At 33.6% G+C, this 268,178-nt stretch overlaps 16 protein-coding genes, 1 long non-coding RNA gene and 2 other non-coding genes across 31 annotated transcripts; 8 read left to right on the top strand and 11 right to left on the bottom strand.

Moving 5' to 3' along the window:
- Window positions 1–3,824: 3,824 nt before the first annotated feature.
- Window positions 3,825–6,908, top strand: LOC104888250 (GDSL esterase/lipase At4g10955). 2 transcript variants are annotated; one of them, XM_010673151.3, is made up of 3 exons: window positions 3,825–3,970; window positions 4,531–4,680; window positions 5,638–6,908. In XM_010673151.3, the coding sequence occupies exons 2-3, from the start codon at window positions 4,589–4,591 to the stop codon at window positions 6,632–6,634; spliced, it is 1,089 nt and encodes a 362-aa protein (XP_010671453.2). In that variant the 5' UTR covers window positions 3,825–3,970; window positions 4,531–4,588; the 3' UTR covers window positions 6,635–6,908. The 2 variants fall into 2 exon arrangements, with proteins under 2 accessions (XP_010671453.2, XP_057249501.1); XM_057393518.1 differs by lacking the exon at window positions 3,825–3,970 and having other exon boundaries at window positions 4,314–4,680.
- Window positions 6,909–11,026: 4,118 nt separating this feature from the next.
- On the top strand, window positions 11,027–13,170 carry LOC104888578 (GDSL esterase/lipase At4g10955-like). The gene is made up of 2 exons (XM_010673600.3): window positions 11,027–11,163; window positions 11,957–13,170. The coding sequence occupies exons 1-2, from the start codon at window positions 11,027–11,029 to the stop codon at window positions 12,948–12,950; spliced, it is 1,131 nt and encodes a 376-aa protein (XP_010671902.1). The 3' UTR covers window positions 12,951–13,170.
- A 5,414-nt stretch (window positions 13,171–18,584) lies between these two features.
- LOC104888249 (GDSL esterase/lipase At4g10955) lies at window positions 18,585–21,259 on the top strand. The gene is made up of 3 exons (XM_010673150.4): window positions 18,585–18,851; window positions 19,347–19,444; window positions 20,105–21,259. Exons 2-3 carry the CDS (start codon window positions 19,347–19,349, stop codon window positions 21,090–21,092), a joined length of 1,086 nt encoding a protein of 361 aa, XP_010671452.2. The 5' UTR covers window positions 18,585–18,851; the 3' UTR covers window positions 21,093–21,259.
- Window positions 21,260–23,218: 1,959 nt separating this feature from the next.
- Window positions 23,219–25,996, top strand: LOC104888248 (GDSL esterase/lipase At4g10955-like). 2 transcript variants are annotated; one of them, XM_010673149.3, is made up of 3 exons: window positions 23,219–23,377; window positions 23,725–23,838; window positions 24,836–25,996. In XM_010673149.3, exons 2-3 carry the CDS (start codon window positions 23,747–23,749, stop codon window positions 25,848–25,850), a joined length of 1,107 nt encoding a protein of 368 aa, XP_010671451.2. In that variant the 5' UTR covers window positions 23,219–23,377; window positions 23,725–23,746; the 3' UTR covers window positions 25,851–25,996. The 2 variants fall into 2 exon arrangements, with proteins under 2 accessions (XP_010671451.2, XP_057249500.1); XM_057393517.1 differs by having other exon boundaries at window positions 23,237–23,377; window positions 24,831–25,996.
- A 4,991-nt stretch (window positions 25,997–30,987) lies between these two features.
- LOC104888246 (probable pectinesterase/pectinesterase inhibitor 61) lies at window positions 30,988–37,538 on the top strand. 2 transcript variants are annotated; one of them, XM_010673148.4, is made up of 4 exons: window positions 30,988–31,648; window positions 32,836–33,296; window positions 34,386–34,525; window positions 36,729–37,538. In XM_010673148.4, exons 1-4 carry the CDS (start codon window positions 31,169–31,171, stop codon window positions 37,424–37,426), a joined length of 1,779 nt encoding a protein of 592 aa, XP_010671450.2. In that variant the 5' UTR covers window positions 30,988–31,168; the 3' UTR covers window positions 37,427–37,538. The 2 variants fall into 2 exon arrangements, with proteins under 2 accessions (XP_010671450.2, XP_010671449.2); XM_010673147.4 differs by having other exon boundaries at window positions 30,990–31,720; window positions 32,860–33,296.
- An 11,038-nt stretch (window positions 37,539–48,576) lies between these two features.
- LOC104888245 (MADS-box protein FBP24) lies at window positions 48,577–51,818 on the top strand. The gene is made up of 6 exons (XM_010673145.2): window positions 48,577–48,761; window positions 49,698–49,764; window positions 49,882–50,046; window positions 50,715–50,756; window positions 50,913–50,954; window positions 51,582–51,818. The coding sequence occupies exons 1-6, from the start codon at window positions 48,577–48,579 to the stop codon at window positions 51,816–51,818; spliced, it is 738 nt and encodes a 245-aa protein (XP_010671447.2).
- A 1,286-nt stretch (window positions 51,819–53,104) lies between these two features.
- Window positions 53,105–56,893, bottom strand: LOC104888244 (phosphatidylinositol 4-kinase gamma 3). The gene is made up of 3 exons (XM_010673144.4): window positions 56,606–56,893; window positions 54,376–55,759; window positions 53,105–53,820 (listed from the first exon to the last, which is right to left on the bottom strand). Exons 2-3 carry the CDS (start codon window positions 55,726–55,728, stop codon window positions 53,443–53,445), a joined length of 1,731 nt encoding a protein of 576 aa, XP_010671446.1. The 5' UTR covers window positions 55,729–55,759; window positions 56,606–56,893; the 3' UTR covers window positions 53,105–53,442.
- A 10,927-nt stretch (window positions 56,894–67,820) lies between these two features.
- Window positions 67,821–76,280, bottom strand: LOC104888243 (uncharacterized). 2 transcript variants are annotated; one of them, XM_048640861.2, is made up of 6 exons: window positions 75,278–75,408; window positions 72,251–72,297; window positions 71,573–71,767; window positions 70,854–70,883; window positions 68,823–69,920; window positions 67,821–68,687 (listed from the first exon to the last, which is right to left on the bottom strand). In XM_048640861.2, exons 2-6 carry the CDS (start codon window positions 72,275–72,277, stop codon window positions 68,136–68,138), a joined length of 1,902 nt encoding a protein of 633 aa, XP_048496818.1. In that variant the 5' UTR covers window positions 72,278–72,297; window positions 75,278–75,408; the 3' UTR covers window positions 67,821–68,135. The 2 variants fall into 2 exon arrangements, with proteins under 2 accessions (XP_048496818.1, XP_010671444.1); XM_010673142.4 differs by lacking the exon at window positions 72,251–72,297 and having other exon boundaries at window positions 75,278–76,280.
- Window positions 76,281–91,118: 14,838 nt separating this feature from the next.
- On the bottom strand, window positions 91,119–96,904 carry LOC104888242 (calcineurin B-like protein 7). Of its 2 annotated transcripts, none has more exons than XM_048640860.2 (9): window positions 96,629–96,904; window positions 93,828–93,974; window positions 93,190–93,272; window positions 93,016–93,075; window positions 92,785–92,893; window positions 92,386–92,456; window positions 92,221–92,301; window positions 91,994–92,106; window positions 91,119–91,715 (listed from the first exon to the last, which is right to left on the bottom strand). In XM_048640860.2, exons 2-9 carry the CDS (start codon window positions 93,904–93,906, stop codon window positions 91,625–91,627), a joined length of 687 nt encoding a protein of 228 aa, XP_048496817.1. In that variant the 5' UTR covers window positions 93,907–93,974; window positions 96,629–96,904; the 3' UTR covers window positions 91,119–91,624. The 2 variants fall into 2 exon arrangements, with proteins under 2 accessions (XP_048496817.1, XP_010671443.1); XM_010673141.4 differs by having other exon boundaries at window positions 92,404–92,456; window positions 96,629–96,892.
- Window positions 96,905–130,980: 34,076 nt separating this feature from the next.
- Window positions 130,981–136,558, bottom strand: LOC104888241 (E3 ubiquitin-protein ligase SINAT5). Its single transcript, XM_010673139.4, has 3 exons — window positions 135,805–136,558; window positions 132,558–132,944; window positions 130,981–131,548 (listed from the first exon to the last, which is right to left on the bottom strand). The coding sequence occupies exons 1-3, from the start codon at window positions 136,015–136,017 to the stop codon at window positions 131,186–131,188; spliced, it is 963 nt and encodes a 320-aa protein (XP_010671441.1). The 5' UTR covers window positions 136,018–136,558; the 3' UTR covers window positions 130,981–131,185.
- Window positions 136,559–138,561: 2,003 nt separating this feature from the next.
- LOC104888240 (CLP protease regulatory subunit CLPX1, mitochondrial) lies at window positions 138,562–150,964 on the bottom strand. The gene is made up of 14 exons (XM_010673138.4): window positions 150,130–150,964; window positions 149,608–149,666; window positions 148,850–148,947; window positions 146,741–146,820; window positions 144,977–145,027; window positions 143,305–143,379; window positions 143,129–143,206; window positions 142,274–142,330; window positions 140,491–140,561; window positions 140,297–140,396; window positions 140,073–140,177; window positions 139,885–139,947; window positions 139,558–139,680; window positions 138,562–139,008 (listed from the first exon to the last, which is right to left on the bottom strand). Exons 1-14 carry the CDS (start codon window positions 150,694–150,696, stop codon window positions 138,793–138,795), a joined length of 1,743 nt encoding a protein of 580 aa, XP_010671440.1. The 5' UTR covers window positions 150,697–150,964; the 3' UTR covers window positions 138,562–138,792.
- Window positions 150,965–159,884: 8,920 nt separating this feature from the next.
- LOC109134608 (ribosomal protein S14, mitochondrial) lies at window positions 159,885–162,607 on the top strand. Its single transcript, XM_019248505.3, has 2 exons — window positions 159,885–160,141; window positions 161,984–162,607. The coding sequence occupies exons 1-2, from the start codon at window positions 160,036–160,038 to the stop codon at window positions 162,310–162,312; spliced, it is 435 nt and encodes a 144-aa protein (XP_019104050.1). The 5' UTR covers window positions 159,885–160,035; the 3' UTR covers window positions 162,313–162,607.
- Window positions 162,608–163,249: 642 nt separating this feature from the next.
- LOC104888238 (uncharacterized) lies at window positions 163,250–173,924 on the bottom strand. 2 transcript variants are annotated; one of them, XM_010673137.4, is made up of 13 exons: window positions 171,377–173,923; window positions 169,463–169,584; window positions 169,163–169,262; window positions 168,955–169,087; window positions 168,700–168,763; window positions 167,872–168,038; window positions 167,288–167,784; window positions 166,505–166,834; window positions 165,356–166,330; window positions 165,133–165,205; window positions 164,966–165,051; window positions 164,231–164,350; window positions 163,250–163,573 (listed from the first exon to the last, which is right to left on the bottom strand). In XM_010673137.4, the coding sequence occupies exons 1-13, from the start codon at window positions 173,510–173,512 to the stop codon at window positions 163,499–163,501; spliced, it is 4,878 nt and encodes a 1,625-aa protein (XP_010671439.2). In that variant the 5' UTR covers window positions 173,513–173,923; the 3' UTR covers window positions 163,250–163,498. The 2 variants fall into 2 exon arrangements, with proteins under 2 accessions (XP_010671439.2, XP_019104049.1); XM_019248504.3 differs by having other exon boundaries at window positions 167,288–168,038; window positions 171,377–173,924.
- A 1,970-nt stretch (window positions 173,925–175,894) lies between these two features.
- On the top strand, window positions 175,895–175,966 carry TRNAQ-CUG (transfer RNA glutamine (anticodon CUG)). The gene has a single exon. It is a non-coding gene; the product is annotated as a tRNA-Gln (tRNA).
- Window positions 175,967–179,303: 3,337 nt separating this feature from the next.
- Window positions 179,304–183,349, bottom strand: LOC104888237 (protein DEFECTIVE IN MERISTEM SILENCING 3). The gene is made up of 8 exons (XM_010673136.4): window positions 183,147–183,349; window positions 182,550–182,693; window positions 182,212–182,326; window positions 181,596–181,833; window positions 181,187–181,378; window positions 180,788–181,108; window positions 179,896–180,121; window positions 179,304–179,806 (listed from the first exon to the last, which is right to left on the bottom strand). Exons 1-8 carry the CDS (start codon window positions 183,165–183,167, stop codon window positions 179,756–179,758), a joined length of 1,308 nt encoding a protein of 435 aa, XP_010671438.1. The 5' UTR covers window positions 183,168–183,349; the 3' UTR covers window positions 179,304–179,755.
- Window positions 183,350–196,684: 13,335 nt separating this feature from the next.
- Window positions 196,685–215,934, bottom strand: LOC104888577 (structural maintenance of chromosomes flexible hinge domain-containing protein GMI1). Its single transcript, XR_008968629.1, has 39 exons — window positions 215,386–215,934; window positions 214,522–214,577; window positions 213,806–213,890; window positions 213,576–213,648; window positions 213,115–213,170; window positions 212,930–213,035; window positions 212,731–212,797; window positions 211,901–211,986; window positions 210,996–211,046; window positions 210,473–210,608; window positions 210,208–210,269; window positions 209,983–210,135; window positions 209,700–209,790; window positions 209,405–209,439; window positions 208,327–208,402; window positions 208,049–208,231; window positions 206,808–206,966; window positions 206,635–206,656; window positions 206,436–206,550; window positions 206,182–206,298; window positions 205,523–205,860; window positions 205,358–205,467; window positions 203,941–204,118; window positions 203,643–203,751; window positions 203,429–203,523; window positions 202,588–202,686; window positions 201,167–201,233; window positions 200,634–200,719; window positions 200,268–200,549; window positions 200,025–200,183; window positions 199,776–199,931; window positions 199,446–199,601; window positions 199,137–199,292; window positions 198,896–199,010; window positions 198,397–198,610; window positions 198,145–198,312; window positions 198,011–198,067; window positions 197,448–197,717; window positions 196,685–197,359 (listed from the first exon to the last, which is right to left on the bottom strand). It is a non-coding gene; the product is annotated as a structural maintenance of chromosomes flexible hinge domain-containing protein GMI1 (transcript).
- A 2,484-nt stretch (window positions 215,935–218,418) lies between these two features.
- Window positions 218,419–237,334, bottom strand: LOC104888575 (structural maintenance of chromosomes flexible hinge domain-containing protein GMI1). Of its 7 annotated transcripts, XM_057393509.1 has the most exons (40): window positions 236,968–237,334; window positions 236,362–236,394; window positions 236,180–236,266; window positions 236,029–236,084; window positions 234,827–234,910; window positions 234,596–234,668; window positions 234,138–234,193; window positions 233,952–234,057; window positions 233,750–233,818; window positions 232,921–233,004; window positions 232,024–232,074; window positions 231,503–231,638; window positions 231,240–231,292; window positions 231,039–231,167; window positions 230,772–230,862; window positions 230,482–230,516; window positions 229,420–229,495; window positions 229,142–229,324; window positions 227,873–228,031; window positions 227,703–227,724; window positions 227,504–227,618; window positions 227,250–227,366; window positions 226,608–226,928; window positions 226,421–226,530; window positions 225,029–225,206; window positions 224,728–224,836; window positions 224,514–224,608; window positions 223,677–223,775; window positions 222,581–222,647; window positions 222,048–222,133; window positions 221,682–221,963; window positions 221,439–221,597; window positions 221,193–221,345; window positions 220,860–221,015; window positions 220,551–220,706; window positions 220,300–220,414; window positions 219,779–219,992; window positions 219,526–219,693; window positions 219,122–219,448; window positions 218,419–219,031 (listed from the first exon to the last, which is right to left on the bottom strand). In XM_057393509.1, exons 1-40 carry the CDS (start codon window positions 237,286–237,288, stop codon window positions 218,746–218,748), a joined length of 5,217 nt encoding a protein of 1,738 aa, XP_057249492.1. In that variant the 5' UTR covers window positions 237,289–237,334; the 3' UTR covers window positions 218,419–218,745. The 7 variants fall into 7 exon arrangements, with proteins under 7 accessions (XP_057249492.1, XP_057249494.1, XP_057249495.1 ...); XM_057393511.1 differs by lacking the exons at window positions 236,029–236,084; window positions 236,180–236,266; window positions 236,362–236,394; window positions 236,968–237,334 and adding an exon at window positions 235,328–235,351; XM_057393512.1 differs by lacking the exons at window positions 234,596–234,668; window positions 236,180–236,266; window positions 236,362–236,394; window positions 236,968–237,334.
- Window positions 237,335–243,854: 6,520 nt separating this feature from the next.
- Window positions 243,855–246,006, bottom strand: LOC130590877 (uncharacterized). The gene is made up of 3 exons (XR_008968628.1): window positions 245,451–246,006; window positions 244,728–244,807; window positions 243,855–244,056 (listed from the first exon to the last, which is right to left on the bottom strand). It is a non-coding gene; the product is annotated as an uncharacterized LOC130590877 (long non-coding RNA).
- Window positions 246,007–261,841: 15,835 nt separating this feature from the next.
- Window positions 261,842–262,990, bottom strand: LOC104888574 (uncharacterized). The gene has a single exon (XM_010673597.1). It carries the CDS (start codon window positions 262,988–262,990, stop codon window positions 261,842–261,844), a length of 1,149 nt encoding a protein of 382 aa, XP_010671899.1.
- Between the last annotated feature and the right edge of the window lie 5,188 nt (window positions 262,991–268,178).

Here is a 268,178-nt window from a genome sequence, read left to right as displayed (position 1 = left end):
TAATTTTCTTGTTAGGCCAAATATAAAAGTGAAATTCATTAGTATTCTCTTTTATTAGATAAGCTTGCTTAATAGTTAATACTCTCTTCCTTTTTTTTTTTTCAGATAACTCATTTTGACTTTGACACTATTTAAATACATACATGACTTGACCTATACCTAAGAAAAAAATATAATCATATACTCATGTGGGATTTTGTTAGATTTGTCTCGATATATATTTTCTAAATATTAACTTTTTGCAATTTGCTTATTGATAATTAAAGATATTAAGGTTGAAATTAGTGTCTTGACCAGTGTGCCTAAAGAAATTTAGTCAACTATAAAAATAGAGAAAATATTAATTAAAAATGACATTTGAGTATTTGTTTCCCTCCTTTTCCTGCTAGGATTGGAAAAATTCAAATTGGTTTTCTCTTTCCCAATCATTCTGGCGGCCGCGAGGAAACAACTTTTCAAACTTAAGGTCGAGGTACGTACATGATAAGGACTTTGCCTTCCCGTCTTTTCTCAGCGGATCAGCTGAAGTAAGGTTAGTGACGGGATTTTGGGAGTTCTTATGGATCCAATTTATTAAGATTTGCGCAAATCACCAAGTATTTTGAGTCGACCTAAGTATATAGTAGTACTATATGTGGCTGCTCCAAAACAATTTTTTTAGATTGAAATTATGTAAACAATATCATCAATATAATTTAACTTGTGGGACATGTTTCTGTTCATTTCAAAAAGAGTGTAGTGATAATATATAGTGAAGATTTGTCTTTGGGAAAAGAGATGCAAAGATATCAAAATTTGTTCATGGAATAATCAAAGTAAATGGATACATATAGTCTCCTATTTTATCATAATAGATTAATATACAAGTGTTTTTATGTGTGTATATTAGAGAGCTACTAAATACATATAGACGAGATTTGATTCCATATTTTAAATATCACCCGTATAAGACTTTGCCAATTAACCTAAATGACATACACTATAACTCATAAGTCATAAGTGTACTCTTTTTGTAAACAAATGATAATTAAAATGTTCTCCTTTCATTTAGATTGAATAAAGTTATTCTCCACGACTTATAAAGAGATGAATGGATACTAAGTTTATGAATTAGATCCCCTAGAAAAAAATTGAATTAGATGAGACATGAAGCATAGTACTAGATCCCCAAATATGGCATTGAATAAAGTGGATGTAGTCATGTAGTAGATGCTAAAACATGTAAATTATTCATAAAGAAAAAGATAAGGTCACTCTTCCTCAAGGAAAAAAACAAAGGTCGCTTTTCCAACCTCACAAAAGAGAAGGTTAGTCACTCGTCAGATACCTCTTAATTGTTAGGCTAATGACTCGCACACATTTCAAATAATGAGGTTCCTTGCACAAAGCTAGCGCAAGGCTAAAGAAACGGCCATGAACCTAGGGCCGGGTGCTTATCAAACTAGTCGAGTCCAAATAACATTAGGCTCGACTCGAGCTCGTTTATCTTTTTATGGGCTCGGCTCGGCTCGGCTCGTGAGCTCGACAAGCTTGGGGAGCCAAGCTCGGCTTGAGCTCGTGATTAGGGGTGTAAGTTATTTGGTTAAAAACCGAAAACCAAACCAAACCGAATTAGTAATTTGGTTTGGTTTTTTTTTGAAATTCGGTTTGGTTTGGAGTCAAAAAAAATATTTTTTCGGTTTTTCGGTTTGGATTGGTTTTGGTTTTGGAAAATCGAAAAAACCGAATTATTGTCTATTATTTTTTTGTGTTTTTTTTTTTTTTTTTAATATTAATTACGAAAATACAAAAATATTGTCACTTAAAATACAAATTATCAGAAAGTTTGGTTTAAATTCGGTTTGGTTTTTATCTTGGTTTGATTTAATTTCATTTCGGTTTGGTTTGGATTTTGGAATATGAAAAAAATTGGTTTGTTTTGGTTTGGATTTTGAAAGATAAAAAAATCCGGTTTGGTTTGGTTTTTGGTTTCATATTTTGGTTTGATTTGGTTTGGATTGAGTCGAATTTCGGTTTGGATTTGGTTTGGAAATTTCAAAACCGAATTTATTTCGGTTTGGTTTGGTTTTGACCTAAAACCAAACCAAAAACCGAACTTACACCCCTACTCGTGATTAGTTTTTGCTGCTCGAGCTTGGCTCTTGAGCTTGAATAGGCTCGAGCTCGTTTTCAACCTCGACTCAAACTCGGGTTCGATTATGGGCTCGAGCTCGTTTGAGAAATTTATTTTGCGGACAATCTTTATTAGTGAGTTCAATTATCTTATCATCATTTATGATTCCAACATAAAATATTTTTTGATATAAAATATTTTTTTAGTATAAAATAATAATCGAGCTATTCACGAACTTGAGCCGATCTTTGCTTAGCTCAGCTCGATTCGTTTAAGTCTCGAGCCGAGTCGAAACTCGAGCCAAGCTTTGACCAAGCCGAGCCCGAACTGTTCGCAAACTTGTCAGGCTCATTATCACCCCTATGAATCCTTAGGGCCTAGACATTGGCAATGGGTAAGCTAAATGTTTGTAGACATTCAAAACCTGAATGTCAAACGCACCCATGTGAGAAATTACCAAGAAAGAATAAAAATATAATAGTTAAGAATGTGTTCTTTTCACTAGTTCGAACTTGTATAAACTGAAGGTACTGGACATAATTAGACCCAAGCCCTCCTGATTTTACCTTCATATACACGTGATTGGCCTGAATCTAATCAGTCCTGATTTTACTTTATACTAGAATTTCTTGCACGCGATGCGTGCTTGAATTTTTTTCGAAACAGAAACTCGATTTTCTTCAGCATAAGAGTCAAAATTTGAACATTAGCTATACAAAGTATGATTGTTTTTAGTTGTAAAATTTGATTGGTTTAGAATCTGTCACTTAAGTCTCTCACCATCTTTTTTTTTTTTTTTTTTTTTACTTTTCAAAGTTAAATTCTATGAACAAAATAGAAATTTTATTGAATTTATTTATGATTTCTAATATTAATTTTTTAATTGATTTTTGAATTAAGTACAGTACTTCATAAATTGTAAAGAAAGTGGACACTTTGATTTCAAGTCAATTTTTTTATAGGTTGTAGTTTGTAAGTGAATTTTTAAATTTTTATAAAGTTTCCACATTTTAGTAATTTGCATAACGTAAATTATGCAATTTTATGATTTTAGTTGACTTGTGAGTGATTGTTATAATTATATTTTTGGTATTTTTGTTTGAAGCCCCCTTTGATTTGTAAGTGAATTTGTAATTTAGTATAGAAAAGGGGGGCAAAATAGGCATTTCAAAAAAGGACACCATTGTTCCCCCTTCCCTTATATAATAGAGATCTACACCTAATTAGAGCTAACTAATCCCCTTGAAATTCTCATTAGAGTTGATCAAACCTAAGACTACTTATTTAGGTGAAGACACTCTTATTACTCTCCTAACGAACAAATCTATACTAAAACAAACCTTCGGACACGTATATAGCAATTAATAACACCGCTATTATTGAAAGTACACGAATATTTATCACCATAACCAACAACTACAACCGATTTATATAAAAGTATAAACTGTAGTACTATCATTCTTTCAATATACATTGTATAAGAAGTTTTATCGTATACATGTAAGTATAAATTGTCATTTTCGACCAAAGATGTCTTGGTCTAGTAGTTAAAATTGATGTATTGTAAACGATAGGTCACAGGTTCGATCCTCCCCTTCTTTGTACTTTGTACTACCTCTGTGGCTCATATGAAAAAAAAAATTCATTTTCAGGCACGAAAAAGAAAGGCACAAAAGTAGTAATACAGTCCACACAATATCTAAAGCATCTTGGAAAGCCACTTGAAACTGGAGTACTTGATTTTCCTTTTCTCTGTGTCACCAACAGAAGAATGGTTGATCTAGTATATATATTAAGATCATAACAAGCCCTTTTGAAGATGATTTGCAATAATCTATGCCATGCCCTTCTAATAAGGTATTTAACCATGTCTTGCTTTGTATATTCCAAGTAGCTTGATCATCGTAGTATGTCATTAAGTAAATTGATTTTGTAGCACTACTTAGATTATTTTCTCTTTGATATGTACATGTTGATAAATGATAGAGTATAAATTTATTCCTGGAGCCTCAACCATCAGCTTAAGCTTTTGGTTAAGTTGGTCCTTTGACATGGTATCAAGAGCCAGCATGACAAAAAGGTCCCGGGTTCGAATCTCATCCACCCCTCATTTCCTAGTGGAATATTTAGCGCCAGGTATGAGGGAGACCTGTGCTGCATCCACACTTCAAGCCCAAAGGGCTCTTGCGTGAAGGGGCGTGATAGAGTATAAATCTATTCCTGGAACCTCAACCATCAGCTTAAGCTTTTGGTTAAATTGGTCCTTTGCCATCTATCAATAAAGATAAAATAGGATTGTATGTGTATGTGTGTTATGATGCTCCTATAGATCTTTTTTTTTTTTTTTTTTTGAGGGGGCTCCTATAGATCTTAATTTGTCTAATTAGTTAATTGCATGTTTGTGTGTGTGTTTAAAGCAAATGCAAGTCATTTTGTGGCTTCACTGATAGGAGATTTTTCATGAAGAAGAGTTAGATGAAGGGGAACACGGAAGAAGAAACTGAGGCTAAACTATCCCAATGGGTATTTGGTATTTCTGGTCCTGTCCATCTCACTTCTGTTGATTGGTAACCAGCTTACTCTGCATTTTACTCTTCGTTTCACTTAGAAATGTACACCAACTGTGTGCGGTGGGGGTGATGGCGAAGCTAGCAATTTTTTCGAGTGGGTTCGAGTCAATCAAAACTAACTCTTAAAATAAATATAAATATAGTGTTATTTCATAAGTTTATAAAATTTATTCACAAGTTTAAAACTATCAATTGAAAAATTTAAAATTGTAAAATCTGACAAATATTAGATAATTATGTTTATATTGCATATACATAGTGTACATATATATTTTACATATATAATACATATATTGCACCATACATAAATCAAAAATCCAGTTTTGTGATAGTAGCTCCGTCCTTGTGTGGGAACAATGAATAGTCGCGTTGGGCTTGGACCAATATTCTGAAAAGAGTGGCATATGTAGGACTCGACCTACATATTGTGTTGTGCTGACACGCACATGACGCACCCTAAAGAATTTCACAAATTTTTCATTATTCTTGTTTCAAAAAATGAGTATATTTGACTCATGTTGGATATTGAAATTTGAAAATGGTGTCCATGTACAACCACCATCCACCAGACCACCATTATGCCTCTCATCTTGTACTCGGTCAATCGTGTATTCGTGTGTATCATGTCGGGCCGCTTGTCAATATGACCGACTTTCAACTCTAGTTTTAGTTATGATTCAAACTTTCGTAATACTTCTTTCGTAACAAAATATAACAAAATATATGTTACACTTTTTATATATGGTTGTAAGTTGTAACAAAATAGATGTTACACTTCCTTTTTAGGCAACAATCTCTCTCTATCTCTCTCCTATCACATGAGTCTTCAAAAACTTGCCTAGAAAAGTATGATTTGAAAAGTGTACCATCTATTTTGTTACAGAGGAAGTACATTTATTAGTCTTAACTATTTTTGTATATGAAGTATCTGATTTAGAATACTTTTACATACAGGACAAAACCTGATCATGTAAGATCAATTGCTGCTAGTTTGGTTCAAGGAGTGTACATATTGGAAAGAGACCGGCAACAGAAAAGAAGTGGACATAAAGCATTAGCTCCAACATGGTGGGAATTCTTCAATTTCCAATGCATCAAAACTCTTATAGATCAAACTGATTCTTCCATATATGGAGCAATTTTTAAGCACATCACATCTCATGTCCCTAACAATCAACAAGGTGTACATGTTACTCCAAGGTATGTTATGGTCTTTCGTGGTACCCTCATGGAACCCGATACTCGAAAACGAGACCTCTACTTGGATATCCAATTTCCCCTAAATGGTTTAACACTAGACTCTCGATATCATAAAGCAATCATAGAGATACAAGACATACTACTTCACACAAGCCCTAATAATTTTCTTTTAGTCGGACACTCCCTAGGGGCAGCTGTTGTACTCCAAGTAGGCAAAGATATGGCGAAAAGGGGATGTTACATTGAGACCTACCTCTTTAACCCTCCATATACGTCTATCCCAATTGAGAAGATAAACAATTTGTATTGGAAGGACAAGATTCGCACTGCTAAAAGTATAGTAACTGCGAATGTCTATCAAATGGTTAAAAAGGGTAACAAAGATAAAAATTTGACACAACATGACCCGTTTCTTTTGTTATGTTCATGGATTCCAAACGTATATGTAAACACGAGAGATCCATTTTGTTGCGAGTATATAGGGCATTTCGAGCATCGAGGAAGGATGAAGGAGCTTGGAAAGGACAAGGTTGATGTAATTGCAAGTAAGAACTCCTTAATGAGTATGTTAGCAGGCGCATTAGGGAGAGAGGGTGAGCCACCACATCTAATTCCATCAGCATTACTTACGAAGAACATGATCGCATTGAATCAAAGTTTGAAAGAAGCTCATTGCATTGATCAATGGTGGAAACCACATCAACATTGGCAATCTAAGCTTTATAAATGGGAAGAATGTAATTGTATGTGACTATTACTCAAATTATGCAAGCAAATAGATAGAAATAAAATAAATCCTACATAAGATTTTCGATGCAATTGTTATGCATCATATTAAAAAAAAAATTTATATGTCGACCACTTGTGAAACACTCATACCAGTAGATAAAAAACCATTTTAATCAAGGATGTCTTGGCCTAGTGATGAAGATTGAGGTGATGTGAACGATACATCACAGGTTCAAATTCCCCCCTCCCCTTCTTTGTACGACCTTCGTGGCAATAAAAAAACCATTTTATGTTTTCTTTGGCCTTGTTGGACAGTTGGACTACTAAAACAATATAATAGCCATTGTTATAATATTATGGACTTTTAATTTTAAGTTTAAGAAATTTAGATCAGAGCCATCTATCAATTGACTAAGTAATTAATGATAATAGAAATGTATTTTACAAAAAAAAAAAAAAAGTAGTTGGCAAAAAAATGGAAAATTAGTAATCTCATGAAATAGTGATATGTTTCTTCTTCCCTATTCCTTTCCCTCATCGTCTCACATGATGGCTTAAATTATAAGTTAAAATCTATAAAAAAAAATATACTTCTACTCATCTAATAATGTTGTGTTCATGATAAACTATCTTTTTGATGAAAAAAGCTATATACAGTACTAAAGACGACACATAAAAAGCTAAATTAAAATGGAAAAAATGTATTAATTGGTCGATTATTGTATCAGTTGATGCATAATTTTTTATAAATTCACAACTTATTTTCATTGAAGATAGTGTATTTATGTTTTATATGCAATCCTTAAGGCCGTATATAGCATAATCCTGATATAAATATTTTTCAACATTTCGAGCACTAGGAAATTAATCACGTCTTCCGCGAAGGAAATATAACAGCTGATTGCATAGTAATGTAATACATCTTGTAAACTCTTCTATGTATATCAATACTAATAATAGCCCAAAGCTCCTCCCGATTCTTCAGAATCTAATTTTAGTTATTCTTATCTATATAAAAAAAATGATGGAATATCTTTTTGATTTAAAGCACGTGTATGTTTCCATTTTAAAAATTAAATTATTGCTGTAAGAATCGTGAAAGATTCTTTTTTGACAAAAATATGCGAAATTATCACAAATTCACAATTTGCTCACGGGAAGATATGAAGTCTTGCTGATGGATATGAGCAAAGATAATCTACTTTATTTGAGAATCAATAACAGTAATTAAGAAAATTTAAGTAGTTTAACTCCCGCTGCTTTCAGGATTATTATTACGAATCGCTACCAAATTTAAGAATCAATGTAGTAAAGAGAAGGTATTATAATCACTAGATTCTATATCTATTACTACTATATTTTGAACACATATTCAAGAATCTTTCTACTTTAATTAATGTAATTATGTAAACATTATGAAATTAATAACTAAGAACAAAGAACGACAAGTTCTTTGTCGTCGCATACCCAATATCCCTTGTCTTTTTGCGTATGGATGTGCTTGGATGTTCGTCTGTAGTGATTGGTGGGTAGTGCAAGACTCTTGGTTTTCTTTCTATGACAAAGAAGGATTTAGGAAATCTGGTGAATAGAGCTAATTAATGATCCTATAATTGTTTGTGAGGTTTATGCTGCTTTAGGAGCTCGAGTGTTGGTTAAGATGAGAGGAGGTTCTCAATTCAGATATGTTGTGCGTCGTTCTTCTAGGTTGAAGATTGTGAGGTTGGATCTTCTGATCCATAAGTGGGGCGAAGGTCCATCAATCTAACTCGCCCCAATTTCTCGTGATGGCTTCATGTGTCATCACTCCTCAAAAAATGCATATTGTGGGAGACCCTCCAATTTGATTTGGAACATGTTAAGACCTCAACCTATTTCGAGTTTCAGTCTAATACAACTAGACTCTCGGTACCCTCGCAACACGTTCAGAAGACACCAAAGGACGTGACCTCATTGTTAGTTGATTCCGTAGAATCCCAGGAGGTTGTTTCTCTTCAAGGACCTTGGGATTTAGGGTCTAGTGGACATTGGGTTCCACTAGGGGTGTTCAAGAATATCTAATCCAAAAATCCGTCGATCTGATCCGAAATTTCGAATATCCGATCAGATTTTAAGACTTCGAATATCCAAAAAAAATCGGGTTTCCAGCTCGGAATTTTACAAAAATGTCAAAGTCTCGATCCGAAAACCCAGTGATCCGAACGGAAAAGTTCGGATATCCGAAAATTCCGGTCGGATTCGGATCTCAATTCCTCCGATCCGACATTTTCGGATCAGATCGGATTCAACATCCGACATTGAACAGCCCTAGGGTCCACTAGCTCTGATCTAGTGCGACACTCTCTCAGAAGATCATCAGAGTTTCGTATCACAACATGCTCTCTCTCATATCAGGTCTTTTTCATTAATACATTTCATCCAACCTCACCCGTCATCGATCAAGACAAACTACTTTGGACTGGACAGGGAACAGTTACTTTTTTATTCCTAAAGTATGTATGAGCTAATAAAGCTACTATTACTGTTTGTTTATGTCTGTTTGGTTGTATTAACATTATGATGTACTACAATTTTAATTAATGCAAATTTTCTGGATGTCAAAAAAATGAAATTAATAACTTTTCTTTCAAAGATAATTTACATATTTCACGACATATTATAGCGCACCATCTGGCGTCTATCAAACTTCTTTTTAGCGTATGTAAGTCAGTTAGCGCAGATTATAATATCGCCATCTTCAGCCTCTAAAATTTCATAAACTGGACACATTAGGGCCTTAGGCTCCATTCTTTTGAAATGAGAAAAACTGAATTGGACTGAACTGAGCTGAGACAAATTGAATTGCAGAGAGAAACTAAATTGAATAGAACTGAACTGCAATTAACTGAACTGAAAATAAGTCCAAAAGAACAAGACCTTAACCAATCACATAATTAACTTTTCTGACAGTATGATAGACTGATAGTGCTTCCCACTAAGGGGTGAGCAGACCAGCTACCCAATCAAAAAAATAGTAATTGGACAAGACCCGAACCTAGACCCAGACCCAACCAGTTTCGAAATTTCGAACCATAACCGAAACCAGCTGGACCGAATACTAATACCGGTGGAAACCAGTTTCATTGTCGGTTACTTGTTTGACGTGGAATGTAGTTTTTTTGTAAATATATTTTTCCTTTGTTTAGTGTAAAAAATCTTAATTTAGACTCAACTAATTCCTAATATTTCAGAAATTCAATTTCAGCAAACATGTTTTTTTTTTCCGGTTTTTTCACCAGGTACCTTGTGGTATTTCGAAATTCATGGGGTATCCCTATTGTTTGAAAAATGCACCATGTACCCTTACTATTTCAACAAAACGCATGTAATTCCCTTAATGGCTAATGGCGTCATGATTCCGTTAATCATTAACCTTAACTCCCTATAACCCTAATTAATCACTCTAACCTATCCCCAAAACCCTAACCCTAACTCCTAATCCCCTAACACCTCACCCTAAGCCTTAACCCTCACCACCCAACCACCACAATCGGTGAAAAAATTGTTTTTTTTCAACTATATATGGACTTGGGTTGTTAGGTAATGCGTACATTAAAGGTGGACAAAAAATTATTTCTTAAGAGTTTTAATTAGTTATGTAGTTGAAAATAGTAATTCTGATTTCGGGTACTCGATTCCCGTTTTGGTTAGTTCACTCCAGACCCAAAACCAATTCTACCGGGTATCTAGTGGGTACTGGATCCAAAAAATCAAGACATGGAATTGGAACCGCTTGTAACCTAAACATCGTTTTTAGATCTAGAATACCGGGTATCCAGTGAAACCAGTTCCAGGCCCCGGTCCGTCGGATCCTAACAAATTCCGGGTCCTGGGCCGGGTTCTTTTTTTTATTGCTCAGCCCTACTTCCTAGAATACCTATTTTGTCATACATATTTGCACATTTTACATTTTACATTTTGCTAATTCTAACAAAATATGTAACAAATGTGAAAAAAAAGTGTTTGGGAGCAAATAAATAAGAATTTGTACTTAAAATTTTCTATAGAATCTTGTCATGCCCTTTTCTATAAATAGACGAATGGCTGATCATGATCTATATCAACATAAAGCTTGATCAGCCCAGCTCATAATCATGCCCTTGTAAGGTATTGTACATATTATCTTGCCTCATTCTCGGTAGCTTCCAATTTAATTACTTGGTCGATCATGTTTAACTACTAGCTTAGTTATCTAATCAAACTCCTTTGTCTTACATGATTAGGAAGATTATTTTCTTGTTGCATGTTTATGAAGAGAGTATTTACAGTCGCATATATATGCTCTTAAAAACCTTAACTTTACTTACTTGCAAGTTGCACCATATACTTCATTTAATGTTGTCTTACAGTCTTTTTTCAATGCTACTAATGATTTATGGTGTGTGTTCAATGCAAATCACTGCAGAGATTCTTTGATGAGAGTGGATTATATGATATGGAAGAAAATGAGGCAAAACTCTCCAAGTGGGCATTTGGTATTTCTGGTCCTATTCATCTCACTCATGTCGATTGGTAATTTAAAACCTTCACCTTGTTCTTCTTTCACATTTAGTTTCATAAATATTATACTACCTCTGTTTTTATTTAGTTGCAACGTTTTGACTTTCACGCTTGCCAATGTACAATTTCAAATCGTTTTATCTCTAATTGTATGTAAGTAAAAATTATAAAAATTTGATATTATGAAAGCTTACATCGAAACGAATCAAACAAGACCCCACATGACTATATTTTATTTAACATATAAATCAACAAATGTGGTCAAATAAGAGAACATGAATAGTGCAATTTGTCAAACGTTGCAACTAAAAAAGAACGGAGGTAGTAGTAAAATTTACGTTAGTCGTTTGACTACATGTTACGAGCACAATAATAGAAGTTAGGGTATTATGTATATCAATCTATCATTCATTCCCGTTACTACCATTAGGGTTGTTCAAAAATATCCGATTCGAAAATCCGCGACCTGATCCGAAATTTCGGATATTCGATCCGATTTTAAGATTTTGGATCGGGTATCCTTTTCGAATCTGATACATATCGGAATTTTTCAGAAATGTCAATGGCCCGATCCGAAATTATGGTTATCCGATCCAAAAATTTCGTATCGGATTTGGATCGCAATTCCTCCGATCCGAAATTTTCAGATCGGATTCGACCCGATATCCTACATTGAACAACCGTAACTACCATTTATAATTTACCAACTACCAAACAGGTTGTTAATATTTTTGTTGAAATAATAGTGGTCTAATTAGATCTTGCATTTGTAGTTTAAGTACTAATATGTGATATTTTCATGTAGGAGGAAACTAGATGACACAAAATCTGTTGCAGCTAGTTTGGTTCAAGGAGTGTACCTATTGCAAAGTGATCGTCGGCTGAAAAGAAGTGGACATAAAGCAGTAGCTCCAATGTGGTGGAATACCTTTAATTTCCAATGCATTAAAGTTCTTGTCGATCAATATGATTCTTCCATATTTGGAGCAATTTTTGAATACAAACCCCATTTTCCTAACAATAATCAACAAGGAGTTCCCCCAAGGTACGTTATTGCCATCCGTGGCACCCTCATGAAACCCGGCACACGAATTCGAGACCTATATTTGGATATCCAAATCCCACTAAATGGTTTGACACGAGACTCGCGGTATCAAATGGCATTTCAAGAGTTACAAGCTATACTAGCCCATATAAGCCCTAAACAAGTTTGGCTAGTCGGGCACTCCCTAGGAGCAGCTTTCGCCCTCCAAGTAGGTAAAGATATGGCTAAATTAGGATGTTACATTGAGACTTTTCTTTTTAACCCTCCATACACGTCTGCCCCAATTGAGAAGATAAATAATTCGTATTTGAAGGGAAGGATTCGTATTGCTAAAAGTCTTGTAACAGCCGGTATCTATCTCGTTAAAAACTCTAATAAGGATGATAACTTGACCCAACGACATGACCAGTTTCTTTCATTATGTTCTTGGACTCCGTATATGTTTGTAAACCCAAAAGATCCAATTTGTTGTGAGTATATTGGGCATTTTGAGCATAGAGGAAAGATGAAGAAATTGGGATTGGACAAGATTGATCTTCTAGGAACCAAGAATTCATTGATGAGCATGTTTGCAGGTGCAAAAGGGAGGATTGGTGAGCCACCACATCTAATTCCCTCAGCATCACTTACTAAGAATATGATCAATTTAGAGCAATGTGTTCTGCAGGAAGCTCATGGTGTTAAACAATGGTGGCAACCACATCCACATTGGCATTCTAAGCTGTATATATACGAAGAGTGTGATTGTAAGTGACTATGCTTGATCAAATGCAAGCAAAGAGGGTGGAAGGGGAGTTTGGGGCTTGTTAGGCCTCTGGGTGAGTGGTTTCGTGCGACGACAATCCAGAGGAAATTCAGCTTACCACGGGTTGCAAGCAAAGATATAAGAAAGGTTTGGCAATGCTAATAAATAAAGGTAATAATCTAATAATGAAGGATTTGTAAAAGTATAATATTTCTTTCATATATTGTAATCTAAGAAGTGCAACTATGCAATGTATACTTGTTATTGTATAGTATAATTTCCTTGCTATCTAAAAAAAAAAATACTCCCTCCGTTTTTTTTTTTACATGTTACACTTTTCAAATCATGGACTCCTATGTAATTTTTGGAGAGGAGAGAGATAGAGAGAAAGAAAACAAAAGAGTTCCATATGAACATGTGATAGGAGAGAGATAGAGAGAAGTTATTACCCAAAATAAAAATGTAACATTTAATTTGAAACTTCCTAAAATAGAAAGTGTAACATATAAAAAAAACAGAGGAAATATATAATTTCTTTATCTCTGTTATATAAGGGAAGGAGGAACTATGATGTCCCTGAATGAAGAGACTATTTTACCCCCTTCCCTTTCTAAATTGCAAATTCACTTACAAGCGAAAGGGGATTTCAAACAAAACTACTGAAAATAAAATTATAACAATTGCTCACAAGTCAACTAAAATTATAGAATTGCATAATTTACATTATACAAATTACTCAAATAAGGGAACTTTACAAAACTAAAAAAAATTACTAACAAACTACAACAAATACATTACAACATCAATACATACTCACAAAAATATTCACAAAAATTTGACTTGAAATCAAAGTGTCCACTTTCTTCACAATCTATGAAATAGTGTACTTAATTCAAAAATCAACTAAAAAATTATAATATTATAAATCATAAATAAATGCAATAAAATTTCTATCTTGTTCAAGCTTGGCGTTTGATTACTGTGTCGGGGAGCTTGCTTGAACATATTTTGAGAGCTAAACTAGTTATTAGTCCCGGGCTATGCACCGGGTAAGAAAAAATTTCATTTATTAATATAATACTTTATGATAATAACATTAAATACACTTTAGCCTAGTGATTAAAACTTTAGTATATGTACTTGAGGTCTCGAGATCAAACCCTATACTATGCAATTTCTTAATTTTTTTATTGTACATGGATTACATGAACTAAAACTCCCTAGTAGGGAGAGCGTCACGTGGCACAACTTTTTGTTTTCGCACGCCTTTTAATATATTTGTATGGATATTATCCTGATTCCACTTACACCCCGAATTTTAAGGCATTGCTCATAATTCGAATTCTAATCCTAATAATATATTGAGGCATTTACTTGTGAGTTGTTTAGCCTAATATTGAATCTTTGAACTGGTGTCCCGTACAAGCTAATAACCTAGCGAGACTTCTTGTTCTTTTTATATGAAGGGCCTGTTCTCTTCGGCATAAAACAGCTGAACTGAACTGAACTGAATTGAACTGAACTGAATTGAACTGAACTGAACTGAACTGAATTGAACTGAACTGAACTGAACTGAATTGAACTGAACTGATCTGAATTGAACTGAATTGAACTGAACTGAAATGAATAGTGATATGTGAGAGTAAAAGTATTGTCAAGAGCTGAACTGAACTGAACTGAACTGGTCTGAACTGATCTGAACTGAATTGAACTGAACTGAAAATAAGCTGGGGAGAACAGGCCCGAAGTCAAAAGCTGAAGTGCGGCGTACTCTTCACAAAATGCAACTTAAAGAAGCCACTATGCTAATTACTCCCTCCGTCTTTTTTTATTTGCTACAAGCACTTTTTCACAAAGACCAAGGAGGGAGTGGGGACCATTGACATAAATGGAATTAACAAAAAAACAAATAGGTAAATTGTGGGACTATGTATTATTATGGAAACATTTACAAAATCAAGAAGGGAGTGATGTCAAATTTGTAAATAAAGTGTGGGACCTATGTACTATATATGGAAATATTTGCAAATGTAGCAAATAAATTGAAACACCCCTAAATGGCAAAATGTAGCAAATAAAAAAAGACGGAGGGAGTATAATACAAGTCAATCATTAACTAACTTCTACCCAACTGGAGAACTGTAGAAGTCATACCTTGTTTCGGAGGGAAATTGGTTATAGCAACTTGCACGAAACTGCATGCCCTTTCCAGTTTCCACTGAGCAAATTACGCGGTCTTCAAGTTTTAGACATTTACTCGAGTTAAGCTAATAACAAGGACCTAAAGTTTTGAGTTTTTCACCGTTAAGGACCTCTAACTTTTTTTTTTCACCTTTAAGGACCTATGATTAAAAATCCGGCCAGTTAACCTTACTCTAACTCACCTGAAGTAAAGCATTTCCTTTTTCCTTTTATTTTGCATTTTTATTACCTACTTTTAGTTACTTGCAATTTTCTCTCTCTCCTCTAATTTTCACCTCTTCCTCTCTCCACTGACTACTCCCATCAAAAGAAATTCCCTCAATGTAGCAGCCACCACCACAAGATCATTCCTACTATTACAAACAACCGCCATTGCTAGCTAATATATCCGAAAAAATTTCACAAACACGAAAACATCATTTCTAGCTAATTCCTACAATCATAAACACAAAACAAAGGAAGTTAGAGAAATGCAGTTAGGCAGATAAAAACAAAAATATATAAACCTTTTACTCTCTCTACTATAGCTGAAAAAGCTGATTATTTATGAAAATCTGAATCAAATTTTGTGAATTCGAAATTTTCGCATACGATTTATTTTGGGATTTTTAGTCAAACTTTATCGATAACTTTTTCGTTTTTGGTTAATTGTTGGGAAATTTTCGCATACGATTTATTTTGGGATTTTTAGTCGAACTTTATTGAAATTTGGGTATTTTTGGGTGAGATATTTACAATGGAGTGTGTTTTCATCTATTGTACATGATATCAAATTGTTGAGAAATTAATTGAATTGTATTCATTGGTGATAGATTGCGTTTAAATTATGATATTTCATAGTCTCAAATTTGATATATTTGGCGAATACATGAATGGTGGCCAACTGGCCATTATGATGCGCAATCTAAAAAAGCGATGAACTCAGTTTCTTTGATATATAGTTATGAATTATGATGTTTTTACCCTTTTCGACTTGAAAATAGATAGATTGATATTTTGTTATATACAAGATCCGTCTGTCGAGGGGTTGTGGTTTATAAGGTAGTTTTGGGGTTAGGTGTGATGCGCTTTGTGGTAATTTGACTTGCTATGAGTGGTGATGGAGTCACGGAGGTGGTGCCCTGATGGAGTAGTTTTGATGCTCCAGGAAATGAAGTAATTAGGAGGAAGAAGAAAAGTAATCTGACAAACAAGTTAAAAATGAAGAATTTATTCATTTATGAATTTGTGGATATAAACTAATCTGTTTATTTATTGTTTAACTCAAGGACCCAACTTCTTAACTCACATTAGTTAAATTTTGGCCGGAAAAGGTAGATGAGGTCCCAAATGGTGAAAAAAAAAGTTGCAGGTCCTTAACGGTGAAAAACTCAAAACTTTAAGTCCTTGTTATTAGCTTAACTCCATTTACTCTAAAAAATTAGAAGAAAAAAAAAATAGATTAGACATTTGATCATGAGTTCTTGACAAGGACCTCTCAATTATATACTCCCTCCCATTTATTTTACACTTTGATATTTTCTTTGATTATTATTTGTGATTTATATGCAGATGAAAATATAATCATGTGAGATTCTGTTAGATTTATCATAACATGTATTTGATTAATATGTACTTTTTAGAATTTTTACAAATACAAAAATAAAGATATATGTACTCAAAAATTTGCATTGACACACATAAAAAGTGTAGGTGTGTAGATTAAAATGAAATGGGAGAAAGTATCCACTTTATTAATTGACCGGCGTACTATATTCACATTATTTCACTATTTTAACTTTTCTAAAGATTAGTTGAGGAACTTGATACTTGCTATATTTTTTTATGAACATATGCTTTTTTGCGGGTGATTTTAAATAATTAAATGTTACGTTTATACAAATAGTATACACAAATTTTGAGATAATTAGATAATTTTCCGAATCAATTCTTGGGGTTTTTTTAACATATGCTACAAAATATATAAGAACGTGAAAATTATTATATAGAATTATCGTTATACAAAAAGTTTCCATTTCAAAATCCAATCACATTAAAAATCTTACATGATTCTCTCTATATCTTTAGCATCTATCCTTATTTATTATACTCAAATAAAATCTTGTTGGATTATATTATCTTTGCCGTGGATTGAATAAAGAAAGAAGATCCACCCATTGAGCTTTCTTTCAGGGCAATGAGATTGTGTCTACGCCCCTTTACCTTGGGCTAGCTTACTTTCTTTCTAATGGTTCACGCTCATTTGGTGATTAGCTCACTTGTCAAATCCAAGACCAAAACGTTGGTTCTATCATCCCAGAATCCAGTAAGAAGGGAAAGAGAGAATGAAATCTTGAAAGTATAGGATAGAAGTCCTTACTTTTAAACGCAACAACAATGTTGAAACAAAAGTTTTAAGAGTTAAAAAATTTATCATATGGTTGGTAATTGGTAGTAGAGCACTAATTTTTCATAAAAATCGATCTCCAATTTTCGGTTTTCATATAGCATTTCGATTGAAGAATTAAGGTTAATTTATTGGTTAAAGACCCTTTTTCCACTGTGATAAGAGTTTAATTTTTGCCCTCTACAACTAAATTCTCGCTACTTACAAGACATCTCCATCTTACCTAAAAAAATATTAACATTTTGATGGTACATCATAATATACTATTTATTTTCTAAAGGTAGAATAAAGTTCCTTCGGAAATGGGGTAAATTTGGAGATTTTAATTTACAAGGGGTTAAAAAAAGAACTTCTTTAACATAATCAAATCATCACATAAATGGAATGAGGGCCCCCAGATCCCGAGTAGGGATGGCAACTGGTTAAACTTGAATTGGAGTATGCATATATGAAAAACCGGAACGATCCGACTTAAATCCTAACATCTGATTCGGACTTTTTATTTTTATCCCCGTTTTATTAATAGAAAAATCTTCAATACTACAAATTACAAAAAAACCTATTTTTCTTGTAACAATCATATGAAATCTTATATTAGTACATATAATCTAATTACTAATTTTTTTTTAACAATAATTTCTTTTATAGAAAAATCTTATACAATTGTCTCAAAGCCAGAGTCAAACTATACATACATAATACATGATATAAATTTAAAAAATGACTAATCGCCTTAAAATTAGGTCGAATCAAATGTCTTTTTTTTTATGGGATACGACTCCGACCCTTATCCAACTCAAAGTCAGATTCAGATTACTTTATTGTCGTAGTGATCTCGATTTTTTCCATTCGAAATAAAACAGACAAAAAGTCGATCAGGACTGGATTGCTATCCCTACACCCAAACAACTCAATCAACTTTGATCTTTGAATATGCAAGTGGTCAAATACTATTAAAACGCCTTTTACCACAATATACACATGCAAAGTTACTAAATTACCCTTGATAAAGTGACTAGAGGTTTATCATCCATTCACCACCCATCATCATCATCAATGATTTATGTGACCTGGAAAACCCCCCGTTCTCTCTCTGAGTCTCTCTCATAGTGGGAGAAAGAGATGAGGAAAAAAACTTGACTTTGCAGATCTCATTGACTTGATATAAGTTTACTAAAAAATTGGGTAAATTCATCAAAGATTTAAACTTTGATAACACCCAGAAAACTCTTGTCAACTTCATTTGGCTCTTTCTTCTATTCCAAATATAATCTCAACATCAATTTTTGGTTCCCTGCAATCCTGCACTTCCTCTGTTATAGGTACTTACTCAACATTTCTTATGTTCTTATTTGTTTGACCCTAATTAACCTGCATTGCGTTGACTAATTACAAAATATTTACCTTTAATTGATGCATGTTTTTATAAAAAAAAAAAGTTTTTTTTTGTATTTCCATTTCATATTGCTTGACAATTTTCATTTTTCCTCTTGCATTTACTTTGATATTAGGTCCGCAAATTATAGGTTTCTCAATATATATATCTTCAGCTAATTACTTCACTAGGGCTCTCTGAGACTGAATTAGTCTGAACTGAATTGAAATGAATGAAAACTGCGAGAGGAAACTAACTGAAATGAACTGAAGTGATCTGATCTGAACGAAATCGAAATGAGTTTGTCTGAACTGAACTGAATTTTATTAATTCAGTCCAAACGAATAGAGCCTAAATCAGAACATATGTAAAACAACTTACATTTCGACTTCAACATATTTCTTCATTTTGTGGTTTTTATAATTTTGTTACTCTGGTGTAGATGAAGGGAAACAATAAAGATGAAGAAAGGGAGGCAAAGCCCTCGGAGAGGGAAATTTTTGGGATATGTGGTCCTTTACACCTCACTTGTGTTGATTGGTAATTATTCTATATCCTTCGTTTTTTTGCTCTTACTTTGATTTTTATTGTTTATTTCGAAGCACGAGGAATTAGAGTGCGTTCTCTTCACTTGAAACAATGAAATGAAGTTATTAAATTTGATTGTTTTTTATTAGAACTTATTTTGAAGTGTTATGTTAGACCTGATTAAACCTGTTGATAATATCTCATCTGAACTTATTTTAAGTGAAGAGAACACACGCGAAAATATAAAGCAAAAATGTCTACTAGTACTAGATGATTCTTTTGTACCATTACTTGTGGTGGCTAGTTTTAGTTCACACGATTATAGATAAATGAGTGAAAGATAAATTAAGAAGGAAAATATACTAAATGTAAGGTGAAATATAAACAAAACAGTTGTTATATGTGCCTTGAGTCCCATGAGAAACCGATAATTTGGATGATGAAGAGCTTTCTTTTTGCTTCTAGAATTTCAGCTCGGGAAGGCAGAGTGCTTTCCCGAGCAGAGTTCCTAGGCAAGTCATCGACTTCAACATTTATGTCCTTCTGTAGGAGTATCAATATTTATATATAGATTGTAGATGTCGTATGACTTTCAATTAATGAAATTTATTTTTCCAAAGTGGCGCACCTGCCATGGACTTGTTTCACTTAGCTTTGATAGTATTATTGCAGGAGAATACCCGATCATAGGAGATCAGTTGCGGCTAGTTTGGTTCAAGGTATATACATTCTAGAGAGAGATCGTCAACAAAAGAGAGCAGGACACAAAGCACTAGCCCCAATTTGGTGGGATTTTTTCCATTTCCAATGCATCCAAATCCTTGTAGATCAAGTTGATTCCTCTACATTTGGAGCCATTTTTGAGTACAAGCCTTACAATTCTGATTATTTTCACCTCATGGGATCCCAAAGTGTACCCCCAAAGTATGTTATTGCCTTCCGGGGGACACTAGCCAAACCCGACACTAGAAAACGAGACTACTACTTGGATATCCAACTCGCCCTAAACGGGTTAACTCGTAACTCTCGATACCAAACTGCATTCCAAGCAGTAGAGAGCATACTAGTCCAATGTAGCCCTAGAAATGTTTGGTTAGCAGGCCATTCTCTTGGGGCAGCTATAGCACTACAAGTAGGCAAAGACATGGCTAAAAAAGGATGTTACATAGAAACTTACCTTTTCAACCCTCCATACACTTCAGCCCCAGTTGAGAAACTCGACAACCCGTATCTAAAGAGCGGGGCTCGTATTGCTACTAGTGTTGTAACCGCTGGCCTTTCACTTGCTCTTAAAGGTACTAAAAATAAGTACATTACACATCAACATGACCCATTTACCATACTTAGTTCTTGGATCCCGTACTTGTTTGTGAACCCGCGAGACCCAATTTGTTGCGAGTATATAGGGTATTTTGAGCATCGAGAGAAGATGGAAGGATGGGGAGTAGGTGCGATTGAAAGGATCGCGACCAAAAATTCAGTTGTGGGCTTGTTATCGGGTGCAGTGGGCAGAGATGGTGAGGCTCTGCATCTAATTCCCTCAGCATTTGTTGTTAAGAATATGATTGTAAGGGAACAAGAACTAAAGGTAGCTCATGGCATTCATCAATGGTGGGAACCTCATACATATTGGCAGCCTAAGCTCTACCAATATAAGTGACATAAAAACACAGGATGCAACAAAATGTGTATAATGACAAGCTTTATTTAATCACAATCAAGAAGTTGTATGAGTTTATTTTTCATCATTTTATGATCACAAGAATTATATTCATTGTGAGAACATGGTGATTTTTTTTAAAATTAAGAGGCTCATTTTGCGTTTTTTAGTAGTTGTTTTTTTGGCTTGCAATAAGTTGGTGTTAGCCTGTGTTAGCAAAAATTTTATGGGATTGTAGAACGTCGAGTTTAGAATGCAACGTAACTAGATTTTTCCCTTCCCCACCTAGTTATTGTATGAGCATTTACGTTTCGGCTTGTAACCAATTTTAACTTTAAATTATTATTTAAGTTCTCTTTTCACCAAAAAAAATAAAATTATGGAATTGTTTTCGCAAGAACTTGTAATACTCTTGATTGAATGAGATGACGGATGATGGAAAAATAAAGACACTGATAACGTCTTTTTTATGGTATTTTCTTTTAAAGGTGAATCGCCAAAAGTTCAAAGAGCTCATGATACAGCTCAGCTGTGTGCTAGAACTTGTTCGTAATTCACAACTGGTAGTTTTTAATTAGTTTCTTGTTCTTTCCCCATTGTCAAAATAAAAATAAAAATGGGCTATATAAATAATTATTTGTTGCTTGGTACGCTGATTATTTCACTTTTTCATGACATAGCGATGCCCCATAAAATATTAAGATACTCTTAAAGGGTGGAATAAATTATAAATACTCCTAAACTTTGACATCTTCGTTAAGTCACCATGAAAGAAATAAAGATTATATTAACAACGATGTTGACATCTTAATGTTGTCTTTCACTTGTATAAAACAAAAGTAGGCAAATTAAAAACTTAGTGACTCATAAGTATACCTAAATCAATCTAATAAATTGGAGTTATGTGACATCAAATTTGTATAAAAGTAACTAGTGCCATTTGAATTGGAAAACTTGATTTGCTATTTGGTGCCAAAAACAATAACTCCCTAAAAAGTTTCATTTTAAGCCAAGTCCGTTTGACGCCAACCCAACTATTGTTCAAAATCAACACCATTAAACTCCATAATCAATTGTTCAACATTAACTATAACGAGTTAGAGTTTTTTACTTTTTAACTTTCGATATGGGCTAGCTCAATAGTTTTTAGCTATGAAATGAGTTAGGGTTTTTAGGTTGTTTTCATAAATATGTTAAACGAATTAAAATCAGGTCGATATTTTCAACCTTACCCAACCCATTTAATTAAACGAGTTGGGTTAGGTCGACCCATTTAAATAAACGGGTTGAAAAATTTTGACACAACCCATTATTAATGGGTTGTGTTCGGATCGGGTTGGCGGGTTGCGTAATATTTCACCAGCTCTAATTGCCGTTTCACGGGATAAACATAAGAAGTATATCAATATAATTCACGTTGTTGTAATACCCAATCATAAATATACTATGTCGTAAAATTTAGATACTTCCTCAGTTCATCTCTTTCAAAATACTTATCACACTTTTCCGAACACACTTGCCAACGCATAACTTTAATTATTGATATCTTATATCTGTAATTTCCTACATGTAGAATTTAAAGAAGTTCATATTCAAAACACTGTATATCGAGACGAATCTGACAAGACTCCCCATTATTATCATTTTCCTTTTCTAAAAATCACAAAACACGATCAAAAGAGAGTGTGTGAGTGAAAAAGTCAAACCATAACATTTATATGAAACCGAGAAAGTATAAGTTAGAGATAGTAAAAAAATGGCAAATCTCGTTAACTTATTTCAATGGAATAACTTCCTATCTTTCACAATAAAGATTAAGTTTCAGATCTTGGTAGAAACAAGAATTGGGACTTGTTAAGGGTTTGTTCTCCCCAGTTTATTTTCAGTTCAGATCAGATCAGTTTAGCTCTGGACAATACTTTTGCTCTCACATATCACTATTCATTTCAGTTCAGTTCAATTCAGTTCAGTTCAATTCAATTCAGTTCAGTTCAGCTGTTTTATGTCGAAAAAATCAAACCCTAAGCCTTTAGGTGAATAATCCTGTACCTGTACCGCCCAGTCAAAATTCTTCTTACCATGGTTTCCTAAAGAGGACCCAAAAAAAATTGCAACTTTATTATCAAACTACCCAGAAAAAGGGCAAAAAATACGCGCAAACTGAGTCAAGAAATGGGAACTTCCAATATCTTTCGTGCATTTGCAAAGCAAAGATTAAATACTCCATCAAATCCTCCGCCCTTCTCCTTTCAACTCCTCTTGCTCTTCCTCCCTTTCTTAGCTTGGTAATTTTTTTTGATCTACAATCTTATTATAATTACTGTTAAAATCTTGTCATTTTTACTTAGCATGATTATTTTATTTTATGCATATTTGTGATTGTTAATAAACTCCTAATTTTCTGATTCATCAATCAACATTCTGCATTGACTTCTGGAATTTGATACTGTATTATATATAGATTGTTTGTTCATCAGTATATTCATTTGGATTATTGAATTTGTTAAGATAATTTTCATATATGTGCACATGAATCTGTTTTATGTATAAATGGGTATATTTGTATGTGTGAGTTTATACTTTATACTAAATTTTGTTGTAATCATTAATCAATTTACTAATTACTTGGCAGGGTTGAGTAATTGAGGTGTGAAATGAAGGGAAAGGAGGAAGAATTGGATGAAAAACCATTGGAGAAGGAAAATTTTGACATTTGTGGCCCCCATCACCTCACTTCTATTGATTGGTAATTTACTTAATTGCGCTTTTTATCATTCGTTAATTGTTGAATTAGTTAATTATGAGTCTAAGATTAGAAGGAATACAGATTAGAACAATAGCAGTCCCAACTTTTTTTTTTTAGTGTAAATGAGCGCAGTAATGTAGACGGGATTCGATTCCAGATTTCGGGTATTACCCCTACAAGGCTTTACCAGCTAATCTAGATGACGTATTCATAACAGCAGTCCCAACTTTATTAGGAGTCTCTTGTTTAAACAATCTCAATTGTTGATTAGATTAAGATCGTTTCGATTCTAAGAGTGTATTCTCAAACCAATTTCATAACTTTATAAATGAACATTGTAAATTGATCAGAAGATTCTTTCAATTGGCTACAATCCGTTATTTGAACAAAACTAGATCTCGTGAAATCATATTGAATATTTGACGATACATTTTGTACCTTGCTAAAAAAAACCGATCCTTGTTTACCAACCACACATTATCTAGCCAAATCCAATTCTCTTTCGATACATTCCTCAAAAAAGAGAAAGACAATCAAACAATTTTCGGTCATGGTAATATATTCTAGAATTTTGAGCATGATTGTTTTCTCTCTTGTTTTCTCCCCTTTTGGCTATCAACTCTAAAAAGTTCTCTAATGGAGTTTCTAGCCAAAACACCTCCAATTACTCCATAATTTTACACTCTTCACAAAAAATCGTTTATTGATTCTCATTTATTCTTTATTATGAAAAAGAAGTTCTTCATAACAATTAGGAACTAGCTAAGCAAAGCTTAACCTATCTTTTTTTTCTAATTAGTTTAACATGTCATAAGTCATGCGAGACTGTTTTCAAAAGACACTCCCCAACTACATTTGTATAAAATTCAGACAATTTAAAGGAAGAGAAACTGTAATCATAATTAATCATGTCAATTGTTACCAAGTAAAAAGAATTTTGAACCAAGTAATAATTAGTTTGGTGCTATATATACTGACCTAAAGAATCTTAGTGCAGGAGACTGCCTGAACATAGGAGGTCTGTAGCAGCTTGTATGATTCAAGGTGTGTTCGTTTCAGAAAGAGACCGCCAAGAAAAACGGATAAAAGATGATGCGCTAGCCCCAATTTGGTGGAATTTTCTCCATTTCGATTGCTTTCAGATCCTGGTTGATCCAATTGATTCATCTATATTTGGTATAATATATGAGTACAAACACCATATCACTAACCATTTTCATCCCATGTCACCACAAAGTGCATCTCCTAGGTACGTCATTGCATTCAGGGGTACGGTCACAAGACGTGAAACCAGAAAACGGGACTTACACTTGGATATCAAACTCGCCATAAACGGGTTAACACGGGATCTGCGATACCAGACTGCATGCCAAGCAATACAGGGCATAATATCCAAAGTTGGTCCTAACAATGTGTGGCTAGCAGGGCATTCCCTAGGGGCAGCTATAGCATTACAAGCAGGAAAAGACATGGCTAAACGAGGATGTTACATAGAAACTTACCTTTTTAACCCTCCGTACTTGTGTGTCCCGATTGAAAAACTCAGTGACCCGACTTTGAAAAATGGGGTGCGAATTGCTCGTAGTGTTCTAAATGCTGGTCTTGCTCTTGCATTCAATGGTACCAAAATTAGCTCTACCACCCATGAACAACGTGACCCTTTTACTACACTGAGTTGTTGGACCCCGTACTTGTTTTTGAATCCGAAAGACCCGATTTGCTGCGAGTATATCGGGTATTTCGAGCATCGGGAGAAGATGGAAGAATGGGGTGTAGGTAGGATCGAGAGGATTGCAACCAAAAGTTCGGCTGTAAGTATATTATCAGGTGCATTAGGGGGAGATGGTGAAGCATTACATCTAATTCCCTCTGCTTTTGTCACTAAAAATGTGATTGTCAAGGAACAAAATTTCATGGCAGCTCATGGGCTACTTCAGTGGTGGGAACCTCATCCATTTTGGCAGTCTAAACACTACCAATTGAATTTACTTAACCTCACCAAACATAATTGAATCAACATTATTGATACTAAACATTAATTTGTGTGATATTTTCCTTTGATCTGATTGTGTTATGTGATTATGTTTGGTGACATTTTTAATGCAATTGTGTATAAGAATTGATTGACAATTGAATGATGTGATTATTTGTTGGTCCACTGATGTTTTGTGCCTTCATGAATCCCCAAGAAAGAGTAATTATATATGCATAGAAAAGGCAAAGTCATAGGAGTATATGAGAGCAGAATATTCATTTTATTATAGGGAATTATTTTTTATATATATTTTTTTTATGGTTCTTACTTATAATCTTGACACTATTCATATACTTTAGAGAGAATCTTCTCAATTTTTTTCAATCTATAAGAAAAAATATAGTCATGTGGAGTCTTGTTTGATTCGTCTCAATTAGTACATCATTAATATTCAATCGTTATAATTTTTACTTATATGTAATGAAAGATATTTAAGTTCAAAGATGTACATTGGGAGATGTGCATAGGAAAGTGAGAAAGATAAAAAAACAGAGAGGGCACTTCTTTTAAGAGGTAAAGTTAATGTCTCACATAATGGTAGAGCAAGATAGTCTCACTCAAGAATCAAGACTATAAAATGGATTCACAAGATAAAATAAACATAATTCTTAATACTTCGAGCCAAAACAATTTACGATTCACTAAAATAAAGATATATATGAAAATTAAGAGGATGGTTCGGAAAAGCTTATTATTTGGTAATAAACGTATGGTTTTTTATAATAAAGTTTCAAACTAAATCAATATCATCTTGACAATTAGGAAACTAGAAAAGTGCAAAATCATATACTTCTCCCATTTTGTTATAAATGATACATTTATTTTTTTTCACGCAAATCAATGCGCTTTTTTAATCATTAATATGTTTAGTTGTGCACACGTAAAAATTATAAAAAAGTTATAATTGATAATATGTATCGAGAGGAATCTAACAAGATCCCACTTAACTTTGTTTTCCTTTATATAATGCCGATAAGTTGGAATCAAAATTAATCAATGAACAATGTCATTTCACCCAATGTTTCATTTTAAAACAGAACGAAGGAAGTATTACAAATAAATCTTTCCCTGGCCTATACAAATAATGTTAAGAAAGAAAAAGCTAGGTATATATTCTCAAGATTACTTGAGCTCCATGAAGAAACTAAAAAGTTACATAATTAGTGGTTTATTGGGTTATCCATACTTTATCATGATTTGCTTCAACTTCAGAGACTTCAGTGCCCTTTCTTAATCTTTGGTGGATGAAAGGTCACATTAAGGAAAGGACTCTTTACTCTCTTTGCTTCAATCATGTTTTGGTGGAATTTTTTTTAGTCACAAAAAAAAGTCGACCTAGAATTACCTAAAGAAAAAAGAGGGTGCATGCTTATTGCCTTATATTCTAATGAGTAACTAATTATATATAATTTTGATAGTCCAAGTTTAAGCTTTATAGAAATGAACATCGGATGGGTACATAAGTAATAACAAAAGACATATATAAATTAAACAGGGAAAAAATGACAACTTATACATCATGGACATAGATATAGATATGGTTTTACAAAGGTGCTTTTTCTTTTTAGGTTAATGATTAATTACTAAGTATTATCATTTTAAATAACACGTTTACTAAAGTTTTTTTGGAGATCCCATTGAAAATCCCATGATAAGATGAAATACCATACTAAATCGTAATCTCTTGCAGATTAACCTAGTCTGAGTTTGTGGACGGACACTTTGAAGGTGAGAGAGATGGTAAGAAAAGACCCTTTACCGAAATACCTCTAGTGAAAATCGAACCGCGACTTTTAGGTTAAAAAGTTTTTTCGTTAACACTAGCTTGGTAACACGTTTACTAAAGTGCTATATATGTACTACTATTATACAATTATACTAGTTCATAACTGAACAAAGATGACGTTTGGCAAAAGTTTGACTTTAATGGATAGTGAAAGATGGTCATGCAGATATTCCGAATGCATACTTCGATGAGATGATTGACCATAACCCCTTATGATAGGTGGGCAGGTATTCAAATTCAAACCTGCAGTCATGATCTTAGAGATGATTGACCATAGAAGACGTCAAGATACTTATATATTCCCTCTCTTTCTAATTACAATAAGACCGTGCTCTTTTGATCTAAACTGAACTGAATTAAATTAAAATGAGTTGAATTGAATAGAATTAAAGTAATAAAACTGAGAGAGGAAAGTAGCTACTGAATTAAACTGAACTGAAATTATACCCATAAAGAGCATAATTGATATACTCCTGTTAAAATATTTGAATTAGGTTACCTAGTTTTATATATATTGGGAATCACTCATTGTTGTGACTCTCTCTCCTTCTCATTAATTGTAGACGTAATATTTAGTTTTCTTAGAGTTCCTTTTTGTTCTTCGATCAAGTATTCATCTTCTCATCATGAATTCAAGTATTCTTTTTTATTTTATAATTTTGATTATTAGTTATGCCTTCTTTAATATTTTATCTAGTTTATTTGATTATTATATGTGAGTAGTTTTTCAATTTAGGGTCAAACAAACCCTATCATGGTTAATATGTGACGTATTCCTTTAAATTCCCAAATTAGTTGTTTATTTGTTCTTGCTTAATTGATTGTTCAATTTTCAATACTATATTAGGGATAATTAGTATTGCTATCATTCCACTGTCTTCATCACAACGGAAGTTGAGTTTTGACGGATTTGAGTATTTCAATTAAGGACATAAAGTTCTCCACGGGAATAGGTAGAATGGATTGTTAGGAAGTTAGAGTGTCGCGTTTAATGTCTTTAATTTGCATGATTCTACGGGAGTAGACTTGAGTGCATATTAGGGAAGCCATAAATACTCGGGAGAGGTTTATGATATTTTATAGGGTGTACTTTTCCTTGTGAACATTTATTTGACTAGTTTGGGATAGAAATTATTATTCTATTAGTTCATTCTAGTGGGGATACTGATTCTAGAGTCTTTTATTTGTATATTGATTAATATAATTAATTCGATCATTATTGATATTAATTTTCTTTAGTTTTACCATTATTTAAGAGCTAATTATACAATAAATTTCCCTACGTAAAATCGATCCTGACTTACCCCTACATAGTACTTAAAAGGTTAGTTAAGTTATTTATTTTTGTTAAGGGTACGACACGCCTATCAAATTCTATAAAACTATTCATTTGACTCCACCATAAACCAACCATCGGCTTTTATTAATGCTACAATATTACAAGTTCGTCCTTATTAATATTTCATAAGTTTGAGAGGACACCGAATATGCGGGTGGTGGAAGAAAAACTATTGATGGTTGATTCTTACTTATTCCTTATTTTTTTGACTCCTAGCCAGCAGATTTTGTAACTATGTAGAATAAAGTAATTGGATTGAGCTTTTCCAACACCTAAAAAAATTGCTATTATTTCGGTTTTTGGCTAAATTGAAAACAATGGCTTGATTCATATATGTGTAAGAATCTTTTGATAAATGTGTGTAAAATTTAGCTATTCATATTTCATGAATCATGATGAAGTAATTGATCGACACAAATAGTAGATTTGTCCTCTATATTAGCTGTTACTTCACTTTCGACTCTCGCCGACATAAATGACTATAATTTTATTCTACTTTCCTTGTTTCCCTTTTCTCCTCTTCTTTTTGTAAACCTTATTGCATTATTGAATGCTTTATCAATTTTATTAAAGCAACAAATCTGGATGCCAAAAAGTTAGGAAACAAGGAGAGTTGAGCACAATGTATTACTTGGAAAAATTACTATTATGTATTAGGGTCTATTCTCTTTGTCGTAAAATAGCTTAACTGAATTGAACTGAACTGAATAGTGATATGTGAGAGTAAAAGTATTGTGCAGAGTGAATTGAACTGAACTGAAAATAAGTTGGGAAAAACAGACCCTTAGTATTTTGTATAATGTTAATTGCTAATGTTCTTTGATAGATAATTGCTATCAGTATATTGTAGTATGTAGATAGGTAATGTTCTTTTTAAAAGAATAGATACGTAATATTGACTGTTGTAACTATTATTGTAAAGTAATTTTAATACGACTGGAGCTCGAATGTACGTAAGTATAATAAGTCAAATTGAGCCATCTCAAATTTAGGCTCGATTGACTTATTACCCCCCTTAAAAATTAGGAAGATTGTGTTTAAGAGAAGCTAAAGGGAAAAGTTACTATTTGTCACGAGCAGAATATTACAGGAACCGATGGGATTCGCGGTCTCGGTCAACTTTTGAATTGTCCTAAAAATTAAGGTTGAAAATGTAATTTTTTTTAAAAAAAATAAAATAGCTTAATTTATATTTGACCCTCTCTAAAATTTCAATTTATATTTTTGACCCGCTCTAAAATAGTTTTCTGGTTTCGCCTCTGCTATTCGTATTTCGTTATGGTTAAATTAGAATCATGTGATCATAGCTAGGTTAGATGTTCGAGTAGTTTTTCAGAATGAAGGCTAATCATAATGCAGTCCTAATAACTCACAGGCTCACAAGTCACAGCTACTAGAAGAAGTAAAGAAACGTTATTAAACCCTCTTCCACAAGCAGATACTACTCCTTTGTCATGCTTTCATCATCTACCTTTACAAAATCTATAATACCTCAATTCTATTCCTATTAAAGAAAATGAAATAACATAAAACTCTCAAGACTCAAGTGTCAATATTCTTGTACTATGATAGTATAGATTAAGACTAATTGTACTGATCATTAGGATGAAGATTTCCTAGTTTTGTAACTCCAATGGAAAAAAACAAAAAATTAAAAGGCAATTATTGCTCGATGTCAAATTTATAAACACATAAAATACATGTATTTCTACTAGCATCATAGCATGATCACAATGATGTTATCTCTTAGTATACCGACATGTACGTGTAGTATAGTAATATACTAATATACAGATCTTAACATTGAATAGTCTGACCTGCAAACTTAACTGGTTGTATCTATGCTATATGTCAGACAATAAAATCATTCATATTACCAACTTAAAAATATAAAATTAATATTATATTCATCCTAAATTCTTATCCATGGTTTTGAGAATACAACTAACAAACACACTTAATAAACACCACCTTGCATTGTACATTGCATTCCCCACTCTTTTCCATTTCTTCTCCTAGTAGATAAGAGAAGTAACTTAAGTTAGTTAGAGCACTTTCTTAAGACAAGACTTAACACCCACCTCCTAGCTCCCCCCAAACTCTTCTTATTATTAATCCCTCTCTTCCCCCCAACTCATAATCCCACACTCACTCACACCACACCTACAATATGAGTCAAAACTACGGCCGCCTAACCCCCACCCTATCCACCCGAACCACCACCCTCGACGACCCGCCTGGCCCGAAATCCAAAGCCCGAACCCGACGCATCCTACTCCTCCTCCTAGTCGGGGCCCTCTTGATCGCCGCGGCCGCCTTCGGAATCCCAGCTGCCGCCCGGTCACTAGCACGCGAGCCCGAACACAAGCCCGGCCCGACAAGGGTGATTCGGGAAGCGTGCGGGCTGACCCGGTACCCGGAACTTTGCCTGTCCACGCTGGCGGAGTTTCCGGGATCGGTGGCGGCGTTGCAGCCACGTGAGGTGGCCCACATTACGGTGAACATGACGTTGCGCAAGTTTGGTACGGCGTTTTCGGCTTCGACGGAAATAAGGAACTGGGAGATGGACACGTGGTCGAGGTCGGCGTACGAGGATTGTTTGGAGCTGTTGGAGGATTCTGTTGACCTTCTTGCACGCTCGCTGCTATCTGTCTCTCAAACGACGACGTCGTCATCGTCGGTGGAGGAGGAGAGTGTTAGTGATGATGGTAGTAATAACCAGGTGAGTTGTAGCAGTAGTGTAGTAATACTATAATAGTTTTTTGGTCTTACTACAAGGAATTTCCTACCGTCTTTGATGAGTGGACCAATTTCCTCCGAGAGTTTGCATGGGTACCATAAAGGGTAAAATCTCTTCCCGTTGAGATTTTTTCCATACCCAATACTTGAACCTGAAACCTTGATTAAGGAGCGAGATACCATTAATTACTCACGCCAACCCTAATTAATAGTAGTACTATAATAATAAGAGTATAACTACCGACATCAATCATGGGGTTAGTTTTTACTATCACTAATTCTACTTCATTAACATTAATGCCAGTTTTTACTATCACTAATTTTACTTCATTAATATTAATGCCGTTTTAGATTATAATGTACGTGGAATTTCAGCCTCTAGTGTCGGAAATTAGTATTGCCTGCTTTTGGATGATGAAAGTAATTCATACTCTTATTACTAAGTTTTGATGTCAAATTTGACTGTTATGTTGGTTTCTAGTTGTATGAGTTATGCTGACCTGTTTTTGAAATGATACATATTAAAACGAGTTACTAATGGTTCAACCGAAAAATAGTAGATATTTTGTTTACAATTAGTTAATAACACCTCTGACATTTGTGAATGCAGAATTTTGATCATGAAAATTTCTAATTACAAATAACTAAAAAAGTTTGAAAATTGTTTATGAAAGATATATAAGCCAAATCATTACCTTAGGTCTATATATTAGATCTTTTTTCTAACGATTAGGGTTTGTATAAATGTCTAATTAATTATATGCAAACAAAAGATGTCTTTAATCCTTGTTTTGATCTCCCATTGAACATCAAAGGTGTACGTGCATAATGTTTATAATAATTTGTACAAGTGTAGAGAATAATTGCGTTAACCTAATTAGGTTAACCTGTTATTTAATTTATATATAATGTTTACAATACAGGCCTACAATCATAAAAAATCATACTAACCTTTTACATATAGTGTTACTCAAATATAATTAATAAGGTACTGTATTAACTTTAATAATATATCTTTATATACAAAAAATGTCTTTTTCATTTCTATTTTGATTTCCTTCCTCGAAATGTAAAAAAATGGTAACTAATTAATTTTAGAGCACCACTTATTTTGGAAAGCAGGGAGGGTCCCACCAAGATGTGGTGACATGGCTAAGTGGGGCAATGACAAACCAAGACACGTGTACGGATGGATTTAATCACTTAAGTGGGACCGTCAAGAATCAAATGGTCCAAAGCCTTCAAGATTTATCTGAGTTGGTTAGCAACTGTTTAGCTATATATGCAGCTTGTCATAAACTTGATGACTTTTCAAGGACTCCAATTCAAAATCGAAAGTTACTAGGATTCGAACACAAGTTTAACTCGACAAATCATGAGTTTCCTAAGTGGATGACCAGATCCGAAAGAGTTCTTTTGGGTACTCCAACCCAAGTTATACAAGCGGATATTATTGTAGCACAAGATGGGTCGGGTACTGTTAAGACTATTACCGAGGCTATCAAAAAAGCTCCCCAAAATAGTGCACGTCGTACTATCATCGTTGTCAAGGCTGGGACGTAAGTTTTCTTGTTCTTCTTTTACTATAGCTTTTTTTTTGGAATGGGTACCTATTTTGAGACAAGTCAATATTTGTGTTAAGTATACTTATGTCTATTTACTTCTTTTAGAAAATAAAGTATGCTTATGTTATCATGTACTTCTTTTTGGAAGTACTTGTGTGTATAATTAGAGCTAGGTTTATTTGGCCGTGTCAAGCCACAAGCCTTGTGAGTTGTGATGCATCAGTTCGAGCTTGACACGAACCAAAAAAAAAAGTCGTGTCATGGACTCGTGGCGAGTCTTTGTCAATGATATAAACGTTTTGGACACCATCTAACAAAACTTTCACCAATTAAACTAGTTGACAACGTTACGTACATTCACTGATCTTTAAATTCTATAAAAATATATTAAAAATGTTACTTTAGTAATTACCAATTATAACTGATTGGCAAATCTATGGTACTGTATCATTGGATAAAAACGAAGACAAATACTAGCAGTATATGATATGATTAAAGTTAAACTCTTTTATTTTTATTATATTATTAATCCTATTTTTTTGGGTGCAATGCCTATATGGCAATATATATCATATATGCAATTGTGAAGAATGACAGTAGTGAGTAGTACTTTAAATTGTTTTCGTAGTTCATATGGATAAAAAACAATAATGAGTAGTGACGCCGAGTTCCAAAGAGAGATTGACTTGAAAAAGAAGGAAATCATGAATTAAATTAGGAAAATGACTATCGCCTCCCATTTCTCACGTCAATAGTTTGGTACTTCGATAGCTTTTAATTGTAGGTGTCGGTATTAGATTTGCTTTTGATCTACTGTTGCTTCTAATTAGTGCTTTAAAATTCTTTGGCCTTTACTAGTTGAACCGAAGGAATCTACTAATTAGCAAGTCCAACCTTTGCAGTTATTAGTTGACCTATTTTTTATACTTTGTACTGATTTCATGATTTATATGGATTAAAAAAAAATAGTTAACTTATTTTTCTTTTCAAAAATTTACTATTAGTTAACCCATTTCATTTTTAGCCACTTTTTTGAGATCTATATTTTGTTTTGCGATAATTAATCAAATTATATTGTTTTAGATATGAAGAAGATAACTTGAAAGTTGGACGAAAGAAAACCAACTTGTGGTTTTTAGGTGAAGGCAAGGGTCGAACTGTAATAACTGGGAAAAAAAGTGTGGGTCAGGATCAAATTTCCACGTTTCACACCGCTGCATTTGGTAAGCTTCTTATACTACATCCGTATTTTTTAGTTGCAACATTTGCTTTTGTGACACTATTTATGAATCAATTTTGTTAAACTATTTCGCATTATTATATAAGAAAAAATATAGTCAAGTGTCTCAATGCGAGTATTCCAAATATCGAATTGTTATAATTTTTACTTACACCCAATAAGAAATATTAACATTCAAAGAAGTGTATCAATAAACGTGAAAAAGCAAATGATGCAACTAATAAAATAAAGAGGTAGTAGTTATTAATCAAATTACCATATACCCTTGTACTATTTTACACAATTAGGTGTTAAGTTCATAATTTTTACTCGTTTCTTTTGCTCTCATTCGTTAGTTTTTTGCTTCACTTCAACTCCCTCTGTTTTTAGTTTGTTATATTGTGTTATGCACAACAATTTAGGCAATGTCACTTTTAAGTTTTTTGAAGGGTACTTTTTGACCCATTTATGTAAAATAATGTGAAAAAGTGAGAAATCAGTACTTTTTGATGGAAAAAAAAACAAATATAGTAATATAACTTTATAATGAGCCAAAACAAAAGTTTAAACAATGTAACAATTAAAAAGAAACAACCATTTAAGAAAAATGAAACTGATAAAAGAGTTTGTCTTGTAAGAAACCGCCTATTTTTAAATTAAAATTAGGCAATGGTAAGCCCAATAGTGATTAAGTTAATTTCTTTCGATGATTAGTCTAATCTATTTAGTGACTAGGTCTACTTTTATATTAAAATTAAACCGTCTCTTTTTAATAATTTTTGTTGATAAAAACACAAATGAAGTAGTAGGTGTATCACTTTTGAGATATTTTTGATAATGTTAAACTCTACTCTGTGCACCCTCTTCCAGTCTTCCTCGATCATTGTACAAAACTGTCTCATTATATAAGAATTGACAGATTATGAACTCCACAAAATTATTTTGTGGCTATAAATAATAATACTGAGTCATATATTTCAGCCTTTACGTTAAAACCAAGTGTAAAAATGCAAATACAGGTCCCTTTGTCGAACGAATTCGACATAGTTGGGCCTATAAAAATTTGATTCCTGTCTATGTGTAATTTGCTTTATAGTATAGTCCTGTGGGTCTTATAAACCCACTAAACATCTCATCCTAGATTCCAAAGGACAGAAATACCTCAAACTAATTGGTCAGTGATTGCAGTATTCACGCTATTGTACATTTGTACTGAAGCCCGAAAATGACATTTCCCCAATCTCCACTACATATTGGTCCAAGTCTGGATTTGTATTCCTGGTTTCATAATTACTTAAAATCGTCTTAAAAAAAGTTGAAATTGTATTTATAATCTTTTCTTTCGTTTTTCCTAAACAACCATTCCTACCACCATCCACCCCTTGCCACCACCACCCCCATTGACACAACCACCCACTAGTAGCCCGCACCCCACCTGTAGCCCTCACCCTCGTGTAAACCACCATGAGCAATCCGCAAAAACAAAAAATAATTTAGCCTCGTCCATGGCAGAAACATCTGGCCTGGAGGTTTCCGTCATGGTAGAAATGTCTGGCCTGGACGTTTCCACCACGGCGGAAAACGTCTAAAGCAGATGTTTCCATCATGGCGGAAATGTCCAGGCCAGGCGTTTCTGTCATGGACAAGGCTAAATTTTTTTTGGATTTTTCGGTGGTTGTGGAAGATTTAGTTGGTGGTGTGCGTGGCCTCAGTGGTGGTTTTGATGGTGGTTATGAGGATGGAGGTGGTGGTCTTGAAAAAGAAAAGAAAAAAGGGAAGGAAATAGTTAGAAATGTTTGGTGGGACTGGAGCGATTTTATGTAATTTTGGGCGATGTTTAAACAATTTCCGTCCAAGTTTCTCATTATATGGAATATATATGTACTACTCTCTCGTAACCTTATATACTTATACTTCCTCCATCCTTTTTTACTTGTACTTTTAAACATTGGCACAAGAAATTGGAGAGGAGAGATATTTTTGCTAAGAAAGAGAAATAGAGAATACGGTTGCCAAAAATCGATTTAGTATAATTGTACAATTAAGTATCATTTGCAATTTCCCAAAATGAAAAATTGGGGCATGTAAAAATAAATAAATAGAGGAAGTATCATATATAGCGAGGTTGTAAAATAAAACCAAGATATGATTACTTTTATTTCTCTCTACATAGTGTATTAATGTTCAATTACATTGTTATGTTGTAGCTGCTACTGGCACTGGGTTTGTAGTTCGAGACATTACATTCGTAAACGAGGCTGGGCCACAAAACAACCAAGCTGTAGCCCTTCGTGTAGGCGCAGACCATGCTGTTGTCTATCGTTGTGAGATAAAAGGATACCAAGACACTCTCTATGTACACTCGCAACGTCAATTTTATAGGGAGTGTGATATATATGGAACAGTAGATTTCATATTCGGCAATGCAGCTGTTGTGTTCCAAAATTGTACTATGTGGGCTCGTAAACCTATGGCCCAACAAAAGATCACTATTACGGCCCAAAATCGCAAGGATCCGAATCAAAACACGGGCATGTCGATCCATGCTTGCCAAGCCCGACCCACCCTGGACCTTGAGGCCAACAAATCCAGCTTTCCAACATTTTTGGGCCGACCATGGAAAATGTTTTCTAGAGTTGTGTACATGGAGTCTTACTTGGGTGATCACATTGATCCAACAGGATGGATAGAGTGGAATGCAACATCTCCCTTAGATAAGTTGTACTATGGTGAGTATAGCAATGTTGGGCCACGGGCCGACACATCGCAACGGGTCAAGTGGTCCAATTTACATGTGAACATGTCTAGGGAAGATGCAGAAAAATTTACTGTGGCCCAATTTATATTTGGCCAAGAGTGGATAACTACAACTGGAGTTTCATATCAATCAGGATTATCAGCTTAATGATATAGTTTACCCATGTGTAATTGTGAATTGTAAACAGTAACGGATCCCCAAAAAAAATTAGTGGGGTCAAAGCATAATTATTAAATTTTATTGGGGTTAAATGATCAAATTTTCAGGATAATTTTCAAAAAATTAGTGACCCCACTTGTACTTAAGTGGATCCGTCCCTGATTGTAAAGTGACCCCCCAAAATTAACAAAAAAAAGGTGTTGAGATCCTCTAGAGTTTCAAAATAACTCTACACGGTAGAGTTCGTTAAATATCAGCCGTTGATTAAGAAATCAAAGGCTTGTATTTTCTTTCCCAAAAATCCCCCTATCTTTCCCCGGAATATCCTGCCTATATCTTTTCCTTTCCCACTAATTATGGAGCCCTTGATTTTATAATATATGGTCAGGATTCAACTCTACTTTGTAGAGTTTTCATAAAACAATATGTCTTGGTGTCTTCTAATATATTCACTTCGTTCTTCAAAGATCTTTCTATTTTCATTTTTCATGTTTTGTATGATTAATAATTTTAATTATATATTAGTAAAAAGAATAAAATTTTTGATATTCTTGATGTACACATTAGACGATTCAAAATAACCCTACTTGATTATGTTTTTTCTTATATATTGAAAAAAATATTAGAAGATTCTCTTTACTTTTGAATAGTGCGTGTCAAATATGCATATGGGAAAATCTTTGAAGAACGGAGGAAGTACATACATTACCATTATACTAGTAAGTATTAATTACTAATGCACACAAAGAAAAAGATTACATAAGAAATTATCACAACTTATTAAAGTTACCCTTATGATAAACCTGCTTATAAAGGAAGTTTCTACAAACTTTCTAAACTTTAATTTTGGTTACTAATAACTTGTCCAATTAAATAATTTGTGTGAGATCGTTTGACATAAGACTCTATACAAATATATTATAAAAGAATTCATATCAAAGGAACGGTGTCATATAGCTATCCAATGTATTTGCTATGTGTCACTCTTCTCAAACTTTTAATACACATGTTTATCATCACATTTAAAAGTATTAACAATATATAGTTACTAGGAATTGTACACATGAGCATTAACATGACATGTGAGAGTTTAACCATCAATCAATTGCAATTTCAATGTTTAATGTTTCAAAGTAAAACATAATAAAGCCTTACAAGTTATAATTATTTGTAACTATGAAGACGTAGACAAGCCTTTTGATCTCTAAAATATTTATTATGGTAATAACATTCTCTTACCCGAATTCCATTGAGATCGTTGTTTTTATCCCCAATTCTTTAGAAGTTTTTTTTTAAAAAAATATTATCATGCTATAACGTCCATTCTCTAATTTCCCACTAGACAAATCATTCCGAAAAACTAATAAATCAATTATAAACTTTATGAATATTAATATATTTGATAATTGTAATTGACGTAGAACACCGCATGGACCAAAATACTAATTTATGATAATATGTTAAATGATCTTATAATATCACAACTTAGTGTGAGATTAGTATGACCACATAATTATTTATGCATAACTTCTTTTTTTTCTTTTTGGACTTAGTTTCTAGTTTCTCATAATAAATTAATGTACTATGGTCTTACTCAAAAGCAGATCCAAGAGTTACCTTTAAAAAAAGGGCAGATTTAAGATATTCAATACAAGTATGAACAACTAAATAATAGTACACTTTTAAAAAGACAATTTAATTCAACACTTCAACAATATATTCAACTTAATCGATCATAACAAATCCATAATACACACCTTTCAAAAATGACAAGATATACACACACACGTTTAAAGACACTGTAGAATTTTTAGAAGAAAAAAAAACATTCAGAAAATTAGAAAGACTACATTTTTATATATTTTTCATACATAAATAACTAAACAAAATAACCTTTAGACAGACATACAAAACACAATTAATAACATGTCCACTACTTAATAACCTACTACTAACTATCCCACTACATAGACTAATATGTAGACCACTACTTATTACTTCCTCTGTTTCTTTTTACTTGCAACAGTTTGACTTTCACGCTTGCCAATGTATAATTTCAATCATCAATAAGTTTAATTACCGATAAATGAAAATTATAAAAAGTATATATTCGAAAAATATACATTCAGACGAATCTAATAATATCCCACATGAATATGTTTTTCCTTAACTATAAATCACCAAACATAAACTAAGTAGAGTTGGTGAATAGTGTAAAAGTCAAACCGTTGCAAGTAAAAAGAAACGGAGAAAGTAGTTCACTAATATGTAGACCACTACTTATTAGTTCTTATTATTAGGAAAAATATTTGACTAGTTTTGGAGCATAATTCAACGGACACATCCACTATTTCATTTGCATGTATTTTGGCCTAGTTAGTTATATCATGAATATATATATATATATATATATATATATATTAATATATATATATATATATATATATATATATATATATATATATATATATATATATATATATATATATATATATATAGAAGTGAGTTCATATGAGAATGCATACTTATATGAAAAATGAAAATGAATTTTACGCAATATAACTCTTATAAATAAGTACTGATAATGTAACTCTAATGAAAGGGTTTTTAACTTTTATATATGGGTGTTGTGTTGTATGTATAAATTATAATGAATGGTGCATGCATGTGAAAAACTGAAGAACAATTTGGGAGGGACAGATGAGATGAACGTACATATATACTGAAAATGCAACGCAATAATTATGTATTTCTATGTATGAAAGCCCCTTAGTTGAAAGGACCACCCTTAATTTTTGTAATTTCCAAATTTAGGAAGTCCCATGTTTTTACCTCTTTATTCTCCACCATCTCTTCTGAGTTCTCTAATGATTATACCATATGCATCTTACCACTAGCTGAATCATGTGATCATATTGACCAACTGTTATATTTCACCTAATCTTCAACCATCTCAAGAATCTTCAGATCAGTATGTACATTAACAACGAATGTGAAGTTCAAAAAATTTCTTGGGGAGATTATTTGAGTGTAAAATTTCTAAAGTTTCAATTTGTATGGAGAAATCTATACAAATATATATTATTAGCATTTTTTATCAAACTAAAAGAAAGATGCCACATAACACTTTCAAATGTATGTGTCATCACGTGATACTTTTCTCAAACTTATAATACACATGTTTATAAGAATATTAACAATGTATAACTACTAGGATGGTAACACATCAACTTTGAAATGAAATGTGAGAGTATAACCACCAATCCACTATAATTTTAATGTTTCAGATTAAGACATAAAAAAGTCTTATAATTATATATAACTATAAAGATATAAACAAGCCTTTTGATTTTTAATACTTTTATTATGGTAATAAAAACATTTTCTTACCCCAATTTTATTGAAATTAATTATTGTTAATTTTATCCCAAATTTTTTGAATTTTTTTAAAAAACAACTTATCATGCCATATAATATCCATTTTTTGATTTTGCATTAGACAGAAAAATTACGAAAATTACAGCTAACAAAATGAATTATAAAATTTATGATTAATAATACACTATGTGATAATTGTAGCTGACCCAGGACCTGACCCAGGCCAAAATACTAGTTTCTTTTAAAAAGAGATTCCTATGAGCTAAGAGAGAACAAGAGAATATATTACCAAAATAGTTGATGCTGTAAGTTATATGCAACTTTCTGAAAGGAAAACATTGTAAGGAAAAAAAAAAACAGAGAAAGTATTTTATAATATCACCTAAATTGATTTGACTAGATTGAACATAAAAAAAAAATTATCAACCCAAAATTTATCTCATGTTTACATATGATCAAACCTGATAAATTTGATTAGTCTCAATAACTTAAGCTTTTAAGTAAATAGTACACACCATTAATTTTCTAAAATTAATTTATCACCCACTATTGAAACTCATTGCCTCTTGTTCAACTTTATAATTTATCTGTTTCATAATACTTGTAACTGTTTGACTTTCACGTTTGCTAATGTATATGTTTGAACATTAAAGTCTCTGATTTTGAATCAATCCAAATTTATGAAAACAACTATATATATGGGATTCAGATAATCAAGGCGGCAACATGTTAGTTAAGGAAAATGTTTGAGTAACCCTTAGGGTTGCCAACCCTCTTAGACACATTAGATTAAAATATTGATACGTATGTAATAAATGAGGAGAGAAGAGATAAAAAAATAATGTTTTAATATATTCCTAACCAATGAAAATTCAATAATAAGAGGGTTGGCAACCCTTTAGGTCACTCAAACAATGTCCGTTAATTAGTTAATAGCATATTCATCTTATTTATCATAAAAAAGTTGTAGTCATAACTAATACTCCATCCGTTTCAAATTATAAGGCATGTAAACCACTTTTACACATATTAAGAATTTAGTTAGTTTTAGTTAGATTTGCATAGGTAATAAGAATTGACATTAAATATTGTATTGATAATAGAAAATAACCTATAATCTTATCTTGATGGTATAAAATGACATTTAATTTTACATTGATAATGTAAAACGCCTTATATTTTGAAACAATTTTTTTTAGCTTGAATGCCTTATAATTTGAAACAGAGGGAGTAGATGAATAGTTTAAAAATCAAATGATTGCAAGTATTAAGAGATTGATGAAATATATGACGACGCTTTGTTTCCAACATGTCATTAATATGCTATAAATTTGTATATAAGAGGTTTTGAACCACATGATCTCTTACTTTATAATGTCATACTCTTACCACTAAACTATGACTTGGGTATGTGATAAAATGTCAAGCCCAAATTATGCATCCTTTTTATCTTATTACCCGAGACATAGATTTAACAACTAGTTTTGTCATTAATTACATGTTCAATATGACAGTATTATTTTATAAATTGTTTTTCTGGACATATTATAATTAGGATGAGTATTTGAAAAAAAAAAAAAAAAAAAAAGAGTAACTGAAAATAATTCGATCAGCCATGCAACACGATAAAGATTATTGTGAATTATTAAGTGAAATTATATTGGATAAAAACTCAGTAAATTTTTTTTTTAAAGGTAAGGAGAAGACGTCCTAATCGGACCGGAACCTCACACAAGTCAATTAATCCGATTCGGGTTTGCAAACAAGGTCCATTGGGAGTATGGAGGAATGGTAAGGGAAAATCTTCACTCCCAAAGTGCCATTAGTAAAGTTTGATATGTGAAATCCAAACCAAACCATTAGACTAAGTACTACTTGATTAGGTTGAGTAATTAATTGGATGGTGAAGCAAGCAATTAGCTAGGTGTGAAATGTATCTGTATGAATGCTGAGAAGGATAAGCAATTAGGGGACCATGTGGTCGTCCAATACGTCAGATAATTTTCTATTTTTGGTTCTCCTAATTAACATGCAATATTAACTAGCTAGGGTTTTCAAATGTAACAAATTTCAACAATATGGACCTAATTAAATTGACTACCATGATTGTGACATATCAAATTTTATAGCATCCAAAAAATTCGCCAACGGTAAAACAATGTAAATCTGGAGACAAATTAAGGGGGAAACAAAATATATGCCTATGAAGCTATTACTTATTTACTTTTTACTAATTTGTTCAATTATGTTTGTTTTGACATAGTAAGATGGTAAACCAATTTTAACTATTAATCCATCTACATATATTGTAGAATGTTTGGAAAGAACAAAAATTGTGTTCTTTTCTAAAAAGTATATGATTGGATTTTCGAACTTGTTATAATCTCTTTTATTCGGCAACGGGGGTGGGAGAGAATTAGATGTTTTAGAATGAGGTAATTTTTTTTATCAAAATTTCTTAGTTAGAATTATAAAAGTTCATATATGTTTGAAATATATATTGACTTTGGAGGAGAAAGTTGTAAACTTTATTAATTAATTTTAGCAATCATTGCTTTGCATAAAAAAAATTAAATGTATATATATTGAGATAAATTCAATAATATTATGCATCATAACGTTAAAACTGAAGTGTTGTTGATCGATCGATTTCGCAATATGTAGGTAAAATAAATCGATTTAATTCTTCTTCTCTTCATAGCAATATCTTCCCTTATCAATAGTAAAACTAATTAAGTTACAGGCCATAATTTGATATCGTTCAGTATGCACTAATTTATAATGTATAGAGTATAAATCTATTCCTCGAGCCTCTATCACGCCCCCTCATGCAAGAGCCTTTTGGTTATGAAGTGTGGATGCGGTACAAGTTTCCCTCATACCTGACGCTATATATTCCATTGAGATAGAAGAGGTAGATGAGATTCGAACCCGTAACATTTTTGTCACGTTGCCTCAAGAATAGGTTTATATTCCATCAATAGACAATAATGATACTTAGTTGAATACAGAACTACGTACGCTTTTATTAATAGGAGGATTAGGATGAACATTCTTATCTGATTATGATTCCACTTATAACCCAACATGCAACTTAAACATATTAGTCAGGAGCAATGCATCGACTATGGACCCGGGTGCACAGTGATGTAGGTGCACCCGATAGCAAACGACATTCCTCCATATATAAAACGCATGGAAATCTTTGCAAATAATATTGAAAAGAACATCTTTCACTATTAAATTAGAACCCATAAAATTTGAATTATTAATTTTGCTAGATATGAGTTGTTGTGGAAATTTTATCTTCCTAATTTTTTTACTCCCATTCCACGCTTTACTCTCCTCTTCATTCAATTTTTGTTTTCCTCCATTAATACTCTTTTTTTAACTTAAAAAAATGATTTTATTCGAATTCAATTTTTGTATCCAAAAAAGATGTGTTTTTTCATAATCATTTTGTGTTTAAAAATAGATTCTTGAATAATTAAGATGGATAAAAGTAAAGAACGAAAACAGATTAGTCAGTGTAGAGGGAGATGAAAGAAATAAAGAAAAAAAAATGGAGAGAGAAAGAGAGTTTACCATAAATTGTACCTTGAAAAAATGAGAGAGAAAGAGAGTTTACTATAAAGGAAATAAAGGATTGAAGGTAGAGAAACAGAGAGCTCGAATGTGGTTTGATTAATGAAGATGATAGGAGTGAAATGACTTGGGCTATGTTCAGTTCACCTTATTTTTGCTTATTACAGATCTAATCAGATCAGATCAGAAAAAATAAGTTCAGATCAGATCAGTTCAGATCATGCTTATATTTAAAAATCACTATATCTTTCATTACATATTAGTAAAAATTATAATAATTAAATATTAATAAAGTACTCATTGAGACGAATCAAACAAGACCCACATGACTATATTTTTCTTATATATTGAGAAAAATCTAATAGATAAGATCTTGTAATCAGAAAAAATAAGTTCAGATCAGATCAGATCAGAAAAAATAAGTTCAGATCAGATCAGATAAGTTCAGATCAGAAAATTTCAGGTGAACTAAACATAGCCTTGGTTGAGAGGGAGAAGAAGGAAAGAGAAAGAGGAGAGAGAAAGTTTGACTGTACCATGCATTTATTTTAGTGTAACTTAGTTATTTGTTCATCTATTATTAATTCACATGCTATGGATGATAAATTAACTCTAAAATATATTAAAAGAAGACATATAATGTTGTAACAAACTAACAATATAGATTATGTGTTAGATGTTTTTTATAATAAGCATGATATTATTTATTTTATATCTTCATATTGTTTTTATGTTTTTTTATTCTTGTGTTTTTTTTTTATATTTTAAGTCTTATATACACGTGTTCTTTTATAATATGTATGATGATTCTATGTTTCATATCTTCATGTACTTTAAGAATTTTAATTCATATTTATGATTATTATTAGTTTTTGTTTCCCAAGTCTTATATGCATATGTTCTTTAATAGTCAATATGATGTTCTTTGTTTGATATTTTCATGTTCTTTTTATGTTGTTATTCATTTTTGTGATTTTGAATAGTTTTTTTATTTATCAAGTCTTATATGCGCATGTTCTTTTATAATCAGTATGATGTTCTTTACTATATATCGTCATGTTCTCTTTTTTTTGTTTTTTCATTTTTATAATTTATAATAGTTTTTAATATCTCGCATAAAAATAAAAAATGTTGTAAAGTTTTAAGTTGTGAGGAAAATTATAAAAGATTGTTTCCCAAAAAAAATAGTACATAAAAATTTGTTTTCACAAATTATCCTTTTTCTTAAGGAAGTAATATGTTCCTTTATTAATTAATTATGTAGTGTTCTTTTTATATAAATATTATATTCTAATTTAACTTGCAATATACTTTTTTTTTTACATAATTGGTGAAAAGTGGTTTGTTAGTGAAAAAATGTGACAGTAATTCTTTGATTTAGATAAGAGTAGTTTTTTTTTTATCCACATGATGCGTTAGTAGTTAAGGTGATAGATTGAAATTCCATCCAAATGAATCATGATGGGTTGGTTTGGGTTATTTTTATTTTGAGTAATAAAACTTGTACACTGTCTGTTTGATTTTATTTAGGAGGATTTTTTTTTAAAAAAATCTTACTTGTTAACTAGGAATGTTAAAACTTAGAAGATAATTGTATCCTGCGTTTTGGAATGGGTGCACCTAGCTCTATGTGGACTCTAGTCCATATACATATTTGCGAGTCAGGAGGTCAGTTGGATGTTGATTCTCTAATGTGAAAACAAACCCAATTGCTGTAAAGGAAGAAGAGGTCAGGTGAATAACTTAGGTTTAATGAAATCAACTCAATTTTTATCCTAGAATAGAAAGACTACATTTCAGACACTGAAAAGTTGGTAAGCCTTTTGAAAGACAAGAGAAATATGATTGAATAATCTCATCAATTTTCAGTAAACTTCTTAAAATTTTTGACTTATGTTAAAAATAATATGAGCTTTTAATTAGCTATTTAGAAATAATCACAGGTTTTGGACCTCCTCAAACTAATCAAAAATATTATTCTTCCTATATACTCTTTCCATATTGCTAAGTTTTACTCATTTTCTATTTATATTGCTTTTTTTTTTGCTTTATACTTTCTTGGCTTCAAAAATAATACAACACTTGTCTTTTTTAATAGTTTTTTAATTAATACAACGATTCTGCTTCTTCCTCCATTTTCATTTAGTTACAACAAAGAAATTTTTTATATTTCACAAATAACACCCCTTTGTTGTAACTATTTAAAAACGGTGAAAATATATATGTAAAAAATATATACTAAACAACTCTTGTCACTCCTTACTTTAACAAAATAAATATTAACACAATAATACTCCAGAACTAACTCCCGCCTAAATCTCCGTGCCAATGCAAGTTTTTCATCCTTATTTAGCATTTTTTTCCTTTTTGATTATGCAATATCCCCATAATATGCGATACACTTCCACTCTTCTCTACTTAGGGCCTGTGTTCTCTCCAACTTATTTTCAGTTCAGTTAATTCAATTTAGTTGCAATCAGTTTAATTTAGTTCAATTACAATCAGTTCAATTCAGTTCAATTGTAATCAGGTCAGTTCAATTACAATCAGTTCAATTCAGTTCAATTTTAATCAGTTCAGTTCAGTTCAGTTCAGCTGCAATTATCATTTTTATTAGTTACAATTCAATTCATTTCAGTTCAGTTGCAATCAGCTGAGTTCAATTCGGTTTATTTATTTTATGTCGAAGAGAACAAGCCTTTAAAAGTAACCTAAATACTCATGTTTCCTATTTTCTTGGTTATTAGGGCTATATTAAGAGGGTGTTTGGTATAGAAAAATTTGATGTAGGAAAAGGATTCAAATAAGTTTTTTCATTTCTAATTGTTTGGTATGAGTGTTAAGTAACAAATACTATTTCTGGAGGGATTCATAATCCCCCCATTTGTAACCCTTATCAAACTAGTGGAAACAAATCACGTTTCCTTCCTCAATCATAAACCGCTCAATTGTTTCCATTCCACTAGGATACCAAACAACTATTAAAGGTAACAATTATTATTTCTATTTCCCCTCCTTATCCAAATCATTTCCATTACGTTTCCATTAATCATACCAAACACCCCATAAGTAGAACTTAGGCAAATGGAGGGAATATAATAGCTCCGAAAAATCTCAAAAATGACTAAAATCTAATATTTAATTCAGATAATTATAAAAAGTCCCTCCCATAACTTGAGACTATTCCTATATATCCAAAAATTGAGATTATTTTGAGAAAATAGATCGAAAATTAGGATTATTTGTGTTAATTTTTCAAAAACAATTGAAAATTCCTTTTTAACTCCTAAAATCCATAAATAAAGGAACTCTCCAAGAACCCTCCTTATAAAATAAGAGCTTCAACCCCCCCCCCCCCCCCCCCCCAATTGAGCATTTATTCTTAGAAAATTTACCACTTTGTGATGGTTTCTTGAGGATTACAAGTGTTTTTAAGAAGTGAGAGAAAGAGTTAATCCAAATAAAGGTTGATTTGTGTAAATTCAGAAAGACAAAAAAGAGAGAGAAACAAGAGACACAAAGAAAAAGAAAAGTTGTAAATAAAAGGGTAATCTTCTTAGACTTTGCTGATGCTTTGATCCCTCCTCAAATGGTGATGAAATGGCTTTTTAAAACTCTTGTAATGATTATTATTGTTGCCTCAAAATTATATTTTTTCCAGAATTTGATGCATATATAGCTTAATTATTCACACACTTAAGCTTGTTTTTCCTGTATATGATGCCCTTCACCAGTAACACACCATTTTTCAACTGCATCACATTTGTTTCTTTCCTTGTAGACTTAAATGTGCTGCTTTTTTAATAACTTTGCTTTGAATTTTTTTCTATTTTTTGTGAAGATGATGTTATTTTTGACAAATTTACTCAACATAGGTTATTATTATGCCTTAAACCTTGGAATTAATTTGTGAGTTCTTTTTCTAGTTAATAATTTCAAAGTTACATACAATAATATTATCTTCCCTTTCTTTCTTTAATTACCTCACCTATATATCCTTAACAACATTATTATTCTTGCTTCATCTGTTCATCATCTCAATTATCAATGAATTGTTATTCTTATATATAAAATATAACCTAAGTTTTTTGTTTTATATCATGCAATAAGAACATACAATATTATGATCATGACTATAATAACTTACAAGTTACAACATATCATTATCAGTCACCATGGGAAGAGGAAAGATAGAGATGAAGAGGATAGAGAACAGGACTAATAGGCAAGTGACCTTTTCGAAGCGACGGCAAGGGCTACTGAAGAAAACTAATGAGCTTGCCATTCTTTGTGATGCTCAAATTGGTCTCATCATTTTTTCTGGAACTGGAAAACTCCATACTTACCCTAACCCTACCAGGTTAATTAATTTCATTCTTTTTTCTCTAAGTTTTCATCATCTATGTTAATAAGTTGATTATAAATGTGGCACTAAATTAAAGTATGAGATCTGAGTTTGGCTTTAATGTTTTGATTTTTGCAAGTTTATGATGTATAGTGACATTTTTTTTTGGTGTATCAGAGTAGCTAGGGCTTTTTTTCTCATCAATTTTTCTGATGTTGTTCATGTGTTTTTGAAATGATTGCTTATCTCAGATTTGTTTTTAATTTAACTGCAGATTTCTGGACCTCTATCTTTGACCAATTTATTTTGTCTTTTGAAAAAAAAAATGAAGTTTTTAGATGCAATATTGTCTAGCTAGCAATATTAATTTAAAGAACTTACCCAAAAAAAAAAAATTTACAAATATTAGATGCACTATATTCAATTTTCATTTCTTTTTCATGTTGATTTTCCTTTTCAATTTGTTAATATGTTAAGAATTGTAATAAAATGGATCTATGGGGAGGAGGTGTAACCCAAGAAAAGCGAACAGTCTTATTGTTTAGTCTTTCAACTAATGTCTCCTGGAACGGTAAAAATAAAATAAAAACACGCACACTTGAGAAATTAGAAAACTATCCCCTATATGTATGTCTATCACTAATTGATACTGAAAACTATCTTAACTAATTTTTTCATACTTCACCCTAATTTGAGTTCCTTAATCTAAATATAATGATAAGATCTTTTTCTACCAAGCAATGTCTTGTTATGTTTTGTAATGCATACTTATGTTTACATGTACTTTATTAATGCATTTAGCTTCACAAAATTTAACTTATTAAATTCTACTTCAAAGTAGTAGCTTATTATTACTACATGTTTATATGTTCATGGAATTCTTACTAGACGACATTAATTGTTTAAGCTAATTAATAAGGTGTTATGCATATGTGCACTTAATTTTTGCAGCCTTGAACAAATTATTCAGAGGTATCTCCATGTTCAGGGAATTCAGCTCCCATTACATGATAATCGGGTAAACTTAATAAATACATATATATTCAATCAATATATATAATAGCTTGTTTAAATCCAACTATTTGATCATAATATAAAATGCACGACTAATAAGTGTAATGAAATTTATATACAGGATGAAATTTATCAGGAGTTGCAAGCGCTAAGGGAAGCAATTCACAATGGTGAGCAAAGCATGAGGCACTACTTGGGTGAAAATTTAGGTCCTCTTCCCCTTGAAGATTTGCATAAACATGAACAACAGCTTGAATCTTCCTTGAATATAATTCGAGCTCGAAAGGTATAATTTCTCACATTTTAGTTTCATTTGGTTGTACCATAAGTAAATTGGTGTCTTGTATGGTTCTTGGCTAGTCTCTTTGTTAAACCTAGAGGTGATCATCGGCTCGGCCGCGCCTAAAAAAATTGCCGATTGGTCGGATTGGACCGAAATTCGAGCCTGAATTTTGTGCCCAAAACCCACTATTTCGTGCCGGAATCGAATCGGGCCAAAAAATAGACTAAAAAGTCAATTTTGGCTTGCCTAAAGCCCGACCCAAAGCAATAAACAAGTTGGGCCCGAACACGAGCCAAAAAAACCTGCCCAAAAATCGGACCGAGCTGGAGTTGATCTGGTCTAGTTAAATTGTCTAACCCGTTCAAACCATTTACTTTTTATGTATTTCTCTCAATATATATATATTTTTATTAGATTTCACAGACTAAATATTCTCTATTTTTTCGCAATTTTTATTTGTTATTTAGTTCAACCAAGAAATCAGAGGAAGAATTTGCATATATAAAGTTTTTTTTCTAATGTGGAACATATGCAAGATTAGTATTATGAAATTTTTATTTAGTGTACTAGCTAGTTGTCTAATATATTTGTTTAAACAAGGAAAATTAATGAACATTATATTATGTTAAAATAATAATGATCTGAATACTGTTTGATTTCTGGTCTTCCAGAACCAGCTCATGCAACAGCAACTGGAAAATCTTCGCCGAAAGGTTATCCAAACTAAAAAAATGATTACATTTCTTCTAATTTCTTTATCATTTTCTACTAGTATAATTAACTCTCATAACAATATTATCAATGGTTTTCATTTATAAATTTTGAATATATCCTGACCTTTTTATGATTAATTTTGGGTTTTAATGCAGGAACAATTGTTGCAGACTGACAATGGCAACATGTATCGTTGGGTAAGCAAATCATCAACTCTAGAACAATATAAGGAGAATTTGTAAAAAAAAAAACTTTTAAAGGTTCAATTTTGCGAAAAAAATCCTTATAAAGTATTCTTTGCAAAAAGAAATCACAAATAATTTTTCTTGCAAGAAGAGACCTATTCCCATTTTCCGGGGTGTTTTTTCTCTCAATTCCGGCGCTGATCTTTTTATCTTTCTTTAACCCACTATTTCCATTAATTGTGGCACCACCACTATGCATCTCAAAAACCACATCGAAAAATGGGAATATATTTCATCTTGCAACAAAAATTAAATTTGTGTGTTTTTCATAAAGAATGCTTTAAAAGAAATTTCTCGCAAAATTAAACATTTAAAAGAATTTTTCAAATTTCCATAATATAATTACCAGTAAAACTCCCTTCAATAAAAAATTTATAGTAAATCCTACAACATATATATACATGCTAAAGTTTGTATACTCCATTAGTCACAAATTAGCGGTACATGAATAATGTCAAAGTCAAAACGTTGCAACTATTAAAAGACGGATGCAGTACTAATTATCAGGAAAAAGAATTGAAACTTGATCTAATGGGAGTGTTATTATGATATCATTTTGTCAACTACAAATATGGATAGTTGATGGGAGATGGGCAACTTCATGAGCAGCAGCAGCAACAAGTTATAGGGCAGATGCCATTCATCTATGGAGGAGAAGATCAACCAAGTAGCAGCACTATACTACAGCTTGCTACTTCATCTTCATCACCTCATCAATATTTTCCCTACCGCCTTCAACCAACTCATCCTAATCTTCAAGACTATGGTAAATCTTCAAAGTTTATGGTCGTTTTACGTGTAATCGTTTGTCGTTAAGAGTCTGTTCGTTATCGTGTTTTGTTTCAGTTTTAATTTCTATTATTTTATTGAGAACTAAAAACGAAAATATGGTGAAAAGAAAAGTTTCATTTTATGTATACTTTTCATAATAAACATGATACGTTAAAGTATGACTAATTTTAAGTTTATTATACAACCCTCGGCAAACTGAGAGTAATCTCGAAGGGATTATTAGAATAGATCAATTCTCTTAATGGGTTGTTGCTTGTTGGTGTGATAATTTTGCAGAGTGAATTGTATTAAAGAAGCAAGGCTACGGGCGCAGCTTTGAACTTGGAAAATGCTAGTGGTTTCATAGTTGTAGAACTTACTGTTACAAAAGCTTGCTACTCATATATATATATGTATGTCAACAATTTAATTTACAAACCTGGAATTTCCTTTACTCATATGTATGATGTATGTTATTGTTGTGTTAACGATTTACCATTTGATTTGTGTACAATGTGTGGGATTTCATCATTTCATATATAGCCTTGAGTAGTAATGCAAATGATGGATTAACTCAAAATAAAATATGAAAATGATCCAACTATATTACAATTTACAACAATAAGTGGGTAAATAAAATTGGAATTGATGCTTGATGATGTGGTATTAGGGCAAAATCATTATTACTACCGAATTTTAATAATAAAATAGACTTTAAGGGGACTTTTGGTTCACGAAGTGGTATAGGTTTGGAATAAAGAATGAAATTGGGGTGGTATAGGGTTGGAACTTGATACTTGATTCCATGAATTTGGATTTATCTTGAAATGAATTTTTTCCTTTTATTTTTATACTTGAAGATTTGGTATGAGTCATACACACCTCTCCCCTTGGGTTTCTAAACCTCATACCTTACGGAAGTATGGATTTAGAAATGTACAATTTTGCAAACAAACAGTAAATATAGGTTTTAGTCATCCTAACCCATACTTGTACCTTATTTTTCTCAACCAAACACTCCCTAAGTTATATTTCACAACTCCTCCCTCATAAATGAGTTACTTACCTTTATAGAGGCTTACAAAGAGTTATTTAAGGGTTCCATATACATTTTCTTAGGGCAGGTTCTTGAACACTTTGGTAAATACATATACATGAAAATTAACTAATTATGAACAACATTTTAGGCCATCCTTAAGATGTAGCCAATAATGTCTAGATCATAGACCTAGATTGAAGAGGTTAAAAATATCCAAATAATACAAAACATCTTCTTTATGAGACACAATCAAGTAATTCGAGTCGGATCATTTTCAGTTCGGCTGGGTCAATTTAATAAAACTCATTTACTTTTATATTCTACACAACTTTATTAATATTATTATTGATAATTTCATTTCACAACATTCAACATTGTTCTCCAGCAAGTTTGAGAGAAACTCAAGCTATAAAGGATAGAGTTCCTTTGTAGATCGAGCATTATTACCCTACAAACAAGAGGAACAACTACAGAGTAGCATCTTACACATATAGTTTACATAGACTCTGCACAGCCATCAAAATATAGGATAGAGAGTCGATTACTTTTCTTCGTTTCGTCACATTTTGTCACACTAATACATCTTCAAGATTATTCAACACTATCGTCGCATATCTACTAGCACAAGCTTTATGCAGAGAGCTCATCAAGCCAGTGATCCATGACTGAAGAGATGGTCTCCAGAAATGCAGACTCGCTTGATTCCGGGAGCAATGCTTCCTCTGCCTCTCGGACAATCCGCTCGATCATAGATTCCTTATTCAAGGTTTCCCGACATATGATACTTCCAATGGCAAAAGGAGTCAACCCTCTAGCAACACCTTTCTTTAGGAGCATAGTGGAAACTCGGAATACACGAGCACAATCAGGTGGTATGTCCCATCCATGAAGCTTCAGCAAACTAATATCTTCTTCAGCATCAAGGGCATCTATGTATTTCATGGTTTCGGAGGAGTATGGTTGACGTGCTTGAGGCCAATAAAGCCAATCGAATGTGCAATCCTCAAACTGCAAAATGTGTTTAGAGTACAAATTATAAGACCTTGGTATCTAAAATGCTCTAGAATTGACGATCAACTTCCAATAGAATGGAGTATCAATTTTGTTTACAAGGCCAATTAATATCTTTTAAGAAGGCTAATAATTTATGGGATCGGCTACATAATTTCTTAGAAGCTATATATATGTGAAAATTAGAGCACCAAAAGCCACGTAATTATACCCAAATCAATGTGTCCTAAAAAAAAAATTCCAAAGTCATTTCCCAACAAATTTCAGGACAAGAAGTGATCACAAAAGTTTCCTTCAAAATTCAAGCATTCAAGTATAGTGAAATGTTTTTTAGTTTTCATTGAAATATTGAATCAAAGCCCTTCATAGGCTGCAAATTCATAAAAGCATAGGTTCAAACATGAGGCCGTTAACTCACAATGAACATCAAATATTCAACCTAAACATAGTATCGAGTTTGGAACTCAACTAAGAGTTTATATGTCCTTTAAAATGTCTAGTTAGATGGGGAAAAAAAAGCAAGCTAGTGCAAAAGAGAGAAAAGAACCTTACCTTGCTTGGCAAACAATACCCATGATCAATTGGAATGAGCACAATTTGACCTTCATGGTCTCGAGAGACCAAAATGTTTCCAGCATGTCTGTCTGCATTGGCTAGCCTAATATCCAGAACGGAGATCTTGTGAACCTCTTCAACTGGAAAAGCACCAGGACCCATGTCCTCACAGCTCCCAGAATTATTCATATACATCTGCAGAGAGCCAATCTTCATGTTTCCCAAAGAGCCCTCAAATCCATCAGGATGATAAAACCCCTCATGCAGGCACTTCACCAAAGCTGTAGGTGGAATGCCCGCAAATCCAGCCTCTGAATGGTAAAGAGAACGAGGACCAGTCCTCGGATGATCCAGGATATATGCTGCAACTTCACGAAGAGCACCTCCTCCCACTTGAGTGCCCCTTTTCAAACCTTCACCATTATTTGACTCAGGTAGCCCATTAGGATTGTTCACAGCCATTGGCTCCTCATCCATTGGTTTGAAAACTGAGATGTAATTCTTACCAGCTGGATCAAGCATAAAATATGCTCCTCCACAGCCCTCAGAAGACCTAACGGGCTGGTTTCCTTTATCTAACCCACTAAAAGTAGAACTAATAAGCTGCCTAATCACTAATGGAAGCTCAATCTTAGGATTAAAGATAAGCTGTTCCAAAATTATCTCTCTACAAAACCGTTTTCCTAGTGCACCAAGAGGGTGGACAGGTTGAACTCCATCGTCTTTCTCATTTGGATCGGAAGCCAAGATCAAAACTTCAAAGTCCTTTTCAACAGGTTTACTTCTCACTTTGGCAGATTTTTGAACTATTAAGTGAATAACAGCATCATTGTTTTTACAATACTCCTGAATCTGATGTTGGTCCTGAAGTTCCTCACCATCACAAAGCAATTCTTGATCTTTAAGATCAAAAAGACCATTACCCCTCCTAGCAATCTGCTGTTTCAGGTACCCCACATTTCTACTCCTCTCGACGTGGAACTCAAACTCCTTCCCACACACAGTCCTGACGATAATAGCCTGAATATTCGAGAGACGAAGGACCAAGTGCAAGACAGTTTCATTCGCCACCCCATAGTCCCGAACAGGGGAATCATTACGGGCCAGCTCTCTTCCATCAAAAACCAGCTTCTGATTCTTCACAAAAAATCCTCTGTGATTCTGAATTCTAAGCTTCACAGAAGCAACTGAATCAGACTCCAACACACGAATTGGAACAACCGATCCTCCCACAGTTAGGTATATCAAGATCGATTCATTAGCCAAGTAACCATGCTGGCCTGACAGAACGCTCGGGATGGTCAAGGAATCCTTCTGAACTGGACTAAGAGCAACACTTGCCATCGACATTCTAAACTTCGTCAATTACAGTCCTTCTACCCTACATCCCACACAAAAAATCACACATTCAATTTCCAGGACTACAGACAACCATTGAATGCCTTCACACCTTATATATCAGTCAATCAATAATACAATAACTACCTTAATCAGGCCACATATCCAAAATCATGAAATTCTCAATATTTCTTCATTGCAACCAAAAACTAAATCGAATAACGAAAAGGAATAACTGTTTCAAATTCTGCCTAAACCTCAAAACTAGAATAGAACCACCACTAATTACACAAATCCACAGAAAATATAATACTAACAAATATTATCTCGAAATAAATAATTTTAAATATGTCCAGATAAATACTTCTCGATAGATATATTTAGGAAATACGCCTAATTTTATCCTAACATAGAATCAAGCATAATCACACAAAAAAAATGAAATCATTTGTTCAATTTCTACCTAAACCTACACAGTTAAAAGCATAGTTTTATTCAAAATGTACTTACTCTCACCACATATCATAAGTCCAACATCAAATTCACCTTACTTGGAACATCCTCAAAACCTCAAATCACATTTTTAGTCTGATAGAAGTAGAACTGAACTAATATTCATCAAAATCCACAGAAAAATCAATCAGAAAAAAATAAATTTAATCTCTACCAAAATTTAAACAAATTCGACATTCCTATGACATCAATCATAACATATTCATTCTCTTCTTGTCTGTAATTCATTTCATTACTTTCTATTTACAAAATGCGTCGATTTTTTAACACATTCATTCACATAATCGGATAATCACATAACAAACAACATTCATTCATAAATAATCAAATGCGATGAATTTAATAGAATAAAATGCATGAAATTGAAGTAACTTACCGAAATGAAAGGTAGCAAGATGAAGCTCGAAGCCAAAATCAAATTGATGAAATTAAGTTTTTTTAAAAACGATCATCAAATCTTAAAAATGATTCAAAAATCAAAAAAAAATCAGTGTTTTTCATTCATCATGATTATTATTCTCTTCTTCTAGTAGTTTCTTTTGACGATGATTTTTCTCTCTTTAGTTGTTTTTCCAAGGAAAAGTAGAGAGAGAGAGAAATTGAAGAGAGAGAAAGAAAGATTGAGAGCGAAATTAATGGAAAAGCTCTGAGGAAGAAGAGAGGAAATGGTGATGATGTTGGGGGTATTTATAAGGTTGGACCCACTCAAAGTTTTGACGGAATTTTTGAGTTTATTTTAAACGTCGTTAGAGCCATTCTAACGTCTTTGTCTATTTTTCTCTTGTTTTTGTTAGTACAAGGGAGAAATTCTGTTCTAGAAATTTCATCAGTCAATCTCATTTACTCATAACTCATCAACAGCTTAACTTTTTTTTTTTCATACATTCTTATGTTGATGGAATTAAAAATAAGAAAATTGAACGCAAACAGTCTCAAGTATGATCTATCTTGCAAAAACAGTCCTAACTATTGAAAATCTCGAAAAAGTCTCAACTTTGGACCTAATCTTCCATAAATAGACCTTGTAACTCGTTAACCTCCTATAACAGGTAAACTCTATTACACGTGACTGACTTGCATGTGATTTTAATCTTTTCATTTCCCGGATAAATATTAAACATAAATAAAAGAGAAAAAAAAATGAAAGGGTAAATGAAATGAAAATATAAAAGGAGGAAACCATAAAAATCTATACAAATATATTAAAAGGCATGCGAAAACAAGAAATGTGCCACTTGACGCTCTCCCTAGGGAGTTTTAGTTCATGTAATCCATGTACGATAAAAAAATTAAGAAATTGCATAGTATAGGGTTTGATCCTAAAGACCTCAAGTACATATACTAAAGTTTTAACCACTAGGCTAAGTTGTATTTAATGTTATTATCATAATATTTTATATTAATAAATGAAATTTTTTCTTACCCGGTGCATAGCTCGGGTCTAATAACTAGTTCATTAAAAATCACGTGCAAGTCACGTGTAATAGAGTTTATCTGTTATGGGAGGTTAACCAGTTACAAGGTCCATTTATGGAAGATTAGGCCTAAAGTTGGGACTTTTTCTGAATTTTCAATAGTTGGGACTGTTTTTTGGAAGATGGGTCATATATGGGACTATCTGCGTTCAATTTTTCCTTAAAAAATATAGTCATACGAGATCTAATTTAAATCGTTCTAGTATATTCTCAAAAAAAAATGTATGTTAATAATATCAAATTTTTATAAAGATGTGTATTGAAAAATATACAAGTCAAATTTGGAACTGATGGTGTTATAAAATTTTGAAAATTAGAAAATATGATATGTAGTTGTAAACTCAAACTTTTAACTAGTAAAAGTGTATTATTAAGCATATTAGAAGTCTTTGAAAGGATCCAAACACATAAGTGGTGTGCATAAAACAATCTCAATCGGAAAATTTCTACCCCATAATTTATTCAGTACGTACTAACTGAATAAAAATTTTTTGTTTAAAACTTCAAACAAAGTGAGATAGATTAATTAGTGGGCATGGTCCTATTTGGAACTAAGTGAATAATTCGTTCCACCTGAATATCAGTTCAAATCAAATTGAAATGGGGACAATTTTACTTTGTCTAAATAAATGATTGGTTGAACATTTTCTTGAGAAAAAAAAAATTGGATATTGGATTAATTTTTGTGAAAGTATTGGGTCAGACCGTCTGACTCAATACTTTCCGTCGGACGACCGCAAATAGCATCAACCATCGAGAAATACACATGGTAATACGGTTAACCCACACGGTTAAGACACTCCGTCCCGGCGGGCATTGGATAACCTGAATCTGAATCATCCCAGCTGCATACTCCATGGTATACACTTATATCCCTGTTAAGAACCCAAAAGATTGTACCAGGTTTCCATTGTGGTAGATTTTCAGTTGGAGATTCAAGTGCAAATGAAACATCATCTCCAAATCCAATGAAGAATATTTGATTACCTATGTTTGACAGAAGTTCCCATCTCCATACTATTTCTTCTTCTTGTTTCTCATTCATCAAGAACACCATCATATTTCTTGTTTATGTTTCACCATCTTCTAATAACGTCGTTACCTCGATAAAGATGTATAATTCATTGTTCAATGATGCTAACTTCAAGTTATGGATCCAAGCTGGTCTACTGATGAATTCCCATACTGAGGATATAATTGAATAATCATCTTATTTGTTTACTAAGTTGATAAGATAGTAATAATTTGGTGAGAGATTACTTTTCAGTTGGTGTGTACATTCTTTCAGCTTGTGTTGTTTTTCTTTCATTTGGTCTTTTGTGTTCTTTCAGTTGGTGTGTAAATTCTTTCAGCTTGTGTTGTTTTTCTTTCATTTGGTCTTCTGTTGACTTTCAGTTGGTGTGTAAATTCTTTCAGCTTGTGTTGTTTTTCTTTCATTTGGTCTTCTGTGTTCTTTCAGTTGGTGTGTAAATTCTTTCAGCTTGTTTTGTTTTTCTTTCATTTGAAACCAACTGAAAAAAATTTGAAACCAACTGAAAAAAAATTAAAACCAACTGAAAGTCGTCCGATCAAATATTATGGTCGGACGCGTCTGACCCAATACCTTCTCTTAATTTTTTAGGCGTAAATTCTCAATAATTGGAATAATCTACTTTGAATTACTTATTTTCCATTTTTCTTTTTTTTTCCAAGATTTAGTTATACTTTTTGTGCAAACGAATTGTAGAAGTACTAATTATTGCTAGTGGGTTTATTCGTTTTGGACCACTTTAATTCAATTTTATATGAAAATTAATCAGATAAGGAAGACACAATATATTTTGCTATTCTTTTCTTCCGAGTACCCTAGAAAAAAATACACAATTATATACGATTTGAAAAATATACTTCTTTATAATACGAAATAGCTTTTTATTCTAGATTCTTAGATAAAAGCTTCAAAAACTAGTTCATATTATCACAAATTCTTGGGTGTAACAACCCAATAACAAACACTTCTTTTATAAGAAAACTCAAATGACATGAAATAAATAAATAAATATCATCAAATTCATGTCATTATTTGTATAGTCGATTTCATTTTTGTTGGAGTGTATGTCATTATGTAAATATGAAATTTTATTGCACAATAAGTTATGGTGTAACATGTTATTACACTCAAGACACACTCTCACATTATACCTTTTTTAGTTATCTTATAGTTCTACTATTGTCATTCTTATCATTTTATTTAGGCAAATGTATACCAAGGATATCTTGGCCTAATGGTTAAAATTGAGTTGTTGTGAACGATAGATTACAGTTTCGAATCCCTCCTTCTTTATAAATTGTACTGTATTTGTCGTGATTCATATGGATCAAAAAATTAGGCAAACGGGTGTGAGTTAATTAGTTTGGTTAAGGTACCACATTTCTATTACGGTAATTTTAGACTTTCCTGGTGCAATAGCCAAACGTTACTTGTCTCTTAAAACTTAAGTAGACTAGAGCATGTGCTAATTAATATAGCAAGTACGTTTTCTTTGTAATTAACTGCATCAATCTACATATTTGTTTTTACTTTGAAATTGAGGCATCGAGACATATTAGGTTATTTGAACATGGTCACTTGTATTCTGTCTAATTATTAATTAAGGTTACTAAAACTTTGTCTAGAGAAATATGGACAATTAAAATTGTGACAATTATAGACACTTGAATATTAGGAGTTAAAACCGTTTTATAATGTCCGAAAGTGGTGGGAATTAACCAATAAGAGTGGAAATTAAGAAAATTGATTAAAATCATAAACATATGTACTCTTTTTTATTGTAGTGGTTGTTGTATTGACTAATAAATATGTGCTTGTCCCCTCAAAAAAAAAATGTGCTTGGGGCTTTTGGGAGGGTTGGATCCGAATTTTGCTAGAAACAACTCTTTTTTGTTGTTTCCTTTCTTCTTCATACTCTTTTATGGGATTTGATTCTTCTCCCAACTAATTGTAAACATTAAAAACTTAGGATTTGTTAGACAGAATTAGCTATTGTGATAGCTATGACATATTGACATGTATTACTAGTTACTAGTCGTAGATATTAGCTATTTGATTTCGACATTAGAAGTTGTTTTTCTGATAATTAACTAGTATTTGGGCTCGGGCGTTGCCCCGGGTTGGTGTTGTGTTTCGGAACTTGATATGTATTTTTCTTCCATTCCCACTAAAATATATTAAGAAAAACTCAACATTTAGAAGATACAAATATAATAATGTGAACACTTAAAGTATGATTAAAAGTTGGTTGAGATGGTAATTGTGTCATGTTATAATAGCAAGAGGTCACGGGTTCAAATCTTGTTGCAAGCTAATTTTACTTTTGTTAATTGACATAGCTTAAACTATTCACTGTATTCAAACAGTGGTATGTTCTCCTTGAGGTATAGAGATCAAACCTCATCCCATATCCTCCCCCCCCCCCCCCCTCAAGTGAGTATCCTTCATCTTATACCAAAAAAAAAGTCTAATTTTAAATTAAAATTAGATGGTCTCTTATAAGATCGGTTCTTTCTGCACATAGGTCACAATTTTTTTGTTTTATATCTCTTTGCTCTCTTCAATTCCGCGGTCTCCATCAACATCTTACTTATTTTAGACTAGATGATGTATGGTAGTATTAAATGGTAAAGCACTAAAGCTCCCATAATACACAGAAGCTTACATATTATAGATTCGTACATTAGATGAGGTTACAATATATTTTCTCCATTCTTTTTATATTAGAATAATTACTATTTTGGGTACTTTCACATCTATTGCAACAATTCTGATTTTGGTATAAGAAGCAACTTTAATTGACAATACTGCCTTATTTTGTCATTAAAACCATAATTAATTACTCAATTTGCCTTATAACATTGCTTTCATTTTCTAAGGATGATTTCTCTCCTACTCTAGTTAATTAAAGAGTTAGTTTATGTTAGATTACTAGTCCAAATCCTTAAAAATTGTGTTCAAACACATTTTAGTAATAATAAAAAAAGAGCGCATGTAGTATTAGTTCGACTAAATTATAATCGGATTGGGTCACATTTAGTTTTTGTTACTTATAACCTTCAATTTTGGCTGTTTTTAGGGCATTTTTAGTCTCTTTGGGCCTGTTTATATTTTCTCCCAAAACATTCATAGGAAAGTCGACGTGACTTGCTGTGACACTGCGCAGGTGCTTGGCACCATCTGTGTTGCCTCGAAAAGCCTCTGAACACCCGTTTCTCGTGAAATCCAAAATTACCTTGCAATGAACGTAAAGATATCCATATATTTGTTCCAAACCACGTGACTCCTTTCCAATGACCTCCCATGTCCCTAGGAGGCATCCCGTGGCGTTCGGAGCTGGGGCTCGGGAAAATCTGAAAACGTGTATTATAACCTTCAATTTTGGTTGTTTTTGCGACATTGTTGGACTTCTCCAGGCCTAGTCATATTTTCTCCCGAAACATTCATTGTAGTGCTGACGTGGCTTATAACGTTGCACAAGTCCTTGGCATAATGCGTTGCCTCGAAAAGCCTCTAACACACCATTTGTTCATTTTTCGTGAAACCCAAATTGTCTCGAAATGAACGTAAAGGCATCCATATATCGTTCCAAGCCACATGACTCCTTACAAATGGCTTACCATGTCCATAGAAGGCATCCCGTGGCGTTCGGAGCTCGGACCCCGAGAAAGTCCGAAAGCGTGTAGTATAACCTTTAATTTTGGCTGTTTTTGGGACATTTTAGGACTTTTACGGGCCTGGTCATATTTTCTCACAAAACGTTCCTAGGAAGGCCGGTGTGACTTGTAATGTTGTCCGAGTGTTTGGCACCATTTGTGTTGCATCGAAAAGCCTCTAAACACCCCATTTGTTCATTTCTCGTGAAACCTAAAATTGCCTCGAAATGAACGTTAATGAATTCATATATTCGTTCCAAGCCACATGACTCATTTTCAATGACCTCACATGGCCCTAGGAGGCAACCCGTGGTTTTCAGAGCTTGGACCCCGAGAAAGTTCGAAAGTGTTTATTATAACCTTTAATTCTGACTGTTTTTGGGACATTTTTGGACTTCTCCGAGCCTGGTCATATATTTTCTTCCGAAACATTTATAGGAGTATCGACGTGACTTGTAATGTTGCACGGGTGCTTGGCACCATTTGTATTGCCTCGAAAAGCCTCTGAACACCCCATTTATTCATTTCTCGTCAAACCCAAAATTGATTCGAAATGAACGTAAGGACATCCACATATTCGTTCCAAGCCACATGACTCATTTCCAATCACCTCCCATGTCGCTAGGAGGCATCCCGTGGCGTCCATAGCTCTGGCCCCGGGAAAGTCTGAAAGCGTGTATTATAACCTTCAATTTTAACTGTTTTGGGACATTTTTGGACTTCTACGGGCCTAGTCACATTTTCTCCCTAAACGTTCTCAGAAAAGCCGACGTGACATATAGCGTTGCGAGGGTGCTTGGCCCGATTTGTGTTTTGTGGAAAAAGCCTCTAAACACCCTATATGTTCATTTGTCGTGAAACGCAAAAGTGCCTCAAAATGAACATCAAGGTATCCACATATTCGTTCCAAGCCACATGACTCCTTTTCAATGACCTCCCATGTCCTTAGGAGACATCATGTGGCGTTTGTAGCTCAGGTCAGGAAAAGTCTGAAAGTGTATATTATAACCTTCAATTTTGACTGTTTTGGGACATTTTTGGACTTTTACGGGTCTGGTCATATTTTCTCCCGAAACATTCCCAGGAAAGCCGACGTGACATATAGTGTTGCGAGGGTGCTTGGCCCCATTTGTGTTTCCTGGAAAAAGCCTCTAAACACCCCATATGTTTATTTGTCGTGAAACGCAAAAGTGCCTCAAAATGAACATAAAGGCATCAACATATTCGGTCCAAGCCACATGACTCTTTTCCAATGACTTCTCAGGTCCCTAGGAGGCATCTTGTGGCGAGTCCGGAAGTGTGTATTATAACCTTCAATATTAACTGTTTTTGGAACATTTTTGGACTTCTCCGGCATGGTCATATTTTCTTGAAACGTTCCTAGAAAAGTCGACGTGACTTGTAACGTTGCGCAAGTATTTAACACCATTTGCATTGCCTCGAAAAGCCTTTGAATACCACATTTGTTCATTTCTAGTGAAACCCAAAATTGCCTCAAAATGAACATAAATGCATCCATATATTTGTTCCAAGCCACTTAACACCTTTCCAATGACATCTCACGTCTGTAGAAAACACGTCGTGCCGTCCGGATCTCGGGCCACAGAAAAGCACGAAAGCGTGTATTATAACCTTCCATTTTGGCTATTTTTGGAAAAATTTTGGACTTATTCGGGCCTAATCATATTTTCTTATGAAAAAATCCTAGGAAAGCTGATGTGATTTGTAACATTGCGTGGGTGCTTGGCACATTTGTGTTGCCTCAAAAAAGTTTCTAAACACTCCATTAGTTCATTTCTCGTGAAATAATCCAAAATTTAGGATTAAAGAACTATTGTTGCATAGAAATCTGTTGTAGTTTTGTTTATTGCTGACAAAAGATGTATATAATAGGGCATAGACTGTAGAGTTAGCTAAGAAATTTTTAGTTGGGAAAATATCATTTTGTGACTGAAGATCATTGAGATAGGAAACTCGTTGGTCTTTCAAAGAAATCTTGTCCTCTCTAGTTTCGGAAATGGAAAACATGATCTTCATGAGAGTTTAGCTGCTAAATAGATTTTTAGATTTTTTTAATTTTTATTGATTTACACATCATTACTTCCACTTCTGTAGTTCTGTAAGTGAGTTTCTTTTTTCATAATGCAAAGTGATGGCCTCCAGGTTTATTTTTACCAAGAGGATTGATTATCTGGTGGCTTCTTATTGTACTATGTCTTTTCCTAGATGATACATGAAATTTTTGTTGTGAACACTTAAAGCATAATTAAAAGTTGGTTGAGATGGTAATAGTGTCATGTTATAATAGCAAGAGGTCGCGGGCTCAAATCTTGTTGCAAGCTAATTTTACATTTGTTAATTGACATGACTTAGGTACACATTCGACAATTCTAGTGGAGTAACAGACGTGACACGTGGCGTGTATATATTGTCACACACGCCTTTTAATATATTTGTATAGATGTTCAGTCAAACTAGTAGTTATGTTAAAAAAAACTATATTCAATCTTTTGTAACGAACCCTACTAATACTTCAAACGCTATTGCCAAATACACCTTTATTTTTGGTTTGAAATTCTATTAGTCCTAATCAACGAACCGATATGTACTAGAGTCAACTGCATAATAACAAGATACAACACATAATCCAAAGTCCAAACTCTCATAAAAAATGGATGATAAAACTTAATATATAGGTTGAAAATGTAACTCCGCAATGGTAAAATGAGGGAGATTTATCATAGACACTAAGTCAAAAATCTAATGAATAAAATATAATTGTACCATCGACCAAAAGTTGCTGACTTGGCAGCCCCTGTAAGAGCAACTTCAATGGTGAGCATTACGGACTTGCTAGCCAATAAAAAAAAAGTTAAGCAATTAGTCCAACCATTGCAGTGAGTAGTTGAAATTTCATTTACTAGCCAATGTAGCTTAACTAAGCCAATTTGCTTGAGCTAAAGTTTGTGGACCGATGTAGGAATTTTGGTGAACAATTATTGTATTATTCTCTACATAAAAACCTATCTTATTTCAAATGGGACCTACTCAAACAACAAGTATATTGGCTAACCATTGTGTGAGTTTTGACTTAAAGTTGAGTTAGCTAGAAAAATCTAGGTGGCACTCTAAGGCAATTTCCATTTTGTTCTACCATTAAAGTTGCTCTAAGGAATATATCGACAATACAATAAATACATATAATTGTCAAAGCTAGGACATAATTTATATATAGGAATTTCTCAAAATTAAAGTAAGTTTGAACATCTGAAACCTCACCCATACTCCCATGAAAAGCATCAAACATCAACAGTCAGCTTGGTAAATAATTTTTCAAAAGAGAAACACTGATTGGAATAGACAAAAGGGTAAAAAGAAAAGGCAACCACATATCTATAATTGTAAACATAAAAACAGTAGCTTCATGGGGTTCAGTATACAGGGTGCATATCCCTTGGTCCCCTCTTGGATCACCCATTAATGTTAGCTACATGCAAAGCATTGAATTTAAACTTCTCTTTAGGTTTCTATCAAAGTTTCATGTCAAATTCATATCATTGAGGCTAGAGAATGTCCATCCAATTAAAGTTTGCTCTCAATCCCAAATATTGGTACACATCCCAAAGGGACTTCCAAAATTTTACAGGATGTGATTTTAAGAATAAGCTATGTAGCACGGTTACTTCTTCTATGTCACGTACTTGTACCTATATCCATACCCGATACTATCCTGTATGGATACGTGTATCATTTCTAAAATTTCGAAATCTCGTCGTTTTTTGTCCCCGTACCTGTATCTAGAGGTGGTTATGGTCGTATGTGCCAGGACACCGTGGCCCAGCACGATCCCATCTATATGGCCCGTGCGCCGAGCTCCTATTTTCTTTGTTTTTTAGTCTAAAACTGCCAAAAAAACACATAAAACACGAGTCAAGCTTGCGGGCTCATGCACAAAATCTGAAAATTTTAGGCATGGTGCGGGCCGCCACTCACAAGCTCGACCCCGGCTTGGCCCGCCATTGGCTAAAGCCTGCGGGCCGAGCCAGTGAACAAGCCCGACCCATGCCCATGGTCTACCTGTATCCATCTCCGTGCAACCTAAATTCTAAGTATAGATTTTATCTTTCCCTTTCTAAGAATGGTATATATCATTAGACTACGACACCCTTGTTTCACTAGTTTTTACTGAACTTTAGAATATTTGTGTTGATTAAACTAATTTTAACCGATCCTTTGTCATCCCAAAGCTTTATCATTCTGGAGTTGTGCGGTTGTGCCTTTGCTCGAGCTCGAGTTGATGTGGAGCTCAAGGAGCCTGCCCAATAATTACTTTACTTGCTTCTATTTTCTATGTTAAAATAGGACCATTATTTCATTCATAACTATTTTCTCTATTACTCAATATAAATTACCCACAATCTGTAGTCACAACCAAGTAAGTGTTGGCCCAGTGGTGATGGGGACTGGCTTTGGTAGGACGGACCCGTGTTCGAATCCCCGCAACACCCTTGGGAGAGGAATGGAACCTAGCCACCCCGAACTTGGCCTCGATCCGGATGTAGCCCGAAGGGTGAACCGGGTGCAAATACCAAAAAAAAAAAAAAAAAAACAATCTCTAGTCAGATCTACAATATTATTTGCCTCCTCAATTTTAGTCTTTTCCAGTACTACTGTAAGATTAGCCATCAACTTATGCTAGTACTTAAACATCGTATTATTATCAACTTTGAGAGCTCATAAAAAATGATTTTGGCTTATTAAATTTTTACAGATATTTTTGGCTTTTTACCACCTTATAAAACCAACTTTTGCAAAATAATCACCTTTTATGTTCATTGTAACAAATAACCACCTTATAAGACCTAAATACTTTTAAATACCTGCCAATTACCAAATTTCGTCCAAGAAATCGTTGTCAAAAAAGGTTTAAGACAGATTCGATCACCTCTACCTTTATTAACTAGAATGTATATAAGGTATAAAACTTTATTTAAGAACGATTTCATAAACGTAGTCACTTGATCTATCTATTAGTAGGTATTTAAAAATATTAAGGTTATATAAGATAGTATTTAAAAATTGAGTTTATAAAATGGTTCTTTTGAAAATTACGGTTTTAAAAAATGGTAAAAATCAAAAAATCCAAATTTTAAAACTAGTCTTTTTAATAAATTTAGTGTTCTTCACATATGCAATTAATGATTTTTAACATAAAAGTCACTTACTTAGTCTTCTTATAAACTTCTTACGGTAAATTTACTTCTCATGGTCAGCCAAACAACTACCAGGAATGGCAATTTTGAAACTATTTCCATATAGACGTCGAACGACACGACCACTTACAGTCATCGGTTATCAGAAAATGGCCAACACAAGAACCACATCTAAATTGGAGAGGAAGGAAAAGGCTTAATAAAAACCACATTGACATGGACAAAGAACTTGAACGCAATATTATTACAACATTACAGGGAAAATGAAAAATAACTTCTAGTTTATCAAACTATGCTACAAAAAGAAAAAATCAATGCTAATAAAAAGGGTTCATTAGGGCACAAGAACTTTTCCCCTAAAACTAACCCAAAGAACTCTTCTTCTACACCCTCTCCCCCAACCAACAAAAAAAGGGAACCTACCGCGGAAAAAGGGAGAAATTCGGGTGAATGAGCAAGCAGGGAAGTGAGGGTGCTATATACTCCAATGGTCCAATAATAATGTTCTTCCATATAATTGAAACTAGGCTTTTCAAAGGTTCCTTTCAATGAATTCCCAGATTCTTTCTTCCATATAAATCCGATCCCTAAGACGTCGAGGCATGTGCCTCTCGTCTGGGAAAATTAGAAGCTCATAAGGTTTACCTGCAGCAACAAATGCATTCACAAGCCTAGCAGTATGCCTGAAGTGCACATTTTCATCAATCATTCCATGAACTAATAGTAGCTTTCCTTTGACATTTCCAACATGGTGCATCACTGAGCCATACTCATAACCATCTACATTTTCAGAGGGCAATCCCATGTACTTTTCCGTGTAGAAAGTATCGTAACCATCCCAAGAAGTCACAGGAGCCCCAGCAACAGCACAGCAAAACATGTCAGGAAATCTGGCTAATGTCATCGCTGAAAGATACCCACCATAACTCCAACCATATAGGCCAATACTACCCTCTTTTGCTAGCCCCTTACTGATTAGCCATTCGGCTCCTGCCAGCTGGTCCTCGGCATCGATGCGGCCAAATTTGTGTTTCACGGCTCCTTCGAAGTTTAGCCCTCTACGAGCTGATCCTCGATTGTCTAACTGTATGCATGTAAAGAAATCAGCAAGGTCAGTCTTGAAATAAAATCTGGAAAACAGAAAGAATTTTTATCAAATTGCGAAATAAGCAAATTCCAAAAAGCCCCGGAGAACAAAAATTGGATTGAAAACACTAACCTTCCACACCAAGATGCCCTTACTCCTCAGATACTGAGCTCTCATGTCAACAGCATTGATCCAAGAGTCAGACACAAGCTGCACACTTGGACCACCATAAACACTAATCATAGTTTTATACGGTGGAGGTCCAAACCTTGTTTCATCAGGTTTATATAATGAGGCATATAATACAGACCCATCATTTGCTTTAACCTGGACTATTTCTGGTGGTTCAAGTCTGAGCCTCTTGAATCTTGGAACTCCAGATGGTTGGTCATATAATGTTGCAATTAAGCTTCCATCACGTAAAGAGCATAAGACAACTTTTGGCGGAGAAGTGAGAGAATCATGAATATCAATAAATCTTTGCATCTGATGGTCAAGTACTACAATGTGTTTTCCATTGCCACGTGTCAATCTCACAGGGGCCTGCAGCGGGTGGGCCCTATTGGGAACTAATTTAACAGAGTAAAGGTTAGACTCCAGCGGTCCATCTACGGTTCCAGTAAAATACAAGATGCCGGATGCCTCATTAATCCCGGCAATTTGTTCAACCATCCAGTCACCTTCTGTTAAAGGCCCTAAACAATGCCCATCAATGTCATGCAAGTAAAGATGTCTAAATCCTGTCTTTTCGCTGGCCCAAAGAAATCCCCCCGCACCACCACTTGTTGCTTTGTCAAGAGGTGTGAAACAGTCATGCAGATTCACCCACGTATCATGCTCCTCAACTAGCAACACTTTCCTTAGACCTGTCTTAATATCAAATTTGAGAATATTTAACTCTGTTTGAGCTCTGTTTAAAACCTGAGCAATGAGTATGTTTCCAGGCATCCAATTAACTCTAGCCAAATATTCCTCATCACTGTTTCCTCCGCAAAGGAGATTCATCCATGTGATGGGACCACCAGCAATAGACACAACACCAAGTCTAACTTTTACATTTGAAGATCCGGCAAAGGGATAAGCATGATCTTCTTGTGCATCAACACCAACTGAACTTTTACCTTGGTGCATAATTCTATATAGCGGGATCTCAGATGAATCAACTTGAGTAAATGCGATAAATTTGCTGTCTAGTGACCACCAGTATCCATTCTTGCGATCCATTTCCTCCTACATTTATGAAGCAGAAGGCCTTGAGGGAAAGGGGAATATAATGATATTTCAAGTATAAAAAATAAGAAATCCGTAGTTTGCAGTTTTTCAGATAGTATGAGCTAGCTTTCAGTGTATTGGATTAAGGCTGCCTTAAGTACTACTCCCTCCGTTTCTTTTTAATCTACACACTTTCCTTTTTGATCTGTTTCTTTTTAATCTACACACTGTTGTTTTTTCTATTCTTAGTAACATGTCTCATCTACTTTATCCTCTTTTTCCACCCATGTCATCCACTTTTTAATATTTTACCTACTTTTTAGTTTCGCTCTCCATCTTTTCAGTTTCTCTCCCATACTTTTGTACTCCCTCCATGGTTCTCCTCCAAAGTGAAGTGAGTAAACTAATATGGAACAGAGGGAAAATAGGCCAGTTACATCATTGTAATAAATACCAAAAGGAAAAGCTAATTATATTAATCCAAGTAGAAACTGAAAGCAACTACAAGAGGGCACAGTTACGGCAGAACATGAAGTGCTGGTAGTTGCAACATAGATGAATTAAGACGGTGAAACTAAGGGGACAATGAATGATGGAGATTGCAGAGTGCTGTTTAGGATGGTGCCATGGTGGAAAAGTGAAGAAGCACCTCGAAGATGATGAACAGGAGACCATAAAACAACTCCATCATCATTTACCTAGTATACAGAAAATATGGCTTGGCTGAATGAGACAATGTTTGTCAGACCAATTGGCATGGCATTAATTGCTGCCAAAGCTTTCACGGCTGGTCCTATGAGGAAGCTGATAGGGGTTCCTGACTTCCTGCTATGTACATTGACGGTGCTTTTGAGATGTCACCAGAAGAATGGGTCACAACTCACAACCTATTTGCAAGGGTGATGAAGCAGAGTTAAAGCTCTATAATAACAGGCAGTATAGAAGGATTACCTGAGCAATGTATTCTGCAAGGCCATGAGTCTGGAACAAAAAAACAAGAATGTTATGTTCATGAAAATGAAAACAAATGAAAATTTTGTCAGCAATATAAATTTTTATATAATGATATACATTGATTCTAAAAAGCCAAACTCCAGTTGCAGCTCTTTCATGCACAAGTTAACATTATAGAAACTCCACATTCGCAGGCTCGCAGCCATTGCTTGGAAAACCAAACACCAAGTTCACATGAAGCATAAAGTATATATTAACTAATTTATGAAATTGTAAGTAAAGAATACTTCCTGTGTTGAAAATAAGTTGTCGGATTTAGTTAACTTAATACAAGGGACCTACTCCCTCTAGTTTGTATCAGTTTACACACTTCTTTCGGCACATAGTTTTAAGAGAAATAAGTATGTAGGTCATAAAAGGAACGAGAAAGTATTAATTTATTGCATATTCTATTGAAGTTAATGTTGTGGGCCAAGAGAAGTAGAGTGAGAAGGTGATTATAATATAAAATTGGTAGGACAATTCCAAAAACAGAAACAAAAAGAAGTGGGTAAACTAATAACTGAAAACCCAAAAAGGAAAGTGGGTAAACTAATGAGAACCGGAGGGAGTATATACCATGACATATGCAGCATCACCCTACAAAAAATCAACCGGAGAATATAGCAAATTGTTTTTTCGCTCATCATTTGGAATAGGATAAGTTAGCAACTTACTAATGTACATCCCTTCGCACCATATGTTAATTGCTTCTCTTTGTTGTACAGGATATCAAAAACATGCAGCTCATGGTCTCTTACAAAAGCAAGCATATTACCATCTGGAGAAAGATGTGGATCAATAATTGGCGAGCCGGGTGTGCTTTGAAGCTTGAGATCAACTTTTGAAGAAGAAAGATCATACACATAAACCTGTGCATGTCATAAGAAGAACGTGAGGGGGCAATAAAAAGAATACTTCATCGACACCGAATACAATTTAACAGATGAACGTTCATAAGTAGTACCTAGCTCCTACAAAAACAAAAGAAAGAAACATCTCCTAGACTAGACAACAATGATGGAGACAGATTCGATTAAGAATCAAGACTATATAAACACACAATTATCAGAGAGAGATAGAGACCTTGTCCAAATATCAACACCAAACCCTAATAGATGAACAATGAGAGCGATCTCATTTAGAGAAGGCTGAGTTCAGAGTAGCAAGGGTTATTTACATCATCGTATTCAATCTAGAAACTAAAACTTTTGTACAGTTCCACGCACATTCAGCCAACTTCACATATGTCTTAAAAGCTGAAGAATAGCTATAACCAATAACCTTTCTCCTGACAAAACAAAAAAAAGATAAACCTTCTAAAACCAGAACCATCTTCTTCCTTCCGTGTGTACCTTTCTAATGCAGGATGCACTTTCCATTGCCACAGAAGAGAAGCTCCCTGTAGGGATCCAACGGAGGAGCTGGTTAAAAAAAGAGAAAGGCTTTCCATAACAATCTAGCAATCTACTAGAACTGTCAATTAAATTATATCATCAAAACCCCATAGAGTTAACAAGTCTTCAAGAGCTTCTATTTTGTATGATGTTCAATACATCCAACATCAGGAACAATTATAATTTATAATGCTTGTTTAACATTCTGCACAAGACTTCTAACGTCTTAATATTAGTACTCCCAATCAGTACACAAAAGGTACCGGGCCTTGTTTTTTTAAGGGACAATGTAACCGCATAGAGGTTACGAACACTCCTCACCCCACCCCCTCCAAAAAAAAAAAAGAAAAGAAACCTTAATCTACAGTAGCAAAAGTCCAATCTCCAGAGTCCAGAGGTTTTGCCAACAGAGATGATTTGTCAGCTATACTGTCGACATCTTAACCTGGAATTCCCATAGCAACTACATCAAGCCCAACTGTGAAGTAAATAGGAACCTATAGAAGAATTTCAATTCTGAAGATATTGATTAGTAGAATGTGCATCCATTAACTAATTCACTCACAAGAAAGGAGTGAGAATCCTGAATATGATATGCTGAGCATGAAACTTTGACACAGCTTAGTAATAAAGTATGGTCCCTATTCATGTCTGGATATAAGAATGCCACTGTAACAGAAGCTTGACCTAAATCTTTAGAACTAGAAACACTTCATGCTGGGTAAGTACTAAGCATTAAAAAAGAGCAAAAGTCTTTAAATTTAACTATGAATGTTTACCGGATTCATTGCATAATTTGGACAATATCTCGATTTGAGAAATATTTAGTAAGTAGAGTAATCCTTCGGTATCTTCACACATTCTGAAGGAACTGATACGTTTTTGACAGTAAATATTGCTAGTAATACAATCTCTATCCCACTCCAAGTGGGTGAACAAATCTACCCATCACATGAGCAGAGTTCTCGAACTGTTCAAATGGGAGTAGATAACAGTCTATGACATCAACTTGTGTATGAGATTCAAAGTATTTCTCCCCCAGCACAACTGGCAAATGACCCAACTGCTCTTCTATTTTAAATCCAAGCAATGCAGCTTCAACTTCCGGCACTTCCACCTCCCAATAAACCTCCTATCTTTTACATATACACCTAAAGGCTCAAACCACGCCACCATTATCACAACAATTGACCCTCCTAAACCCACCCAAGCCATCAGGTAGCGTTACAGCATCACTATCACTGCAGACTTTCTGAGGTCATTAATACTTATGACACATTGACAAGATAAAAACCCAGAATAAATTATTATTCAAACCCATCAGACTTTGTTCTGTTTCACCAAACTCACCTCAATCTCCCCCCCCCCCCCCTCCTCTTCCTCTAATGGTGAAACTAAACAAAATCAACCCGAATTTTATTATCTTTTATCCTTACAGAAAAGTAAGCGCCACATGTAGACATACTTGTGCCAGTTCATACTGAATATATGAAAGTCATACCCACAGCATCCAACACAAACTCATAACCACAACATGGATTCAGAGCAAAACAAAGAAACAACCTTTTATGTCGCATTAGTGTCTTCCTTAGCAAATGACTACTTTTCCACATTACAGATTTTGCTTAATTGTGGCAAGTGATATTTAAAAAATGCTACATTCCAAAAGGTACTGACAATCAACCCTCAGAAATTCCTGAAAAAGTTTAGCACTTGATACATATACTCCAATAAATCTACCCATCACATGAGCAGAGTTCTCAAACTGTTCAAATGGGAATAGATAACAGTCTACGAAATCAACTTGTATTTTAAATCAACCCAAATCTACCCATCACATGAGCAGAGTTCTCCCAGCACAACTGGCAAATGACCCAACTGCTTCTATTTTAAATCCAAGCAATGCAGCTTCAACTTCCAGCACTTCCACCTCCCAATAAACTTTTTTTACATATACACCTAAAGGCGCAAACCACGCCACCATTATCACAACAATTGACCCTCCTAATCCCGCCCAAGCCACCAGGTAGCGTTACAGCATCACTATTACGGCAGACTTTCTGAGGTCATTAATAATTATGACACGTTGACAAGATAAAAACCCAGAATAAATTATTATTCAAACCCATCAGACTTTGTTCTGTTTCACCAATCTCACCTCAATCCCCCCCCCCCTTCCTCTTCCTCTAATGGTGAACTAAACAAAATCAACCCCAACTTTATTATCTTTTATCCTTACAGAAAAGTAAGCGCCACATGTAGACATACTTGTGCCAGTTCATACTGAAATTATGAAAGTCATACCCACAGCATCCAACACAAACTCATAACCACAACATGGATTCAGAGCAAAACAAAGAAACAACCTTTTATGTCGCATTAGTGTCTTCCTTAGCAAATGACTACTTTTCCACACTACGGATTTTGCTTAATTGTGGCAAGTGATATTTAAAAAATGCTACATTCCAAAAGGTACTGACTATCAACCCTCAGAAATTCCTGAAAAAGTTTAGCACTTGATACATATACTCCAATAAATAACAATCACAACTCTTTTTGATACTAATGAGGAGCAAGCCCCAAACAAAAAGAAACAAACTAAGAAACTATCAAGCGTGGCATGGTCACACCTCCGATATCCTCATCCAAAATCCTACTAAGAGCAGTAAGGGATTATTATACAAAATGAAACTCTGTCAATTTCAGCTACGCGCCTACGCCTTGGATTGGCAAGCCAATCTGCACCCTTATTGCCTTCTCTACAGAAATGAGTGATGCCTTCTCCAGTATTATAATCACAGATCTATAATCACTAAGCTCAAACCCTAATCATCTAATAAGTACATTCTACTCCTACTTCACATAATCATAACTCACAGCAAGAAAAACATCCACAAAAATCAATCAACACAAAAATTAATTCATCAAAACTTCTCAAACAAAAAACAACAAAAACTTAATAAAAGAAGCAATCAGAAAACAAACCCCATCAGGCAAAGGCACCATGATCATCTTCTTCTTAGATGGTAACATCTTGACCCATTCATACCGAGTCACTCCCAAACCCCTTTCTCTAGCTCTCTCTCTCCTCAACTTCTCTTCTTCTGAGATATTACTCTCATCAAGTCCTCCATCAGCTGGACTAAACACCAAATCATGATTACCAGATTCCATATTAAAGCAGAAAACTTTCCTACTTAAACTATGATCAGGACTAAATAAATAAGTAATCATATCATCATCTGGACTAAAACTAACTGATGTTGGTGCAACATAACCAGGTAATGGGTATTGCACAATTTCTTCAACAGAGAATAAAGAACAATCATCATCTTCATTATTAACTTTCTGGGAAATCATTGTAATTGTAGCAGGCATATCTAATGACTTTGATCTAGAACGTTTTAGGCTATTTTTTGTCCCAGAATTAGTTCCAACTGTGTGCATTACAGACACATTTGAACAGTAATTAAAACCCAAAAAAAATTGAAAAATTTGAGATGTGGGTTTTTTTGTTTTATTCTTCTACTGGTACTGGGAGAAGAAAAATAGTAGAAAATTAAAAGAATTTTGAAGGTGGGTTGATAAAAAGGTAAGATTTTTTTGTGATTGGAATAATTGGGTATTAATTGGAATTGATGGAAAATGGCATTGCCAGATAAGATTTAATGGGGGTTTTGATTGATGAAAAGATGAAATATTTGGGGATTTTATTGAAGAACAGAATAAAATTGGATTTGGATTTGAAAAACCCAAGTAAAAGAATTGATTTTTAGGAAAGATTTTGAAGAGGAGTAGGGAAAAAATAAATCAAAAAAGAAGAATTTATTTTGAAGTTCAAAGTATTGTATACTTTATAAGTACTTCAGTACTCAATTGAGAAAAATAGATTCAAGAATGAGTTCAAAGAGAAAAAGAGAGATCGAAAAGTTATTGGGAATATTATGCTTTTTGAGTTGTCAAAATTAATTAATTGATTAATAATAAAGATGCAGATGGATAATTGATTAAATTGGGGCTCCAATTTGGAGAGAGAAAGAAAAAAAGGATTTCAACGATGTTGGACTTTCTGTTAAGTTTAACGTTTTTTTTTTTATAATTTCTTCTTTTATTTTTAGAGCAATGATAAATAAGTTTGATATAGAGAGTAGAAAAAATATGTTTTATATGAACTGGGGACTAAAAATAAGTTTAATTTAAATCAGTAAATTGTATAAGAGATAATGCTAAAGAATTAAGAAAAATAACATTAATGCAACAAAAATAAATTCATTTCAAGACAAATCAATTCAATAAAAATAATAGCTGAAAACTTGAAATGAATAGGGTATGAAGTCTGATAAGCGAGACAGAGGAGAAAATATTGTAGATTTCTTGTTGTGAAAAGGTCAATGTTGTCCATCTATTTGGATCATCACTCGTCGGAAAGGGGTATATCGTGATTGCTTAAAATGATTTGATGATAATACTCGTACAAATAGATGGGTTATATAAGATATATAAGAAGGTCACTTTTTTGGCTCACTCTTGATTATCACACTCTAATTAATCATACATAACTCCATATTTGATTTGAAACCATATGAAAACGCTAAATTATGGATACCATTATATATCGTTACTTCATTAGTTGGCAATGAAGTAATTCTCAAGACTTCTACATATCGTTCTTACGTTATGTGACTGGTTCATGTTAAAAGTAGTTATATTGGCCACAAGGGCAAAAGGTGATGAAAGTTGGCGCCTTGATTAGAGTGAACTCATTACAAGGTAGTTGCATCATAATTCGTGGTTGGACATCTCCTTTTTTATGAAAAGCAAATTCTTTTTAGGTATGCTAGTCTAGCATTGTGTTACATCCTAAAATAAAAACGAATGACATTTACTTGGAGATTGAAGTGTTCTTTTGTTTGTCGAAAGTGAAACAAATTATACTACACCACTTCAAAACACGCCAAACCAAACCACATACCACAAAAACAAAGAAACTATAACTATTAAAGTCCGAAAAATCCGAACAACTAGGAATATGCTCCAAGACCCAATTCATTGAGAAAAGCCTCCCTAGACATACTAAGAGAGAACAACGACATATAACCACTCTTTGAATATGTTGCTCAATGGTCTAGGCTGCAAGCAAATAAGTAAACCTTGCTCCCTCTTTAATTTACATATATAAAATAAGAGATTTTTTAACAATTATTTTGAAATTATATTTACTAGTTACAACTTTTACTTCTCAACTCCAAATTTTATCCCAAAAATTAAAAATAACTGGACGCTTGAAGATGGGCAGGAAGCCCGAAAGCTCCCGTAGGTCGAGCTACTCTAGCCTCTAGGTTAGCAGGTTAAACTTTGAAAGTAGGGGAGAGGGAACATGGTAAGGGGATCTCATTACCCAAAGTGTTCAATGTGGATTGAATCCTCAATCTTGATGTTTGAGGATTGAAACATCTATCCCATCTGCTAAGCGAAGCTTATGAAATCTATTTAGACATTATGTTCACCTAAAATAAGGTGATCAGTGTGAATATATTTAGAGTTGTCTAATCTAATTTCATATTAATTAATGAACTTTGGCTATATTTTTATGCTAATATATAGAAAAAGAAGAAAAAAGTATTCATATAAGTTTTTGTTCAACTCTTCTCAAATTCTATTTTAATAATATATTACTTTGATAAATAAACAAACTTGTCTATCATAATACACATAAGTTTACAAATTTTTCATAAGTTCAAATTTGGTCTAATTTGATTTGATTTTAGCATAATATTCAATAAGTTTATAAGATAAGGTAAAGCAAAGATAGCATTAAAAATACCATTATGAAACGCATATTGAACTGTCCGCAACAACTTAAATAAAATAAATTAGTCTAAAAACAAAAAGTTTGGTCTCATTTGGTATTTATATTAGTGTCACATTTTCTCCTTAATACAATTTTTCCCCTTATGCGACATCCAAAGTGTAATATCCCGTATTTAAGTAATACTAATTATCGGATTAATTATAAATTAAATATTTTCAAACTAACAAAAACAAGAATTATAGATATTAAAATATATAATAAGCTATTTTAAGTTTCCTTTATTTAATCTAACTTGTGGACAATAGAACAAGTATATACTTAAGTAAAAATTGAAATTACAAAAGTGCCCCTATGAGTCTAAAATTCTAGCCCATCTTCTTCCTTCCTCCATTTTCTTTCTCTGGCAATTTTTATTTTTTTTTTTTTGAAGTGTTCACACATGAAATCAAACCCTTTAACTCTATACTACAACGCTCATGTCAGAAATCTTCTCCATTAGTCAATGAAGTTGCTACAATATCTCATAAAATCCGGGAAGAAGCCCCCAAACTTTGAATTCTCAACCTTCTTCCATTAATGTATCTTGACCCCAAATTCATATTTTTCACATGATAAATTGAACAGCAAGGCAATGACAACCTCCAACAAGTTCTATAAATACCGATTGATTCCCAAGTTTTGCCAACACAAAACGAAACCGAAAATCAGAAATTTGGAGTTAATGTTAGCCAAAAATAATACAGAAGTTAACCCACTGCTTGCTTCCTCCTCTGTTTTTGGGCGAACTCCACCGCACCACCACTGAACCACAACTTCGCCACCCACGTCTACTGCCACTACCCAGCCAACTACCGAACACCCACGGACCTCCACGGCTCCACCTACCCAGCACTTCGTTTCTCTCGCAGCACCCTTCTCCCTCTTCGACCCACCTGCGCCGCACCGTCACGACAACACCACCAACCTTCACCTTTGCCGCACCACCACAACGCCACCATCACCACTTGTGACATCGTATACCACAGCAGCCACGCACCAGCCCTCCTCCCAACCACCGAATACTTCCGCGACCAGCAACGACCCACGTACACTCCTTTCTCTCTCTTCGACCCACCTGCTGGCTGCACGAAACGCCACCTGAAACGAGCCACTCCGACACCTTCAACCTCGCCGCTGCAGCGTCCATATCCAGCGACGTGCGTTTTGTCGCGCTTCCTCTGTTCCTTGCCGCAAGCCCGCAAGGTAATGAACATTACCTTTTTATTTACTTCCCCTTTCTTATTTTCCTTTGGGCCTTAAGATGTCTTAATTGTTAAGTAGTTACTAATTATGATGATGGGCTCAAATAATAACAACTTATTAAGTTTGTTGTTGAAAGTATTACGTACAATTATAACTAAATGAAAAGTATAGTATAATCTAAGTAATATGACTTAGCATAATTAATGGGCAAGTTGGGTGAAATAAGTTTAACAATTATAATATAAAATGGTCTTATCCCTTGTTTTGTTAAATTCATATTATTAACCTTAATTTATTAATATTTGAATATGATAAGTTTTTATTTTATAAAAGCTAATGCAATAATAATAATAATTATTATTATTATTTAAGTATTAAGACGATACTTATAAAGTTTAGTAAACTAAACAAATATACATAGTCCAACTATTAATTGTAACTCAACCTATAACTATAATAATAAAAAATGAGGAATGTTACGATATTAATCGTCTCGTTATCAATTATTGGTTAGATTAAGGAAAAAGGGATATTACAAGCCTCCCCCAACTATCAAAGTTACTAAGCAGGATTTAAGGTAACGTCTACTGCTAACACCCGCATTCCCTTTCTAAATATCTATTTTATGTTGATATTTATAATGTTTATGTTAAATGTATGCTTTTATGGATTGCGGGATATGAAATATTTTTATGAACATGATTTTCATGACGTTACGTAATTGATGACTTTCGAAAGATTAAAGAATATGATTTCATGATGATTGTGAAGTATAATGTATATAAAATAAACGAACATGATAAAAAAAAGTGAAAGATGGTTCTTGGCAGTACGATGTTATGTTGGTCGTGCACGTACCGTTCTATTCTATGGCGGAAACGCCACCTTCTGGTTAGGGCAATTGTCCCTGGTGGCACCGCACTATGCATGGCTTTATGCCACCTTCTGGTTAGGGACGTTGTCCCTGGTGGCTATTGCCCTATGATGATGACGATGATGATGATGGGAGACGTCCCTGTATTTATACTCGCCAAGTTACCAATAAGATAATTATGATGATGATTATGATATGAAGATAATAATGAATTTATGTTTACATAAAATGTTTATGAAATGTTTTTACTCTATTCTCTCTCCTCCCTGTTTGCAACTAAAATGAATTGAAATGAATTTACGATGTAGAGTGTATGTTACTGGGCCTCGGCTCATGACGTTTTGCTTTCTTTAGGTAATGACGGGACGACGGAATGGCGTAGCAGTGAGGAATAATTATTACTTAAATTATGCAGACTCTTATTATTATGTATTCTAAGCTTAAGAACATTAGTTTATGAACCTTAATTATGTTCCACCTAATTATTTACGCATTTCTAGTTAGTTATGAAGTTTAATATTTATAAAGTTACGTTCTTTAACGAACTTACGTTGCCTTGTATTTTCCAAAAGGAAGGTACGGCAGTAACGCACCGACTAAGTTAAAGTCTTCCGCTGCTAAGTAAGAGTTAATTAATGAATTCATGATGCTTAGGAGTCGGGGCGTTACAGAATGGTATCAGAGCCAACGGTTCCGAAACCTTAAGTAAAACCTCATAGGTTTTACGTATTTCATATAGGAACTAAAATGGTTTAGGATAATTACTTTAGCTAACATAAGATAATAAATAAATAAATAAATAAAAATAAAATGGTTGTAGATAAATAAGGAAATCAATAATATGAGTGTGAGTGATAGGACGGGAATGGGAAACTTTTACAATACTTTAACGCTATTGAACGAGTATGAGTATGTTATAAACGTAAAATGTTTTATGTGTTAGACAATGGCCTCAAGTGAAAGTGACCCTATTAATGGAGGAAATGCAAACCACGAGTCTGAGGTCACGCTTGAAGAAATGAGGGCAAGGATTGACGCATTGCGTAGCGACCCTGTTTTTGGAGATGCCACCGGAGATGCTAGTGATAACCGAATGGATTTAATGAGGCTGATGATGATGGAGCTTTTACAAGGAAATCGACAAAGGCCTAGGACTGAACAAGAAGAGTGCTCAAACATGTTCAAGAGGTTCTCGGCTCATAAGCCCCCAACTTATGATGGAAAGCCAGACCCCACTGAGTTTGAAGAATGGCTCAACGGAATGGAAAAATTGTTCGAAGCTACCCAGTGCCCCGATAAGTGGAAAGTTAACTTTGCAGTCTTTTATCTGAAAGGACAAGCCGATCTCTGGTGGAAAACTGCCAAGGAAATGCAACAGCAACCTGGATTCGGATGGAACATCTAAAGGAGGCCATGCGCAACCAGTTTTATCCTCAGTCATTGCAACTCCAAATGGAGTCGGAGTTTATTCATTTGAAACAGAGGAATATGACAGTCTTGGAATACGCAGTGAAATTCAATGAACTTGCTCGATTCGCTCCAGACTTGGTTTCCACTGATCGTCAACGATGAATCGTTTCGAAGGAGGTCTAAACGTTGACCTTCAGGAGAAACTAGCAGCACATATGAGCAAATCCTATCAGGAATTGTATGATAGGGCCATCAATGTCGAACGCAAGACGAAACTTAGAAAGGAGGTGTTTGAAAATGGTAAGAGGAAAGGAAAACCTCAAGAAGGCCAATCAAGCAACATTTTCCACAAGAAGTTGAATACTGGTACGTGGAGGAGAATCGTAATCAAAGACAAGTTCCTCGGTGCAACAAGTGTAATAAGCAAGGCCATTGGGCAAGGGACTGTCGGAAAGGCACTGACCAATGTTATCGATGTGGTAAACAAGGCCATATAGTGAAAGATTGTCCTGTTCAAGAACAACGAGGCCACAACGTGAACAACCATGGCTTTACAAGGAATCAAGGGAATGGACAGAACTCCACTTATAGCGGCAATGCGAACAACAATCGTAATCCTCCGAGAGGACCTCCACAAGCTGGGAGAGTGTTCATGATGCAAAGAGAAGAAGCTGAAGCTGATGATACCGTCATCACTGGTACTTTCCTGTCCACTCTATACCCGGTTGTGTTCTTTTTGATTCTGGAGCTTCACATTCATTTATATCTACTGCATTTTCTAGAACTTTGAATGCAAAACCATGCCCAAATTCTCTGCCATGTCAGTTTCCATCCCAAATGGTGAATCTATCTCATGTGATGTCATGTATAGAAACTGCCCTATCCTTATAGGAGGCTATGAGTTCCTAGTTGACCTAGTTCAATTTGAATTAACCGACTTTGATGTGATATTGGGAATGGATTGGTTATCCAAGTACCAAGCCGACATTAATTGCCTTAACCATGAGATAACCCTTAGAAGACCTGATGGATGCAAGGTGTCTTATCGAAGAAGAAAAGTCAAACCCCGTATATCTCAACCTCAAAAGTATTCAAACTACTTGCGAAGGGTTGTTACGGATACCTTTGTAATGTAATAGACCTAGCAAAACCTGAAGTCTCTTTGTCCGACATCCCTATAGTAAAAGAGTACCCTGACGTATTTCCAGAAGACATACCTGGTATGCCTCCGCAAAGAGAAATAGACTTTAGCATCGACCTTATTCCGGGAGCTGCTCCTATCTCGAAGGCACCATATAGAATGGCACCAGCTGAACTGCAAGAATTGAAGAAGCAACTAGATGAATTGCTCGAGAAAGGGTACATCCGACCCAGTGTTTCACCCTGGGGTGCACCAGTCTTGTTTGTAAAGAAGAAAGATGGAAGCATGAGGTTGTGCATCGATTATCGAGAGTTAAATAAGATTACCATCAAAAATAGATATCCCTTACCCCGCATCGACGATCTTTTCGATCAGCTGCGAGGTGCAACCATTTTCTCCAAGATAGATTTGAGGTCTGGATATCATCAACTTCGCATTAAGCCAGAAGATATCTCAAAAACCGCCTTCAGAACCCGATACGGCCATTATGAATTCACGGTGATGCCCTTTGGATTAACCAATGCCCCAGCCGTTTTCATGGACTTGATGAACCGAGTTTTCAAGCCCTACCTTGATAAATTCGTTGTTGTATTCATCGATGATATCTTGGTATTTTCAAGAAACTCAAGTGAGCACGAAGAACACTTGAGAAAGGTGTTGGAAATACTAAGAGAAAGAAAGTTGTATGCGAAGCTGAAGAAATGTGATTTTGGTTGAAAGAAGTTGCCTTTCTAGGGCACATCATTCCGAGAATGGAGTCTCCGTTGATCCTCAGAAAATAAAAGCCATAATGGAGTGGCCTAGACCCACCAATGTCCCCGAAATTCGAAGTTTTATGGGTTTAGCTGGATACTACCGAAGATTCGTCCAAGACTTCTCAAAGATAGCTATGCCTATAACGCGATTGGTGAAGAAGTCGGTCAAGTTTGAATGGAGCGATGAATGTGAAGAAGCTTTTCAGGAGTTAAAGAAACGCCTTACCTCTGCCCCAATTCTAACCCTTCCTTCTGGTACAGATGGCTTTGTAGTGTATAGTGATGCTCCAAGCATGGATTAGGATGCGTGCTGATGCAAAACGAGAAGGTTATAGCATATGCTTCTCGACAACTCAAACCGCATGAACAAAATTACCCAACCCATGATCTTGAACTAGCCGCTGTCGTATTTGCCCTGAAAATCTGGCGACACTATTTGTATGGTGTTCCGTGCAAAATCTTTACCGACCATAAAAGCCTCAAATACATCTTTACCCAAAAAGAGTTGAACTTAAGACAACGTAGGTGGCTAGAACTCCTAAAAGACTACGACCTTGACATTCAATATCATCCTGGAAAAGCAAATGTTGTAGCTGATGCCCTAAGTCGAAAAGCTCACCTAAACACAACCTTGACCCTACCAAAAGCTATAAAAGATGATCTTTGGAAAATGAAAGTAGAGATCATTCAGAGAAAAGAAGGTGCATACTTAATGCATTGGAGTTAAGGCCAACTTGTTGGCAGACATACAGGAGGCACAAGGTGAAGACCCAGAGTTAGAGAAAATAAAGAATGATGTGAAAAAGGGAAGTCGCCAGGATTTGTGATCCAAGAGGATGGTACTTTGAGATTTCAAGGAAGGTTATGTGTCCCAATAAGGAGACATTAAAGAAGAGGATTTTAGAAGAAGCTCATAATAGTCCTTTCTCAATCCACCCTGGAGGAAACAAGTTATACAAAGATTTGAAACAGACATTCTGGTGGAGCAACATGAAGCAAGAAGTCGCTGAATTTGTGGCAAGATGCTTGACTTGTCAAAAGGTCAAGATAGAGCACCAAAGACCTGCAGGGCTCCTACAACCTTTGAGTATCCCTACTTGGAAGTGGGATTCGATCTCGATGGATTTCATAATGGGACTACCACCGTCAATTCGAGGCATGAACTCTATCTGGGTGATTGTGGATAGATTGACGAAATCCGCCATTTCTTGCTATAAGAAATAATTGGAGCTTAGACAAGCTAGCTGACTTATATGAATACGATTGTCAGGCTACATGGAGTTCCGAGTTCAATCGTATCTGATCGAGACTCAAGATTCCAGGCAAAGTTTTGGAAAGAATTGCAAAAAGCTCTTGGCACTAGACTCGACTTCAGTACAGCCTTCCACCCAGCAACTGATGGTCAGACGGAACGGACGATACAGACCCTGGAAGATATGTTAAGAGCATGCATGTTAGATTTTCAAGGAAGTTGGGAGAAGTACTTGCCACTGGTAGAATTTTCTTACAATAACAGCTACCAAGCTAGCATCAAAATGGCCCCATATGAAGCACTCTATGGAAGAAGATGTAGAACACCCCTTTGTTGGAGTGATATATGAAGCTCGAATGATCGGACCCGACTTGATACAAGAAACGACAGAAAAAGTACGATTAATTCAGACAGGATCAAGACTGCGCAAAATCGACAAAAGCTATGCAGACGTCGAGGAGACCACTAGAGTTCATAGTGGGGATCATGTTTTTCTGAAAGTCTCACCTACTAAAGGTGTCATGCGATTTGGTCAATCTGGTAAGCTTAGTCCAAGATATATCGGTCCATATGAGATTCTCGAGCGAGTGAATGACGTGGCTTATCGACTGGCGCTACGACAGACCTAGATAAGGTGCATAATGTCTTCCATATATCGATGTTAAGAAAGTACATACCTGATCCAAGCCATGTGATTAGGCATGAACCTTTACAACTGAGAAACGACTTGACTTACGAAGAAAAACCGATTGAAATTCTTGACCGTAGGGAAAAGCAGCTCAGAAACAAAGTAATTCCCATGGTAAAAGTTTTATGGGCCAACCATTCGTCGACTGAAGCAACTTGGGAAGTTGAAGATCAAATAAAAGCGAAATACCCTCATCTATTTGCTTAGATTATTATGTATGTTTATCATGTTTGATCTGCATAGTTATCTAAAGTATGAATATGTTTTACTTTCATAATGATTTTTGATATGCATTGCATGACTTATTTTGACTTAGTAAGTTTCGAGGACGAAACTTTTTCTAAGGGGGTGAGGATGTAATATCCCGTATTTAAGTAATACTAATTATCGGATTAATTATAAATTAAATATTTTCAAACTAACAAAAACAAGAATTATAGATATTAAAATATATAATAAGCTATTTTAAGTTTCCTTTATTTAATCTAACTTGTGGACAATAGAACAAGTATATACTTAAGTAAAAATTGAAATTACAAAAGTGCCCCTATGAGTCTAAAATTCAGCCCATCTTCTTCCTTCCTCCATTTTCTTTCTCTGGCAATTTTTTTTGAAGTGTTCACACATGAAATCAAACCCTTTAACTCTATACTACAACGCTCATGTCAGAAATCTTCTCCATTAGTCAATGAAGTTGCTACAATATCTCATAAAATCCGGGAAGAAGCCCCCAAACTTTGAATTCTCAACCTTCTTCCATTAATGTATCTTGACCCAAATTCATATTTTCACATGATAAATTGAACAGCAAGGCAATGACAACCTCCAACAAGTTCTATAAATACCGATTGATTCCCAAGTTTTGCCAACACAAAACGAAACCGAAAATCAGAAATTTGGAGTTAATGTTAGCCAAAAATAATAAGAAGTTAACCCACTGCTTGCTTCCTCCTCTGTTTTTGGGCGAACTCCACCGCCACCACTGAACCAACTTCGCCACCCACGTCTACTGCCACTACCCAGCCAACTACCGAACACCCACGGACCTCCACGGCTCCACCTACCCAGCACTTCGTTTCTCTCGCAGCACCCTTCTCCCTCTTCGACCCACCTGCGCCGCACCGTCACGACAACACCACCAACCTTCACCTTTGCCGCACCACCACAACGCCACCATCACCACTTGTGACATCGTATACACAGCAGCCACGCACCAGCCCTCCTCCCAACCACCGAATACTTCCGCGACCAGCAACGACCCACGTACACTCCTTTCTCTCTCTTCGACCCACCTGCTGGCTGCACGAAACGCCACCTGAAACGAGCCACTCCGACACCTTCAACCTCGCCGCTGCAGCGTCCATATCCAGCGACGTGCGTTTTGTCGCGCTTCCTCTGTTCCTTGCCGCAAGCCCGCAAGGTAATGAACATTACCTTTTTATTTACTTCCCCTTTCTTATTTTCCTTTGGGCCTTAAGATGTCTTAATTGTTAAGTAGTTACTAATATGATGATGGGCTCAAATAATAACAACTTATTAAGTTTGTTGTTGAAAGTATTACGTACAATTATAACTAAATGAAAAGTATAGTATAATCTAAGTAATATGACTTAGCATAATTAATGGGCAAGTTGGGTGAAATAAGTTTAACAATTATAATATAAAATGGTCTTATCCTTGTTTTGTTAAATTCATATTATTAACCTTAATTTATAATATTGAATATGATAAGTTTTATTTTATAAAGCTAATGCAATAATAATAATAATTATTATTATTATTTAAGTATTAAGACGATACTTATAAAGTTTAGTAAACTAAACAAATATACATAGTCCAACTATTAATTTGGTTAACGAGTCAACCTTATAACTATAATAATAAAAAAAATGAGGAATGTTACGATATTAATCGTCTCGTTATCAATTATTGGTTAGATTAAGGAAAAAGGGATATTACAAGCCTCCCCCAACTATCAAAGTTACTAAGCAGGATTTGAGGTAACGTCTACTGCTAACACCCGCATTCCCTTTCTAAATATCTATTTTATGTTGATATTTATAATGTTTATGTTAAATGTATGCTTTTATGGATTGCGGGATATGAAATACTTTTTATGAACATGATATTTCATGACGTTACGTAATGATGACTTTCGAAAGATTAAAGAATATGATTTCATGATGATTGTGAAGTATAATGTATATATAAAAATAAACGGAACATGATAAAAAAAAGTGAAAGATGGTTCTTGGCAGTACGATGTTATGTTGGTCGTGCACGTACCGTTCTATTCTATGGCGAAAACGCCACCTTCTGGTTAGGGGCAATTGTCCCTGGTGGCACCGCACTATGCATGGCTTTATGCCACCTTCTGGTTAGGGACGTTGTCCCTGGTGGCTATTGCCCTATGATTATGACGATGATGATGATGGGAGACGTCCCTGTATGTTATACTCGCCAAGTTACCAATAAGATAATTATGATATGATTATGATATGAAGATAATAATGAATTTATGTTTACATAAAATGTTTATGAAATGTTTTTACTCTTTCTCTCTCCTCCTGTTTGCAACTAAAATGAATTGAAATGAATTTACGATGTTAGAGTGGTATGTTACTGGGCCTCGGCTCATGACGTTTTGCTTTTCTGTTTTAGGTAATGACGGGGACGACGGAATGGCGTAGCAGTGAGGAATAATTATTACTTAAATTATGCAGACTCTTATTATTATGTATTCTAAGCTTAAGAACATTAGTTTATGAACCTTAATTATGTTCCACCTAATTATTTACGCATTTCTAGGTTAGTTATGAAGTTTAATATTTATAAAGTTACGTTCTTTAACGAACTTACGTTGCCTTGTATTTTCCAAAAGGAAGGTACGGCAGTAACGCACCGACTAAGTTAAAGTCTTCCGCTGCTAAGTAAGAGTTAATTAATGAATTCATGATGCTTAGGAGTCGGGGCGTTACACAAAGTCTACAAGTAATCATCTCCTATGATAAAATAAAGTGAACTTATCAATAAAGACCAATAAACACAATATGTGTGGATCAATTACATTGTAGACTACTATTTGTTGGAGAAAAGGTTTTGGTTAGAGAAAGATCCTTGACGAACATTGAACATAAAATAAGCCCAACAAAAAAAATACTAAAGCCCTATCTTTTTGGCTTCAAATAGGGCCGATCTTTTGGAAGCTCTAGCCCAACTTATTTGAAAGGAAGAAACTAGGAAGCTGAACAAAGGAAAGACAAAGGGTCTGTTATACAAAAGTAGGTATTATGGAAGAAGAAAGGCTTGGTAACCAACGGTTCGAGTCCAAAAAAGACTGATACACCCAAAATAAAACACAATGGTACCATTATAACCTGACATTGATATCAAATTGTTATCAGGACTGGTACCAAGGTATCAATATTTTCGGAGAATGGTACCATTATAACCTAGCATTGGACAAGCAAATGTCAGCCACACGCGCGTGAAATCTTCCAACGCATAAAATGACCAAATTACCCCCGTTTGAGTCCCCTAAGAGACTCAAACGGTTGGTTGCCAAGACAAGCTCATTATGGAAGCTATTAGTTGTAGCCTGTAAGAGTAACTGTCAGTTGTTGTACTATATGTCAATTGTCGAATATTAATTGTTTGACCGTGAAAATAACTTGTATGATAATTAGTGTTTGGTAAAATTAGATGTAAGTTAAAATAAATAACAAAAATAAACTATATTAATCTTCAAAAGCTACCTCTACCACCCCAAAACTAATATTTTAGGCGCCTGACCGCAGGTTCAGGCGTCTATGATAGATGTTTGAGTGTTTTTTCGACAATTTCAAATCATTTTAGTTCATTTTCGGGTTAGGATTTCAAACCTAAACCTAAATTAATTAATTTTTAAGTCAAATTCAAGTCGACTCATTTAGTTAAACAGTTCGTCGGGAGTTAAATAGGCGCAAAAGTCTCTACCAACCATACTAAATAGTGGATATGAGTATCTATATGGCACATGAAAATCGTGTTATATATAAGTGATATAACCAAGTAAAATTAATGGTTCATAATAATTTTGAAAATAACTTTGTTCATGTACCATACGAAATCTCCATATTTTTCGTATCATTCCCAAAAAATGTCTCTCTTTTCCCAAAATTATATAAATTGTCACCTACTTCAGTTTGCACAATGCATATCACTATCATAATTTATTTTGGCAGGATATCACTATCATGAATATGGAAGCCCACGAACAGTTTTTTGGATGTTGAAAAATAGGAACTTCAACAATCAACAGACAAACCTTGGGTCGCATCTATCCTCTCACTCTCTCACTTGTTCCCATCACTTCATTTAAGTAATGTCATATCATAATTTTTTTTATATCATACTACCTCCGTTTCAATTTAGGCTCCGTTTGGTAGGGCGTAAAATATTTTCAGTGTAAAATGATTTTCATGGAAAACAATTTACAATGGAAAACACAATTCCAAAATTAGTTTTCCGTTGTTTGGTTACATGTAAGAAAAATGAGGAAATGAAAGGAAAATGAAAGGAAAAGTAAGGAGATAGTGAGAGGAGTGTACAAGAGGATGAGGAAAATAGTTTCCCTTCATTTTGAAAGGAAAATGGTTTTCCATCATTGGGAGAGTAATTTTACCCCAAAGGAAAATGGTTTTACACTCTTTTGCCAACCAAACAATGTAAAACTAAAAATAGAGGAAAATAGTTTTCCGGGAAAACGTTTTACGCCCTACCAAACGGAGCCTTAATCTACACACTTATACTTTTCACGCATGCCAAATGCCACATGACTATGTTTTTATATCTTTAGTTTTGTATTTGTAAAAATTATAAAAATTACATATTAATAAAATACATACTAATACGAATCTAACAAGATCCCACATGACTATGTTTTTATTCACGTATAAATCACAAACGAGGGTCAAAGTGCAATTTGTGAATAGTGTAAAATGTCAAAGTGTGTAGATTAATATGAAACGAAGGTAGTATAATCCAATATTCCTATATTTCAATTGTAATACTTCCTCCATCTATTTTAAATGACATTATTTAATTTAATTCTAATTTATCGCCATTATATAAAAAAACATAATCAGATGGGATCTTGTTAGATTCGTCTCGATACATACTATCAAATTATAAATTCTTTTATATTTTTTTACGCGTGCGTAACTAAAAATATTAATAATTAAAAAAGCGTATTGGATTGCATGAAAAAACAAACGTTTTATTCAAAACAGAACGAGAAAGTAACTTTTTCCCAACATTAATCATAAATACATCCTAAAAAAAAAAAAGAATAACTACATGACTTTTGAATAGGGAAAATTTTAATTAACATGATTGTTATTTGGAACCAAATCCTACTACATTTCACTAATGTTAGATACGGATCGCATTTTTTTCACATCAATTTATCTGAGCTAAACTTATCCTTATTCTTTTAGACTTATCTTCAGTTCAATTAAATTCAATTCAGTTCAATTTGTCGAAGTAAAAGAAAACGGGGCGTCGGGGCCTTATTATACCTTATTATGTCTGATTCCATCTTATGCCTATACCTGATTGAATCTTAACAACTTTGATGAAGGGAACACATGCATATTATGATATTCTTTAAGCTCCAGAATACTGGTGATCAAAATCAATAAAGTAATTCACTGGCAGTACAGAATTTGAAGCAGGAAGTTCAAGTTTCATATCCATTCTTTTCAGTTCCTATTTCTCAAACCTAATACTTCTATACATATATGATATATATATATATATTATCTATTTTCATGAAGAGAACTTCCACATAAAAGCCACAACCACTTCTATGCCTAAACTCTTTTCAAATGACATGTACATCACATGTGCCATATATACTTCCTTCTCCTCTCCACCAAAGCATATGTTTACATGTACATGTCTTCTCTGCTACTGCAATTTTTCAGCACCAAATGGATGAATCATTAACATTGCAGACTCGTAGTAGCGTGGCTCTTCGCGTATTATTATGTCTTGTGTTGACCGAATTTCACTCGTTCTAGTACACGCCTCAAAAGTTCCGAAATTAAAATGCTAACGAAACTTCAACTTCCTCTCAAGTTGACATTGAATGTCTTTCATCAACACGCATTATAGTCTTATAAGTTGTGCTCTTTTTCTGTCATTTGCACCTCTATGTCATCAACTTCCGAGGTCAAAACAAAGCTCGGAAATGCCAGTGTAATATCCCTGAAATATAACATATTATAAGATGACTAATTCTTTGATAGCACGCATGTATTAGAGGCGTTCCTCAATCATCACAAATATGCAAATGATAAATACCGTAGTGGCAATTATAGGTCATTTTACAACAAGATACATTTAAATTAGTGTGTGTTTTGGGAAGTCAGACACTCTTTTTTCCCCCATTCCATTACAAAAATATCATCTGCATATTGCATCTCACATTGATGATTTAGTATTTTCTCCAGGTATTGTGATTTGAAACTTGAAAGAATACTTACTTTAAATAGGGAAGTGTCATATTCTTTAGCAATGCAGGATACGTCTTTACCAATTCATCCCATTCTTCTCGATCTATCTTTCCATCGTCTTTTAAGTCTGCTTCAGTGAAAGTCTGCAGAATTGATGTACCCAATATGTGAATATGTGAACCACAAAAGAAGAACAAGTGCATGTAAATGTAACTTAAGATAAGAAGGAAATTTTCAGCCTGCAGCCTATGACCTACCTTATCTACAATTGCCTCAACAACATCATCTGAGAGTATCAACTCCGATTCATACAATAGTGCCAGAACCATCTCCTTCAACTGCATTCAAGTAGAAGATTGTAAAAAGATTGCATAGGAAAAAAGCTAACAATATTACAAATGCCATGTAATATAGGTTCTCACAGTTTCATGAGTACTCACCTCCTCACGCTCAATAAACCCCGTTTGTCTGAGATCATACAATCTAAATGCAACTGCAGATAAAAAATAATTTCAGTTTAGTGTATATGGATTTTGTGGGATGACCATTGAAAAATGTTAGCTTATACTTCCTGGAGTACTTGCAACAGAGTAAAATGAAACACAAATTAACGAGGGAAAAGAAAGTGGAAAGGGCATATGTGCACTCATGAAAGTGATTCGAGTGATTGAGTTGATTTATACAGTGAGCCATATGTTCCTTCCACTTTTTCTATCCTCTATAACTTGCATGTTGTTCCAACCATTAAGAAACAAAGGAAGTAAGAAAATCAAGTAGTAATATGCTTGATAATTTGTTCAATAACAAACTGAGGTACATACAATCGATCTTCTGTTCTACAGGTGCATTTGGGTGGAACACTCCCAGTGATCGAACAAATTCACCAAAGTCAACAACACCATTGCGCTTCGCGTCAAATAAATCAAAGATCTGGACAAAAGGTGAAACATATGACATTGTTCAGACTCTGACAAAAATCTAACAATTCTATTTACACAGAATTAGGAATATAAGGAGGCAGTCTTTAAAAAAAGATGAAGCTGCCTACTCACCCTGTCTGAGAAAAGGTTCTCCTTTTTACTGTTTCTAAAGAGTGCAAGCTGGAACTCTTCCTGCGTCAAAAGCAAGAGAACAATTAAATAAGGCTGTCAATTAAATATACTTCAGTTAAGCAAGGAGGAAGGTGACATCAGAAACCTACTAATGAATCTCATGAAAACACTAACCTTGTGTATCACGCCATCATTAATTATGGAGCTGCTCAATTTCTTAAATAGCTCATACAACGCCTCCACTTCACTCTCAGTGACTGCAGACATCAAAGATAACGAAAGAGAAGGTCAGAAAATTAATACAACCATGTAGGAGTATGAAGGAGTCAATACTATATCCAAAGAAGGTGTGTTATCCCTTTGATAAAAAGTACAAATCTTGAAGCAAATTTATGGTGCCTTCTCTTCACCTTAAAAGAAAAAGTTTCGGGCTGATAAGGCCTAATTGAGTATAAACATGAGGTGTAATCAGGACTAGTCAAGTCCGATTAGGCCTCGTAAGTTCAGATTAGATTATTCAGGTGAAGATAACGCAGTATTCGGTACACTAGCAATGTATATTGTATTAATATAAACAAATACTAAACCAAAGCCTAAATCCCAATAGGATGGGGTCGGGGTCGGCTTCTTTTTGATACTTAAATGATAGTTCAGATTACCTCTAGTAGTAAAATAACTATTGTTTTCAAGTAAAAGGAATAAGCTAAACAGACTTATATTCAGGATAAAGAAGTATCATTTCTAATTAAGCTAATTGATATTGGCCATATCGCAATAATTAAGCAATATTTTGCAATAGGATGCGTACTCACAAGGTGTTTCTAATGCAAGGATAATAGGATCCTCATATCCAGGAGTACGGCCAACTTTTTTTGAATAGCAGCAGCCCATATATAGAAGCAAAACTCTTCACCCACTAGCTGTTCTTCAGGTCTACAAGCTCATACACCTTGTCTTACCTGAAAGTAAAACATGAGATTATTACTATAATAATCTGGTTAGATTAATAACCATGTGACCACCAATGTTAAGAGACAGTATTAATTAAGTTCACTACCAAATGCAGTGCTAATTCTAAGTATCTGCAAATAAAGAATAAGATTATCTGAGGCCAAATTATGCAGTTGTACATCTGCACATTTACACCTGCCTAGGAAAAAAATAATTTATGAGCTGACATCGTCGTTGTCTTGGTCCAATTTAATGGTAACATAGTCTTTCTACAGCAATATGGATCTTGTTTTGTCCATACAATTGTCACTCAAAACAAGAGATCAATTATATCAAGACATGGACCACTGATTTAGCTCTTCACATTAAGATGGCTTCAGTTGCATCGGGAATCGAAATGATCAGATACCTAAATTAGACACCTGAAATCAATTAGACTACCTAACAAAGATTCAGACATGACCAAGTTTTTGTGTGGCGAGCACCGTCCAAGTGACTTTTCAGACTAGGAGTAGAAATGACCATAGTGAAAGGTCCTAATATTGATGTCTCCTAAGACAAATAAACCAGCAAAATTAAGTTCACTCATATGAGTTTAGGATTCTAAAATTAAAGAATGGGTACAAAGCTAATTATCAGATATTTAGAATTTAGAATATCAGTCATGGGGAATTTATGTAAATCTCCAGGAGTGGAACCCGCCGTTTTCTCTATTTCGACATTTAGATATCTAAACAATCAGACATTTAGCCTCTCTAAATGTTACAGAAGTCTAGCTTTGGCTGATTCTTGGCATGTTCAAACTAAAAAATTTCAGGTAGTTTTTACTTTTTAGAGTTCTGGTGATTGGTGAAATACTAAAAAAGATACTTTTTATGGGTTGAGCTGTCGAGGTACTATTTGAGATATGCTAGAAAAAAATCGGCTTTTGGAATCGAGGTAACTTTTAGAGTAGCTTCCGAAAGTAGAATACAGTCACTATACATTCTAGTACTAATCCACCGGCTAACAACAAACGCGATGCCTAACATTTACCACAACATGCCCTCTAAAAGACTAAAACTAATCAGCTACTCATATGACTTATTGAGTGGTGAAACAATGAACAAATTAAGAAGAGATAAATTTTTCTATCGTCACCAAATTGTGCAAACTACCCCATACTTTTGATCTCAAGCACACAAAGAAGATAAGGGAAGAACAAGAAGTGATGGTGGTTGTACATCACATTCTTAATACCGTACATATTCCTAAGTGACAACATCATCAGTATCTTATTTTTGATACTTAAATGATATTCCTCAATGCAACAAAACAATAAGGTAAAGTTCAATTGAACACCAAGCCAATTGTTTTATAAAATTAAGTGTTTGAAAATGAAAAGCCTACATGAGCAAATTCGTCGTTAACCCACTCCTTAAACATACTTAATTGTAGCTTACAAGATCATCTAACAAACACTTTAAAATCTAGCCAAAAAATCAATCTCAAAGAAGCAAAAAAAATAGTTGATATTTGATTAAACAAAGTCAAAGTTCCAAAAAACACAATAAAGATCTCCAAGATGACTCCATAATATTGTTAATTGCAGATAAAAACAATTACACCAAAACTAATTTGATAAGTTCTAGGAAATTTCCAATAAAGTTGTAACCACCTACCCCATATCATATCTCAATTAAAACATACTCAAACACTAATTTTGACTTAAATGAAAAGTTAAAGCTCTTATCAACCAGAAAATATTGCTCTAAGCATCATTACTCAGTTTTTTGGGTCCAATTATAAAATGTAAAAAAAAGAAAAGAAAAGGGGAAAAAGTTATCTTAATTGTATGTGGAAGATTAACTAAGGCCCGTTCAAAAGAACGGAATTGAACTGAACTGAAAATAAGTCGGGCCTAATTACAGCTAATAAAAAAGGAACAAGGAAAAAAAGATTGCGTGATTAGTTATGACACTCATCAAAAGGTAAAATTTGATCACAGGAACCACTTCTTCAAAAAGAAGCAAACCCAGAAACGGCAAGAAAGAAAACAACACAAAAATGTAAGAAAAATCCAACAAAAATGTGCTGATTTTTGGCAATAATAATCAAAGTGGTACAAAATTTAGCAATTAGATTTTACCCCACAAAAAAAAAGCAGTTGATAGAATGTGGTATATTACCCAGAAAAGAAGATACAACAAAAAACCCAGATATAATTAGGCATTTCATTTCTAAAGTTTCCATAGTTGATGCAACTTGAAGCTATATACCACTCAAAGATTTCAGCTTTTTCAGCCATTTCTTTTGCAACATTTATATATCATATTATCATTATACCCACAAAAAAAAAGCATATTATAACAATATTATAATAAGAAGCAACAAAAACAAATAGACCCATGAACATTTCATTAATCTTATTCAAATCTAGTTTTTACAGACAATAAATGCAACATTTTACCTATACCATGCAAATACTTTGAACTCTTGAAATGATTTCTTTTTTAAACAACAATAATATTAAGATTAATTAGTAGTATAAGAATTACCCAGATTAAATCCCAGAAAAAAACAAATCCTCTAGAACATACCATGCAAAAGATTAAATCTTTGTATATGACAATAACAACAGAAATTTAATTTGATCAAAGAACATGCATTTGAAAGAACTAACCTTGAATCAAGAAAAAATATTAACCCCAGAAGAAAATGGAAGAGAAAATATGATAATTTATTAGTAATTTCTATTCCCAAGTTTTAAGGAATAGAAATCTAAAAATGGAGAATTTATGAAATCAAGATAAGAAAGAATGGGTTTTTGCGTGATGGGTAATTTGTAATTTCTCTCTGTCAGTCACCTAAGTATAAGTATACTCCAAAAAAAAAACCAAAAACTGTGAATCTCTTCCCACTTTTAAAGGAAGAAATGTGGAATATATATAAAGGGAGATGTGAGGAAAACTTTGGTGTTTCTTGTTCAAAATATATGTTGTCACTTTCTGTACTCAACTTGGAGACAAATATTAAAGGTAGTCATAAGCTAGCTGACAAATTGGATTTTGATTTGTAAATCTCTCATGAACTAATGTGTTTAAGTATATACTACCTCCGTTCTTTTTTAATTGCAACGTTTGACAAATTGCACTATTCATGTTCTCTTATTTGACCACATTTATTGATTTATATGTTAAACAAAATATAGTCATGTGGGGTCTTGTTTGATTCGTTTCGATGTAAGCTTTCATAATATCAAATTTTTATAATTTTTACTTACATACAATTAGAGATAAAACGATTTGAAATTGTACATTGGCAAGCGTGAAAGTCAAAACGTTGCAACTAAATAAAAACAGAGGTAGTATTAAGAGTTAAGTATGTTTATAATATGTTGGTTATATGTTACGTTTACGGTTTAGCTAGCAAAGTTTGTATATATTATTTTAATTATATTTAGGTGCTAATTACGTTATGAGGTCTCGTTCTCTTATTTATGAATTTGAATGTAATCTTGGTATATGTTGGAAGTAGGCCTGGTTATTCGGGATAATCCAAGGCTAGCTATAGGGTCGTGATTAAATTGATAGGGCTTTTATTGGACATGACTTTAATGGGCAGGGTCATTATTGGACAGTGTGCAGGGCTAATAAAATATCTCAATAATTTTGAAAAATAAATTAGATATTGTAAAACTAATTACATGTATGAATTCATAGTCAATTATAATTACTTTTGTCTCAATCTATTTATTATTTTTCCTACCCGGTTGAAATTCACTTGGACGGAGTACAAACCAAGTAGTACTTGGTATAGTGGTAAGGAGAGCACCCTTCCAACCTCAAGGTTGGGGATTCAATCTCCACTAAAAGCACTTTAAGGATAGGGATTCCCCTTACCCTTCCCGCGTACTCTCACGTGTCTGGCCCATTAAGACCCGAGCGGGGTCCGGGCCACTTTTTCTAAAAAAAAAAAAAAACTTGGTCGGAGTACAAAGCAAGCTATAAAATAAGGCAAAAGTATCATTTGTCAAACTTACAAGTAATTTTAATGTGTTAACACACCTGGCCGAGTGAAATCTACTTGGACGAAATAATTTTCATCTATTTTTGCTCAAAATACTTTTACACCCACCATACATCTTTTCTTTATGTTAGTGAGTGCCTTAACTATATACTTAAACAAATATAAAGCTCATACTTGTCTTTCTCCCCCGCCCATCGAGCTAGAAAAAGAATTATAGAACCACCGGCTCGAATCCAAGATAATGAAAGCACAATTGTATCAAAACAAACGTCATCAAAACTTCACTTTTTTGGAATTATTTCTATGGACTCTACCTTCATACCAAGTGTCTCTTTCTTCTTAAATCTTGATATTTTATTTTTCTAAAGTTGGTAAGATGAAGGGATCTTATTGAACGGATATTTCGCACAGGTACAATCGGTCAGATTTGCAAGTTACACTCTTTGAAAGGAAGGGAATGATAAGAGAAACCTTAACCCTTAGAAACCCTTGGTGTGATTTGATCCACCTGACTTTTTTTGGAATTATTTCTATGGACTCTACCTTGATACCAAGTGTCTCTTCTTAAATGTTTATATGCTCTCTATTGGCCACCAACTTCGTATACAAGTATACACAACTATAGACTATTATAGTGAATATTCTATTATACTAGAGTGCCTCCTTTTTAAAGAAATTAAATTGCTTGGTTCACGATTCTTTTGGATAGAGATCAAGTGACAAATGGTGCTAAGGTTTAAGCTTGTTAAGTTTGGTAGAAAATTTAATACGAAAGTAGAGGTGCTAAGGTTTAGCTTGTTAAGTTTGGTAGAAAAGTTAATAGGAAAGTAGAGGTGATCATGAATAGTCTGATTTTTGAGTATAACTTGGAAAGATAGCTAACAGAAATTCGTTCTAAATTAGGCTTTGCTCGTTGTACGAGCCTTTTTAATGGTCACGGCCTGACTTGAATGACCCTCATACATTTACTCCATGCTCCAAAACCTTCCCTCTCTTTCTTTAAATTCTGTTTATTAGTCTAGACTTCGAATATCGAGGCTAGGAGAAGATAATGTGAAGGTAGAGGTGATCATGGGTCGGGTTGGGCCGCGGCAAAAATTTTTTGCCAATTGGGAAGGCCGGGCCTAAATTCAGGCCGAATTTTATGCCAAAGCCCGCTATTTCAGGCCTAAATTAGCAGGCTTTTGCGGGCCAAAAACGAGTCGGGCCAAAAAAAGACTAAAAAGTTGTTTTTGGCTTGCCCAAGGCCCGTCCAAAGCCAAAAAAAATTGGGTCGGGCCAAAATGATCACCTCTATGTGATGGTATTATACTTCCTCCATTCTTTTTTAATTGCAATATTTTGATATTTCTATTATTTATAAATTAACTTTGACAGTCTATAATAATCTATATACAAGGTTAAATATAATCCTATTATATCTTGATTCATTTTAATATGTAATTTTTCAATATCTCATTATTTACATCATTTGTACAGATACATATCTAAAGTTATTAATTGTCAGTATTATACTTCAACAAGTGTGGAAATGCAAATTTTGCAATAAAAAAAAAGAACAAAGAAATTATATATTTATGAAGAAATTTACATAACAATGAAAATAAATAATACTAACTATTTTAAACTTATTTATACTTTTTGAAATCACTTAAACTTATCAAAAAAATATTAGAACTTACTACTTTATAATTTATCTAATTGAAATTAATTAGAACTGAGTTACACTAGCTATAGCTAACTTGTGTTATCTAAACATAATTAATTCTGATTTTGTGTGCTTGACTAATGCTACCTTTATAGTTTATGATATGACTTCCCATTAGATGTAAATTTGGAATATTAGAAATTTCCATGCATATTACTCCTTTTCATGTCTTAAACTTATATAGATGGGTGCTGTACCTGTAGTTTGGTTTTTGTTATTTTTATGAGAAAGTGGAGAACACTATAATTGCCTTTGATGTCATCAAAGGGTCCTTCATGCTCAGATTGCTGATTCATAGACAGCTATTGACAAACTCCTTATTACTTATATATATACTTAGGCTATGTTCAGTTCACCTGAAATTTTCTGATCTGAACTTATCTGATCTGATCTGATCTGATCTGAACTTATTTTTTCTGATCTGATCTGATCTGAACTTATTTTTTCTGATCTGATCTGATCTGATCTGATCTGATCTGATCTGATCTGATCTGATCTGATCTGATCTGATCTGATCTGATCTGATCTGAACTGATCTGAACTTATTTTTTCAACAAGATCTTATCTTTTATAAAATATATTATTACTATTATATTATTACTTTGTAAATCATTATTATGCAATACATTATAAGATCTTCTTTATAGTGTTACTATTATTATCATTTTATTTCTATTACAACTTTTATACAACTTTTATTATTAATAATAATTATTATTATTATCATTATTATTAGAACAACAATCATAATTATTATTATTACTAAAAATAATTATATAACTCAAGTCATTATTTTATAAGAGCCCTTATACAATGTTTCACACTTTCCCTTAAAAAAAAGTTTCACACTTGAGAAGTCGGCAAACTGAACTCTTTTTTTTCCATATAAAATAGAACAAGATATACAAACAACTATGATTTGAGCAAAAAATAAATAAATATCGTGCAACTTCAAATAGCTAGAGAGATTTGGAATTCGGTAAGAAGAGGTATACCGAATCTAAATTTAATTTGTATGTCACACTTAGCTTATTTTGAAATGTAATCCGAAATTAGTAGTTTCGTTGTCATGAATTTGAGATATCATATTTTATATATTTCTTATTTTTGCGTCAATCTTATGTTCTTAACATGTGGCTTTTAATTTTCTATTATTTAATAACAACAAAATAACTTAATATAATAATAGCAATGACATTTATAATGGTAACAACAAATTAATAATAATTACCAATATTAATAATTAATAAGTACAACAACAACAATAATAATTCTTTTGAACAAATGTACTAGTAAAATAATAATCCCCTTTGTATTTTTTTATCTTTGTCACTTAGAATCTTGACACTATTCACAATTTGAGATAATCTTTTAGATTTTTCTTAATATATAAAAAAAAATATAGTCATGTGGGGTCTTGTTTGATTCGTCTCAATGAGTACTTTATTAATATTCAATTATTATAATTTTTATTAATATGTAGTGAAAGATATTTAATAATAATAAGTTTTTAAATATAAGCATGATATGATCTGAACTGAACTGATTGATCTGATCTGATCTGGTCTGATCTGATCTGATCTGATCTGATCTGAACTTATTTTTTCTGATCTGATCTGATCTGAACTTATTTTTTCTGATCTGATCTGATCTGATCTGATCTGATCTGATTAGATCTGAAATAAGCAAAAATAAGGTGAACTGAACATAGCCTTAATATTCATCTTGATTCTTTAGCAAGAACTTGATCATCTAAATCTTAACTAAAAACTTTGTCATATTTCCAATAGATCTGGTTAAAACGAATCAATAACTTTTTATAAGTCCAACAAGATTAGCATAATGATGCCATTTTTGGATCAATATATAATATTTAATGTGTTCTTGTCATATTACTTTTCCTAAACTTATTTGAATTAAATTTATTAGATAAACTTATTTAACCTTATTACAACTTAATGATTTTATTTAGTTTTATATTACTGCTTATTTGAACTTATCGACCTAAATTTATAAGATTATCTATTTTTTTTTTAAAAAAAATTTGGACTTAGAGAGCCTGAATTTATTTCTTTAAGGTAAAAAGAACGCATCATTTCTCCATTCCAGGCTAACTACATCATGTGGGAATGATATACAAATTGAGAAAAAGACATAACAGGTTGGGGTTGAAGTGTTGAACCAGTCTCCCCCAAGTTATTACATACTTTTTCGATTTATTTAAATAGCAACGTACGATATTCGGTCATTGTTCATCAACTAGCTTTGACTCTCTTTATAGTTACGATAGATCTTGTTGGATACAATTTAATACATATTGTCAAAATATCAAGTTTTTATAATTTTACCATTACAAAATTTGGGATATTAATGGTCAAATAAACATGTTGTAACACGTGCAAAAGGAATTACTAGAAAAAACAGGAAAAAATTGTCTACCCATCGGGTTGACTACCCACCATTATTAAAGACTTGTTGAGGGTTGTGGTAATGAAATCCAATTCAACATAATTAATATTTTTTTTAATGCTCTATTAATATATAATGTGTTGTCTATACGATGAACATATGTAGCAATGTCCGAAAAAATAGAGAAAGTATGTGAAACTTTCAAATTTTGGAAAATGATGTGATTAACATGGATCCAAGAAAATATTTGCTAATTCTGATTTTCGAGTAATATTAATGAGGATAGTCAAAACATAAACCTCTATATTACATGCATCATGCTTTATAAGTGTGTTTTACGTCACTTACTTTCTCTCAATAAGAAAGTAGACCTAGCCCACATTTTTCGTGTGATTACCAATCTTCATAATGCATTAAATTCATATAAGAAAATGACTCGATATACATTTTGTGCATACAAATCTATTAAATTCAGTGTTCATTACGGTAGTAGACCCGGTCTTATAGAATGTATGAGACGTTTAAAAGAAATTTTGTTTTCAAATTAAACATTTGCATATACATTTTTTTTGTTGTCATTTATATGAAATATATATTTGCTCCGTTTTGTTAGATGCATTCATGCATCATTTGCTTTTTCACATACTTTAACATACTTTTTTGGACATTAATATCTCTAACTGTGTATAAATAAAAAATATGAAAAGTTGATATTTAGAATCCTCTTATTGAGACGAACATAATGAATCCTTGATGGGAGTGTTCGACAACAGTAGTTGTAGTAGTAGCTTTTAGTTGTGAGAGTAGCTGTTGTGTTGGCGCTTGCTAATGGTTGATGTGTAACAGTTAGCTGTTAGCTATCGAAGTTGTTGTATAAGATATTAATATTCGGTAAAAGAAGATGTCAACATAGTTGTTTACAAATAACTAGTTAAAAACTCAAACGAAACTTTTATGTATAATTTATACACCAGTAAAACTGTAAAAGCTACCCAAAAGTTATAAATTGTACGTTTTGGCAAACACTACTACAACACTACTTATACTACTAAAAACTACTTATAGCACTACCTAACCAAACACTATTATTTATCTTAATTAGTGTTTTGACACACTCGAAGCTACTTCAAGAGCTTGCAACGAACATGCCCTATATTTTTTCTTATAAATGGTGATTAAAAAACTTGTGAAAAGTGCCCAAATGTTTAAGGTAAGAAGAAAACATGAGTCTCCCTCGCACAATCCCCCACCCATAGGCTCATTACAAGACGAACACCCCAACTCTATTCCCAACCTTAAATCCCAATCAATCAACCGTGCAACTAGAGGTGTGCATGGGCCAGCTCGGCCCGACACGTTATGTGCCCGACCTGTTGTCCACTTCGTGGGCCATACGTGGGCCGGGCTTAACACGATCAAGAAATTTTATTTCAAGTTCGATCGGGTACGATCCCACCTATATGTCATGTGGACCGGCCCGTGGGTTGAACGTCTTTTTTCTTTGTTTTTTAGTTTAAAACTGCCAATTTCTGATCTCTCTTTTAGCTATTATTTATGATAAGTGCATTAGGGAAGTTCTTCTACTTATTAGAAACTATAATAGCATAATTACTTATCCACTCCCACTGACTACGCAGACCAAAAAACCTAAATATATAAAGTCCACCAAAATATTTCGGATAGTTGTCATAAATTTAAGTAATTGTAGGAGTTGTTCGGGCAATGCTACATCTACCCGGTGGGTAATTAATCCATTAAAAATAAAGAATTAAAAAACTATTAAAATTGATGTACGAGTTGGACTCTAATATTTATTTATTACTATTGATAGTGGATTGTTGACCTACTGGGTAGATAAAGTTTTTCTTGTATTGTTCTCATCTACACATGATTCTTAGGGGTTGTTTGGTTAACATTATTTAGCATAGGAAGTTATAAATCCTAAGAATTGGAATTGTTTGGTGTTGTTTGGTTGACAAATTCATGGGAAGTAGAAATTCCTAGGAAGTTCCACTTTTCACAAAATGGGGAAAGTTACTTACCTAGGAGGACCTAGGTAAGTGGAAATTCCCATGGGAATTTTCATTTCCCTTGAATCACCAAACAACATCTAGCAATTCCTAGGAAATACAATTACATGGGAAGATAACATTCCAAGGAATTTACACTTCCTACATTCAACCAAACGAGCAATCAATAAACTCATTATCAAGACTTAGCTTCATGAGTAGAGCAAAGTATGACTATTTGGCTGATCAATCTTAACTCCTTAAATTCTTGGCTCATGTGTCTTGTAGGAAAATTTCGTAAATTTACATTATAACACGATTCTTTTGGATTTATTTTCAATTAATTTCAGTTTAATTAATTTTAGTTCAGTTCAGTTTGATTGATTTCAGTTCAATTCAATACATTTCAGTTTCTTTGTGCAGTTCAATTCAATTCAATTCAATTCAATTCAGTTAATCTCAATTCATTTTCATTCAATTTAATTAATTTTAACTCAATTTAATCAATTTCAGTTTAACCTAAAAGAACGGGACATACGTGGCATTCACTATCTTTTTATCACTTATTTAGATAACTACTAAATTTGTCAAATTAAATGTCTACCTATACAAATTACAATAGCAGAACCTAACTTGACCTAATTAAAGTTCCTCACATGGTCGTATTTTAAAACAAATGTAGGCTGTAGGGCGTAGACCATGAGGTCACATACTCACATAATATAATCGAACGCCGAACATGAAGAATAAAAAATGTGTTCGTATAGTAAATCATAGAGCAGGAAATCTGGAAAGCAAGCCAAGTGCAGCACCATTTACACATACCACTATACCACTATACCACTATACCACTCCACCACTATTTAGCACCTGTACTAGATATAGATGCCTGTTAGAACCATTAATTAATAACAGTACGATATTTTTGTTGAACTTCTAATCTTCGCCCCCACAATTACTTAAAATCACCACAAAAACAATTAAAATTACATTTCTATTTTTGATGATTTACATTCATTTCTTGTAATGATTGGATTATTAGTTTATAGTTGGATGTTACGTTATTGAGATAATCTACGTTGATATTGATCTTAAATTTTGAATTTTGATAGCATGTATGACTATTCATCTATTATACTTTTAATGTTTCTCATAAATATGTATATGTAATATAGTATTGCTTTGTTATAGACTTTCTAAAAAATGAAGCCATTACCTATATGGGGAATATAGTGGCTCAAAATGATGCAACTACTATTTCCTTGGTTTCACAATATATGCATCATTTTTCATTTAGGCACTATTCAGTATTCACCAAGTAAACTTTGACAAATTTTCTCTTACCATTATTATATAAGAAAACTTGTTAAATTCGTCTCAATTGGAGGATACCAAATATCAACTTTTCATAAATTTTACTTATATGCAATTAGGCTATGTTTAGTTCACCTGAAATTTTCTGATCTGAACTTATCTGATCTGATCTGAACTTATTTTTTCTGATATGATCTGATCTGATCTGAACTGATCTGATAACAAAGTCTTATCTTTTAGATTTTTCTCAATATATAAGAAAAAATATAGTCATGTGGGGTCTTGTTTGATTCGTTTCAATGAGTACTATATTAATATTCAATTATTATAATTTTTACTAATATGTAATGAAAGATATAGTGATTTTTAAATATAAGCATGATCTGAACTGATCTGATTAGAACTTTTTTTTCTGATCTGATCTGATCTGATCTGATTAGATCTGAAATAAGCAAAAATAAGGTGAATTGAACATAGCCTTAGAGATATTAACATCCAAAGAAAATGTATCGCAGTACGTGAAAAAGCAAATGGTACATGTATTATGAAACAGATGTAGTATTTTATTAGCTAAATTTATTATTATATCTAATCATAAAATATTATGAGGTCTTGGGGTTGATGGTCTTTGTGTGTGGAGCATCGTGTGTGGGTAGGGATATTCAAAAGTCCTAGTGTACTCGTGATTTTCTCTTCATTCAAGAGTTTCTACGTTAGTGAAAATTGGACCACAGGAGGGGATGTAGAAAGGAATGAATCCTCTCTCATAGAAAGTGAGCCCTAAGGCATGGAAGAATGACTACTTCCAAAAGCAGTCTTTTCTGCTATTTATCGCGGTAAGTAAGGACTTTTTTTCTATTTAAAGATAGAAAGAGGAAAGGCAAGTCACGGGATCGATATTGTCTTTAATTTCTTTATTCTTGTTTGTTATATTTCAATTGCTCAATTTGTTAACGATTGCGATACGTATTTTTAATACGTTCCCTAAAAAAACATTATTATTCGTAATTTTGTTCTCAAACAATAATATTAATGACTTGTAAGGAAATTCTTACGCCAATGTAATGCCAATGACCGATAAGCCAATAACTCATCTCCAAACATATATGTTTCATTCATCATACATTGGTAATTTGGTATTATGAAAATGAGAAGTTCATGGAAAAAAGAGATATTTGAAATGATATGGCCTGAGTATTATCGTAGATTTTAACATATATTTTTGTTTATTCAGAATTATATTTCATTTTTTTGTTTGAGATATATAAGGAAAGTTTGGACACCTTTCTCTCAAGGGAAACTCCTAACAAATTAAGAAGAACAAATTTACGTAACGATGGTTTTGTTGAAACATCTCGACCATCTAACAAACCATCGTTATACAACGGTGTTACACGAACGTTACTGCTTAGATTTTAAAATTACTGTTTTCAGCTTGCAATTTTTTTTAAAAAAGCAGGACTTCACTAAGGAAAATTAAATTGAGTAGAAAAAAAAATCATTTTAAAGAAAACCTTTCTTTGCTTGCTAGCTCATGTAGCAGCACTCAAATGCTAAATTTCAAATTACAGATGATGATATGATGAGCAATGGTAGGTGCTAATTTGATGTGGACAATTTATTACAAATCACGTGGTCAATGGTTTTCAAAAATTTCCTTACCTCAAGTAGAAACTAACACAAACTACTGGTAATGTAATTAATCTTTAAAAAAACATCAATTTGTACGATTTGTGATTTGAATAAAGGTTTCATATGTAGCCAGATATAGCTCATGATAAGTTAGACTGGTTGTCATATAAATCATCTCAATTTCATGAGAAAAATGCATATATATTTTATTTTATATTACAAAATAAAAAAGGATAAATCATACAGAATATATTTAGGATCTGATACCATTTTCTCACACATTTAAAATATGATTTGTTTTGATTTATTTTATGAGAACGTATTGTGTCGGACTCGTCTGACACAATATTCTCGTCGGACGACTTCAGTTAGAAGCACTTGTGCTTCAGTTAGACTTAGTTGGGTTTCAGTTGGTCTTTATTTTTTTTCAGGTAGTCTTCATTTTTTTCAGGTAGTCTTCATTTTTTTCAGGTAGTCTTCATTTTGTTTTCAGTTAGTCTTCTTTTTTTTTCAGTTGGTTTTTGTGCTTCAGTTAGACTTACTTTGGGTTTCCATTGGTCTTTATTCTTTTCCAGGTAGTCTTCATTTTTTTCAGGTAGTCTTCATTTTGTTTCAAGTAGTCTTTATTTTTTTCAGGTAGTCCATTATTTCTTTCAGTTGGCCTATTATTTCTTTCAGTTGGTCCATTTTTTGTTTCAGTTGGTCCATTTTTTGTTTCAGTTGGTATACATATTACGAAACAAAGTCCAACTGAAACAAAACAAAGTCCAACTGAAAATGGAAAATAGTCCAACTGAAAATGGAAAATACCAACTGAAAGAATAAATGGGAAGAAGATGCCAAAGAAGATCTGATTTTCTGGCGTGGCTCTAGTCTTCTTTTCTCCTCTTTGATGTACTGGGTTAGAGATCTTGAAATTATCAAAAAAAAGAAAAAGAAGATGCCAAAGAAACCAAACAACAGCAGCTTTTCCGGTGAAGAGATCTTGGTAATTGGAGTTGTTCTTGCCATTAACGTGCGCTTCTCTTTCTTATTTTTCTTCTCAGATCTGGCATCTCCATGATCTTCTTCCATGTCTTCATCTTTCTTCTTCTCCATGTTTTCTCTTTTAACTTTCGATGTCGGATGCTATGAAGGACCTCACATTCAGCCATGAAACTCTTAGAAGCAACGTGACTGTGAAGATTAAATATCTTGATGGCAACTATTGGTCCAGCCATGGAACATACTTTTAAAAAAAGCCCGCGCGTTTTGATGGGCTCAGCCCGTCCGACGGAAGGTATTGGGTCAGACGGTCTGACCCAATACTTTCACTTATTTTATATATATATATAAAGCATAGTTCAAATGTCAGCTCATTAGATCGCGACATTTGGCGTTCTAATTGGATGCCATTTGTCGCGTTTATTAACTGTCATATCATTTTCTTAAAAAAAAAATATATTGAGTCACGAAGTAATAAAAATACATCTATAAACTTTAAGATAAGAAGAAATAGAATTAGGTTCACATACAATGAAATATTTAAATATGGTATATCGAATATAACTTTTAATATATGGTTTGAAAAAGTGCAATTTTATACCATTAGAAAGTACTTTAAAATAAGATTCATTTATATTATATTTACAATTTCATATTCAAGTTACATATAAAAAGAAATATTGACTATATTGGATAATATTTATATGCAAAGGGATGTTATTATAATGTAAAGGGTAGAATGGTACTTTCATAGTCATAGGTTTATAATGTAAACACTATATATATTGAATGTCAGGTTAACCTACAACAGGTTAACACAATTATTGTCACACTTGTACATGGTATCATATTATCCAATAGATTGTACTAACGCGTTAAAAAAATGCAATTAGCATTCGAAATTCAATTAGAATTGGGGTTTTCTACATAACCTTTCCAGAATAGAATTAGAATATTCAAAATTATTACATTACAACTTTTGTTGTTTTATATCAAATAAAAATACATTCAAATAGGGTGTATGTGTAAATATCAAAAGTCTATCCCTTCTCCACGAAAAGAACAGTCATTTGTCCGGATTTCAATACTAGTTATATACATAGAGAAAAAATTTGCACTTAATATTAAACTATTTTAAAGTAAAAAATCTCATTAGGTATGCTTGCTTTTTCATTTTTGTTGTTGACATGACTACATTTGTTGGTGCAAATATATATAAATATATTCATTGAACAGTATACAACAATATATACTATTTCTCATTTGCTCAAATGTAAATCATTATATTGTGAAATCTGATTAGATAATCACTCATTAAATCATCTTTTATCCAAGCTTTCCCCTCCATACAAGGTAGACATTTTTAGGTTGTTATCCCCCATGTGGGAACATACAGATGCTGTTCTCAAGCTTTAAATAGACTATAGAACCACTAAGAGAATATGTAAGTGGAAGTAGGAATTAATCGATAAAAAATTCCCATCTTTGATAGTGAACTAGTGTAGCAAAGATTCTTGTAACGCCCTAGAATATATTGGAGAATAAATATTATAATGTAAGGTATTTTATATTCTTTCCGTTTCATTTTAATCTACACGTTTACATTTTTTACGCATGCCAATGTAAAACTATAAGGACATATATTTTTGGTTTTGTATTTATAAAAATTATAAAAAGTACATATTAATAAAATACATGTTATGATGAATTTAACAAGACATGACTAAATTTTCATCCGCGTATAAATCACAAATGATGGTCAAAGTGAAATTTGTGAATAGTGTAAAATGTCAAATTGTATAGATTAAAATAAAACGAAGGGAGTATATAACTAGACTATCAGCACTTATTTTTAAACACAATTTTAAACGTGTCCTTGCAAAACAATTTTAAAATATGCAATCGAAAGTACGTATTTTGTACTGTTCGTAAACCTTTTGTTAATATCAATATGCTTTTGGTATAAGGAACAACCATTTTATTGAAGAATATCAAGTGCATATAGAAAATAGGAAATGTTAGTGAGATTCTTAAAAGTTTTGCGGGGAACAACAATATACTTCTGTAAATATAAATTTTAGATTTACGAAATAGATTAAAACATGTAAACAAAATAATATTTTATTGATTTTTGTATGTTTGTGTTATAATCTTTAGTGATGATGTGACATTTAATAAAATTTTCGTAACTACAACTTCAATTCAAAAAACAAAGTTGTTAAGATATTTTAAATAAGTCCTTAAACATCACGAGCTTTTATTATTATATATAAAAATAAGGTTAAGCAATTTGTAGTAGAGTACAATAAGATCATAATTAAAAATGAATGTAACGAAATCAACGGTTTCTTAAGAATAATCTAAACCCTAAACTAGTTTATCTAGCTAGCCTCCCTGTTTTTTTTTTCCCCTTTTTCCTTAATCAGTTAGGGCTTCTATGAATAATGAATGATCTCATCCATGATAATCCCTTTTTTCTCTCCTAATTGCTTTCACTTTCTAGTTTGTTCTTTTGTTTGTTGAATAAGTTAGTCTACTTTATGTGAGTTTCTAGTGCGCTGCTATGGGAAGTTTAGTCTTCTACTCTTTTCTGTTGTGGAGGTCTCTTTCTCTCCTATGGGGTTTGTGAATCTAGAGTGTTTATTAGTAGGTACAAGAAATTGTTTTCATTAATAGAAGTTCAAGACTATCAACATGAAGGTAGTGGAACATTGGATGCAATCAGCATGGGTAGATCAAAAATGTTCTTCTTCAAACTATGTCAAATGATAGACGGTTTAATTTGTAGTTGATTGAATACAAGGGACTTGAGTCACAATATTCGATCTTTCGATCATCTGGTTCATTATTGTAGTTTCATCGAAAACGAAGTTAATTGTATATATATCTTGTTTTTTTTTAATACCTATTGTAGATATCGTTCGGCGTTCAATTAATGAAGTTTTCTCTTTCAAAAAAATATGAACGAATGTAATGAACAATATCACTGTGGAATTTGATAAATTGGATAATAACTCAATTACTCGAGTGTTTTTCACTTTTCAAAGTTTTCAACTTTATACAACCTCCGTAGACTTAGCAAAACGATCGATCAAATCGGTACCGAGTCCGATGATATAAATTTGGGTTCGGATCAAATTTTGAATGCCTTATATTTTGAAACAGAGAGAGTATTATATTAGATCGATTTTAACTCGGTTCAAAGTTTGTTAGGTCTAATTACTGCACCATTATAGTAGTATAATACTCTCTATTCCACTCTCAAGGGGAACAAGGTATCATGAAAACTTTAATTGATTACGGTTGAGTTATTAAAAACGGTGCTCTTTTTTTGTAGTGCATGTATGCGTTAATTGCTTGATATGGCAAGGATCAGATTCTCCATCTTTAAAAGTGGATTAAGAATTTACTTAATGCAAAAACGTCTCTCTATTTTATCAGGAGTCATTAATCTACTTGAAGGTTTTCTCTCTAATGGAAGTTAGGTCGAAACTCAAAAATTACTATTGCAAAACACCCTTGAAAGTGAACTAAAACATGGCCTACTATAATTCATAAATGCATTTATTAATACTCACTCTATATGACACTATCACGAAACTATTTGTCCTTTATCTTGTAAGCTGCAAAGGTCTATATAATAGGAATATGCATGCATAAAGCAATAATTAATGAGGAAACTAACCCTACATCAAACCTAATCTACTTCATTTGGACCATGCTTCTTACAAAAGTGGTCCAAGGGATTCTATTATTATGAAGAGTAATCATGTATAAGAAATTACAATAAATATTGAAATGACAAAAAAAAAGTATAATTAATAGGATTTTTTTCGTGTTAATGTAGTGGGCTTGAGGAATGAGATGTCCGAGTCTAATTGATTATCACGTGATTTTTCAATATATCTAATTAAACAAGGTTGACTACCTACCGTCTGTATTTATTAAATATCATTTTTTAACAAGAATAATACAAACTTTTGCCCCTTCTCTCATAATAATACAAACTTTTGATTATTTTTTAATAATTCAAACTTTTGATCAAAATTCCTACAGTAGGGCAATACCTGTTGTTAACTTGTTGTAGGAGGTAACAAGCCGAGGTGGTTCACGTGGGTGGGGGTTGGGAAAGGAGGGAGAAAGAAAAAAGATCATTTTGTAATTTTTTTGACCTGTTTTACCGGTTACAAGTCAACTTGACCTACTAGAGGAATTTTGATGTAAAGTGTGTATTATTAAAAAAGAATCAAAGTTTGTATTATTGCGAGAGAACGGACAAAAGTTTGTATTATTGTAGTTAAAAAATCCTTAGTATTTTATATATATTTCATAATTTTTATTTTCCCTCAAAAATGTAAAAATTTTATAATTTTTTAGCATGAGTCGAATCTATTTTTTTAGGTGACCGGGGAAGAGGGGCAGGGACGAAGGGAGACGAAAGGGGGGGGGGGCGAGGGAGGCGAAGGGGCCGGGCACGGGCGACAAAGGGAGGATAGGAGGAGGTTAATTGGAGTGGGGGTGGTGGGAGCCGGGAGGTGAGGTGAGGGGTAGGGGCTGTAAGGGTGGGATTTGGAGGTGGCGGTTGTAAGAATATGCCTTGAATTGTGGTGCTCAAGAAGTGTTCGACGAAATGCACGAGAGACGCAAAACTGCGTCTCGCCCGGGCGGTCGGGCGAACCTCGCCCGGTCGGGCGCGGGAGCAATCTGGGGAAACGTTTGTTTCGCCCGGTCGGGCGCGTAAACGTATCTGGGAGAACTGGGGACCGCCCGGTCGGGCGGATTTCGCCCGGGCGCCCGGGCGGATCGGGAAAAGACGCGGAAAACGCGTTTTTGAGCGGGTTGTATAAATAGGTTATTTTAACCTATCTTTTACACTACGAAAAACACTCTGTTCTCTCTGTAATCTGGTTTCTTCTCATAATAAAATATTCCTCTCTCTGCCGTGGACGTAGCCAATTTGGTGAACCACGTAATTCTGGTGTCTGATTTTATTGTTTTTGCATTCATTATTTGTTCTTCCTCACATCCGTTATAACAAATTGGTATCAAGAGCTTAGGTTTTTTCGATCTGTGTGAGAAAGATGTCTGGAGTGAATGTCAAAATCGATAAATTTACTGGGAGGAATAGTTTTAGTCTGTGGCAGATCAAGATGCGGGCGTTACTGAAGCAACAGGGGTTTGGGCACCGTTGGCAAAGAAAGCAACGGATTTAGTCACCGCTGAGATGGCCGTTCTGGAGGAGAAAGCTCATTCAACGATTATGTTGTGCTGGCAGATGACATAATCACTGAAGTCGCGGAGGAGGAAACCGCATCTGGTCTGTGGTTGAAATTGAGAGTTTGTACATGACAAAATCTCTAACCAACAAGTTGCTTTTGAAGCAACGTCTGTTCAGCCTGCGTATGCAGGAAGGTATGCCTCTTAGAGATCATCTTGATCAATTAAATACAATTTTATTAGAATTGCGTAATATTGATGTGAAGGTGGAGGATGAGGATGCCGCTTTAATTCTGCTTGTTTCTTTACCTATATCGTATGAAAATTTTGTGCAATCTTTCATTGTTGGTAAAGATTCTGTGTCCCTAGAAGAAGTTAGATCATCTTTGCATACTAGGGAATTGCGCCATAAGGCATCTGGTAGTAGTAAGAAAGTCAGTCTTCTGGGTTAGTGGCCAGTAGTAGTGGTGGTAAAGGACAGGTAAAAAGAATTTTAAGAAATCTGGAAATTCTAAAGGGGGTCCTAAACCTAATGATATCTGTAACTACTGTAAGGAAAAGGGGCATTGGAAGAAGGAATGTCCTAAAAAGAAGCATCAGGAGAACAAATCTGGGTCTGGTTCTGGTTCTGCTGCTGTTGCAGCAGAAAATTCGAATTCTGAGGATGACCTTGCTCTAGTGGCAAATGAGAAAACATATAGTGATGTGTGGGTTCTTGATTCTGGAGCGTCATATCATATGAGTCCTCATAGGGAGTGGTTTACTACTTATGAGCAGGTAGATGGGGGAAATATTTCGATGGCTAACAGTGCAGTCTGTAAGATAGTTGGAATAGGCTCTATCAAGATCCGGACTCATGATGATATTATCTATACTTTGAAAAATGTTAAGCATGTTCCACAGATGACCAACAATCTGATTTCACTTAGTCTACTAGACAGTAAGGGTTTCAGTTTCAGAGGGAGTGGTGGATTGTGTATGTTTGCAAGGGTTCAAAGGAGGTTTTAAGGGGGTCAAGCGTAGTACTTTGTATGTTCTGCAGGGTTCTACTATCTCAGGTTCAGCTTCTTTGCATCGTCTGAGGTTCAGAAGGAGGATATGACCAAGCTATGGCACATGAGACTTGGTCATATGAGTGAGAGAGGAATGCAAATCCTCTCCAAGGCAGATCTTCTATGTGGCCATAAGGTCACAAACCTGGAGTTTTGTGAGCATTGTTTTTGGAAATTACATCGTAGCAAGTTTCCTAAGGGCATTCATAGAACAAAAGGTACTCTGGATTATATCCACTCTGATTGTTAGGGTCCTTCACGCGTGGAGTCTTTGGGAGGTCACAGGTATTTTGTTTCTTTTATCGATGATTATTCAAGAATGACTTGGTTGATTATCATGAAGTCAAAAGGTGAAGCTTTCAATATTTTAAGCAGTGGAAGGCATTAGTGGAAAATCAAACTGGGAAGAAGATCAAAAGGCTACGAACTGATAATGGTCTGGAATTTTGTTTGTCTGAGTTCAATGAGTTCTGTAAATTGAAGGGATTGCTAGGCATCACACTGTCAGAAATACACCACAGCAGAATGGTGTAGCAGAAAGGATGAATCAGACACTTCTGGAGAGAGCTCGGTGCATGCTCTCTAATGCTGGTATGACAAGAAGGTTCTGGGGAGAAGCTGTCAATACAGCATGTTATTTGATAAATCGTGGACCTCATTCTGGGATCAATCTCAAAACACCATATGAGATGTGGTCAGGTAAGCCTGCAGATACTCAATTTGCGAGTTTTTGGTTGTAATGTTACTATCATGTGAATGAAGGAAAATTAGAACCAAGGGCTAAAAGGGAGTGTTTGTGGGTTATGGAGATGGAGTTAAGGGTTATAGAATCTGGTCCTCTGAGGAAGGGTTATACTTAGTAGAAATGTAGTCTTTGATGAAAATTCTATGTTTAATCCTACTGTGATGTCCATGAGTGTCAATAGTAGTAGTGTTGATAAACAGGTGGAGCAGCAAGTCACTCATGATGAGAGTGATGATCATCAACACATTGGTTCTGAAGAACCATCATCTTCGACGCTAGTGAGGAGGCGCCTAGCCTGGCACGGGAACGTCCTATAAGGACAAATTTTGGTAAACCTCCAAGTAGATATGGGTTTGAAGATATGGTAGCTTATGCACTGCAGGTCGCTGAAGAGGTGGATGTCTATGAGCCATCAACCTATAGGGAGGCAGTTACATGTACGGAGTCTACCCATTGGCTTGCTGCAATGGGGGAAGAGATGGAGTCACTTCATAAGAACGAGACTTGGGAGCTTGTGTCTAAGCCTTCAGGGAGAAAAATTGTTACTTGTAAATGGGTTTTCAAGAAAAAGGAGGGGATGACATCTGAAGAAGGGGTCAAGTATAAGGCTCGACTGGTTGCAAGAGGGTTCACACAAAGGGAGGGTGTAGACTATAATGAGATTTTTTCGCCTGTAGTCAGACATACTTCCATCAGGGTGCTACTAGCGATAGTTGCACATCAGGATTTTGAGCTTGAGCAGCTAGATGTAAAAACAGCTTTCTTACATGGAGAGTTGGAGGAGGAGATATATATGGCTCAACCAGATGGGTTTCAGGTTCCAGGAAAAGAAAACAGTGTTTGCAAGTTGAAGAAGTCCTTATATGGGCTAAAGCAGTCTCCAAGGCAATGGTACAAGAAGTTTGATAGCTATATGATGAAGCTAGGCTACAACAGGAGCTCATATGATTGTTGTGTGTATCATAACAAGCTGACAGATGGGTCTTTCATCTACTTAGTGCTATATGTGGATGATATGTTGATAGCTGCCAGGAACAAGTCAGATGTTCAGAAATTGAAGGAACTTCTCAGTGCTGAATTTGAAATGAAGGATTTGGGTGCAGCAAGGAAGATTTTGGGGATGGAAATTTATAGGGATAGGACTCAGAAGAAACTTTTCTTGTCACAGAAGGGTTATATTGAGAAGATATTGTCAAGGTTTGGCATGTCAACAGCAAAACCTATAGATACTCCAAGTGCTTCGAATAGTCATTTGTCTGTGGCTTTTGCACCTAAGTCGGCTGAGGAGAAGGAGTACATGAGTCGGGTTCCGTATGCTAGTGCAGTAGGGAGTCTGATGTATGCTATGGTTTGCACTAGGCCGGATCTTGCACATGCAGTCAGTGTGGTTAGTAGGTTCATGGGTGATCCTGGTAAGGAGCATTGGCAGGCAGTCAAGAGGATCTTTCGGTACCTTAGAGGTACGTCAGATATTGGTCTCATTTATGGAGGTGATATGGCTTGCTTAGTTGCAGGATATTCTGATTCTGATTATGCTGGAGATGTAGATGGTAGAAGGTCTATGACTGGATATGTGTTTACTCTTGGTGGTTCTGTGGTGAGTTGGAAAGCAACTTTACAACCTACTGTAACTTTGTCTACTACTGAGGCAGAGTACATGGCCTTGACAGAAGCAGCTAAGGAGGGGATCTGGTTAAAGGGGTTAATCAGTGATTTGGGTCTACATCATGATCAAGCAACTGTGTTCTGTGACAGCTTAAGTGCAATATGTTTAGCAAAGGATCAAGTCCATCATGAGAGGACTAAACATATTGATGTCAGATATCATTTTCTGAGGAGTGAGACAAGGATTAAGGTGAAGAAGGTAGGAACTGCTGATAATCCTGCTGATATGTTCACCAAGCCGGTTCCGCAGAGTAAGTTCCAACATTGCTTGGACTTACTTAATTTCGTGATTGTTAGTTGCCCTCTTGGGGCAATTCTGGAGTCCTTAGGGACTAATCTGGTCTGGTTGTCTTTTGGGACAAATCTGGTGTTTGGGAGATTCTGGGCGTTGTGATCAATGCATCTGGTTTTCTGGTGATTATGAGAGAATTCAAGTCAAGGTGGAGATTTGTAAGAATATGCCTTGAATTGTGGTGCTCAAGAAGTGTTCGACGAAATGCACGAGAGACGCAAAACTGCGTCTCGCCCGGGCGGTCGGGCGAACCTCGCCCGGTCGGGCGCGGGAGCAATTGGGAAACGTTTGTTTCGCCCGGTCGGGCGGTCTCGCCCGGTCGGGCGCGTAAACGTTGGGAGAACTGGGGACCGCCCGGTCGGGCGGATTTCGCCCGGGCGGATCGGGAAAAGACGCGGAAAACGCGTTTTTGAGCGGGTTGTATAAATAGGTTATTTTAACCTATCTTTTACACTACGAAAAACACTCTGTTCTCTCTGTAATCTGGTTTCTTCTCATAATAAAATATTCTCTCTCTCTGCCGTGGACGTAGCCAATTTGGTGAACCACGTAATTCTGGTGTCTGATTTTATTGTTTTTGCATTCATTATTTGTTCTTCCTCACATCCGTTATAACAGCGGTAGTGGTGGCTAGATGGTCAGTGGTGGTTATGGAGGAAGAAGAAGTAGAGCAGGAAGAAAAAAAAAAATTACCTTTTAAATATGGACAAAATACGTATACGATGAATACAGACGGCAAGTAACATCAAGGTTTAATAAAAGTTGGAGATAAGGTGTTCACCTATTAATTGATTGATAATTCATAGAATAATTATAAATTATTAAGAGAGATAAAGAAAATAAAAATTACTCAATTAAATCTTAGACCTATCAAGTTAAGGAAACCCTTATCTCACTCAAAGCGATCTATCCCTAATCTAAAAAGTTGCTAAATATTTGTATATGTGAAATTATAATGTCAAAAATAGACGTAAGTAACATCATCCATCATATACTATACTACATACAATATAGATTATTAAGTACATAAAAAGAAGATAGTGACATTAACATATAGAGTTAGTTGAGAAAAATTATAGGATGATGTTACCTGTGAAAGTGAGTTGCAGAAAACCAACAATATATCACCATCAAACAACTTGTCAATTGCCATATCTAATCTTAATGGAGTATTACACCATCTATGTCCGATGCATCACCACCTTGTGAGTTTCAAGTGTAAAGTACTTAAAACAGCTAGCTGCTTTTTTATTTCTATAGTATTTATATTTGCTCGAAATTAGATAAATATTTACTTTCTCCGTTTTAAATTACTCGTTACAATTCTCGAATTTACGAATTTTTAGGTAATTTTTGGAGAAGAAAGAGGTAGAGAATAAAAAGAAAAGGACTCATATATATGAGAGGAGAGGGATAAAAAGAGTTTATTGCTCAAAAAAGAAGTGTATCAAGTAATGTGAAACTTGCTACGATTAAAAGCGTAACAAGTATTATAAAACGGATAAAGTATCTCTGTTTTATCTAATTTTTGGAAATTTTGTGTGCATATATTTTTTTTCCTGGGATTCAAAGGTATAACCTTCTTTTTTTTTCTTTTTCGAAAAGAGTAATTAGCTTCTTTTGTGTTTGACTATTTGTCACGCTTTTACGATAGGTTTTGGCAAAAGTCAAGGAACTCTATTTCCCCACGTGTGAGAATTATAGGTACTCTCTAGTCTCTTGCCACGTTATGTTGCTTATGATCCTTCACTTGCTTTGCTTTGAATCTTTGATGGATAGATAGATGGTAGTTAGGGTGTTCATAAATATTCGATCAGGTAGATTCGATTTATGATACGGTTGATACCATTCGATAAATCGGATATTTGATCCGTTTTAGATTTTGCATTGGATAAGGATCACAAAATAAAGAAAACAATTTGTTTCATTTTTCTTCGGTGAGGTTCAATACATGAATCAAAAAAGCAATATTATACAAAATGTTTTGCCCACTTTTGGTAGAAATTATTACAGGTCCCAATTTGATTGAACAACTGGATTATTGGAGTTACCGTGTTTTTCACCTTTGGATGCTCGAAAGCATCCGAAACATGGGATTTTTCAAAGAAATTTTTCAGATATTTGATATGCAATATCCGATGATCCGATCCGAGACTTATTTTATGGTTTTGGATCATTAATGATGATTTTATTTAGAATTTGCTATTGAGAATAATGATAATTAATAATTTGATTGTCGAAAGTTAATTTTTTTTTTTTGAAAAATCAACTGCTAATTATATTTCATAATTTAATTTAACCTACTAATTTCAAAAACAAAAAAGGATATTTTAAAATAAATTAAAGGCCATCAAAAATTACTACCAACAATAACTAAAAGATTAACAAAAACCTATTAAAAATAAAATAAAAAAGTAGCTAGAAATTCATAACCGGTTTTACAATTAAAAGAAAAAAACATATGTATCAAACGATTAAGCTTTTTGATTTTGACACTATTCAACTTAATGTATTGACCTAATTATATGCACGGTTTAAACTTGATTCCTATTTCAAAGGACTAGTGGCTATAAAATATATATCAAAATTTACACTACATTAGTGCCTATAAATTAAAGAGTTTGTCTCGTAAGCGACCGCCTATTTTTAAATTAAAACTAGTTATTAGGTCCGGGCTATGTCCCGGATAAGAAAAAAATTTATTTATTAATATAATACTTTATGATAATAACACTAAATACAACTTAGTCTAGTGGTTAAGACTTTAGTATATGTACTTGAGGTCTCGAGATCAAACCTTATACTACACAATTTCTAATTTTTTTTATTTTACATGAATTATATGAACTAAAACTCTCTAGGGAGAGCGCTACGTGGCATAATTTCTTATTTATGCACGCCTCTTAATATATTTGTACAGATTAGACAATGATAAGTCTAATATTAAAAAGAGAATTAGTCCAATAGTAATTAGGTTAATTTTTTTTGGTAACTAATTTAATCCATTTAGTGACTAGGTCTATTTTTATATTAAAATTAGACCGTCTCTTTTAATATTTTTTGTAAATTAAAACCTAATTATTTTTGGTCAAGGTATGAAGGTGATGCACTACTGCACTTGATCTCCTATCAGACAGTGTGACCAAATGTCTTTAATAATCATACCAATTAAGCTTTTAACACAACTTTTTAGTGGTTTACTATTATTTTCTTTTTGACATTTAAGGTCCTTTACTGTTTGCTAGACAAATATTTTTAATTTTTAATTTTATCATTCATCTCACAATTTGGTTTTTTTAGGATAGATGAAGTCCCTTTTAAAGGACCGGGGGAATTAGGGTTCCGTCTTTATAAGGAGTGAAATTTAATCCCAAATCTCTATAATCGGAGGTGATGCCGTACATTTCACAGTTTTTACGGTTTCACCTCAAGGTAGAGGGTTCATGTTATGATGTTAACACATTACACACCATGGCCATATATATAGTGAACGACAACTTGTAAACAGTTAATAATGATTTGGTGTTTACCACACACCTTCCCAAAGTTATGTCATATAGTACTTTATAAGATATCATGATAATCTCTTTTTTCTAAACTTTTTTTGGTTAAAATACTATTCCACAATTCACAGGTCCAACTTCTAATAATGATTAATTCTACTATCAATTCTTCAAATGGGTGCACACCATAACATGATTTATGTTACATTTCTAGTGTTTTCTATATTAGATTATTAGTAATGCTGCTGACATGGAGTCCTTGATAAATTGAAAAAACTACAGCCTCAAATTATATCTGGTATGTTATTATAATAATAACTGGTCGTAAATCAAATCAAAAACATTACTACTACAAATAATGATGTGCAAGATTTTTCACGTGCAACTTTTTGACGAATCCACCGACAATCAATAGAGTTGTTATGATATTCGTAACGACTAATGAGGGTGATTATGAGATACAACAACTAAAATTGCCTGGTAATGCGCTTATCTTTTTATTCTAATACTTCCTCCGGGAAGTTTCACATTACTTGTTACACTTCTTTTTTGGGCAATAAACTCTCTCTATCTCTCTCCTCCCATATGGGTCCCTTTTTCTTTTTACTCTCTACCTCTCTCTTCTACAAAAATTGCCTAGGAGTCCGTGAAATGAGGAGTGTAGCGAGTAAAAAGAAACGGAGGAAGTATATGTAATTCATTAAAATAAATGGTAATTTATAGTTCCCATTTTCCTTTTTTAACGGTAATTTATGCAAGTAAAATCTATGAGGGATAGTAAAGATTTTTTGCTTATTTAAATAAATGTTGTATGAGAAAAGATGATTTTAGGGGAGAATATGGAGAATAATTGGTGAAAGAACATTAATTGTAACATTTTGGTTGAATAAACAAAGGAAAAAACAAATTTCAAGAAGCAAATAAATGATGGGACACAATTTTCCTAGACAAATTACGAAAAAATGTGGAACATAATATGGAAATGGAAACTATATTTTGGAACACCCAAAATGGAAATGAGAACTATATTTTGGGACGGAGAGAGTATTATACTAGGTGTAATGCTATATTTTGCTAGGGTACCCCATGAAAGTAAACATTTATTTATTATTATTCACACTATGGGCCTGTTCTCTCCAGCTTATTTTCAGTTCAGTTCAATTCAGTTCAGTTCAATTCAATTCAGATCAGTTCAGTTCAGTTCAATTCAGCTTTGGACAATACTTTTACTCTCACATATCGCTATTCTTTTCATTTCAGTTCAATTCAGTTCAGTTAAGTTCAATTCAGTTTAATTTAATTCAGTTCAGTTCGGTTGAGCTGTTTTATGCCGAAGAGAACAATCCATATGTATTAGGTCAGCAATTTACAGTCACTAATAACCACATCATTTGGACAATAGAAACTTTTATTTTATTTTATTTTAAAGAGAAAATTCAATAATTGAAGGTCAAATAGTATCTATAATAGATATTAAATAAAAACAAGATATAATTCAACAAGGTCAAATCAAATTTGTTTTAAGAGAAACTACAATGAACCAAATCGATCAATTTACAATGTATTTGCTGAATCAAGCAACTATTGATGAGGAACTCTATCATTTTGACATAGTTTGAGGAAGAGCACTCTTGGTTGAGCTATGTTGACTGTATCCGTGTTTCCAATACCTTCATGTTAATAGTCTTGAACTTCAACCAATGAGAACAATTTCTCATACCTAAAGACAAACAATTTCCCGTAAAAAAAAAAGACAAAAAATTTCGATTCACAACACTCGTAGGGGGGAAGGAGATCTCCATAATATAGACTAAAATTTTCATAGCAAGCTAAGGCCCGAGAAACTCTTATAAAGAGAGACTTATTTATTTCATAAATTAAGAAAATAAACTAAAAACTGAATATAAAAAAAAAAAAGGGGGATTATCATGGGTGAAATCATCCATAACAACTCCTAAATGATAAAGAAGGGGTAGGGGGGGGGGTGTTTGGTTTGGCTAAGGAGGAAATTAGGTTTATTTAGGGAGGAGGGGGATCTTTTTACCAAGATATTTATTCTTGAATAATATATAAAATAGTAGTAGTACATATCTGAAAATGCTCCTAATTATTAGGGTATCAGCACACATTATTAGATAGCTTAGACATAGAGACAAACTTAGAGAATTAAGTGTATAGTTAGGAGACAATATTTAGCTAGGTGGAAAGAGTGAAGATCAATGTTAGGAAAGACCACTTCAGTATGATATCTAAACTACCTCTTTTTTCTTATCATTAAGAAATAAAATATTGCAAGATTGTAAGGTTCATTGAACAGTAGTTGTACTGTAAACTCTAAATTTAACACAGTTATTATGATGAGATTTTGAAAGGAAAATATAATATATATATATATATATATATATATATATATATATATATATATATATATATATATATATATATATATATATATGAAAAATATGTTAAGATTAATTTACAGAATAGGTTAGAGGAGGAATTTGAGAATATCATGTCATATGTATGTATGTATCGATGCTATTTTCTAATATAAGATCTATAATTTTTTTGATAAACGGATATGGTAATGTGTCGATAAGTTTTCTAATAAGTTTTTCCAAATTTGATCAATTCAACTCGTAAGAGTATTAGTTACTTTTCTTTTCGAGGGGAAACAATAATCACTTTTCAAGAAGAATTATTTTGTATGCCCATGGGCCATGGCTGATAAGAAATTTAATTTGCACATCAAACTATGCTTCACCTATACTTTATTTAGAGCATGGTCACTCATGATTAAAAAAAATATCATCCTTCTTTTTCATCGATTTTCGTTTTCATCTTACAAAAGTTGATCATATATCGTGATCTATTTTGACAAATATACCCAACTTCTAAATAGAAAAAAAAACCATCATTCCACAATAAAAACTCAAGTATATAAGATTTAAAGAGAAAAGTATGTCGAAAATATAACAAAAGGATCTTTATATTATATCTCAAAAAATTATGACCGTAGTAGATATTTTTTTACTTTGTACTCCCTCCGTCCCATAATATAAGTCCTTTTTCCTTATAAGGTGTCCCAATATATAAGTCTTATTTCTATTTTTAATCAATAATTATGCCCAAAATACCTTCATGAAAATAGTTTAATTCCCAAAATGTCATCATAATTTCAGCTTCCAATGCACCATTATTAATGACAAAATGGAATCTTCTACCTCATTGAACTCCTCTACACATTAAACCATGTAACATTAAATGACAGTTTTTATTTTTTGTTAAAAAAGAAACAATGTAAGTATTTCTCAATAAAAATAATAAAACAAGATTCTATTTAACCTTAATTCACGCGTAAAAACGGAATCAGGACTTATATTATGGGACGGAGGGAGTAGTTTTTTAGATATTTCAATTACAAATTTTGAATTATAATTTATGCATATGGGTCTCGCCTTCACTTGCTCCATGACTCATTCCCTGACTTGGATCATGGGATGATTTAAATTGAGAAGAGTCATGACATGATTCAAATTAGATCACCAAATGAACATGAGTTTAAGGCCATGAATTTTGTTAAAATCAAGATTCATGACATATTTTCATGATCAATAAATACATGAGTGGTCATGCTCTTAACCATTACTACTATAATTTGCAACGAGTCATGATTATGGTAATCATGCATCTATCTTTCAATGGTTCCCTTCTTGAAATTACTTGTTACATTGTTATGGCCTTATAGGGCACAGGTATTTATGAAAGGAGAAAAGATATGTTGAGGAGCCAGGACCATAATTTATGGGTTATTGTTACTATTTGGTGGGTCATGAATATTACATAAAAACAATAATAATACTCCATCCGTTTCATTTTAATTGTTACATTTTGACATTTTATACTATTTACAAATTGCATTTTGACCCTCGTTTGTGATTTATACGTGAATAAAAACACAGTCATGTGGGATCTTGTTAGATTCGTCTTAGTATGTATTTTATTAATATGTACTTTTTTTATAATTTTTACAAATACAAAATTAGATATATATCGTCAAAGTTTTGCATTGACATGCGTGAAAAGTGTAAGTGTAACAATTAAAATGAAATGAAGGGAGTATAACAAATAAAAAGAAATATTCGTTTATGAAAAATGTAGTAAGTAAAAGAAGAAGTAGTTAATCAATTGGTGACAACCCCACCAACTAGCTGTTAATACTTGCAATCATAAAGTCATATCCTAGTATGATAAGCCGGTGTCCACTTCAGCAAGTATCTATACAGCTAGCTATACTGTAGTACTCCGAACTTCATAAACTCTATATTAATTTACTAAATTTGTTACTTTTTGTGTTTTAACTTATTAAGCGAATATAACTACATCTATCCAATGGATAGATTACCCACTATTAATAGGCTAGTAAAAAATAATTCTTGACGATGAGTTGAATTCTATCATATATTAAGTTATATTAGAAGTAAGTGGGTAGTATAAATAAGTAATACTCTTAGGTCATATTCTTTTAGACTTATTTTCAGTTCAATTCAATTTCTCTCGATTAAGTTCCGTTCAGTTCAGTTTAGATTCTCTCATTTCAAAAGAACGAGCGTGCGAGTCTGTATTCGCTAAGGTATTGGAGGGATTTTCTCAAGCCATCATTGAAAGTAGTGTCGGTGTGTTCAATTTGTCATCTTGGAGAGTCATGGACTCTTGAGACAAATTGCTACGTACGTAGAAAAAGGAGACAAATCTATAATTGAAGAATCATAATTCATACATTATCAACTGTACTACTTACCAAGACTTTGCTATGTCGATAGGAGTTCCAAGATATTTGGTCACGCATGCATGCAAATATGCCAATAATGCATCTGATTTTGGGTAATTCTATTGTCCCCTTCATTCGTACTGAGCATGCATATAATATTGAGATCATTATTATTTAATCATATTGTCATGACTCATGACTCATGTGGCAGCTCGTTTATCATGGTACATGTGTATGCAAATCTAAATTTTTTATTTGGATATCTTTTATGCATCAAAGTTCATTATTCATGTTCATGCCAAGTCTTTCATATGATGCGAATCTAGATAGATAAGTTTAGACACCCCCATCAGGCATCAAGTTATGATGATTCATCTAACATGCATTCGTACCGAAGTGTTCATTTGTTAAGTGGCATAAAAAAAATAGGAAGGGCGGCACTGTCTTAAATACTCTCTCCGTCCTCTATTAGTTTACCCATTTCTTTTGCACAGAGTTTTAGGAGAAACTAGTTATTAGGTCCGGGCTATGCCCCAGGTAAGAAAAACTTTCATTTATTAATATAACAATTTATGATAAGAACACTAAATATAACTTAGTCTAGTGGTTAAGACTTTAGTATATTTACTTGAGGTCTAGGGATCAAATCCTATACCATGCAATTTCTAAATTTTTTACATTGACGTTCTTTTGCACGCCTTTTAATATATTAGTATAGATAATGTTGTGAGTCATAAAAAGAAAGAAAAACTATTATTTTACATTAAAGTTGAATATATGTATGATGAAAATTTTGTGGTCCTATTCCAAAAACAGCAAAAAAAAAGAAAGGGGTAAACTAATAAAGGACACCCTTAAAAGAAATACAGGTAAACTAATAGAGGACGAAGGGAGTAATTAACTGGGTTTAGTTGTTTAGACTTTAAAGGTCGCCATTGGTAGCATCTAGCCAGTGGCGACTTAACCTGAAGTTTAGGTTACTTGCATCTATTTTGATTTAGCCTCGAAAATAATACTGAATTGATTTGATTTTATCTGATTAATAATTATGTGTAGTAGTATTCATTTAAGCCAATTTTTTTATTTGATTTACTTGAATAGGCTTATGCATAACCCAACACCCCCTACGGCCTACATAGACTATTAAGGTTTTGTATTCAAAAGTTTTGATACGACCACCTCTCAACCAAACTTAACCGCCAACTTGTTAACCACCTATATTTGAGTGATATTATTTTTGGTTAATAAGTCTCATTAGTGTTTACGTGCGTGGTAGTCATTTGAACATAATTTACAAATTTAGTTTTGTTGTGTTAGCACTCTCCTAATATTGTATAATCTATGAAATAACCTCCATGATCTCTTACGAGGGGTTTGGTATGTAATTGGCGACAATGGAAGGCAGTACAAAGTACAAATAAGGAGAGGGGGCATCCGAACATGTGATCTATCATTCACAACACTTCAATGTTAACCACTACGTCAAAACATGGTATAAGTTGGATATAAATAACAAAGGTACGAAAATATTTACAAATAACATTAGTTTTCTTTGCTTTCATAAATGACACAGTTTTCCCACCTTTATTGTATCCAATTATTCCATAATGGAAATTCAACTTTCGACATACGTGAAATAGTAGCGGGCCAAGGAAGGATAAAGATAATAATTATTACATTTAACTTAAAAGGAATAAGAAAGATAGGTAAAACTTAACAATGAGTTAAATCAAAATTTGGGTAGAACAATAGAACATATACTATAAGACTATAAGAGAATCAAGAGAATATCACTGTCATTAGACTATTCATAAAATCAAAATAACATTATATTGCGTTGAAAAATTAAAATAATAGATTTACTTTTGGACTAAATTAAAGTAGATTAATTAATTATTAACTAATGTAACTAAAAGTTGGATTCAATTAACCTACGAAACAAATCATCAATGATCAATTATATAACCATATAATTAAGAGTGCGTCTTGGGTGTAACATGTTACACCATAATTACTTAATTGTGTAACATGCATAACATAAACTCTAACAAGAATGATATGTATGTGCTCTACAGATAATGATATGAATCTCATGGCATTTTTTCATTGATTTCATGTCAATTGAATTCTTGTTACAAATGATGTGGTGGTTTTTTCATTGATTTCATGTCAATTGAATTCTTGTTACAAATGATGTGGTGGTTTGCGGATTGTTACACCATAAATTATAACCCAAAAATTTGTTTATAATTAATAATCAAAAAGTATATTCGACAATTTAAGATAGAGTCGTCAACGTTCATCACTATATACATTTGATTAAGAAATTAATAAAAGAATAAATTATAAAATGTATAGCATATATAGAATAGATATGAATTTTAATTCTATAAAGATACACACAAATTAAACTTGATATTTGAATCTATGGATGACTAGTGCGGTAGTGCCCTTGTTGCGTTTTCATCAAAATAAAGAGAATGTGATGTTTTGATCAAACTTGTCAACTTTGACGGCTGAATTAAAGCTTTGTTTGTATAATTGTATTACTTCTCACATTTTTTTTTTATTAATAGCAATACCTAAATGTTTATCCTTGAGGACATATATTTTTTACTAATTGAAATAAATTAACAAAGAGAAGTCTAACATAATTTTAATTTCAGGTAAATGAAAAAGTAGAAGATAATATAACATGGCAAAACTCTTCAAGTACTCCCTTTGTTCTCTACCAATCTTCCTATTTAGTGTAACAACATAAAATAAGGTAAAGAGGGGAGAGTGTAAAAATGGGTGTGCTTTTTGTTTCATTTATTAATTAAATAGAATACGGAATGCAGTTATGAGAGAGTGTAAAATTATATGGGTATAACATTATATGGATGCAAAGCGTACATAAAAAGCTAATATGACTATAAAACAATCTAATTTTTTTCGCCTCCACATGACCTACAATCATTCTAGACCAGTAGCAACTAGATATTTTAATAATCATGAAGTATTTATTTATGACCATCATAAAATTCTCATAAAAACTAACACTTATTATAATAACGACATTGAGTGTTTCTTGTGAAATTTAATTGCCAAATGTATCTAAACATACTCTAGTCATTTTTCATAAATTAGTAACATTTGAATGTCATGAAGTTTTTCTTTTAAAATAGAAAGCCATGGTTTATCTTTCATTTCTCAATTTATGAAAACCCTAATAAAAGTAGAGAAAATTGTGTTGCACCTAGAACATAGTATAGTCTCCATCGTACGATGCATGTCTTGTGCATGCTTACTTAATTTAACTTGTTTGGTTCCTAAACAACTTGTAGTTGCTTAATTATTTGTTAACAACAACTTAAAGTACTTTAAACTTTACAGAAAAAATCGCTCCAAGCTATCAAAAAGTCATATCATATAAAGAAAGTGACGTTTTGAGTGGAGCAAACAACAATAATAACAAGTTTAATTCTTTAATTAAGATCTAAACAACAATTTCAGCTAGCTTGTAATATGATGATGTTTTGTAAACGAATTAGTTAAATTTGTTGACCTTACAAATAAAACAAAATGAGATTAAGCTTATCAGATAGGTTAGGTAACCTTATCGTAGAAGAATATCCAAAGGTTCAATTCAAGAACATCTCAGACAACAAAATTGCATTTATCTAATTATAAAGAGTCACCCTCATCCTTATTTTATAAATACACTTTAAGACAAATTGAAGAAAGAGTGAAAATTTCGTGACAACAATATTTCTTTATTTTATCCTCGTGAGAATACAATATGCGGAGAGTCGTAGGGCCGTCTTGAAGATTTTGGAGTCTCTGTTCTAATATGAAGATTAGGCCCCAAATTTATAAAAAATAACGAAGGAAGGTCAGAGTATTAAAGATGGAAAGTTGAAAATTTGAAAATCGATCATTAAGAAATTTTATTAAGGGTGAAAAACGAGGGTGAGTTCCTCAAATCTGAAGTAAATTTGTTTAAAATAATATATTTTAGACCTTTATAATTTTGTACCCCAAGTACATACGTTTAGCTATTTAGTTTTACCTTTGCTTAAAGAAAACTAATATATATGACGTAATTAATTAAGGACATTATTTATTAGTTGAAGTGTAAGTTTATAACAGTTCCATCTTTACTCCATATATATCTCCTTGAATATCAATAATGAGAATAGTGTCCTTCATTAGCAATGTTAAATATATCAATTTATTGAGGCATTGAGCAAAGATAAAATCAAATAGCTTAACCTAGGTGCATAGGTTAGAAATCTAGTTAAAACGATATACTACCTCCGTTTCATATTATTTGCAACAATTAGACATTTTCTACTATATTTTATGTCAATCGTTGTAAATAAATATAAATCGGAGGTAGTATATTTTTTGCAGTAAAAGGACTATAAATCACACTGACAACTTATTCATGAGAAACACTTGGTAACCAACTGGTGGAGTCCAAAAGAGACTCAAACACAAAAAAAAAAAACCACAATGATACCATTATAACCTGGCATTGGTATCAAATTGTTATCAGGACTGGTACCAAGGTATCAATATTTTCGGACAATGGTACCATTATAACCTAGCATTGGTACCAATCAAATCCTTGCCACACGCGTGTGAAATCTTCCAACACATAAAATGACCAAACTGCCCCGTTTGAGTCCACCAAAAGACTCAAACGGTTGGACGCCTAGCCAAGCTCACTTATTCATGGGAAGGGATCAAGGGAGGCAATAACTTTAGAAGATTCTTTCTTTTTTGAGAAAAAACTTGAATAAAACAACTTGCTATTATTAGAATCGGGCTAAAATTTAAGGGTTAGTTAGCTAACTATTCTTATATTGTTCGCTTTTATGAAGGAATCTGGGGAAAAAATTGCATTTTTTCCCAATATTTTTAATGTATGATCTCTTATAAAAAGGAGAGAAATTGATGATACGTCATTACACGGAGTGAGATTCGATCCCAAAATTTTTGAAATCGAAGGTGATATTAACACCACTAAGCTATTAAGTATTTTTCTAAATTGTATTTTTTAAATTGCTAATGCCTTTTTTTTTATTATCTTTGACTTAAATTCCTTGTGAAAAAGAAATTCAGACCTTTGTTTTAAAAAAAAAATGGAAGTTACTAAACACAACCCTACTTTACTAACAAGCAAAGAGATCAATTTTGATAAGTTGATCACCAGAAGAGTTGGTAAAAGGGAAAATGTCAAGGAGCTCAAAAACAGAGAATTAGGTGGAAATATTGCCAAAATTGCAGTGTAATTATTATTAAGATGGAATTTTTAATAAAACAAAGCAATTTAAGAAATTTTAGGTGTTTATGTGATATTCGAAAACATAACTAAACATGTTTTAAAAAATTGAACATGCTAAAAATGACCCCCCCCCCCTCTTCTTAACGTTCTTGTGTTCTTTGGCGCGTTCGTTATCGTATTTAGTTTCCAGTTTTCTGTTTAGTAATTTCCTAATTTTTTGTTGTCAATTTCAAAATTTACATGTTTATTATAAGTATGACTAAATTTAAGTTTATTATACCCCTTATATCATATGACATCTATATTCATAAAACCAAATATCTTATACCCCTTAAGTTTCCAAAAATTGATCTTATAAATTCATCTATCAAATATCTTTACACTTCTTCATTTTCAATACCTATACATCATCACAAATGGTACTAATACCATATTAAGCAAATAGAGAAGATGTAAACATTGACAATTAAGAGGAAAGAAGCTAAGAAAACTTGAATTCACAGCCATCCCAAAAATCTCCATCCTATAGGCTATTACACAGAAAACAGAGAAAAGTGAGACAGCATGAAAATTACACAAAGAAAACCATCAAAAACCCAACAAACCCCTCTAAAAAACATGGGAGTTGTGTGTTACTTTTAGCTACATATATTTGGTATGGAAGGAGTAGCATCTGGGTTTTGCTGCTCCTTCCATATCCTCCCAGTTACCCTCAACTTCAACTCCTTCCGATCTCCACCGGAGAAGAAAAGTGCCATATTTCGTTGAATGATGAGACCATCATGGCTATCTCGTACTTTCCGGTGGCTATCTCGAACACTTCGAGGGGTTCCTTCCCATGTAAGTTTCCTCCCATTTCCCCCAACCTCGAGGCTGTAGGTGTAGTTTCGCGCCTCATTTTCGTCACCCATGAAACGAAGGAATGCCATGTACACTGGGGCCATGCCTAGTTGAAAGGCTTCAAAGTGGAGGCAGAAGTATTGACCAAAACAATGGAATACCTGGAAAGTAAGCAAATCAGAAACCAGAATTTTGATGTGAGACCCTCCTGATTGTGCTATTTGACAGCTATAGAGGACCTCAAGCCTGCTTCTACTAAACTTTTTGTTTGGTGCTAAGTCCCCATCAATAAGGCAGGGAAAATTGACCAAAAACAAGGAAATATCCAAGAAAATTGAGCACATATTAGTACAAAGTTTGAGTTGATGCAGCCTCATATATGACAACTTACAGCTAAGAGAAATGACTTTTGTATAGATAAAAGGTTATCCATATGGATTACAAGGTGCCAATTATTCTGCTTATACTAGTAGAAAAAGAACAAATTATACCGGGAACATTGACACCAACAATCCCAACTATATATACAATCTATTCTATAAACAGTTTTCAACTATTGACTAATAATAGGAAGAGTCCCAACTTTAAGAATGTTTTCTCAAAACAGTTTCTTACTTTGAACATGTTAAATATGTAGTAATATGTAAAAAAGTGGTCTTTATTTTGAGAAACTTTACATTTCTATCTCTTTTTGTCTTTCTCCTTATCCTACTTTGTATCTGTTTAACAAGTTATAAGTCATCTAGACGGCTACTGAAAAAACTTCCCCAATGTTAGAACTATCCCAGAATAATCAATTAGCAAGGACTAAGGACTGTTCCAAGAAAAGATGAGGCGTCAGTGTGACCATTAACGTCAAATTTTCCTTCTTGCGGCGATATATATGAAAGTGTTGTTCACAAAAGAGCAGGTTGATGCAGTAAATTATTGCGATTTAGGAACCTGGAATTTTGAATTCAAACTTTGCTTACAATCATAGACAACAAGATATGCATATAAGACAAGCCACTTCGCCACGATGGTGCAGTAAGAAGGAAAAAAAGGCTTGAGATTGTGAGTTTGTGACAACTAGCTTTTAGAAACCAACCTTATCGTAATCCTTGATCAAAAATATATATATATATATATATATATTTAACTCAAGATTAGTAAAAGGAACATTTCACTTACTGTCAACATCCAAGTAGCATTTTCCACTTCCCGGGGATTGGATTTTACATAGCGATGATTGAATGTACATCCAGAGTGCATGTCCACCTTGTGGTCATCCCTGAGATGGGTCACCAGGAAGGGGATATCACCAACGATAGAGCACTCTGATCCAGCATAAGGACAGCTGTATGGTCTAAAATTGCACACTGTCTCATGTTTGAGCTTGCTATAATAAGGAAATATTTCTGGACACCCCAAATTGTAATATCTACAAGGCAATTCAAGTGACTCTGCCACCTTCTCCAGAGCTAAGCACCTAATATCACCAAGCTCCTGCCTGCAAGTCGGGCATCGGTTCTGCACTCTTGATTTACAGGTGGAGCACAATGTATGCCCATTATGGCACTGCAGTTAAACCAAAACCCATATCAATCATCTATGTCAGCTTATTACCTCAATGAAATAAAATATCCTCAACATCACCAAAGGAAAGGAGGATACAATAGTTCTTAATCTAAGAACAAGACAAAATAATAGTTTCACTAAAACAAATCACAAGCAAATCAAGTGCCACCCCACCCCACCCCAACAACCCCCTACCCCCCTCAAAGAAAAAGACGTAGGGAAAAATTGCCTTTGTTTCATAATACTTGCAATACTTTTCTTAAAGGGAAATGTCATAATAATACTTGTAACCAAGTCATATATATTAACTTCTGTGTGGAAGAATTGCCTATGTAGTATGTACCACAGTACCAATCCTACTTTCTCTCTCCTCTTTCTTAATTTGTTTGCCAGCCTAATTGGGTGCAAGTAAAAAGAGACGGAGGTAGTATTAAACCCAAGGGACCTAAATGAAAAATATGCCACCTAGTATATGTCTAAAGTCTTAACATTAAACACACAAAAGCTGCCCAGGGCGAGGACAAAGAGGCACAGGGTTGCCAAAGAATTAAAGAAATCGCCCTCCCATTACACAGATTGCATCAAAGATGAATATAGACATATAAATAGATGCAAGAAATCTATCCTGCGAGTTGTAATCTGAGCCCTCTCCTGCGTGTCAATTCAACACTTAAAAACTTTATTTCAAACCAAAAACTTTACATTTTTCTACGAAATGGACGATTCCGGCACCCGTATTCGAGTAGACACTTTATCCGAGTATGAGTAATATAGCTCTTAGCCTCTAACGTACTAATTGACTCAGTAAATAATAGCCAATAATAAATATCTGCATATTAAGGCATGAATTCTGCTAGTTGAAATGATGATCTATACTTTCCCAGTCATCAAACTTGCATGTTCTGGCATTCAATGCATTTAATACATTATCTAATATTTGGATCAATTTTACTATTTGTTTTCTTATGTTCTGCGGGCAGGGAGGAAACACTTCAGCATTACAAAAGTTCATTACTTACTTCCAGACCAACTATGTAGGCCTACTACAATCAAGAACTTGCATTCTCATCCAGCTATAGTATGGGACAGCAGACACATTTTGATACAAACTAAATAAGTGCCTCATCTTCAGTGAATCAAATAATAGTATGATAAATTAAAAATGAGTATATAAATATAAAGGTCAGGGGAATGTACAACATGCTGGATATTTTCTGGTCACTCATTTCGTAAGTAAATCCAGTCGCTAAGCAAAAGATGTTAGCGAACTTCTGAAAAAAAAAACTGTGAAGGTTTCAGACACTATTACATGGAAAGGGGGAAGGTATATCTTGCCTACCAATTACCATCACAAAAAAGACCATCACAGAAAAAAGCTCTTAAAAGGTTTTGACAGAATTTCATCTTATATCCTGTTCAAATATGGAATGAGACAGACAATATTAGTCAGGTCTATCAAGCATCTCATATTACCGATAACAGAATCTCTTCTTAAAGTCCTTTCATATCGCACTACTTTGGTTCTAGAACTGTATAATTAGAATCTGCTTGCATTTACTCCTCATAATTTCTTGCCCAAGACTGCAAATTTCTATATCTGAACATACAAAAACTGTGTGAGAGATATCATCGTCAATCTAATCTTTAGATCAAGGCAGTAAAGCAAAAACCATCATTTCCCCGTAAAAATCTTCAAATTCAGATATCATCGCCTCAAAACTCTGTCTTATTGATGCAAACAAGTGTGATTGGCTTCAAATGCATAAGGGCCACAAGCGATCAACATAAAATGTGTATATATTCCCCGAAAAACTCATAGACTATAGTCTTATTTTCAAGTCAAGGTCCTTAAATCTATATCAAAATGACTGTAGTTAGCATAAAAAGTATTAGCTTCACCATCCTAAATTCACCATGAAGGCTAAGTCTGTCATCACAAAGCAACTTAAGCGAGACTCAACATCTTAACTAGAGACTAAACATTCATCTGGGACATTGTTATAAATTGAGGTATTGTTGATAACTTTGAATTATATTATGAAGTACAAGTACAACAATCCTATATAGATGTCCATGGTAATGACCATTCATTCTCAATATGAAGTCTTTCTTCATTAACTTCATTAACATTACATACAAACTAGAGATAAAGTATTGAACGGTAACAAATATCCATGAAGGGATCTTCCTAAGAACAAGAGATATTACACATTTACCTGGACACGATGATCTCTATCTACTACCTCCTAACAGAGCCAAATATTATGCTATCAACCTTCCCTCTCAACCTCGATAACTTGACACGAATTTACAGGCGCCTTTTAATTGCATAAGCCGTTCTTATAGACTAACTAGTTAATCTATAAATTTCTCAATGTACCCTTCGGCCTTCACTAAAAGCTCCTATTTAAATCCGTTGAAGCTAAATCCAACAATTATTATTCAATCAACCAACAACACCATAAAAGAGACCACATAATTTTGTTATTGTGGGCATGGAGGAGCGTTCATACTTAGATCAAATCACACCATATCAATTTTGCAATACACATTACATAAACTCAGACAACAACTATCAAACTTCACATTCTTTCACCTCATCAATCATATAAACCCTAATTAAAACACCAAATTCCATCACATTTCCTAAATCACCCCAAAAAAAAAACCAAAAGATTGCACTATAATGTACCAAATTCAACATTACTCAATACCAGCCATAATTAACAAAATCCAAATCAAAAAAGAATAACCCTTTCATTTCTGACCAATTACAAAAAAAAAACAAACAACACCCAACAATTTCTTATTGAAGAAAATCAAAAAATAACCAAAAAAAAAAGTAAGATAAAAAAAGAACCTGATGTATAGGAGGATACATAGAATTTGTACAAACAGGACATTCAAGCAATTCATGTACGCTAGTAGCGGGTGCAATTGCTGTAGGACCCACAACATTGATTCTTGATTTGGCGGGAAATTGGTGGTTGTTATGGTGGTTATCAAAATGAGGGATCTCTTCTTCCTCCAAACCATCTACTGAAGATACACACTCAATACTATCAATATCCATTTTAATTCAATCTTTCAACCTAAATCAATCAAATACCCACAAATTCAATTGAAAAACCCAATTCTCAGAATCTCATAATCTTTTGTAAATTCAATTTAATTTCTCCTCCAATTTTCTCTCTCTACAAAAAAATCATCCCTTTTTCTCTGTTTCTGCTCCAACTTAGAAAGAAAAATAAGTGTAGAAAATACAAAAAAGATCACTACAAAAAATAAAAAAAAGAAGAGAGAGAAGGGAAGATCGATCAATTCTAAAGAATCAAACTAATCTTCCCTTACAAAAAGGTGGGTTCTTTTCTTCTTCATTTACTCTCTCTTTCTTCTTTTTCTTTTTTTTCCCTCTTTCTCTCTCTAGAATATTAGGAGAGAGAAAATCAAGGATCATCGTCCATTTTTCAAATTGGGTTTTTAGCTGTTAGAGATCCAACGGATAGTAAATTTTAATTTTCTAATTTTTCAGTTTTTTTTTTCTAGAGAGAGAAAAAGAATGATGAAAAAAAAGGATTTTTCTTAAAAAAAAGAATGAGAATGTGGAGAAAGTGTATGTATGCAATAGTGGTAGGATGAATGTATGATGCCACGTTATTTTTGGGAGCTTTATAATTATTGTGATGTCAAATAACAACTTTACAAGTTGGAGTATAATGGTGTCACATTACTTTGCTTTTAGATATCTTGTTATTAATATGTACCTAAGTTTAGTGGTGTGCTACTAATTAGTTGGGTTACTTGAGTAGTTGTTTTGGGTATATGATTGGTTGAGTTGGTTGCTTGCTTTTCACAATTGATCTTGATTTCAGTGTGTTATTGCTTTTGTTGTAGTGAAGAGGAAGAATGAATAGAAGAAATCTTACTCTTATCTTGATGAAAAAGAAAAGTTTGTTGTGAAGATTTAGATGGGAAGAATTAGAGATTTTGTGTAACTGATGATTCAATATGGATACCTGTTATTTACGTTTGTATTGTTCCGATGTATTTTGTGGATGATAATTTTATTATTTGGGTAATTTATATAGAAAAATTTGGTGTACATGGCTGATTTAGGTATGGCAATTTTCTAATTAATAAATGGATGTCTTTCTTTGTCAATATATGCAATAACTGTGTCTAATATTTGTTGATCATAACGAATTTGTGGAACATAATGAATGGAAAAAAAATATTTCAATTAAATTGTTTTCTAAGTCAAACTTATGAGTCACGGCCAATATTTCATATTAGTTCCAACTCCCATGATCCAAGTCTTTGTGATTATAATTAGTTTTTGGATGAAGGTGCTCACAAACGCTCAGTTATTGATAAGTTTCACTTCCCCTCTCCCCTCCTAAGAGACCTTGTATAGTTGCATATGTAGCTGGGTTGGGTTTTTTGTGCAGGATATCGATACGATACAACACTTATCTTTGTTTACTAAAATAAGTAAACACATACTTAAATTTGCGCATCAAAGTTCTTCCAAACTCTTGTGTTTGTATTTTATGGTACACACTTAATAGAAAAATAGAAGGACAACATGCCTCTATTCATTTATTTGTGAGGTAACGAGTTAAGGACTAAGAAGAAGTATTATATCGAGCCAAAACCACACACAGGTCAACCCGACCCAACTATAAATATTACAAAGATAAAAGAAATCATAAAACTTTATGCTAACGGGCTTACAATATAATGATTTACTCTTAGCATTCCTTTCTTGAGAATCTTGTACAATGTTATGATACATCATAACCAAATTTGCTTCTCAAATTCAACAACTATTTTTCATACTTACACAAGAAGTCAATGCATGAACGACTTGTTACTTCTCTTAAATAGTGTCTTTTGTCGATTATAGCAATTGATGTACCAAGTGTTAGAAAAGGGATGGGCATTTCACCAACAAAGAAAAAGAAAAGAGTATGACTTAAGTGTTGGTTTCCTAAACTTTGCAATCAACTTTTATAATTTCCTTGTCCACAAATTATGACAAAATAGTATGACTTAAGTAATCCGTCCAAAACATTAGACATTTCCCTCTATTTTTCCCTCAAATCTACACACATATTACTTTTTGAAGAAATTGGCAACGATAGTTCATCTGCAACTACTAGTGGTACTGTGGTAATGGCTGTCTCCATCCACCATCAATAGTAACACTAAGAGTACTATAGTTAATATCAATAGTATGCAACGATATGTCGTTGCTCCATTACTTACATTGAGAAGCTAATCAAGTTGCTGATTTACTTGCTCTCGTTAACATGAAGCCACCGAAACGACTGAATTCCAAATAGAGCGTCTTTGTGAACTTGAACTATCGTCTGGATAATTTTGAGAAAATCCCCCTATAACTTGAGATTATGCTAAAATAATTAAATATAGATATATCTTGGAAAGATGGGTAAAGAATGGCCTTGTTAACTAGTATTGATCAACAGATGAGGCAAAGGGGTAGAGGTAACTTTACAAAGCCACAAATTTTACAGTGTAGGACTGTAGGTTATGAAAGAGATCATACATACTCGTACAACAAGCAGCAAGAGTGACATGCATGCAAGGGTAAAGATACACAAACAAATTCCATTTCCACAAAGAAAAGGGCGTAGGCATTTCGAAATTTTCAGAAAATGATACAAATATATATGTTCCTCTTTCATCTTTTCTTTTCTTTTCTTTTCATACCCTTTACTGCCTCACCTGGCTATCTTCTAAAATGATTGCTCTTTTATTTTGTACTTCTATGGATACTGTACAGTGATGAAACTACAAATGGGATCCCTCCCTCGATCCGAAAGTTTTACATGCTAGCAACAACTGAAGGGAGGTCAGTTTCTCCCTCGACTTCTCCTTCAGAACTTTCAACCTCATTCCGGTTTTTCTGTGAAAGATAGCGGTCAAGGGATCCCTTCCCGTAAAGAATGTTGCCTCCACGCCCTTTGCCTTCTAATCCTATTGCTTCTTCATCCACAATGACAGCATCAATGATACTGTCACCCGTTCTTGTATCCGGAATCTGCATGGTATACAGAACACATTATGTTCATTTTCTCTTAAAATACAGCAAACAAATCCCTCAAAGGAAATCCCTCAAAGGAAATGAGCAAACAAATTGATGACTACATTCCCCCTTTCCATTAAAGAGTCAGATAATTAGTAATTTGTTCTCCACCAAATATATGAGGGGGTATTTTGGGAAATTCACTTAATATGGGCTCCACACCCATTCCTCCTCCCTTTGAGGTGGAGATCAAGTTTTCCATCTGGAGCTTTCCAATTCAAAGGGAGGTTCAATTTCCTCCTATGCTTCCCCTACCTCCCCCATTCTTATTCTCCCAACTATTCACGCAATGCAAGGAACCAAACAACGGAAAAATATAAGCTATAATTGTGTTCTCCATTGGAAAATATCTTTCAAGGAAAATCATCTTCCATAGAGAATAATTTCCATCCAACCAAATGAAGCCTAGTCTCTTTCCCCATTAAACTCATTATGAGAAGATCTGCATAGTATGCACATATTCTCAACAATGAAGTACACATGAAGCCGAAATTATCATGTTACCTCGTACATGGCATCCATGAGGACGTTCTCCAGAATGGCCCTCAATCCCCGAGCTCCTGTATTCTTATTTATTGCCTTTTTTGCAATTAATCTCAATGCCTCGTCTGTAAAATGGAGTTTCACCTGTAATAAGGAAAAAAAAAATACAACTCAAACTTCAGCAATTATCGGCAAGCACATGGAACCAACATAGCAGTGAAAATCGGGAAACTCTCATGGCTGCCACCCATGGACCTCGTTTAAGATCTTATAATTAAGACCAATCATCCAAAACCATGTAAATCTGTAACAATTCTGGAAAAAAGTGGTTTCAGAGAAATCACTTACTCCATTCATTTGAAACATCTTTTTGTACTGTTTGCCTAGCGCGTTCTTTGGCTCTGTCAGAACCTATAGAACAAGAACTATGTCAATGAAGCATTGATGGTGAAATAATTGATAGAATTACATTACCATGTGTATAATCATAAATCACAGGAGAATTACATCACCTTGAGCAATAAGAAAAAAATTACCTCAACGAGTTGATTTTCAGTAAGGGCTGATAGATTTACAAGAACTGGAAATCTTCCAACAAATTCAGGTATCAAACCATAAGCAATAAGATCACTACTTTCTACCTGAAAAGGTACAAAGCACACACAAAAGAAAATTCAAACAACTTTTAGAGAATTACTAATCGAGATTTTGAAACATAATTACTCCCAGTCACCCAATTGCAACCTAAGCACAAACTTACATTATCCAATAAAGATGAAGCTATAGCAGCACTTGTGGCACCACCTGTTCTCATGTTTGCACGTACGGGAGCACCAAAACCAATAGAAGAATCATGGCGCCTGGCACAGAAACAGAATAATTTCTTCATCAACACCACAATTTCACACTCCAAACAAAGCAAAGCACTAATAAGGCAGAAAGAGGATATAAGACCTTTCTGAGATGGTTTTCTCCAAGTCGATAAAAGCACCCCCGCAGATAAAAAGGATATCCTTTGTGTCTATCTGTTAAACAAACACATCAATTGGTAAGAATTCAAAAGCCATCAAGGAACAATCTATTATAATTGCTACATTTTGATACATCCTAGGCATAATCTTAACATGTCAAATACATATACTTCCTCCGTTCTTTTTTAATTGCAACGTTTCCCTTATTTGGAAGCTCCACATTAATTGCAACGTTTCTATGTTTGGCAATATCTTCTCTCTGTCTTTGTCCTATCACATGGGTCCCACTTTTTATCTATCTCTATCTCTCTCCTCTTCACATGGCTTTCTCAAATAATGCGCCAAGGGTTGATGTCGCGATAATAATGGAATGGAGGAAGTAGCGCACTAAAGTTACGGAAACTTGTACCCATGTCATAATACACTATGATCATCCTAGTACATCAACACGGACAAGCAAAGAGTACACATATTCCACAGAAGTTATCAACTCTTACACCATATCATAATAAACTAATCAATCCCAGTACATATAGTTTCGAACACCAAAGTACATGTTGAAATATATCCACACACACACCCCCAAAATTCCCCAACATTTGTTTTATTGGGAAGGAGCTGGCGACGTAAGGGGGAGGGTGGAAGGCTCACTCAATGTCTTATAGAAATTTGTTATAAGAACTTCGTATACAAATCAATGGATGGTTCATCAAGGTGCATGTGGAACCGAATTTTGATCAATATCTCAGGGATTCTTTCAACAGCTTTGCATTTCCTAGTGAGGGATTTAAAATTTTAAAGTTCCTATAGATATGTTTACATTTGTCATCATAGCTCAAGGTGTTGTCATGCAATTATATGACCAGCCAAACTGTCTAGTACACCTGTTGGAGAAAAACCCTATATTTCAGGAGTTGTGGCTTGTTAGAAGATTGCATCAATATATGTACACAACCATTCTATCAAAAATCTTCTCTAACAACATTATCATTTGAAGGTAGATAGTTAGAATTGATTATCACTCATCCTACCAACTAGTGGGGTGAAGATGAGGTAACCTTAACCAGATACCAAGCAAATACTCTTCTCAAGCTTTACCCACAAAATCCTGATTGAGGTAAAGCAGATGACTCTGTGAGCTCTCCATCTTGAGTAAGAGTCTAGGGTTCTGATTAATTGGAAGATATAATGTTGTCAAGTGCACTATCATCCATCCTACCAACTCTACAGTTACCTTAAGCTGAGGGGAAAGAAGAGAGCTCTGTTGGGGCTTTGTATATGTAGTATGTTATCCCATCAACCTTTCCTAGAACTACTCTAAATCCAACACTCGTAGTGGTGGGCTGGTGAGCTACACTAGGATGCCCTCCTATTCCAATTAAGGAGCACGAGAAAAAAGAAAGAACAAAATGAGCAGCTGTCAGCTCACACATGCAACAGTTTGCACAATCAGTCGATTACACCCACTTTTATACCCCAAAGGCAATGTCATCTCAGCAAGAGAGCTCTACTCCAGCTTAAGTTCACAAACACATTGCAGCCTCTATATGTTATTACCTTATTTTCCTGCTGAGCTAAAAATTGTTAAATGCCAAATAAATAAGTGACCACTATGATTGTCAATGGAGCCAAAAAATTCCCTAGCCTCAGCAAAAAAAATCCCTAGCCTCAGCAATATAATCAGAGGCATAAATTTTTTGGCTTAATTATCCCAAAAAAAATGAGCAATATCATTTTTGTCAGTGTCAAATTATCACTATTAGTACCTGAATATTGTCACCCCTGGGATGCTTCCGAGCTCCTTTCTCAGGAACATTGACAATCTGGTAAGAATAGCAAACATCGATTTATAAAATCTTATTCTTTAGACCAAATTAAGCAAAGGGAATATAACAAATATCAAGTAAGCAAGCTGTGAGCTAAGCCTTCCAACTTCCAACTGTAGTGATGCAAAACAAGTAATCGTATAGTTGAGAAAGCTAACTATACACACTGAGCAGCAACAGAGGACTCCGGATTACACTGAAGGATCCCTCAGGCAATGGAACAGCAAAATAATTGGACATAGGCTTAGCAAATGAGCTCCTACATATTATTTCCACCAGAAAGTTCAATGTTACCTATGAACACGGATCATCTCCATCTCCTAACAGATGGTCCATTTATAAGATCAATGTTGGAAATGCTTGAAGGGGAAAATAGGGGGGAGGGTTGGGTATTTATTTATTATATAGCTTAAGGGTCATCACCTTAAGATAGGAAATGGCTGAAAAGCATGGAGAGGATCCTAATAGCTTACCTAACCCTTCAAATTACTCTGTGCTGAGGAGACAATCCTATACTGATAGTACAAAAGCTAGTTATTTAGTATTTACTACCAATATCAGTAAAATGATTCCAACAAACACAGTCAAACTCATGAGAGCTTAAAAAATCAGATAACCTACTTTTTGTTGAAAACTTCAATCACTCAATAAGCAGGTCCAAAATCAACCAGAAACGCCAAAGTACAACATTTAAGTTCCCAATGCAAGAAATAGGAAAAGAAAAGTGTTTCCAGTTCTTCTAGAAATCAGGGTTGAAATAGATTAGGGACATCTGTCAACAAATGATGGACTTACTGTTCCTTCCAACATTTTCAGTAATGCCTGTTGGACACCTTCACCCGATACATCTCTACTGATATTAAGGCTCTCAGCCTGCAATATTGACGAATTACAGATCAATTGGGAGTAGATAAAAGATCAAACCTACTGAATCAAGTAATCAACAGTAATAGGAAAGCATCAAAGGAAACCTTTTTGGTAATTTTGTCGACTTCATCGATGTACACAATGCCTTGTTGTGCAGCTGCCACATTATAGTCAGACACCTGGAGAAAAGAACACAAAAGAAGATAGAGTCATCAGACTCTGCAAAAAATTTGACTTTTGCTTTTTCCAAAGTAGAGTTGCCTAGCACATAAAAAGGACTTCGATATTACTAAAATCTTGCAAGACTACATTTAAAACAGCAAACTTTGTCCAATAAATTAAGGTAATTGAATACTTTAGCAGTGAAACAACAGACGCTGCAGGTGCAGCTACTTTTCAAAGAAGGCACAGTGTTATTAGTAATACTCAGTAATAGTACTAATAGTAGTAGTAGACTAGTGACAACAATGGAAGCAATGATATACAGTATACACAGATAAATCAAAACGCACACTAAGAATGCATGAATGCTAGAACACCAAGAAAAATTAAGAAAACGAAGTGAACAAAAAAAACATATCTTAGCTTCCCTGAGTTCCTCCCACATATTCTGAGTTTCCCTAAAAAGAAAACCCTTTTCCCATAAAAAGCAACTAAATTAACTAAAATTGAACTCCATTAGCAAGACAAGATAAGATGGTGGTAAAACCTACAACACAAAACAGGTAATAAAGCATCTAGCGTAATTAGAGAATGAGCAACTACTATTGTGTTGAGACTCTTTTAACTTCAATTTACATGAGTCAATGGGTTAATATTCTCTTTGGTTCGACATAAACATCACGTGTCCTTTTAGGGTGTGCCAAACTTCACCCTTGAACTTCAATAATTTACATATTAATTACTCCTCTTCTATCTCCATCATATCAGCCCTTTTTTATGTGCCCATCCTGACACAACCACACACTATCTCTCTGTCTGAATCCGGTTTCTTATACAGATTTAACATCATGACAAACCAAAGGGTAAAGACATAAAGTTTCTTCTGGGATGGGGGGAGTGATACATATAGTGATTTTGGTATGTGGGAGATCTGGGCAGAAACAAAGCTTGTAAATGCTGAAGGTGTACGAATTCCAAAGAGACTAGGAAGTAGTGACTACAAAGTAGCAAGAAACAACTTTGAAAGTTTATTTGCTAGCTAAAATAGAGCATGTCAAGCGATATCTTACAATATTACACCAGAACCGGAAACGGTTACTCATTTCCAGTATTATAGATGGTTGCCTAGTGAGTTGGTGAGGAATGAATTATCACCATCTCTTAAATTCCAGAGTATGTGAGGTACTCCCATTTTTCGGGTTGTAAATAATAAGAGGGGGTTTACAAGCTTTCTCTGGTCAGAGTTTGTAGTTGATGAAAACAAATAGGTGGATACATGATTTAAAGGCCTAGAGGAGCCACATATAGTCATATAAATATGTCCTTCATTGCTTGGATTTTCCTGATTTTGTGCGCTCCTTTCCCAACAATAGGAAGCCTTATAAAATTACAAGTCAAAAAAGTTGCATGGATTCATTCAAAAAAACGAATTTCAATCGGCCCCGTGAACTTACCAAATTGAAAAGCACAAGTATTTTGACTTCAAATGCAAAAGACAAACATGGGGTACAGATGAGTTTAGATGTCCATCAAACATAAGGAGTAAGGACTAACTGATCAACCATGCCACAAAATAAACTTTCATTCAAAACATTAGCAAAAGCAAATAGTTACCGTGAGAAGCTTGTATAAAATCGACTCTACATCTTCTCCGACATATCCTGCCTGCAGGCATGAAAAGAACACATTACCAACCAGCAGCCAAATCACAAGAATATTTAAAAAATATCTCAGACATTTGAGTTTCTAATCCCTGATCCCAATCCAATTCTAATATCATACTTCCTCCTTTTACTTGCAGTGTTTCCCAATTTAGGGAGTTGCATATTACTTGCAACATTGACATTTTTCGCAATATATTCTCCCCCCCCCCCCAGCAGATGGGTTCTTTATTTATCTCTTTCTCTATCTCTCTCCTCTCCTAAATTTGTGTGCCATACCTCAATGTTGCAAATATATATAAAAAAACAGAGGAAGTATTAGTCAATCTCTTGATACAAACAAGTTCAACACGGTTATGCAGAATTTAAACATGCATTGTGGTACATATCTGGGCTAAAAAAACACCACTGAAATGGACGCCATGTAATCCCAAAAACAGTTTTCCCAAGTATATCCTCACATACACAGATAAGATCGGGTAGAAAGAATGGTGCCCAGAGGACAGGAATAAGAGCTCTCATATCTGTTAAAACTTGAAAAACTGCAGTAGAATTAGAATCATCCTGAAACTGGTGCACAAGTGGTCTCAAAATCCAACTGCAAAGAGGTTGCTATTGTGCAACCATATTTAGGCCAACCCAAGCAGCAGACTAATCTACAACCAGCAGGGTCTATAACAAAAGATCCCATCGATAAAGTGCTTGAAAGCAACAAGCCAGCAACAATAATTACGTAAGTATAGGATTTACATAATCAAAATACTTGTACATTACAGGCAGCAGTATTGATAGTAATAAATGGAAGTGAATTTTAGCACACTCTATTCAGCTTCTTAACTGTTAGTTCCACAAAGCCAAGCAGTGATTGAAAGTTCGACACTTTATCATTCTACCAAAAATATTTGTGAGCAATCATGCCAACACTTGTTTGAACACAGACACACAGCTTTGCTGCTGCTGATTTAGACAGAGATTCATAAACTACATAATGCTATGCAGCTGACGAATTTCCCTATAAGATAAGCACACAGTAACGTGTTCTTGCAGATAACCAGATAAATTATTAGGCAGCAATCATTTTTAATAGTGCACATCTCAATTAACGACTAGCAAGTGAAACAATGTGATTCCATGTTCATGTCAGGTAAACACACAGATTGTTTGCATGACAGGCAAGCCTACAGAAAAAGGTGTATCGGTATCCATATACATTTGCAACCTCCTAGTTCAACAAAAAAACACATTGCATGATAATAACAAATTCAAACAACATGTTTTAGCAAACCAAAAGTTTCTGATTTCATATATTCATCTGAATTCTGAATAACAAGTCCTTTCCTTTGTATATAATGGGCAGAAAAAAGATGCCAGAATATATTCCCTAGACTGGAAACACTGCCACCCATCAGCATCACAAGTTAGTTATGTTGAACAATAATGGATCATTTGGAGAAAGGTAGTCATTTTAGGAAATGCTAATGAATTCGTGTGCAGTGTGCAAGATCCCGCATAGATATCCACAATGATGCATCTCCACATGCAACTTAAGTAAACACATATGCATGCCCTTGGACAACATTTTCACAATTTTTATTTACAGACAAATCATTACAACTCCCTTCATTTATTACCTTGTACAAAACAGTGCATAACAGTATTTAACGATTATCAATCATTGCAGATAATGGACCACTGTAAGATATAATTTCTCAGTTACCTGAGTCAATGTGGTTGCATCAGCAATTACAAAGGGTACATTCACCAGCCTCGCCAATGTTTTTGCAAGTAATGTCTTCCCTGTCCTTGAGAAAACATTACAAGCATGTAAATGAGACGAGTAATGAAAATGAATGAACACAAAGAAATATAAACACCAATCTCTAAATAAGAGAACTAAAGCGAAGGTACAAGAAAAGGAAAAGTTATCTAGCACCCTCTTGCTCTATTTCATCTTTCCCTTTCACATTCCCCCGCTTCCCCTTTCCCAGGTTTTAACATAGCAGCAAGGTGAGCAACAATGGCAAGACCAATTTTTCGACAAGCCAAACTACAGAATTGCCACATTCATGTAACTACTAACAGCAACATCTTCAACCCTGGAAGTGTTATGAGAGCTTCTGAAAAACAGTTTCTACTTCTAAAAAACAAATTTCTCAAAACTAATTCTAGAAAAAGTCTGACGTGTTTGGTCGCCTTATTCGAGAAGTGTTTTGAGAAATAGAAACTATTTGGTTATGTAATCAAAGACGAAACTATTTCTTGAAGACCCACAAATGTTTTTAAACAGAAGATAACATTAGTAAAATCTTTTTCCTAAAAAGATTGTGGAGGAAAATAAAATTGATAGTAGTAATGGAAAAGAGAACACCATCTACAGGTAAAAAAAAAATTATCATGTAATGTGCAAGAAAAGGACCAAATAGAGCCATATAAATTAAAAGAATAAGCATAACCCTTTTCTAAAGAGAAAAAAGGTCTCAGTAATCAGTCAAAGGTAAACATTAGAAAAAGGAGAAAAAGAAATACACTATATGTTTCCTTAGAAGATGAGACAATTTCTTACTTGAAGTCCACTATATAAACCTATCATACCACATATTACTATTAAAGCTCATGCCCTTTGCAAACTATAATTAGTTCAAGTCATGCATAATTTTCTCATTCCAACTTTGTATGATCCACCTTTTTTCTCTTCCAAATCCCTTGAGAGAGTCTTCTTGCATTTCCTGCTAACTTGGGCATTAAATGCCTCTAACTACAGTTCCCAATCTATCTGTCTCATTTGTCGGTTTTAACATCATAAAATTAACCTCCACATTGCCTCAAATCACTCCATTCTGAATCCCACATCTTCTAGTTAGGCTGCACATCAAATGAGACATTCTCATCTCCGTTACCATTTATGTATAGGTTTAAACTTGCTTAACTGGCCAACCATCTTGATTGCAACCATATAAAATTTTGCCCTCAAGTAAAAATTTAACATCTCCTCGAACACTTGAGGCACTCCAGTTAAACCACCTCGCATCAACATAACGAATGAAAGAAACATCTCATCCATCTCATTTCCTCAAGTACAGGTATTGTCTTTGGTGTAGCTTCGGTTTCGAGCTTGAGGTTTCCTAACCTTCCCTGAACTCACATTCCAAGTACACTAATACTCAATATGAAATCATTTGGCTACAATGTGTCTCTCAAAAGTTCCAACTTGTCACTAACATCTTCTCTAGCGACTTCCATTGAAACATATCATTTGGAAGTAGCACAACATGGCACTAATCTCTTATTGTCTTGGAAAGCATCTACATTTCAGGTGTAAGAAAAGACTCAAAACCAATCCTTCATGAGGTTATCTATAAGATGAAATGCTTTGTATTTTGACCTGACATTCTTAAGGTAGTTTAAACTCCTCCATATGTATTCTTAAGAACTCAAACATATGCAATAGTAATCCCTTTTTCCTCTAAATACCCTACGACTTCCCTGGGTATTCAATCATCAACCTTTTCCTGGTCAATAAAACAGAGTTCATTTCTGCAGTTTCTATCACCATATACAGGAAGCTTCTTGTTTTCTATCACCCTATACAGTTTGTTACCAGCATGCACAGCCTGAGGAAAAGCAAATACTAAGGCAAAGTACATACATAATGGAAACAGAGTGGCCTTTAAGATACAGAAGTTCAATCAACGTTCCCCACAACCTACTCTCACCCCCTTCCCCTAAGAAAAGAAAAAAGAAAGAAGGAATATCTTCATCTGAAAGTATCAATAAGAAAATTTGAGATCATGCTGAAGAACAGTAATCAACGATGACAACAGGTTACCTGACCCTGTGGGGCCCATTACAAGAATGTTGCTTTTTTCGAGCTCCACTACTTCATCAGCAGGGTCTAATTTTCCATTAGCTGATTCCCCTGATTGCCTAGCTTTCCACATTCGTAAAGCAATTAGCTAATTTCAGCAAGCTATTTCGTATCATATATACAATTGCAGCAGAACATAGCAACTGTTAGCAAGATTATATAAAAATTTAGACCCCTGTGAGAGTGAGACAGATATTGTTGGTTAGATTCTTTATCTGAGTTAAGACATCAAAATATAATCAGCACAGTTTAATTGTGTGAATTCCAATCCCCTATAAACAAACAAAAGAACATCTTGTTGATTGGAAATATTGCAAGTGATATACTCTAAGTAGGATACACCTACAAAAATTACCAAAATTCTCAGTTGAGCACAAAATTTGTAGCACTAATCTTACATATCTCGTGCCGCGATTTAACTAAAACTAAAAAACAGCCAAAAGCAATGTCAGTCTACAACTTGTTCCGCACAAGCTGTGCACAAGAGTGTCAAAGCTCTAGATTTTTCTGCAAATCATCAATACTTTTTCCAATGAAGAAAAGAGGAGCCGAACTAAATTTCGATTCAAGTTCAGATTATATGACAGACTGTATAGAACATGACATGATCCATGTTCCAACAATAGGCTTGCAGAATAATTCTTCTGGTTGTGTCCCTAAGAAGTAAATAGTACTTTGTCCACAAAAGAAAACAGATGAAATGTAATGGAATCACCAACCTCTGCAAGGTCTCATAATATATTCTCTTATAATGATTGTAAACAGCAACAGAGAGCACCTGCAAACAACAAATTGAACAAAGAATGTGTGCCGATATTTCAGTACAGATTCGTTCTTGACAACAAACCACTAGTCAATAACAAAACTAATGCAGCAAAAATATATCCTCTCAGGACTCAAGAATATACAAACTGAAATTACAAACACATCAACAACTATATTCATCCCACAAAATAACTAGAAACAACCATATTGTTCATTGTTATGAATTACCCAAAAAAAAATAACTAACCATATACATTCACAACACTCATACAAAGAGATCAAACAAAATCTCCAAAGCTCAATATCAGAAACACAGTAAAACACAATGCCAAAATCACATTTTCAGCAATCTACAATCTCAATTATCCAATAGCAAACACATCTATATTAATACTACTGACTCACTGCTATATCATTGAAGCAAATTATATCTCAACTTCAAAAAAATTAACTAGAATTGCATTGCTAATGAATACCTTCTTAGCTTTCTCTTGCCCAATCACAAACTTATCAAGTCCTCTACAAATCTCCTTAGGTGTAGGAAAACTACTACCCAAACTTGACCCACCCCAACACCCATCCTTTGGATTGGATCCAGACCCACCACCACCACCTGCACCCGCATTCGAACCACCACCATTTCCACCACTTCCACCACCACCACCACCACCTCCACCTCCTCCGCCACGGGCCCGAACCACAACTCCATCAGATGGAGGCTGCCACACCTCTGGTGGGTCCCCAGAACACCTCAAAACATTAGAATCAGAACCCAATTTCCTCTTATTATGATTAGAATTAAACCCCATAAAGTTAGTGCCTTTATCCATGAATTCCCCACGAAGTGAAACAGGTTTGAAGGACATGAAATGATAAGGTGTGTTTATAAAGTAATCTTCTTGTTTAGCTTTGTTGGCAGCATGAGAACTTGCCATACGACCCATATGCATATGCATATGGTTCATCACAAAGTATCTGAATTGATAAGCTGTTAAGATTGCTGTTTCTTTAGTTGATTTCGATCTTAAAACTGCTGCTGCCATGGCGGATTTTAGATTGGATAAACAACCACAAAAAAAAATATAGAATTTTTGAAGAGATTTACAGGGAAATTAAAGAAATTAAGACATGGGTTTTGTAGATTTGAGGATGAATTAAATTGGGTTTGTCTTAGATTTCGTTGAAATTAATGAAAAACGAAGGTTATCTTAAAGAAGAAAAAACTGGGAGAAATTGAGACAACAGTACTCCTAAATTGGGCAGATGTGAAATAAAAATGGGCAGTTATAGTTTTTTTTTCTTTTTTTCTGAGCAATTTGTTAGAAAGAATGATGATTGATGATATAAATGAGTAGATATTCACAAATCACACACAAATAAGATGAAAACAGAATAAACAACTACTATTTTCTCTCTCCTCACTTTAGAATAGTAGTATCTTTCATTTTTTATGGATGAAGTGGGTTGAGAATGTGTCATTTTATGTGGATTATTGAGCATTTAGGAATCTTGTCTTTGCTTCATAGGAGTAACTATCAAAAACTGCAATCTGGCAATGGAAAAACAGTAAATTTTAGTAGAATTTTACTTGAGTTGAGTGTATTTTGGAACTCAAGATTACAACTTTAATCATGAGTCTTAAGGTTATTTTTTAAAAAATTTAAATATAATTGCTAGATGCTAAATATGAAAATTTATTTAGTGTAAAATGATTTTTTGTGTGTTTACCCTTAATCCAAAAACTAAACTACTTTGTCTAAGAGAATAGTCAAGGCAATAATTGCATGCATAAGGCTTAAACATTACTTGTACTCCTCTTCTAGCGTGGTCGAAATTCATACTCCTTCGATCACAAATATACTTTTGTTAGCTTCTGTTTAGTTTGGAAGGAAAACGATTTTTCAAGGAAAATTACAATTTATAGATAAAATTTTATTTGGTTCATCGCAAGAAAAGTTGGAAAGAAAAAGAAATTAGAGAGAAGAGAGGAATATGAAGGAAAGGTAAGGAGTAAAGAGATGATAGAGAAGTTAGTCACTTGTAGTTGTAGCCGCAACAAATTAGCACTATATTATTCTTATTTTTTTGAACTTGATAGAATTAGTTAGGTTTTTGTTGTCTTACTATCTAATTAGATTAGAGAAAATGCTTTTGTCCGTTCAATACCAGTACAACTTCAAAATCGTTGGAATCATTTCTAAGAATTCTAATTGACTCGTCATATCATTCATGACATGTCTATTTAGATTTGTAATTCATCAGTCATAAATGATAAAATGAAGATAAATCTAATGTTGTGTATCTCATATCTATACCTAAAACTTTTAAAGAAAGTTTGATGACCTGTGTTGTGACTTGTGAAAGCTAAACAACAGCAGATGAACACCCAAGTAATGAAATTCCTCTTAGCCTAACAATCAAATTGTTCTCGTTATAACTAGGGATGGCCATGGAGCGGGTCCAACTAGACCTAGATCCAGACTCGCTTTTTTATTTGGACCCAGACCCATATGGTCTTAAAGTTTTGGACCCTTACCCAGACCCAATGGGTCTGGCGGGTCTCGGCTTCAAAATGGGTCTCAAGCATATTTTGACATTCTATATATTTTTTTACCTTACGATTTTTTACGCACATTTTCCTTAGTAATTAAAATGACATGGGACCAAAATAATAGGTTAATTCTTCCACAAAATATCCTAAATTAAACAACCACAACAATGCAATACCAAAATGTTACAACTCACAATTGGTCTACAATAAGTTTAAATTACTCAAATTCATAATAATAATGAAAATTCTTTCAAATTAGAACTAGGGATTTGAAGTTCGAAGTGAAGCAGAGAGACAGAGAGAAAAAGGAAGGTCGAAATTCGAGGTGAACGGTGTAGGGATTTAGGGTAAAATTAGTTTATATATTTTATAAATATCTATATGTTAAAAAAAATTATCGGGTCTCTGGGTCGGGTCCGAGTCTAGAATTATCAGACTCGTACCCAGACTCGTTTTAAGACACGTAGACCCAGATCCGACCCGGACCCAATGGATATCAAAATTTTAGACCCAAACCCTTAAAAGTGGGTCGGATTTAACCGGGTCTGAATCGGATCCTGAACCCATGCCCATCCCTAATTATAACTTGCAAATCTTATTCGCCCTAACAACTCAAAAATTGTATTGGTATTTTCTATAAATAAAACAATAGTAGTACAAAACTTGGAAGGGAATAATGCACTGGTATAATGCCAGGACCAGATGACCAGATCCCATAAAATCATTAACAATGTGGATATAGTATAATACTACATCAGCTTAGGCCTTAGTTGACATTATCCGTATAAGTTAAAGAAGAATTATATGATCCACAATCCACTTAATACATGTGCACGGTCCATTGTAGCTTACTTCATGTATGTAACGCATGTGAGGTTGAGGTGATAGAGTAGTTGAGTCGCTTTTCACCTTATATTTCCGATATTTAGGGATCAAATTTTATAGGACTCATTTGAAGATTTCCCCTTATCCCTCCTTAAGTGAGTCTCATTCATTTTATCTTTAAAAATAAATGTATATAACGCATGTACCAGAGCCAGACAGCACGAGGATGAAAACATTCATAGCATCCCTTTTAGAGAGTTTTCTATTGAAAGAGGCTAAAAGGGGAGGGGGGTAGGAGAGGATATTGGCTAAGTTTTCTAAATTACAATAATTATCCTTTCTCCGTTCTGTTTTAAATGAAATGTATGGTCTTGGCATAAGTATTTAATTAGAAAAGGAGATAGATGAAGAGAAATAAGAAGATGGACTCACGAGGAGAGAGATAGAGAGAAGTGAATACCAAATAAAGTAACGTTTCATTTATTTTAAACAGTCTAAAATGGTAAGTGTTTCATTTATTTTAAAACAAATGAAGTATAAGTTTTACTTTTTCAAAATTATATTATTTATGATTTAATTTTGAGATGCGAAGTATGAGCATTTATTGTATAGTAATGTATCATCTTGTTAACCTTACAAAACCACCATGTCCGACACCAATACAAGTCCAAAACCACCCAAACACAATGTATACCCATCAACTACCATCCAACAAGTCAAAAACACCAAAACAACCCTTGAATGCAAAGTATCTTACCTATTAACCACCACAATCATGTCCATTACTCTAGATGTAGAAAGAGGGATGCAAGGAACACTCAAAAAAGCAAGAAAAAAGCTAAGCAAAAAGGTTGTTTAAAGTGCAATGTTATATTTTTTTGCTCGAATTTGTTGGTAAAGTATCACCAAACAAAAGTTATCTTAACTCATTTCAAGTAAAAATTAAAAAATTACTTTCTTACCAAATGTTTTTTCACATAACAGATCTAATCAATTTAAAAAGTTACTTTCTTTTACATCTATTGAAAGGATTTTAAAATAATTTACACACTTTTGCTTCTCATCATCTGGTAAATTAGTAAAATAAAAGTACAAAGGGAAGACGAGAACGCAAAGTAACCAAAAGTTCATCGTATAAGGGTTTGATTTGACAAAAGACATGAGAGTTCGCGCGTCAAAAGAGGTAAAAATCAACATGTAAACTAAAATAATACACCATCCAAATTAAAGTTGTATAGAGCAAAGGGTATAATGTATAGAACTTATACTAATATTGCTTATCTATTCAAAAATTTATTGAACTTTTAAAAAAACTTTCTTAATATTTTGAAATTACTAAACTTTTCTTACTTGTTTAAATTGTTTTTTTTTTTAAGTTTTCTTTTTAATTTTGAACTTTTGCTCATCCTTTTCCGAATTCTTAAATTATTTTATGAAATAAAGTAAAAATAGGCTGCACGAAACATATCATAATAAAAACTGCAATATAAAGTTCTCCCAAAAACCTATTTTTTTTTTTTTATATACTTTTGGCTATGTTGCACGAAAAACACATTAAATTATTTTTCTGTTTTTAAACTTTATGCTAATATATTATGACTACTACACGTACTATTTTTTAAATTTAAAACAGACATTGAGTGCATTTGTATTTATCTCTATTCTACAAGAAAAGAGCAGTGTCCATCATCTTTTACAAGTATACCCTCAACTAATAAAAAAACAATTACACCTTTCTCTAATTTATTGTTTTTTCTTTAAAAAAAACTATATATACAGTAAACTTTGTGAACAATTTTTCGTAAATATTATTATGCAATGAGCTTTTTATTTGTTTTCGCATGCATCACGTCCATATAAGGCTAGTTTCATATAAATAAAGTTGTGTATAAATTAAAGGTTTATATCTCAAAAACCTTAAATAAATTTCTATGCTCTTTTAAGGTAAATGAGAAGACTCGTAAAAAAAAAAAAAAAAAAAAAAGTAGATGAGAACAAAGACCATATTGATTTGAAATATCTTACAAGCTAATCTGACTATCGTTCACAGTACCTCAATCCTAACCATTAGGTCAAGATATCCTTAGTAACTCGAGTTACACTTTAATAGTGAAATTAAATCATTCATCTAAAGTCTCCTTAGACCTTTTATGGGTGCGTTCTGTTCAACTTAAAAAATTCAGTTTCAGGTCCAATAAGTTCAGATAAGTTCAAATAAGTTGCAATAAGGTCTAATAAGTGCAATAAGTTCCAATAAGGTCTAATAAGGTCCAATAAGTTCCAATCAGGTGCAATAAGTTCCAATCAGGTCTAATAAGGTCCAATAAGGGTGCGTTCTATTCAACTTATTGGACCTGAACTTATTGGAACTTATCTGAACTGAACTTATTGAACCTGAACTGAACTTATTGGAACTTATTAAACCTGATTGGACCTGATTGGACCTGATTCAACTTATTGGACCTGATTGAACCTGATTGGAACTTATTGGACCTGATTGAACCTTATTGGAACTTATTGACCCTGATTGAAACTTATTGACCCTGATTGAAACTTATTAGACCTTATTGGACCTGATTGAAACTTATTAGACCTTATTGAACCTGATTGAAACTTATTTGACCTTATTAGACAAAAACATTGACCATGAATAACATAAATATTACCACTAACGTAAATACTAGCCCTCAAAATTTTTTATGGAATAATAATTATTATAATTCGTCCTTTAAAAATAATGATTATTAATTATCTCTTATGATAATTAATTTAACAAAAAAATTACTATTTATATATTTGCCTATACATAACTTTCATCACTAATATACTCCCTCTGTTTTTTTTTATCTTTCTCACTTAGAATCTTGACACTATTCATGCATAGAGAGAATCTTCTCAAATGTTCTCAATTTATAAGAAAAAACATAGTCATGTGGGGTCTTGTTTGATTCGTCTCAATTAGTACTTTATTAAAATTCAATCGTTATAATTTTTACTAATATATAATGAAAGATATTTAAGTTTTAAAACGTGCATTGACAAACGTGCAAAGTCAAAGTAGGAATGATAAAAAAAAACAGAGGGAGTATCTAATAGTGTTGTTTTAATTTTATAAAACGCTAGTAGAAAATCAAAAAATTAATAATCATTATTATTATTGTTAACCTTAATTAATATTATGTAATTATTATTATTATTATGTAATTATTATTATTATTATTATTATTATTATTATTATTGTTAACCTTAATTATTTGACCATGATTATAATTATTATTATGTAATTATTATTATTATTATTATTATTATATGTAATTATTATTATTATTATTATTATTATTGTTAACCTTAATTATTTGACCATGATTATAATATTATTCAATAGCAATATGAATAATCAAATAATAGACAATAATACAAGTATAATACTATACATTGTGGTACTTTAATAAAAAATTCTAATAATAACATAATCAGTTAATAGTAATATGAATAATAAAATAATAGACATAATACAAATAAATAATAAAATAATAGACATAATACAAATAAATAATAAAATAATAGACACTAATACAAGTATAATACTATATAATCATTGTGGTACTTTAATTAAAATTCTAATAATAACATAATCCGCTAATAGTGATATGAAATTATGAATAACAAAATAATGGACAATAATACAAATGTTTATTAAACATTGACTATTTGGACCTTATTAGACCTGATTGGAACTTATTGGACCTTATTAGACCTGATTGGAACTTATTGCACCTGATTGGAACTTATTGCACCTGATTGGAACTTATTGCACCTGATTGGAACTTATTGGACCTTATTAGACCTTATTGGAACTTATTGCATATTAGACCTTATTGCAACTTATCTGAACTTATCTGAACTTATCTGAACTTATTGGACCTGAAACTTAATTTTTTAAGTTGAACAGAACGCACCCTAAGTTCCAATCAGGTCTAATAAGGTCCAATAAGGTCCAAATAGTCAATGTTTAATAAACATTTGTATTATTGTCCACTATTTTGTTATTCATAATTTCATATCACTATTAGCGGATTATGTTATTATTAAGAAATTTAATTAAAGTACCACAATGATTATATAGTTATACTTGTATTAGTGTCTATAATTATTTTATTATTTATTTGTATTTGTCTATTATTTATTATTTATTTGTATTATGTCTATTATTTTATTTTCATATTACTATTAGCTGATTATGTTATTATTAGAATTTTTTATTAAAGTACCACAATGTATAGTATTATACTTGTATTATTGTCTATTATTTGATTATTCATATTGCTATTGAATAATATTATAATCATGGTCAAATAATTAAGGTTAACAATAATAATAATAATTATTATAATTACAAATATTTGAGAGGTGTTGAAGCTACTGTGTTGAGAAGAAATGAGAAGAAAGGAGAAGTAATGAGAAGAAATCTGAGAGGTGTTGAAGCTACTGTGACTTTGAACATTTTTTTCTCTTTCTTCTAGTAACATTCAAATAAATGAAAGGTGAAGAAAGCTGAAGAAATGAATGAAGGAGTTGTTGTTAGCAATAAATATTCAGCTTATTTTCATTGATTAGGAAAGGAGAATCAGGCCCATAATAGCCCTTTACAATGAAAGTTCACTGCCTTTTGCTCAGCTTAGATTAGTAACTACTAGTATTTTATAAAATTAATTTTTTGATTTTCTACTAGTGTTTTATAAAATTAAAACAACACTATTAGATATATTAGTGATGAAAGTTATGTATAGGCAAATATATAAATAGTAATTTTTTTGTTAAATTAATTATATAATTAATAATCATTATTTTTTAAAGGACGAATTATAATAATTATTATTCCATAAAAAATTTTGAGGGGTAGTATTTACGTTAGTGGTAATATTTATGTTATTCATGGTCACTGTTTTTGTCTAATAAGGTCAAATAAATTTCAATCAGGTTCAATAAGGTCTAATAAGTTTCAATCAGGTCCAATAAGGTCTAATAAGTTTCAATCAGGGTCAATAAGTTCCAATAAGGTCCAATAAGGTCAATCAGGTTCAATCAGGTCCAATAAGTTCCAATTAGGTTCAATCAGGTCCAATAAGGGTGCGTTCTGTTCAACTTAAAAAATTAAGTTTCAGGTCCAATAAGTTCAGATAAGTTCAGATAAGTTCAGATAAGTTCAGATAAGTTCAGATAAGTTGCAATAAGGTCTAATAAGTGCAATAAGTTCCAATAAGGTCTAATAAGGTCCAATAAGTTCCAATCAGGTGCAATAAGTTCCAATCAGGTGCAATAAGTTCCAATCAGGTCTAATAAGGTCCAATAAGTTCCAATCAGGTCTAATAAGATCCAATAAGGTCCAAATAGTCAATGTTTAATAAACATTTGTATTATTGTCCACTATTTTGTTATTCATAATTTCATATCACTATTAGCGGATTATGTCTATTATTTTATTATGTATTTGTATTATGTCTATTATTTTATTATCCATATTACTATTAGCTGATTATGTTATTATTAGAATTTTTTATTAAAGTACCACAATGTATAGTATATACTTGTATTATTGTCTATTATTTGATTATTCATATTGCTATTGAATAATATTATAATCATGGTCAAATAATTAAGGTTAACAATAATAATAATAATATTACAATATTTTGCAATTCGTCTTTAAATAACAAGAGATAACATGTTTTCGTTACTAATAACTATGAAAGATATAAATGTTATCAATTGATTGCTTCGTTATCATCACTGGAGTATCTTTCTTCATCGGAGTATCTTTCTTCATCTTCTACATCATAGAACAACCCCTATAAAATTTATGCAAACAAAATCACCAATAACTAGCAATGTAAAAGGAGGCAGACATATCTGAGCTATGTACTTTATAATTCACATTCAAGCTTATTTAAGAGTTGAGCACAAACTGAGCTCAAATCCAAGCTTTCAACCGAACTCAAGAGTTTGTACAACTAATTTGTCTACAATCGTAATTTACAATAATATACAATTTTGGATATACTGATAGAATATATGCCCATAATTCTTCATCCTATTTTAGTAAAGTAAATATTCTTCCCTTTGTATTGCCTTTTGCTCAGCTTAGATTAGTAACTACTAGTATTTTAAAAATTAATTTTTTGATTTTCTACTAGTGTTTTATAAAATTAAGACAACACTATTAGATATATTAGTGATGAAAGTTATGTATAGGCAAATATATAAATAGTAATTTTTTTGTTAAATTAATTATCATAAGAGATAATTAATAATCATTATTTTTTAAAGGACGAATTATAATAATTATTATTCCAAAAAAATTTGAGGGGTAGTATTTACGTTTGGTAATATTTATGTTATTCATGGTCAATGTTTTTGTCTAATAAGGTCAAATAAGTTTCAATCAGGTTCAATAAGGTCTAATAAGTTTCAATCAGGTCCAATAAGGTCTAATAAGTTTCAATCAGGGTCAATAAGTTCCAATAAGGTCCAATAAGGTCAATCAGGTTCAATCAGGTCCAATAAGTTCCAATCAGGTTCAATCAGGTCCAATAAGTTGAATCAGGTCCAATCAGGTCCAATCAGGTTTAATAAGTTTCAATAAGTTCAGTTCAGGTTCAATAAGTTCAGTTCAGATAAGTTCCAATAAGTTCAGGTCCAATAAGTTGAATAGAACGCACCCTAAGTTGAATCAGGTCCAATCAGGTTTAATAAGTTCAAATAAGTTCAGTTCAGGTTCAATAAGTTCAGTTCAGATAAGTTTCAATAAGTTCAGGTCCAATAAGTTGAATAGAACGCACCCTATATCTACAACCTTGAGATCGAAAGATTACCTACTAACCACTAGACGAAGCTTAGCTTGGTAAAGAAATAAACTTCTTGGTGGCCAGGATTGCATCCGATCTTGCCCTTGAGTCCTACTCCATTCTAAACCCCAAACAAACCCCCAAATCTTAACGGGTCGAAGATGTTTAGGGTAATCGGAAAACTTTTGGGCAAAGCCCCACTTATTCAGTCACCTCTAAAACTTGATTTTGTCCCTCCATTTGTTCGTGAATTCCAGTCTATAAGAGGTAACTTTCACTAGATTACGTGAATTGGTTAATTTTGATCTCTTTCATTTGTGTTTTTTTATCCCAATTTGTTGAATTCGATGGTAAATGGTATAAGTAGGGTTTTGATTTGAATGTTGGGTTTCGGTGGATTGTGGGTTTTCAATTCTTCATTCATCACTTCTTTTATGATTGCCCATCAACTGTTTGTCAAAATGCAGATATTTGATATCATGCTCACAATGTGATTTCATTTTTGTTTGAATCATTGTTAATAACCTAATTGGTTTCAATGTTCACAGTGTCAAAAAATTTCTTACCATCAGTGTTTTAGTTTAGCTTCCTGTAGTGATTATGAATGAGAGACTTGTTTGAATACCCATTTGAGCAATAAGAATCTGTATGCTGGTTAATTGGAGAAAGGTGCATTCTTTATTTCATGATTATATTATGCATAGTTGCTTGAATGCTTCTGTTGATTGTGGATCGATATTTGATACAGAGTTTGAGCATTTTGGGGTTCCTTGTCCGGCTTTTATTTATTGTTATCTATTGATTGAAATGTGAGTAAAGAAGGTCTGCTTTGTGAAGTTCATTCGTTGGAGTGTTCGAACTAGCTTTCGGAGACTGCGAGGGGCTTGATGTTTAGGCAAAGGGGGAGTGAATGTGTAATCCAATATAAACATGATTCTTCTAGGTTGGGGCTTTGAAGTGTTCGAACTAGCTTTCGAAGACTGCCAGGGGATTGATGTTTAGGCAAAGGGAGAGTGAATGTGTAATCCAATATAAACATGATTCTTCTAGGTCGGGGCTTTGGAGTGTTCGAACTAGCTTTCGAAGACTGCCAGGGGTTTGATGTTTAGGCAAAGGGAGAGTAAATGTGTAATCCAAGATAAACATGATTCTTCTATTGGGGCTTAGTTAATTTGAAGATAGATAGTCATGTACTCTTGTATTGTTGTTTTTACTAGCAGTTGTTCTTATTGTCAGATTGAATATATAGTTATGTGGTCCTCATGCAGTTATTTGCTATCATATGGCTGCTGTAACACTTGAAATGGTAGTGTATGGTGAATTAAAAAGCTTTAAGTCAAAAAGGTTTGTGGTTGATTGGTACTTTTGGGGCTAGCGCAGCTGTGTCTCACAGTCATGATCATCTGCAAGTGACAAGTGTTAAGTTTTTGCGGCAACGTCCAAACATGATTCTTGCAAAACATCAGTTTTTAGTTGATTGATGATTATGATTATACTTTGATGTGTTTACTTTTGAAGACAGTCTCTCTTTTAGTATTTGACTATGGAGTTGCTTCAGGTAACATTGCCTACATCTTGACCTCTTAGCAGAGTTTAGACTTTGGGTTTGGCTTTTGGCGTAATATAGTTTGTTTTACTGTTGCTTAGTTTATTGGTGAAAATAACTTACTAATTTTGCATAAACTTATCAATTGATTGGACCACAGCATATGGTTGATAAGAGGGTCGATCAGTTCAGCTTTTGAATTACTCTCTCCATTCCATTTTGATATTCCCATCTAGAATGCCTCGGTCTTAGAGCTAAAATTTTGAACATAAATTGTCATTGACACGTAAGAGAAGAGGTAGTAATGTGGATCTTGTTAAATTTGTTTCAATGTGTATTTTCAAGATATTAACTTTTCTTAGTTTTAATTAATGCGAAATTAAATATGCTAATGGTTGAAGATGCGTATTGAGAACTACATAATAAACAAATAGGAACATCATAATGGAACAGAGGGAGTATGTACTGGATTACAGAGAGTGATATCTTATTTAGAAGTATTAGGTAAGGAGTTCTCTTTTTGATAGTTGATGAGTACTAATTCTTTTTCTTACTCTTCTTAGGTTTTTCTACCGGAATAGGTGCTTATGTTGGAGATAAGCGGAACATACTGGACTACAAGCGTAGGAAGCTCGCTGCCAAATATGAGCTGAGGCGAAAGCTGTACAAAGCTCTGTGCAGAGATCCTGAACTTCCTCCTAGTATGAAAGAGAAACACCGTTACAAGCTGTCCAAACTTCCGAGAAACAGTGCCTTCAATCGACTGAGGAACCGCTGTATCTTCACAGGGCGTCCTCGTGCTGTGTATGAGAAATTCCGGATGTCCCGTATTGTTTTCCGTGAGTTGGCATCTCAAGGCCAATTGCTGGGTGTAAAGAAAGCATCCTGGTAATCATTCTTTTGTCTGGTCGAAGGACTGAGAGATCCATGCTTTGCTTTAGGCATTCAGTTTTGTGTCATCAGTAAGCCGTAAACCGCTATCAGATAGTGTATTTTCATGTCATCCTCGTTATGATTACTATTTTTTTTTTCTTGATTGTGCTTCTAATAGCTTTACATTTCTTCAGAATACTGACCTGTAATAATAGCTACTGAGATTTGATTCGCTATGCTGTACTCTGTAGTAGCGTATTGTTTTTACTACTGTAGTACATTTGATCTACAAGTTCACAATTTTGTATGAGTTACCTATTTGCTACATTCATATTACAGCATCAAGCGAAACAACCAAACCCATAATTTACCCTACCAGGCTACCATGCCATAGATTGGATTCCGGACTATGACATATGACATAATACCCTCTATCTATAATATATTAAACATGCTTCGTACAATATTCGATCACGAGACTTCAAGTTAATATTCTAAAGTTTTAACCAGTAACCATGACATCGTCTGGGACCAAAAATTAGTTGATGAATTGCAAAGTGCACATCCTTCCCGAAATTCTATTGATGTTTATATGGAGAAAATAACAAACATTATTCTACACTAAGGAAAGTTGAATGAAAGGTAGCGTGTTCTACATCGGCTACGTAGACAATTTTGATGACATACGCAAACACTTCCAACGTGAGTTAACGTGACTTGTGAGTACCTAACGTCCTCTATCTTTAACCAACTAGTATAGTATTTAGTAGCATGATGTCTGGCATCAAAGAGTATCTTTTTCTGTTTCATCGAATGAATTCCAACATCAAAGAGATTTTCTTAGAGTTGGGCTAATCACCTAATCTTTCACTTTCCACACCTGCCAGTTCTTCTCTCTTGTTCACCACCGAACTCGTTAGGCGAATAGCCTTTTCATGTATTTATGAGGCTACATGTGGAATAAATTTGTTTGATGGAATCAATGATGTTTACAGACCTTGTAAGGCAATCATTACTCAATAAAGCGTCTCGCAGAAGTTCTAGCAGTACACACAATTGCACCTAAGAACATAGATGCAAAGAATTTCTAAATCAATGAAAGAACATATTGTACAAGAATGAGATGAAATGCTGGATTGGTTGAGCAGGCAATAGCTCAAGTGTGGCCTTTTAAAATCTTTATCCATTTTAATCCCATGAAGATCTCATTCAGAATCTGTCATCAGTTTTTTATATTCACTCAGAGCAGAACTTGCAGCATAAAGCGCCATCTTTTTCACCTAAAACAGAACCAAATTTGCACTGCATGAGAAAGCTGCAGGTCATGCTCTAAGAAAGCAGCAAAACCAAATAAAAAATTGACATGTTTACTCTCTGACAGTAGAATGACCACAGATGAATGTAAGAAGTGAGATGACCAAGCTAGAAGTTCGAAAAACAAATTCTAAACGTCCCAAGGTGTGTGTACAAGACACGACTCAAACACGGAGTCACTGATGAACGAATCCGGTGCCACACAAAAAGGGCAAGACAGTTTGATCAAATTGTCATATTTGCAACTATTTTCCATTTTATACAGTTTTTGATATTTTATGTGAACGACCCGAAATTGATATGAGACCAGATACAAAAGTTTTTAACTCGAATTGCTAGCTCTAACTTCACTTAACAGCACCATATTGTCTCCATATATTAAGCATTGACTAGACGGATGAAACACCATTCCTAACAGACGCAAAGAAGAGCAACCCGACATGAGCAGATCCCACAAAAAATGTCAAGATTCGGGATAATTTCCAAATTGAGGCATGCCATCATGCTCAAGGCAAAAATGTGCCTCTAATCAATATAATCAGAACAAGAATTTCATGGAAAACACTTTACACATAAATGAATTTGACACGATAAACTAAAAAGGAAAGATCAGATTCCCAAACCTCCAATTTGTCTTCCTTGGATCTGTGGTTCTTGGGGAGCAAGCGAAATTCTTCTGTCAATCTAATGCATTCACGAATATTCTCAGGGGATACAAAGTCGAGCGCCACTTTGATGCAAGACTGAAAAAAAGCAACAGTGTACTCTATTTGTCAAGGTAACTCTTCTTACATTGGAACATTATAAAAGATACGAGATACTTTGCGTACATCTATGATGTCCCGAACTCGTGTTTCTCAGCATGACTGAAATTCTTTTTAGCAAATAACAGCTCTATATGGAACTTTGAAAAATATAGTATATGTTTGATAACGTGCATCTCCTTAAAACAACATATGGAGAGAAAACCCTGGCACTATAACTTATGCCAAATGGGGATATTATAGCCGATCTAGCAACAGAAGTTAATGTTTATTAATTTGATTTTCACAGGAAAGAATTATAGCCGATCTAGCAGCAGACTCTACTTAGATAGGAAGCTCAGCACCTCCTTGTATATCATGCCATAGATGTCTATCATAGATAATATCCATATTTGTGTAATACCTATCCATTCCATCTTTGGTGTACCCAAAGACACACAGCTCTATTTACACCTAACACATAGGTTGACCAAAAACAAATTTCTCTCCTTGCCTTGATTGAGTGATCAATCAGACCAAATAACCTGTGAAGACATGGAAACCGTAATATAAACCACTATACCCAGAATTTATCCATAAAAAATAAAAACTTACTAGTTTATTTCTCACTTGATGTGGACATCCAGCAGGTATGAAAACAGCCTCACCCAGGTGTTGCTCAAATGTCCAAGGTTCCACATCTGCAACAAATTATAATTGAAATTAATGGGAAACTTCATAATAATGTTTGTACACACGGAAAACCGCCAAGCATTTCTTACCGAACTCTTCTTTCAGCTGTTTCTTGTGGCTTTCAGTCAAATAGAATGTCTGGTCATGAATTGGATGGATGACCTAGGTGAATTGGAATCAACCCAAATCAAAGGGTTAATATAAAAAATAAATAGAAACAAATAATAGTGAAATAAAAAATTAATTCAAAGGGGAAAATCAAACAGGAGTAAATGGAGTAACTTTAAAGTTGTATGAGTCAATATGACCTACAGATTTCACGGGAAGATTATTGATGTGGTAAAATTCTTTCTGATGCCTTTTTAGGTATTCTAGAAGTTTGGGAACATCTTCTCTTCTAAATATATCCCACACAGCTCCCCCACTGACTTCATTTTCATCCAAATTAGGGTTTTTGGACGCTGAATCCTGCTCGATACCAGAGCATGGAACGTCTGAAGATAGACCAACACTTCTTACAGCATCAGCTTGATCAGTACAGGGGACTGCGTTTGCAGCAGGACAGTTCAGGCCAGCAACAAAATTTTCTATACTATCATTGTTACATCTATCTGCAGAAAATGATACTTCTGAAGAATGGATAAGAGTGTGCGTAACATCACTGCCTTTATTTTCATCTACAGACACTAAATCCTGCTCTCCACCAAAGCATGGGACCTCTGAAGCCTGGCCAGCACCAGCTGGATCAGCAATGGGGACCTCTTTAGCAGCAGGACAGTTCAGGCCAGCATCGGAATTTTGTAGAGCATCATTGTTACATCTGTCCTCAGGAAATGATATTTCAGAAGAATGGATAACAGTGCTCATTGCACCACCACCTTCATTTTCGTCCAAATCAGGATCTACGGATACTATATCCTGTTCTCCACTAAAGCATGGGACCTCTGAAGACTGAAAAGCACCAGCTCCATCAGCACAGGCAGCCTCTTTAGTACCAGAACCGTTTGGGCCAGCATCAGAATTATCTATAGCACCATTGTAGCATCTATCCACAGAAAATGATATTTCTGATGACTGGCTAAGAGTGCTTTTAGCATCAGCTCCATCAGCCGAGGGGAACTCCTTAGCAGAATAGTTGAGTCCAACATTGCAGATTTTTGCAGTATCATTGCTCAATCTATCTGAAGAAAATGACAGTTCAGCTTCATAATTTTTTTGCAACTTGCATATGACCTGCTGCTGGCATGAGCCAACATCAACCTTTGTTGCATGCATCAACACATTAACCTATAGCAGAAGCAGCATATGTCAAGACCAAAGATCATGCTGAATTCTCAATACATGTGAACTGAATATCAGCATTTTTAAGATGTTAAAGTGTGACATAAAAATTGTAAATGATTGGTTATTTTACTTTTTTCGGGGAGGGGGGAGGAGTAAATTTCTGTATCAAATTTATACCGCATCAGAAATATCACAATGGAGTTTCGTTACAGAGTCACCCCTGCCAAGCTCGTCTACAAGACCGTAAGCTATGTATGTTTTTGGCCCCAGATCTGGCTTCCGAGCACCATCAGGAAGTTTTGTAACAAGATTGAGAATACCACATTCAGGATGAGTATAGTCACTATAAGGAAGCATCATAATAAACTCAGCAAAGTGCCTTGGCAAGCATTCCTCGAATGAATTTGAAGCAGGCCAATCCTTCAGTTTCAAGATCTCTGGCCAACCATTACAATGCTTCCGACCATGCAAATACCCCTTGAAGAAATTATATATATCAATCTCTACCTGCAAAAGAAAATTAACTCCATAGGTTGTTTGGGGTCTTCTAGCTTTGAAGAAACAAGAATATCAGCAGCAGCCCTGATAACTATATAACATGAAACTTGGGCAAAAGGCAAAACTCCATCCACCCTCAAGCTGATATATTGAACCCTCAAAAGATAAAATTTATAGGTAAATATATATAAAAAATGCTATTGAATGAAAAGTGGAAGTTGTGGTATTCAACCAAGCAAACCGAGGTGATAACACAGAAAGAACTGTAAATAATTTTATCAAGCAGACAAAAAAAATCAACTAGTTTCTAGAAATGGACTTTTATAGTCATTTACATTGTTCTTTTGAAAAAATATAAAATAATGAAGACGTATTTAAAAATTTAAAATCTAAAGTAAATCAAAGAGCCAATTGTATAGCAAGTTCAGAATCCAACAGCATACCTTGAAGCCTAGCACGTACCTCACACCAGTCCAAACAATCGATGGCCTTCACATTAAGTGTGTCCTCCTTCATTATCTTTTTGGCTCCTCTAAAAGCCCTCCACATCACCATTGGTTCCCAACTCAGACCAGATCCTTCTTGTAAGACATTTCTCACAATAACAGGTTCCCCTCGCGTCCAATGCATTTGGAAATGGTCTATTTGAAGGTTATCAATGTTTATAGCACTCGGACAGAAAAGAAAATTATCATGCATCTTTTCCCTTGAAGCCGCCTTTCTTGTTTCGGAGGCACTTCTTTGATCACCTGAAGAAGTAAGGAGGCAGGTGCGACAAGACTGACTAGAATCTGTTTCTGATAAATGATAATCAAGAGTGACCTCTTCAACGCTTTCAATCAGTGTGTCTACCCAATCAGGTTCAAATATGCGTCTTAGTTCAAGATTGTGAACTCCGCAACCATCACATCCTTTTGGAGGACAAAGAATGCCACCGTCCAAATTTGATTTCCAGCCAACTGCAGAGGGTATATCATTAGTAACAGTAGACACTCCGGTGTCCCTCATTTTATCAGCATTATGATTCTGTTTATCTTCCATTATACCATGACATAATGAACCTCCTATAACTCGACATGAAGATCCAGCTTCAAGACCATCAGACCTCAGACCTGCTCTCAGTTCTTGACAACAGGATAGGCAGAGATCATAAGAGCAAACAGAACTGGGGCAGCTTCTGTGGAAATTTACAATGGATGTGTTGCAGTTATCACTGTTGAATGAGAATATCATTTAGTACCAACAGTCTTCATAATTCTGATATTATTTTTTGGGAGAATCTTTTTGGCGGAAAAGGCCATTTTAAAGAGTATTTAGAGATGCAAGGAAACTTCTATATGTGGCATTCTGAGTTGAAATATTTTTGGCGGAAGTTGCACAGACTAAACTCTAGCAATGATGCAAAACGAAATGAATCATATGCCAATTAGAAAAGTGCAAAACTGTAACTAGCCAAAAGAAACAATGTTACGAAGGGTATTAGAATCAGAACTTCACAAGACAAAGGCAAATCTACTTGAAAGAATCTATTTCTGGTTAATTCTTCAAGCATCATATATTCTAGCTAAACTACTTCCTCATTTTTCACAAGCATTTTCCATCCAAAGAGCCAAGTCCTTCACTAAATAATATGTCAAGTTGATCTCCTCTAGATTATACTTTCAATAAGACTCTCAGCAACAACTCATCAGGGTCAAAGCACTAAAGTCCACTAGTGAAAGCAATCAGAAAATAGTTAATGTGCCTTAAAAGGAGGGAAATCGATATTGCAGTATAATGTATCCTTACATAAGCTATACACTCGTCACATGAGCAGGATGTCCAACTTACAATCAACACGTTTTACTTATGACAAGCAGAAACATGGAACATACCAGTATATACGATCATCTTGATCAAGTCTAATCTTTGATATATCCTCTTCTTTAACTGTTTTTCCTACAAAACACAAATACAAGTAAAGTATATGGTGAAAACATTACACAGTAGATCAGCAGTTATAAATATGTAGTCAACTCCGAAATCAAAGATCATCAAAATGCTTCCAGTTCTCAACTACGTAAACAACCATGTTTATATTATTTTTTAAAACGTAGCTAAATGCATCAAACAAGAATGAGTTTCCGCACCACATGTTCTAGCTTCCACTTCTAGCTCAGCTCTCTGCTCCTCTTGTATATGCTTTAGAAGAGGATTAAGTTTGCGCATCAAGTACAGAAGCCTCTCTAGTCTGGCCTTTCTATCAAGGTCTTTTTGTCTGTCCTGAAAATATATAATTTATCAAGCATCCAATTCCTGAGCATCAAAATGATGCAGAACAGGAAAATTGACCTGTACCTTCATAACTAGCTTCTCCTGGAGGCATGTTTTGCAATTGCAATTCCCAAGGCAGAAAGGACATGCCTCCTGCACTTCCTTCCTTGTTCTTTCAGGATACCTGGTCGAATTTGCTCATTTTAAGACCAAAACAATCATCTTGCTGATGGATGATGATGATAAAAAAAAGTTTGAGATGTAGATGATCATAATGTCATACTTCTAATAGGAGTAACAAGTACCCTCAAATGTAAAGATGAAAGAACACTCCATAGCATGGAATTAACTTCACTTGTAGAGATGCAGCTTTAAGTACATTACCACTTTAAAAGGCATGGGAAACAATAACGTTTCTTTTTGCAATGTGAGCAAGCAATAACATCGTTTTTCTCGGAATTGAGGCACTGGTGACACATTGAACTCTGCATCGAAGCATTGGCGCCCTGAACAACAAAACTTATGAGAGTGGTATACATAACTTGGGTGTGATATTAATTAACATAATCGCAAACGTCCTTGTGTTACAGTTCAGTATGCACAATCATATTTAGTTCTTTCTGGGGGCAGCACAGAAATTGCATCTAATTCTTCTTGCTAGTTCTGCAGGTTTGTACATACACTAAAAACCTTCCTCAAGAAATATGCAAGCTCAAGAAATAGATATTTTGGCATTAGAAAAAAAGCAAAGCACTTCATCCAATGCATTAATGCAACAAGATATCATAATAACGCAGATTGAATTGTATTTTTATATAACAAGCACTGCCACATTTCTGTCCATATATTTTTTAGAAAATACTTCTGAGGATGTGACAAAAATCAAACCAGGGGCGGTTCTTGGCCCATGCAGTATAGGCGACGGAATAGGGCCCCAAAAATAGAGGGGCCCCGAAATATATTATATGTATTAAAGGTTTGAAAGAAAACAAAAGGAAAGCATCTGGATCAGTGGTAAAGTAGTAAGGGAAAGGACAAAGGGGCGCGGGTTCAATTCTACTTAGGAGTAGTTTTTTTTCTTTTTGCTGTTTTAATTATGACTGCTGACTCATCACCTACTCACATTAATAAACGTGGATTTTTCTTTGGCGGCTTCAAATCCCCAGTTCCCCATTAATGACTACTCTCTTCTCTCTCCTCCTAACTCTCTCATTAATTTATACTCATACTCCTATATTTTTTTTTTTTGAAATTTTCCAATAAAATTTACTCTATTTATATCTAAATATTTGTTTATTCATAATTATTTGATATGTTAAGAGTATTTTTTTAATTGAGAATCTAATATCTTTTATGAACTAAATATGAAAGGCCCCAATTTTTAGAGAACGTATAGGGCCTCCATTATGTTTGCCCCGTCCCTGAATCAAACTCATAATAGGAATATCCGTTGTCAATCTTGTCACAGAGCAACAGGACATCTACCCACCATAGAAATATATAAGATTGATCTTAGAAAATAATTACGCCATTTTTACTTTATTGCAACATTTTAACTTTCATGTTTGTCAACCCACAACTTTGACCAATCTATAATTTACCTTTTAATAAAAGTCTTACAAGTTTGAGAATTTAAAAATACGCATTGAGTTAAATCCAACAACATATGAAAAATTCTAAAATTTGTTTCTGTATATTTGTCAAATATATCCAGTCAACGTTAATATATGCCTAGTCCAAAAGTCAAAGTGTTGCAACTAATAACATATGGAGGAAGTACTACATGCTATCAACAGGTAAATACAAATATTAGATTAGAATCGGATGTACAAATACTCAGGCAACTACATAATCAAGAATAATCATGTCTGGTGAGAGTTAGCGACGTACAGCAAGCTATGAAGCCTACTATCATAGCATGTAACTATTAATATCCTAACTACTAATATCCTAAAGATATTTATCATATCTTTAGTATCCTAATATATCTCTAACACCCTCCCGCAATCTAATATATCTCTAACATATACCAATTCTATTTTTGCCATGACTAACAGACATGCGTTCATACTTGACCAATATATAAGATTAGCAGTGGCATGAAACATCCCTAACACATAAGCCTGCCACGAAAAAAAAGCATAAATATAACTTTAATAGTATACCCAACTTGCTTAAACTAAACAGACAACCATTCTAGTGAGTGCAAATGTATAATTCGAATTCTAAAGTTGCCACTCTGAAGATGAATTAAGGCCTATATATTAAGAACTAAAAGTCTGTCAAGGAAGGTTTTACCTCTGGAGTATGTCTTGCTCTCAACTGGTAGTTAGAGGTCTTTCTACAAGGTCTCATATCTCCATTTATTGATTCATGTAACATTTCACCATCATCAACATTTTTCATTCCACAATGTGATAATTCCACAAGGCCAATATCTTTTTGCACAACCAAGCTCCTTCCTCCATTTGGTAAACTAATAACTTTGTGAAGGACACCATCAACAAGAATTGATCTTCCATTTCTTGAACCTTTAGGTCGTCCACGCTTCTTTCTTTTCCTAGAAAAGCGCGTTTTAAGATCATTAGTACCCCTAAAACTTTCATCATTCACAGTTTCAAGAACCATTTCTTTAGCACCATCAAGTTCTCTAGGATGATTCCTCAAAACCTCCATTACTTCACTACTTGTCTCACTCATTTGTTCTGTACCTTCCCCACAAACCCCTGCCCCTTCACATTTCTTCCTCTTCTTTGAACCTCTTAATTGCCTATCACTACCCACATTTACACTCTTTTTAGACTTCGAACCCTTGGGCCGCCCACGCCTCTCTACCTTCTTCCCAACCTCAGCAACCACAATCACATCCTTCTTGGAGCCTTTGGGGCGCCCACGCCTCTCTACCTTCTTCCCTTCAGCTTTCGAACCCTTTTCCCGGCATCCCTTCTCTTCCTTCTTCTCCAGTTCTCCTGCAACCTCAACAACCACTATCACATCCTTCTTGGAACCTTTGGGGCGTCCACGCCTCTCTACCTTCTTCCCTTCGGCCTTCAATCCCTTTTTCCGGCCTCGCTTCTCAACCTTCTTCTCCAATTCTCCTTCAACAACCACTATCACATCCTTCATTTCATTCTTGGAACCTTTGGGCCATCCACGCCTTACTACCTTCTTCCTCCCAGCTTTCGAACCCTTAGGCCGGCCTCGCTTCTCCACCTTCTTCTCCAATCCTCCTCCAACCTCAGCAACCACAATCACATCCTTATTTCTCCTTTTTGAACGTTTCAAACCACTTTCATATTCAATCCCCACCAATGCACAACCATCAACTCCTTCAACTCCTCCCCCAACACCCACACTACCCCATTCATCACAAACTCCACCATTTTCACCCATCTTTGGCTTGTTTTTCACCCCTTTAGGTCTCCCTCGCTTCTTCTTTTGCATCATCATCATCATCATCTCATTCTCATCAAGTTTTTCATCAAGAACCCTCGTTTCTTCCTCAAATATTTCATCTTTCTTGACCTCAAAACAATCATCTTGTTCACTATCAGACTCAAATAACTCCCTAACCCTCTTCCCAACATCCTCATTTCCACCAAAAACTCCACCCACATTCTCAAACTCATCCTTATTATCATCATGATCATCATCCCTTAATTCTTTAACATCATCATGACCATCATCATCATGAACATGATGATGATGATGATGATCATGATCATGATCATGATGAACAATCTTTTTCTTGTTCTTAGACCCTTTGGGACGACCCCTTTTCCTTTTTTGCCCCTCACACACCATTATTCCTTCACAACTTTTCACAAAATTCCCCACACTTTCTTGTTTACTACCAAAGATTACATCTTTAACAGAATTCTCATTTATCTCGATTTTCCCACCCATTTCTAACAGCTTAAACACCTCCCCATCCCCAATTCCCTCACTTTTTATACACTCACCTCCTCCTCCACCTCCTCCAAGGGTATTATAGTCATTTCCACTCAAACCCTCAAGGGCATTAAAGTCATCATCACACATACTCTCCATCAATTCCTTAAAACCCACATCTATCTTACCAAGGGTAATTCCGTCTTTTTCCATTAAACCCGGTTCACCACCGGTCCAAACCGGCTTCTCACTACTTCCCTCACCACCACTAAGGGTGTTATAGTCAATTCCCAAAACTGGGTTTTCTTCAAAACCAAAATCAATAACTGGACGATATGGCTCAATAACATCGCCGGAATTCTCGCCGGAAAATCTTTCTCTCTCTACTCCAGATGAACTTTTCCGGCGACTTTGACGGGTAATGCTTAGAAAGTAATGTTTTTTACAGTATGATCTTCCTGGAAGTGCTATTTCACGACACCTCCAGTTAGGAGTTCCTCTTCTCCGGCATCTTTCGCCGTTTTCCGGCACCGGAATCTCCATTTTTTTTTACCCCTGTTTCTCTCTCTTGTTTTTGTTTCTGTGGGAAGAAAATGAAATTATGGGTGTTTCATGTTTGTTTGAATAAAGTTATGAAATTCAGGGTAGTAAATGTAAAATGTAAATGTAAATGTATTGCAGTATTGGTTTGATATCATATGATTATGATTTGTGAAAGATTGTCATGTCATTTTTTGTGGAGTAGGACTGGTTGTAATAAGAGCTCTGTTTTTTTTTTTTTTCTACTGACAACAATGTAATCCCATTATTGTATGGATTCTGGAATTCAATGACCCCATTATTCCTACTTTTTGTTACTCCTTTTGTCAAAATTTATAGTGATTGTTTCGATTATACTATATCGCTAAATGACGCTCTAGAATTTTGATTTTATTGGGTTCGTTATTTTGTATGAGGATAAAGGATCTATCATTTGGATTAAGTGTTCGTTTAGTTGAACGTAAGGAGTGTAAATTTTTTGAAAATTTATTTTTTCATGTAATTATATTTTTTAGAAATTGTTAAATGTTGTTTGGTGATTCATGTCAAGTAAAAGTTTGATGAGAATTTTCACTTCCTTAGGTAAGTAATTTCCTCCATTTTGTGGGAAGTGAAACTTTTTAGAAAATTATACTTCTCGTGAATTTGTCAACCAAATAACACCAAAAAATTCCAATTCCTAAGAATTTTAGCTTCTTATGCTAAATAATGTCAACCAAACAACACATGTTTGAAGTATTCATATTGGAAAATACAAATATTAGAAGAAGTATTTATGAATTTTTATGTAAAAATGATGACAAATACTTATTAAATTTAAATCATGTGGCTATAATTTTTCTCGTAAGGAAAAAGGATAAAAGAGGAATAAATATTGTTTAACGAGGGATTTTAAAGAATAAAGTACAATGCTAAAAATAGAAATATGAAAGATAAAAATAATATTTTAGGACACAAAAATGAAATACAAATACTATATTAGTACAACTTATTTGTGGGTACAATTCTAGAACTCAATTATTTTTTTTGCTTTTTCTTTAGGAGTCTCGAATAGTAGAATGGCTACTAATTAGAATTGTAAGGACATACTTTACGAAATAAATTAAGAAAGTTCCAATTTTTTTTTATAAAAAGAAGATATGTTTTAGAAAAATAAGTTGAATAGTACATCCTAAATATTAGAAATAAGATAAGCTTTTCAAGACACAACATAACCTTTTTTATGTTATTACATGTTTACTTGTTTAAATTGTAGATAATAGTATTTATTGGTGAGAAATACAAGGTCAAAATAAAATGATTAGTATGCCAATTAAAAATAATTTAAAACATACTCTAAATCTCCTTGTACTTTTTTTATTTTCTACCCTTTCCAAATTATCAAATGTTGCTAAATTTACGCATTCTCATATTAGACCAATTCTTATATGATTTTTTTTCTATAATAACTGTGATTTCTTCCCTACTATGCGATTTTTTTTTCCAAAGGTGTCTCGCAATAATAGATGAAGGCATGAAGCTACTTAAAAAGCACAATAAACTTGTGAGTATTATCTTCTTATTTTCTTTGTACAAAGGTTTTGTCTTTCATATAAACCCCTAACATGCCTTCAAGCTCCTGCCCCCACCCCTACTATGAATGAACCACTTTTATCTAACTTCGGGCCTGTTCTCCCCAGCTTATTTTCAGTTCAGTTTAGTTCAATTCAGTTCAGATCAGTTCAGACCAGTTCAATTCAGATCAGTTCAGCTCTTGACAATACTTTTACTCTCACATATCACTATTCAATCCAGTTCAGTTCAGATTAATTCAGTTCAGATCAGTTCAGTTCAAATCAGTTCAGATCAGTTCAGTTCAGTTCAGCTGTTTTACGCCGAATAGAACAAGCCTTCCTATATGAATTGCACACAAAATCATCTAAAAAAAATAATTAGTCTCACTTACCAATGCTTAACTCTTTTAAAAGGTGTAAAAGCAGTTAAAACTAGATAGATATCAGCAAAAGTACACTAATCAAATTAAAAATTTGTCCCATCTAGTATTACTCAGTGAATTTTTAATATAAGATAGGATAAAAATAAAACGACTTTAAGAATCCCTGTTTTGTGTTTAAAACATTTATTATTTATAAATCAACAATTATTTATGTGTTTTAAATACTTGTTATTTATAACTAAACTCATATTTATTTATATTACATCTTATTTTTTGCAAAAAGTATAACTGTAACCACTGAAAAAAAAAATTGCAACTGCGTTTCTTTTCGAGCATATGACCATAGAGCAGAAGAAATAATAAAGGAAATAAATTACAGACTTATATTGGAAATATATGGACTACATTCTATATAATAAAAATTTATATGTGCAAATTGTATAACAAGTGGTCCTATGGTCTAGCGGTTAGGACATTGGACTCTGAATCCAGTAACCCGAGTTCAAATCTCGGTAGGACCTTTTTTTTGTTAAATCATATTCATCTGTAAGATGATAAAAATCAAGCAAAATTTAAGACTTGTGCTCCTTTTTTTTAGCAGGCATATTGTTATATATCCACATGTCAATGACAAAAACACAACATGCCAATTTATATAGTTTATCTTTATGATATTGAATCTTAAGAGGGTGTGATATGATTCTCATGAAAAAAAAATAGCTTATGAAAAAAAAAAACAGTAGCTTATAACTTATAATATATATATGTACATACATCAACATCTTTGTAGAAGGAATTAGATCCAAAGAAGCCACTAGGACCATCAAGTGGATAATATGCTCCACAATCTTTAAAGCAAGAAAAAACATCACCATGATAAAAATTCCAAAACAAAGACTACAAGTTTTTGGTAATTCTATCATAGAATGGTAATATCTCAGATTTATTCTTTGATATTGAACTTATACTGTTATACATAGGGGATATTTGTTATCTTTTCAACTAGATAAGAGCAAACGCATATATCAGCAACGATATGTAGTTAGGATTAGGGGTTTGTTCTCTTTGACATAAAACAGTTGACTTGAACTGAAATGAATAGATATATGTGAGAGTAAAAGTATTGTCCAGGGTTGAGCTGAACCGAACTGAAAATAAACCGGGAAGAACATGCTCTAGCTTACCATTTATTCTCTTCAACTTATTGGCCCTAAACTTATCTTAACTTATCTGAACTGAACTTATTAAACCTGAACTGAATTTATTGGAACTTATTAAACCTGATTGGACCTGATTCAACTTATTGGACCTGATTCAACTTATTGGACCTGATTGGAACTTAAAAAACCTGATTGGAACTTATTGACCTGATTGAAACTTATTAGACCTTATTGGCCCTGATTGAAACTTATTAGATCTGATTGAAACTTACTAGATCTTATTGGACCTGATTGAAACTTATTTGACCTTATTAGACAAAAAAATTGACGAGTAATAACATAAATATTACCTCTAACGTAAATACTACCCCTCAAAATTTATTATGAAAAATTCGTCCTTTAAGATAATTATTATTATTAATTATCTCTTATGATAAATAATTTAACAATTTTTTTTTACTATTTATATATTTGCCTATACATAACTTTCACCACTAATATACTCCGATAAAGAAAGATACCCCGGTGATGATAATGAAGCAATCAATTGATAACATTTATATCTTTCATTGTTATTAGTAACGGAAACATGTTGTTTCTAGTTATTTAAAGGCGAATTGCAAAATATTGTAATTATAATGATTATTATCGTTAACCTTATTTGACCATGATTATAATATTTTTTAATAATAATATAATCAGCTAATAGTAATATGAATAATCAAATAATAGACAATAATACAAGTATAATACTATACATTGTGGTACTTTAATAAAAAATTCTAATAATAACATAATCAGCTAATAGTAATATGAATAATAAAATAATAGACAATAATATAAATATTTAAAAAAATAATAGACATAATACAAGTATAATACTATATAATCATTGTGGTACTTTAATTGAAATTCTAATAATAACATAATCAGCTAATAGTGATATGAATAATAAAATAATAGACAATAATACAAATGTTTATTGAACATTGACTATTTGGACCCTATTGGACCTGATCGAAACCTATTGTACCTGATTAAAACTTATTGGACCTTATTAGACCTAATTGTAACTTATTGCACCTGGAACTTATTGGATCTTATTAGACCTGATTGGAACTTATTGCCCTAATTGAACCTGATTGCAACTTTTCTGAACTTATTGAACCTGAAACTTAATTTTTTAAGTTGAAAAGAACGCACTCTAGTATAAGTTGGAGATGGTAGTTCAAGCATCGGGGAAACAAAATTGTTGTAGTTTTGGAAAACCATATGGCTCTAGAAAGTAAGTAGATTTCCTTTTGTCTTGGTGGGCCTCAAAGCAACTTTACAATTATCTGCCACAAACTTTTAGTTAACAATAAAAGCATCGTTTCGATAAAATTCTAATCATCCAACGGTATTATTTTTGCAACAACTCTTTTGTTATTTTATTTTATAATTATATTATAGTCTATAAATAGAAGTAACTATATTGTACAAAATATAACCCACGATTTCTATAATCTTTATCTCATATATTATTTCCTTCAAAAAAATTGGAAAAAAGGCATTTTTTTTTCCAATAATCAAATTACAATTTATTCTATTTACAAGGTAATTACAAATTGTGCTTGTATGAATTGTACATTAAAAATTGTTGCAAAGTTTATGATGTGTGGTACCTATAAAACCACAGGTGGTTATGGCTTTCCATTGAGAGAGGTTGTAGCTTGAAAATGTTGTAATTTAAAATTTTAATGTGGCAAACAAAGGTACAAAGATTTGTAGCTTTTCATTATAGTTGCTCTAAAGAGGCTTCTTTGAGATTAGATGATTTCATCCATCCCGAGGATATGACCGCAATACATGTTATAATAAACAACTAGTCATTAGGCCCGGGCTATGTCCCGGTAAGAAAAAATTTCACTTATTAATATAATATTATATGATTATAACACTAAATACGACTTAGTCTAGTGGTTGAGACTTTAGTATATGTACTTGAGGTCTTAGGATCAAACCATATACTACGTAATTTCTAAATTTTTATATTGTAAATGAATTACATGAACTAAAACTCCCTAAGGAGAGCGCCACCTGACACAGTTTCTTGTTTATGCACGCATTTTAATATATTTGTATATAGATATAAGTAATATTTCGTAATATAACAAGTCATCCCTAAACAATGTACTTCCTCCGTTTCTTTTTACTCGCTACACTTTCCATTATGGGAAGTTTCACATTACTTGCTACACTTCTTTTTTGGGCAATAAACTCTCTCTATCTCTCTCCTCCCACATGGGTCTCTTTTCTTTTTACTCTCTACCTCTCTCTTCTCCAAAAATTACCTAAGAGTCCGTGAAATGAGAAGTGTAGCGAGTAAAAAGAAACAGAGGAAGTATTAGGTAATGTCAATACAGACTAGCCCTCAAATAAAATGATAGGATAATAACCCCAAGTAATTTGACAAGTAATTCCCTAAACCTTGGATTACACTTCAGATATAAGTGTCAATGCATCACACCATGGTGCAAATCATGTCACGAAAGACATGTATGATGTCGATAAAGAGGGAATGCCCGGCGTTGGTACAATGTCACAACCATATCTTGACAGAGAAGCATGTATAGGGTAGTGCAGCACATATCAAGTTGCAAACCATCGGAAGAACCTTTGAAGCAAGAAGCAAGAAGCAAGAAGCAAGAAGCAGACAGAAGGAATAATACAAACTTACATTACCACCTCTAGTCACGAAGACGAAAAAGCGAAAATTTCTCATTCTTCCACTACTCTTTAACTGTTGCTCAACAACAAATCACTTGCATTCTAGTGTTCAGAAGGAAAAACAATGGGCTAAGCTTTCCAAAGCCCCCGGAATTCCATTTCACTTGCTTCAGACGTTTCAAAATACAAGTTAGATCAGTTTAAAGCCAAGACAACCTGAAGTTCTCAAATCCCTGCTAAAGGGTGAGATAGAGATGGAAGGAATTCATTTGATACTTTACAATGCTATTCCAACTACGAAGAACAACCTACAAACTAATCACCCAACGGGAGTGCAACCTGCCACCATCTGGAAGCCCCTAAAATAAATGGGGTAAAATCCAACATTTCGTGTAGTTCATTGAGGTTATGGCAGTCTTAGTCACTCCAACAGGAATTGTATCATCGAGGGGGACCCTGTCTGTTGTGGGCGGCTGCTGTTTGCAACTGATGCTGTCAATCATCATATAAGATCATATTAACATTCAGCAAAATCACTTAGAACTTCTTCACCAAAACTGACAAGCAGCAGAAAGAACTACCTGAGTAATGATAGTTGAGCTGTCGGCTAAAAACTTCAGAAAATCTTGCTTTCTCAGTGAGAAGTTGTACTTTTCTTGATCTAACAATGCCTGTTCTCTTCTGATATCTTCTTGAAGTCTCTCCTTTTCCCATTTCTTCTGCTTGATCTGATTCTCAAGCTCATAATACTTGTCAGGGAGACCTGCTCTCTGGGAGAATTTCGGGAACCTCACATCTACATCTTCCCTTATTTCAGGAACATTGGGAAAAGCACCGTAAAGCAGCAGAAAAAAACAATGCAGTTAACTTTCAGAAAAGATAAAAAAGAACCAACAAAGTGCATCCAGGAAATACTAGCCCGGAAATAGATTTCATATAATATTAGGACTCAAATTTGGAAATAGTACTTCTATAACACAGCAATCAACATAGATCCAAAAGCTGCTAGCTAGCTACAGATATAAACTCAGCAACTTCTCCTATCAGAGAGTGGCAGTAATGTACGCAGAGCAACGATAGTTTGAAATGTAGAATTTTCCAACAGACTACTCTACAATACCCACGAAATTAGTTATCATCAGAACCAAACTACAACCAAATGGCAGGGAACTCACCAGCGGTCAAGCACAAGGATCAGCTAACAATGACTCTTAACAAACTAAATCTAATGGCAAAAAAATTGAGCAATACTGATGCTTTTATATAAGCCAAACTGGATAAATGAGGTTGCCTCTTAAGCATCAGATCCAATCCTTCCATTTATTGCAGGCTTTGTTACTTGTTAGTGATAGAAAGTGATGGCACTACATATCACTAAACCCTATAAAGAATATGCAAAAAACTAGCCTTTTCTAAAGAATCAGATGCACTTTTCGAGTGTTTAGAAGATTTTGAAAATATGTACAAAAGTACCTGCTACCAAGGGAGAACACACCAGTAGACCTAATCATTCCGCCATCCAAAGAGACAGCTCCATCACTGATGCATGGAAGAGCAAGAAGCATCTCAGCTCTTGTTCTGTAGACTTGAAGACGTGAGAAGAGAGTGTAGAACAGTGTCTCCCTGAGGCCACTCCCACTTGAAGTCAAACAAAAGATATGGGGTCTATCTAAATTAACCATATTTACAGCATAGCCGAGAAAGCCAGCTGGAGTATTGCCATTAGGCAATCTTGGCTTCGGAATATCAAGTCTCCTTTGGGGGTCATCGGATAAAAACTCACCAGCATATGGTCTGCAAAAGGAAAGTGTTAAAAGTGACTAACATATCAGCTTAGTTGTAGCTGACTACATATAGTTTCGGGTATCATGCCTTAAGTACTCAAGACATATAACAGAATAACGACCCTCCAAAGCACGTCCAATAGAAGCTCCAAGGCCTTGAATACCAGAACCTTTATTCACCAGTCCTTCACCATCATACATTTCCAAAACTTTGATGCCTTCATAAGTCTTACAGACGATTGCAAGCATATTCTGCAAGCCCAAATACTCAGAAAAAAGCCTGAGAGAGAAAACCACAAGCACAAGCATAAAAATAAAGTCAGCCGACAACAAGGGTTTGAAAGAACAGCTTGTTACCAAATTTGGAAGTCGCTGATAATAACACAGTTCCCTATCAGAACCAATAGAAGTGATTTTCTTGTATTATATTGTTTTGAGTGCAAGGTGCGGTGAGGAATTCAAGTCAGGTATATTGATAAACTTTGACTTCAAGTTACCTGTTGAGATTATCTTCATCCACTTTGCCTAGAGAAGCAACAACACCAAGAACATCTTCACTCAAAATAGGAGTTGAGAGCTGTGAACCATGACGATATTTGAATTGGCAATATATACCAGCTGCAGAATTCTCATGCCTTAATATTTGCTCAACAGTTTCATCCTCACTTCGAACTTGAGAAGTATCACTGTCTTCAGTCTTGGGTGCACTGGAGGAAATGTACTTACCAAGGCTAACTGCAGAAGAAACGAAATAAACTGCATTAGACATCTATAGAAGATACTAGATAGCAAGGAGGCATACTAACAGTAGGATGTTTTCTTCAAGAGGCTGAAGTCCCAAATTTTCCTATTTTATACCACACAAAGAAAGCATACTAGATAGTATACAGTAGTTAAAATGAACAATATTCAACACAAAACAAAGTTTTATCTTTATCCCCTCTCTCCCTACTTTACATTTTATACTTCCGACATTATAAATATGTTACAAGATCATATGTAGTCACCAAAAGAAGGAGCATACTTTCCACTAAATCTCCGGCTTCCGTATTCAAACAAGTACAACAGTTCTCTGAAGTAGTGGAGAGACAATAGAATTAATTAATATTATACCTTGCAAATCCAGAATGGCATCATCCAGCTGATTTTTTTGAGCCTTCAGGAATTTTAAATTATCCTCATGCTGTTTCATTTTACTCCCAGTTTTTTCTACTTCATCTTGCAATTTCTGCAAACCAAAAATAAACAGAAATATATTGGACATCATATTTTCCTTAGCACTACAGTTTGACAATGGTTACAAGATACAACGAGCCATTTTAATTTTTATCTTCTCACTGATAAGCATATTGTCAAAATCAGAAGGAAAAGTTTTAAGTAGTGCAGAAAAAGATTGGGTAGAGATTCATGAATATCATCAAATGCAAATTTATGTTCAACCAAGCACCAACCTTAGAACCAGACATCAAGGAATTCGCATAAGGAAGTGCCCCATTTGGCGCTTCATTCCCAGCATTTACAGAAAAATTGTTTGGTTCTACACGATTTACAGCTGCAACATCTTGCACAGCAAGCGGCTTGGCATTAATTGGAATCTGCGACATAAAAAAATAAGAGAAAGATCAATTTGTAATGGGCAATTCCTCTTCCCTACCAATGCACAACAACACCAAATCCACATGACACTTAATAGCATCCAATTCATCAAGACTCCCCAATACAACAAAAAAAAAAAAGCACAACATTGCATGCAACTTGGAACACAATACACACAAAATTAGCATTACATAAAAAACCAATTCTTGAAAGCAATAAAACCAATAAAGTTCTAGTAAATTCTCAAATTCACATAAAAACAATGCATAAACAAAAAAAGAGCCAACAATTCGCATAAATATATCGATTATAAACTCCATAAACTCCAATTACATTGCAATAACTAAAATTGAAGCAACAAATTATAGAAACAAAAAATCGGCGACGAAAATGCATGCAGGAGAGAGAATTTGAAACCCTAGAATTAAAAAAAAAAAAGAGAGAAAACTTGCCGGAGAATTCGTCGGAAACATAGCTAGTTAGCAAACGAAGAAGACTTTTCTGTAATAATTGTTAAACTTCCTTAACTAGATTCTACAGTATTGTTTTCTCTCTCTAGTTTCTCTCACTAGAATTGGTATGTTGCGGAAGAGAGAGAAAGAGAGAGGAGAGAGAAAGTTTGCGTCACACTATTTTAAATGGAATACTCTTTTTGGGCTGAGCGAACAACTGATTTGACTCAACATAGTGATTAGTGGTACTGCAAAAAGATTATGTGAAATTAATTGTGTTGGGTATTTATTTTAGGAAAAAGCTAGAAGCAGTCTTAAGAGTTGTATACAAAAAGCTAAAAATAGAAAAAACAAGCATTAACTGATCATTTATTACATAGATTAATGCAAACTTTTGTCATAAATTTACAACTAAATTCAATTTTAAGCAATGTATTTCTGTCTTATTTCTGTCATATAGCATAACCCATTTTTTCTGATCTGATCTGATCTGAAATAAGCAAAAAATAAGGTGAATTGAATATAGCCAAAAACTAACAAAAGAATCCATTATTACATATGAGATATCCACCTCAGCACACCAAGATCACAATATGCCCTATATATGTTATTGAGATTTGAGAATGACAACAAGTTTTTAAGTTACTAAAATAAGGATTTGAGAATGAAATTGGCTATATTCAGTTGACCTTATTTTTACTTATTTCAGATCAGATCAGAAAAAATAAGTTTAGATCAGATCAGATAAGTTCAGATCAGATCATGCTTATATTTAAAAATTCATTATTACTATTAATATAATTATTTACTAGTACATTTGTTCAAAAGGATTATTATTGTTGCTATTGTATTTATTAATTATTAATATTGATAATTATTATTAATCTCGTTGTTATCATTATAAATGTTTATCATTATTTTATTTTAAGTTATTTTATTGTTTTTAAATAATAGAAAATTAAAAGCCACGGGTTAAGAACATAAGATTGGCGCAAAATAAAATAAAAATATAATATGTTACAATACTATCACCATCCATGTATATCTTATTTTATTTTATATGAAAAAAAAGAGTTGAGTCTGCCGACTTCTCAAGTGTGAAACTTTTTTTTTAAGAAAAAGTGTGAAACATTTTAAACTTCTAACCTAACCCTAACCTCTAACTTCAAACTCTAACCACTAATTCGGCGACGGTTATGGGAGGGGGTGCAAAATTCAACGAGGTTTAGGGGAGAGGGGGAATTCGACAGGGTTGTGGGGGGAGAGGGAGTTCGACGTGGCGGTGGGGGAGGGGGCTGCGAGGAGTGGTGGAGGGGGTTGCGGGGTGGGGGTGGGCGAAGGGGGTTAGTGTTAGGTTTATGGTTTCGAGGTTAGGGTTAGAGTTAGGATAATTGCTTAATTAGGATTTATGACTAACGACGGTTAACATTGTTAGTCATTAGGGATATTTGAGTGTATTGTTAGGAAACTTAAGAGTACCTCTTGTATTTTGAAAAGTTGGGGGACACCTCGTGATTTTTTTTAAAACTCGAGGGTACTTGGTGAAAAAATCGTATAATATAAGTATATAAATGTTGACTCATGCTCATAGCTGCTAACTTGTAATAACTATTTAAGAAATTCCTTAATTATAAAATTTTGTGCCCAAAGCTCGTTATTTCGGATAAAAAAAAAAGAGCGGAATTTACGGGCCGGACCAAAATTTAGACCGAAAAGACATTTTTTATTGTTCAAAGCAGCAAAAGAAAAATCGGGTCCGGCAACGGACCAAAAAAAATCGATTTTTTCACCAAATACCCTGACAAAAAAATGTATTCACCAAATACCCCCAGCTTTTTTCAAAATTCACCATATACCCCTGACTTTTAACAAAATTCACCAGATACCCTTAGTTTTAACGGACGTTAGTGCTCCGTTAGGTTGTATTTACAACTTTGCCATTAGTCAACTTAATTAGTCCTAAGTCAACCTAATTCGCCCTAATTAACTTAATTAACCTAATTAACTATCCCTAACCCAACCCCCAACCCCTAAACCCTAGACCCACCATACCACCCAACCCCAGCCCCACCCCCTCCCCTCTCCCTCCCTCGCCGGCAACCCCCCTCCCTCGCCGGCAACCCCCTCCCCCTTTCCGGCAGCCCTCCCCTCCCTCACTCTCGTCGCGCCTCCCCTCCCCCTCCTTCCTTCCTTCGCACTCCTCTTTCCGGCAGCAGCAGCGTCGCACTCCTCTTTCGGCAGCAGCAGCGAAAACGCGAAGGGGGAGGGGAGGCGCGCGAGAGTGAGGGAGGGGGAGGGGAGGCGCCGACGAGAGTGAGGAAGGGGGAGGGGAGGCGCGCGCGACGAGAGTGAGGGAAGGGGAGGGGCTGCCGGAAAACACGAAGGAAGGAAGGAGGGGAAGGGGAGGCGCGACGAGAGTGAGGGAAGGGGAGGGGGTTGCCGGAAAGGCGGCGCGAGGGGGAGGGGGTTGCCGGTGAGGGGGAGGGGAGGGGGCTGGGTGGGGGGGTTGGGGTTGTTGGGGGGGGTGGTGGGTTAGGGGAGAGGGAGGGAGTTAGGTTAGTTAGGGTTTTTTTAGAGTTTTTTAGGGTTTTTTAGGGTTAATTAACACTAATGACTAACGGAGTTAACCGCCGTTAGTCATTAACGGAGTTAACCGGATAAAAATCACAATAAATAGTGAAAGGGTGGTGGGTGAATAGTATAAAAAATCAATTGTTGCAATAGAAAAAGAATGGAGGAAGTATGTCACAAGATCGTGGAACCCAAATATAAACCCAGCATAGTACTTGCTACAGAATAGTCTGTAGCATCTACAATAGAGAAGGCAAAGAACACGCTTGCTAGTAGATACTGCAACATAGTATTTGCTAAAATAATAGCAAGCATAAACCCCAATTGCTGACTCACCTATTATGTTCTTACAAGAAAGTTCGTGTAGCAAGAACATGATAGGTAAAACCCGATATCTTTGCTACAAAGAACCCAACATATGTACTTACAAGAAAGAATGTTCTTTAATTTTACAAGAATGTTTTCTTTAATTATAGCAAGTGCTATGTTGGGTCTATATCTGGTGGTATTTTGGTTTTAGTTAAAAATAACACTCTTGTAAAAGAAAAGCGAAGGCAAAGAACACACCCATCTCACGATGTATGTGAAATTATTATAGTCGGATGAAAGTGCGTAAATAAAAATAAGGTACAGCAAAGCACATGAGATCAACGTTATCATAAACATGTTTAAGTAGTACTCCCTCCGTTTCATATTAATCTACACACTTTGACATTTTACACTATTCACAAATTACACTTTGACTCTCGTTTGTGATTTATACGTGAATAAAAACATAGTCATGTGGGATCTTGTTAGATTTGTCTTAGTATGTATTTCATTAATATGTATTTTTTATAATTTTTACAAATACAAAACTAAAGATATATGTCTTCAAAGTTTTACATTGGCATGCGTGAAAAGTGTAAGTGTGTAGATTAAAATGGAACGGAGGGAGTATAAAAGACCACACTACCTTGCGCTTCAGACCAATTTGATCCAGGAAAGAAAAACCATGAACTTGCAGCTCTACTTCTATGCCTTGTTGCACATGATTACTATGTCTATCTAACACCTGAAAACAAATATTTCAACAAAATAAACCAACCCAGATATATTATGGCAATAAGGTCTCGCAAAATTGACTTAAAGTAGTGATGAATCAAAGCAAAATATAAAACTAAAGATATATGTCTTCAAAGTTTTACATTGGCATGCGTGAAAAGTGTAAAGGTGTAGATTAACATCCAAAGCAAATTTCACTTCACAAGGTAGTCTGCTTACTCCGACAAGCTCAAAATCTCTGACAACAATTTGGTACCTGTATATTCAAATGGGTCCACCACTGCCTTCATCTTCTACACCAAATCTCTATCTCTTTGTCATCTCTCCATTATCCTTAATATATAAAAAATATAACTATTAATAATATAAAAATAATTTTTTGATATAATATCCATAAAAAAATACATAAAAATATTGTAAAATTATTTTTTCTAAAAAAAATTATGTAAAAGCCGAAAAAGAAAATTATTCGTGATTTGAACTAAAAATCAAAATTTTAAAAAATGCGGACCAAATATTTTTTTGGTCTGAACCAAAAATCAAATATTCAAAAAACTTGGATCTAATTAGGGCCTTAATATGTAAATTCGTCATTAGGCTCCAAAATCTCATAAACGGGCCTGGTGTTTGTGTATATGATTATGAGAATTAATATCTTTTTCCCTCTCATATTTGTCGTCGCAAGAAACACAAGCAAAAGTCCTACCAATGGAGAATTTCAGAAAAGAAGAAACGGAAAAAGATACACCAACAGTAGCAGAACAACACAAACATTGACAGAAATTCAAGAAATTTTCATAATACACCAAAAGAACTACCACAAAAATTCAAACTAAACTACAAAAAACAATGCATCAATAGAACAGAAAAGAAGAGAGAAAGAACATCGATTTCAGCAATAATCTCAAAATTTATAAGAAAAAATTCATTATAACATCAGCAATCATAATATGAAATGAGAGATGGAGACGTACATCAACAGAACAGAAGAGTTGTTTCCTTTTTGTTATTGTATTACTGTTTTGTTTAACTTGTTTAGGGGCTTTGTCTCAGCTCCCATATATATAACATTTTCCCGCCAAATTAAAAACAAACAAACCGAATTATTATTATTATTATTTCTATAATTTTTTTTATTTATTATAACTTTACCCATTATTATTACTATTATTATTAGGAGGAGTATGGTTTAGGTCAAAAGCGAGTTAAGGCAACAAATAGTGACTGAACTTCATGTTTTTTTCACCTTTTGGGAACTCATCTTTTTTATTTCACTTTTTGGGGACTGTGGTTAAATATCAAGTCATTTAACTCACCAAAAAAGTGATTTGACTCACCTGAGCATTAATTGATGAATAAAAAAAAACTTAATTGTGAAAATAAAATTCTGAATTGGGAAAAGTGATTTAAGTCACAGCAGTAATTGATAATTTTTTCACAAACGATTCACATCGAGATCAACCGTTTCTATCAGACAAATCATATTTTCGAGCAAATAATTAAAAAAGACCCACTTTAACAACGGCGGTCCGGTGAAATTGAAGGACGGTGGCTTGTTTGACCGGTGGCATAGGAGAAGATGTAAACATAGAATGACGTATTGGGACAAGCCCTCGCCACAAATTACAGACAATCTGACAAAAATTCAAGGCCAATGCGCCGAGAATTGGGAGCGAAATCGAAGGATTTAACAGTCCAAAATTGGAGCTATTATTATTCAATTAGTTCAGCACTACTCACTTCTGATCAGATGACATAATGCAGCGTTTATATTCAAGAATTTCGGCAAATCATGCCAAGAATTATACCAAATTTCTAGGCCAAACTGACGAGAGTTTAGGCTAAAACCATCAAGAACAGGGGCAGTCCGTAGCGTGAACAAAATCAATCATTTAATTCGCCAAATGTGCTTATGTTCGAAGATCGATTGAGGCAGCGAATTAAGTAAAGAATTGGCCTTTATCGGAGGAGAGATAAATCAGTTTATTATTTTACGGTGAAACATAAATCAGAAGTTGGAGAGAGAGTAATAGGTAGTTAAAAAAGATATTTGTTAATAGGGGGCCCATAAACTAACTATAGCTAATACCCTTTCCAGTGGAGTCCCCAAACGGTGAAAAAAAAAAGATGAGTCCCCAAAAGGTGAAAAACCATAAAGTTCAGTCCCCATTTATTTCCTTAACTCGGTCAAAAGCACAAATAAACTCACGTTTTTTAGCCCGTAAACCAATCAATTCACTCAAAAACGGGTTATGATATAATTTTGCGCGGTCCGACCCAATCATTATTTTTATTACTAAATATTATTAAATCTAATTATTAAAATAGTAATATTAATTTACTTCTTGGATATTATTGTTATTATAATACTAATTATCATCATCAAGTATTAATATATTAATACAAATAATATAAAATAATAATTATTAATTATCATTATTATCATTAATTATTATTATTATTAATATATGATTATTAATATTATTTATTTATAAATATAATTTAAAAATATCCAAAAATATTATTATTATTATTCTTATTAATTATTCATTATTATTACTTATCATTATAATAATTATTTAATATTTATATTATTATTGTTTAAATATTAATTATATATTTATTACATTCAATCTAATCCAATACAGTTTAATTCAATTCAATTTAATTCAATTCAGTTTAGTTCAGTTCAGCTGTTTTATGCCGAAGAGAACACGCCCTAATAGTCATCTCTCTCCTCCCTCCTAGACTCCCAATCGTTTCTCGCTCTCCTCCTTCCCAATTGTTTGTCCCTCTCCTTCGTTTCTCTCTCCCTCTTTAGTGGCTCAATCCTCACTCGTTGTCTCGTTGATGTCCTGTGTCGCCGGAATAAATGGAACGCAGCTTTACTTTACACGATGCGTCGAGTTGAAGAACCTTGACGATTGAAGAAGTCCCTCGAAAAATTCTCTGCTTTGCTTCGTTGATGTTGCTCTATTTGGCTTTGCTGATGTTTTGCTTGCTTCCCCGTTCCTCTCTTCTCTGTCCTTGAAGGTTTGATTTTCATTATTTTTTGTTATTTGAATGGTACAAACGATTATGAACATCAATTTTTTTTTTCCGTCATTTGAATTATCAAGAATTTTCGTTATTTAAATTTTTTCGGTTCGTTTTGTTTCTAATTTTGGAATTTCGATTTGGTTTGGTTCGGTTAAGACTGAATTTTGGTTTAGATTTGGACTTGAAAAGTGAATACCGAATTTATTTCGGTTTGGTTTGGTTTTACCCAAAATCAAACTTACACCCCCATTTGTAATGGTATTAGGGTATTTGAATTTTGCTCTTACGCTCAAATTTCTAATTACTGATGGTCGCTGGTGCGGGCTGGACGAGCCGTGCTGTGGGCTGTAGCGGGCTGAGATTTCACGGCCCAGGACCAGATCGTGAAATTCATGGATTGGGCAGGCTAGTCCGTTGGCTGAAAAATCTTGGCCCACATTGGTCTCTTACCGGTTTTCACGGTTCATGAAGTGGTTCTGTCATTTCATGGGTCTAGTGGGCTGGACCGGACTGCCGAGGCGGCATGAGATTTTTTTTTCAAATTCATTTAACCATCGAAATTATTTATTATTGTTACATAAACTCTTTAATGGCCTGTTTGGATTCTGGAATTTCATTTGAAATTTTGGAATTGGGCCAAATCACTTGTTTGGATCATCTAAGAATTTGGAATTGTATTTGGCCCAAATCCAAGACTCATAAGAAGTAAGGCATAATTGGAGAATTTGAAATCCAACCAAAACATATGTCATTTCAAATCCAAAATAAGTGTCAGTTTATTTCTATCTCCTCTCTCATCACTCTCCACCTTCTTCTCTCTCCCACCATTAACAATACCATTACAAACATCTCTCATCATTCTCCCTCTTCTTCTCTCTCCCACCATTAACAATACCATTACAAACATGTTCAAATTATGCATTTGAAATTCCTAATTTTTCCCAAACAAATCATTTGGAGTTGAATGTGGGGATTTACAATTCTAGAATTGAAATTCTAGAATTGAAATGAAATCCATGTTCCCAAACACAACCTAAAATGAATTAAAATATATACAATTATTAATATTAATGAATAATTTCATTTTTTAAATTTGATTGAATTATAATTTATGCAATTTTATTGAAATATATACAATTTGATTAAAATATACACAATTTGGTTCAATATTTATTTGGACTGGAATGATGGTCTGGTTCATGGGTCTGGTTGGACCCGTTTCGTAGTCCGAACTAGGCGGTTTAGTAGCAGGCTTTAGTGGATTAGGCTCAAGAAATCTGGCCCACGGCTCACCACCAATTTCACGGTTCGAGCTGGGCTAGACCGGGCTATTTGCGGACCCGACCCACATGGCCCACGAGGTGGACTGGGCTGGACTGCCCCATACTGTTAGCCATCTCTATTTCTGATTTTTGGTTGTTTTTACTTCGTGGGTTTTTGTATGTACTAGTTGTTGTACCGCGCGCTACCCCAAAATATCGTAATGGCAAAGGTTAAATTGTTTTCCTAAAATCAAACACAAAAAAAACATAGTTTCTCCAAATGGTTAAATTGTTAAATATGAAAACATAAATTTTGAGTAATACAAGCCAAAGCTCCCTCTACAAAACATCGCTTTTTTTTAACGTATTACTTTTACCTTTTTTAATGGCTGGATTGCCCCATTACCAAGATCACACCATGCCCTAGATACGTATTGACTCAACATAGTGATTAGTGGTACTGCAAAAAAGATTATGTGAAATTAATTGTGTTGGGTATTTATTTTAGTAACTTAAAAACTTGTTGTCATTCTCAAATCTCAATAACATATATAGGCCATAGTGTGATCTTGGTGTCCTGAGGTGGATATCTCATATGTGATAATGGATTCTTTTCTTAATTTTTGGCTATGTTCAGTTCACCTTATATTGATTATTTCAAATCAGATCATATCAGAAAAAAAAATAAGTTTAGATTAAATCAGATAAGTTCATATCAGATCATGCTTATATTTAAAAATTCATTATTACTATTAATACTATTATTTACTAATACATTTGTTCAAAAGGATTATTATTGTTGCTGTTGTACTTATTAATTATTAATATTGGCAATTATTATTAATCTCGTTGTTATCATTATAAATGTCATTGTTATCATATTTTATTTTAAGTTATTTTGTTGTTATTAAATAATAGAAAATTAAAAGCCACGTGTTAAGAACATAAGATTGGCGCAAAATAAGAAATATAGTATAAAATATGATAGCTCAAATTCATGACAACGAAACTACTAAGTTTGGATTACATTTCAAAATAAGCTAAGTGCGAGATACAAATTATAAATTTAGATCTGGTATACCTCTTCCTACCGAATTCCAAATCTCTCTACATATTTGAAGTTGCACGCTACCCATTTCTTTCTTGTGCAAGTCATAGTTTTTGTTTTTTTTTTTGGTAAATATGGCATTTCGTTTATTACCTAATAATGTTAAACATATTACAACCTGAAAGTAGTTGTTTCGAACAATAACTAGGGGGGGGGGAGGGAAAATCCTAGTTACAATACTATTACCATCCATGTATATCTTGTTTTATTTTATATGGAAAAAAAAGAGTTGAGTCTGCCGACTTCTCTAGTGTGAGACATTTTTTTTAAGGAAAAGTGTGAAATATTTTATAAGTGCTCTTATAAATTAATGACTTGGATTATATAATTATTTTTTGTAATAATAATTATTATTATGATTATAATTATTGTTGTTGTTATTATAATAATGATAATAATAATAATAATAATAATTGTGTAAAAGTTGTGATAGAAATAAAATGGTAATAATAGTAATACTATAAATAAGATCTTATAATGTACTGAATAATAATGAATTACAAAGTAATAATATAACAGTAATAATATATTTTATAAAAGATAAGATCTTGTAAATCAGATCAGATAAGAAAAAATAAGTTCAGATCAGATCAGATAAGTTCAGATCAGAAAATTTCAGGTGAACTAAACGTAGCTTTTAAATGGAAGAAAATGTAGTCAAATTGGTTAAACTTTTTTTCACGCGATTCGACAAGCTTCTTTGAATTAAATATTTTTAAATAGATTTTAAAGTCCCGCTTTACGATGATAAATTAGATACTTATTGAGAAATATCTTATCATGATTGTATTAATTATGGTAATATAATTATATTGCTAATTACTCCATACGTTTCAAAATATAAGACATATTTTGCTTTGTGAAAAATTGCTTTGACTACAAATATCTCTGACAATATGATAAATAAAAATTATAGCGTTGGATTCGTCATGAAAAGAACTATAATAACATTAATTTTTAAATTTTTTATCCACGTAAATTGAGATTAATTAACCGTCAAAGTTCGACCTCAAAAATCGTGCGTATTTTATATTTTGAAACAGAGGGAGTAATTATTATTGTTGATGTAAATATCAAGCTCAATTAATTATAATAAAATTGCGTATATGTAGTAGAAGTTACATACCCAATTGTGTTTTTTATACCAACGACCCTTGGGTCTTGTTGGGCCTCTGGGTGAGTGACCCTGTGCGAGGACACCCCAGAGGAAATTCATCTTACCATGAGTTCTCGAAAGGGGCCCAAAAAAATTGTGTTTTTTATTTTTAGATAATTTTGGTGGAAATCGAACTTCTCTCTTAATAATTCTAAAACTTCTATTCTTACCATTATCATGTAGCTTCTCTTATTTTAGTAGATTCATATTGTTCTTCTATGATCCAATGCATAGGTTAAAAAAAATTGACCATTAATAACATGAATATTACCCCTAACGTAAATACTATCCCTCAAAATTTATTACGAAATAATAATTATTCAAATTTGTCTTTTAAAAAAATAATTATTATTAATTATCTCTTATGTACCTTATTATAGCATTTTTAGCGTGCATTCTCTTCAACTTATTCGCCTTAAACTTATCTGAACTGAACTTATTGAACCTAAACTGAACTTATTGGAACTTATTAAACCTGATTGGACCCGATTCAACTTATTGGACCTGATTGAATCTGATTGGAACTTATTGAACCTGATTGGAACTTATTAGACCTTATTGGACCTGATTGAAACTTATTAGACCTTATTGGACTTAATTGAAACTTATTAGACCTTAATGGACCTGATTGAAACTTATTTGACCTTATGAGACAAAAAAAATTGACCATTAATAACATAAATATTACCCCTAACGTATATACTACCCCTCAAAATTTATTACGAAATAATAATTATTCAAATATGTCTTTTAAAAAAAAATTATTATTAATTATCTCTTATGATAATTAATTTAACAAAAGAAATTACTATTTATATATTTGCCTATACATAACTTTCACCACTAATATACTATCTTATAGTCTTGTTTTGATTTCATAAAGCACTAATAGAAAATCAAAAGTTGATTAATATTTATTGCTGACAAGTTAAAATTGGCACATATGAAAAATTCTCACTCCACTTTCATTTATGTGAAGGTAGTAGAATGCATTAACTTCGTATCTCTCACTCTATTATAATTATAATGATTATTATTGTTAACCTTAATTATTTGACCATGATTATAATATTATTTAATAATAATATAATCAGCTAATAGTAATATGAATAATCAAATAATAGACAATAATACAAGTATAATACTATACATTGTGGTACTTTGATAAAAAGATTCTAATAATAACATAATCAACTAATAGTAATATGAATAATAAAATAATAGACAATAATACAAATATTTAATAAAATAATAGACACTAATACAAGTATAATACTATATAATCATTACATAATCAGCTAATAGTGATATGAAATTATGAATAATAAAATAATGGACAATAATACAAATATTTATTGAACATTGACTATTTGGACCTTATTGGACCTGATTGGAACTTATTGAACCTTATTAGACCTGATTGGAACTTAGTGTACCTTATGAAACCTGATTGAAACTTATTGCACCTGATTTAAACTTATTGCACCTGATTAGATCTTATTGAAACTTATTGCCCTGATTAGACCTTATTACAACTTATCTGAACTTATTGGGTCCGAAACTTAATTTTTTAAGTTGAGGAGAACGCACCTTTAATGACAAAACTTTGAAAATCATAATTAAGAACATAAAAAATATGATGATGTTAGTATTACCTTCATGATATTATCATTTCAAATATATTCTTTACTAGAACTAACAAGTATTTCATCCATTTGTTTTAGTTGCAACATACAAATATTCTTTACCAAAATATACTCAGACGTTGATAATTTAGTAATCTTGTATCAATAGAAGTTAGAGAAACTTGATAAGAAGATACACACCAAGCATATAAATCTATAAAATACATTAAGGCTCCGTTTGGTAGGGCGTAAAACGTTTTCCCGGAAAACTGTTTTCCATTATTTTCAGTTTTACATTGTTTGGTTGGCAAAAGAGTGTAAAACCATTTTTCCTCGGGGTAAAATTACTCTCTCAAGGATGGAAAACCATTTTCCTTTCAAAATGAAGGGAAAACTATTTTCCTTCTCTCTCTTGTACACTCCTCTCACTACCTCCTTACTTTCCCTTTCATTTCATCATTTTTTTTACATCGAACCAAACAACGGAAAACTAATTTTGGAATTGTGTTTTTCATTGTAAATTGTTTTCCATGAAAATCATTTTACACTGAAAATATTTTACGCCCTACCAAACGGAGCCTAAAAAGCGTGCCACGTGACACTCTTCTCAAGCTTCTAATACACATGTTTATAATCTCAATAAAAAATACTCCATGCATCCCATAATATAGTGCTCACTTCTCATTTTTCACAAGAATTAAGGAAAATGGAAAGAGTTTTAGGATTTCACAAAAATATATATTTAAGTAAATGTTTATTGGGTATTTTTGTCTTGGAACTAGTTTTGTTCTTCTTTTTCCTTTAAAATAAAATGAAAGAGCAATAAATATACCTTGGAATGGCGTAAAACAATAAATAGAGGCACATATTTTAAAAGAAAGTAGGGGTATTTTTTGGAAAGTTTTATTTAGAAATGAAAGATAATTTAGTCCAAACAAATTGATAAAAAGAAAATAGGCACAACATTTTGAGACACCCAAAGAGGAATGCAAGCACTATATCATGGGACGGAGGGAGTATTAACAATGTGTAGTTACTAGTATTCGAACACATAACTTTTGAAATGAAATGTGAGAGTTAAACCACTAATCCATTACAATTCCAACGATTAATGTTTCAAAGTAAAACATAACCCTTTTATTAAGTACTAATATTCTCTTACCCAAATTCCATTGAAATTGTTAATTTTATCCCCAATTCCTTATAAATTTTTATTAAACAACTTATCATGTCATACCGTCCATTTTTCAATTTCGCAGCAAACAAAATTTTACCAAAAAACTAATAGAATCAATTATGAAATTTATGAATAATAGTAACTGACCCAGACCAAAATACTAGTTAAATACTCCCTCCGTCCCAAAATATAGTTCCCATTTCCATTTTGGGTGTCCCAAAATATAGTTCCCATTTCCATATTTAGTTCCACGTTTTTCGTAATTTGTCTAGAAAAACCGTATCCCATCATTTATTTGCTTCTTGAATTTTGTTTTTTCCTTTGTCTATTCAACCAAAATGTTACAATTAATACTCTTTCACCAATTATTCTCCATTCTCTCTCCTAAAATCATCTTTTCCCATACAATATTTATTTAAATAAACATAAAATCTTTATTACCCCTCTTATATTCTACTTGCATAAATTACCGTAAAAAAAGGAAAATGAGAACTATATTTTGAGACGGAGGGAGTATTTATAAATATAGCTGAATATCATTTAATAAGAGGACATACATTAGAAATATATTTATACATATAGCTGAATAAACCATCTAACGCCAATTTTGACAATAATTGTTACATTGTTCCAACCTCCATGTTATAAGTAAAAATCTGTCATTAATCACTAACTTGTCAATCACAATAATTCAGGGTGTGTTTTATTATCAAAATCTAACCATAATCTATTCCAATTCTAGGAAACATGAACCTTTGTATGTGACTATTCTTGATTGCCACCATACAATGAGATCTTCATTCTGTTTCCTTTCCAACTGTTGTTTCAGAAAGGCTAAAATCTCAAAAAACAGATCCTTTTTTCTATGCTATATGTTCTGAAACTATGTACACACTACTACATACACCTTTAACATCAGAAACTAACCTTAATATGTCTCTATATCTACTGTAAAGAACTTTTGAAGGAAGCAATAGGACTTTTCTTAAATAATTGTTGTGATAACAAAACCTTATGTTCTCTTTCTTTGTTCTCAAGTAACTTCAGATAACCTGCCTTCTTCTCAGAAAAAAGCTTTAAGTATGAACTCCTTTTTTCACTTTCGCAAACGATTGCTGTCTCCACTAAACATAACTCCGATTTCTTTTTCTCAATCTCGTTCATGACCTCCCCCGAAGAGACAACCAATTGACTATCTTGAGAGACGCTAGGAAAATGCACGCTCACTTTCCTGCAAAAACAGAAAACAACTAACGTAAATTTAAGACACCTCAATTTATATAGAGCAAGTTTATTGTGAAATGAAGTGTGTGTCATACTCAGATGATCCTAGAGAAACAATTCCTCTTCCTCTCATGATTAGTCCATCCAGAGATATTGCACCATCTGTTGTTATGCATCCACGAGCATGTTTCATGTGTTCTTTCGTATCATACACTTGAAGTTCTCCAAAGAGTCGATAAAAAAGGGTTTCACGAAGGCCATGACCCACATATGTCCTAGTTTGGAGATGGTCCACATCAATGTCGATCATATTAACAGCATAACCTATGAAACCATGTGGAGTTGTTCCCTCAGGTAAGATGGGACTAGTTTTTATAGGCACGCGATGCGTGCGAAAATACAAAGAAAATTAATTTTTTTAGGGGATGTAGAATTTTTTTTTTTATTATTATATCTAATAAATTAGGAATATTTGAATTGTTGATGGTTTTCGTTTTGTAATGTCTTTTTTTATTTTTTAAATTAATTAGGTAGTTTTCTTTTTATTTTATTTTTTATTTTTTAATTAAAGTGGTTAGTTAGAATAGAGATGTAATGAGGGTAAAATGAGATTTCTAATATTTTGGTGTCCTACCCCTCTTCCCATATAGAATAGAGATTCGGTAAGGCCAGCCTTCTTTGAGGATCAGTCTCCAGAATGTCACCACCATATGCTCTGTCAACCATAATATATAAGTTGCTTTGCATGGAATTCTAGAGAGTTTGTATCTTAAAATCAATAATATGACTTACTTTAAATCTTCAAGACATATAATTAGTTGACGATTTTTTATGCATTTTCCCAATTCGCCTGCTAAGGACATTAGAATGTCTTCGTACTTCTCAGGGCTTGTTAGTGCAACACTAGATTGACAAACAATGGCTAGCATTTGATCTTCCCCTAAGTACTCGGCCAATGAACTGAAAATGAATACACAAGGGCATAATTCATAAGAGATTAGCTACTTCCTTTTCAGGCATGTCCACCCAAAAATTAAAAATTACCAATTAAGCGCGGGTGTGGAAACTGTTGCAAGAAGGGCAACTAGGCCAACCACATCATCAATGAAATCAGGGTGCCGATTCTTCAATAATGGATTCCTGGTAACAATGCCATATATGGAAGCCGCTGAATCAACCTTCTCTTCTATTTTTCCCAGCACCACCTCCTTCTGAGACGAGCAATCTGGCTGAGATACTGGCAGCAGTTCCATTGAAGCTGAAAATGAATGAGGAAAAATAATAAAAAACAACCACATACAACAAGTCTATTATAAAGGTAAAAACAGTTGTTACACCTCATTGAGAATATAATAAAGCAAATTGAGCTGTTCAAGTGTTAGGAAATTCTATGCAGTTCTCTTAACCATCAACAAGTTGCTTCTGAACAGGCTTCCATGAAATGCAGTATATGTGTGCGGATACATGATGCATTGATGCTATGTTTGTGAGAAACGTATGATTTCTTTTATTTTCAACGACAAAAAAGTAGAAGAAAAACAACCTTGTAGCTGTGTCAAATCCTCTTCAATTTCATCCTTACGCAGAAGACACCATTGTAAGGCCTCTTCTTGATCTTTAATAGCTGAACCATAATGGTAGATCTCTTTTTCAATGCTCTGAAGTTAGATAAATAGCATGATTAAAAATTTGCTACAATGATATAAAAATTCTGACAAGAAATAACCAATAAAAAGCAACAGACCAAAGGTTAAAACTGCAACAACTATTGCAGTTAATTCTACCTCAAAGTCCTCTAAGCCAGGTCCTCCTGAAGGTATTGCACGCTCAGGTGTACAAGTATCAGCAAAAGGCATCATCCCTTCTGAAGAATTGAAAATGTCACTGTTAAGCCCGTACTTTTGATCAGGCTGCTTGTCTGGAGTTTGTGTAATGTTAGCCTGTACACAAGAAAAAGAGGTATATATACATGATGATGTAGTTTGAGATTTAGCCAAGACAGGAATCATCCATATATATTTTCGTTTACGAACTTTAAAGGGGTGTCGAGATAACTTCAAAGAGAACCCAAGATATTTATGTTCTCACCCTACCTGCTTCTTCTGCATTTTTGACTCAATCAAAATGGACAATTTCCCAGATGCTGATTTCCCATCTGACGACTGAGGTAGGCAATCTCCATGCTCCGGATTTTGAGTTTGGAGGGGAGATGCAAAATCACACTCCTCCTCAACATATGGAACAGTAACCTATACAAACAATAACACAGTCAAACTGGGCAACAAAAAAAGGTATATATACATAATGTAGTTTGAGATTTTTAGACAAGACAGGAATCATCCATATATATTTTCTTTTACGAACTTTAAAGGGGTGTCGAGACAACTTCAAAGAGAACCAAGATATTTATGTTCTCACCCTACCTGCTTCTTTTGCATTTTTGACTCAATCGAAATGGACAATTTCCCAGATGTTGATTTCCCATATGACGACTGAGGTAGACGATCTCCATGCTCCAGATTTTGAGTTTGGAGGGGAGATGCAAAATTACACTCCTCCTCAACATATGGAACAGTAACCTATACAAACAATAACACATCTTCAGTAAACAGTTTAATCAGTTAACTCGAAGACAGAAGAAACAGAAGATCCAGTATGTTCCAACATCGTACCTCTGAATCTCGCAATGCAGACCTCTTCCTGTTTGTCACAGGCTTTACAGCATCGGAAACTGATCCGGAAGCAGATCTATCCTTCAAATACAGCTGATCTGAAGCTCGGAGATCAGAAAGAATATCTTTTTCTGTACATGTTGATCTTGATACTCTAATCTGCAAAGTGAAGTCGGATACGTTAATGCTTGTATGTATGTAACACCCAAATGGATAATGGACAAGTATACAGTTTTGACTAACCTCAAACTTGGCACATAGCTCGAAGTGTTGACAATGATTGGCCTCAATGCAGAAAGTTCCTTCTGTTAAAGGAAGAGTAATTGACGGAATGACACATCTCCCCAGCTTAAAAGCATATCTTAAAGAATCATCAAAGCCTGGAAAGTCTGTTTTTAATCTTAAAGTATCTGATCTGCCATGCTTGTCTGAGTCATGTATAGTGTGATCAACATCACCCTTAGAATTAACAACTTCAAAGGCTAAATTCTTCAACTTCGACCCCAAATGACAAAGCTTAGGTACCTTAGACCAGGAAATTTTCTGTAAGCTCTAGAACTGGGGAAAAAAGAAGAAACTTGAAGTTATATAGAGACAGAGCAAACTAACCACTGTCACCATCCTCAGCTCCCGCTTTTCGACTTGAAATTTTTTATTAGCTACAACATTTTTGTTGGATATAACAGTAAGAGACACTGTAAAAAAACAAACATGAAATTAGCAAACGACATCAGCAGTGCAGACATAAAACGGATGCAGACAGAACCCCAAAGTTTAAGCAACATTACAGACTCCCAAACTATAATGCACAAATATATGGCCAATCTCAAACGGCTGATAGCCAAGAGTAGCAATTTTCTGAAGGTCCATGCTCAAAAAGTCTCTTACATACATACACAGCCAATCTAGTCTCTTATTAGGCCAAAATTCCAGCAACAAATTACAACTTAGGCTTACTCCATTTGCCGATGCTATGGGAAAATAGTTTTCATTTCTATAACTCATCAACCAGATTACTATTAAGTTATAAGAGCTCTGAGAAATCTAATTAGACCTAAAGGTCGTGTATAATAAGATCTTACGGTCTTATAGATATCAAGTCACCATCTACCTATGGAAAAGCCAGAATGAGGAGACTTTACCTAATTTACCAAAACCTTCTGTGACTTTCAAAAGACCGCTAAGATCAATGAAACCATGATCATCAACCTGTAGCCAAATGAGAAATTAAGAAGAGAGAAAGTGATGCATAACTGCAATCAGTCCTGTTCTAAGCAGGGCACATGCCAAACTTTTGAACAATTAAATTACATAAATAAACCCAAATCTGAATACAACATTCATTTATCATCAGATCGTGAGCCAAAGTACAAATTTAATTGTGCGAATTTGAGATAAAGGTATTGTTGTTCAAAAAGGCACACTATGAGTTTGTCTTTGAAGTTAATATTCTGCTCACCTATGATGTAAACTGTAAACCCCATAATCCTTTGCTAGTCCTTCTTGTATATTCACCATGCTAAAAAACTACTTCCTCTGTTCTTTGTCCATTGCAACAATTCACTTATCAAGCTTGCCAATGCACAACTTTAACTATTGATATCTTTAATTACTTAAAAATTATAAAATTTGATATTTAGAAAGTATATATCCAGACTAATATAATAAGATCCCACATGACTATATTTTCCCTTACATAAAAATCACAATAAATAGTGAAAGGGTGGTGGGTGAATAGTATAAAAAGTCAATTGTTGCAATAGAAAAAGAATGGAGGAAGTATGTCACAAGATCGTGGAACCCAAATATAAACCCAGCATAGTACTTGCTACATAATAGTCTGTAGCATCTACAATAGAGAAGGCAAAGAACACGCTTGCTAGTAGATACTGCAACATAGTACTTGCTAAAATAATAGCAAGCATAAACCCCAATTGCTGACTCACCTATTATGTTCTTACAAGAAAGTTCGTGTAGCAAGAACATGATAGGTAAAACCCGATATCTTTGCTACAAAGAACCCAACATATGTACTTACAAGAAAGAATGTTCTTTAATTTTACAAGAATGTTTTCTTTAATTATAGCAAGTGCTATGTTGGGTTTATATCTGGTGGTATTTTGGTTTTAGTTAAAAATAACACTCTTGTAAAAGAAAAGCGAAGGCAAAGAACACACCCATCTCACGATGTATGTGAAATTATTATAGTCGATGAAAGTGCGTGAATAAAAATAAGGTACAGCAAAGCACATGAGATCAACGTTATCATAAACATGTTTAAGTAGTACTCCCTCCGTTTCATATTAATCTACACACTTTGACATTTTACACTATTCACAAATTACACTTTGACTCTCGTTTGTGATTTATACGTGAATAAAAACATAGTCATGTGGGATCTTGTTAGATTTGTCTTAGTATGTATTTCATTAATATGTATTTTTTATAATTTTTACAAATACAAAACTAAAGATATATGTCTTCAAAGTTTTACATTGGCATGCGTGAAAAGTGTAAGTGTGTAGATTAAAATGGAACGGGGGAGTATAAAAGACCACACTACCTTGCGCTTCAGACCAATTTGATCCAGGAAAGAAAAACCATGAACTTGCAGCTCTACTTCTATGCCTTGTTGCACATGATTACTATGTCTATCTAACACCTGAAAACAAATATTTCAACAAAATAAACCAACCCAGATATATTATGGCAATAAGGTCTCGCAAAATTGACTTAAAGTAGTGATGAATCAAAAGTGTGCAAAAGGAGTTAAAAGAACATTATTTGCATAATAGACATGTCATAAATCCTAACAAAAAAATGTCTGCAGATGAGTATCATTTGTTCAGTTGTTTCTATAAACTCCATCAAAACATTTCATCCAAATAAATGTTTTATGTTCAAGAAAGAAGGTATATGAAAGTTTCATGATTAATGTTAATTCACGATCTGAAAGAATCAACATAAATTCATTTCTACTAGACTGTGATGGCCACATTAGAAAAGGAGGGTTCCAATGCGCTCCCCTAGATTGAATTTACTGAAAGAAAAATCGAGCCTACTACTTAGCAATTGTTGTGGGCAAATGGTAAGCGACTCAGAATTTTAATTTTTGTTTGGGTACATATTTTTTACATTTGCCAGCAAATATTAAAAGAGCGCTCATTCACACAGCCCAATTTTGTAGAAAACTCCCATTGTTTACAGAAGATATCAACTTTATAAAATTTCTAGGTCCACCATGGAATTGACAAGCCACAAAGCGCAATGACTAGAAAACGTTTCAGTTACAATGTCACAACTGAGTCACTACATCTGTACATTTAAAGTATGAAAGTAGAATACTTACGATGTTAATCTAAAAAATCGAAATACGCAGAACAACTTCCCAAAAACACAAATACCTCCACTTTCATATCCTCAACGACCTGCTTCGGAAGTAAACTTTTGCTTGATTCTGATGAAAGAATGTTGACGAATCGTAGAGGTCCAGGAAGCACTGGACAAAAGAAAGCAGAAAAGTAATATCAAGCCCAAATATGGTAAACATGGTAACTATGTTTAGGCCAATATGATTAAGACCCAGAACATTGAGTTGGCAGTAATATGCCAGAATACCTTGACAAGGTATGCTGAGAAAGGGTTGCTTATGAGGCTGAGATAACACCAACATGGCTTCATAACTTGGGCGGATATTGTCTAACTTATTAGTTGTAATCCGCACATTCTGCAAAAATTATATATATATATATATATATATATATATATTATATATATATTATATATAATATATATATATATATATATATATATATATATATATATATATATATATATATATATATATATATCTTAGAAATAAACAAAGCCTGAAACACCAACTCGATTTTGCAAAAAGCAGAAATACAGTTCATACCGAAACAATCATATGATACATATCTGATGACAAATCCACCTTCGAGTTCTTTAAATGAGAAAGCACAGTACCATTAGACGTCAACTGGATTTCTATCTCTGGTATACTCTTGAAAGAAATCATGTTGTCATAGTCATCATAACAGGCAACTGTCAATGGTGGGAAACAAGAACCTGCACTGTAGGGAAGATATGGCTGCATTAGCTGCTACTGTGGTTGTAGATAAATCCAAAAAATTCACTCTTGGTTCAAACAGCCTATAGGAAGAAGCAGCTTCAGCAATGAAAGTAAAAACATCAAGAACGATACATCCACTCATAGAAAAAGAATATTTGTATGGCTTAGTGCATTAAAGGCTTTAGGCATATGTGCATCAGAATAGGATGAGAATAAAAGCCTTTATTTCCTTAAACTCCAGATCTTTTGCAAACTCTTCTCTTTCTCTTGTTTCAGAGAAAGAAGAAAGAAAAGATTTCTTACATAGCACCCGAACAATGAAAAACTGAGAAGAAAAGATATTACTCTCAAGTTAGTGTATAGATAACAATAATCCTTCCAGATCTAAGCAGTCTGATTCCGTACAAAAATGCAGGAGCAAAGCAACCTACTATCTTACTTAGAGGTAGATCAAAAGATAATACTCATCCTTCCGTATACAGGCAATCTAAATGCACCAAAGATGAACCACCATATGCAACTTATTATCTTACTTAACCTACATCACACGAATAAAACCAGTTTATAAGATTACATGAAAAATCTTAACTATAAGATTACGTCGAATAAACAAAAAAGATTTTCCAGCTACATCTAAGCCACCTAAAGAGCAAGCTGTCGCAGATGTGGTCCAACTGAGATTCTTGCTAAAATTTGGAGGACATGCTAAAAAGCCGAAAGTTTCTTGGACGATAGGAGTATTATCTATCAAATGTAAAAAACCAAAGCCATGCATACACAATGAAGCACATCATATCTTCTTCTAAAGAGAGCTCATACAGAGAGTGGATATATAAGAATTGTGAAAAAGATGTATCAAGATGTTGAGATTGCTGAAAGAAGGGGAGCAAGGGTGTGGACAATACAAAGTCCTATGTACAAAACCCTGCTCACTTCTCCCAACCCACCCTAAAAAAAAGGAGAAAAAAGGATTAAAATTCATATCTTGTGCAGTCATGTGTATCAAAGATAGGCTAGTGAAAATTTGACCCAGAAGTCAACCTGCAGATCTTTAGATAGCATGATCCGTGTAGCTTAATACATCTTAAAAGATTAAAAGCAGCTCAGTCTCTAATCTTCTTCCCTTAGTCAGTTAAGCAAGACCCACATTAGCAGAACATGCAATATAGGTGGCAAAACAATTCATCATTCACGGTGAAAAGAATTGGAAATATAAAGATATCCACGAGTAGTAGCACACCTCACACGCAAAGGTAGTTCTAAATCATCCTTGGAGAGTTCCCAGCGTTTGATATTAGATGATGCTTTCACCCTCACAATCAATTCAGAACTTGCAGTTGCAGTTTTTTTCTGTGGAGAGGCAAATCCTATTTGTAATCTTCCAAAATCCAGAATGCAGGATAACAAGAGAAGGGTCTTGATCTTACCAGAGAAAAGGAGAATAAAAACCCACTTTTTGAAACAAACTTGGGATTGAGCCCACCAAAAATATATACAAACCCTGACGTCCGTTACGTATGTATTTGTAACAGTTCCTGAAAAAATATGGTCCACCTTGGGGCACTTTGCAGCTTCAGTCTTAAATTTAATATCCAGGCACATCTCATAATTGTCCCTTACAATATATTTTTGGTCTACATCATTAGAGGCACTACTTCGAGTGAAATTGGAAGGCCGCAGTACGGCGACAACTTCTTTAGGAGGTACTGTTCCAGCAGAAACTGAAGCATCTGTAAGTAATCCCTGCAGTGTGATACAATATCAACAGAAAACAAGAAGTTATTTAAAAGTAATACAGAATTGACAGATTCAGGAGAAACAAACAGAACACAAGAAATTGTAGAGAATGGTGTTGCAACTTGCAATAAGGGATTAAATAGCAAACATTTTTCAGTTTAAGTTTGGATAGCTAGGTCCAATTTCTAGATAATATCCACATGTTCTCCTTGTTATTGAACATTAAACTAATGTATCTTGGAGATCTTCTCAATAAACTAATACGATTCTTGTTCTCAATAATATCTTTCTCTACAATCTAAAATGTTTAGATGCCTATATACTAACCCCATCAATTTCTAAGGCTTCGCATTGCTTTGGTCCCAGCACATTGATTGACGAAGGAAGTTTCAGATTTAGCTTGTCAACTTGGCAATTCCAGTCGTTGTCGCTAACGGGAATACACTGCAGCGAACAGAACTTCATTAATAGCTAAAAGTGCTCTGCAGGAATCTTTTACATCCTTATGTATGCTAATATTCTCTGATGCACTCACTAATCACAAAGAAGACAGGTTTTTATACGAGGAAAAGTATCCCAACCTTTCCTGGATCCATCACAACAATAGGCAGAGATATAGAGCCGCGGAGTTCCAAGCTTCTGTTAGTAGCATCAACTTTAAGCACACTACCATCTTCCTCCTCAACCCCTAGTGGCCTTCAAAAACCAAAATATAAGGAGACATAAAGACAGTGGAACTCTAGCAGAAGACTAACACAAAGATGAGGTGTCAATATATACCTGCAAATGATCCGTGCCTCTCCTGTTTTTATGAAGCAGTTTGCAATTAGCAAGCAGCAAATGACAGAGCAAGAGCAATCCATTACACAGAGGGCAATCTTTCGCTAAGCATAACATATTACAGAACCGTATTACATGATGAAACGATGAAATAGTGCCTAAATGTCACTTACCTCCTGTATCCTCTTCAAGGCCTTCAAGTAAAAAATATTCGAGCGTTGCAAATAGGTTGTTCTTATGACAGCCAGAACAAGCACCTTTGAGAATCTTAACTTTCTGTCCCCTATTCCAAGATCTGCCCTTCCAACTTATAGCTTTAAGAACCCTAACAACTACATAAATAGTAAAAAATAGGTCTTAAAACAATAAAACAAGAGATACAGCAACAATTGAGTTTCTTGCTGTTGGTGACAAGTGGACTCTTGAATCATTCATCTATGCAAGCCAGCAGCAGAAGGGGGAGGGGGGAAACGATATGCTCTATGTTCCATAGTATACTTCTTCATCGATTATAAGGGCTTATTTGGTACGCAACAACAAATGATAGTAATGGCATTAACTATAATGTAATTTTGCAACGGAAGTCCCGTGATGATTCTTCTCCACCTGAAGTATGAATTTTTCTTCAAATAAGTTCATTACAATTACCTAATGTGTACCACGTAGTCAACGAAAATCTACAAAGGAAAACATATTCAGTAGAAATAGCACAACACTACCATGGACATTAATAGAAGACTTCCCTAAGAAAATTACTTGTCATTACCACTAAGGCTTCTTTACATTACCCAAAAAGTATTTTCAATGGAAAATGACTTTGCTAATAAAAGATATGTTTCAAGAGAAATACAATTGCAGCTTCCTTTGAGAGGGTAAAGAATAGGGAAGAAGATGGGTTTTCCATTTGGAAAAAAAAAAAATATTTCCACCAATTGATAAAACTGTTTACTAACCTTCACAAACCAAACAAAAGAAAATGGAAAAACCACTTTTCCAGGATAAGGTTTTACATCCAACACTCCGACCAGACACACATTAGTTATAGCCATCTACCTTTCGCTAACATCAACATTCACTATTACTTTCTATAATCATATACTAGCCAAATATCTGACATTTTGCAGAAATTGCTTTTGTAGGAAAACTGAACAATAACAGTTTCATTCGGCCAAGATGACTGCTCAAAATCACAAAAAATTATTTTAGAATGGTGAAACAAACTATTTGCCAGATTAGCACAGTAAAACAAACAGCTTAAAGCCTTCTCTTCAAGTACTTCAAAATAGTTTGAAAAGTTCGGAATGGTTCAGGAAATTTCAATTATTAGTTCTTGCAAGTTCAGAGAAGTGTAGGAAAGTTCAGAAAGATACATTCAGATGATAATTTCAAAGAATGAGGGTGTTATATACTTTACCATCACAAGTTATGCCAAGTTCTTTGATTGATTCAGCAACAAGAACATCAGGTTTTTCATCACCACAGTTGATTTCGTATTCATTATCATACTGACTATGCATTTGTAGAATCCAGTTTTGATACTCTTGCTCCAGTTGTTGAAGTGTCAATTGCTTTTCGCCTCTACAAATTCGGATTTTTACTACAGCAAGAATTAATCAGTGAAGATGCTTATTAAGACCTTAGAACATTTTAATAATCTAACAGAAACTATAATGAGATAGTTCACCAAGTCACCTTTCTCGTTCTGAGGAGTGTGAACTCCCAGATCCTTCAATGCTTTGGTAAACCGGTCATGAGGGGCTAGATCAGTCTGAAACATTCACCATCTAAAGATCAGGCTTTAAACAAAAGGCGGTACAACAATTACCGCTGCTAGTACAAAGAAGCACCATAGAAACACAAGTACAAGGGGAAGCAATTAGCTAAAGTATCCATATGACACAGACACTAATATTATATTTTATTTGTTGTTCCACTTTTTTCTTTCCAGGAGCGCAGGAAATACAGCGTTCTTTTTGGGAGGGCTGCAAATTACAAAATGATTTTTCTCCACCCAGAAAAAACACCATATCAGCAACTTCTCATTTGTGTCTAGGAAAATGTATTATTTCCAAACTTTTGCTATGTTCTGAATTATGATGTTGTAAACGTCAGACACAAACTTAAAGCCACCAGTATCTTAACTTCTTTTCATTATTTAAGACAAGTATACCTATCTGACTATTACTTTAGTCGGTTGAAGTGGCAAGGTAGCCAGGTAGCACAAATACATGGGGTAGTGGTTGGGTATGCTTCCACTACAATGAAAGAAACATGAAAACAGTGTACAGCTCGAACATATGGCAAGAAAACATTGGGCATAGATACAAAAAACTCTGGACTACTAACTAAATGCAGTTTGACAAAGAAGGTTTCTTGTTTCATTAATTTCATAATTATGTCCCCAAAGTCGTATCACTCTTGATTTTCAACTTTTAAAAAAAGAAACAAAAACACAACTCATTCTACAAAAAGTTTTGTAATTGACCCAAGCAAAACCAGGAGTGTAAAGGAGCGGACATCTAATTTCCAACGCCGTCGTGTCTCCCGAAAAAGGTCACTGGTATCTAAAGGCTATCCAATATTAATTTATTCAGTCTGCTATCATAATATTTCAGCAACCTTACAACAGAGTAGTCCTTCCACATAACAGGAAGTGAACAAAATTAGGATGACAACATTAATTCAAAGACATTCACTTGAAAGACAACAGGAGTATAGGACAGTGAGAAATAACAAAAAACAATCAAGTGCGGTAATAGCAGTTCAATACCTTGGATGGTATTGGATTGAAACCAGCATCAGTATCTGCAAAAACAAGAAGTCCATATAAAAACTGAAAAAGGGGAAAAAGGAGTGCACTACCACATACTCCGTCTGTCCCTCAGTAATCTTCACATCTTAGGTTGGAACAGAGATAAAAAGTATTTGTTAAGTGGGAGTAGATAAATAAAAGTAAAGGGAGATGAACATTACTTTGTTAAAACCCGAAATGGAAAATTTAGAACATATTGAAGACATGAAATTAACATTTAGAATAAGATTTTTGGTAAAGCAAGCAATCTTACCAATGAAGCACTTAACTCTTAGACAACACCTCTTCAAAGTTTCAACTTTGCTCCCCTTCTTCTGTCTGGGTTTCATGAAAGGTAGCAGATCCTGTAGCACATATTAGATAAGTTCAGGTCATTCTCACATGCTGTATCAATTAATCACATTGAGCCAAAGTTGACAGATAACTAAAAACTGCTGTTACCAGAAATATATATATATAGAGAGAGAGAAAGAAAGTGAGAGATAGAGAGAAGAAGAAGAAAATATGTCCACTAAAATATCTCCTCGATCAATGACCATAAACAAGGAACTACTAAGCAACCAATTAACATTTGAAGCATACACACTAAAGTACATGATGGAAATACGACTAAAAGATTCATAGTCTTCTTGAATTCCACAGCCATCAGAATTCAGTTTTTCCAAAATTTTCTCAATACTCTCCTTGCCCTGCAGAGATTATGCAAGCATCAACAGACTCGAAATCCATAAAAAAGACAAAATCTATACAAAATTCTATACCTCAAGATTGGGAAAGTAAACACACTTCAGGCGTGCATTCCCTTCTCGAATTGCTTTTACACCTGAAAACCGAGTCAGAAGAAGTTAGTCAACATCATAAAGTAGGTACAAGACCAACACAGCTAGTCAAGAAAACAGGGAGAAAGCCTACAATGAGAACTAGATGCTAACCAACCGAAGGGCAGGGAGAGACATCTTGACTGTCAGAGGCACACTTTCTAGAGTAGATTTTTGAATACAGATTATAATAGAATACTGGTCTTACCTGGTGATTTAGATGCAGCCTTATCCTCTTCAAAAGAAAAGTGAAGATTCAGGACAAAGTCTGGGCCATTAGAAGAATGCAGATTTGTCACTGCGACTTCACCACCTTCAACTTCAGCTAAATTGATGCCATTAATCTACAAAAACCAAAGATCAGTAAATTAACACCAGTAAAGCACCTGGGAAACCCTTATAGGTAACCAAAATAAGAGCTTGTTATGACCACCATGAAACAACTTTTAACCAGATGCCATTCTACTCTTATAAAGTGATGTGATAGCAGCCACCAAGGACTTTGGCGTCTAATCTCAGCAGATAGACAGTAACTTGGTAAGAGATCACAATTTCCAGTCATCAGTACTCATTATCAACTAATGACATCTAAATTTGATAATATAATAAAGCTAGAGCTCCTAATAGAACCGATTATGAGCTTCATAAACAAGTCTCTGTTGACTTCTACTAGAAAGTATGTTTTTCTGCTCATTGAACATCAACGAAATGAAGAACATTTGATTAAGAACCTCAAAATCCACCAATATTGTAGTCCTCCCTGTCTTGGATATCTCATCACACTGCAAAAAAAATGTTCCACGATATTAATCCAGCATATATTATCTTATTCTAATATCTCAAAGGATTTAAGAAGCTAGGAGTAAACCCATAACATTTTTGGAAGTCAAGAAAAAGTCAGAAGGGATGTGTGTTTGTAACAATTATCACATTGACAGTAACACTAACAAAGCAGGTCTTTGTTGTGCTGAAAGCCCCATAACTTGTATTCTCTCCTTCGATGCACCACTCAGATCATATATCTTAAATTCAGAATAGACAAGTTAAAAATCAAAATAAAAACAATCCTGGACAGCTAAGAGACAGACTATAATCTTGTACACCATAGCAATATCAGCAAGTACATATCGCTAAACTGGGAATGACAGTTATGCTTTACTACTTATTTAGCGATATTAGTCAAGTTGCTATTCAGATTGACGCTAAAATTTCTAGAGAAATAACAGCTTATAATCTAAAAGAACTATCACATAACGCTAAAAACCAACATGGAAGGATCAAAGCTCCTTCCACAGTTATCATACAATCATACTCACTAACTATTCAAAAAGAGCATCACGAGTCAAGAGACAAAGAAGATGTTTCAAGAAACTAAACTACTGGATAGCACTTCCTGAACCCAGTCAAGGACTACAACATCAACTTTAACAAACCCCTCAGAAGAGACCAACCACAGACAAAGAAAATCTTCTAGATATTTAAAAATTAGCAGAGAAAACCTGGATTGTTCTTGTAGGAATAAAAAGCTCATACATCATAAAATATAAAAGAAAAAGATTTTTGAGTACATTATTTCTCTAAGCTTCATCGAAAATGAAAAAGTAGCAAATTAGTACAATATGATATAAAAGCATACCTGAATATAAAGGAAATAAATATCCTTAAGCTTGCACTGGAGTTGAAATATATCAGGGAGTTCTAACTTGGGTTTCATAACAATTTGCAGTGCATTGGACAAGAAATTCAGGGTCAGAATACAGAACAACAGTTCAGCAGAAAGTAAGTATCAAAGCACCAAATTTATAAATTCTTGTCATGAAACAAGGTAGCAGTCTGAGATAGTGTAGCAGTAAAAGTCATTGTGCCTTTCGAAAATAAACAAGCATCTACTACACTATGTCACAGTAGTCAATGCATAACAAGATTATTAGAAATCTCTAGACATGTAGAAACAAAATTAACAAAGGGCTGGAAAACAATGATTCATAACAATATAACAAAAAAGTAAGTAGGAGAGTTAAAGTGACACCAGAGGATGTTACACAATAACATATCACTATAACACACTTGAATCAAAGGGGTCATAAAATAAAGAGAAGGTGACAGGATAAGGTGGTGGTTGATAGAAGAGGCATGGGAGAATTACCCTCATTTTGGGTCATACATTACCTTACTTGGATTCTATACACTTTATGGTAATATTTCCCCCACCCCTACTCCTCTCTCAACCACCACCACCACCTTCACCCATCTTCTTTCTCTATTTTCAATTATTTACCCCTTAACTCTATTCCCTTAGTCCAAGCATACCCTAAGAAAACAAATAGAAGCTACTTAGGCTTAAAATACACAATCTGAGTACAAAATCCAAGCAAAAGAGTGATTTAGGGATGATCCTAAAAAGAAGCAAGAAAACCCTAAGGACCTGAAAAATACTAAGGTGATAAACATAAACAAACTGCACGTTTGTAAAACTCCCATGAGGGGATAATTCAATTTCTCTGTCTGACGGATCTCGAAGTCCACCCAAGGCCTGAAAATGAATTAACTATTTCTGTAAATAACTCTGAAGATCACTTCTAGAGCCTGCAAACAAAGTGTTGTCTAAAGAAAGAGGAGTAGTTTATAGACTTTAAAAAAAATTCTCAAAGAAAACCTACATTACCTTCCAGTTAAGATCAGAGCCAGACTGCCTTAGTAGAGCATCCCTCTCTAAACGAAGCCAATAAACTTTTTTAGATTGTTTAGTCTTTGCAGACACTACAGCATGCCTAGTACCGGACACATGATTTAAAAAAATGCCAAAAGTAAGATTCCATACTCAACATTAAGGAGACTCCATCATCTTACCTCCCTAAATGCATGGAAGCAATAGTTCCACCATATCCAAACATCCCAAAGAAAGGCTGCAAAAAAAAGAAAAGGAAAGCATTTTTCAATAAAGAAGTAGTCTCTATAGTAAAAGCTATAATATTTCCAATGAAACAAGTGTTCCAGCTATGCAATGCTCAATTTTAAAGATAACAACCTAGACAAAATGCTCAATGTTAACCCTTGATTCAATAAGTCCGCCTTCCTCAAAAAATCCATGTACATATTTCATGAACTATTTCCAAGAGTAGTTTTGCTTGCTTCATAAATAAAGCTCCCTGGAAGTGAACTCAAATAGATTCTTTTTCTAAGAGGAGTCTGATCAAAAAAGGGACGACAATAATCTATACATGATTAATTTAAAGATAAGTTTCTCTATTGCAGAATATGTGAGTCCCTACATATGATTGCTACTAGGTTGGATGAGCTTTTGTCATAACCGTAAGATATGGAGGTTTTCCGCCAATTGCAAGCTTTTTGGAAGTTCTGTGAACTGAAGCACCCATTTTTCCCCTGATAAATTAAGAAGATTAAAACAAACCAAGAAACTAGTATAAGAGATATGAAACATGTGGGATATAATAGAGCAAAAAGAGTGGAAATTTAATAATTATAACCACAAACTAAAGCCATTAAAGACCACGGTTTTCGAAAGGAGAAACTGATATACCACTTCACAATCGAATTTCATCAATCATCCATCCATTCCAGGGCCAGTATCAAATACAGAAACTTTATCCTCGTAAACCTCAACACTGCAAAAAGAACTCTCTCCCAGTGAACCAAATAAGTTAATTAAGAGAATTCCATCATGCAGTTACTGATTCTAGCTAGTAGCTAAACCCTATATTGCAGAAAGGTTAACAAGTGACTATACAGCAGCAGAGGGAGACTTAAATGAGAAATCATAACTAATAATAGATATGTTATGTAACCATCAATAACATGGAAAATGATACTATATCTCCAAAGAAAAAATAATCCCAATGAACCCTTAGAAATAAGGGAAAGCCGTATACCACCTGGCGGGGGAGGCTTGAAGATAGATATATTGCAAACTGATTCATGAACTTGCAAATGATGAACAAGTAGTACACATTTAAGCTCAATGTATAAATTACAGGACAGAGAAGAAAAGAGAATAACCAAGATCATCAATTCAGACATTACGCGAAAGATCAGCATTTTGAAATCCCAGTGACGCATATAGACATAAGACATAATTTCTTAAGTATCTCCTTTTCAGAAATAGCTTCACATTCACTGCCTCGAGGATCGATCTGAATATCTGAGCTGACAGCTGAGTACAAAGGAACAACACTGCCAGGTCTATGCAAAAAGAAATAAGATTCCATACTCAACATTAAGGAGACTCCATCATCTTACCTCCCTAAATGCATGGAAGCAATAGTTCCACCATATCCAAACATCCCAAAGAAAGGCTGCAAAAAAAGAAAAGGAAAGCATTTTTCAAAAAGAAGTCAGTTTAAAGCTCAAATATTTCCAGCGAAACAAGTGTTCCAGCTCTGCTATTCATTCATCTTCCTCTAAAAGGAAAGGTCTCAAGTCCTACTATCAAGATGATCAAGATTAACATATTTTATTACAAATATTGCTGCCTATATGGCTATATGCTCCTTCAACTAGCAAAAAAAACTAAGAGATAACATGGCAGGTCAAGAAAGCACAAGGATACCTGACTATGATACTGCAAATTTCTATAGGAGGCATTCATGAAGTAACCAGCAGTTGCAAATGAAACAATATGATCACATCATATTAGACAAGCAAGAAGCACATACAAAAACCCACAAACTAAACAACCGAAAAGATGAAATTTGAGCATACCTTAATGACAATTACACCATTAACAAACACAAACACAAAAACAAAAAAATGCACCATTCCTATAACATTAACATATAAAACCTAGAAGCACATACAAAAACCCACTAAGTGAAAACAACAAAAAAAATTAGAAATTTGAGCATGACAGCAAAATACCCTAATTACCCATTACATCACTAACAAAAAAAATGCAGCATTCTTATAGCATTAACATCACAAATACAGTAAACCACCACCCAAGTAAACTGTAAAAGTTCATCAAACCAAAAAAAAAACAGGAAAACAAAACATAAATAAAAACCTACTCAAATTTTCTAAAAAAAAAAACCGCTAAAATCATTCAAAAACCTTTCTAACAGTTCAACAAACCAACTCAAAAAAAAAAAATGTAGAAGAACTCACAAAGAGTCTGAAGTAGTGAGTTTTGTTAGGCTTGAACTTATCATAACATAATAAACTCCTTATTTTAAACCCTTTACTATCTTCCAAAAACAACTCTTTAGAAGTCCAGAAAATCTCCCTCCTACTTTTATAATCCTCTGTTTGCCTCAAAATTTCATAGCACTTCTCCTTAACAATCTCCACAAAAACATCCAAAGAAATACTACTATCTTTTGGGTTTCTTTTAACCATTTTAACACTAATCCCATTTGGCAGCAAAACTTGAAAACGATAAATTTCATCTCCATTATCACTATGAAATTTCCTTTTTTTCACTAACTGAACTTCAACTAAAATCAAAATCCCAAAAAAATAAAAAGATCAAAGTTTGAGGAACACCCAGAAAAATTGATAGTGTGCAGAAATGGAAAAAATTTCAGAGAGTTTTTGCTTGTTTTGGTTTATGTGCGAGTGTGACAGTGTATATAGAGTTGTAGTTTGTCGCTGAAACGACGATTGTACTGCCCAGAAAGTGTATGTTAACGGTTACTATATTGCGTACAATGACAGCCTAAGTTAGCGATCTTTATTGTGTTAGGTTTATAATACGCGTGAAACAGCGTAGTTTAGCTGTTATATGTGAGATGTCAGCTGTAATGCGCGTAGAATTAGAAGGTGATTAGTTGTCTCTCTAGTACACGTGGAGGTGGATTTGGAAGGTTTTTTTTATGGCTGGTTTTTGGAAAAATTTTGGCCATATTGTGATCTTGGTGTGCTGAGGTGGATATCTCATAAATGTAATAATGCATTCATTTCTTAGTTTTTAAATGGAAGAAAATGTAATCAAATTGGTTAATTTTTTTTTTTCACGCGACTCGAGGAACTTATTTGAATGTTAAAATTTTCTTCAATAGATTTTAAAGTCCGCGTGCTGCACTGTTATTTTTGGGTTATTAAACGCAGCCTCACTTTACTAACGCAACCCAAAAAACTCTTATAATCATATTTTTTCTAAAAAAAATCTCTCTCTACAAATATTCTCTCCTCCTTCTTTCTAACTATTAGAGGAAAAAACTTCATAGAAGACCTAATTCACAAATTTTAATCTGATACTCAATGGACGATAATTGACTCAAGCACATTTCAATCTGATGTATGTTGTTCATTTTTTTCGTCGTTATGCATTTTCGGGCGATTATTATGCATCGATTTGCCTTATTTCGTGCAATCTGCATGAAATAGAATAGACTGTTTCGTTCAATCTGCACAAAATCGTCTATTTTGTTTCATGCAGATTGCACGAAACAATCTATTCTGTTTCATGCAAATTGCACGAAACAGTAAATTCGAACCTTCAATAATTTTCGCAGTTTTCTTCCAAATTGTAACTCGCAATTCGTTGTTCTGAAACTATGAAAATGGAGGAAGGAGGAAGAGAAATCACTGAATTTGTTGTATTGTTATGGAGAAATCACTCGAAAATGGAGGAATTCTTAGAAATTAAATTGGTTAACCCTAGAAAAAAGCCTGGAGAGAGAAAGTAGGCAAAATTGGTAGATTGGGATTGAAAGTACGAGGGGTATTTTACGTATATTACTGAGCTGCGTGAGTAAAGTAAGGTTGCATTTAGCAACCATGTTATTTTTTGTATGGCTTTACGATGATAAATTAGATACTTATTGAGAGATATCTTATCATGATTGTATTAATTATGGTAATATAATTATATTGTTAATTACTCCATCCGTTTCAAAATATAAGGCATTCACGCTTTACGAATATTTGTTTTGACTACAAATATCTCTCATAATATGATAAATAAAAATTATATCGTTGGATTCGTCATGAAAAGTACTATAAGAACATTAATCTTTTAAATTTTTTATCCACGTAAATTGAGAGTAACTAAAGGTCAAAGTTCGACCTCAAGAATAGTGCATACCTTATAATTTGAAACAGAGGGAGTAATTATTATTGTTTGATGTAAATATCAAGCTCATTAATTATAATAAAATTGTGTATATGTAGTAAAAGTTACATACCCAATTGTGTTTTTGATACCAACGACCCCTGGGTCTTGTTGGGCCTCTGGGTGAGTGGCCTGTGCGAAGGCACCCCAAAAGAAATTCATCTTACCACGGGTTCTCGAAAGAGGACCCCAAAAAAATTTATGTTTTGATTTTTAGATAATTTTGGTGGAGTTCGAACTCCATATTCTCCTAATAATTCTAAAACTTCTATTCTTACCAAAAAAAAATGCAGCATTCCTATAGCGTTAACATCACAAAAAACAATCCGTCAAAAAACATCACAAAAAATAGTAAACCATAAAAGTTCATCAACCCAAAAAACAGGAAAACAAAACATAAATAAAAACCTACTCAAATTTTCGAAAAAAAAAACCACTAAAATCATACAAAACCCTAAATCATTCAAAATCCCTTTTAAAAGTTCAACAAACCCAACTCAAAAAAAATGTAGAAGAACTCACAGAAAGTCTCAAGTAATGAGTTTTGTTAGGCTTGAAATTATCAATTATCATAACATAATAAACTCCTTATTTTAAACCCCTTACTATCTTTCAAATACAACTATTCAGAATTCTAGAAAATCTTCCTCCTACATTTAAAATCCTCAAAATTTCATAGCATTTCTCCTTTAAAATCTCCTTAAAATTTGGGTTTCTTTTAACACTAATGCCATTTGGCTGCAAAACTTGAAAACGATAAATTTTATCTCCATTATCACTCTGAAATTTTCTTTTTTTCTCACTCATTTTCCATTAATCTTCCACCACCCTTAGCAGGGGAAGTTCCAGACTCATCCCCGCTCCAACCGGTACGTATTTAAACTCATCCTCACCCCCACCACCCGCATAGATACTCGCGCCCGCGTCATACTCATTTCATACCCGTAATTATCCACTCAATAATGCCAAACAATCTGTCACTATTATAGTTGCAAAATAAAATTATTAATAATATAAGTATATGAAATATGATTTTTTTCACCATGTTATAAATAAAAATTTATCATTTATCACTCACTTGTCAATCACAATAAATCAGGATTGTTTATTATCAAATCTAACCATAATCTATGTCAATTCTAGGAAACATGAACCTTTGTATGTGACTATTATATACATACAAATAAATTCCACCAAACAATGCTCAAGAAATAATTCCCCTCAAAAAAAAAAAATGCTCAAGAAATAACAGTTGCCAAAGATCTTCATTCTGTTTCCTTCCAACTGTTGTTTCAGAAAAGCTAAAATCTCAAGAAACAGATCCTTTTTTCTATGCTATATGTTCTGAAACTATGTACACACTACTACATACAACTTTAACATCAGAAACTAACCTTAATATGTCTCTACATCTAATGTAAAGAACTTTTGAAGGAAGCAATAGGACTTTTCTTGGATAATTGTTGTGATAACAAAACCTTATGTTCTCTTTCTTTGTTCTCAAGTAACTCCAGATACCCAGCCTTCTTCTCAGAAAAGAGCTTTAAGTATGAACACCTTTTTTCACTTTCGCAAATGATTGCTTTCTCCACTATGCATAACTCCGATTTCCTTTTCTCTATCTCGTTCATGACCTCCCCCGAAGAGACAACCAATTGACTATCTTGAGAGACGCTAGGAAAATGCACGCTCACTTTCCTGCAAAAACAGAAAACAACTAACTTAAATTTAAGACACCTCAATTTATATAGAGCAAGTTTATTGTGAAATGAAGTGTGTGTGTCATACTCAGATGATCCTAGAGAAACAATTCCTCTTCCTCTCATGATTAGTCCATCCAGAGATATTGCACCATCTGTTGTTATGCATCCACGAGCATGTTTCATGTGTTCTTTCGTATCATACACTTGAAGTTCTCCAAAGAGTCGATAAAAAAGGGTTTCACGAAGGCCATGACCCGCATATGTCCTAGTTTGGAGATGGTCCACATCAATGTCGATCATATTAACAGCATAACCTAAGAAACCATGTGGAGTTGTTCCCTCAGGTAAGATGGGATTTGGTAAGGCCAGCCTTCTTTGAGGATCAGTCTCCAGAATGTCACCCCCATATGCTCTGTAAACCATGATATATAAGTTGCTTTGCATGGAATTCTAGAGAGTTTGTATCTTAAAATCAATAATATGACTTACTTTAAATCTTCAAGACATATAATTAGTTGACGATTTTTTATGCATTTTCCCAATTCGCCTGCTAAGGACATTAGAATGTATTCGTACTTCTCAGGGCTTGTTAGTGCAACACTAGATTGACAAACAATGGCTAGCATTTGATCTTCCCCCAAGTACTCGGCCAATGAACTGAAAATGAATACACAAGGGCAAAAATTCATAAGAGATTAGCTACTTCCTTTTCAGGCATGTCCACCCAAAAATTAAAAATTACCAACTAAGCGCGGGTGTGGAAACTGTCGCAAGAAGGGCAACTAGGCCAACCACATCGTCAATGAAATCAGGGTGCCGATTCTTCAATAATGGATTCCTGGTAACAATGCCATAAATGGAAGCCGCTGAATCAACCTTCTCTTCTATTTTTCCCAGCACCACCTCCTTCTGAGACGAGCAATCTGGCTGAGATACTGGCAGCAGTTCCATTGAAGCTGAAAATGAATGAGGAAAAATAATAAAAAACACAACCGCATACAACAAGTCTATTATAAAGGTAAAAACAGTTGTTACACCTCATTGAGAATATAATAAAGCAAATTGAGCTGCTCAAGTGTTTAGGAAATTCTATGCAGTTCTCTTAACCATCAACAAGTTGCTTCTGAACAGGCTTCCATGAAATGCAGTATATGTGTGCGGATACATGATGCATTGATGCCTATGATCAGAAGTAGATGCTATGTTTGTGAGAAACGTATGATTTCTTTTATTTTCAAGGACAGAAAGTAGAAGAAAAACAACCTTGTAGCTGTGTCAAATCCTCTTCAATTTCATCCTTACGCAGAAGACACCATTGTAAGGCCTCTTCTTGATCTTTAATAGCTGAACCATAATGGTAGATCTCTTCTTCAATGCTCTGAAGTTAGATAAATAGCATGATTAAAAATTTGCTACAATGATATAACTCATGAAGAAAATTCTGACAAGAAATAACCAATAAAAAGCAACAGACCAAAGGTTAAAACTGCAACAACTATTGCAGTTAATTCTACCTCAAAGTCCTCTAAGCCAGGTCCTCCTGAAGGTATTGCACGCTCAGGTGTACAAGTATCAGCAAAAGGCATCATCCCTTCTGGAGAATTGAAAATGTCACTGTTAAGCCCGTACTTTTGATCAGGCTGCTTGTCTGGAGTTTGTGTAATGTTAGCCTGTACACAAGAAAAAGAGGCATATATACATGATGATGTAGTTTGAGATTTAGCCAAGACAGGAATCATCCATATACATTTTCTTTTACGAACTTTAAAGGGGTGTCGAGATAACTTCAAAGAGAACCCAATATATTTATGTTCTCACCCTACCTGCTTCTTTTGCATTTTTGACTCGATCAAAATGGACAGTTTCCCAGATGTTGATTTCCCATCTGACGACTGAGGTAGGCAATCTCCATGCTCCGGATTTTGAGTTTGGAGGGGAGATGCAAAATCACACTCCTCCTCAACATATGGAACAGTAACCTATACAAACAATAACACAGTCAAACTGGGCAACAAAAAAAGGTATATATACATGATAATGTAGTTTGAGATTTTTAGACAAGACAGGAATCATCCATATATATTTTCTTTTACGAACTTTAAAGGGGTGTGGGGACAACTTCAAAGAGAACCAAGATATTTATGTTCTCACCCTACCTGCTTCTTTTGCATTTTTGACTCAATCAAAATGGACAATTTCCCAGATGTTGATTTTCCATATGACGACTGAGGTAGACGATCTCCATGCTCCAGATTTTGAGTTTGGAGGGGAGATGCAAAATCACACTCCTCAACATATGGAACAGTAACCTATACAAACAATAACACATCTTCAGTAAACAGTTTAATCAGTTAACTCGAAGACAGAAGAAACAGAAGATCTAGTATGTTCCAACATCGTACCTCTGAATCTCGCAATGCAGACCTCTTCCTGTTTGTCACAGGCTTTATAGCATCGGAAACTGATCCGGAAGCAGATCTATCCTTCAAATACAGCTGATCTGAAGCCCGGAGATCAGAAAGGGTATCTTTTTCCGTACTTGTTGATCTTGATACTCTAATCTGCAAAGTGAAGTCAAATACGTTAATGATTGTATGTATGTAACACCCAAATGGATAGTGGACAAGTATACAGTTTTGACTAACCTCAAACTTGGCACATAGCTCTAGGTGTTGACAATGATTGGCCTCAATGCAGAAAGTTCCTTCTGTTAAAGGAAGAGTAATTGACGGAATGACACATCTCCCCAGCTTAAAAGCATATCTTAAAGAATCATCAAAGCCTGGAAAGTCTGTTTTTAATCTTAAAGTATCTGATCTGCCATGCTTGTATGAGTCATGTATAGTGTGATCAACATCACCCTTAGAATTAACAACTTCAAAGGCTAAATTCTTCAACTTCGACCCCAAATGACAAAGCTTAGGTACCTTAGACCAGGAAATTTTCTGTAAGCTCTAGAACTGGGGAAAAAAGAAGAAACTTGAAGTTATATAGAGACAGAGCAAACTAACCACTGTCACCATCTTCAGCTCCCGCTTTTCGACTTGAAATTTTTTATTAGCTACAACATTTTTGTTGCATATAACAGTAAGAGACACTGTAAAAAAACAAACATAAAATTAGCAAACGACATCAGCAGTGCAGATATGAAATGGATGCAGACAGAACTCCAAAGTTTAAGCAACATTACAGACTCCCAAACTATAATGCACAAATATATGGCCAATCTCAAACAACAGCTGCTAGCCAAGAGTAGCAATTTTCTGAAGGTACATGCTCAAGAAGTCTCTTCCATACATACACAGCCAATCTAGTCTCTTATTAGGCAAAAATTCCAGCAACAAATTACAACTTAGGCTTACTCCATTTGCCGATGCTATGGGAAAATAGTTCTCATTTCTATAACTCATCAACCAGATTACTATTAAGTTATAAGAGCTCTGAGAAATCTAATTAGACCTAAAGGTCGTGTATAATAAGATCTTACGGTCTTATAGATATCAAGTCACCAACTACCTACGGAAAAGCCAGAATGAGACTTTACCTAATTTACCAAAACCTTCTGTGACTTTCAAAAGACCGCTAAGATCAATGAAACCATGATCATCAACCTGTAGCCAAATGAGAAATTAAGAAGAGAGAAAGTGATGCATAACTGCAATCAGTCCTGTTCTAAGCAGGGCACATGCCAAACTTTTGAACAATTAAATTACATAAATAAACTCAAATCTGAATACAACATTCATTTATTATCAGATAGTGAGCCAAAGTACAAATTTAATTGTGCGAATTTGAGATAAAGGTATTGTTGTTCAAAAAGGCACACTATGAGTTTGTCTTTGAAGTTAATATTCTGCTCACCTATGATGTAAACTGTAACCCCATAATCCTTTGCTAGTCCTTCTTCTTTTATATTCACCATGCTAAAAAACTACTTCCTCCGTTCTTTGTCCATTGCAACAATTCACTTATCAAGCTTGCCAATGCACAACTTTAACTACTGATATCTTTAATTACTTCAAAATTATAAAATTTGATATTTAGAAAGTATATATCGAGACTAATATAATAAGATTCCACATGACTATATTTTCCCTTACATAAAAATCACAATAAATAGTGAAAAGGTGGTGGGTGAATAGTATAAAAAGTTAATTGTTGCAATAGAAAAAGAATGGAGGAAGTATGTCACAAGATCGTGGAGCCCAAATATAAACCCAACATAGTACTAGCTACATAATAGTCTGTAGCATCTACAATAGAGAAGGCAAAGAACACGCTTGCTAGTAGATACTGCAACATAGTACTTGCTAAAATAATAGCAAGCATGAACCCGATATCTTTGCTACAAAGAACCCAACATATGTACTTACAAGAAAGAATGTTCTTTAATTTTACAAGAATGTTTTCTTTAATTATAGCAAGTGCTATGATGGGTTTATATCTGGTGGTATTTTGGTTTTAGTTAAAAAAGAACACTCTTGTAAAAGAAAAGCGAAGGCAAAGAACACACCCATCTCACGATGTATGTGAAATTATTATAGTCGGATGACACTGCGTATATAAAAATAAAGTACAACAAAGCACATGAGATCAACGTTATCATAAACATGTTTAAGTTGTATAAAAGACCACACTACCTTGCGCTTCAGACCAATTTGATCCAAGAAAGAAAAACCATGAACTTGCAGCTCTACTTCTATGCCTTGTTGCACATGATTACTATGTCTATCTAACACCTGAAAACAAATATTTCAACAAAATAAACCAACCCAGATATATTGTGGCAATAAGGTCTCGAAAAATTGACTTAAGTAGTGATGAATCAAAAGTGTGCAAAAGGAGTTAAAAGAACATTATTTGCATAATAGACATGTCATAAATCCTAACAAAAAAATGTCTGCAGATGAGTATCATTTGTTCAGTTGTTTCTATAAACTCCATCAAAACATTTCATCCAAATAAATGTTTTATGTTCAAGAAAGAAGGTATATGAAAATTTCATGATTAATTTTAATTCACGATCTGAAAGAATCACATAAATTCATTTCTACTAGACTGTGATGGCCACATTAGAAAAGGAGGGTTCCAATGCGCTCCCCTAGATTGAATTTACTGGAAAAAATCGAGCCTACTACTTAGCAATTGTTGTGGGCAAATGGTAAGCTACTCAGAATTTTAATTTTTGTTTGGGTACATGTTTTACATTTGACAGCAAATATTAAAAGAGCGCTCATTCACACAGCCCAATTTTGTAGAAACACTCCCATTATTTACATAAGATATCAACTTGATAAAATTTCTAGGTCTACCATGGAATTGACAAGCCACAAAGTGCAATGACTAGAAAACGTTTCAGTTACAATGTCACAACTGAGTCATTACATCTGTACACTTAAAGTATGAAAGTAGAATACTTACGATGTTAATCTAAAAAAATCAAAATACGCAGAACAACTTCCCAAAAACACAAATACCTCCACTTTCAAATCCTCAACGACCTGCTTCGGAAGTAAACTTTTGCTTGATTCTGATGAAAGAATGTTGACAAATCGTAGAGGTCCAGGAAACACTGGACAAAAGAAAGCAGAAAAGTAACATCAAGCCCAAATATGGTAAACATGGTAACTATGTTTAGGCCAATATGATTAAGACCCAGAACATTGAGTTGGCAGTAATATGCCAGAATACCTTGACAAGGTATGCTGAGAAAGGGTTGCTTATGAGGCTGAGATAACACCAACATGGCTTCATAACTTGGGCGGATATTGTCTAACTTATTAGTTGTAATCCGCACATTCTGCAAAAATTTGCAAAAATTATATATATATATATATAATATATATATAATATAATATATATTATATATATATATATATATATATATATATATTATATATATATATATATATAATAATATAATATATCTTAGAAATAAACAAAGCCTGAAACACCAACTCGATTTTGCAATAAGCAGAAATACAGTTCATACCGAAACAATCATATGATACATATCTGATGACAAATCCACCTTCGAGTTCTTTAAATGAGAAAGCACAGTACCATTAGACGTCAACTGGATTTCTATCTCTGGTATACTCTTGAAAGAAATCATGTTGTCATAGTCATCATAACAGGCAACTGTCAATGGTGGGAAACAAGAACCTGCACTGTAGGGAAGATATGGCTGCATTAGCTGCTACTGTGGTTGTAGATAAATCCAAAAAATTCACTCTTGGTTCAAACAGCCTAATAGGAAGAAGCAGCTTCAGCAATGAAAGTAAAAACATCAAGAACGATACATCCACTCATAGAAAAAGAATATTTGTATGGCTTAGTGCATTAAAGGCTTTAGGCATATGTGCATCAGAATAGGATGAGAATAAAAGCCTTTATTTCCTTAAACTCCAGATCTTTTGCAAACTCTTCTCTTTCTCCCGTTTCAGAGAAAGAAGAAAGAAAAGAATTATTACATAGCACCCGAACAATGAAAAACTAAGAAGAAAAGATATTACTCTCAAGTTAGTGTATAGATAACAATCATCCTTTCAGATCTAAGCAGTCTGATTACGTACAAAAATGCAGGAGAAAAGCAACATACTATCTTACAAAAATGCAGGAGAAAAGCAATATAAATGCACCAAAGATGCACCACCATATGCAACTTATTATCTTACTTAACCTACATCACACGAATAAAACCAGTTTATAAGATTACGTCAAAAATCTTAACTATAAGATTACGTCGAATAAACAAAAAAGATTTTCCAGCTACATCTAAGCCACCTAAAGAGCAAGCTGACGCAGATGTGGTCCAACTGAGATTCTTGCTAAAATTTGGAGGACATGCTAAAAAGTCGAAAGTTTCTTGGATGATAGGAGTATTATTTATCAAATGTAAAAATCCAAAGCCATGCATACACAATAAAGCATATCATATCTTCTTCTAAAGAGAGCTCATACAGACAGTGGATATATAAGAATCATGAAAGAGATGTATCAAGATGTTGAGATTGCTGAAAGAAGGGGAGCAAGGGTGTGGACAATACAAAGTCCTATGTACAAAACCCTCCTCACTTCTCCCAACCCACCCTAATAAAAAGGAGAAAAAAGGACTAAAATTCATATCTTGTGCACTCATGTGTATCGAAGATAGGCTAGTGAGAATTTGACCCAGAAGTCAACCTGAAGATCTTTAGATAGCATGATCCGTGTAGCTTAATACATCTTAAAAGATTAAAAGCAGCTCAGTCTCTAATCTTCTTCCCTTAGTCAGTTAAGCAAGACCCACATTAGCAGAACATGCAATATAGGTGGCAAAACAATTCATCATTCACGGTGAAAAGAACTGGAAATATAAAGATATCCACGAGTAGTAGCATACCTCACACGCAAAGGTAGTTTTAAATCATCCTTGGAGAGTTCCCAGCGTTTGATATTAGATGATGCTTTCACCCTCACAATCAATTCAGAACTTGCAGTTGCAGATTTTTTCTGTCGAGAGGCAAATCCTATTTGTAATCTTCCAAAATCCAGAATGCAGGATAACAAGAGAAGGGTCTTGATCTTACCAGAGAGAAGGAGAATGAATAAACCCCAGCTTTTTGAAACAAGCTTGGGATTGAGCCCACCAAAAATATATACAAACCCTGACGTCCGTTACGTGATGTATTTGTAACAGTTCCTGAAAAAATATGGTCCACCTTGGGGCACTTTGCAGCTTCAGTCTTAAATTTAATATCCAGGCACATCTCGTAATTGTCCCTTACAATGTATTTTTGGTCTAGATCATTAGAGGCACTACTTCGAGTGAAATTGGAAGGCCGCAGTACGGCAACAACTTCTTTAGGAGGTACTGTTCCAGCAGAAACTGAAGCATCTGTAAGTAATCCCTGCAGTGTGATACAATATCAACAGAAAACACGAAGTGATTTAAAAGTAATACAGAATTGACAGATTCAGGAGAAACAAACAGAACACCAGAAATTGTAGAGAATGGTGTTGCAACTTGCAATAAGGGATCAAATAGCAAACATTTTTCAGTTTAAGTTTGGATACCTAGGTCCAATTTCTAGATAATATCCACATGTTCTCCTTGTTATTGAACATTAAACTAATGTATCTTGGAGATCTTCTCAATAAACTAATACGATTCTTGTTCTCAATAATATCTTTCTCTACAATCAAAAATGTTTAGATGCCTATATACTAACCCCATCAATTTCTAAGGCTTCGCATTGCTTTGGTCCCAGCACATCGATTGACGAAGGAAGTTTCAGATTTAGCTTGTCAACTTGGCAATTCCAGTCGTTGTCGCTAACAGGAATACACTGCAGGGGACAGAACTTCATCAATAGCTAAAAGTGCTCTTCAGGAATCTTTTACATCCTTATGTATGCTAATATTCTCTGATGCACTCACTAATCACAAAGAAGACAAGTTTTTATACGAGGAAAAGTATCCCAACCTTTCCTGGATCCATCACAACAATAGGCAGAGATATAGAGCCGCGGAGTTCCAAGCTTCTGTTAGTAGCATCAACTTTAAGCACACTACCATCTTCCTCCTCAACCCCTAGTGGCCTTCACAAACCAAAATATAAGGAGACATAAAGACAGTGGAACTTTAGCAGAAGACTAACACAAAGATGAGGTGTCAATATATACCTGCAAATGATCCGCGCCTCTCCTGTTTTATGAAGCAGTTTGCAATTAGCAACAGCAAATGACAGAGCAAGAGCAATCCATTACACAGAGGGCAATCTTTCGCTAAGCATAACATATTAGAGACCGTATTACATGATGAAACGATGAAATAGTGCCTAAATGTCACTTACCTCCTGTATCCTCTTCAAGGCCTTCAAGTAAAAAATATTCGAGCGTTGCAAATAGGTTGTTCTTATGACAGCCAGAACAAGCACCTTTGAGAATCTTAACTTTCTGTCCCCTATTCCAAGATCTGCCCTTCCAACTTATAGCTTTAAGAACCCTAACAACTACATAAATAGTAAAAAATAGGTCTTAAAACAATAAAACAAGAGATACAGCAACAATTGAGTTTCTTGCTGTTGGTGACAAGTGGACTCTTAAATCATTCATCTATGCAAGCCAGCAGCAGAAGGGGGAGGGGGGAAACGATATGCTCTATGTTCCATAGTAAACTTCTTCATCGATTATAGTAAACTTCTTCATCGATTATAAGGGCTTATTTGGTAGGCAACAACAAATGATAGTAATGGCATTGACTATAATGTAAATTTGCAACGGAAGTCCCGTGATGATTCTTCTCCACCTGAAGTATGAATTTTTTTTCAAATAAGTTCATTACAATTACCTAATGGGTACCACGTAGTCAACGAAAATCTACAAAGGAAAACATATTCAGTAGAAATAGAACAACACTACCATGGACATTAATAGAAGACTTCCCTAAGAAAATTAATTGTCATTACCACTAAGGCTTCTTTACATTACCCAAAAAGTATTTGCAATGGAAAATGACTTCGCTAATAAAAGATATGTTTCAAGAGAAATACAATTGCAGCTTCCTTTGAGAGGGTAAAGAATAGGGAAGAAGATGTGTTTTCCCTTCCTTTGGAAAAAAATATATATTTCCACCAATTGATAAAACTGTTTACTAACCTTCACAAACCAAACAAAAGAAAATGGAAAAACCACTTTTCCAGGATAAGGTTTTACATCCAACAATCCGACCAGACACACATTAGTTATAGCCATCTACCTTTCGCTAACATCAACATTCACTATTACTTTCTATAATCATATACTAGCCAAATATCTGACATTTTGCAGAAATTGCTTTTGTAGGAAAACTGAACAATAACAGTTTCATTCGACCAAGATGACTGCTCAAAATCACAGAAAAAATTATTTTAGAATGATGAAACTAACTATTTGCCAGATTAGCACAGTAAAACAAACAGCTTAAAGCCTTCTCTTCAAGTACTTCAAAATAGTTTCGAAAAGTTCGGAATGGTTCAGGAAATTTCAATTATTAGTTCTTGCAAGTTCAGAGAAGTGTAGGAAAGTTCAGAAAGATACATTCAGATGACAATTTCAAAGGATGACGGTGTTATATACTTTACCATCACAAGTTATGCCAAGTTCTTTGATTGATTCAGCAACAAGAACATCAGGTTTTTCATCACCACAGTTGATTTCGTATTCATTATCATACTGACTATGCATTTGTAGAATCCAGTTTTGATACTCTTGCTCCAGTTGTTGAAGTGTCAATTGCTTTTCGCCTCTACATATTCGGACTTTTACTACAGCAAGAAATAATCAGTCAAGATGCTTATTAAGACCTTAGAACATTTTAACAATCTAACAGAAACTATAATGAGACAGTTCACCAAGTCACCTTTCTCTTTCTGAGGAGTGTGACCTCCCAGATCCTTCAATGCTTTGGTAAACCGATCATGAGGGGCTAGATCAGTCTAAAAAAAACACCATCTAAAAGATCAGGCTTTACAACAATTACCGCTGCTAGTACAAAGAAGCACCATAGAAACACAAGGACAAGGGGAAGCAATAAGCTAAAGTATCCGTATGACTTGACACTAATATTACATTTTTTTTTTGGTTTTCCACTTTTTTATTTCCAGGAGAGCAGGAAATACAGCGTTCTTTTTGGGAGGGCTGCAAATTACAGAATGATTTTTCTCCCCCCAGAAAACACACCATATCAGCAATCTCTCATTTGTGTCCAGGAAAATGTATTATTTCCAACTTTTGCTATGTTCTGAATTATGATGTTGTAAACGTCAGACACAAACTTAAAGCCACCAGTATCTTAACTTCTTTTCATTATTAGAGACAAGTATACCTATCTGACTATTAGTTTAGTTGGTTGAAGTGGCAGGTAGCCAGGTAGCACAAATACCTGGGGTAGTGGTTGGGTATGCTTCCATTACAATCCAAGAAACATGAAAACAGTGTACAGCTCGAACATATGGCAAGAAAACATTGGGCATAGATACAAAAACTCTGGACTACTTACTAAAGGCAGTTTGACAAAGAAGGTTTCTTGTTTCATTAATTTCATAATTATGTCCTCAAAGTCGTATCACTCTTGATTTTCAACTTTTAAAAAAAGAAACAAAAACACAACTCATTCTACAAAAAGTTTTGTAATTGACCCAAGCAAAACCAGGAGTGTAAAGGAGCGGACATCTAATTTCCAACGCAGTCGTGTCTCCCAAAAAAGATCACTGGAATCTAAAGGCTATCCAATATTAATTTATTCAGTTTCCTATCATATTATTTCAGCAACCTTACAACAGAGTAGACCTTCCACATAACAGGAAGTGAACAAAATTAGGAAGACAACATTAATTCAAAGACATTCACTTGAAAGACAACAGGAGTACAGGACAGTGAGAAAAACAAAAAACAATCAAGTGCGGTAATAGCAGTTCAATACCTTGGATGGTATTGGATTGAAACCAGCATCAGTATCTGCAAAAACAAGAAGTCCATATAAAAACTGAAAAAGGGGAAAAAGGAGTGCACTACCACATACTCCGTCTGTCCCTCAGTAATCTTCACATCTAAGGTTGGAACAGAGATAAAAAGTATTTGTTAAGTTGGGTAGATTAATTAAAGTAAAGAGAGATGAACATTACTTTGTTCAAACCCAAAATGGAAATTTAAAACATATTGAAGAGAAATTAACATTTAGAATAAGATTTTTGGTAAAGCAAGCAATCTTACCAATGAAGCACTTAACTCTTGGACAACACCTCTTCAAAGTTTCAACTTTGCTCCCCTTCTTCTGTCTGGGTTTCATGAAAGGTAGCAGATCCTGTAGCACATATTAGATAAGTTCAGGTTATTCTCACATGCTGTATCAAGTAATTACATTGAGCCAAAGTTGACAGATAACTAAAATATCTCCTCGATCAATGGCCATAAACAAGGAACTACTAAGCAACCAATTAACTTTTGAAGCATACACACTAAAGCACATGACTAACTAACCCAGCGAGCTTCAGGAAGAAGACGGCCCAACCGCCTGATGGAAATACGACTAAAAGATTCATAGTCTTCTTGAATTCTACAGCCATCCGAATTAAGTTTTTCCAAAATTTTGTCAATACTCTCCTTGCCCTGCAAAGATTATGCGAGCATCAACAGACTCGAAATCCATAGAAAAGACAAAATCTATACAAAATTCTATACCTCAAGATTGGGAAAGTAAACGCACTTCAGGCGTGCATTCCCTTCTCGAATTGCTTTTACACGTGAAAACAGAGTCAGAAGAAGTTAGTCAACATCATAAAATAGGTAAAAGACCTACACAGCTAGTCAAGAAAACCGGGAGAAAGTCTACGATGAGCTAGACGCTAACCAACCGAAGGGCAGAGCGAGATATCTTGATTGTCAGAGGCACACGTTCTAGAGTAGATTTTTGAATACAGATTATAATAGGATACTGGTCTTACTTGGTGATTTAGACGCAGCCTTATCCTCTTCAAAAGAAAAGTGAAGATTCAGGACAAAGTCAGGGCCATTAGAAGAATGCAGATTTGTCACTGCGACTTCACCACCTTCAACTTCAGCTAAATTGATGCCATTTATCTACAAAAACCAAAGATCAGTAAACTAACACCAGTAAGCACCTGGGAAACCCTTTAGATAACCAAAATATGAGCTTGTTATGACCACCATGAAACAACTTATAGCCAGATGCCATTCTACTCTTATAAAGTGACGTGATAGCAGCCACCAAGGACTTTGGCTTCTAATCTCAGCAGATAGACAGTTACTTGGTAAGAGATCACAATTTCCACTCATCAGTACTCATTATCAACTAATGACATCTAAATTTGATAATATAATAAAGCTAGAGCTCCTAATAGAACTGATTATGAGCTTCATAAACAAGTCTCTGTTGACTTCTACTAGAAAGTATGTTTTTCTGCTCATTGAACATCAACGAAATGAAGAACATTTGGGAAAGAACCTCAAAATCCACCAATATTGTAGTCCTCCCTGTCTTGGATATCTCATCACACTGCAACAAAAAAAGTTCCACGATATTAATCCAGCATATATTATCTTATTCTAATATCTCAAAGGATTTAAGACGCTAGGAGCCTAGGAGTAAACCCATAACATTTTTGGAAGTCAAGAAACAGTCAGAAGAGGTGTGTTTGTAACAATTATCACATCAGTAACGCTAACAAAGCAGATCTTTGTTGTGCCGAAAGCCCGATAACTTCTATTCTCTCCTTGGATACACCACTCAGATCATCTTAAATTCAGAATAGACAAGTTAAAAATAAAAATAAAAACAATCCTGGACAGCTAAGGGACAGACTATAATCTTGTACACCATAGCAATATCAGCAAGTAAATATCGCTAAACTGGGAATGACAGTTATGCTTTACTACTTATTTAGCGATATTAGTCAAGTTGCTATTCAGATTGACGCTAAAATTTCTAGAGAAATAACAGCTTATAATCTAAAAGAACTATCACATAACGCTAAAAACCAACATGAAAGGATCGAAGCTCCTTCCACAGTTATCATACTCAATAATTATTCAAAAAGAGCATCAGGAGTCAAGAGACAAAGAAAATGTTTCAAGAAACTTAACTACTGGACAGCACTTCCTGAACCCAGTCAAGGACTACAACATCAACTTCAACAAACCCCTCAGAAGAGACCAACCACAGACAAAGAAAAACTTCTAGAAATTTAAAAATTAGCAGAGAAAACCTGGATTGTTCTTGTAGGAATAAAAAGCTCATACATGATAAAACATAAAAGAAAAAGATTTTTGAGCACATTATTTCTCTAAGCTTCATCGATAATGAAAAAGTAGCAAATTAGTACAATATGATATAAAAGCATACCTGAATATAAGGGAAATATATATCCTTAAGCTTGCACTGGAGTTGAAATATATCAGGGAGTTCTAACTTGGGTTTCATAACAATCTGCAGTGCATTGGACAAGAAATTCAGGGTCAGAACACAGAACAACAGTTCAGCAGAAAGTAAGCATCAAAGCACCAAATTTATAAATTCTTGTCATGAAACAAGGTAGCAGTCTGAGATAGTGTAGCAGTAAAAGTCGTCGTGCCTTTCGAAAATAAACAAGCATCTACTACACTATATCACAGTAGTCAATGCATAACAAGATTATTAGAAATCTCTAGACATGTAGAAGCAACATTAACAAAGGGCTGGAAAACCATGATTCATAACAATATAACAAAAAAGTAAGTAGGATAGTTCAAGTGACACCAGAAGATGTTACACAATAACATATCACTATAACACACTTGAAATAAAGGGGTCATAAAATAAAGACAAGGTGACAGGATAAGGTGGTGGTTGATAGAAGAGGCATGGGAGAATTACCCTCATTTTGGGTCATACATTACCTTAACACCTTGGATTTATGCACTTTATGGTAATATTTCCCCCACCCCTACTCCTCTCTCAACCACCACCACCTTCACCCATCTTCTTTCTCTATTTTGCAATTATTTACCCCTTAACTCTATTCTCTTAGTCCAAGCATGCCCTAAGAAAACAAATAGAAGCTACTTAGGCTGAAAATACACAATCTGAGTACAAAATGCAAGCAAAAGAGTGATTTAAGGATGATCCTAAAAAGAAGCAAGAAAACCCTAAGGACCTGAAAAATACTAAGGTGATAAACATAAACAAACTGCACCTTTGTAAAACTTCCATGAGGGGATAATTCAATTTCTCTGTCTGACGGATCTCGAAGTCCACCCGAGGCCTGAAAATGAATATAACTATTTCTGTAAATAACTCTGAAGATAACTTCTAGAGCCTGCAAACAAAGTGTTGTCTAAAGAAAGAGGAGTAGTTTATAGACTTTAAAAAAAATTCTCAAAGAAAACTTACATTACCTTCCAGTTAAGATCAGAGCCAGACTGCCTTAGTAGAGCATCCCTCTCTAAACGAAGCCAGTAAACTTTTTTGGATTGTTTAGTCTTTGCAGACACTACAGCATGCCTAGCACAGGACACATGATTTAGAAAAATGCCAAAAAATAAGATTCCACACTCAACATTAAGGAGACTCCATTATCTTACCTCCCTAAATGCATAGAAGCAATAGTTCCACCATATCCAAACATCCCAAAGAAAGGCTGCAAAAAAAAGAAAAGGAATGCATTTTTCAATAAAGTAGTCTCCATAGTAAAAGCTATAATATTTCCAATGAAACAAGTGTTCCAGCTATGCAATGCTCAATTTTAAAGATAACAACCTAGACTAAATGCTCAATGTTAACCCTTGATTCAAAAAATCCGCCTTCCTCAAAAAATCCATGTACATATTTCATGAACTATTTCCAAGAGTAGTTTTGCTTGCTTCATAAATAAAGCTCCCTGGAAGTGAACTCAAATAGATTCTTTTTCTAAGAGGAGTCTGATCAAAAAAGGGACGACAACAATCTATACATGATTAATTTAAAGATAAGTTTCTCTATTGCAGAATATGTGAGTCTCTACATATAATTGCTACTAGGTTGGATGAACTTTTGTCATAACTGTAAGATATGGAGGTTTTCCGCCAATCGCAAGCTTTTTGGAAGTTCTGTGAACTGAAGCACCCATTTTTCCCCTGATAAATTAAGAAGATTAAAACAAACCAAGAAACTAGTATAAGAGAGATGAAACATGTGGGATAAAATAGAGCAAAAAGAGTGGAAATTTAATAATTATAACCACAAACTAAAGCCATTAAAGACCATGGTTTTCGAAAGGAGAAACTGAATATACCACTTCACAATCGAATTCTCATCACTTCCATCCATTCCAGGGCCAGTATCAAATACAGAAATTTTATCCTCGTAAACCTCAACACTGCAAAAAGAACTCTATCCCGGTTAACCAAATAAGTTAATTAAGAGAATTCCATCATGCAGTTACTGATTCTAACTAGTAGCTGAACCCTATATTGCAGAAAGGTTAACAAGTGAGTATACAGCAGCAGAGGGAGACTTAATGAGAAATCATAACTAATTATAGATATGTTAATAATGTTATGTAACCATCAATAACATGGAGAATGATACTATATCTCCAAAGAAAAAATAATCCCAGTGAACCCTTAGAAATAATTAAATAACTAATAAGGGTATAGCCATATACCACCTGGCGGGGGAGGCTTGAAGATAGATATATTGCAAACTGATTCATAAACTTGCATATGATGAACAAGTAGTACACATTTAAGCTCAATGTACAAAATACAGAGGACTGAGAAGAAAAGAGAATAACCAAGATCACCAATTCAGACATTACGCGAAAGATCAGCATTTTGAAATCCCAGTGACACATATAGACATAAAACATAATTTCTTAAGTATCTCCTTTTGAGAAATAGATTCACATTCACTGCCTCGAGAATCTATCTGAATATCTGAGCTGAGGACAGAGGAGCAACACTCCCGGGTCTATGCTAAAAGAAGACAAGTGATGTACGTATAGATTAACGGTGACAGTTTCAATATGAAAATTTGCCATTCATTCATCTTCCTCTAAAAGGAAAGGTCTCAAGTCCTAATACCAAGATGATGAAGATTAACATATTTTATTACAAATATTGCTGCCTATATGGCTATATGCTCCTTCAGCTAGCAAAAAAAACTAAGAGATAACAAGGCAGGTCAAGAAAGCACAAGGATACCTGACTATGATACTGCAAATTTCTATAGGAGGCATTCATGAAGTAACCAGTGCCTCATTCAGTCAATAAAAACAGGGCAGGGTTGAACTCTTCCCGTGAAACGAAAGCCAATACAGGTAATAAATAAACAGCAAAAGCTAAAATAAAGCATTGACCATAACTGCAGATGTTTAAACACCGGACTGAAATGTCCTTCATCGAGAACAACTTAAAGCAAGAATCAGTATTAAATGTATAAAAAGATATCATGTTACTAGAACAATAGTAAGATGGTGATGAGCAAAATTATTACCTTATCAGTTTCCTTTCGCCGTCGCCATTAGACCACACTGCCTGCAAAGAATTATCCTGGGAAAAAAAGAGATTCATGCAAGTAGAAACAAATAACAAATTGAACTAGAAAATTGAATCTATTTTTCATAATGCAAATCCCAAACACTTACAATTAAGTCTGCTAGGGCTGTCTCAAATGTATAGTCTTCCGGAAGCTCTGTCAACAAATCTGTATCTGGTGTCAAGTCCCACATATTCTGTGAAGCCCACAAAAACAACACAATGAGAAAAGGCAGTTAATCACCCTGAAAGTCCCAGAAAAACAAAAATTCAATGCACGCAGTCCACTAACCTCAAAGGTATCAACAGTGTTAGCACCACCATCCTATAGCAAAGAAACATCACCCAATCAAATAAGTGATCTTGCTTATTAAGCCAGCAGTAACAAATAAAACAATGTAATCACATCATATTAGACAAACAAGAAGCACATACAAAAACCCACAAACTAAACAACCAAAAAGATGAAATTTGAGCATAAGAGTGAAATACCTTAATGACAATTACACCATTAACAAACACAAACACAAAAACAAAAAAATGCACCATTCCTATAACATTAACATATAAAACCTAGAAGCACATACAAAAACCCACTAAGTGAAAACAACAAAAAAAAATCAGAAATTTGAGCATGATAGCAAAATACCCTAATGACCCATTACATCACTAACAAAAAAACCCAAAAAAAATGCAGCATTCCTATAGCATTAACATCACAAAAACAGTAAACCACCACCCAAGTAAACTGTAAAAGTTCATCAAACCAAAAAAACAGGAAAACAAAACATAAATAAAAACCTACTCAAATTTTCTAAAAAAAAAACCGCTAAAATCATTCAAAAACCCTTCTAACAGTTCAACAAACCCAACTAAAAAAAAGTTGTAGAAAACTCACAAAAAGTCTCAAGTAGTGAGTTTTGTTAGGCTTGAACTTATCATAACATAATAAACTCCTTATTTTAAACCCTTTACTATCTTCCAAGTACAACTCCTTAGAATTCCAGAAAATCTTCCTCCTATTTTTAAAATCCTCTGTTTGCCTCAAAATTTCATAGCATTTCTCCTTAACAATCTCCACAAAAACATCCAAAGAAATACTACTATCTTTTGGGTTTCTTTTAACCATTTTAACACTAATCCCATTTGGCAGCAAAACTTGAAAACGATAAATTTTATCTTCATTGTCACTATGAAATTTTCTTTTTTTCTCAATCATTTTTTCACTAATCTTCAACTAAAATCAAACCCAAAAAAATAAAAAGATCGAATTTTGAGGAACACCTAGAACAATAGATAGTGTGCAGAAATGGAAAAAATTTCAGAGAAATTTGCTTGTTTTGGTATGTGTGCTGTGACAGTGTAGTGTGTATATAGAGTTGTAGTTTGTCGCTAGAACGACGATTGTACTGCCCAGAAAGTGTATGTTAACGGCTACTATATTGCGTACAATGACAGCGTAGGTTAGCGGTCTTGATTGTGTTAGGTTTATAATAAGCGTGAAATAGCGTAGTTTAGCTGTTATATGTGAGATGTAGGCTGTAATGCGCGTAGAATTGGAAGGTGATTAGTTGTCTCTCTAGTACACGTGGAGGTGGATTTGGAAGGTTTTTTAAGTTTTATTATAATGGCTGGTTTTTGGAAAAATTTTGGGCATATTGTGATCTTGGTGTGCTGAAGTGGATATCTCATAATGTAATAATGGATTCATTTCTTGGTTTTTAAATGGAAGAAAATATAGTCAAATTGATTAAACTTTTTTTTTTCACGCGATTCGACAAACTTTTTTGAATGTTAAAATATTCTTAAATAGATTTAAAAGTCCGTGTGGTGCACTGTTATTTTTGGGTTACTAAACGCAGCCTTATTTTACTAACACAATCCAAAAAAACTCTTATAATCATATTCTTTCTAAAAAAAATCTCTCTCTAAAAATATTCTCTCCTCCTACTTTTTAACCATTAGAGGACAAAACTTCATAGAAGACCTAATTCACAAATTTTAATCTGATACTCAATGGACGATAATTGACTCAAGCAAATTTCAATCTGAGGTATGTTGTTCATTTTTTTCGTCGTTATGCGTTGTCGGGCGATTATTATGCATCGATTTGCCTTATTTCGTGTAATCTGCATGAAATAGAATAGACTGTTTCGTTCAATCTGCACGAAATCGTCTATTTTGTTTCATGCAGATTGCACGAAACAGTATATTCTGTTTCATGCAAATTGCACGAAACAGTAAATTCGAACCTTCAATAATTTTCGCAGTTTTCTTTCAAATTGTAACTCGCAATTCGATTTTCTGAAACTACGAAAATGGAGAAAAGAATAAGAGAAATCACTGAATTTGTTGTATTGTTATGGAGAAATCACTCGAAAATGGAGGAATTCTTAGAAATTAAATTGGTACAACCCTAGAAAAAAGCAAGAGAAATAGTAGAGGGAGAAAGTAGGCAAAAATTGGTAGATTGTGAATGGAAGTATGAGGGGTATTTTAAGTATATTACTGGGCTGTGTGAGTAAAGTAAGGTTGCATTTAGCAACCATGTTATTTTTTGTATGGCTTTACGATGATAAATTAGATACTTATTGAGAGATATCTTAACATGATTGTATTAATTATTGTAATATAATTATATTGTTAATTACTCCATCCGTTTCAAAATATAAGGCATTCATGCTTTACGAATATTTATTTTGACTACAATATCTCTCATAATATGATAAATAAAATTATATCGTTGGATTCGTCATATAAGAACATTAATTTTTTAAATTTTTTATCCACGTAAATTGAGAGTAACTAAAGGTCAAAATTCGACCTCAAAAATCGTGCATACCTTGTAATTTGAAACAGAGAGAGTAATTATTATTGTTTGATGTAAATATCAAGCTCATTAATTATAATAAAATTGTGTATATGTAGTAAAAGTTACATACCCAATTATGTTTTTGATACCAACGACCCCTGGGTCTTGTTGGGCCTCTGAGTGAGTGGCCTGTGCGAGGGCACCCCAGAGGAAATTAATCTTACCACGGGTTCTCGAAAGAGGACCCAAAAAAAGTTTATATTTTGATTTTTAGATAATTTTGGTGGAGTTTGAACGACTCCATTTTCTCTTAATAATTCTAAAACTTCTATTGTTACCATTATAATGTAGCTTCTCTTATTTTATTAGATTCATATTGTTCATATATGATCCAATGCATATGTTAAAAATAAAACATTAATCTAAATTTTTTACTTTTATAGTTGTAAACAATTTCCGATGATGTAAAGTTCTGATTTTTCGAATTATGTAGCAAAAATTGTCCAAACTTTATTGTATAATATTTTTAGGTTTTTAGTTAAAATTAAACTTTGACTTTTCTCTAATACAAGAATTATAGATATGTGTAATTTTTTAATCTTTATATAACTCGATTTTTGAAGGTATGATGATGCAAGACATAATTGTTATTATCACATATAATACGTTATTTTTATAGTTACTTTTATATGTATTTAGAAAAAAAAATATTATTATTCATCTAAATGAATATATTTTCGTAAGTTGTATAACTATATTTTAATATGGACATCATTTTGATATATATTTTGAGCACTCTCCGACGGTAAAATATTATAATATTGTGAATTATGTAGCAAACGTTATATCTGATTTACATAGTATAATAATTTAGGTTGTTCATTGAAAATCATACTCTAATGTGAGAGTGCACTCTTCCCATCAATTTAGCTAATCTAAGATCTAAATTTCAAGACAAAAAATTTCATCCAAAATGTTTTTAGGCTTCAAATCGTAATGGATGATATGATTCCTACATTGCCCATGGAAGTATGCTATCCCTTGGGCCTTAAGTCGGGCCCAAGGCGACATTATAGCGTGTAGAGCAATCGAGTACCTTGTTTCGAATGTAATTTGGAACAGAGCTCCATTTGTCTAATGATCCATTTTTCATGTATTCATAAACCAACAACCTACAAATAACCATATTTCAATTTTAATCACTTGATTTAACAAGTCAATATACAATTGTACAAATTCGCTTTTATTGACTCGCTTGTACTGTGTTACACAATCTTTTCATGTTACCTTTTTTCTCATCTTTTAAGTAAATTTTAGTAACTATTTCACTTTTATTTCATTGTAACTTGTAAGTGACCGCCAACTTGTCTTTTTCCACAATTTTTCCTTAAGAAATTATTTTCTATCCTATTCAACAACTCCCTCCGTCCTAGAGATCATAATTGGGCAGGGCAAGTGCGGAGGATGGTCCATACACACCTACATTCGCATAAATTATTGTACCCCATCCCCCGCTCCACCACCTATAAAGGGGGCAAACGCCCACGTCATACTCATTTCATATCTGTAACTATCCTCCCAATAATGTCAAACAATATGTCACTACTACAGTTGCAAAAATAAAATCATTAATAATATAAGTATATAAAATACGATTTTTTCACCAATTACCCCGAGTTTTCAGGAAATTCACGCGGTAACCCCCAACTTTTCAAAATACACAGAGTACCCCTAAGTTTCATAATAATACACTCAAATGTCCTTAATGACTAACGACGGTTAACTCCGTTAGTCTTAATCCTAATTAATCCCTAATTAACCTAACTAAACCTTAAAACCTGACTCCTAGCTCCCGACTAACGCTAACCTTAAACTTCTAACTTCTAACCTAACCCTAACCTCTAACCTCAAACCCTGACCACTAATTCAGCAACGGTTAGGGGAGGGGTGCGGAATTCAACGAGGGTTAGGGGAGGGGGAATTCAACAAGGTTGTGGGAGAGGGGGAGTTCGACGTGGTGGTGGGGGGAGGGGGGCTGCAGGGTAGGTGTGGGGGTTAGTGTTATGTTTATGATTTCGAGGTTAGGGTTAGGGGTAAGGGTTAGGGTTAATGCTTAATTAGGATTTATGTCGTTAGTCACTAATGATATTTGGGTTTATTGTTAGGAAATATAAGGGTACCTCATGTATTTTGAAAAGTTGAGGGACACATCGTGTTTTTTTTTAAAAAAACTCGAGCGTACTCGGTGAAAAAACCGTATAATATAAGTATATAGATGTTGACTCATGCTCATAGCTGCTAACTTGTAATAACTACTCCTAATAACTTCTCAGGCCCGGCTAAGGCCCTGTGCAGGGTGAGCAACTGCACAGGGCCCTAAAATACAAGGGCCCGACTATATATGTTGTTTACCCAAAATAAAAGAAAAACTAACACTAGTTAATGATTCACGGCTTCACGCGTCTCTCTTCCAATTTCCAAAACCCACATTAATCAATCATGGCATTTCTTATTCTCCAAAAATTTTCAAGCTTATCGATTACAACTCCCGAGTAAGGTTTATAGTTTATTTCTACCTTCTTCAGCGGCCTTCAACTTTCCTTATGTGACCAACTCAAAAGTTTCTCTCTCCTTCTTAATAATCTCAATCTTATTCTAGCAAGAAGGTTGCAGATTTGGCTCCGATTGTTCATCTTTTGCAAAAGTGAGAATGTGAGATGATGCTTAAAATATTTGCTCAAAATATAGTAGATCTTAATTATGAATATGTTGTATATGTTGAATTTTATTTGGAAGAAAATAACTTTTATCTGATGTATGAAATGTTACTTTGATAATTATATAATGACGTATTTTGTTAACTTTTTGGGTTCTCATAATTTAATCTAACACAGGGTCCCTAAATTGTACGAGATGGCCCTGAAACCTCCTTAATTATATGCAATTCATTAGAGGTGATCATGATTAGGCCGATTTTTTGTGCCAAAACCCGTTAGTCTGGGTTAAAAAAAGGGATTTTAAGGAGCCGAACCAAAAATTAGACCGAAAAGTCATGTTTTGCTTGTTCAAAGCAAAAAAAAATCAGGTCCGACCACGGACCAAAAAATTATGCCCAACCCGCCCAAATTCGGGCCGAGCCAGGCTGATTTGATCAGCTTTAAAATTACATATTCTTGTAATAGAATAGTTACTCTTGTTTATCCTAATGATCTGTAATAATGAGATCAATATATTCTTCTAAGTTCACTAACTTGTATTCATTCATTCAAACCTACAAACTTCTAACAAAAGGATTCTCTTTTTTTTTTCTCACTAAAGTTTTTTGTTGGTTAATTTCATATATAATTTGTCATTTTCCACTCCTCTGGACTCTGGATGAGCGTGTCAAGTATGGTAACACATACAAGGTCATGCGTGAGACGTTTAGTTTTGCCAACAATTTTGATACAGAAATCCAGTTGAATCATGATATATATGACGTAACAGCTTAGTGGAATCAAATATTTCCTAACAAGTCATATATATAACCTCTTTGATCATCGTAGAAGCTTTGAAATGAGGCTGAATTGTCTACTTATGTTATTTGTCTGACATTGTTATCAATTACTTTAAGGAGCCGGACCAAAATCAGACCGAAAAGTCATGTTTTGCTTGTTCAAAGCAAAAAAAAATTGGGTCCGGCCACGGACCAAAAAATTATGCCAAACCCGCCAAGATTCGAGCCGAGCCGGGCTGATTTGATCAGTTTGAAAATTACTTATTCTTGTAATAGAATAATTACTCTTGTTTATCCTAATGATCGGTAATAATGAGATCAATATAATAATAATAATAATAATAATAATAATAATAATAATAATAATAATAATAATAATAATAATAATAATAATAATAATAATAATAATAATAATATAATAATAATAATAATAATAATAATAATAATAATAATAATAATAATAATAATAATAATAATATAATAATAATAATAATAATAATAATAATAATAATAATAATAATAATAATAATAATAATAATAATATAATAATGATAATAATAATGATAATAATAATAATAATAATAATAATAATAATAATAATAATAATGATAATAATAATGATAATAATAATGATAATAATAATGATAATAATATAATAATAATAATAATAATAATAATAATAATAATAATAATAATAATAATAATAATAATAATAATAATAATAATAATAATAATAATAATAATAATAATAATAATAATAATAATAATAATAATAATAATAATAATAATAATAATAATAATAATAATAATAGTTCTTAGATAGAATCATGATTCTTGATGTTATAATGAAAATTTTTTCTTATAAATTTTGAGATTATTGCTAAAAATCGATTGTTCTTTCTCTCTTCTCTTCTGTTCTACTGATGCATTGTTTTTTTTAGTTTAGTTTGAATTTCTTGTCAATTTTTGTGGTAGTTCTTGGATAGAATCATGATTCTTGATGTTTTTTTGGTGTATTATGAAAAATTCTTGAATTTCTGTCAATGTTTGTGGTTGTTCTGCTACTGTTGGTGTTTCTTTTTTCGTTTCTTCTTTTCTGAAATTCTTCATTTGTACGACTTTTGACTGTGTTTCTTGCGACCACAAATATGATAGGGAAAAAGATATTAATTCTCATAATCATAAACACAAACACTGGAAATATCAATGCAAGATTTGCAAAAGCAAATTCAGGTGGGCATCGGAACTCGATGCCCACCTCGACGAGCATTTTGCACCGCGAGAGTTGTCCTCCACCTCCACCACTGTGGTTGGCTTGCTTTTAAGGATATGTGGGTGTAACGCCCCGACTACTAATTCACTATTTAAGATAATCTAATTAGCAGCGGAATACCTATTTAGTCGAGGCATTACTGCCGCACCTTCGGTTAGGAAGGTGCAAGGCTACAATCATATAACATATTTAAACATTATGAGATAATAGTGATAACTTAAACATCTTATGATATAATAAAGTAAACAACGTTAACGTTACATGACATGACAATGATAATTTATATTAAAGTATATGGTCTTACATTCTAGTTAAGTTAACCTTACAAGTTAGTAGCACTATTACTAGATGATTTAATAAGGTGGTAATCCTTGCCACTACGCAGTACCATCGTCCCCAGCAGTACCTAAAACATAAATACAAAACGTTATGAGTCGAGGCTCAGTAACAAACTACCCTAGCAACATAAACTCATTTCAACTCATTTTATTTACAAAACAGGGAGAAAGAATAATTCAAACATTTACGAAAACAATATTCATTCAATTCACTTTAATATTCCATGATTCCATTTCATCAGTTTTTACTCTGGTTGATGTACATCAGTCAGTGCTGGGACGTCTCCCAGTATGTGTATGCACCACTGTGCAAGGACCTTGGCCCCGGGCATTACCCTACACCAGTAACAGTAGTGGGCCAGTGCCCCAGTAAACAGTAGCGGGCTAGTGCCCCAGTAAACAGTACGGTACGTGCACGACCTTCAGTCAGTCAGTAGGTACAACCAACCAGTTCTTTCACTTTTCTTTATCATGTTACGTTTCTTTTATTTTAACAGTGACCAGTGTATTACAGTAACTCAGTACTTCCATTAATATTTCATAAACAATATCATTTCAGTGATCAGTATGCTTCTGTAACTCAGTATCTTTCAATCATACAAATCTCAGGATACGTAACCAAAACATGTAATAATATTCCCGCAACTCAAAAAAAGTACATGTTCATAAATCATCATCTCAGTAGCATATTATAAAAACGCATTTCAAAGGAATTGCGGGTACTAGCAGTAGTTGTTACCTTGATTGCAGAATAATAATAATAATAATCCTCTTCTTACGTCCTTGATATCGTCCTTACTGAGCTCCGAGGAACGAGTTCTTTTAAGTTTCAAAACGGGTATTTTGTAAGTTAGAAATTAATAGAAAACATTGATATAAGTGCTCTTTAAGTATGATTCTTATGTTATAATATTGTTTATATAAGTTTGAAAATCTAGCTTATTTAGTGATTACGTAATAAACTGAAGTTATAATAGTTTATCCAAACCTTTATACTTATTTCTATAGATATTACTTAAAAATCGAATTAAAAGTATTATCCTTCAATTAGTCATATTATTATGTTATAAGTTTTAGAATTTAATTATAGATTCCTTTATATACTTATTTGTCGAAAATTCGTCGGCATTAATAAAGGTGTGGTTCATCATTTAGTCATATGATTAGCTTAGAGCCAACAATTATACTTAGTCAAATGGGCTAGTTTCTAAGATTATAAGGTGGTATAACTTTTAAATCAGATTAGAAAGGTATATTAAACATGTTATAACTTGTATAATCTAAAGCTTGATATCATAAATTTTATTTTACTAAAACATTTGCTAAACTTAGGTAATAACCAGAATTTATTAGGTGACTTACTTAGCTTAGATGGTAGTACCTATTTTCATTTAGTTTCTAGGAATTCATTCCTCTTTGACAAAGTTAACATTTACAGAAGAAAGTAAAGCAATAAACTCACCTAAAACAGAACACACACGCAGGGGGAGAAATGGGGGTTTGGCGTCGCGGCAGGAGGTCCGGCGAGGGGCGTCGGTGTACGGCGGCGAAGGGCGACAGAAAGGCGAGGCAACAGTGACAGGCGGAAAGGTAAGGGGGTGGTGCGCGGTGGTGCGGCGGTGTCACGGAGGAGAGAGAGAGAGACGAGTGTGCAGGGGGGGGTCGAAGGAGACGAAGATGCAGCGAGAGAGGAGGGGCGACGGTGGGTGCTGGTGGTGGCCGAAACAGAAGAACAGAGGAATTGAAATTCCGTTTTCACTTTCTTTTAGTTGATTTAATTTTATGAATTGTTGTTGATTTGTGAGGAAAATTTCAAACTCAATCTCCCTATTTATAGAGGAATTGCTATCTCACAAGATGAATTTCAGAAATTAAAAATTCACCAAACCTTGAGCATCCATGGTTTTTCAAGAAAACAAGAAGCTTAACCATTGTTTTTGAGTGAATTTCAGTGGGTTTAATGAGTTTGTGAGGGAAAAAGTATAATTATAAAATGTTTGCTGGTTTTGTAAAACAAGGGAAGAAGAGAAATTCCATGGCTTGAGAGTTGTAGTCTTACACGCCATTGACAAAGGAGGAAGATGATTTTCCTCTTTTTCTTTTATTTCTTATTTACTGATGTTTGGTTGGAATTGGGCTCATTGAGTTGGAGTTTCTTTTGCTAATTTTATTACTCACCTTATGTATTATATTCAATTTCCAAATTACTTACAAGGTTGACTAGAGACTTTAGAATTTTAATTTATGAACCTCATTAACCAAAAATTACTAAACAAAATATCTTAGAAATTAACTTACTAATTTTTATTTACTAAGATTGGTTCACTTTTAGTTTATTAACTAAGATTAGTTATCAATTAAATAAAATTAGAACTTGGGGGTATTACAGTGGGCCTTTGTTAAGCTTTCAGTTGCCTCTGCTGTGATGCTTTGCCTTGCTGGTCATCTCTCAAATGCAGTCATTGCTGTTGGTACACGTTATGAGATAAATGTATGTACAATAAAAAATCGAGTGTATTTGATAATGCAAGCTTGTTGTTGTAGATGTTTAGTAATAGCCATATATATAATAAAAAATAGAAAATAAGTGAAAGAGATGGATCTATTGTATTGTGAAAGAAAGAAGATGATTATAAAGAATTCTTAATGAAGAATAATTCAACCCTTATTTACCAAATAAAAAAGGATAACATATACCTCCATGAAAATGACCATTCTTTTCACCATCCTTTAACACTTTTTGTAGTTGAAATTCTAGCAAAAATTAATTACAGATTTGTCAATTCCTAATAAATATTTACTTTAACCATGTATGAAACAACATGCAATTTTCAAAAAACATATGAGTTGAATCTTTTTGGAAAGTTGCGAGGGCTGCTTTAATTGTTTGCCCTTCTTTTGTTCCACGTGTTGCTTGCTTTTTCTTGTTCGATCGTGGTCTTAATAACGTGGCAACCGACATCGGTGTAATAAATTTGTTTCTTTTTCCTCCTACATTAATGTCATTCTGTTTAATCTATACATTTTTCTTAATAAAAAATAAGTATGAAAGGGATAAATTAAGACATACACAATATAATTTTACCAAGTCTCGCATGCTTTATTCATCTTTTGCAAAAGTGAGAATGTGAGATGATGCTTAAAAATATTTGCTCAAAATATAGTAGATCTTAATTATGAATATGTTGTATATGTTGAATTTTATTTGGAAGAAAATAACTTTTATCTGATGTATGAAATGTTACTTTGATAATTATATAATGACGTATTTTGTTAACTTTTTGGGTTCTCATAATTTAATTTAACACAGGGTCCCTAAATTGTACGAGATGGCCCTGAAACCTCCTTAATTATATGCAATTCATTAGAGGTGATCATGATTAGGCCGAATTTTTGTGCCAAAACCCGTTAGTCTGGGTTAAAAAAACGGATTTTAAGGAGCCGAACCAAAAATTAGACCGAAAAGTCATGTTTTGCTTGTTCAAAGCAAAAAAAAATCAGGACACTCCCCTTATTACATGGCATCCCCACCACCCCTCTTTGTTACCATCCCACTTACTCGATCAAACCCGGCACCGCACAGTTGTTGCCCCAATGTTTTGCTACAACTATGTGGAGTATCATTTTCCACATAATGTAGCAAAACAATTTGAGGCATTACAAGACATTGACTTGAGCGGTGTCGGATCTAGTCTCCATCCCATCGTCTTCAAGCAGAACAAAGGGAAATTTGAGCTCAACTTCAAAAAACACTATGAGCATAATATCAAGGACTGGGTTGAAGCAACCCCTATTGGGTATGCCGAGGATTCTTCCTCGGCACGCCGTGAAGACATTCTAGTGAATGAGACCTCGGCACGCCGTGAAGAGGATTCTTCCTCGGCACGGCTTGAAGAGATTCCAGTGAATGAGGAGTGGGGATACATTCCACTGAATGAGGGGGGATCCTTTGGATCTGATTTGGAGCATGGTAATGAGGAGGGGGGATACATTCCAATGTCTGAAGGGGGATGCTTTGTACAGCCTCAGCCTCAGCCTCAGCCAAAGAGGATGCGGGGGGTGGCTACTCCACCAAGCCAGATTTATAAGACAGGTGATAAAAGGGCTGGCAGGGGCATACATGGTGGCCGATTCTCGCATTCAAGTGATCATGCTGAGAAAATGAACTGGAAACGAAATCAGGTACTTCAACCACCCTAAAACATAATTATTGTAATTAAGTAATTTTCCACTGAGTATGCATATTTTTTGTTTTGACAAGCAAGACAGTGAGCTTTTATTTTTTTTCCCCTGGTGCTATTAAAACCATGTGGGTTTGTTCTGTTTATTTTCCTTTTTTTAAAAAAAAATTTCCCTGGTGCTATTAAAACCATGTGGGTTTGTTCTGTTTATTTTCCTTTTTTTAAAAAAAATTTCCCTGGTGCTATTAAAACCATGTGGGTTTGTTCTGTTTATTTTCCTTTTTTTAAAAAAATTTCCCTGGTGCTAATAAACCTCGTGATTTCTCTGCTTGCAGAATCGTGCTAAGCCTGCTAAGCGTGCTAAAAGAAGTTGAAGACTGCAGACCTCCTCCTCTTTGTTCTCAAACTAGTTTTTTTTTTTCTTAGTCGATTCTTGTATCAATACAAAAGGTTTACAAGTTTTTGAGATTTTTTTATCATGTTAATATTTTGATAGGGTCTAGAGTAGTTTTATTAAGGAAAAATTGTCAAGAATAAGTCAACCTTTGCGTTGGCCACTTTTAACAAGTCAACCTTCATTTATTCTAGTAGCAAGTAAAGCTTGTACATGAATTAGCTTTTAACAAGTTTTTTTTACTTATGACCTGAACAACCCCTATAATTTTGTTCAGTTTTAACAGGTGTGTATTCTAAAACTCATTAAATTGTTCTCTAGAACATATTTTATTCTTGACAATTTTTCCTTTTATTAATGTCTAAGTCAATTTACTATTATAGTCTCCAAATTTCAGGGCCGTTCCTAAGTAACTTCAACTAACTTATTTCAAACCACACTTTAAACACCTCAAACATTTTTCATTATAAACTCTTTAATTTCCTTGAACAATTAATTTTTTTTTGTGAATGCCAACGAGATAAAGTGCAATTTACCCAAACAACTTGGAACAATTCCTAAAAATTTCAAATGGTAAGCAATTGTCTTTTTCCAATATCATCAAAATTAAATTTCAGTAGAATTTTAATTCCCAACAAGATAATTTGGAAGTTCATTGACAGGACCCTTTTAGCTCTTTCCGAAGCAACCTTTAATTTTGCAAGAGCTCTTTGATCATTACTGATATCTTTCTTATGCTTCCTCTTAACCCCGTCGACAAAATGGCCAACCAATCTGTTATCGAAGTCCCCTTCCACCAAGGTGGGTGTCCCCACTTACTTGCTTTCACCCTGAATTCGCCCCCTTCAATGGAAACCAAGGAAACATCAATAGTCCCACCCCCCAAGTCAAAGATTAAGACTTCTTCGTTGTTTCAATTTTGCTTTTACTCTTTGGTTCAAGGTTAATTCCATAAGCCATAGCAGCAGCTGTTGGCTCATTGATAACATGAACTACATTGAGCTCTGCAATGGTAAATCCAAAAGTTGCCAGTATGAACCCAGCAAAAAAGCACAAATAAAGAAGTCGGGATCGATTTGATCATGATTAGGCCGAATTTTTGTGCCAAAACCCGTTAGTCTGGGTTAAAAAAACGGATTTTAAGGAGCCGAACCAAAAATTAGACCGAAAAGTCATGTTTTGCTTGTTCAAAGAAAAAAAAATCAGGTCGACCACGGACCAGAAAATTATGCCCAACCCGCCCAAATTCGGCCGAGCCAGGCTGATTTGATCAGCTTTAAAATTACATATTCTTGTAATAGAATAGTTACTCTTGTTTATCCTAATGATCTGTAATAATGAGATCAATATATTCTTCTAAGGTGTTGTTTGGTTGGAAGCTATTTCCCTTGGAAATACAAATTCCTAGGAAATACATTATGGGTGTTGTGTTTGGTTGGAGGGAAATGAGAGAAACATAGGAAATACAAATTCAAGGGAAATAGAATTTCCCATGAAACATGGGAAATCACTCACCAAGCCCCCCCTGTAAATTTCCTAGGAAATGCAATTTTCTAGTGGAACCAAACAATTTTGTCTAATTCCTAGGAAATTAACATGGGAAAAAATTTCCCATGAAATGTAAATTCCCATGGGAAATTACTTCCCATGTGAACCAAACGAGGCCTAAGTTCACTAACTTGTATTCATTCATTCAAACCTACAAACTTCTAACAAAAGGATTCTCTCTTTCTTTTTCTCACTAAAGTTTTTTGTTGGTTAATTTCATATATAATTTGTCATTTTCCACTCCTCTGGACTCTGGATGAGCGTGTCAAGTATGGTAACACATACAAGGTCATGCGTGAGACGTTTAGTTTTGCCAACAATTTTGATACAGAAATCCAGTTGAATCATGATTATATATGACGTAACAGCTTAGTGAATCAAAATATTTCCTAACAAGTCATATATATAACCTCTTGATCATCGTAGAAGCTTTGAAATGAGGCTGAATTGGTCTACTTATGTTATTTGTCTGACATTGTTATCAATTACTTTAAGGAGCCAGACCAAAATCAGACCGAAAAGTCATGTTTTGCTTGTTCAAAGCAAAAAAAAAATTGGGTCCGCCACGGACCAAAAAATTATGCCAAACCGCCAAGATTCGAGCCGAGCCGGGCTGTTTGATCAGTTGAAAATTACTTATTCTTGTAATAGAATAATTACTCTTTATCCTAAATCGGTAATAATGAGATCAATATAATAATAATAATAATAATAATAATAATAATAATAATATAATAATAATAATAATAATAATAATATATAATAATAATAATAATAATAATAATAATAATAATAATAATAATATAATAATAATAAAATAATAATAATAAATAATAATAAAATAATAATAATAATAATAAAATAATAATAATAATAATATAATAAATAATAATAATATAATAATAAAATAATAATAATAATAATAATAATAATAATAATAATAATAATAATAATAATAATAATAATAATAATAATAATAATAATAATAATAATAATAATAATAATAATAATAATAATAAAAATAAAAAAATTTAAAAAAAAATTTTAAAAAAAAATCAAACGGCATGAGATAAATACATCACGTTGATGTCATTATTTATATAATCCATGTTATTTTAAATTCATTAATTTTACTCAAATAAAATTATGATTTTTCTTTAAAAAATTATAAGCGAATAACATAAAGAATTATGATTACCATAATTATCATAACTTACTAATAGAAAGTGGTCCTACTCGACCTAAATGCACACTAAATTAAACCACACCTCTATTATGCAACTTAGTAAAATCAGAATTTAGCATTTTATATTTTTCATATTGTTTTGCCCTACTCAATGTAAACCAACCTTAAATATAAACCATCCTCATCCATTTAATTTTATTCCCATAGCCACCCCACTAATCATACAATTAACTTCAAATTGAACAAAAATATTGACTTCAATTTATACTTGACATTCACCTATCGCCTATCTCTAGAACAAAGGGGTATTATAGACATTTATTTAGTTCCACTATAAAAATCATGATCTGAATATATAGGTGTTAAAGAAATTTAACACGCCAAGTTTGGATTTGTCAATATTTAAACTTATACTAGTATGATTAATACGATTCGATAAGTGTTTCAATAAAATAACCAACCATTTCTTTACATTTGAAAATTTTATGTGATAGAATAGATCTAGTTCGATCTTGGTTATGCATTAGTTATAGGTGATTATGCTCCACTTATGATGAAACTAATTTTAATTATATTATAATCTTAACATATATTTATTGAGATATAAAGAGTTTCCTAACTTTCTTCCTTCTTTAATATATCATAATTGCATAAATGAAATCTCCTAATCATCTACAAACTTTATTTAAGTTATCAAATAGTTACCTATTTTTCTTCCCATTGAGATCTAAAGAATAACCCTTAAATCTGAACCATAATGTTATGATGTTATCAACTGAACTTTCCTTTGATATTTTTTGTTTTTTTGACTAAAATCATCTTCATAATCTTTTGTGTTCCTTCACCAAGTGATATCTACCATTTTGTTTGATAACTCAATTTTTTAGCTTCATTGGAAAATTCTCTAACTTCATACCATGCGGCTTCAAGGATTTTGTTTTAGACATAGCGATATTATAATTCAAAAAAAATAAAATTAAATACATACTTTATTTAATGGTTGCGTACAAATTTAATAAATTTCAATAGTCATTATTAACATCCATTTCAACCAAAAATCACGATTTTCAAAATTATGAGTAGATAAAGGAAATGTTAACACAATAATCTATTATATTTACAAATGTGATCAATTATAATGAAATTTAAAATAAGTTATCTAATATAAGTAAAAAAAGTATACCTATAAAAAACATATAAATATATGAATAAAACAATGTAAAATAGACATGCAAAAACATCAAATATCATAGTTTTATAATGTGTATTTCAAGGCCTATCAATTTATAAATATTATGTAGAAATTATTGTAAAAAAGTTATCATTCTAACTCGAACAATAGCCTCAAGGTTGTTGCACTCTAAACATCGTGTAAATAAAAAATCATCTTATCAATGTAATCCCACGATACGCTTAGTAAGCTTTCTATTGATAATTTTTGTAGAACTTTGTCATCCTCACAAATAATATTGAGTGTCTTGTAACTATATTAAAAGAATGATTGTGTATAGACGTTATTTATAAATAATTTGAAAACATATGAATAATTTGTTGAACATGTATCGTACCTTAGTTTGCACCTGAATAAATCGTTGATAGAATAAGCTCCAACACGTGAAATAATATCAACGACAATTTCTTTGGGAAGACTTCTATTATACATATATTTGATATATTTGAGGCTTCATAGAAGAATTAGTTTAGACTATTTGGCTTTATAAAATTTCAAATCATATAAGTTGTGTAAATAACTTATTTATAAGTACAATAAATTTAGGCATCAAGAATACATTATATATATGTTGCTTTTTATGAAGTATATATTACTAAACGTACCTATATTACATGATTTTTGTACAATAAATTCATTTTCATAAGATTTATTTTGTGAATGTTCATTTTCCTAAATAAAATAGATCCTAATATATGCTAAATTTTAAAAATGTGCAATTATAATTATTTACTTTTTAAAACTTCTTAAAATGTATATTTTAACCAAAGATATGACTTATTCAAAATAAATTTGAAAAGGCAAGTTTTAGTTGACATTTTTTTACATTTACTTATTTTGAAAAATACAAAAATCACCTACTAATCAACTCTTTTTTAAACTATTTTAATGCTTGAGTTCAAAAAATATTTGTTTACCAAGCAAATAATTATTTTCTCCAAAAAGTAAACCTTTTTTACTACTTCATATAATTTAATGAAAATTACATTATTGTTGTCATCTACATGATAACTAAATATATCTGATGGATGTAGTACGAAATTAAAAAAAATTACATTTAAAAAACAATTGTCTATATATCGATGAGACAATACGGAGGCAACACTTAAACAATATATTAATGAAATTTATTACAAAATAAACATCTAATTATAATTATGACATAAATGATAAAAAGAACATAAGTTCTTGATTACATTTGCAAGCATTTACATACTATGCTAGGTTTATCTAAAACTTCATATAGTAATCATAATAACCTTCCCAAAGGTTCCTTTTGGCCTCACATTTTATCTTGTTATCGCATAAAAATAAATCTGATTGTATAGTAATTTTATTTTCTATCCATATAGTCGAAAAATTATAGCGAATTTTCTTCCGACATTCTACATTCCTTTCCAATAGCATCTTAATTAGTGTATTTGTGGTATCATTTTTAAACCAAGTTTTTTAGAATTCACCATCTTCACTGCATAGAGATATTAGGCCCAGTAAATAGGTTGTAACTAAATAGTCTTGATTTGATGCTTTTTCAAAACTTGTAGTATCATTTTTTATCTTCATATGAGTAAAATATTGTACCTAAAAGCATTAATAAAAAATTAAATATCAACATCATTATCTCACCAGAGAACACAAACTTTTTTTTTTGTGCACTAATCATTTAGTTTCGTGATTGCCAAATGAGAAGATTTTGTTCTATAAATCTTGGACTTCAATTGACTCTATTTATACATGTATATTGTTAAGCGTGTGCTTTGAGATACAATCCATAATTAGTGCAATTTCCTTAATATTAGAGCAAATCAAGGACATGTAGTTGCCTATGCATATTATTTAAAACAAAAAACGATTCATGGGCTACAATATACCCTATTTACTTACATATAGTAAATGGTCGAAAACGTGCAATTATAATTATTTATCTTTTAAAACTTGTTAAAATGTATATTTTAACCAAAGATATGACTTAGGGTCTGTTCTCCCCAGCTTATTTTCAGTTCAGTTCAGTTCAGCTCTCTTCAGTTCGGTTGAGTTCAGCTCTCTTCAGTTCATTTCAGTTTAGTTCAGCTCCGTTCTTTTATAACCATTTTGTTAAATATTATTATTATGTCGGTATAATTTATTTTACTAATTACTCTTATTATTATTATTATTATTATTATTTATTTTTATATCATTACTATTAAATATTATTATTAGTATTATTATTAGGAGGAACATGGTTTAGGTCAAAGCGCAAATAACCCACGTTTTTTAGCCCATAAACCAATCAAATCGCGTCAAAACGGTTTATGATGCAATTTTCGCGGTCCAATTATCCAATCATTATTTTTAATTACTAAATATTATTATATTATTAAATCTAATTATTAAAATAGTACTATTAATTTACTTCTTAGATATTATTGTTATTATATAATCATCATCAAGTATTAATATATTAATACAAATAATATAAAATAATAATTATTATTAATTATTATTATTATTATTAATTTATTATTATTAATATTATTTATTTATAACTATCATTTAAAAATATCCAAAATACTATTATTATTATTATTATTATTATTATTATTATCATTATTATTACTTATTATTATAATTAATTATTATTTAATATTCATATTATTATTGTTTAAATATTATTTATATATTTATTACATTAAATTTAATTCAATTCAATTCAATTCAGTTCAGTTAAGTTCAGTTCAGCTCTCTTCAGTTCAGCTCTCTTCAGTTCAGCTCCAATCAGTTCAGTTCATCTGTTTTATGCCGAAGAGAACAGACCCTTATTCATAAAAAATTTGAAAAGGCAAGTTTTAGTTGACAGGTTGCAAATTCAAAGACAACAAAGAAGTAACAGCGAACAAAAAATTATTTACAGAAATTCTTCTATCTGTCTTGCATGGCAACAATGAGCCATTCATCAACTCAATCCTGTCCCTCCAACAGAAGACCCAGAAAACCATAGCAAAATGAGAAGTATTCTTTAAGATCAAACAAAAGTATTTCAAGCATGTTCTCTTTTCTTTGAAGCTTCTACAACCCTCTGACAACCACTGTCCAATACTATCTTGCTAACTCAAAGTCCTCTGCCACCATTCCCAATAGCACAACCTAGGCTTCTGCAAATTTGAAGACCCCCCAAAAGTTGAAGGTGCTCGCAGCCCCAGGGGTTGCTATATTGGGACTATAGATCAACTGTATATGAAAGTAGTGGTTCGGAGTTGAGAATATGCATTTTGATCAACTTTTCAAGTGTTTCTAGCTAGAGGTTTAGTGTCGTCAGAAAGTGGGTCTATTAGATGCTTCCAGTTTTGAACTACCGTGAGTGGTTACTTCTGAGAATTGGTTCCACTTCTGGTTATCTCTCTGAAAAAACCCATATTGTAAATTCTTGATTGATTGTAGGTATCATTATATTTAGTTTAATATAACGACTTTGTTTTTTTCCATAAGTGAAAAGTAAGATTAGAAAATTCTATTATCAAACTCTAGATGATTTGGACTTTGAATTAGATTAGTGGGATGATTTGGATAAGTGCTATTGATTAGAGATATATTGGAATTTGCCTGATGATTGAAGATGGTATAAAAGCGTGTTATGAATTTGATTGCTAGTAATGCAAAAGTAAGGAAATGTTTAATTTGGTTAGGAAGTCATTAGGATGAGTACTAACGTTTTTTTAATAATTTTTTCTTTGGTTCATCCCTTCAACTCCAAACATTGTTACAAAAAAAATAATGATATAGAAGAAACTAATGACAAATTGTGTTACAATCACGACAAAAATAAAATGACAAATAATGTTAAACATTGTTACAAAAAAAATGTAATGCAATCCCATGCAAAAATGTTAAGCAACCACGTGAGATATGATACACTATTTCATTCATGCAAGCCATGAATAACGAATTGATATTCTCATTTGATGTTGTGACGAATTCACCTTCTACAGAAAATTGGATGTTGTTGCAAACCGTGAATGATGATTGACATAATTTTTTTTTTCTCAAATGATGTATGGAAACGTGTTTAGGGTTATGAATTTTGATGTTGTAGTGCAATGCAAATATGAGTAGGGTATTTATAGTGAAAAATAAAGGTTGTTTTTTTACTCGTTTTTTTTTTTAAAAATTTATAAAATATCATTAAATCACGAATTTCCATATTAAAGCTTGATTGAATCAATCCCTAAAATTACGTCATTCAAATTATGAATGATTTTGATTTAGATGATCAACTTGTACATTATTGAAGATTGTAATTGCTTATTTCCTTATGGAGTGAATCTCAACTTTTTCGGCCAAATTTAAACAAAATTATGGGAATAAACGTTTCCTTAATTATGTAGATCACATATCAATTAAAATCCTTAATTGACGTCAATTATATATGCTTTGATTCGTGTGACACGTGGACACTCTCATTGAGCTTCGAGGAATACTGATCAACGGAGCATGCCACGTCATGCCACGTGGGATTGAAATTGCTAACAGAACGACACGTGGCCTCAAGGATTTTACTTTAGATATATATATAGATGAGGAATAGTGACACGTGGCACATATACGTTCTTAGGAACGCCTTCTATTAGTTTAAACTAGTTATTAGGCCCGGGCTATGCCCCCGGGTAAGAAAAATTTCATTTATTAATATTGTACTTTGATATGATATCACTAAATACAACTTGGTCTAGTGGTTAAAAGTTTAGTACATGAGCTTGAGGTCACGGGATCAAAACCTATACTATGCAATTTCTAATTTTTTTCATTGTACATGGATTACATGAACTACAACTTCATAGGGAGAGCGCCACGTGACACCGTTCCTGGTTTACGCACGCCTTTTAATATATTAGTATAGATTTCTTTTGGATATGTTTTCACCTCTCAAGGATGGGTCTTGAATTTCCAAGAGTTGGATATGGTTTCTTCTACGTACTATGATTAGTATTTGTTAAAGGTAAAATGCATGTCTATTCATAATTATTTTTGTTCTACGTATTCATGTCATATGAATGATGGTCAATTTAATTATTGATGTGGTTTTATGGTTTAATAGAACTATGTGCATTTGTTAACAATGTTCTATGATATATGGTTTTGTTCAATAATGATAATAATCTAAGATTATTAGGAGTAATTTTCTTGGTAAAGATAGTATGTTTATTGTGATGTTTACTTTCACAATAATTTTTGAGATATGGTCTCATGATAAATCAAAAGTATAAGTGTTTATATATCAAATTTAGTAACATATGGTCATATGATAAAATTTGTATATATATATGGGAGGAGAAATCTTATACTTGGATATTGATTTATGAAATGTATTATTATGCATATAAATTAAGCCTTTATACTTGGGATAAGTATAAAGAAAAATAATTATTTAATTTATTATCTTTGACTCATCAATTTATTTAAGTGACATGTCTTGATTGAAAATGAAAATATATGGCTTTTGGTATAAGAAGGATTATATATTTTGATACAAGTTAAGTCATGGATTAAGAAATTGGTATTTTTTACTAGAAGATGATATTTTCATGGAGGTTTAATCTTTATGAAAATGTTGTTTCTTTGTGGAGGAGGTTTATTCTTCATAAAGGAGGTGTTTCTTCTTGAATGGAGATAGCATAGCTAGTTTTTGACTTTTTGGAGCAGAGAGAAGTTTCCTCTTTTCCTTTAATATATATTTTGGATTTTTTAACAAGAATAATACAAACTTTTGCCCGTTCTCTCGCAATTATACAAAGTTTTAATTATTTTTTAATAATACAAACTTTTGATTAAAATTCCTCCAGTAGGGCAATACCAGTTATTAACTTACTGTAGGAGGTAATAAATTGAGGTGATTCAAGTGGGTGGGGGGTTGGGGGATGAGGAAAGGGGTTGGGGGAGGAGGGAGAAAGAAGACAGATCTTTTGTAATTTTTTTGACATGTTTTACAGGTTACAAGTCAACTTGACATACTGGAGGAATTTTGATAGAAACTTTATATTATTAAAAAATAATCAAAAGTTTGTATTACTGCGAGAGAAGGGCCAAAATTTGTATTATTATAGTTAAAAAATCGTATATTTTTTACTATACCAATTATTTCTCCAAATGCTAACCTCTACAATAAACATCTTACAACAAACAACTACCGTCTACTACTTCCTGTACTTCAAAATTAATAGAACACTTACCAAGGCTTTAACACAAAAGTACGTATAGTTTAGGCTGTTGTTGGTGCCTCTTTATCTTCTACTGGTTTTTTGTGTTATTCTTTTAAAGTTATCTAGTTATCTTAGAATTCTTGAACAGTATGGATGAGTTAAAGGGGGATTTGTGCCTTTATCACTTTGATGAACTTGACTGTTCTTCCACTAATTGGGTTCAGAGGCTTGATTTTCTTATTAACCCATTTGGTATCTTCGATTATGCTCGAAGTTTGAAAGCTGAGGGTAATACCTTTTACAGAAACAATGATATTAGGTCAACCATTGCACACTATATTCAAGCCATCAAGTTCTTGTATTTTGCGGACGTTAATAATGAGGAGGAAAAGTCTGTGTTTTTAAGTCTAGCTTTATCTATCAATCTGAATTTGGCTGCGTGTTTTACTTTCAGAAAGTGGGTGAGTTATGCTCTCTTGTTTTAATGTATGACGCTACCAATGCCAAAGCTTTTTTTAGGCGAGCTGTTGCAGCTTTGGAACTTAGCCAACCCGACATAGCGTTACTAGATCTTACTCAAGCTCTTAAAATCCACCCAAACAATGGAGAATTTCAACAAAAATTTAATGAAGTATTGTCCACGTTAGGAATGTCTTCAACTTTTGTTGATTTTAATGATCAAACTGTCGGTACGGATGAAGTATTGAGTTCATCTTCATTCCTTGGGAAGGAGGAGAAAAGGAGAAAGGTAGGAGAAAGGAAATCCTACCAGGGTACCACCACTACAAAAGAGGAAAAGAATCAAACCTTCTCAGAGAAGGTGACCATGAATGTCGTTGGAGCAGATCACGACATTAAAGTTTCTAATTCAGTCCCGGAGTCTACTTCTGGGAAAAATACGAAATCTACAGGGTCCCAATTCCGATTTTCAAATCGGAAAGCGCAGGACACCTATCTGCATATCACCCCCTCAATGTATAGGGTGATGTCAGCGGGGAGAACCTTGCATTACCATTGCTCTTCCCAAAACCAAATCATCAGCATCCGAACTTTAAATCCATCACAGAAGATGGATTGCAGCACGACTATAGCTTACCATACACCCATGGAGATGAGACACTCCCCTGTGGAAGGGTACGAGCAGTGTAAACAAACTCCAAATTTCGGTCCCGATGTAGCGGCTACCAGTATGGATTCCGAAATGTCGTCGTGCGTCTCTTTGTTAGTACCTCCAAGCAACTCCTTTTGTTCGCCGGCAAAGTCTACTTCATGGGTCAACAATCAGTCTACCAGCAAGATGAAAATCTCCTCTCGTGTGCACTCCAGTATCAAAAACCAACATAATACGGTAAAGCGTCGAAGTACCTCTTTTTCTAACCCTTTGTTTTGCAGGGTGCGCATTGGACTCAAGCGAAGTCCATCCTGCTTTACTGAGGACGTCTGCTATCCTTGTCGGAAGAAATGTTGTGCCCCTTCCCCCCCTGTTTTAGTAACTAATCCTGTTTTAGTTTCTAATCCTGTTCAAGATGATTTTCTTATGTTTGGTTAGTATGTTTTCTAGGTTGTAATTCAATTTTATTAATGCAAGTTTATGTGATGTCAAAAAAAAAAAAAAAAAAAAACACAAAAGTACGTATACTCATATAAGGAGTTGAAAATGGGACAACATGTTAATATTTATGTAAAAATAAGGAGAGATGAATTATTGAGTGTGAGGGCTTGTTCTCGAGTTCACTCATGGTACACCCGGGTGTACCATGAGCATGGTACACCCAGGGGTATTTTTGTAATAAATTAGAACTTTAGGTGCTCATTTGACACCAAATTTGCTCATATGGGCATTTTGCTCATTTACTCATTTGCTCATTTTGCTCATTTGGTAATAAAAGTGTTTGCTCATTTTCTTAAATGAGTAGAAATATTTGTTCGTTTGCTCATTTGTTCATTTTGCTCATTCACTCATTTTTCTCATTTGGAGAAAATAGTCTTGGGTGTACCATGAGCATGGTACACCCAGGTGTACTATAAATATTCTCCTTGTTCTCCCCATCTTATTTTTAGTTTAGTTCAGTTCCGTTCAATTCAGTTCAGATCAATTAAGTTCAGTTTAGTTCAGCTCTCGACAATACTTGTACTCTCACATATCAGTATTCATTTCAGTTCAGTTCAATTCAGTTCAGTTTAGTTAAGTTCAATTCAGTTCAATTCAGTTCAATTCAGTTCAATTCAACTGTTTTATGCCGAAGAGAACATGCCATGAGTGTTCCCATTTTTTTAAAATTTCTAGAAGTATTAGATAATTAAAGAACTACTAAAAAAAAAAGCGTTGCAATAATTTTGGAAAAATGTTATATGTAGGCCTTAGGGATTACATAGTGTTTGGATCATCTAGAGTTCTAAAAGAACTCTAAAAGGTAGAATTTGACTAATATCAACCATTAAATAAAAAATCAATATTTGGCAAAAACCTATTTGTTATTGCCAAAATGCCAACCACTTTAGGGGGTGTTTGGTAAGATTAATGGAAACGGAATGGAAAGGATTTTGATAAGGAGGAGAAATGGAAATAATAATCGTTACCTTTAATAGTTGTTTGGTATCCTAGTGGAATAGAAACAATTGAGAGATTTATGATTGAGGAGGGAAACGTGATTTGTTTCAACTAGTTTGATAAGGGTAACAAATGAGGGGATTATGTTTCCCTCCGAAAACGGTATTTGTTACTTAACACTCATACCAAACAATTAGAAATGGAAACGCTTATTTGAATCCATTTCCTATATCAAAAGTTTTCATACCAAACACCTTCTTAGTATATATTTTGTGCAAAAGCAAAAGGTAAGGCATTTATTTCTGTTTTCTTTCTTTTGGCCCCATTTATATACCAGAGATGATGTACTATAAAGTCCAGAGGAATAAATTACATTCAACCCCATTATTGAACTTAAAAAACCGAAACTAAGCATTAACCGGGAAATAAAAATACAACATCCAATTGTGATTGAATACACCACTTAAGTAAAGATTTAATAGAACAAAGATTTAATAGAACACTGGGACAACAACATAATGTAGATGCATTAATTAAAAAAGAACATCTTCCTAATAAAAACGTATTGTTATTATAATTTATAGTTCTAAGATTGAGGGAGCTCCAACCATATAGGTGGAGTTTCCTGACTAAACTGAGGAGGGCCTTGATAATCTGGAGCAACCACTTTTCTTTGATCCAAACTAAATATGCCCATATCCATTCCTCCTCCTTCGAAGGAGGAAAGCCAATATTCCATGTTGTCGTCTGTGAAATAAATACAATTAGGTCTACAACCACGTTTATCTGATGCTGATGATGCCTCTACAAAAAAGGTAGAGTTGTAACCAACGAATAAAGCCCGATTACCAATATTCTTAACTTGTCTAGCTTTGCCTGTGTCAACATCCAACTCAAATAACTGAAAAGATAAAGTATTCCAATACTTGTTAATATCCTTGCGGCGCTTAAGATGCACCAACCTGTGTATCACCAATAGTGTCTGTGTCGTTTCTAATACCACTATGTAAAATTTATAAGGTAGATAAGGTATAAGACCTTGAGATTTTAAATTTGTAACGATTCTTGGTTTCTTTGGTATTTCGCTCCCATAGGCTATCACTTGACTATAATGATCAATGGAATAAAATTCTCCCCTAAAAAAACACACATCGTCTATCTGAAACAACCTAACATTAGATTCTATCCACCCTTGTTGCACAGGTCTCCAAAAAACGATATGTTTAGCTGAGTGAAACACCATGGCAACCTCAAAATCATCACCTGTCTTTGGCCTAGTCGAGAATACAAATTTCGAAAACTGGATTATAAAATCTTCATCATCCCATGTATCTCCGTCTAAAAACTCGACTAGTGGATGACTTGGTGGTTTGATCACACTACCAGTAAAAGGATCAAAAAAACAGATAAGTGCTTGTTTTCTACTCACACCAATCAACCATCCCTTTGAACTAAAATACCTTCGGTGGTCATCGTCGTCGAATCGAGGTAGATTAATCTTACGAACCATGTCTTTCCTCATGCTGTAAAATCGCCGATATGAATTTGTGGGTGAATCAGCTAACATCAACCATGGAAATTGGGTGTTTTTCAAATTCATATAGTTAACATCTTTCTTTTCAGATCTCCATGAATTGCAAACCATTCCAAAACTTTCTAAATCTTCTAGATTATCAATATGCTCACTTAAGATTTTTCTAATCATATCTTTTGGAAGATCACCAAAATCTGCCATCCTTCAAACTCACCGAATAGATACAAGGGAAAGGTTCGTATTATTAATAATACCAAAGGTGTATTTATAGTTCATTGTATAAAACCTAATTGAGGTCGAACTAGGAAAAAATATCCTAAACTAAATATAATATTAATAAATATTATCTTTAAATAGACACTACTTGTAGATAGATATGGCTAAGTAAACCCTTCTAGATAGATAGATTTAGGAAATACTCTTAAATTTATCCTAACACCCTCCAGCAATTGCACACGAACGTTACAATTGGAGAAAAAAAAATTAAGTCAAATCAAATTCTTAATCTACAACCCAATTGTAAAAAGTAAAAAGGATAAATCCTGTTGAGAGAGGAAACTAGGAGTCTAGTAGGATTACAATTTAGGAATACTAAATTAGCATACGGATTATTATATCTGATCAAAGGATACCATACATCAAAAGTCTTAGTATATGGTTCTCTTAAATGTGACTAGACCTAGTTCTATATACTTGGTAGGATCAAATCGGCAGGATTGAATTATAGGATCGTAAGATCCTGCAATATAGGGTAAATTAGTGAAATTATGCTATAATGTAGTCAAAAGACTCGGGTTAGAACTTTACAGACATTATTTATTATGTTTTTCGTTCCCAAATGTCGATAATAGCTAAATACTTTAAGATTAAAGTAACATGCGACCAAAAGCTAATAGGAGAAATATACTATTTGGAATTATTTTGTGAATTTTTATGATAGAATTGGATCATTGGATCATAGGATCATAGGATCGTAAAATCTTGTTATGATCCTACCATGTGAATTTCGGTAGTTGGATAGGATCGAAAGATCTTATTAAACTAAGATTCTATGTAGGATCGGGATCAGAGATGTCCTTCCGGAAGGATCGTAAGATCCAGATCGGGATTTTAACAATAATAACCTAAAACGTTTTTTTATAGCTAGAAAAAAATAGATTATTTAATGTTGGTAGTAATAATAAAATATGCCTTTCCATAATTCTATATATATGATCATGTAAAAATCTTTCTTAGGCCTCGTTTGGTTCACATGGGAAGTAATTTCCCATGGGAATTTACATTTCATGGGAAATTCTTTCCCTTGTTAATTTCCTAGGAATTAGACAAAATTGTTTGGTTGACACTATAGGAAATTGCATTTCCTAGGAAATTACTCACCAAGGGGGGGCTTGGTGAGTGATTTCCCATGTTTCATGGGAAATTCTATTTCCCTTGGAATTTGTATTTCCTATGCTTCTCTCATTTCCCTCCAACCAAACACAACACCCATAATGTATTTCCTAGGAATTTGTTTTCCCAAGGGAAATAGCTTCCAACCAAACAACACCTTATAATATATTCTAAAATGGGCGATCCTTTTTTTTTAAAAAAGTTAACATTCATTAACTTTGTCGTGGATTATCAATAATATGTATAGAGAATCTACCTTGCAGAATCTTGTTAGACTAATCTTGATATTATATATATATCTAAGATACTACAACTTTAAACTTTGTTCCCTCTAGGGTTTTTCCTTGAGAGGATTTTTTCTCTCAAGGGTTTCTCTTTGAGAGGGTTTTTTCCTAGCCTCCGTCGCTAGGTTTTCTTCTTTTTTTTTGAAGGTTTTTCCTTCATTCTTTCTTCTTTCTCTTTGTTTTTTCATCACTTTTCTTCTTGTCTCAATTGTGAATCTTTGTAGGGGCTTCCACTGGTGTTTGTACCGGTGGTAAGCCCCAAAAACCTTTTTAATTGCTTCTAATAAGTATATCCCATCATTAAGATGGTATTTATTTTAGGATGTTCCATTTCTTTTTTTGTTCGTCTAATGAAGAAGGAAGATCTAACAATCATTATTCTCTGTAAGGATCTAAAAGACCACGAAAGTATTTTCACCCAAACGATTATGCAATTATGCATCAGCGAAAGTTAAGCCGAATCAGGGCGAACTCACAGATTGTATTGCTTCAGATGAAGTTTTTTATTAAGGCTATTTTTTATCAAATCTGCGATGTATCTAGTTCTAAGGTGTTATATACCTATGTTGGAATTTTAGATTTTTCAGGAATTGATTGTAAGTGTCGTTTGGCTATCCCTATGAAAGAAAATTATTTTTTTTCCTGTCAAAAAAAAAAAAAAAAGATACTACAACTTTAACTATTGATATCATATTTATGTATTAATAAAAGGTTTTTCTAATCTATGCACCTAGTGCATAGGATTAGACTATTTGTTTTTAGATTTATATAGCAAATTGATAAAACATGACATAGTTGTTTAAAGATATTATTCTCGAATCATATATCAATTATGAGAATAATGTATTTAATTAACTATGTCATATTTATTAATTTTGTTGAATAAAGCTAAAAACAAATAAATAAACCTATGCACTATGTGCATAATTTACAAAATCGTAATAAATATTATAAATTTGATATTATAAATGTATACATTAATGAATCTAACAAAATTTCACATGATTTATATTTATTTTCTATGCATTATCTTGATAATTAATAAGAGTCGATCAACTTCCAAATATGACAAGACAGAGGGACTAATTGGTACTCCCTCTGTTTTTTTTTTTTATCGTTCTCACTTAGAATCTTGACACTATCATACTTGGAGAGAATCTTCTCAATTTATTTTAATTTATGAGAGAAAACATAGTCATCATATGGGGTCTTGTTTGATTCGTCTCAATTAGTACATTATTAATATTCAATCATTATAATTTTTACTAATATATAATGAAAGATATTTAAGTTGAAATATGTGTATTGGGAGATGTGTACAAGAAAGTGAGAAAGATAAAAAAAAAACAGAGGGAATATCTTTGAAGCTCGTTTTTCAAGGTGCTTATGAGAAATGAAAATTTTGTTGTAAGACTCATGCTACTGGATTTTTTTGGGGACCACTCTCCATTGAGCAAGTACTCCCTCTATTTTTTTTATTATTCTCACTTAGATACTTGACACTATTCATACTTAGAGAGAATCTTCTCACGTTTTTTCAATTTATAAGAAATGTGGGATCTTGTTTAATTCGTTTCAATTAGTACATATTAATATTCAATCGTTATAATTTTTACTAATATATAATGAAAAATATTTAAGTTCAAAAATGTGCGTTGGGAGAAAGTGAGAAAGATAAAAAAATACGAGTACTCCGTAGTTCATCCTTTACTTTTGCACAGTCTTCAATGCACATTGTTTGGACCTATGATCTGATCAAATGTAATTTTATAAAAAGCCCACCAATGACTAAAAAAAGTAAAAAGCTTACCAAAGAGCCCATCAGCCTTTTCCTAGTTGAAAATACTCTTAGAGACAACTCTCCCAAAAGGTGGATGTCCGCCATTAGGTTCTTCTCTTTGGAAATTCACCAATACTATAAAATGGATCAATCTCATCAATGAACATGTATTCAAATCTCACCTACAAAAATCAGAGCATTTCTCTCTTCATTTACTCATTTTCTCTCTTTATCTCAATCACATCTGACTTGAGCGTCGGAAGGGGATTTCTCGAGAACACCCGCGAGTCAGTTCTCATTGCATTTTGCAGGATCGTCAGAAACCTCTTTCTCGAGATTTCAAGACTCTCAACACTACAATAACTTTTGACAGTTTTTAGACAAGGACAGTGGAACACACATCTTTTACCGTTAATAATTCTAGATAAGAAGTATTAGTCAAAATTAACGAAAAATTTATAAAGCTACAGATTGAGACGAAGTTAACAAAATCCCACAAAAATATGTTTAATCAGTAGACATGATCAAATACTTCAACTAGAACATTCAAGAAATATTTTAAAAATATACAAAGGGAGTATATTGTATATATTAGTCTTTCCTTTTTTTCCTACTTTACTATCAAAGGTAAAATGTATGAATTTCGACAATTTTTTATAACAATCACGAAAAAGCATTATTATGCGTAATATTGTTAAACTCATTGTAATGTGTATAGATCAACTTTTTATAATTAATACTAATACATAATTAAAAGTGTTAATAATCAAATATGTGTATTGAGTATCATGGAGAAAGTTGAATGAAAAAAAATAGAAATGATCTACGAAAGATGTTTGGTAATAGCATAGACCAACCAATCTAACATCTAGTAGGGGGAAGGAGGGTTGGATCCAAAGTGACCAAGACAATAAATTATTTAGTCAATCTGAATGGTACAAAAAGAATTGGAGCCATATCGTCAATTTTTAGAGATGGAGATAGCATAGCTAGTTTTTGACATTTTGGAGCAGAGAGAATTTTTTTTTTTTCCTTTAATATCTTTTGACTATATCAATTTATGACATTTTGAAAACGAGTTAGCTGGCTGACTGACGCGTCACGCCTGCGTTGCCACATTTATAATACTATAGGTGTGGCCGATCACATACAATGCGCTTTGATTATGATTTATGAAAAAATATGTCTATATATTGTTTATAGGACAATCGGGAAAAGAGTATGTTTGTGGTGTTATAAGACAAGTATGAGTTATATTAGGACCATAACTATATTAATTACTCTTAAGTTTATCAATTTTCCTATATTATAGGAGTATCCATGTATATAAATCTATTAAAAGACGTTCTTAAACAAAAAACGATGCCACGTGACACTCTTCCTAAGGGCGTTTTACTTCATGTAATCCATGTACAATAAAAAAAAATAAAAATCGCATAATATTGGATTTGACTCGGTGATTTCAAATTCATATACTAAAACCTTAATCATTAGACCAAGTACAATATACATACAAATGAAAACTTTCATTACTCGATGTATAGCCAGAACCTAATAACTAGTTACATATTAATGCACATATCTACAAGGTCAAAAAATTTAATCAAACAAATAGTGATTAGTGAAAGTAACAAAATCAATAACAAAGGATAGAAAAAGTAGTTATGAGACAACATTGTTGTTTAAATAATAATATAGATTAGTTTTATCAAAAATAATACTCAAAATAACTTTGTCCATAACAAAGGATATATTAATGTACATATATTAATGTACATATCTACAAGGTCAAAAATAGCATTGTTGTTTAAGTAGTAGTATAGATTAGTTGGGAACATATATTATTTGGACGAGTATAGCATAGTACAATGCCCTTTATATTTTTTCCATTATTCATAAAAGAAAGTCAATCTAATTATTCATAAAAGAAAGT

Source organism: Beta vulgaris, chromosome 3, assembly GCF_026745355.1.
Source record: "Beta vulgaris subsp. vulgaris cultivar EL10 chromosome 3, EL10.2, whole genome shotgun sequence".
Taxonomy (NCBI): Eukaryota; Viridiplantae; Streptophyta; class Magnoliopsida; order Caryophyllales; family Amaranthaceae; genus Beta; species Beta vulgaris.
This window is presented reverse-complemented; position numbering and strand designations above follow the sequence as displayed.

Excerpts from the sequence above, each read along its gene's own strand:
- LOC104888250 (XM_010673151.3), top strand. The coding sequence starts at position 4,589 with ATGAAGGGGAACACGGAAGAAGAAACTGAGGCTAAACTATCCCAATGG. Across the intron at positions 4,681-5,637 it reads CATCTCACTTCTGTTGATTG|GACAAAACCTGATCATGTAA; the intron begins GTAACCAGCTTA and ends TTTTACATACAG.
- LOC104888578 (XM_010673600.3), top strand. The coding sequence starts at position 11,027 with ATGGTGTGTGTTCAATGCAAATCACTGCAGAGATTCTTTGATGAGAGT. Across the intron at positions 11,164-11,956 it reads CATCTCACTCATGTCGATTG|GAGGAAACTAGATGACACAA; the intron begins GTAATTTAAAAC and ends ATTTTCATGTAG.
- LOC104888249 (XM_010673150.4), top strand. The coding sequence starts at position 19,347 with ATGAAGGGAAACAATAAAGATGAAGAAAGGGAGGCAAAGCCCTCGGAG. Across the intron at positions 19,445-20,104 it reads CACCTCACTTGTGTTGATTG|GAGAATACCCGATCATAGGA; the intron begins GTAATTATTCTA and ends GTATTATTGCAG.
- LOC104888248 (XM_010673149.3), top strand. The coding sequence starts at position 23,747 with ATGAAGGGAAAGGAGGAAGAATTGGATGAAAAACCATTGGAGAAGGAA. Across the intron at positions 23,839-24,835 it reads CACCTCACTTCTATTGATTG|GAGACTGCCTGAACATAGGA; the intron begins GTAATTTACTTA and ends ATCTTAGTGCAG.
- LOC104888246 (XM_010673147.4), top strand. The coding sequence starts at position 31,169 with ATGAGTCAAAACTACGGCCGCCTAACCCCCACCCTATCCACCCGAACC. Across the intron at positions 33,297-34,385 it reads ATCGTTGTCAAGGCTGGGAC|ATATGAAGAAGATAACTTGA; the intron begins GTAAGTTTTCTT and ends ATATTGTTTTAG. Across the intron at positions 34,526-36,728 it reads GTTTCACACCGCTGCATTTG|CTGCTACTGGCACTGGGTTT; the intron begins GTAAGCTTCTTA and ends GTTATGTTGTAG.
- LOC104888245 (XM_010673145.2), top strand. The coding sequence starts at position 48,577 with ATGGGAAGAGGAAAGATAGAGATGAAGAGGATAGAGAACAGGACTAAT. Across the intron at positions 50,047-50,714 it reads ATATAATTCGAGCTCGAAAG|AACCAGCTCATGCAACAGCA; the intron begins GTATAATTTCTC and ends CTGGTCTTCCAG. Across the intron at positions 50,757-50,912 it reads TGGAAAATCTTCGCCGAAAG|GAACAATTGTTGCAGACTGA; the intron begins GTTATCCAAACT and ends GTTTTAATGCAG.
- LOC104888244 (XM_010673144.4), bottom strand. The coding sequence starts at position 55,728 with ATGTCGATGGCAAGTGTTGCTCTTAGTCCAGTTCAGAAGGATTCCTTG. Across the intron at positions 53,821-54,375 it reads GGTATTGTTTGCCAAGCAAG|TTTGAGGATTGCACATTCGA; the intron begins GTAAGGTTCTTT and ends CACATTTTGCAG.
- LOC104888243 (XM_010673142.4), bottom strand. The coding sequence starts at position 75,739 with ATGCACACAGTTGGAACTAATTCTGGGACAAAAAATAGCCTAAAACGT. Across the intron at positions 69,921-70,853 it reads TTGCAGAATACATTGCTCAG|GAGGAAATGGATCGCAAGAA; the intron begins GTAATCCTTCTA and ends TCATAAATGTAG. Across the intron at positions 68,688-68,822 it reads AGGGCATCTTGGTGTGGAAG|TTAGACAATCGAGGATCAGC; the intron begins GTTAGTGTTTTC and ends ACATGCATACAG.
- LOC104888242 (XM_048640860.2), bottom strand. The coding sequence starts at position 93,906 with ATGGGCTGCTGCTATTCAAAAAAAGTTGGCCGTACTCCTGGATATGAG. Across the intron at positions 92,457-92,784 it reads TGTAGAACAGAAGATCGATT|TTGCATTTAGATTGTATGAT; the intron begins GTATGTACCTCA and ends TTTTATCTGCAG. Across the intron at positions 92,107-92,220 it reads TTGAGGCAATTGTAGATAAG|ACTTTCACTGAAGCAGACTT; the intron begins GTAGGTCATAGG and ends TCAATTCTGCAG.
- LOC104888241 (XM_010673139.4), bottom strand. The coding sequence starts at position 136,017 with ATGGATATTGATAGTATTGAGTGTGTATCTTCAGTAGATGGTTTGGAG. Across the intron at positions 132,945-135,804 it reads TGTATCCTCCTATACATCAG|TGCCATAATGGGCATACATT; the intron begins GTTCTTTTTTTA and ends GTTTAACTGCAG. Across the intron at positions 131,549-132,557 it reads ATGCTACTTGGATGTTGACA|GTATTCCATTGTTTTGGTCA; the intron begins GTAAGTGAAATG and ends CTTACTTTCCAG.
- LOC104888240 (XM_010673138.4), bottom strand. The coding sequence starts at position 150,696 with ATGGCAGCAGCAGTTTTAAGATCGAAATCAACTAAAGAAACAGCAATC. Across the intron at positions 146,821-148,849 it reads AATGGGCCCCACAGGGTCAG|GGAAGACATTACTTGCAAAA; the intron begins GTAACCTGTTGT and ends TCTCAAGGACAG. Across the intron at positions 140,178-140,296 it reads CTTCATCTTTATTGGATAAT|GTAGAAAGTAGTGATCTTAT; the intron begins GTAAGTTTGTGC and ends GTACCTTTTCAG.
- LOC109134608 (XM_019248505.3), top strand. The coding sequence starts at position 160,036 with ATGTTTAGGGTAATCGGAAAACTTTTGGGCAAAGCCCCACTTATTCAG. Across the intron at positions 160,142-161,983 it reads TGAATTCCAGTCTATAAGAG|GTTTTTCTACCGGAATAGGT; the intron begins GTAACTTTCACT and ends TACTCTTCTTAG.
- LOC104888238 (XM_019248504.3), bottom strand. The coding sequence starts at position 173,512 with ATGGAGATTCCGGTGCCGGAAAACGGCGAAAGATGCCGGAGAAGAGGA. Across the intron at positions 166,835-167,287 it reads ATTGTTTGGACTGGTGTGAG|GTAGAGATTGATATATATAA; the intron begins GTACGTGCTAGG and ends TTTCTTTTGCAG. Across the intron at positions 166,331-166,504 it reads ATTGTGATATTTCTGATGCG|GTTAATGTGTTGATGCATGC; the intron begins GTATAAATTTGA and ends CTTCTGCTATAG.
- LOC104888237 (XM_010673136.4), bottom strand. The coding sequence starts at position 183,167 with ATGTTTCCGACGAATTCTCCG. Across the intron at positions 182,327-182,549 it reads CCTTGATGTCTGGTTCTAAG|AAATTGCAAGATGAAGTAGA; the intron begins GTTGGTGCTTGG and ends TTTGGTTTGCAG. Across the intron at positions 181,109-181,186 it reads ATATGTCTTGAGTACTTAAG|ACCATATGCTGGTGAGTTTT; the intron begins GCATGATACCCG and ends TTCCTTTTGCAG.
- LOC104888575 (XM_057393509.1), bottom strand. The coding sequence starts at position 237,288 with ATGATTGAGAAAAAAAGAAAATTTCATAGTGACAATGAAGATAAAATT. Across the intron at positions 230,863-231,038 it reads TTCTTCCTGAAGCTCGCTGG|GATCTGCTACCTTTCATGAA; the intron begins GTTAGTTAGTCA and ends TATGTGCTACAG. Across the intron at positions 228,032-229,141 it reads ACTTGGCATAACTTGTGATG|TTGTTAGGGTTCTTAAAGCT; the intron begins GTAAAGTATATA and ends CTATTTATGTAG.
- LOC104888574 (XM_010673597.1), bottom strand. The coding sequence starts at position 262,990 with ATGGCAGATTTTGGTGATCTTCCAAAAGATATGATTAGAAAAATCTTA.